Here is a 270,599-nt window from a genome sequence, read left to right on the forward strand (position 1 = left end):
TGTCCTGACCTCAGACCATCTGCCTCTTTGAGGAAGCTGCCCATGGTTCAAAGGGAGTGACTATTAGTGCCCATCAAACTGCTGGCAATGGGACTTGGGGGCTCTGCATCACAAATTGTTGGGGTGTGGGGTGTGGGACAGAGCTCTCAGGGGATCATGTTTTGTCCTGAGCCGCTTCAGAGTGAAAAGGACAAGCCATTCCTTTTTCTGCTTTAAAGATTTTTCTTTCTTTCTTTTTTTAATGGGTCCATCCTAACAATTCACGGAAGTTTTCCCCTATGCTAGGGCTTCTAATATTTTAACAAACAGATAAAAGCACAGTCCAGCTTGCTGCATCTTTGCACCAGTTGTCCAGTTCTGCTGTAATCATCTGTCAGTCTCATCAATCAGAATCTCGATACATAATGGCAGGTGAAAAGATGGTGTCATGTTGCTTGGGGAAATCTCCCCTCAGCCCCTGCCATTTTACCCAGTTACAAGTCACCTATATTCTGGGTTTTTTATATATCTATTGGGTATGTTTTAGGTCCAAGAGAGCTTGGTGAGGCACTAGAAGACTTTTTAATAATGTAAAGCTCTAAGGATTATTGTAGGCCTGGCTGCTTCCTAGCTATTTTAAATTCTAGGAATAAGGGTTATTCCTGGGTTATTCCACCCCAAGACCAGAGAGTTTCTGTAGACAAAAGAGGTGGTGCTGGCAGCATTTTGAACCTACCGATAATAGTTTTAGGAGAAGCCTAGCCAGGCAGCTTAGCAGGGATGATTCAGCATTTCTTTCCCTCATGTTAGCTTGCTCTGAGACAATCCACTTCAGGGGGATGCTGCGGTGGCTGAGGAGGGGTGTTTCCGGTGGCTCCCTCTCCCCTCGCCAGCCTCCCCCCGAGGTCACCACAGCGCTCCCTGAGGCTGCCAAAGCCCTAGGCAGTGGTAAGTCAGTCATATTTGTAAACAAATTTATTGTACCCGCCCCCCACCCTTGAGCTGGAACCAAACCAGCCCGGCCAGTTTTGCTCGAGGCTTCAAGCTGAGCCAGTTCAAGGTTGAGACAGCTCGACCTCGAACCGGCTTGTACACCCCTAATGTAGGGTACAGCTAACACAAATGGAACCTACACTTTTTCAGGTGTACATGTGTATGTTCTTGAGAAAAGGCCCTTGAACACATGGAGGTCAGAGATGAGGCCAGCAGGCACAATCTCCATCCTCTTCAATTGGTTAATCACAGGTTGATTAACTGGGCTACGCATTCCAAATTTTCATTCCCACAAGGGTTATGAGTTGCTTAGAGTTAAACTTACACAGAATGAGAAACAGATAACCAAGCTTCCCCATTTGTCCTCAGTGATGCCTTTCAATTCAAGAGATGTCTGTTTTGTTGAGTTAATGGTTCACATTGTGGCAGGCCATGGTCCCTGAGCTCTGCTGAAGCAAATTCAGGATGAAGCAACACTGTTTTTTTCAGTGTTGAACATAACTGTGGTCCATCAGCTTTCTGAGGAATGTTTTCCCTTCCCTTCATCCCTCTCTGCCAGTTCTGGAGGCAGAAGAGCACACCTCCTGCCAGTGCCAGCCTGGGCCAAACATGGAGGAAAGAAGGCCTGCAATATCTTGACAAAGACGACACAGGTGAGTTTCCAGAGAACACAGTACTCACCATGCATACAGCACAAAAGACAAAGAGAGTTGACTCAGGCTAAACTAGTACTTGTCTTACCAAATTAAGAAGCCCAAACAGGGCAAAACTAACAAAAAGCAAAATCTATGGGAAAATGCCTCTAGTGGTCATTCTACATTATGACAAGGCCTATGCATGGTTAGGCCAGACAGTGGACTTTCTAATCTTCTCCTCTGCTTTGCCCTTTGTAAAGGCGATCCGTATGCCACAAGCCAGGCTGGAGGGAAAGATTTGCTTAGGGCAACACTCTGCAGCCTACAGCAGTTGTAGCTAAGTCAGGCTGGATGAATCCATAAAGCTGCCCTCTACTGAGTCTGTCAAACCACTGGTCTGTCTATCCCAGTATTGTGTACTCCTTCCAATGACAACGCTCTGAAGTCTCATGGTGAGGCCTTTGCCATTCTTGATATTTCTTGCAACTGAAGATGCCAGAGCTTCCGATGCCCAATGATCTCATCCAGTTTCTAAAAGAAAGTGGTTTGTGCTTGCTCCCCCAAAACCCTTACGAGATATTCCTGATTGTAAAAATCCCTAACAAAAGGCAAATGAGAAGACCTGATTACTTAAATTAGTCTTAAAAGCAAACTCATTCACAAGATTCAGTTGTTTTTGTTTAAAAAATACACAGTGGAACCCAACTGAAGGATGTTTTGCATCAGAATAAAGAGAACCTAATAATCCTTGTTCTGAGGCTTTAGAAACCATCCATGTCTGAAAACTAAAAGTCAAATAAGTTGACACTGAAAAAAGCACTAGGTTGCCAAGGCTCTTCAAGGCAAGAAAATTCTGACAGGCCTGACTAGATTCATTTGGGATTAGCACTCTGTGATGTCCTCCCCTTTCATTTTGAATGTTCATCTACAGCATACCCCAGTTGTTCTGAGCAGTTCTATCTGGAATTACTTTTGACAGACCATTGGGATGTAGTAACTTATAACGTGGCGAAGTATTGTTTTCTGGCTAACAAGACTAGGATAAGAAATGTTGAGAAGCGAGACATGGGGTTGGACTAAATTAAATTTTAGATTATTATAATGCATGGAGCCCTCTGTTTTATGTAATAGATGAACTCGGGTGTTATGGTTCTGTTTTGTGTTTTAACAGTTTATTACTTTATTTGACCAAGTTCGCTTTTATATAAAGCTCGCTTTTATGTAAAGCTTTTGTACTTTGTGTGTTGCTGGTCAAATGACTGTAACAATAAAGATTTGATTTTGAATGTTCACCTAGTACTGTGAAACCTATCTAGGATACTTAATGGAAGGCCGCTCTCTTAAACTGCAAGGTTGTTGACAAGTTAACAACAAAGCAGGAATGTACCTGAAACACCTCAGAGGAATCAAAACCATTCCTTAAAACTGGAAACTAGCAGGATCAGCAGAAGGAACTCAGACTATCCTACAATTATCCCACAGTCTTTTATATTTCTAAAATAAGAGCCTATCCTTAGTAAGAGGGATATCTTTCTCCCCTAAGTAAGATGGCCACTATTAAATAATGGTTTTCTTTCTTTTTTTTTAAAGAGAGAAAATATACCCATGCTTTCTGGAACCTATACCATTTGAACAGAAGACCCTGCACCCTAAACCTAGATGTGGGTGGGCTGGCTGTGTTGGGAGAAGGGAACTCTGTACATGCTCCCAGGAATTCTCTGCAATTGCTTTGCATACCCCGGAGCTGGTGAGCAGCACACACACTTGTGTTTCAACAGATTTCAGGGAAGAGCTGTGGTGAGCCCTGGTAAAGAATAAGTAAATCCATGCTTAGTGGCATAGGATTTTGCTTACCTGGGTTAAAAAGCAGTAGTGCTAACTGAGAAGCACAAAACTTTATTGACCAGGGCACAAACAAGTCTAAGAAAATTCCTGTTCCAATGATTTCCACTTTCCAAGTCTTATTCTGTTAAAGCTCAAGCTGAGGAAAGGAGACATCAGAAAGTGTTAATCTCAACTGAGTATCGGTCATCCAATGGGGAAAACAAATCATCTAAGTACCTCAAGCATTGGCTAATTTACTCGACAGCTTGAGGTTATTTTAACCATAATGGAAGTCAGTGGGGTGTAGTGGTTTGAATGCTGGGCTTAGATCGGTGAGATGTGGGTTCAAATCCCTACACACTATATCTCAGCCTTTCAGGAGTTTTGTGTGGCTAAAAGGGTAAGGGACAAGATATGCTGCCCTGAGCTTTTAGAAGAAAGACAGAATAAAAATTGGATATATACTTGGACCGCAACTAAGGCCATGCCCTGATACGAGAAGTAATGGAGTCAAAAGTAACTGAATGGGATCCTGGAAGTTTTTCACACCCAGCTTTTAGCTTGCATCTCCTCTGGAATGGAGCACGTGCATTCACATATTGGCCAAATTTACCCCGCAGTCTCTGCAAGCTATCGGGGAGCACTTCACATACGATTCAGGGTTTTTAATTGTGCATTAGACCGTCGTCAGATTTATATCCAGGGTTTAAAACACTTTTTGCATAGGTTTTTTGAGTCAACTTCAAACTTGCAGTAAAGCCTCTCAGTAAACCTGTAGTAAAGTCTGCTGTCTGGGAAAGCGCCTGTGTGTGTGTTTCTGGGCATCTATCATGTACTCAGCTTAATGTATCATTAGTTCATTACAGAACATATGATGACTTCTAGTTGAACTTATGAAGTGCCTCCACTGAAAAGCATTGGATTGGATCCTAAGGCTTCCTTTCCCTGGAGGAAGTGACTTCTTGCTCCGAGGCAAGGAAATCTTAGAACCCAACCCATTGCATCTTACAACTCGTCAAGTGACATACAAGTTATATTATTTGGAGGGAGAAAACACAGTTGTCTTATTTTTAAAACACACCGGTATCCTACCCTTCTTCCAGGATTCTCAGTGAGATGTATGCATGTGCTTTTAACAACTATTCTATGAGAAGTTAGGCTGCAAGAGCATCCAGGTGACCCTGTGAGTTTCAGGCTATTCGTTTCATACCTTAACTCAGTGACAGAATGCATACTTTGCAAGCAAAATAAAGACTCATGACTCAGACCTTGGAGAACCACAGTGGTTCAACCACTGCCAGTTCTGGGTTAGCTGGCTCAATGGTCTGATGCTATTCAAGTCAGATTCAGATGTTCACATGACACCTGTGATGTTTCACACATGAAAATCACTGCCCAGCAAGGGATGAAAATGTGTGTGCTGCTAGCCCTTTCTCTCAGAGACAGCTGCCTTTGCTTCTCTGTCCCATCTGTATTCCAGATTAGATATATACTTTCCTATTCCATTCCTCACTTATTTAACCCATTTTCTCAAGGGGAAAAAAAAAGACATTTCCTAATCACCCTCTCAGCAATCCTGTGAGAGGGAGCACTATTATTACTCTGAGAACTGGCAGAGAGGTTGTCTTTGCCTCTTAAGCCTCTATGTACCAGTTGCAGGGGAGCAACAGCAGGAGAGAAGGCACACCTTCATCTCCTGCTTGTGGGCTCCCCAGAGGCATCTGGTGGGCCACTGAGGGAAACAGGATGCTGGACTAGGTAGGTCTTGGGCCTGATCCAGCAGGGCTGTTCTTATGTTCTTTCAAAGTGATGACTCTCTTATATTTAGCAGCGGGATTGCAATTTGTCCCTATTCAGCCCATGATAGCATCTCTACAGTGGCTGTTGCCGGTTTCTGCCTAATATTTATCAACATCATCATCATCATCATCATCATCATCATCATCATCATCGAATATTTATATTCCGCTCTTCCAAAGTTCCCAAAGCGGTTTTCATAGAAAAATAAACAAGACATAAATAAGATGGTTGCCTGTCCCCAAAGGGCTCACAATCTAAAAAGAAACATAAGGCAGATACCAGCAACAGCCATTGGAGGATGATGTGCTGGGGACATGTTTATGTTGGACTGTGAGCTCCTTTGGGACAGAGAATCATTTTTTCATTGCTTTTTCTCATTTTCTCATCCCTTTTACCATGTAAACCACTTTGTGGATTTTGTTGTTGTTGAAAGGGGCATCCATTAATAATCATCTCAGTAATTTTCCACATGGGGCTCTGATATACAAAGTTTGCATTCGCATATAATGCTGAGCCACGGGTCCAATGGACCCACGATTCCTCTCCCCCTCCCCCTGCTCTCCCATCCAATTTCGGACGTCACAGAGAGTTCCTTCTCGGCAGTCAGTGAGACTACAGAGAGGAGGGAGAACTGGCTGTCTGGGCTCCCTTCTTGATTGAAGGACAGTCCCAGCAACCAATAGCAGCTTAAGCAAAGGAGGAGCTTCCTCCCTCAACTCCGGTTGCCAGACAAGACTGCGGTGCCATATTAGGACGTAACACTGGCACTGCAGAACCGGAGGTACAGGCAGTGAAACTCACTACAAACTGAAGGTAAAAATCAGAGTCCAGGGAGGGAAACCACAGGTCCATTTCCTGGCAAAACTGCAGTTGCCTACATTTGGATATACAGGAATTGAAACCAGAGACCCCTTCACCTCCAGTTTCGTCTTACATGCAAACGTGGCCAGGATCTTGTTTGAAACTTGGCCCCAATCAGCCAAATTGGGAATACTAAGCCTGCAGTCCATTAGGGTTGCCATCAGTGTTCCCTCTAAGGTGTGAGCATGTGTGTGCGTGCCCTCACATTTTAAAAATGTCTGCTCAGTTAACTTTAGAGCCCACTCAGGTTGAATCAGGAAGGCCTACGTATCGACAACTTCTTGTTCTTGAAATCTGTGGGGAATTCGTGGCTTTCGGGCAAGGCCTTCCATTAAAGCTTCACCTGAAAGAGCAAAGCCCTTTCATGCCTATCCTGCTCCATTTTCTTCTCATTTATAGGCCACAACAAACACATTGAAAAAAGGAAATTACACCTATATGTTTTCAGAAAAACATATAGGTGCAAAAAACAAGCTTCAAATCCCCATGGTAACATGTCTACAACAATGGAGAAAAAACACAGAGCCTCTCATTGCAGTTGTCCGATTTAAAATGGGACTATTTGTCTGAACAAAGGAAAGGGAAGGGGTGTGTCATGATGGTGATCATCGGGGAGCCCGAGTTCCTTTCTCAGTAACTTCATAACAAGAACATCAGGGGCTGATGTGTCAGTGCTCTGCAACACCGTGTATTGTTAACAACTGAAGCTCTAGAAACCTTGGAGAAGACGGTGGCATGTTTCATTGGAATTCAATGCACAGCACTGCAGGCTGGGAAACCTGCCAAGAATTTCCTATGTGAAAAGCAACATGACCCATTTATGTTTTCACTGGTAGCAACTCCTTGCTTAAAAATCAGTGTAGTTTTCAGGATTTGTCCTGTTCATTGCACTATTTGTTTTGAACAAGGGGGAAAAAACTTTATTTTTGACCTTATTTTAAAAAATAAATAAACTTTAAACACACACACACACAAACACACCAGCTTTTTATTCCGAGAAATTTATAAGGGACTGGTTATCTGTCTGGGTGAGAAAGGAAAATATTCAGAACTGTGGGGAGGGTGGTGGTGTGTTTGTTGTTCCTTGGTTGCAGGGGCAGAGCCACCATTGAGCGAATGGGTTCAAAGAACCTGGGCCGCCACAAATCGGGCCGCGAGTGCAGCCCCAGACAAACACCCTGAATCTGACTTCGGATGCGGGGAGTGTTATTTCGGTCCCACATGAGTCTGCGTGGCCCTGTTTGGAATGGAAATTGACCTGCATTGCATTGGCAGTGCAGCTGGAGTGACTCTCCCTATCTTAAAGGCAGGGAGAGCCATTCCTGGTCTCACTGCCAACACAGTGGGGCCAATCAATCTCCTTCCCAAATGGGTCCATGCGGCCCTGTTTAGGAGAGAGATCAGCCTGTGCTGCATTGGCAGGGAGAGTCGCTCCGGCCTGCACTGCCCAACGCAGCGCTGGCTGATCTCCCTTCCAAACAAGGCTGCATGTTTGATGTCAGAAGAGGGGGGGCAGGGCCAGGGGCTGCGGCAGAGGCTGCACATGGGCCGTCACCAGCCTCCCTACGCTCCTGCTTGGTTGACTTGTTCTCAGGTTCCATTTCTTTTAGGGAGGAACACAGGAAGCTGCCTTATACTGAAACAGACCTTTAGTCCATCTAACACTGACTGGCAGTAGCTGTCCAAGGTTTCAGACAGGAGTCTTTCCCAGCCCTACCTGTAGATTCCAGGAATGAACCTGGGACCTTCTGCGTGCAAAGCAGATGCTTTACCATTGAGCTATGATGGGCGTGCTTGGTCCTCAGCAGGCCTGAATTAACCATCAAAACTGGCTATGGAGCAGACATTACCTGCTTGCCAAAACTGTCGTCTAATTGTCTGGAGGTCTTTCTAGATATTAAAGTTGTTTAATATCTAGTTGTTTATCTTTTGGGGGGTCTGTGCACAGATTGTTATTGTAATGTATCATCCACATGCCTGCTCTCAAGGTTTTTCTGAACTTTGCAGGATTTCACATTTGCAATATGTTGTCAGGGTCTCGACCGGACTTGGCTGCACGCTGTCGACATATAGTGACGAATGTTGTTTTTCAGCAGGGAGTAGCCGACTGACGACGTGATATATAGTGCAAGCCACGAGAGCTCCCTGCTGGCAGGGATTTAAGGCTTATCAGCCCTCTGCAATAGGCGTTTGCTTTTCCTAAGAGTCTCTGTTGGGGGGTCGGTTACATAGCTCTTCTTCCGATTGGTCTTTCGCGATTTCTGCTGCCTCAGGTTGTTGTGCCTGCTCAGAGTCATTATCCACAGCTGTTTCATGAATACTGACAGCTGGGCTCTGCCCAGACACTCCTGCATCGCCTGGAAAGTTGACAGCTTCCCCTTCCTCCTCGCTGTCAGAGATCGAGGGCGTGACATATGTAAATACTGATTAATAATGTAAAAGACATTTAATAGCAGGCCTAAATCTTAGGTTGAGACCTTTTCTTATGTTCTTATTGGCTACTAGTCTGGTGGCTATAGGCCACCTCCAGCCTCAGAGGCATGATGCCTCTCAATACCAGTTGTAGGGGAGCCCCAGCAAGAGAGAAAGCGCATGCCTTCTCCTCTTGTCTGTGGGCTTCCCAGAAGCATCTGGTGGGCCACTGTATGAAACAGGATGCTGGGCTAGATAGGCCTTGGGCCTGATCCAGCAAGGCTGTTCTTATGTTCTTTCAAAGAAATAAATTGCTATGCCATTCCTTCTTCTCTGATTGGTATTTCTGGTGTGGTGCCATCCCTTCTGTCTATTATCACCAGATCTTGAAAGCCAAGTTCCTACAGAGTTGTAGACAAACATCAACAAGGAAGGTGAAACTTGGAGGGAAGAAGCAGCAGGTCAGGGAGGGATGCTCAGCCCTTCATCTGCCTGCAATTTCTCCCTTGTATAGTACACCCTTCCTCCAGGAATTTGGGGTTCTTGGTTGAGAGGGAGCTCAATGGCCAGCCAGGCTTGCTGCTGCTGTGCAGGAAGGAGAAAGTCTTGGGCTGTGTGTTACTTCCCCACAAGGAAGCAGCCCCGGGGAATGTGACATTATGTTTGCGCAACTGGTTTCGCCACTCCCTCTCAGCCTGCTCCTACTGCCCCTTTTGCTCATGGCTTTGTGCAGTCTGTAAGCCATAGGTGCTGGCACCACTGCATGGTCTTCTCTTCATTCTGCCCGAGGGACTGTGCAAAGCAGGGATGTGCAAAACATTTGAATCTGAAATGGGCTGTTCTGAGTGTTTCGAGCTCGAAACAAACCACCCTTTAAATAAAGGGCTTGTTTCGAGTTTGGGACACAATAACCCCATTTCAAGTCAAAACATTTCAACGTTTTGAGCACCATTTTTGAGGCCTGTTTCCCCCTTGTTGATTGGTTTTCTGGCACTGCTTCTGATTGGCTTGCAATTTCCTTGGTTCTTGGTTGGCTTGTTGTCATTCAAATCAAGTGTTGTCATGGGCAACCTTTTCCACATTGACGGGGGAGGGGGGAGGGAGGAGGAGAGAGCTAAAAGGTACAGGTTTCAAAGCCAAAAGGAGGGAGTTACAGGCAGGAGTCTCACCCTCAGCGCACCACTGCATGATCTTATCCTCATTGTGCCAGAGGGACTGTGCAAAGTAGGGATGTGCAAAACATTTCAATGTGCAATGGGCCGTTCTGAGTGTTTTGAGTGCGAAACAAGTGTGCTTCACTCACTGCTCTGGTCTGCTCTGCAATCTGCATTGCAAGGTATGTTATGTCAAAATGTGGCTGAAGTTTCTCTAGTTGAGCTTATGGCTATGCTTGCTGCTAAGGGGGCTGCTGTGGAAGTTGTTGCAAAGCGAGGAAGTAAGGAGTCATAATTGTGTGTGAAAGAGCAACTTATGCCAATGAAAGAGCAACTTATGCCAATGAGTGCAGGCACAGTGGCTGGCTGTGGATTCTGGTCAGTGCTTCTTTTAATGGCCATTTCTGGACTGTGTTTGAAACTTTTGTTCCTTGTTTAGAGCAACAGAATCCTTTTTTACTATGTGATTCTGCAGTGTTTTTCAAGGCAGGGGTGAAAAATGCATTGCAAATTGCAATGCAAAACTTCTCTGTGCTCTCTGTGAGTGCAGCTTGTTCCTGCCATAGGGAACAATGGGGAAACTGGAAACACCATTGTTCCCCATGGGTAGCTCCTAGGGGTACCAAAGTGGGTTATGTGGTAGGGCATGATGGGTGCTACCTACCACCCAACCCACAAAAGAAATGGGCAAGTGGGCAATTTTAAACAAAAATTTAACCTGCTCCCATATCCTCCATAGGATCTTAGGGAAAAATTAAACATGTGTTGGAAATTGCCTGCTTGCCCATTTCTTTTGTGGGTTGGGTGGTAGGTAGTACCCATTATGCCCTATCACCCAACCCACTTTGGCATCCGTAGGTGCTTTTTATGGGTAGCAATGGGGTGTTTAGAGTATCCCCATTGTTCCCTATGGCCGAAACACTCAAAACGGTTTGAGTTTTGTTCTGCCAAAGCAACTGGTTCGACTGCTGTTTTGATGAAATGTTTTGGCTGCTTGTGTTTTGTTTCAAGCTTGAAACAAAGAGCAAAATCCATTTCACGCACATCCTTGGTGCAAAGTATTCAAATTCAGCCGAAGCTTTGCACAGGCCCAATAAACAATCAGCCAGGGAGCTGTACTTAGGGTTGATGGGGACCACCTCTGACCCCTGACCAGACCTTCTAATATTGCACACTGCAGTAATGTGTAGTTTGACCTTTATTCTTTCAGCTGTTCCAGTCCTGGTGGTGTTCAGCTGATCAATAAGTCCGCTTCACTGCAGCCCATTCCATAGTAAGAAATAAATGAAAGAGCTATTGCACCCACTGCAGTTGAGAAGCCTACTCTTGAGGAAGTTCTATTCTCAACTGCTCATTCTACTTGCTGTTGTGCACTTTGTTAAATGTTGAGAGGTGTTAATACCCACCAGCTTCCCTTGCTATCATTATTTGAAATGGTGTCCTTATCCAGTGGACATACTACAAAGAGAATCACCTTACATAATTCATTATGCATGTGGCTCTATGACGTTGGCAGCTAATCCAGTCTAATCCTGCACTTTCTTTGAAGAGCTGCATTAACAAACCTCACTTGGGCATATTTTCAGCTCGGCTTTGGGGATATTTTCAGCTCAGCCTTTAATGGACAGGACTAGTCCAGCATTGCCCCCTCACCCCCACCCCTTCTCACCATGCAAAGCATAATACCAGACAAAAACAGGAGGCGGAGGCCAAAGGTCAGAGTTGAATGGAATACTGAAAGGTGATGGCAGACAAGATGGAAGGGAGGGCTGGAACAAATGAGATACTGGGCTTCTCCCCTGAACTCTGGGACTGGGGCTAGAAATGTTATTGAAGTGCGCTTTATTTTAGTGCACCCTGTAGTGCACATTGTTTGCACCACAACAACCACAGTAAGGCTTTCTTCTCAGGAGAGTTGTTAATTAGTTTCTGAGTACAGACATTATCACCTTCTTCTGGCAGAAAATGAATGTAGCTCTAATTCTCACCACTCTAGAGGTCAACTGAGAAGTCAGCATTAGCCAATACGAGTGAGGCAGAAACAATAGAAATGAAGATTTGAGAGGAAAATCTTTAAATTCATTTATCTCTGACTGTGACAGTATATAGCCAGAGAACATGGTCTTTCCCGAAGATTCCCCCCAATTATTGTTCGGAGTGTTTTTCTTTTAATGATGATAGCACACCCAGCAGGAAGATGAGAGCAACCCATCTTTTGTGAGGAACTTCTCAGAGAAATTATTCCCATTGACTAAATATGCGGATTCACAAAGGAGGCCCTGACATCTTAGTTCAATCTCTACTTTGTAATGTGAAATTGGGGGGATTTGTTTATTCAGTTATTTATTGCTCCAGGATTGTAATTTTTGACTAATCTCAGACTTTTAGACACCATATATAAACTATAATGTAAAGATTTCTGGCTATTGCATGTTATATAAATGTGAACATTCATAAGCAAACAAACCACATGGAAATTCAGGATAGAATCTGCAAAATGGTGTAGGTGACAGAACACATCACCCAGACTCACTGAAACTCAGGCTGGAGTCACAGACAATAGGGTTTTTTTCTCCTTTTCCCCAGAGAGATAAAGATGGTGATATGTGAAAATCATCCATATTCATTGTGTTTATGCTCATCCCCCTAATACTTCCCGTAAAGACATATTTGTGATGTTTCCAAAATCTGTTGGACTGGAGATAACTGTGGGAAAACAAGATGTGTGTCTATACTGAAGGCAATGTTGCTTCTGTAATACTACTTCCAATGCCAAAAAATAATATATTTTCCAAAAAATAATATATTTCCAGTCTCAGAGGTAGGGATCCCTGTGGGCCAGAAAAAAGCCAACCTGTCCTGTTCCTATGCCTTTTAAGTGATGTTGCTATGCAAAGATCAGCAAGTGAAGCTCTTCATGGCATGCAGCTAAATACAATCACCTGCTAATTGGAGTTCTTCAAGGGACAGGTAGAAGGACTGGCTTGAAGCTAGCAACAAGATTCAGGGTGCTTGCTTCTTAGGTTACTTATTCCAGAGCTTCTCAATGGTTCATTGTGCAAGTAACGTAACGGGAAGTAAGGAGGGGTGGCTGGGGAAGGACTTGCAAAACCTGTAGATAGGGCATGTAGGAAGTCACTCATGCTTTAGTAATGGTCAGACTGGACTACTGCTATGTGCTCTATGTGGGGCTGCCCTTGAAGATGATTCAAAAGCTTCAGCTGGTCCAGAACACTGCTGCAAGAATGCTCATGGTGCAAGTTGCTTCATGATTGTCACACCTATCGTGCGGCAGCTTAATTGAGTACCAGTCTGCTTCTGGGTTAGATTGAAGGATCTGGTCTCCATGGCTTGGGGCTGGGGTACCTGTCAGACCTCATTCACCCATTTGAACCTGCCAGGGCCCTCTGCTCATCATCTCAGGCCCTGCTTATGGCCCCAGCACTAACAGAGATCTGGCTGGTGGGGACTAGAGACAGAGCCTTTTTGGTTGTGGCCCCTTGGCTTTGGAGTGCCCTCCCCGAAGAGCTTTGCCATGCTCCCTCCCTAAGTTTTTTTTTAAATTAAAAACATCTTTTAAAAGAAGTTTTTTAATGTTTTATCTACTGCTTATATCTGGTAGGGTTTTGTTCGTTCTCAGTTTTTATTATATTAATAAAACTTTCTATAAATAACTTTTAATTTAAAATTTTTAAAATTTGTAATTTTAAATGTGGTTTTAGCCTGGTCTTTTAACTTGTTTAACTTTATCAGTCTTTTACCTTACATTGTATTTGCTTTGTTGATATTTTGAGCTGCCCCCAGCAGTAGCGTACTGGAGGGGCAAGGTATAAATATTTTAAATAAACAAATAGGCAGAAGAATTTGTAAGTAGAACTTGTCAAAAGGACCTGCAAAACTTGGAGAGATGCAGTAGAGGGATGGAGGATCTTCATAGCTGTAACCAGAGGTTTCAGATTCAGACATGCTGAGATGTTTCCTATACCTCCACAGAAACAAGAGAATTTCAACCCATGCCAATCACATGTGCAATTTCAAAATTTAATAAACCGGAATTCCATCAACCAAAAGAAGGAATTGACAATTTCAGGTTGCACAGAGGTACTATCTTTTCCATATCAAAATGAAATATCCACTCACAGAAAGTATACTGAGGCTCACAAAAGACGCTGATGTAAATTAATAGAGTTAAGCATTCGGTAAGAACCTACTGGTTTTGAGGCACACTGTACCAAGCTCTATTAGTCTCTGTGAAGCACACGGCACTTCAGATACTTGATCAGGGTTTCAAAATGTGTGAAGCAATCCCTCACACTTTGGCCGCTGTCCCTGTAAACGAATACTGAATGCATGGCCACTGAGTGTTATGGCCAGTGAGCTCATAAGAATGGGGCATGGCCAAAAAAAGGGTGGCCTCATTCCTCATTTAGTGAACAGAGGGAACTAATGTCACTGTCACGGCATAAAGGACTGCAGGATATTTCATTGTGCCATGTGGTATGGAATGGCATGGAGCAGAGGGTGCTTGTCATGGTTATTTTGTCAAAATCTATATTTAAGAATTTGAAGAAATCAAATTCTATGTGATATGATGAAATTTGGACTGAGGAGAGCACTTTTAACTGGAACCATTATCACCAATTTTAAGACACACAAATTATTGGGTGACAGTTACGTGAGGCTACAAGGAGCCATTGTATACTGAGTCAAGAAACTGGTACTTTTAGTTCAGTAGCATCAACCTTGACTGGTAGAGGTTCTCCAGGGTTTCAGGAAAAGTTCCCTTCCAGCCTGACCACCTGAGATCCCTCAGTGGAAGATATCTGAATCTGGAGTATCATACATACAAAGAAGAACCTCCTACTCCCATATGAACCTACCTGGTTGTTAAGATCTTCACTGGAGGCTCTGGGTGTCCCCACCTTCTGAGGCCAGGTGGGTGGCAACCAGACACAGGGCCTTCTCTGTGCTGGCACTTCATTGATGGAACTCCCTCCCAAACCCATTTGCTTGATATGTACTTGAGTGCATTTTAGTCACCATTTGAAAAATGGGTGTACCCAGCCATTTGATGGCTTATAAAGGGACTGACTGGTTTTGCTTCTGTTTCAATCTAAATATAGTGGGGGGCTGTGCCTCTCTTTTATTTTAGTACTGATGGTTGTCATATTATATAAGTTTTAAATGTCGTGAGCCACCTCAAGAACTGTGGTCACTAGATGGGGTATAAATATTTTAAATAAATAACAGCTTCCAGAGTTTCTAGGGCTGACTATAAAGGGGGGAAATGCATTAAATAGCTTTGGTTGAAGTGAGAAATACACTACCATCTGGTCTACATTTTGAAGCCTTGTTGTGTATACCTGTTTCTATGAAAGAGCGAAATCCCAACTTAAATGGTTTTGATTTTATAGACATATCTAGGATTTGATTCTGAGGTTTAAACAGTAGTTAGGAAACAGGCATTCATCTACAGCCCATTCTGCTAAGCCAGGATACTTGGATTTAAGTTGGTTTACGTTAGGGTCAGTTAATGCATAAGAGTTGACTGCTTATTTTCTTTGCACGTGATGCTTCTGGTGTATGGGATTTCTCAGATAACCCTCAACATGAACCAAGGCATATGTGGGAGCCTAAAGAGTCCACCAGCACCCATTTCAACTGCTTCCACAGTTCTGGAAAGAGTTGATGACTGGATCCATGCATTTGCTTCCATGTTGAGTTTTTTCCACCCGGAAACAAGTGGAATTGTGTTGGAAGAAAATCAGCAGCCAGCTGCCATGCATGAATCAGCTTCAGTCTTGTAGACATTAATGAGAAAAAATAAACTTACATCCAGATTCTCCAGGTAAACTGAGCTATGCAGGGCTACGCTCATGGTTACAGCATTGGTCTCTCATAGAAATATAGGAAGCTGCCTTATGCCAAGTCAGACCACTGGTCCATCTAGCTCAGTATTGCCTACACTGACAGGAAGTGGCTCTCCAAGATTTCAGACAGAGGTCTTTCCCAGCCTAGTCTGGAGGTGCCAGGGATTGAACATTTATTATCATTTCTTTATTTATCTACATTTCTAGCCCACCCTATACCCAAAGGTCTCAGAGCGGGTTACAATAAAACCAATATAAAACATAATTGAAATTCAGCATCATAAAATCAAAAATAAAGTTAAAAAATACAGTGCCTGAGGGGGGAGGAACCACTACATCTCTAGTCAAAGGCCAGGGTAAAGAGGTGCGTCTTCACCATTCTCCTGAATGTGCACAATGTTGGAGCTTGGCGCACCTCAGAGGGGAAAGCATTCCACATCCTAGGGGCCACCACAGAGAAAGCCCTCTCACATGCCCCTACCCCTTTAACTGCAGACAATGGTGGCACTACCAAGAGGGCCTCTCCTACAGATCTTAACTGACGGGCATGTCTATATGGGAGAAGGCGTTCCTTCAGGTATTTGGGGCCCAGGTCATTCTGGGCCTTATAAATCAGTGTTAAAACCCTTCATCGGGCTTGGTGGTAAATTGGCAACCAGTGCAGTTCCTTTAAGACCGGCGTGGTATGCATCTGGCTAGAAGTGCCCATCAGAAGTCTTGCTGCTGCATTCTGCACTAGTTGCAGCCTCCGAACCATCTTCAGGGGCAGCCCCACATAAAGCGCATTACAATAGTCCAGTCTGGAGGTTACCAGAACATGGATCACTGTGGCCAGGCTATCTCTGTCCAGACAGGGCCATAGCTGGTGGACAAGCCTAAGCTGAAAATAGGCACTCCTGGCCATGGCTCCCACCTACGCCTCCAGCGACAGCGATGAATCCAGGCGTACCCTCAAGCTACGCACCTGTTCCTTCTGGGGTACATGGAACCTTCTGCATACAAACAAGTGTTATACCAATGAGCTATGTAAGTGAGCTATGAGCTATGTATATAAATGTAAGTCCTATTGCTATTGCTATTGCTATGGCTCCATCCCTCAGGCACTGTGTGGACACACACTTCTGAGTGCATCAGTACTGGGACAGGGTTTGCCAGTGTACTTTCAAGACACAAAGAGCTGTTTCTCACGAACAGTGCGAAACGAAAAGAGCTTACCTCCCCACAGATGATCTGTTTTCTTCCTTGGGAGGGCAGATCACCCACCCAGATAAGCACCAGCTGTTGCCGGTAGCTCTGAGGTCAGGGTGCCGGGGCACCCTGGCCCACCCCACCCTGCCCCCTGGAGCTCAAAAAATGTACCGTGTGAATGTGTGGTGCATTATGGGGATCCCCCTTCCCCTCCCCAAGAGCGCTGCAGTCTGTCAGCAAGCAGCTGCGGCTGACAGACAATCCAGAAAACGAGGTTAGGAGAGTGCTTGCTCTCCTAACCTCATTTTGGAGGGAGGCTCCACAAGCGGGTTCACCAATGTGGTGCCGCTGGGATTGGGCCAATCCCGGCGGTACCCACATGCATGCAAAACCGGGCTGGGCTTCCTTAGCCTGGTTTTGTATGCGTGTGTGAATAGCCTCTGTATGTGAGTACAGCATCCCCTTTTATGTAAACATCCGAGGGGGGACTATTATGTTCAACTTAATTCATTGAAACTTGGTAGGGTTGCAATGAAGGCCTTGGAAAGGATATTTAGATGCTGTGACCTGTCTATACCTAAAAAGATTTGAATAATTTGGACAGTGGTTTTTCCTGTGACACTCTATGGATGTGAAAGCTGGACTTTGAAGAAGCAAGACAGAAAAAACATTGACGCTTTTTAACTTTGGTGCTGGAGAAGACTTTTGAGGATACCATGAACAGCCAGGAAAACAAACAAATGGATCATAGAACAAATCAATCCCAGATTTTCACTTGAGGCACAAATGACTCAAACTATCTCAAACTATCATACTTCGGATACATTATGCGAAGATCAGCTCCCCCGAGAAGTCCACAATGCTGGGAAAAGTTGAAGGAAAGAGAAGAAGACAACCAGCAGCAAGGTGGATGGACCCAATTACAGCAGCAATGAATGCACCACTGAGAGACCTTAAAGGCCAAGTTAGACAGGTCATCCTGGAGAGAATCTATCTATGTGGTTGTTAAGAGTTGACACCGACTTTACAGCACTTAATCAATCATCAGTCATGTTCAACACAAATACAGCTGTATATACTTCCTATCTATACTGTGTTTGAAGGGTGCCTATACCCAGGTTCACTTTTAAAATGAACACATGTACCATCATCACACAAAACATATACATCTCTGTACAGGTATGTACAGCATAATATCTGAAGAGAGCTATAGTTGTAACCAATTTGCTTTGCTTGTCATTGCGCTCATATTCAGTGTATTATCCCTGTTTTTGCGAGTCAGTTCCCATAGATGACCAATTCTCCTCTTACTAGCATCCCCATTGGGTACCCCAACTGAAAACAGATGTGCTTCCAACTGCTCCTGATTAGTTTCACTCTTAATGGCCAGGGGTGTAGTGGACGGGGGACGCGCCAGGCTGGAGCACCGATAGTTCTCGGCTTCTCTGGCTGTCGGGCCTGGCCATGGCGGCTGTCATGGAGACTACCTGCACTTCTGAACTGGCAACTACATCACTGCTAATGGCCCTTCAGAATGCTATGCTGGTGCTGCTTAATACATGTATTTCAATGTGATGCCAGTTAACGGAGCGAACCATTTAAAAATAACATGCAAGTCTCCTCAGTTGGGAAGGTTTGCTCCTAGGCCCTGTGTTGTGTAGTTTAAAATAGATATCCGTTATCCTCTCCTAATAAATAAAAGCTAGACAAATTGTTCCAATGTCTCTTTTTGGGGGAAAAACAGAATGCCTCGGGAGGCAGCCGTCATACCACACGCCTTCATTTGCGCACTGACGAAGCTGCCTTTGCTGCACCTAATTTGCCTCATCATTCATTGGAACGTAATTTTTTCCTTCATAGCATTAGAATTAAAGTAAAATTCACCTTTCTTTTCAGGGAATGAAATAAGGAAAAATTGTTAACAAGGGAACTGCTTTGTCATTTAGCAAATTAAGTGGCTGCTGGGACAACATTCGGAGGGACAACTTCCCCCACCAGCAACAGATAGAAGGGACTTGCCGGCTTGATGCATAGCATTCTATAGAAGGGACTCTAGAACAGTGTTTCTCAACCACTGGTCCAGGCACCAGTGCCGGTCCATGAGGAGTTGAGTGCCGGTCCATGCTGGTCCATGAGGAATTAATCCCCCGCCCAAACAATTTCAAGCCGGTGGGGGCCACCGCTGCTGGGAACTCTCGGGAGCTAATTTCTAGGCAGGTTGCTGTAGAGGCTGGGATACGGTTCATTTCGAGGAAGCTAAATGAGTGTTATCCCAGCAGCGAGGGCTGATCACCTAGAAATGAGCTCTGGAGAACTCCCAGTGGCCCCACCCTCTACTCCTGACTCAAAATTGTTTTGGGGGTGCCTGGGGGTGGGAGCGAGGGGGGGGTGGCCCCTTTACTAACATAGTCTGGGAAATTGCACACAAAGAATGTGGAGTCCATGACTCCAAAAACGTTGAGAAACACTGCTCCAAAATAACTAGTCGGGGGCGCAAAGAATGTTATTAGGGGTGCGAGAACTTTGCTATACATTAATTTGCTATACAGGTGATTTGCTATGCAGGTAATTTGTTATACATTACCTCTGTACTTACAGAGGTGAGGTAATTGATGTAATTAATGAGTTTCCTACCTATCTGGCTGCACTGACTTCTGCTGCAGCTTGTTCTGGGGGTTGAGTGAGTGAGTAAATGGGGCTTCTTTAAAAAACGGAGGCCTTGGAAGTAATTAATTAATGTGAATGGCTCATAAGATATCATGATTGTAGTGCAGTGCCTGCTGTAACAGTCCTGTCTGGTAGATGCGGGAGTGAAAGGGGGAGTGGGAAATATTTTTGGGGGGGGGGAGTGCCTGCTACCCCTTGCTACGATCCCTTGGTCTTTTTCTAAGGAAAAACATAGGAAGGTATGAAGAGGTTTATACCATGGGGAGAAAACAAAAGGCAAAGTAATAAACAGAGGATCTCTTCCTAGCTATAGCAAGAAGGAAGGGGGAATAATGTACAGGGCCAACTTGCCTTTCTGGGCAAGGTAAATATTCACCCCAGGCATCTCATACACTGATGCAGGCTACAAACTGTTCAGGAAGATGTTTATAGCAATTCATTCCAGATGACACAAACAAGTGAGCCAAGCTTCATTCTCTGCGATGTGGTGCCAAAAAACAAAAGTCTGGATCAACAGCCACATATTCATATCTAGAGCTTTCCTAGTACATGCTAGGTTTGCACTGAAAACCCATAAGCATGGCAACTCCCTCCTACTTCCCAAATGCTAGGTCTCCCTTTTCTGTCATTTGGGGAGCCCCTCCACACATTTCCCCCACCCCAGTCCATGTGCTTTAAATTCACCAATCAATGTATTTTAAAGCAACAAGCATACCACACTTTCTTTGGGACGCAACCATTATTAAGAATATTTATAGTCATGTGCCATTTTTATTCCATAATATGATACCTACCTGTCATTGTATTTCAAAAGGGAAAACTCTAATAAAGTTTTAATTTTCTTTAAAAAAAGAATATTTATAGTCTGTTCACAAACCCCAGCCACCTTTTATTTCACCTAGGACTCCAAGTCTCTTGGAAGAATCCTGTGGACGATACTGTTTGGCGTGGAGTTGTTTTCTTCCAGGTGAGTGGAAAACTAGGTATGAGTGACGAGTAGCCAACACATGGATTTAAAAAGCCTTAGAAAGTCTGAGGTCTATAATTTTTAATATTTTTAAACTAGCTACAAAATGTCAATCACGTCACGAACGGACAGGAGACAGAAGGAATTCCATATTACATGCGGCAACTATATTTAATCTCACAGTTTTATCTAGATTTCATTCTTGTAGGTTATTTTTTATTTTTTATTTTGTTTTTTAATTAATAACTCAGCTACTAAACATCGCAGTGATTTTGGTGTGCATAGCTCTAGGTAAGCAACAGAGAACTGTACCAATAACAAACCACATAGGGAGAGAAAGGAGGGGGGGAGAGAGAGCAGCTAGAAAGAGAGAGAGAGAGCCTTATAAAAATTACATTTCTCTGCAACATTTCATATGGTAGCCATTCCCCCACCCCCCCTCAAAAAGACAGTCTTTGAAAGCAGCAGACAAAACGGTATATATTACACCTATTTCTTATTTGTTTTCTCCTTGACATAGTTTCAGCCAAACATTTAATTTGCTGGCAATGGTTAAATGGTGAGTGCCAAATCCATCTCTTTTGAAATTAAAATTAGAAAAAAGAAAAGAAAAGAAATGAACATGGCTCATAACTATATATATTTATATTTTTTATATATATATATATATATATATATTGACAAGAAGAAATAAAGTGGCACTACTGCAAACTTGCTGGTATAACATAGTCCTGACAGTGTTCCAATACCGAGCATGCGAATTGTTAATTTTCTTTTGTCGTCGATGTTGCTACTGCCATGGAAAGGTCTCACTTAAGTTAAGGAGTCTAAAAGTCTATTTCTCATGCAATAAATGCATAAATCACGTCACTTTTTTTTTGTTTTAGTGCAATGCTTGTTATAAGTTATATAATTCCACATTGTCTAATCATGAACTCATAACAACTGATGACAGCAATGGAGAACTGAGAGAACACCAAATTCTTAAGTGCTTAAACAACATGACACCCAAAGAAAAGACTTCTGGTAGTAGCTCTGTGGAATGTTAACAGTTTTACAAGAACAATACTGTATAGTTAAAAGTTTAACAGCACGTTGAGCATTCCTACATTTTTTTTGTCATTCAGCAAAACATAATAAAGTTTCTTAAAAAAAACCAAAAACCCATCAACCAAAACAGACAGACAGATGGAAAGAAAGAAAAAAACCCAACAAACAACCAAATGCCATCATGAGTGACAGCCATCAAATCAGTACTATATACAACCTTTGGAAAAAAAGAGATCTGGAAAATAAAAATAATTTACAAGTATCATTTTTGGAAAGCTGACAACCTACACAGGACAACATTTACAAGGGGGGCAGAAGAGGGGTTGATATGTGCATGTGTGCAAACCTAGTCGGTAAATACCATGACAAAAGCATGAAAGTGCTGCCCTCGGGGACAGTGTTAAGAAGGATCTGTACTCTGCTGCATTTAACCGCTCCCCAGCATCTTTGTTGCACGTTGATTGGCCTCATCAATCCTGGTTTTGTTGGAAACAGCCTAGATGGGAGAAAAAGGGGTGGGGGAGGAAATGAAAGGAAGACAAATTAGTGATGGAGGATATACAACAGAATCATAGTTATCCAGACCCAGAGGCGTATCTAGGGAAAATAGCGCCTAGGGCAAGGACTGAAATCGCGCCCCCTGTCCAAACATCTGACACCCATCTTTCAGATAACTTTACCATAATATCAGCTCAAAAATACAAGTCAAGCTCGTTAATCCTTTAATATTTCAAAAACTATTTAGCAGTGGACTTAGCCAGACCAAAAAAGGCTGGAAAACTAAAATTTCAGTATGCTGGGGCTCATGAAATACCCAAATACTATGTGGAGGTGTACTTGGAAAATGAAACAGAAGTGCCTGTCTAATTCTCTACTATGCACTGTAGCATCACTATTACATAATAGCAATAGCAATAGCACTTACACTTATATACCGCTCTATAGCCGGAGCTCTCTAAGCGGTTTACAATGATTTAGCATATTGCCCCCAACATTCTGGGTGCTCATTTTACCGACCTCGGAAGGATGGAAGGCTGAGTCAACCTTGAGCCCCTGGTCAGGATCGAACTTGTAACCTTCTGGTTACAGGACGGCAGTTTTACCACTGCGCCACCAGGGGCTCTCTGTTTTACCACTGCGCCACCAGGGGCTCTCTTTACCACTGTGCCACCAGGGGCTCTCTCTCATAAGTTTTAAAAATAAATGGAGAATTTGACTTTTCCCAGATACTCTGTAAATAATTAAAGGATATGCAGAGTAAACTGTGTCATTGCTTGGAATATATTCTAGTCTTTCAGAAAGACAGTTAAAATGAGAGAAAGAGAGCAAGAAACTCCCTGTGGGCCTTAATACTAAGGATTTCACACTGATTCAAAGACAAACTCACCATTAATAGCCATATCATGTTTAACTCACTTATCACAAGAAGCAAAGTAAGAGCAAATGAATACAATCCTAGCTCATAAGCTTCAGCTCAGTATTCACAAGCCCTGATTCTCTGTACATAATGCCAATCTGAATCTGTGTACAGTGTCTTATATTATATTAATTTTTTAAAAAAAGTTTACCTGTAGCCCCTTTGGGAGGCTTCCTAAAGGCTGTGGGGGGAGGGTCTGCAAAGATTCCCCCCCCCCACTGGCCTCTAGGGCCTCGCAGGGACCATTTGAGCATATGCGGTGGCCATTTTTATAAATAATCTTTTTTTAAAAAATGGCCGCTGAAAACAAAATGGCCACCGTGCATGTTCAAATGGCCTCTGCAAGGTCTGGCATGACCTAGAGCCTCACAGAGGCCATTTGAGCATGCACGGTGGCCATTTTATTTTTGGCAGCCATTTTTAAAAAAATTAATTTTACAAAATGATGCCCCCCTTCAAGTGGCACCCGGGGCACATGCCCTGCCTGCCCTACCCTAGATATGCCCCTGTCCAGACCTCACTTGGATCGCTGATCCAATCCAGCTGCACCAGCACTGGGGAAAGCAATGATTCCTGGTACAAGAAGGTGCCTACCACCACCACCCCTGCCCCCCAGTTCTGCTGGCTGACCCAGCCCTCTAATTTTGCAGTGTATTCAAGGGCTGTGGAAGAGCCTCCATTTAGATCACAAAGTTCTTCCCCTTTCAAAAACTGTAGCTGGGCACTCTCTTTCTTGGCCAGGTAAGAGAGAACAACAGAGAGAACCCTATCCCAAACTTTTTCACCCCCTGCTGATTAGGGTTGGTCCCAATGATACCAGCCCCAGCAGCCCTCAGTACATGTGAACTTTTAGACTTGGAAAAGAATATTCACCAAGAATGTTTGCCAATGCATTGATTATAACTGAAGAGAGTATTCTGGAGAATTATTCTATCCATCCTATTAAATGTACTGACAACTATTCTTTCCCAAGTCTGAATTATGTCAAGAGGGTGGAGGGTGCAACAAGAATGTACCTGCTTGGATGTAACTGAAACACATCCCACTGTGATGTCAGTTTTGGTCCGTGTGTAGGGGGCAATTCAGATGAATGCCTGCTCATGTGATGGAAGGAGAGCATGACAACATGTTGAGACATCCTTCAATTACATCAGGGCGTGCGTACTCCTGGCGCGTGTAGCCAGCGATGCTTGGCTTTAGCCAGTGTAAAGGTAAAGGTAAAGTGTGCCGTTGAGTCAGTGTCGGCTCCTGGCGAACACAGAGCCCTGTGGTTGTCTTTGGTAGAATACAGGAGGGGTTTACCATTGCCATCTCCCACGCAGTATGAAATGATGCCTTTCAGCATTTTCCTATATCACTGCTGCCCGATATAGGTGTTTCCCATAGTCTGGTAAACATACCAGCAGGGATTCGAACCGGCAACCTCTGGCTTGCTAGTCAAGTCATTTCCCTACTGCGCCTTTAGGAGGCTTTAGTGTAAAAGTAAAGTAAAGTGTGCTGTCAAATCGATTTCAACTCCTGACACCCACAGAGCCCTGTGGTTAGTGTACCTGGCTTGAAAAGGAAAAAAAAAGGGGGGGGCAGAAGGAAGGGACTGCAACCAAATAAATGTGTGAAATGCTCAAAGGGGCAGGAGTCAACTGAAAGAAGCTGGCAGTAGTTACAGGAGGAGGAGATGCTCTGAGGAGCAGGAGAGGAATAGAAGGAAAGGAAGAGGGAAAAGAAAAAAGAAAGGAAAAGAGAAGGAAAGGAAAGAGAAGTCATAAAGGGAAAGACAAGGAGAAAGTAGAAGAAATAAAGAACAGAAAGCAGTGAGTCTTTCTTCCTGTCTGTTACTGAGGGTCCAGTCACAGCAACAAATGTTAAATTGTACACCTTTAAAAGAGGTAAGAGTAATCATATCACTGTCAGTCCGTGTTTATAATACAAGTGTCTATAACCAACTATGGAATGCTTATAATTTTGATGTAAATTTCCTTATTATTCCCTGTCTATTCTGGTTACCCCTCCCCTGTTATTATTGCTTTTAATATAATAATTTGACTAGTAAATCTCTTTATTTGTTTTTGATATTGTTTGTATTCAATTTGTTTTTGAATTCTATTTTTCAAAAAGGACATTATATTAATTGTTCTTGAATTATGTAGAGATGCATGTTTATATACCGCTTCTCAACAAAAGTTCCCAAAGCGGTTTACAGAGATAAAAATAAATAAATAATGGCTCCCTGGTCGCAAAGGGCTCACAACCTAAAAAAGAAACGTAAGATAGACACCAGCAACAGCCACTGGAGGTCTGCTGTGCTGGGGATGGATAGGGCCAGTTGCTCTCCCTCTGTTAAATAATCACCACTTTAAAAAGCTGCCTTTTTGATCAGTGGGAACCATTTCATATTCCTCCAAAGAATAAATCTGGAAAAATATACCCAGTTCAAAAAATAAATATATTTTGAGAAACAGGGCCTCAGTAGATTTTGACTTTATTGGGGAAAGGTTTAAATCAAAGCTTTGCCCTCAGTGGGCATTTCTATTTCTGTCTACATGGGGAAGCTCCTGCTCAAGTTCCAAAGTCCTCTCAACTCAGGCCCTGCAAAAGAAGCAGCCAATCAAAATCTAGAACTCAAGAGTTGCCTATGTCAAACAAAATACTGGATATTGCAGCTATTTCAGATTCCTACATAAAGTAAGGATTCTCTCTCTCTCTCTCTCTCTGTGTGTGTGTGTGAATGATGTATGCTATAATAATTTTATTGCTATAATAATGCCTTAATAAACAGTTTAATTTTAAAAAAAAAAGACTCAAGGACTCTGAAGACCCAATAATGTAAAGGACATTGTAGTATGATGAAAATATTTTTGAGCCACTCAGCACTACTGGATGTGATGCAGTGTTTCTTAAAGACTTATTTTTCAGGGTGTCTGACCTTGAAGTACAACATCGTTGTGCCATAGGTTCCTGCAGTTTGTTACAAATTCAAGGTAGCAACACATTTGTCAGAATCACATGAGGGATAGAAATCCCTTTTTGCAACACCTGCATAGAGGACATCCACCTCATCTGTTCACCTCTGTCATCCTGGTTGACCTTAAGATCTAGTTCTCACTGAGGTGGTCAGTCTGTGTGTCTGGGCCATACCACTTTAGACCACAGAGAGAGGTTCTCATGACGGTTATGGGGCAAAAACCATAGGTGGGGGAGGGTTCAGCTTCCCCTTCAGCCTATCCATGTATGTTGCAATTTAAATCATACCTTGCTCTTTCCACTCCCCACTTTTAGGAAAGCAGTGGATCAGATTTTAACACATAGGCCTGCTATCGTCTAGTCTAGTTGGGACCTCAGAACCCATTTGAGCACTCTGTCCACTAACAACTTTACATTTTCTCTAGACCTGTAAATGGAACTAACTTGATGTGATATACTGAAGAGATGTTGGCAGTTGGGTGGGGGATATGAGGGAAGTATTTCCAGTAGAGTGCTGGGAAGCAAATGATGTTGACATATTTGTGGATTATAAATTACTCATGAAAAATGGCAAGTGGTGTTTTACTTTTTATGGAAATACATGTATCAAATCCATCAAATACAACAGAGGCAAGGCATGTGGGTAAGACTGCCTAAGTAAAGTTTCCTGTCTGGCAAGGGATTGCCATAAATCTCCACTCAAGCTATGATCTGAAGGCACATGATGCAACACCATCACTGAAGCTAAGCAGGTCTGGATCTGGTTGGTGCCTGGATGGGAGACTGTGGGAGCTCTGTGTGCACTGCATAGAATTCCATGAGGGATGGCAGGTGGGATTTAAATGTAGTACATAAATATCTCTAAACTAGTGAAGGCAACAGGACATCATTCCTAGTGACATCTCAGATTTATGGGGGTGGCTCATGATAAGGTAAAACTGTTGCAGCCTCTGCTATTATTTCACATTTCCCAAGGTTGAATGCCCATGCTGAATCTAAAAATATTCATTTGTTTTTACATATGCACAAAATATTTGAACGGATATAAGACTTATCTTGCCCTGTTCAGGGAACATACCATGTGAATGGCAGGTCAACCCTTACCTTCTCCATGATCCTGTCAATTTGGCGGTTCTGTGTGTCAATCTCATTGCCCATATCCAGGGCCATGTGACGGAGATTTCCAATGATGCCGCCGACCTGTTCCAGGTTTTCATCCATCTCACCTTCTCGGGCATCATTTGTTACCCTGTAGGTGAAACAAGAGTAAAGAGGGGATGAACCATAATCATAGATATACACATTTGTTCAGATGGTTGTGCTGTTTTGCCCATACAAAGGATCGCCCTTGCTCATGTCTTACTTCCCTGTCAAATCATGAAACAGTGATCATTTGACATGCTAATGCTTCTCTACTTGGATGCATCTCCCTTTGAAGTGACTGGTTTTATGTGCGATGTTAAAAGAGTTATTCTTTGTTTCTGTCTTAAATGCATTATCTCAATCTTAAAATGTAATGCTGAGACTTCACAGGGGTGCAAATTCCCCACTAAGCATTTGTGGAGTTCCTCTTCATTTTCTTCCACTCCTCTCACCAAACCCAATAACCCATACCTTCAATCCTCAACACATATTTTTCTCCACTACAAAAGGGCCTTTCCTCTCCCTTCAGTACATTTAAGTGAGGAGCTGCTCCTCAAGATTTCCCCCTGAAGCTTAGGCTTAGGCAGAAATTACAGTGAGACATCATCACTTTCATCCTACTAGTAAGCATAGGCATCATGCTAATGAGTCCGAGGGTACTTCCAGTTACCTCGAAAGAAGCTTGCAGCAAAATATAGCACCACCATTAACAAATCGCCTGCTCTTCTGCAAAATGGGAAAACAATTGGTGCATCTCCTGTCTTCTAAAAATGGACAGTACCTTCCTGCAGCCTACCAGCTTGCCCAATAATTGCAAGGGGCAACTGAAAACTCTAAAAATTGTGCAGATCTGGTGAGGGCATGGTAAGTTAGCCTTTGCCAGTCAGAGCTTAGGCAGTCCTAAGTTCCGCCCCAGGCAAATCTGATGTTAGATCTGATTCCAGTTGGCTTCTTGTTTTGTAGTGTCTGGACCTTCTACAATCCTAGGAAGTGAAAAGAAAGGGTGGCCACTGGATTCTGCAAAGTAGGCAGTTGCCCTTGCAGCTCTTATTTTAGGATTAGGATTAGTGGTGAGAAGCCTAGGCGATGGTGGGAGACCTGGTTGTCCTCCAACTCTCCTGACTCGGTAGTGGGGAGGCTAATTGAAAGCCTACCTTTTCAAAGGTCCACTGAGGTGCCTACAGTCTGATGTGCAGGCTTGTAAAACCTCTCCCAAATGAGGCATAGAGTGTCAATGGAATTTTTTGAAACTGTTAGACTAATTAACTTGGCCTGTACTCCCTTGGTAAGAAATGACAGCAACACACACATACACGCTCTCTCTTTCTAGGCCCATATGGGAACATTCTTAATATGCCAGGGACAGGAAAGGAGGCAAAAGACTGGATTAAAAAAAAAAAAGATAAAAATGAAAACCTCACCTGCGGATAAATCCACCGCTGATGGCCATCTGTTCTCGTTCATCCACAACACGTGCAGGCTGGCTGGCTACAACCCCATCTTGATTATTGCCCCAGGCTTTTTTATAAGCATCACTTGATTTAAGCCTATGCAAAAATAGAAGGTGAGTAACAAAGCCCCGGGTGGGGAGAGACAAGTGAAAAAAAAATCATTATTTCTTCAAGCTAAGAGCTGAGTCAAGCAAATGGGTGTTTGAAAAAGGGGGGCATTCTGGAATACCGATATATCATAAACCTGAACAAAACTGTTTCTTGTTGGGGTTTTTTGGTTTTTGCTGCCATAACAACTGTGATACTTTGAAATTTCATTTCTGGTGAAGTCAATTGCAATTTCCAAATTGGCATATATATATTTTTTGGCCTTTTTGGGGAGGGGGGGGTTAAAAGAAGAAAAATAAAAATAACTAGAAAACATTCAGTTTTATTTCATGACACGTGTATAGTTGGACATATAACACACAGAACATAGTGCCAGACAGACAAGAAACAAAACTGCCAAGGATAGTGTGTACATCACATCACAGCAACACACCTTCTCAGATTAAAAACAAAAACAAAAACAGATCTGGCTTCATTTTAAACACCGTACCATGCCCAAAGTTCCTTTCTTTAATATATGGCACAGTGAACTTCTAAATCCACCAACTCTTCCAGTATTAGAAACTCAGGAATGTTGGCTTGTTAGCCTTAAGAGTCACAGTTAGAGCAATTTGTTTAGATATTTTAATAATATATCGGTACTTGGAAATAGTAACCATACATCCAGAGTTGATGTACAAACCTTTGTCCACAGAGACAAAAAGTAAAATTAAGTTATAGTGGGGATGAGTGCAGGAAAAAATAAAACTAAAACTATACAAGCATGTGTAGCAGTTGAGCATCAGAAAGGGAAATTCCTCTATATTTTCTTCATGCACCAGCTACAGGCATGAATAAGAAGTGAAGCATTCTCAGTAAAGCATAGCTGCCCCAGTGGTTCAACATTCTCTTAATGCACTAGCAATAACAGCCTACACAGCGAGCAGGACTCAGGCAAAAATGGATCTTCAGCTATGTGGAGAATCTTAGCCTTAGAAAAGATCTTGGAGATAGGCTAGCTGGATTCAACAGGAGTGTTTCAAAGGAACCATCTTTGACTGAGCCACCACAGAGAAATTAAAATCCAGGCATACCAGAAGTGACAGATACTATTAGCACATGCAGCATCCTTGTGAGTTGTTTTAGAAATAAAACTCTCAGTGATTACAAATTGGCCCTGACAGAAGCTCATTAGAGTCTTAGCAATGACACCAGTTTCAGCAAGTCTCTTAGGATTCAAAACAAAATGACTACTATTATTAATTAGGTGTCTTGGTATGCATCAGTTTGTTTATAAAAATGAGCTCTCCTACCTAAGGAAATGAGAAAAATTGAAAATGCGGAGTGGTATTAGTAATAAGTGTTTGTTATTGTCACTACCCAATGGCAAAGTGTATAATCCAGCGGCTCTTAAATGTTATTCCTTTGGCCAAAGGTATCAAACAGTGCTCATCATCAGCACACTTCATAAATGTGAGTTTATAAATTGGTTTAGAAATGTTCCTTTCTGTCCTCCTGAGCTTTTGGGGACTGAGTCAGTTAATGGACTTAGGCTGCAACTCTATACGCAGTTACTATTTCGATTCAACCAAATGGATTTACCAATGACATGCTTAGGATTGCTTTGTATGGCAGCAACCTGAACAGGGGCAACTCTAGCAACTAGTTTTAGAGAGCAAAGGGATGGCAAAGAACACTATTAGGGGAGCAAGGATTTTGCTATACATTAAAGACATTAAATACATAAAGTAATGGATGCTAGTTTATTTACTTTATTAACGAAGTAAATAAATATCGAATAAACATGGTGTTGTGACAAGAAGCAAATCTGTCTACAACTCTCTTCAGATCAAGAGACTCTGACTTCTCTCCCACCCCCAAACACATGATAACCAAGTCCCTTCACTGGTCATTTATCATGCGGTTCAGAAAACGGGCTAGAGTCTTAGGAAATACTGTATTTGAGGATAAGGTCAAACTTTCCAGCCTGTTTTCCAACGTAGTTTCCTCTTCCTGTCCAATAACATGTGACAAGAAAGACTGGGGTGGAGAGAGAGGTCAGTACCAGGAAAGACTGGGGTGGAGAGAGAGGTCAGTACCAGGCTTCCTGAAATCTGTAGGGGAGATTACTCTACCCCGCTCTGCACACATGTTCTCACCAAGTCCAGCGTCTGATACTTTGCTGTAAAGTTCCAGTCTGGTAGATGGGGGAATGGGAAATATTTTTGGGGAAGAACCCACTACCCCTTGCAGTCATCCCTGAACCTGAAGCATGCTGACTTAGATGTTAGCCCTACTGAAATCCATTACTTCCAAAATAAACATGAACATAAGAACATAACATAATGTTCTTATGTTCATGTTTATTTAGAAGTAATAGGATTGTACTATGAGGCTATGCACACTTTTGTAGAAGTAAGACGTTGAATGCAGCAGGATTTACTTCCAAGTAAGCATGCATAAGATCAACCTGCATTTAGGATCCAACAGATACACAAATAACGCTATGTATCTGCATATTAGTTGGGTCAGGAAACACAAAAAGAGTGGAGTCTGGTGGCTGGTTTTTGTTTTTGTTTTAAACACTGCAACTACAATAAGATAGACAATTGTTTGAATCTTTATTTCAGCCTTGGCTCTTCTCATGAGAGACAGCAGCACACTATTCTCTTTTCCAACATGTGCACAACTCAAGATGACTCACAGAATGGCTCTCATTGTTCAACACTGCTGCTGTTATGGACAGCTAGGGTCATCAGCCTTAGGGATGGGCAAGTTGGGCAGTTGCCCAGTGCTCCTAATAGAAGGGGGCGCCAAGCTGGATTTAGTGGCTCACTGTTTGTTGAATGTACTGTTGGCATTGAACTAGGGAGAGGGGGGAAAACACTAGTGAACTAACTGTGAGGACTCCTCACCCAGGGTGTGACTTATTCCTAAGACCAGCTCTGTGGACAGCAACTGGCTGCCTGCACTAACTTGCACTTCCAGAGCTAAGCATATATAGGTCTCCATCAAGTGACTATGACGAAGGGCAGGGGATCAAAGTGATGCTTGTCTTTTTTTCTTCCGAATGAGTGTGAATATTGCTATTCACGATCCTTTCAATAAATTGCCTCTAAATTACAAGTAGCCAAGGCCCAACTGCAGTCTTTTTACTCTGAATTATGAAGAAAGTGCAGTCAGCCCAGGGCACTCTTGCTTCCACATCCAGGCTGACAGCACTAGTTCATCTTCTCTGAAGGCAACCTTGTGTAGGAAAGCTTCAGAATAGCAGAATGCTTTTTGAGTCTTTCCATATGGCAATAAAGTGCAGGACATTCAAAGTGTTCACATAAGTTTCCCGTACATATGCTGTGGCAGGTTTCTACTCTGCTTCTTAGCACAATCCTACCCTCTGCATGTGTGCAAAGGGTAAGATCATGCTACGAAGCTGCACTGAAGCCTTAAGAGAGCAAGACCCACTTGGAACTTGTGCAAAATTTTTGGATATCCTGCACTTCATTGCCACATGGAATGACCCTTCCAGAGGAGGTCTGACCAGTTTCCCCCTCTATACAGGATTGTTTCAAAAGACTGATCCAGAATTGCAGATAAGCACAAGAAATATACCAGCCCAGAAATGTTTTTTAAACCCAACACTCTTGTCTACTCACATATCCCTATATGTCACAGGGCAGCCTGAGTGATGGGTTTGGCAAGCTCACTCAGAAGAATTACTAGTCATTTCAGGTGATCAGCTGAGTGCTTATCTGTAAGGCTGGTCTCATCAATGAAATGCTAAATATATAGGCGCTCTCTCTCTCTCTCTCTCACTCTCTCTCTCTCTCTCTCTCTCAAGCGCACACACACACACACACACACACACACACACACACACCCTCTGGGGTGGTCTGCTGATAAATGCATTTTAGTGGTTCATTCATGCAATAATACAGTGCATGCTAATTCTGTTATTTGTCAGAAAGCCTATTCTTTCACATCTACATTCTCACTTCAAAGTCCACACATAATATTTTTATGCTGCATTTTCAATTTATGGCAATAGCATGCAAGCAAACACAGCACATTTCAACATTTCCACGCAGTGTACACGCTACCCAATCGGGGAATTATTTTAGCCAAGTGGGTCCAGTTTTCCTATCAGTGTTTGTATTCTCCATAGCTTGCAATCAAACAAGAAATTATGAGATCTCCCCATTGCTTATGAAGAAAGATATTCACTGAAATATGGGAGTGGCAGTGGTGGTTTCCTTTCTACTAATAATTTTTTGTTCCAGATATTTGCTGTATGTAATTTTGAGTCACAAGTCATGGTTAAGACAGCATTCACTTTAAGATTCTTCTAGCAGTGCCATATTTTTTTTACACTTGGGTTATTAATGCTATGTAGTACACACTCTGTAAAATGTTGAAATCTTCATCATTAAAAAGTGTCAACAGTGAAGATTTTACTGTGGTATGCCTGATTTTAATGCATCTACAGTAATCCCGCTGAATTGTCTACACCAGCAGTTCCCAAACAATAAACCCACAAAAGCCGCTGATTATCTCTGAGACAACAGTAAGTGGTTCACAACCGGTAAGTGGAACCTCATTACCCTGGTCTCGTCCACTCTACCACAGCAGTGCCCATCAGTAGGAAGGGAAGTGAATTGCCACTGCTACTTCCTCTTCTTTGCTGGGACTGATGTGAAGCCCTGTACCCTTGTGTCATGTATTCAAGTTTATTGTATTCAACTTGTAGTCAAGTTTCCAGGCAATACCTTGAGGTTCTCAAAGGGGAATACATTGCAAGCCATCTTATAGCCACCATGTTGTATCCCTAGCGGTTGGGAATTTGAATGTTGGCAATGGGGGTAGAGGGTGGTCTAGGATTAATTAAAAAAGCAGGACAAGAGTGGTTTCTTGGTCCAAGAAGTTTGGGAACCTCTGGTCTACACTATGAGATGAATGCATTGGAACCAGAATTGTTCTCTCTGCATGCCACATGCTCATCCTGCCCAGGTGCCTTAAGCAAGGATGAGCGTCACAAGGCTTTGCTGCTGGAGATCAGCCTTGGGTGCTCAAGAGATCAGGCAGGCAGGCAGGCAGGCAGCACCTACTTGTTACATGGACAGGCACAAAGACCACAGAATTTTCCTAGGTCCGTCAAATTCTTTTCTGCTTCTTTCATGTCCTTATTGATTTGGTCCATTCCCTCTTCGATGCGTTCCAGTTGTTCTGATTAAACACAAGTATTTTATCCCCACAGTATGAAGCAGATGGAAAGGGACAAAGAAAAAAAAAGACAAAAAATAAAAGAACTTCAGACATTCACTTGTGACAAAGAACTAGACATTACAGAGCAGAGTTGGTACCCAGTACCTACTTGTTACAAGGACATATGAAAAGGCCACAGCATTTGCCTAAATCTTTTAAATTTTTCTCGGCCTCCTTCATGTCTTGGTTGATATGGTTCATGCCTTCTTCGACACGATCGAGTTGTTCTGGTCAGGACAAAGGGATGACAGTATGGAATGAATTGTATTTTGTCGTAGCTGTTTGTCTTCAACAGAACATGAAAAAGATGATGGATGGAGAAACTGAATCAGGATGGCATTTCAATGCATTAATTGCAGCTGATGCATTGAAGCAAAGATGAGAGCAAACCTAGAGGCTGAAGAACGATGCCCTTTACTAATATGGTAAAGCATACACACATTTACGGACAAAAAAGAATGAGATGCGTTGACGTCTATGAATCTGAACAAAATGGAAACGTGGAGGAGGAGCTATCAAATACCTCAGAGTCCAGAAACATAATACAATACATCCAGTTACTAAGACATCAATGACATCCAAGAAAAAGAAAGAAATGTGGTTATTACCTTGTATTTATGTACATTAGAAAAGGATTTAAATGGTTTTCTTCCATGGAAAAGAACTACAGTACTTCCACTTACAAATGTCTTTGAGTTTGATGATGGTTGAAAATGTAATTGGTTTGATTTGAGAGTGGGTGGGAAAGTATACAGTTAATAATGGTGTTAAGAATGGAAATGAAGAGTTGAGTTAAGATCCATGTCCAGATACAAACTTTTTCAAAGACTGAGGCTCTTCAGATCTGAATTTTTGGCCGTGGTCCATCTCTAAAGAAGAGAAGACCATGGGTCTTATTCCTCTGTCAGTGACATTGTTATACGCCAGGAGTAACCCCAACGCAGCACAAGGAATTACATGTATCACAGGACCCAGTTCAATGTCCAAAGAAGCAGATGGATAGACTGTCATAGACTTTGGAAAGTTTCAGAGCCAATGGGATATATAAGAATATAACTGGCTGTTGCCTTTTCTTTTCTTGAAAAACATCATTAGCTTTGCAGCTGCTTACCTGATCTTCCCATAGCTTCCAGGATATTATCAGGTCAATGCAATTCCTTTTACTTTAATGGAGTTACACCTGATTTGCATCATAACAGGATAACATAAGTATCACACCCACCCCAGTGGGTTTATATGCAAATATTAGTGACTTTCATAAATGCTAGTGCTCTGGGACTTGCTCATACTTATGGTCCACATGTTCATCAGTGGCTGAGAATGCCTGTACATATTATTTACTGTTTTGCAGAAGCAAAGGTTTTGTCATTTAGCCCAAAGCATATGGTTGCAGTATAAATCTTAGTGAATGTTTCTCAACTGTTTTGCATGTACACTCATTTACTTCTCTGGCACATCACTAGCTGGTTTCTCTGCTAAAAATCAGATTCACAATCCACTTTTCAAATGTAGTATGGTAGCTAAGTAGGAAAGAAACGTTTTAGTCAATGAGAGAAAGGTTAATTCCAGCTACACAGGAACAGAAAAGGGGGAAAAAGGGTCTTGAAGAAGGTTGATTTTAGTCTCATTGTCTGCATTGGAAGCACAAGTAGATGCACATTTAGATATCAGAATGAGAGAAGAGTATAATTCACAAACATTTAAAGGAAAGGCCAGTCTGAAATTAAAAGGAGGGGATGATGAGAAGAGACAGATATATCTATATCTATATCTATATATACCGATATAGATATAGATATAGATACAGATAGTTTGTCTTTAGGCTTCAGAAGTTTTCTTCTTCCACAAAACCTCTGGTTGACAGGTGATGGGTAAGGAAAAGAGAAAGACTGGGGGGAAGGGGGCTATGGTTCTGTATATCATGTTTGTGAAAGGGGATGGCATGAGTGAGAAGGGGGTGTACGGAGGAAGTTTCCTTTGTGATCATGTGAATGGTCATGGCCTTATTACTACTGACAGTGGGTAGAGTATTGGTTGATTTTTCTTCGGCGCTTTCTCTGAAGTTACTTATTATAGGGATAATCTTAAGAGCTTATTTTTAAAATGTTTTAAAAACATTTCAGACATCCTCAAGGTATCTGATTTGGGTGAGCTTAGAGCTGAGTAAACAAAGACATTCAGTAACTAAGTCTCATCCTCAGGAGGCACTGATAGGCAGAGAGACTCGGCAGGCACATCAGGCCAAAGTTCTCTCGCCTGGAGGGCGGCATTACATCACCCTGCCAATGCAAATCTGACTGGAAGCTGGCTTAGTCAGCCACAGGAGGATGGCCTCAGCTTAAGGAGATGCTCAGGTGGCTTTGGAGTAGCAGCCGCAGTTTCTATTTCCATCCTGGTGCTGCCAGCTCAGGCGATGATTGCCAGCAGGCTGTGAGGGGAGACTGCCTGATGCAACCAACAGTGAATTTCTAAAGCAGAAAGGTGCTGAGCAACACGCATACCTGGAAGCTGTGCTCTCCGACGTGGCATTTCTTACTCCTAATCCCAACGATGTGGACACTTAATATCTGATTACTGAGTGGTGAGAGCAGTGCACTCTGCACATGTTCAGAGGCACACTCACCACTGCCTTTTCACATTGCAGGGCAAGTCTGGTTCTGAAAACAGGTCCAGGACTGAGCAAAGGAATGCCTAGAAACAGGTGTTGCTTTGGGATTCATTCACCATGTGGATCAAAGGCAGCAGCCCTATCCTTGCCCCACTTAACCCAAAAAGAACTTGGATTAAATCCTTAAATCTAAATATATTGACTTAAGTGCTTTGGGATATGCAACTTAAAGCTACAACAGTACACACACTTACTAAGGTGTATGGCCCATTGTACACACAGGGACTTATTTCGGAGTAAAGATCTTCAAGACTGCACTACATATTACTTTCTCACAGCTTGTCTGAGTCATCTGCCTTGCTTTCCCTAACCAGCAATTCTTGGGTGGCATTGCTCTTGCAAGGTTTTATAGCTGTTCAGTGTTTAATATCTCTTTCTAACTTATCCTTTATATTTCTTTTAAGAATAATATTTGAATTTTTGTATACTTATAGTTTATTATTTTTCTTTAGGAAGTTGTTCTTAATATAAATATATAGGGCTTACTTTTACTTTTCTTTTGTTAACTTGGCAATTTGTTTATAGAAACTGTTCTTTTTTCCCTTTATCTGTACTTATGAAATGTAATGATGCTTCTTTTTCCTGTTACCTAATTATTTGCAGGGATAGGTTGTTTCCCTCCTTTTTTCAATGCTGATAACAATTTGTAATGTTATATATTTCTCATATTTTGGAAATTCCTGATGTATTCTTCTTTTATTCATTCTATAATTTTAAAAATTAAAAAAATCTATTGGAAAAAAACAACATTTCACATCTCATGTCAAAATGCCTTATGAATATGTTGTTGGTTGGTTGGTTGTGCCGTAAAATCGATTTCCACTCCTGGCGACCACAGAACCTTGTGGTTTTCTTGGTAGAATACAGGAGGGGTTTACCATTGCCTTCTCCCATGCAGTATGAGATGATGCCTTTCAAGCACCTTCCTATATCACTGCTGACCAATATAAGAGTTTCCCATATTCTGGGAAACACACCAGTGGGTTTTTGAACCAACAGCCTCCTGCTCTTTAGGCAGGTTGCTTCCCCGCTGCACCATTAGGTGGCTCCATCTACAAAATATGTTTGGAAATAGTCCCATGGGTGGTATTGATCAAGGCACTGGGCTCTACCTCTGCAGATCGTCCCTGAATATCGGGATCGGATTTCAGCAGAGTAGGGCAATTTTGAAGGATATTTGTAGTCATCTTATTTGTAGTTGCAGTGGTATTGTAGCAGCAGCAGTTTGGGAAGGCCTGTTAGGTGCAGTTTCAAAGTCCGACCTTGGGCTTTAGTGCACATGATTCATGTTTTCTCAGGAGCTAAGGCCTTCTGGTATGCATACATGGAGTTTTTGCTCACCGGCACTGCCTCCACTCCCTACTGTGGGTGCTGAAGCTCTGTACATCCCAAAGAAGCTGTTTGCTTTATTGAAGGAAGGGTCACAGCCCTCATCATGGCTAGTGGAATGACATCCTTGCATCATTGGATCAGGCAGGCTAGTGGGAACATGACAATGTGGATACAGAGAGGGGTCAGCCTGGGAACTGTCCTCTGCCTTAGGGAATTCATTCAGCCAATTCAATCATTTATCATTGATAGCCTGTTATTCAGAACACACTGGCCTGTTATTTCCTGTAGGGTAAGCAATTTGTTCAGTAACAAAGGTAAGTATGTCATGAAGGAGAGCACAGAGTGTGAGTTATTTACAGATGGGCAGCAGGACACCGGAATCATGGCTTTGTCTAGCAGATGTGACGCATCTCTTTTCTAACAGCCATTTATAATTATGATACTAAAAATGGGGGATTTGAGAGATGGTAACTGTATTCAATGGACAGCTGTTATGGGGGGTACCTTATCCTGCTCTAGATAGGTCTGTGGCCTACCTCTCACCGAGGCAATAAGCCTATGTTTGGGCTATACCACATCAAAGGTGGAGACTCACCTGATTGAGTAAACTTCCATTCAAAAAGAAAAAAATAATCCCTGAACATAAATCTCAGGAGAAGGATTCTAACCGAGACTTCCTCCTGACAATCTACTGTTCTATGTGTAGGGATGCTTTTTCATGGGGAAGCAATCAACTGGGGACCCTCCATCTGAAGTCTGACGTTGTATAGCCTCAAAACAGATTTACCTCCTCAGTGGTGGCAGTGGATGACCTAGTGTAGCATTGGATGACCTGAATCAGAGGCTGGAGGCCGTGACAAGCTGGGTGTGGGCTAGTAAACTGATATTGAATTCAGACAAGATGGAAGTGCTGCTGGTCAGTAGGAGAGCGAGTCGGGATGAATGGATCCAACCAGTTCTGGATGGGGTTGCACTCCCCTTGAAAGAGCAAATGTGCAGCTTGGGAGTACTGCTGGTCCCAGCTCTGCTTTTGGATGCTCAGGTGGAGGTGGTAGCCAAAGGTGCTTTTGCACAGGTGTGCCCTTTCTCCACTAGCTGCATCCCTTTCTCGAGAAGGCATATCTGGCCACAGTAACCCATGCCTTAATTATGTCATGGCTGGATTACTGTAACTCGCTCTACATGGGGCTGCCCTTGAAGAATATTTGGAAACTGCAGCTAGTGCAAAATGCAGCAGCTAGGATTTTATTCAGAGCTGCCTGATGGGTTCATATTAAATCCATTCTGAAAGAGCTGCACTGGTTACCAATTTGTTTCTGGGTCCAATGCAAGGTGCTGGTTCTGACCTTTAAAGCCCTTAACGGTTTGGTCCCTGGATATCTGAAAGACAGCCTGCTCCCAAGGGTTTCTGCATGCCGACTGTGAGAGAGGCTCAGCTGTTGAGCACATGGGACAGGGCCTTCTCAGTCATTGCTCCCAGGCTTTGGAATGCTCTCCTGAGTCCTGGCTGACATCTGCTCCTCAGCCTCCACCACAATTTTTAGAAAACAAGTAAAAGCATGGCTCTTCACCCAGGCTTTTATACGAGAGTGCAGTTTTTAGTGCTGCTGCTTTGTGTTTTGTGCATTGCTGTTTTAAATAGGTTTTTAACATTTTAAATATAAATATACCGTGTTTCCCCTAAAATAAGACAGTGTCTTGTATTAATTTTAGCCCAAAAAAATGCACTAGGGCAATTAGCGGTACATCAATTACTGCTAGGTCTTACTTTTGGAGAAACAGGGTATTATTTTCATATTTCATATCTGAACTTTGTGTATTTTAATTGTGCATTGTTTTAGTTATATTGTAAACCACTTTTGGGATTATTTTAATAAAAGGTGGTAAAGAAATCAAACAAGTAATTACATAAAGTCATTCTCAGCCACAATAATCTCCAGCCATTATTGCTGGAGATGATGGGAGTTGCTGTCCAACCACATCTGGGGACCGAGGTTGGGAAGCATTGTCTTAAGCTATCTTGCATGTTTCTGTTTCAACCTGCTCAAGGCCTGGGGCAGTGCTATGGAGCAGGCCCTCTAGCAGAGTAATGGGTGTAAGTCTCACGGGTTTGATGACAAGAGGCAGAAAAAAGAGCAATTGAGAGGGACTGGAATTGCTGGAGCATTGGGCTCTGTACGTGGGGTCATGGGCGTAACTGGGAAGAGGTGCCCTAGGTGCCACTGAGGGGAGGGTGCCACGCCAGTGCCTGCCACCCCCACCCCACTGCCCACCTGCCCAGCCCCAAGGCCCCTCGGCCACCTGCCGGTTTGCCTTCTCCTCTCCTGCTTGCCTTGCCCTACAATCGGAGCAGCCTGTAAACTGTGACACAGCAGCTCCTTCTCTCCCCGCCTCTCAGCTGATCGACGGGTGGGCGGGGCTTCCAGAAAGAACTCCAGTGCCCAGGTAGGCAGCCAGCAAGGAAGGGAAAAGGAGACAGTCCGAGTGGCCATCGCTGGCTGCCTTTTACCCACCACAGTTCTCTCTGCCCAACACAGACCAGCCTTTGCCTGCTTAATGGAGGTATGATGTTAATTCTTTTTTGTGGTTACCCCCGCCCATATATAGGGATCTGCTTGCTATAGGGCTTTGATGGGGCGGGGGGGGGAGAGAGACTGAGAAATCGGAATATTTAACTTGAAACAGATTCGAAAATTTGATGCCTTGGCTTTTCATGGCAGAAAATTACAAAAACTTCTGGAACAAACAATATTATATTATATTATATTATATTTATTTATTTATTTAGTCATTCATTCATTCATTCATTCATTTATAAATGCTCTTATGTTCAAGTTGTTTTGCAACCCAGAAGGTCTGAGTGAGAACTGTGAAGGATGTGTTGTGCTTTTGTTTTATTTTATTTTTCATGTGTGTGAACTGCTCCCCAATAACTCGCAGGGACTTCAGGGTAAATTTTTTATTATTATTATTATTATTATTATTATTATTATTATTATTATTATTTCGATTTCTATACCGCCCTTCCAAAAATGGCTCAGGGAGGTTTACACAGAGAAATAATAAATAAATAAGATGGCTCCCTGTCCCCAAAGGGCTCACATTCTAAAAAAAACCCACAAGGTAGACACCAGCAACAGTCACTGGAGGTACTGTGCTGGGGGTGGATAGGGCCAGTTACTCTCCCCCTGCTAAATAAAGAGACTCACCATGGTAAAAGGTGCCTCTTTGCCCAGTTAGCAGGGGATCTGGCCAACATGTGAATACAGCACCTCCATTCCAGAGGAGATGTGTGTTAAAGGGCTTTAAAAGCCTCGTGTGAAAAACCTCCTGGAATCAAACCTTACTGAATATGTTCAGAATTCTGAGAAAACATACATAGGCTCACAATGCATGGTGGAGAGTCTCCTTTGCTAATCTGCAGCGAGGGGCCCATTTTCAGTGCTTGCCCTAGGCGCTATTTTCCCTAGATACGCCCTTGCATGGGATGGCCTGTTTGGGTGCTGCTTACATGCCCAGGACGGGGGTAAGTATCAGTGTCTCCAGCAGCAGCTGGACTGGGCTTTGGTGGCCCAGCTCTGGTATGCCTTTCTGGAGAGCAGCTGCCCACCTGGACATCTGAAGGATCTCCATTCTCTTGCCTCTGCAATCTTGCCTCAGTGGAGGCAATGGAGATCCTTCAGATGTTCATAAGACCCAACAGGAGTCTTTTGTGGCATGATATGGCTTTTGCAAGGATCTCATCTACAGAATGATGATCTCAAAGAGGGTGGCTTTTTGAGCTAGAGACAAACTTTTGGGTTGTTCCATTTACAGTGAAGATGACTCATGAGGCTTTTGTCTTGACTTCTAAATCATCTGCAAGATCAAAGTAAACAGGTCACCCAGGAAACCTAAAGTCAGAGAGGGGAGACCCCAAAGAAATGTGCTGCTCTTTGTCCTCAGCACACCCAAAAGATCTATGTCAGATTCTTTTTCTACACCTAATAATCCTAAGTAACCTCTGCTGTCAGGGTCATCTGAAAAAAGATCACATGGCAAGGTTAACAAATAGGTTCATTAATCGGATCATCTGCTGAGGCATCTATGATTTAGACACGCTGCACAAACAAGAGGGTCCCAGAAGCTAGCAGAAGTACAGCTGCACCCAAAAGGAAAATCACATTTCCCTCCAAATATTGAAATTTATCCAACCTGCACATTGCTAAAAAATAAAAGTGTACAAATGTGGTTAAAGAACATTTCAAACAGTGCAGTAATCACAGCATTTCCATGACGATCTGAATCAGTGCTAGCCTTTCACTTGAGAAAACCATGGTTTCTAATTCAGAGACTAATTAATTGTTACACCTTAAGGCATGATCAGTACCAGTTCAAGGAGTCCTGACTTTCTCTACATGCAATACTGTAGCATACTTTCATGATCCAGCTTGCTCTTTGGTTCTATTGTTCAACAGGAATTGAGGATCAAAATACCTATTTCCACAAGAGGGCTTTGTCACAAAAGTAACCACTGTGTGTGGGAGAGGCTGAGCTGCAATTAGTAAAACTGACGATGGACTGTTGGACACCGTCACCCTGATTCAGTCACTAGTTTCAGTCACTGATTCAGTCACTGATTCAGTCACTAGCCACACTAGTGAGAGCTTTGATGTGCTCAAAAAAGGTCCATAAAAGCTGGAACTGCCCCATTCTCTTCATTGTTGCAAATGTTCCAGTTGTGCAAAGGGTTGTATGCACAGAGCATTTGTTGACACTGATGAGAATAGTTCATTCACACAAAGCTCTTTGTATACACAATGGAGATCTGCAGAACTTTGAATTACTGACTATTTGCACTGGAGAGGTGACAGGGGAGACCCCAGACTGAGACAAAGGGCAGAGTCCAGACTAAATTCATTATGACAAAGTCCCATTGAAATCAGCGAGACAAGATAATCATGGCTGATCTGTCCTATTGATTTCGATGGTGCTTAGTCATGACTAACTAGTCTGGATGCTACGCAAAGGTGATAGTCTTCTTCACACCACCTACTCTTAAAATCAACAGGAATCTTTGGGTTCAGGACATCAGCTAAAGAACATGCAAGAAACAAAATCAGGGAGCCTTTAAAGGTGACAGGGTTGGGCTGTTACCCAAGCAGGGTAAACTGCCTGTTTGTCTATGATGTTGCATGCAATTTCCAACAAGAACCAGAGAAATGCAAGCTGTTCCCAGAGCTCCCTTGTATTATTCTCATAGCTGTGCCTTGTCTAATAATGTCATTAGGGCTGCTCAACATGTCACAAACACCCTACATGGAAAGCATTTGATTGCATGAAAAAGCCTACAAGCTGCTTATGGATAACCACATCAAACTGTATCTGATGCTGTTTCACTATATATACATTCACTGGAAATCTGTGATGGGCTCTGGCTTCATTGAGATGCAATGTTCAGTCCTCACCCATGATGTTCTGCATGAAGCTTTTATATTTATTGTACACAGAAGTGCTTTCCATGTACAAAATTAGTAACTTTTGAAGTGGCCCCTCCTCAAAACACTTCCTAGAATAATTCTCCTTTATTTCAATGGGCCTTCCTTGTAGGAAAGAGCTCAAAGATCACAGTCTCACTCTGCCATTTTTCTTTGTTGAAACAATTTGATTCAAAGTCCATTAAGGAATTCCTGTTGATTTCAGTGGGTACTGAAAAGGAAGTCTTTTTAAAAAAAATATCTCCATCTGTAGTAGTCAGAGTCATACTGACAGTGTCTAAAGCCACCACCAAACACCCAACCACACATATGTATGTGTTACTAAAACCTTTTGTAGATATATATTGTTAATAATGCAGTTCATTAAGACAATGCTTTTAATTTCTTATGTAAACAATCTGAACTTACCTCCTTGCTCATCCAACATAACCAAAGTTCTGATACCAGCATCTTTGCTCTACATTCCAGTAAGAGCAGCAAGATGAAGCAAAGAGACAGAGATAGAGAAAAAGAAATTAGTGCAAGAACAAGTAGTCCTTGATATGGGAAAAATTAAGATCAAAGGGCTGGTTCATACAACACATCTGAGTTGGCCTGCCAGCCACATGATTATGTCCTTGTCCTCATGATGATGGACATGAACAAACATGTCCTGCTACCTCTCTCGGCATACCTTCCCCCTTCTTCTAAGCCTCCTTCTTTGGTTAGTCCGATCTGCCCCTTTGCATGAAGTCTATTTCCACATCAATGTTGTATTTAGGTCACATGTGAGGGGTTGTTTCAGGCAAAGACCACTGCCCCCCATGCCATTCAGAAGAAGGGGAACGCGCACCAGGAGAGAGGGCGGGACATGCTTGTGCATGTCCCTAATGGTGCAGTGGTGGGGGCCATCTTGGATGTATTGCCTGAACTAGGCCAAAGATAAACAGTGAAAGGCATGGCAAGAGTCAAGGAAACAACAGGAAGTGCTCACATCAGTATATAAGAAAGCTGACCATTCCTCATTGTACCAATACCATTAAGTATTCATTGTAAAACCGGGTTGTTTCAGAAGGAGGAAAAAGTTTTCATTAGAAAAAGATTCCACTGTGGAGGAAATCCCTAGGTTCAATTTCTCATGTTATACTAGAAGTGGAAAAAAGAGAGGAAAAATATGAGTTGCATTGCTCTCTTTGTCAGGTAGGAGTGGCTTCAGAGCTTTCATAATATGGCAGGAAGCTCAAGTGAGCATTTATATCTGCCTCCATGGCAAATTAAAAACAAACCCCACCTTTGGGTCTGCCCATTGCTAGGGTGTTTTTTTTTTAATATGAACAAAGTCACGTTTCCACCATGTTCCCAGGGAATAAAAGGAATAGTACCAGTCAGGGGGTGGCCACCTGTGGCTGCCTTGCAGCCATGGTTCTTCTTCCTCCTTCTGATGTAACATGGCAAATAATACTCAGGGGTTCCCACCTGAGGAGATACAGGAGTCCCAGAAGCCAACAACTCCCATCGCCCCTAGTTTCAGTAAATTACACCTGGGGATTGTGGGTGTTTTAGTCCAGCAACCAGTGGAGAGCCTCAGGTTGGCCATCCCTGGGAGAGATAATATATCTTTGGGGACCAACTTCTGCTGGTCATATTGTGTCATATTTTTATACCAGTGAATGATGGTCCAAGAAAAGATCCTGCCACACCTATTTTGCATCTCCCATCAGGAAATCTCAGTCTGTGATATGATTTTCTTCCATTCAAAAGCCTTGGCCATCCAGTACTTTTTGTTCTTGCACTTTGTCTCACTCATGACTTTCTAAGGTGGGAGCTCTAGGGCTCAGTTCCAGATCCAGTCATACCTTCCTCTAATCGTTCTCCTCTGCATAGTGGTAGAGCACACCTTCCCTTCCTGCCCACCTTGAGCGTTTATCCCACCTTCACGGCCACTGGACAGCCATGAGTGGGTGTAAGATTTGCTTAGACGTATATGTTCTCTATCTGGCATGTTGATCAGGTAGCCACATGCTACCTGACGAAAAGAGCAATGGAACTAATACTTTCCCTTTTGTTTGCTTGTTTTTATCTTCTGGTGTAACATGAGCAATTGAACTCATGGATTTCCTGTGCAGTGGAATTGGTTAGCCCCAGGTGACTTCTGGAATTCACACATCTCCTCATGTCCTACAGATGCATATGTAGTTATTCACCAAGAATAAAATGGAAAAGAACAAAACAAACTCCCCCTGCCCCCGCAGATGCCTGCAGAAGTAAGGTGAGGGAAAGGGATAGCAGAAATATGGAAAAGACAAAGAATGTATAAGTAAGAACTGAAAGAATCAGAACATTGGTTAGTGAATGTAGTACAATTCTCCCTGTGATCTCATACACTGGGTAGCCAGGGTTTGAGATCATAGGGAGAAACTCTTGCTGGATTCAGCGCTTGCCTCTGCAGGCTGGCACTGAACCATGAGATGGGAGGAGGACATGGCTAGAGGAGCATGTTGGTGTAGGAGTGTGGCTAGCTGGTGTACCCCCATTCACACAATCAGGCTGAATAGGGCTAGACATGCATTCTAAAGGGAGGTAAAGTGGCTTCCATACACATTCACTGCATTCTGAGACATTGGTTTTCAGGGCAGTGAATGAGCTGTTCTCGGCTGTGCTTCCAGGCTGACACTGTGCCTGCAAAACTTTGTATGATCTCTTGTCCCCAGTATTAATTATCTGCTGCCTCTCCACCCATCTCAGCCCCAGGTCTGTGGGATTACTTGCTGACCCTGTCATGCTACTTTTGGGATCCTGGTCTGCTCAGACCTGCCCACTTTCCTATGTCAAGTGAAAGAGAGTATCCATTTTAAATCTTATCTTCCTCTAGTCTCTCTTCAGTTTGGAACTTGGATCTCTGGAGTTTGCCTGTGCTTTTAAGAGTTTCATCTTCACAGACATTTCTGTGAAGTTTTTGACAATCAAAGTGATCCAAGAGCTGAACACATCACATTAAGCAAAACATTATATTACACAACTCAGTTCTTTTGCAGTCATTCACTTTTTGTATTGTATTTCCCCATTTAGTTTAGCAGTTAATGACTTGAGCTCTGTTGCCAAGCACTTTCCTTTGATTCAGCAAAGTTCACTCAGTCTTGAACTTGGCCAAGATTTCAGTGATGCTGCAAATTAATAAAGACAAAACTTTGTCACATATGAGCTACTATATAGCTCAGATCTAGGGTCTTGTAAGAAGATCTTGTGGGAAATGCCTTGCTCAGCACTCAAAAAATGTGCAGATGGCTTAAATCTACTCTTCAGTTTTAATGGCTAATATTTTTGCTTTTAAGTATAGTAGTTAGAGTGTTGGACTAGGATTGGGGAGACCTGAGTTCAAATCCCCATTCAGCCATGAAACCACAGGGTTGTTGTGAGGATAAACATTACCATGTACACCGCTCTGAGTTCCTTGGAGGAAGAGCGGAATGTAAAAATAAAATTAAAATAAATAAAAAATAAAAATAATTGAGGATTATGAATCAAATGAATGCAAACATGAATACATACAGAATGGTTTTCTGAGCTTTGCTTTCATCATGGATTGAGTCAAGAGGATGTGGATGTTAGAACAGAGCCTAAGGCTGCAATCCTGTACTCCCCTATGATCAAGCGGACTTACTTCGGAATAGACATGCATAGGATCAGACTCCCCTTTTTTATAGGTAAAAAGAACCACATACACCAGGGGTTCTTAAACTTGGGTTAAGAACATCTGGTAGTCCCCAGATGTTGTTGGACTACCATCATCCCCAGCCTCAATGCCTGAAAGAGCCTAACAAGATTTGGGGACACAAGTTTGAGATCCCTGACACACACTGCCCTGGGCTCCTTAGAGGAAGAGTGGATATAAATGCAATAAAGAGCATCTGGTTAGGGCAGTTTATAAATGTAATAAATAAATAAATAATAAAAATAAAATAAGGGTAACATCTGCAAGATCAGCTCCACTTGCGAAACATACAGGAGTCTTAGGGCAGTGTTGCCAAAACCTGTTTACAGATGAATAAGGAGAATAAGGAATTATTTGGACTCTGCAGCTAGCAGGGGCTGCTTACAAAAGATAATCAAAGGAACGTCCTTGCCCAAATCTAACCAATCTAACCATGAGTCGAATAGGCTTCTTCTCCAGTCTTTTGACTTGTCTTCAGGCAGAAGTTCCCAAGTTCCCTCCTTGGTATCTCCAAGATAGGGCTGAGAGAGACTCCTGCCTGCAACCATGGAGAAGCCGCTGCCAGTCTGTGTAGACAATATTAAACAAGATGGTCCAGTGGTCTGACTCGGTATATGGCAGCTTCCTATGTTCCTACAGTATGTTCTCCTGGAGCCCCACTGGGTTTAACATCCCCCAAAACAAAACTTGACAACTTGGGGTAGACAGGGCAATAGATCTGGGGAGGGTAGGAGGAGATGAGAGTTGTATATATACATCTGGGGTGGGTGGGAAACTATAGAAATTTTAATTTAAAAAAAACCACAATCTGGGAACCAAACTATGAGGTTATTCACACAATCAAAAACTGTGTTCTACCTGGGATTGGGAGCTGTGTGTGCTCCCAATTTTTGCTTGTGCAGAAGGGGGTGGGAGGAAAAGCTACCCAGGTTTTCTTCCCACCTCGCTTCCACACAACCCAAAATTGGGAGCACACACAGCTCCCAAACCCAGGTAGAACACAGTTTCTGATTGTGTCAATGACCTCTGTGAGGCTACTCTCATGAGCGTGCAAAACTGGGCTAAGGGAGCCCAGCCTGGTTTTTCACACTCGTGAGAACCACCAGGCTCGGCAGCAAGCCTGCCTAAATAGCCACCCTCTTAAATGAGGTTAAGGGTGCGAGCGCTCCCTTACCTTTGGTTTTTTTAACGTGTGGCAGCCACGGCTGGCACACTCGGGGGGGAGGGGCTCCCAATAATGCACCATGCACTTGCATAGTGCATTATTGGGACTCCGGGCGTGGGGTGGCACGGGGCAGCGCTTCCCTGACCTGAGCCTCAGAGCGGCTGAGCAAGGTGTGGGCAGCCCGCAGGAGAGTTGCTGCTTGTCTGGGTGGGCGATCTGCCTGCCTAGGGAACCACTTCTGATTGTCTGCAGGGAAGGTATGTGAAACCCTCCTTCCCTGCAGAGAGCCCACTAGCTCGTCACACAGATCGTATGAAGAGCTTCTGTGTGTTACATTAAGGCCAGATATTGGCCCTTGCACTGCTTTGGCCTTTTTGCCAAATAGCTGCAGGAGAGCAAGCCAGATGGGTTTACAGTGGGGCGGAGGAAGTCTTTAATCTTGTGCCATGACCCTGTTCTCTGGAGGGGGCCCTGAGGTTGCTTTTTCCTCCTTGAGGGAAGCTGCCTTTTGTAACATGTCATTTAGCCTTGATTCACATAAAATATATCCACTTGCAGATTGGAATGACACCGCAAATGCTTCCTGTACAGTGTAGTGCAGGCAGCTTGTGGCCCACCAAGCCAAAAACAATGTACCAGCCAAATATGGCAGCTCATCAGGGGTGTGATAAACCTCCGGAGTGTTTTTGTTCTTTCTCCCTCTGCCTGCAAAAATAGAGTCTTGGCAGGCATGTGGCAGGCCACAGTCTACGGCTAGTGGTGGACCACGTCCAACTTGGTGGGTCGCTCGTTGTGCAGGATGGTTCTTCTTGTGTGTAGGGTGCATTTTAGGAACCTTATGCTTGGTCAGTGGGCAGCTGGAGTGCACCAAGCAAAGCATCCAGTTAAAGGAGAATGTTATTTCATGTACTCTGATGTTTTAAACAAGACGGGAGAGAGATTTATCTGCTAGGACAGTCTGACAGTGCCAACAGTTAAGAGACGCTAAAAGGAAATGTCAGTTGCCTAAAGACACAAGAATGGTCACATGTCATTTCCTAGACATGAACTATAGTTTATTTCCTCCCTCCCCGTTAGTTAACCATAATCTGTGTTAACACCATGGTGCCACCCAACGGCTCATTAAATGTGCTAATGAATTCTCTCAAACGGCGACACAGTCTCCCCGCCAACTGTCCCCCTCACAGCATTTTGGGAGCTTCCTGTATATGTTCTACATTAGTGGGATTTAAAAAGAAATAACAGTAACAGTAGCACAGGGATTGGTTGAACATTCAGTCTATGAAACGGGGCTGTCTCTCCCTGTCACGTGCCTAGAGAGAACTAAAGAAGATCCAAAGTTTGTTTTCCCGGAAGGTGTTACATAAACAGATGCCCAAGTCTCAAGAATGTTTAATTGCAATGAGTGCTTAATGTCTTTTTTTATCACCTATTTTAGTGGAAAGACTTGAATGGAAATGGAACACTTTTCCAGTTAGCAATGGTCCCTTGGATTGAGGAAGGGATCTTAGCCCTGGGCTGAAGAAGGGGCAACATATACATTATTCAGAAGCTGCATGTTATGAAACCCCAGCCATCTCTTTGTCTGTTGTCCCAAGAAACTCTGGTCCTTAAGATGCCTTTGCCTCAGCAGGGTTCCAGAGAGACCTGTTTTTGCAAAGTAAACCTGGGTCCAGACACTGACAGGGGGGGTTTTCAGGGGGAAACAGGCAGGCAGGGGACATTTAAGCATTCCCATGGCACAAATCATCCTCATCCTGTGGGTGCTTTGGGGGGGACGGGACTTCTGGGATTTTGTAGTTATTAAGTAGTGAGCAGTTTGCTTTTGAACCCATTTTCCTGTTACCAGTAACCTTTCAGGTAAAACAAAGTAACCCTTCTTCAGGAACTGTCATTTTATTACAATTACACTCAACAGCCAAGTCTTTGAATGGGAAAAAGAAAAAAGATCTATCACCTCCACCCAAAGCTGACAGTTACTTCCTATGAAAAAAGGTGACTCATCACAGAAGAACTGAAGTTGAATTCTAGTCAATACCATGGAGTTGTGCTCATGCTAAACTGAAGAAACTCTAACCCTACAAGACCTTAATTGCATCAGGGGTGTAGGCACACCTTCCAGAAGCAACTTTTTATTTTTTAGCCAGAGCCCTGGGAGCCACCAGCACAAAATGGTGGTGTGGCGATCAGCCCTCCCTTCCCCTAAAGAGTGAACCCTGTCCTGACTGACAGGCAGTGACCTCTGGGGACCAGCCATTCAGCACACTGTGACCGGGACCTAGAAGGCCTGGCGGCAGGAAGTGAACTCTCAAGGGGGCTTTTGGTATTTTGCATTTATGTTCTATGCAACTGGGTAACCATGATCTTTCAAGTCCCAATATAATCTGAGGGTGCTTTTTGTAGTATTCTTGTAGTTACTGAGTGTTCCTTTTGCCTGTAACTTAAAGCTGAGAGAGCCTCAGACTGAAGCAGTCTGTAGTATTTTGAATAAAGTTTTTCTCCTTTTGTTCTTTGGACTCTACCTGCCTCTGAGTGGATTTTTAACTCAGGAAAAAGGGGTTTTGCTCTGCTGCAAACATGCCTCAATATTAATTGTTCAGCAAGTTTTCTCACCACATGGGAGCTGCACGTGAAGGGGTTTTTGTATTTTTCCATTGGTAAATGAGGAGGAGAGTTCCCTGGACATTCACCCAAATGGGGGGGGGGCAAACTCTGTAATAATTTGGGTGTGGTGGCAGCGATATAACTACCAAGTAACGATTAAGTTTTAATGGAACAGCCTTTGTTGAGCAAACATGGAGGGAATGATTCAGGATTTTTCTTTTCTTTTCCACATGGGCTTGCTCTGAGACAAAGGCTGGGCTTAAAGCTGCTATTTGCTACAGGTGGCTTTGGGAGGAGTTTTGTTAAAAACAACAACTCTACAAGACTATTCCCATGATCACTGGGAAGCGGGCTAAGGGAGCTTAGCTCGCTTCCCAGCGATTGTGAGAACCACTGGGCTTGCATGCGAGCCCGGTGCTCCCAAGGCGGCTAGCCCACCCAATCCCCTCTCCCCTTAAATGAGGTTAACGGAGCAAGCACTCTGTTAACCTCATTTTTTTGCTCATGTGTCACTGCGGTTCATGATGACACATGAGTAGACCCCTGACTGGGAGGCTGCAGCCAGCCTCTCAGGCTTGAGGGTCTCTCCAGGATTCCCCATGCACATGCATGGGGCATTCTGGGACTTCCAGGGGCCATGTGGCCCCCAATCCCCACAGCCCCCACCGACTCCGTGATCAGGGTTGCAGTTTGATAGCCTGTGGTGAGAGCGGGCAAAGCCCACTCTCCCCACAGACCTGACAGAAGCTCTTCACATGGATCATGAGAAGAGCTTCTACATCTACAGAATAAGGGATTTCAACATTTAAAACCCCTAAAATGTATCCTTCTGGAGCATCTGAGGGTGTTGGGAGTGTCAAAACTCAGTCAAAACTCAGGAGATGATTTTGATCTGCCTGTTCTGGATGGGGTCACACTTCCCCAGAAGGAACAGGTATGCAGTCTGGGGGTGCTTCAGGATCCAAGTCTCTCCCGGGTGTCCCAGGTTGAGGCAGTGGCCAGAGGTGCCTTCTATCAGCTTCGACTGATACGCCAGCTGAGTCCATTTCTTGAGACAGATGTCCTCAAAACAGTGGTACATTTGCTGGTAACCTTCACAATGGATAACTGTAATGTGCTCTATGTGGGGCTACCCTTGTAAGTAGTCCGGAAACTACTATTTATTTTTCAGTTTTTAAGGGACACCATGTTGTGACAACATTCTTAGTCATAGCCCCATTTTAGAGACAGAGAAAACTGAGGTTCAGAGTGCCCAGTTCCTCCACTATACAGAAAAGTCCACTCCTGGTTTTCTGTACAACCTTCTCCATTTCTGCCCAGCCTTATAACTGGTGCAGAAATCAAGCAGGAGCTAGCTGATAATGTAGTATAGGGATACTTTTGAGGGGGTGGGGGAGGGAAAGAGGGGAGAGTACTGAATTCCAGGACATCCCCATAGGAATATAGGAAGCTTTCTTATCCTGAGTCAGATCATTGGTCCATCTAGCCAGCCAATCAGCTTTGCAGTATTGGTTGGGGGGAAAAGAAAAGAGAAGCTCAAATGCTTGGAAAGTTACTTCAGATAAGGCTGGGAACTACAAGTAGGAGGTTGCTCACTAACATATGATCGTTCATATTCTGGATTCTGTACAGTTTTAAAATACATTGTTACCAAGTCCTAAATATTTGTAACAGAATCAAGATTACAAATGGAAAGAAATAAGAGGGCATCTATATGTTCCTCTACCATATATGCAGCTGTCTTTGTATGTATCACATCCTCCAACATGCACACAGGCGCACATGCTAGGGGACCACTTCTGGTAAATATGTATGCTTATACTACACAACCAAAAAGGCAGCTGCAAGAACTTCTTCAAAGTGTGGCATTGGTAAGCCAGTTACAGAAGCAATCACCTTTCACGTGAGTCTATATGGATATTGGGGGCACCACACATGATGTGCTCTGACTATTATGATGGCTGAACAGGTGAATTCACCCTGAACCATGTCAGTGTTTTTGGAAAAGGAAACCACAATGTTCAGGATGGTCATAACATAAATCTAACATTCCCGATGGAGTGATGAATGAGCTTAGTTGTATTTTTCTTCATAGGCTTCAAAGAAGAACCAACACTTGCAAGCTGTTGGCTGCTCCAGGAAGTCCAGTATCTCCATGGAAATTAAGGGTGAATAATAAAATCCTTACCTCCTCAACAAGCTGCAGCATACGACGTGTGCTTTCGAGTGACTGAGAAGGGAAGAGGGAGAGAGAGAGAGAATTATAATTGGTAAAGACTTTTCAGCTACAAAACATGCAAAACTTCAGCCTATTGAATGGGTTCAGAGAAAAAGAAGATAAAGGCTGTCTTCAGATCAGTTCCCCTTCCTACCACATGAGCTAAAAGGGCCTCAGGTTGGGTCTGACTGATCAGGACAAGACCCTTTACCCATCTTTTACACATGGAAGACAGCAAGAACTCTACAGCCAAAATTCTTTCTATTTCAGGGTGATGGTGGTTGGGATTAGTAATATCAGCAGAGGTGAAAAGCAGTTTTGAGGGAGTTTGGTGTGACGTATGGCACATAAGGGGCTAAGTCCCACAGCTTTCCAATGAGAAGGGCAAGAATTCAGCCCTCCTCAATATACCCTTATCTATCTATTCACTTAGAGAATTCAGAATTCATCTTTCAACTTCAAATAGCACTCAAGGTGGATCACAAAACTTTAAAATAATCTATATATATATTTCTCCTGGGTGTGCCCAGGAGAAATGCGTCCCGGCAGCCCAGCTGATTGGCTGGGCTGTGGGGGCGCCTGATTGGTCCTGGCGGCACAACCCAGGAGAACCAGCGGGCCAGGAGTGTGGGCGGCCATGGTGGCCGCGGAGCCGAGGTGGCGGGCCCGGCCGGGCGAGGCGGCAGCGGGCCCAGGCGGAGCCGAGCTGGCGGCTTGCGGGCCCGGCCCAGCTGCGGGGAGGCCGGCGGCGGCGGCGGGCCCGGCCACGGGGAGGCCGGCGGCGGCGGCGGGCCTGGCCGCGGGGAGACCGGCGGCGGCAGGCCCGGCTGCGGGAAGGCCAGAGGCGGCGGCGGGCCGGGCGCGGGGAGGCCAGAGGCGGTGGCGGCGGTGGGCCCGGCCTGGCCTGGCCGTGGGGAGGCCAGAGGTGGCGGCGGCGGGCCCGCTTGAGGCACAGATGCTCTGTGCCCGGGCCCACTAGTATTTAAAAAAAGCACTCACACACAGACCTATGGTTAGTTGCTGTCTGTTGAGAGGGGGATATATAACTGGGATAGTAAACAGACTCATTTTGCACTCTGTCTTTGGGGAAAGTACAAGCCACACTTTTCCAATTAAGTTGTCAAGGACATGCTTGCTTCCTTAGTGAAGATTTCACAAAGATTCCTGTCAATGCAACTTGGAAAAGCATTCCCCTCGGGCAGAATATAACAACCTTTCCACACCTTCCCTTCTATGGGCAAGGCCATAACTCAGTGGAATAATACTTTTTCGGCACACAAAAGCTCCTAAGTGAAACCCAACAACACCATCTCTTATTAAAAGGATCACAAGTGTATGTAGGGGTGGCCCTTCCATGAGGTGAGGCGAGGCTGTCACCTGAGGCAGCAGATTTCTGGGGTGCCAGCAAAGCAGCAAGGTGCCCTCCAGTCCACCACTTTAATACAAAAAAAAGAAAAGAGGGGGATGAAAGTGTACACAAGGGGGAGGCATTTGGTGCCCTGCCTCATCTGCACAGAGGTCTTCAGTTACCACTGGGTGTACGACCAGGAAAGTAAGACCATATAGGTGAATCTTAATTCTATCGTTATTGGAGGGAGACTGAGGTTTCCGGTCAAAATTTCAGTCACATTTGCCTCACCTCATCAGTCATCTGGTCAGCACGCTGCTGCATTTCTTCCAGCTCATTGCGCATATCAGCATCTTCTGCCATTTTGGCTGAGAGTGTGTTGGCAGGGCCTTTGGGTCAAGAGGTTTCCTTTGCCTTGCCTGCAAGCCTGGAACACAAAAACACACACAAAGAAAGTCATTAAGTTCAGTGAAGTGAAGGTAAACTTGTTGAAGTCTCGTCATTTATGTGTTAAAGCGAATACTTTGAAAACCATGTTAGATCAGTGCTATCGCCAACACATCCGTGCTATCGCCAATATGTGCAACCTAACCCAGGCAGGGTAGCCCAGTCCGGGTTAGGCTGTGTGTGTGAAACGCTGGGATCCACGCAGATCCCGGTGTTGCCTGCCTACCTGACCCAGCTTTTTACTGAGGTAAAAGGTGTGAGCGTGCTGGCACAGTCATGTGACCATGCCAGCTGGTGTCATGTGACTGCTTAGGCTGCTTGCAGCTAGAGCGCCCATCTCATAGGAGTATCTCCCAATGCATCATGCTCGTCATGCGGTGCATTGTGGGATATGTAAAGACTGGGACACATCCCCACTTCCCACCAACATTGAAGGATCATCTGTGCGGGAAGGTAAGTTTAGCACAGCCTTCCCCCCATCCACCCACCCATCCTCTTGCCTCCCAGTTGTGTGAATACCCTTATTGTTCCTAATTATTTGTGCGTCAATGCTAGTACTTTCAAAAAGACTTAACCATCAAATCATTTGATGGTGGCAGTTCCCACAAGCTGTAGAACACATCATAGATCATCACTCATAGTGATGTTGTTCGATTTCTGGCCTATTAGTCATTTTCCTGAATATGAACACAAATGTATGCTTGGTGCTTTATTCATTTCTGTGAAAAGAAGACCATGTCAACCGTTATTGAACAACGAATCTAATGAAAAGCACAGGAGGAAAGAAACTCCACCAAATTTGGAACCATTGCAACTCAGAACTTCTTGAATGTTGATGACAGCACAGAGAGAGCAAACATAAGAAACATAATACATAACAAAGCTTTGATTATTCCAGTGCCTCCCAAATGTCAGAACTTTCATAGAGATTATTTGACTATGGGTTGGTCTGTTACAACATATTTTGCAAAACAAGTCCTTGTCCACAGAAAAGTCTTCTCCATTGAAAGAAGAATGTGAGAACTTCCCTGCTAGCCTCCAACTCACAAGGAAGTGCCAGCATGTATGTGGACAGCAATGATGCTTGCTAACATTTGCCAAGCAGAAGAAGCCACTACAATGTGCCTTTTGGTTGTGGGTGATACACAGTGCATAACCATTCCTTTCCTTCTTTGCCCTACTTCACTATGCAGCAGAGAAAAACCGGCTGGAGTGCTTTTCTTCCAGGTTTGTCACAGCAGAGGAGCTTCTAGACAGGGGCATAGGTACAATTAGACAAGGGGCATGAATCCTGGTTATCTATCCTGATTAAATGCTGGTTAACCAGAGCAGTTTGACCAGGGTAGCCCTGAAACTCTCAGTTCTTATATCAGCTCCACAGGGTTCACTAATCCTAATTAACTTTTTAACCAGGTTCCTTGCGATTGTGTGAACCCAGCCAAAAGAGGATTTCTCCATCACATCCACCTCCACAAAGTAAAAATTATTGCTATGTTCATGTATACTGCATTCCTCAGAGGAGGCCCCTCATTGGTCTTTGACAATGCAAACATTTTTTACTTCTGTCATTTTGCCTCAAACTGCCCTCCATTTTTATAAACCTGTGGTGGGAAATGCACTATTTCACCTTCATGAATAATGCATGTGTTCTTGTCCTTGTTTGTGTTTTCTGTGGGTTTCCCCCCTCATACATGGGGTCTATTAGGGGTCATTTATATAAGTGACCATAAGTAAGGGAGGAAACATGAAAAATCCATAAACGGTTTGTTCTAGAAGATGCTGCTGGCCAAAAACATGTTTAAGGAGACATGTCAGCTGTGTGTCAAATTATCACTGACCCAGAAAACCTTCCATTTAGTATAGATCATCTTGTAGCTTTCATAGGAAAGGGAAGAAGGAAGTGAGAGGGGAGGGTCAACAGCAACGGCCGTAAAGTATCATTTACTCAGTTACAGTAAAAACATGAGATTAAGTGACTGGGATGGATTAACCATCATGCTATTCATGCTGTAGCATACAACTTCAGCTAAATTTAGTCAGCCGGTTAGTTATTTGGAAATCCCGTGAAAAGAATACGGTATATCCTTCTTGTCTCCTCCTTTGTGTCCCATTGAGATCCTTGATTAAGGCAACTCTTTCTACATCCAAAAGATTTAGAATGGACTCCCATCATAATAAAGACTATTTATTCAGCTGAACGGAAGCAAGCCATTCTACTTCTCCATAGACACCTTTCCCTCATCAGGACAATGGGGACTCTTAGATAAGAGTAAATCTGAGGAATAAAATAAATGTTCTTGACTTTGCAAAACTAAAAACTTTGTTCACTAAGAGCTGGATCCAAGAGGGAGCTCTTTCTCCAGATGAAACTCCTTCCATTGGAGGAAAGGAGCCTTAGGATCCAAACCATACCTAGCACGAAGAACAGAATGTATCAATGATCAGAATGGCAGAATGGAGAATTTGCCTCTGAAGATATCTTGGTGAGTGTGTAGATGTTATTATGTAGCTTAATGGAAAGAGAATTACATGGATCTGGACAAGGACATAGCATAGCACTCAGTGTCCTTTCATCCAGGCCTGCAAAACAGGCCAAATAAAAGCAAACCAACTTCCCCCCTGCTCTCATTTTTTCACTGGACAAGTCCAGTGTTCCCGCTAACAGGGATTCCCAGGTGTTGTGGAATACAACTCCCATAATCCCCAAGCAAAAGCCATTGTAGCTGGGGATTCTGGGAGTTGTAGTCAACATCTGGGAATCCCTATGAGACGGAACACTGGACAAGTCCTGCATTTTGAAGGTGGCAGACCCAACCAGTACTTTCCCCATCAAACAAACAAACAACCACAGTCACACTCTTTGTCCATCTGTGTTGGACTGGGAGAAAGAGGGAAGGTGGGAGCAGCCAGCAGTAACCAAACAGTTGAAATCTAAATACATAAAGGAAACAGAAACATCTAGTTAAATTGATGGGATTAACTCAATAACAGATAACTCCTCCCATAAACAAACAAATTATGATCCTGAGTGTAAAATTCAGTGAGGCTAACTTCCCTCTGTACATTATTTTCTGTTTTCCCTAGCATTCACTTTCCCTTGATGGAAATCCATCTCTGGGAGAGAGCGGACTCTTTTTGTTTACATGTCCCGATTAATTAAAACTGATCTAGAGACAAGTACCTGGGTGTTGACATAATAGTTGCCTCGCAGACGTGACAAACTGGCCTTAGTTAGCAATCAAACACTATATTGCACTGGAGAGTGATTAAAAGGCCCGCTAGTTCATATCAATATTTTCTGTGTCTCCCGTCCAAATAGTTCTCTGGTAGCTGGACTTTCCCCCATGAATAAACTGATTGCAATACAGATAGAATTCATAAAAAGCCCACTGAGATTTTCTGTTAGATCCAGAACTGTTTGCTCAGATACACGCAAGCCATGAAGACCGCTTGCTTGCATTTGCTTTGCAGTTCCTTCTGACATCGGCCTTTGCCTTTTTCCAACATATGACCTTCATGGTTTTACATCTGCTACACACTTATGCTCAGAGAGGAAAGTCATCTCAGCAAGGAGTCTGAACAAGTTACCCTTAAGCAGGGGTGCAGCATCCTACTAATATCAGCGTGCTGATGAGAAGACACAAGACCTTACTAACTGGAAAAAAGCGATGAGGTGAGTCTCACGAGCGGTGAGACTCGCTGAAATGGGGTTTGCAGGGAGAGCAGGCTTAGCCTGCTCTCCCCGCAGACGAGCAAGCCCACAGCCCTAGGCGGCTGGATCAGCTGCCCACATGACTACCAGCTCCGTAATGGAGCTGGTGAGGGCTGCAGGGATTGGGGGCTGCGTGGCCCCTGGAAGGTCCAGGATGCCCCATGCGAGTGCACGGGGCATCCTGGAGAGACCCCCTGGCCGGGAGGCTTGTTTCAGCTTCCCGCCAGGGATCTCCTCATGTGTTGCTATGGCGTGGAGCCACGCCGCAGCAATACATGATCAAATAGACGGGGTTAACAGAGCGAGTGTCTAAGGGGAGGGGAACTTAGGCGGGTTTGCTGCTGGGAGCTGTGCGGCTCCCATGGCAGCAGATGATCGGGCAAAAGCGGGCTAGGCTCCCTTAGCCTGCTTTTGCCCAATCGTGAGAATCTCCTCATTATCTAACAGGTTGAGGCATCTCCTCTGCCCATCAGGATAATCAGCGTTATAATGTATTGGGAAGTTCCTGCGAATTAGAGAATAGTGGGAGGATGATAAAGCACTATGAAATACTTTCTGACAGTTGCCCAGTGCTAATGAGCGGATGTGCGAAAGTAATTTCCATTTCAGCATGGACTATTAAATTCATGGCTTTAAAAATATATTACGGGGTTTATTTTAACTTTCTTCCTAGTAAGAAACACAGAGGTCATTCACACATTCACAGAGGGTTTGAGAGCTCCCAGTTTTTGTTTGTGTGGAAGCAAGGTAGGAAGAAAACCTTGGTAGCTTCCCCCCACCCCTTGCTTCCACACAACCACTTCTACCAAGGCTTTCATCTTACCTTGCTTCCACCCAACCAAAAATTGGGCGCACACATAGCTCCCAAACCTGGGTAGAACACAGCTTTTGATTTTGTGAATGACCTCACAGTGTTTGTATAATCTATACACAAGACATTCCAAATGAAATGCAGTCAGGCAGATCTTAAAATCGAATCTGATATAAATATTTATATCTACCTATTTTCGAAAAATGTCCTAACAAATATATCTATATTGAACAGATTAAGTTAGACACAAATAAGTCCCAATAAGATAGCCATGACTAACTTGTCTCATTTATTTCAGTGGTGCTTTGTCATTACTAACTAGTCTGGATGTTGCCCACAGATAGCAAATGCTTTGAGGAAGTACAGTGAACCTTGTAAAGGGGGAAAAGTGAGCATTCAAGGGGGGAAATGGTTTGATATGGAAGGCAGACAGCACCACTGCCAGACAAGAATGCTAGAGAAGCCAAAATTCTGGGAATGGATCTACAAACAAAGGAACAAACTCTATAGAAAAACTTTCTTTCATATCAAACAGTCTTGAGGGTCAAGTATGAGATACTGGTCAACATCTAGATGAATGAAACATGTATGTACATAAGAACATAAAAACAGCCCTGTTGGATCAGGCCCAAGGCCTATCTAGTCCAGCATTTTGTTTCAAACAATGGCCCACCAGATGCCTCTGAGGGCATGCCCTCTCTCTTGCTGTTGCTCCTCTGCAACTGGTATTTAGAAGCATCTTGCCTCTGAGGCTGGAGGTGACCTATAGCCACCAGACTAGTAGCCATTTGATAGACCTGTCTAAGCCCCACTTAAAGCCATCCAAACGAGTGGCCCTCACCACATCCCATGGCAAAGAATTCCATAGATTAATTATGCGCTGTGTGGAAAACTATCTCCTCTTGTTGCTCCTAAAGTTCCCAGTCTTCAGTTTCATGGGATGACCCCTGGTTCTAGCGTTGTGAAAGAGGGAGAAAAATTTCTCTATCCATGCATAATTTTATAGACCTTTATCATGTCTCCTGGTAGTCGCCTCTTTTCAAAACTAAAAAGCCCTAGGTGTTGTAGCCTTGCCTCATGAGGAAGGTGCTCCAGGCCCCTGATCATCTTGGTTGCCCTCTTCTGCACCTTTTCCAGTTGTACAATATCCGGTGACCGAATGTGGCAGCACCATAGATTAGTATAAAGTGTCAACTCTTTGCACAGCAGCTGTGAAAAAGGCTAATTCCATACTAGGAATCATTAGGAATCACTCCCCTTCCTAATGATTCCTAGTATGGAATTAGCCTTTTTCACAGCTGCTGTGCAAAGAGTTGACACTTTCAACAAACTGTCCACCATGACCCCAAGATTTCTCTCCTGGTCAGTCACTGACAGCTCAGACCCCATCAGTGTGTACACTCTCAGAGAACTCCAAAAGTTTAGTGAGGCAAGACCTGCCCTTGCAGAAGCCATGCTGGCTCTCCTTCATTAAGGCCTGTTCTTCTATTGTTTAACAATTCTGTCGTTGAGTATGCTTTCCATCAATTTACCTGTTAAGCTAACCAGCCTGTAGTTTTCCAGATCCCCACTGGATCCCTTTTTGAAAATCAGAGTTACGTTAGCTACTTTCCAATCCTCTGGTACAGACCCTGATTGTAGGGACAAGTTACATTTTTGCTAGAAGCTCAGGAATTCCTGCAGAATTCTTGGGTGGATGCCAAGGGTGGCCCTGGCAATCTGTTAATTTTTGGTTTTTCAATACAGTTTAGAACATCCTTTTTGTCACCTCAAATTGGCCCAGTTCTTCAGCCTCCAAGCCTGAGAAGCTCAGTTCTGGAGCAGAGATATGATCAGTATCCTGAAAACTGGCCCACTATCTACCACCTGATGCAGTCTGCTTCATCCTGCTTCATGGTAGTGTTGGCCCTGTAGAAAAGGGTGCAATAATAGAAGGCTTTTTGCTATTGGTTGATGGCTTTCTGTGCTGCAAATTCTTTGAAGACGAAAATGCTTTTCATTTTTTTTGTTTGGAATTTTGAGCTACAATGTTTGTAGCTCAAAATGAAAAACATGGCTCATCTCCTCCCACAAATTCTTTCATAAATTCAGTCTGAAGTGCAAAGAGTTAACTATAAACAGTTGTAAATGTTAACTTTGATGATATTTTACAATACACTCATTTTGGGGTGTTTAATTACTTTGGCAATATATATTATAAATCTTAAACATGCAAGAACTCCTAAAGTATATAATGTGTACAGTACAAGACACAAGTTATTAAGTTTAGAAGGTATTGCCTTTTTCTTGTCACTATGAGGGAATCCACAGATAAGTTACAATGTAGTATATAACAAATGATCTAGTCACGCCTAAGATCTATGCATCGCAACCAATGCAGGAAGGAGACGGGACAGCAACAGTTTCCAATATATTACCTTTTTCCTGAAGTCCCGACTAAGAACTGCTGTCAGCCACCTTGGGGGCAGTGTATGTGTTAAAAAGAGGGATGCCAGTGCCTACAATATATATTTAAAACTACCTGTTTGTTGTGTTATTTTTACAAAAAATGTACTAATCTCTAGAACTGTATACAAAGGCCTGTTCTATGCTGATCCTCTCTTCAGAACAGACCTGTATTTCCCTTTTCCATGCATATTAAGATACAGGCCTTGCAATCTAGCATATTGTAGAAGTTACAGCAGCCCTATGAGTCAACTCTTCATTACTTCTTTAACAATTTTGTGATGCAGAACCAAAACTTTATATAGGGCTGTATTCAAAGAAAGTTAGTCATGACTAAACTTTGAAATCGATTAGACAAGTTAGTGGTGACTAAGCTCAGTCCCATTAATTTCAAATGGGAATCATGACTAAAATCATGACTGAATCATGACTAAATTTCTTTGGCTACAACGCATGGTCTTGAATCAGTGTAGACTTTTGATGATTCCTGGAGATGTCACTTCTAATGAGCTATCCATAGCGAGGAAGAATTTATCAACACATGATTCTGGCTTTTCAGCACCTTAGAGACATTAGGGGTTAGAACAAGAGTAGTATTTTGCAATACATGGTTTGTTCTGACAAGTTCATTCAGATTTGTAATGCACTGCAGACTGGCTGACAAGTGACGTGCTTGCATAATGAGCAAAGTTGCACTAGCGCAAGACGATCACCTTGTTGTGCTGAAAATGAGGAATTGTGAAATGGTGCTCTTGTGCAAAAATTCCCTTTAAAGCAAATGAGACATGCCACACAGGTCGCACACAGGTTACACAAGTAGGTTTGCATTGTGCAACACTAAACTGGAGCACAAGTTCCAGACTTAGTGCAAAAGGCTATCACAACAGTGTCTGTCTACAAGCACTTCATTAGGCAAGATGTCAGCCTGTATCTTAAAGGAAAGAGTTTCTATATAAGAATTAATTAAAGGTGCTTGGATTGGCTCATCTTTATATAAAAGCAATACAATAACGGTTACTCATTTACAGAAAGTATGGTACACAGAAGATTAATTTCTGATTTCTAGCTGCAGCCCCTGCAGAGTCTACACAGTTTGCTACTAATTAATATCTTCACAACAGATTGTCTTAACAATGAGGTCATTCACACAATCAAAAACTGTGTCCTTCCTGGGTTTGGGAGCTATGTGTGCTCCCAATTTTCAGTTGAGTGGAAGCACAGTAGGAGGAAAAGCTGGATTGTGTGGAAGCAAGGTAGGAGGAAAACCTGGGTAGCTTTTCCTCCTACCTTGCTTCCACATGATCACTTCTACCCAGGTTTTTCTCTTACCTTGCTTCCACAAAACCAAAAATTGAAAGAGCACACCACTCCCAAACCTGAGTAGAACACAACTTTTAAGTGTGCGAATGGCTTCATTGTGTTGTACAGTTACAGTTGTGCTGTGGAAGATCAAATAGGGGGGAAAGATAAGGTGTTCCTGATGTTCCTTCATTAAAGAAATGATTTCCAAAATGTAGATAGCTGTAATGGCAACAATGACTGAATACATCTGACTCGATGACGGTAAACTTAAGAACGAGACAATGAGAAGCCCGAGACCTTCATGGTCCTCATTAATTTTATTCATAAAAAATAGGGTGCATTCTGAACAATGATTTTTTAAAAAATTAAAAATCAATCAAATGATTTTCTCCATTCAATTATTAATAACAGCTATAAGTATATTTATTTATGTATTATTGCTTTTTTAATATTCCAAATCACACACACAACTATATTTATAGATCAGAAATGTGCATATTTTGTGATTTTCAAAGGGAATAATAATTTATAGGAAGGAGAGATAATATGAGTCAAGTGCACAACTTTACTTTAATGTTGTTGTTATTGTGCTATTAATGAGCCCCTGGTGGTGCAGTGGTAAAACTGCCACCCTGTAACCAGAAGGTTACAAGTTCGATCCTGACCAGGGGCTCAAGGTTGACTCAGCCTTCCATCCTTCCGAGGTCGGTAAAATGAGTACCCAGAATGTTGGGGGCAATATGCTAAATCATTGTAAACCGCTTAGAGAGCTCCGGCTATAAAGCGGTATATAAATGTAAGTGCTATTGCTATTGCTATTGTTATAGTATTATTATTACATTTCTAAACTGCCCCATCCAGAGGCTATCTCTGAACATTTATCTGAACAAATGTCTGATGTTTAAATAGCTTCTCACCATAGTAGATTGAAAAACAGTTTCTTATATTGCTGAACGGAACTGGGGCGGGAGGGAAACATTTAATGAACATTTCCGCCCCACTCCCCATGAAAAAAGCCTACCTTTTGGGCAATGTTTGGACCCTTTTGCAAAAGGGTATGAAGGTGTTTATATCCTGGTAGATGTCAGGGCAGGGGAGAAAGGGAGCATGTCTCTGTTGCCAAGACTATTGCACTGGAAGACATACTCCACTGAAAATAATGCAATGCACAGCAATGACATCCACATTCAGATCAGCAATCAAATGTACATCCAAATGCCGATGTCATTCTTTTGCGCTGCATTGCTTGTGATGGGATGTGCATTTGAATGCATTTGAATGCACACCCCAAAACACCCCACAAAAAGTGTCACTCTGATGGTTTTGCAAGGGGGAGGAATTCCCTCTCTCCTCCCTCAAGCATCATCAGCAGCAGAAATGTGTAAAATAATGGAAGGCAGAGAGTTTTGGTGAACATTTTCTTGGCTCCCAAAACAGCAATGTTTACAGAGAAAAACACACTTCACAAAAATGTGGTGCAGTGTTCCCAACCTTGGATGGGTTCTTGAACTCTTAGGGCTGTACCAGTATACCAGCCAGTGTTTCACAGTGTATTAAAGGTGAAGCAAAAGTCCATGCACAATGAGACACCAGCCCCAAAGAATGCAATATGATTCAAATTGAGTATCTAATTGTTTTAAGTTCTGTTGCTGATTAAATTTCACAGCCTCCCCCAATATCAAACTACCAGCTTCTATCATCATAATTACAGTGGGCAAAGTCTAGTCAAAGTTAAATACCTTCATACTCTATTCAGTTCAGCTGGAAAGTTAAGCACCAGCTTAGATCTTTTCCATTGAATGATAGGACTTACATGCTTAGCTCTGGCTAGATCATGCCTTTTACAAAGAGTGTGTGCATGTGTATCAAATAGTTAGACCTGTTGCACTGTTTATAAGCACATCTGAAATATACAGCTTAGTAAAGAATATGATGGGGTGTAATTGGCTTCAATATATAGTTTTGGATTTTTGAGAAATTCATTTTTAATTGATATGTTTTTGCTTGATGAGATGCTGATAAAAACCCTTATACAACCCTATTCTACATGCCCTCTAAGGAATAAATCCCAGGGAAATTAGTGAGCTTGCCTCCGTCACAATGCAAATTTGGGCTGTGTACTCATAGCCAATTGCAAAGGGAGATGCCATACCAACTGCTCATCCTTAAGAGTGACATCTGCCACCTTCCCTGGGGCAGTATAACATATTTCCAACTGAAAGTTCCCAGTGGAATGCCTAGATCGAGTAGAAGGAAGAATTCATATCCAATGTGTGACTTGCCTTGCCCTGCACCATTTCCCATAGTTAGAAAGCATTTTGAGAAGAAGATGTCAAAACACTGGACTAGTAGACAAATCAAAGACAATGTAGAACTGGAAAACTCCCTTCTTTGGGTAATTGCCAGCAGTGAAATCATACAGCCCAGAAAGATTCAGAACCAGAATAATTTTTGTGTGTGCTCACCTGCATGGTGGATCTATATTATTTCCAACAACAAGATCACAAAGCTTTTTGTTGAAAAGCGGTATATAAGTTGTTGTTGTTGTTGTGTCTGCATTCATTTATACAGAAGATAATCCAAAAACACAGAACTAAGAGGCATTTGTTCCATCACGTTTAGGAGAATGGAAGTTTATCGCATAATAGTGCTGATCAAGCTCGTAATGAATTGCCATGGGGGAAAAAATATTTTCCTTTCATTATTTACAAAGCTCAGAGGGTACGTGGTACATTCTCATCTTAAATGCTGGCATATAAAGTGCACAGAGTAACATCTTAGTATGAATCACACACCCACATGTTCAGCACCTTTTTTATTATGCAGCAAGTCATGGTATTGATTCTTTAATAAGTGCATTGAATTATTTATTGGATGTTTAAATAATGCCTCTAGTAGCAAATACATATACATGATCAAGCATCTAAAATGGCTAAAATATCAAGGTGGACAAATTCAAATGGAGATAACGCATGAATTGTTAATAGTGGAAGCAATTATCAATTGGAGTGGAGCACCATGGGAAATACACTGTTCCCTGCTCACCAATGAAAAGCAAGGTAGTTTATTCAAATAGGATGCTTCCATTAAAATGTCAAGGTATAGAAACAATGTTGAGAGAGGTTCATAGCACCCCACACATGTTTTTTTTTAAACTAGGCACTGATGTAAGGAGGAAGCAATTTGATACTGAATTTTGAAACCCAGCAAAGAAAATGAAAAATGTTTTCAACTAGAAGCCCAATTTACCCAAACAACAAGTCAGATCATTGTTTTTGCCTGTAACAGTGGTTGACAGCTCACAGTTTAAGGCTGGCTGAAGCAACAGTTCATGCTGTTAGTATGCAGGAATTTGTAACCTGTCTCCACAGCTGGTTTATCGCTGAAAGGTTGGGGATGGGAATTAGTGGCAGCCATTTTCTAGTTCTGTCATGAAAGAACTAGAATGCTTTCTTTTAACAGATTCCTTTCAATAGGAATTTCTATTTAATATGAATTTCTTATAATGGTTCCTTTTAATGATTTAATAGGAATTTCAATTTAACAGGAATTTCTTTTAATGATTCCTTTTAATAGGAATCAACTAAAACCAAACCTTTTTAGCATTTTGTTGATACCAATTATATTTCTTTCTCAAGTTCGCACTGTATCACCATAATTTAAAATATATATATAAAGTAAGACCTAGGTTCCTACTGGCTTAAAGAAAGCAGCTTTAACACTCATGGAAGGTACATTCCCCAATCTCCAAGCCACATCAGGACATGCAAGCCAGGTGTCACAGCCCTGGTTTGGTGCCTGGGAAGGTTGTCTTAAATTCTTCTCTGGTTTACATCAAGTACATTGGGATCCAAAATGCTTGCCTCATATTTGAGGCAAACATTACAAGCTGCAGGGATCCATAGTTCTGAGAAATGCAAAATCCAACAATGTCACTACTTAAGTTGTTGCTCAGTCTGACCTAGGAAAAATTTCTTATCAACCCCCAATACAGCTATTAGATTCAGATTCGATAACCCTGCTGCTACCTACTTCTGTAAGAGAAAATGTTCAGAATCTGTTTTGTACAGGATCACAAAACCAGCAGTAGGAATCTCTGGCTTACACAAAGGGAAAAGATATTTTACTTACTTATTTATGAGTAGTAAAGGTAAAGTGTGCCATCAAGTTGATTTTGACTCCTGGCGCCCATAGAGCCCTGTGGGTTTCTTTGGTAGAATACTGGAGGGGCTTACCATTGCCTCCTCCCTCACAGTATGAGATGATGCCTTTGAGCATCTTCCTATATCACTGCTGCCCAATATAGTGCCAGTGGAGATTCGAACCGGCAACCTTTTGCTTCTTCTGTCAAGCATTTCCCCACTGCACCTAGGTGGCTTATATTATGAGTAGGCTGCATTTTCTGCCAAAGTAGTGAACAACCAACAGCTAAAATACAAGCTGCAAATATCTAACACCTAACACAATCCTTAAAACTACAGAGGCAGCTACAGCCAGCAGTGGTCCCTCTAATTTTTTTCATCTCCTGAATATGGCGATGTTAATCCAGACATGGCCTTTGTGGCTGGGGATTCTGGGAGTTGTAGTCCAACAATATCTGGGGGCCCAAGGTTAAGAAATCCTGGTCTAAAACAAGAGGTTGCTAAAGCATAGATGGCTGAAGTCAAACTGGTGCAGCTGGCAATCTAAGATTATCAGGCACATTTTAACACTGTTGCTGCTTAAGAATCAAGTGACGACACACACAGCCTCCAGACTACAAACCTGCTCCTTCTGGGAGAGTGTGATCCTGTTGGCACTTTCTTTGTCCAGACTGGGCATCTGGGCAACTGCAGTTTCAGTTCTGAAGTCTACTCTGATTGGTTTAGGTCTAGGAAATCAGTATCTTCCAAGTAGGCTTGCCACCGATTCTTTCTTTCAAAGAACAGTTCTTTTTTTTAGCATTAACACGAACCTGTTCCTTATCAACTTAATAAAGATTGCAGTTTGTTCTATATTTACAGCACTCTGAGGTAGGCCAGTCACTGACTGCAGTGCACACACAAGGAAGAGGCTGGCTTCAAGTCACAGGCCTCTAGAAAGCAGTCTTCTTTGGCTCTGCAGGCTGGATAGCAGATTGCACGCTGGTACTACAACTCCCATGATGTAGCTTGTTTTTGGAGCCATACGTTCCCCTTTGCCCCTGCAGCTGATCCTGGGAGGAGGCTGAGTCTTGTGGAGCAGAGAGCAGCCAGGCCTGTGAAGATGTGGCCCCTTCTACAAAAGTCTCTCCCCAGAACTGAACAGCCTTACTGTCTATCATCTTCTTCCACCCAACCTCCAGCAAAAGAGGCAGGAGAATGCAAAACTATCATGAAGAATGGGGAAAGGAGTTCTGTTAGTTGTCTAAAGTGCCTGTTAATGATTTGAAAGCTCATTGCAATATACGCAACATAGTCTCTTTAGTTTCACATCGTGGAGTGTGTGAGGTGAAACAGCATGCAGCTGGAGGAGGTCACCTTAGCAACATTCAAATGAGGGGCCAAAATCAAACCATACCCAAGTTTTTAATTAATGAAAGTTCATCAGAAGCCAACAAGGTATCTCTTTCTATCATCTCTTATTGTTGTACCGGTTAAATGAAAGTGAAAGAAATGTGAGGGGCTCTCTCTGGTGACAAAGCTGCTCTCACTTTATATGAAAAATGTTAAGAACACTAATATTTCTTCTATGCTGCTAATATGTGTATATTCGTGAGCCTGGATGGCTGCATCAAGCTTCCTTGTTTTATTTATTCATTAAAACTTTTGTGTCCCACCTTTCTAGCAAGCTAGAACATAGGAAGCTGCTTTAAATCGAGTCAGACCCTTGGTCCATCTAGCTCTGTATTGTCTATTTAAAATATTTATACCCCGCCCCTCCAGAACACTACTGCTCGGGGCGGCTCACAACATTTATAAAATAGTTACAATGTAAAATCAGACTAATAAAATTAACAAAATTAAGCTAAACAAGTTAAAAATCCTGGCTAAAACTACAATCAGAATTACAGATTTTAAATTTTCAAATTAGAAGTATTTTTTAAAAAAACTAAAAACTAAGATTTGCTTCACAGACTGGCAGCAGCTTCTCCAAGATTGCAGGCAGGAGGCTCTCTCAGCCTTATCTTGGAGACGCCATTGAGGGAACTTGGGACCTTCTGCATGCAAGTGCTCTTCCCAGAGCGGCCCCATCCCTAAGGGGAGTATCTTATAGTGCTCACATATAGTCTCCCATTCAAATGCAAACCAGGGTAGGCCCTGCTTAGCAACAGGGACAATGCATGCTTGTTACCACAAGACCAGCTCTCCTCCCAAGCTATTCAAGGCAGCTTACAATACCAAAATTGTACAAATACGGAGTAACCAAAAATACTGCAGAGTGACAAAAAAACAAAACCAAAAAAACCTCCTCACGGAAAAGAAGAAATGCATTCTAAGGGCAAAAAGCAACTTTAATTTAATGTGTGATCTGTTTTAAATGGGTTGAGATTGTACTGTTATCAGCTAGGTTGTTTTCTTATAATGCTGCTTTTCATAATTGCTATTGCTTATTATGGGGTTGCATTCAGACAACGTTACGCATGAGAAGCATCACTGAAAATTATTTTTACTACCTTAAGGCCCATAAATTTCAATGAAACTCAGTTATGGCTAACTTAGTCTGATGCTACCCATGAATTCTTAGAAAAGCAGTATAAAATTATATTAGATAGATTTAAAACATTAATACATTACACTACTAATAAATAATTGTTCATGTTCTGATTGACACACATATCACTTTATTAAGGTCTTACATTGAGGCTATTCTCACACGCTGCCTAACCCAAGCAAGGGGATGCTCAGCCTGGGTTAGACTGCACATGAGAACCTCCACAATTGGGCCCTATCCTAGCAGGGCAGCACCATCTCGCCTGGCTGTTAGCTGAAGTTAAGGGAGCAAGCGCTCCCTTAACCTTGCTCTCCGGCTACCTGCTTGTGTGCAGGCACGGTCTGATTCCAGCCCAGCTACACACAGACGGGCACCTAGAGTGCTCATCTCTCAGGGGAATCCCCCTATGTGTTGTGTGTGTGTCGCATGGTGCATTGTGGGATTCCCAGTAACCGGTATGCGTTGTCCCAGCCTCTGGAGTTTCACGCTATACCACGCAGCACTGCTTGTCTGGGAGTGCGGTCTGTGCTCCCAGGAACATGAAATCGCTCATCTCGGGGGGAAGGTTCCTGCCCGCTGGCCGCCCCACCTCTTCTTTATTTTGGAGCTCTTCAGGTGGCAAGTCTACTTCCAAGAGTCCCTGGAGCCGGGCCACCATCTTGCTAAAAATTATTCTTATTCTTCTGCTATTAAACTGTAAATAGCCAGACAGTGCAGCTATGATCCTACAAACTGCTGTTCTGCACTGATAAATCTTTAGTAGGGCTGGCTCTAGGTTTCATGAGTCCCTCAGGAAACTACCTGGGTGGGCCCTTAGAAAATTGCTCCACCGCCATCACCACATGAAGGCTCTTGGCACAGACATGGCCTCAGGAATCAGCAGTGTGTGCCTTTCTGAGGGCCCTCAGCCCTCAGTTGCTGCCCAGCAATGCTGACCCCAGACACTAACCCTGATTTTAGTGTTGTAAATGAATTAGGTAAACTGCAGAAGGTATGGTTTTAGTGCCTGTTTGCAATTAACAGCTCCTAAAGATGATTACCACCAAGCCAGTTTCACCATGTACCAGAGAAGTGGTTATTCAGGCACAGGGTTTGTGCAAAAATCACCAGCTGGTGGCTTGACTCCAGTGACTTTTAAAATGGGCATGTGATTTACAAAGCAATACTTTGCTGCATGAGTGAATAACCAGGGGAATGTCTGAACTGTGTGTGCTACCAAACCAAACTTCAGCTTCCAGAGTGCTTTAGGAAGATGTGCAATGTTGCCAACATGCATGCACTAATATTATGAGGCAGCAGAGCTCCTGGAGAATTGATGAACTTTTTCAAAATACTCACTAAGAAAGCATGTACATAATAAATATCAAGCCGATTCTGAATAGAGGGGAGGGAATATCATCTATCACTACTTACCGCCTTAGAAAGCACCTGAGAATAACCATGGTATCAGGCATCACTTTTTTCAGATTTATGGATGTTTTCTGAAGAGCACAAGTATTCAGTTGCCTGCTGATTATTTACCTCACAAATATCATGGCTGGATAACCATTACCCTGTGATAAAGGGTATCAGCTGAACAAACTGCACATATTATGCTATAAATTCTAACCCACATTGTGATTTTAAAAAGCACATTGTGATTTTAAAAAGTTGGAGAAAGTGCAAATATGAATTCATAATCCTGACAACAAATAGTTCTGAATCCATAACTGCAAGTCTGACCTCACAGGCCTCCTGGTCAGCACCATTTCTTCCTGGTCAATCACCCAACTAAAATAACCTTCTTGATTTCTTCTTTGCCATAATTAAATTTTTTCAGCATTCTTTTTTCCACTTGCTCTTCTTTGTTCCTAAATGACTGCCGTTCATAATATACGCAGCTTGGAGTGTATACTGCATTCAAGGGGAACCTCCATCCCCATGCTCTCTACTCGGTCACATATTACTTTATATAAGGTTAGTATTGTCCTATTACAAGGCAAATTAAACTATGCAGTATACGGTAATGACTAATATGACAAGAGAGTACATGTGACAAGCCCTGAGGCAAATGTGTAAGCAGAAGAGGAGGGAGGGAAGGAAGGAGGAAGCCGTTTCCACCCCCTCATGCTGCCTGCACAGAGGTCTGTCACATGTACTCTCCATGAGTTGTGGGGAGTAAAGGGTCTGCTCTCTCCCTCCCTCTGTCGCTGAGAATCCCTCAGGGCGCATCATGTTCTAGGGAAAGCAAGGCCATGTGCCAAACCTTTCACAGAACAAATGTGTGCATCAGATCCAAAAGCAGCCTGCACAGCCTCTTTTCAAGCTTCTTTGGAATCTCTGCCATGCGGAATAGTCTCTTCCAGGCCATAGCCTGAGCAGTTTATTAACAGATGCTTGTCTAGGTTAGGGGATCTCCTCTTGAGTGTGACCCCAATATAGTATTTCTGTATTGTTATGGAACCTGTGAGAGCATCCTTTCTTAGGCAGTAGATGATGAAAATTATTATTACTATCAGGTAATAATGGTTAATAATAAAAGGCAGCATCTAGTCAGTTGTGAGCAAGCAACATGAAGTCAGTGAGACACATTAATCATGGCTAACTTAAATCCCATTAATTTAAATGGGGCTTAATCATGACTGACTTAGAGGCAATCCACACAATTGCTCTGAGCGGGCAGGGAGGTTGTGGGAGGAAGGCTGCTTTCACCTTCCCTTCCCCCTAGATAACCGGTAGCTGGGTTGATAAAGGGGGTTGGGTGGGCAGGGAGTAGAGGGATCTGTGAAGATCCCACTGCTTCTCATGAGTAGTGAGCACAGCCTCTTCGTTTGGATACGGCCTAATAAAAATGCCATGCTGATTTGAAAGGCATTTCTCTTACACTGCAGGGAATACTTCTTCTAAGTTGGTGCCTCTGTGACTCAGGCACCCATAATCTAAAACAAAAGATAGTATCCCTTGCCCCTTCAAATGTTGTGATTTATGTGCAAATTTATTCAGATTTACTCTTCATTCAATATGCCTCTAATATGATTTACCAACTAAGAGCAGTGTTGGCCCAAGGATTGGTGGTGCCCCAGGTGAAGCCTGGCTTTGGTAGCCCCCCCCCCGCTCCCTTCACTCACGTGGTTATCCCTCCCCCTTCCCCCACATGGACAGACACTTTCCACCAGGCAGGTGGTCCCTGTCACCTGCCTGGCTGCCCACTTGCTCTCCTTGCTGCCTTTGCCTGCTGCTCCTTCCACTGCCAGCTGCTTCTGGGCAGCTCGCCTGGTGCGATATATTATAATGGCATCGCCGTGTGATGTGGCAATGTGATTATAATGCACCATGGCAGGCCAGCTGCCCAGTAACAGTCGACAGAAGCAGGATCGGCAGGCAGAAGCAGTGAGAAGTGGGCAGCAGGGTGGGTGACAGGGATGGGGAACACCCGATCGGTCACCCTCTTGCTCCAATGACAGGAGGTTTGTGTGAAGACCTGTGGGGGTGGGGTCACCTGTACAGGTGGCACATGACCCTGACCATCGGCGCCCCTCTCCATTTGGCACCCCAGGTGACCGCCTGGTTTGCCTAGTGGAGAGGCCAGCCCTAAGAGTTCCCGAAACACACAACTCTGGATTTTTAGTGATATTTGAGGTCATCCAGTTAAATAAAGGGGGCATCTTCAGGGTTAGAGTTAGGATTGAACCATAAAGTATGCTGCCCTGCAGCCTCAGATGAACTTCAGATGATCCTAACATATTCACTTCCCCTTCTGCTTTGGGAATGGGGGTAACAGAATGGTTGTTTGGACCCAATGGTCCCTCAAGGGTCTGGGGACTGGCTCAGCACCCAGATCCATGATCCAAACGCAATACAAGTACTCGCTTACATCAATGGTTCCCAGCACGATAGTTAAACAGGAACTGTTGATGTTTGAAATAAAAAGCAGTGGTTTTGCAGGTGCAACTCATTAAACAAGTACAAATGATTTAATTTAGCCATGCCACTATCCCCATCGGTGGGCATATTCATACATTTACATTGCAAAATCAGATAAGCATTCACACCAAACAGTTAATTGGAGGTAAAATTGCTCCTGCAATGTTATAGGAGTGAGATTGATGTCTGTATAAAACATGTGGCTTTGCCATTCATATACACTTTCTAGCATTTGACATTTGTAGGCTGAGTAACAAATTATATTAGCCACAGGAGTGCTTTGCAGAACCCCACGGAAGTGCAATACTTATTTGCTCATTACATCGCGTACTGCTGATTCACTCCAATAAATTCTAATTCTTGGCAACAGCTCACTTTCTATTCAAGAATATTAATATGAATTCCCAAGAACTACACACTACAGGATATAGTAGAATTTGTGATTACACATTGCTAGTGCAGGTCATCAGTGTTGAATGCTAATATCAAACTTTATTTCCAGCCCTCAGACTACTCTACACACACACACCACACTACAAATACCCTTTGTGTTGCCAGCGATTAATTCACAGATTGGCAGAGGAGGATTTATCCTGTGCTAATATAGAAGCAGAACATTTTTTCCTCCTCTGCAACCAATCAGCTAAGCAAGGCTATGGACTGGGCTTCAAGGGCATGAGTTTCTATCACGTGTCCAGCAGATTAATGGAAAGATGCAGCAAAATCCTTTCCGCTCAAACTGTTTCTGTCAGAGGATCAAGACCTTTCGCTCTGTGCTGGAGGTTTTATTGATTTATTTCTTTGCTTTTATTTCACTGATGCATAGTGGTGCATGCTGGGATTAGGACTATAGAAAAAGCCACAAGATGGGGGTCATTCTCGTCTTGCATCAACATAAGCTAGAAAATAGTTTTTATTTAATCATGTTATTTATTTATGTTAATGATTTACATCCCACCTTTCTCTGTCAAAAATAGTCACAAGCTGGCTTACAACAGTTACAAACAGTAAAACACAATATAAAATGTAGATATGCAATTAAAAACAATATAAAGCAGCAGCCTAAAACACAGTACAAACAGAATAATCAAAAATATATAAATGTTTCAATAATCAAATGAAGTTACACCCTAAAAGAAAATAGCAAAAGAGTTATAATAATGCTTCTCAAGTGTGCTCCTGCAAATTGCATCAAATGTTTCCAAAGGTGTAGGACAACATGAACTTTAACATGGCACAATGCTTACTACAATTGAATTCAAAATGGCTGCTGGCTGCTGCCCTTGGTTTGAATTTCCTGCTGGTGTTCTCCAGAACAATTTGGTTCCTTCTATCCTTACACAACTTTCTCCTGAGAATTTTGTCCCTTTATTTACTGTATTTGCCTGAATCCTAGACAAGTTCTTTTTGAAGTTCTTTGATGTTAGAAATTTGGGGGGACAGTTTAAATTCAGAGTCTTCTTCCTTTTGTGCAAATATAGGTATAGCGTCTATTTATCCTCTATTTGTAAGGGGGTTGTCTTAAATTTAGGGTCATCTTCTATTCGGGTAAATACAGTACATTTGTGATTGTTGAGAAGAGCCAGAACTAATGTAAAAGAACATATTTTGCATGTGTCATGGTCTTTCAACACACTATACATGTCCCGGGTTCAATTCCTGGCATCTCTAGTTAATGAGTATCAGGGCTGGGACTGGGAAAGACCTTTGACTGAGACCATGGAGAGCTGTTGCCTGCTGGAGCAGAGTACACTAGGCTAGACAGACCAAAGGTCTAATTTAGTATTAGGTGGTTTCATTGGATCACATTTCAGGAGCTGTATTTATGTTTGCACGGATCTTATCAAGCCAGATGTTTCCGATAAGGCTTGTAATAATCACACGGGGAGCCTATTCTCATGAGCAACCTAACCTGGGCTAGGTTGCTTGTGTGGAGCTCCGGAATTTGCACAGATCCTGGCACTCCTGCCCAGCCTAACCCTGCTCCTAAACCCAACTCTTAACCCAGGTTAAGGGAGCAAGTGCTGCCTTGACTTGACTGCTGGGCTTGTTCATCTCCTCGGGCTCCACAGAGCCTTCTGAGATACAGAGACGGGTGCCTAGAGCTGTAACCCTGCCTTCCCTGCCCACCCTCCCATGGTCGTGTGAATAGCCCCAGGGTCTCTTTTTCTAGCCAAGTCTATACTCATTGAAGGTCAAGTGTACAACTATAAAACAATACATGGGAATTAGGCAGTTCTGAGAGAAAGGGATCCTACAAACAAATGGATCTAGTATGGTGTAGTGGGTACTGCAGGTTCAGGGGCAGGCCTGGCATCAGGGGTCAGCATCATTGAGCAGTTGCTGAGAGTCCAGAGCCCTCAGAAGCGTCAGCGGCTGATTTCTAAGGCCACCTCTGAATCTATGGCCTTCAGTGGTGATTGGATGACTCAGGGCCCACCTATGCAGAGTGATTTACTTCTTGTATACGCCTAATCCAGTGGGTACTCCAAATGGATCCCACTTTTTAAACAGCTTCATTATCTTCATTATCCTAATTTACCAAATCTGTTATAAGCCCCTCTATGCTTGCCTTTAAAAACAGTACTGCTATTTGTGCAGGTTATTCAAAAAATTCTGGATTAAGGATGACCACTACTATATCATGTTTGTCTAGTGCTGGCTGTGTGCTACATGTTTTGCAGAGCCCAGGAGTGATCATCTGGTCCCTTCCCAGAAAACTATAAACATAATTAGGACAAGGTTACATAGCATATCACTTTCATCTCATAGGACATAGGAAGCTGCCATATACTGGGTCAGACCATTGGTCTATCAAGCTCAGTATTGTCTTCACAGACTGGCAGCGGCTTCTCCAAGGTTGCAGGCAGGAATCTCTCTCAGCCCTATCTTGGAGAAGCCAGGGAGGGAACTTGGAACCTTCTGCTCTTCCCAGAGCAGTTCCATCCCCTAAGGAGAATATCTTACAGTGCTCACACATGTAGTCTCCCATTCAAATGCAAACCAGGGCAGACCCTGTTTAGCTAAGGGGACAAGTCATGCTTGCTGACACAAGACCAGCTCTCCTCTCTCATCCCAGATTATAAAATTTCTGCAACTGAGTTGCAATCTTTCAAATGGGGACAAAATAAAATATTGTTACAGTATCTCTGAGGTTTCTGGTTGCATTTAATTATGGTGCATGTGGAATACCTAAGATGCCTGAGACCCTCCAGACATTATGCCATCTATGAACGACAACATTTGGGGGGAAGTGGGAACATGCCAGCTAGCCATGCCCCCTGCACTTGCTGGTTGCCCACAATACTTGTCTGCAGAGGGCAGCACCCAAGTCAGTGAGAGTTGCTCCACACAATGTGGAATGTTGAATGCCTGAGTTACCACTGTGCAGGGAGCAACCCCCCTGTATTCAGCACTGCATTCCGCACTCTGCAGATCAATGCAGAATGCACAGAGGCTCAGGGAGGTGTGGCCAGGGAGCACACTGGAACAAGGCATGGCTAACCAGTGTGTTCCTGATCCCTCTCTACCCATGATGACTGACTGATTGATTAAGTGCTGTCAAGTCGTTGTCGACTCTTAGCAATGACATAGATAGATTCTCTCCAGGATGATCTGTCTTCAACTTGGCCTTTAAGGTCTCTCAGTGGTGCATTCATTGCTGCCATAATTGAGTCCATCCACCTTGCTGCTGGTCATCCTTTTCTTTTTCCTTCAACTTTTCCCAGCATTCTGGACTTCTCAAGAGAGCTGGGTCTTTGCATAATGTGTCCAAAGTATGATAGTTTGAGCCTGTTGTGCCCCGAGTGAAAATTCTGGATTGATTTGTTCTAGGATCCATTTGTTTGTTTTCCTGGCTGTCCATGGTATCCTCAAAAGTCTTCTCCAGCACCAAAGTTCAAAAGCGTCAATGTTTTTTCTATCTTGCTTCTTCAAAATCCAGCTTTCACATCCATAGAGTGTCACGGGGAAAACCATGGTCCGAACTATTCTAATCTTTGTAGGTGCAGACACATTACAGCATCTAAATCTCCTTTCCAAGGCCTTCATTGGGACCCTACCAAGTGCTAGTCTGCGGCGTATTTTGACTTCTGGATCCTTTACTGTTGATGGTCGATCCTAAAAGGCAGAAGTTATCTACCACTTCAATGTCTTCATTATCAATTCTGAGGCTGGTTGCTGTACTCGTTGTCATTAGTTTAGTCTTCTTTACATTTAGTCATAGTCCCATTTTTTCACTGTGCTTCCTGACTTTCATTACTAGAGCTTGCAGATCATCCACATTCTCAGCTATCAGAGTGGTGTCATCAGCACAGCACAGGTTATTGATGTTTCTTCCTCCATCTTTAAAGCCATGTTATCCCTGGGATAATGTCTTAAACAAGGTTTGTTTCCCACTTATTGGCTAAAATTTGGTTCCCCCCTTCAAAAGTTTATGACTGCCTCTTCCCCCTGCCCCGACACACACCACAACTGAGCTGAGACTTGAATTCAGACCTAAAATCCCTCAGTTGCCTTAAATCTGAACTGAACCTCTAAAGACAAAAAGTTGTAATCTTTTTCAAAATTACTGTTTTACTTTTAAAAATAAGTAGTTTAGCATATGAGCACTGAGCTTGCAACTGTAGGGTGCACACACACAATTTGCTGCTTTTTAAATCCTGTTGTATGCATTCTGTTTGTTTTAAAAATCCAAAATAAAGGGGGGTTTTTTTGGGGTTTTTTTTTGTTTTTTTACTGCCACTGCATCCATTTTTTAGAGTTACATCACAAGCAAAAGAGTTTGATATGATTCTGCATGAAATTGATCTAAAATGGTTCAAAGTGTCTGAACTGGTCACCAAACCACTTTTTGAAGTTAGCTTCCAAACAGGAGTTAGCATACAGCAAGGGTTGGGGAAAGGGGGTGGAAGGTGATATGTGAGGCTGTTTTGAAAACTGAATCAGATTTAAAGACAACATGTAAATGAATCTGAACTAAAAATGATCTTAATTTTTTTAAAAAGTTCAATTCCATGTTTCTAAGATAAAAGATCTGCAACCAAAATGAACAATACCTCCAAATCCTGAAGAAATGCCCTGCTTTATCTCAGGCTACATTTGTTCTCATTTACATGGATGGCCATGCAAAACAACCTTCAGAGGGCCACTTTAGACTCTTGTCATTAGGAATTAGAGGCACATTAGGTCCAAGGGCAAGAGAGGTATTAGTAGAAGTGGTTCCACAGCAACAATTTTTTTTTTTAAGCCATGACTCAGGGCAGCAGCCAAACTGAGAAGGCAGAGAAAAGGGCATTAATCACAAGGCCTTCGGAGGCAGGCTGACCACAGGGCACTGCCGAGGATGCTGAGCTATATCACAGAGCTATTCTGGTGAAGAAGCAGACTTGACAATACCACTGAGGAAACAACACAAAACACTAAAAAGCCATAATGGATACAAAGCTACGGAGAGGATTCTTTTCAAAACCAGACTGTGTTGTGGGAGAGAGATGAGAAAGAGAAAGACGCTGCATTTGACATCCACTGCGGTCAGCACAGCAGGGAAACAGACACTGCTGCTGATTATCCCTATCAGATGGCGTGAAGTGGATCTCTCTGTGTGACAAAGCACTTGGCGCTTTCTGTTGTCATCGGCAGGGCCCTGATCTGATGGCTCCCCAATGAATTCTTGTGAGTTCTCTTGTCCTGTTGCCTCAGCAGTGCTGTAATCACACTCTGTCCTTCACCTAGATGGCTCCATGCTGCAGCATGAGTAAATCCTGGACAGCTCTGCAATCTTTTCGAAGGCCTGGCTCAGTGTGACCACTTTGCTGCAATGCAGCTTCACAGGATGAATTCAGAGCAAGTGAATGCTCTCCTCGTCATGTTCATGTGCTCTCTGAGAACTGCATTACAGATGGGAAACAATGCCCTTTAGGGTGACATTTTGAAATGTAGTGCATGACATCACTTCCTTCTCTGGCTTGCAAGGTGCAGAACCGCCACACCAGTTGGGCTAATGGTTAAGCAGAGGCATCTGGTACCTCCAGAAAGACCCACCCACCCTGCAAAGCCATGCCCATCACACTTGCCCTCAGTCCCTCCTACTCACTCAAAGCTCCTCCTACCTGGTCCACACCAGCTCTTCCCAGGGGCGTAGCAAGGTTGGAGTGGGCCGTGGGACAAAAAGCGAAGATGGGATGTCCCCACACCTCTCTGCCTTTGGCTACCTACCAAATAGTGGTGGCACCAGAACACCTTTTTTTTTTTGCGGGGGGGGGGAGGCACTGAAAGGGCAAAAGTGCATTTATGGGTGTGTGAACTGCATCCCACATATTAGATTTCTGAAACAGAATTGGCAGGCAGGTAGGGGGGAACTAATTGTCGGGGGGCTTTCCCCCCCCGCCCCTCTCCGGAGCCACCTTTGCTACCAAAGGAAACAGAATTTGGACTAGCTGGAGAAGAGTGATTTGTTCAAAGAAGCAAGCTTAAGTAAAAAAGAAAAGTTGAGATCAGAGCCCAAATTCTAGTCCATTGACTCAACATTTGCTGCTGCAACATACATTCCAGTCAGGCTGAGAGACAAACAACTTGCCCAACAAGACCACAAAGGCAGAGATGGAATCTGAGTTCCAAACAGAAAAGCCTCAGAATAGCATCCCCTTCAAATAGGTTCCCCCAAAGCTTCAATTTTCCTCTCAGATCCTCCTCAAGTCATTCCCCCTTCACTTAATTTCCCTCTAAATATTTATTTTCCTGTGAGGAAAATCGCTTGGCTTCATCACTTTGTTCTTCTAGAACACAGGTGAAGGCCTTTTTTTTTCACTCAGGCCTTTTAGATTTAGATTTTTAAATTTGATTTTTAAAACTGTTTTTAAAATAAGTTTTAAATTGTTTTGTATTGTAATTTGTATCCCCCCCCCACTTTTTGGTCTTTTGTCATTTAATGTGTAATGTGTTTTTATTTGATATTTTAATGCTGTGCTGTGAGCCATCCAGAGAACAATTTGTTATAACAATTTGATGTCAGGCAGAGAACAATTTGTTATAGGGTGGCTAATAAATAAAGTTGTTTTATCTATCTATCTATCTATTTATTATTGAGTATTATTGATTTTTATTAGCATTATCTCCTCCATTCATTTTCTCCTCACCGGAATCATGCCTGCTGAGCTCCCCTTCACTGGAGTCCACCCATGCTCCTTGGTTCCCAGCTTCCAGGGGGAGGACTAAATTCTTACTGAGCTAGGGAGTTTTTCACACAGGGTTTCTTAAGCCCTTTAGCTCGCATCTCCTCCATAATGGACAGTGTGCATCACATATCAGGCAGATTTACCCTGAAGTCCCTGCAAGCTATCAGAGAGCACATCACACACAATTCAGGTTTTTCATTGCACGTTAGAGTATAGCCCGATTTGTATTTGGGGTAAAAAAACACCCACTTTTTGCATTGGCTTTTTGGGAGAACTTCAAGTTTGCAGTAAAGCCTCACAGAAAACCCGGTAAATCCTGTCGTGTGAAGAACTCCCAGTAAGCTTATCTCTGGGCTGTGCCACTTCAGATTGCAGGTGTGGGCTCACATGACTATCTGTTCCTTCCTATATACCAAAAAACCCTGAACAAAGAAAGCTAGAGCCAGCGTGGTGTAGTGGTTAGAGTGTTGGACTAGAACCAGGAAGACCTGAGTTCAAATCCCCATTCAGCCATGATACTAGCTGGGTGATTCTGGGCCAGTCACTTCTCTCTCAGCCTAACCTACCTCAAAGGATTGTTGTGAGGATAAACATAACTGCTCTGGGCTCCTTGGAGGAAGAGTGGGATAGAAATATAAAAAATAGATAGATAGATGTCAGGCAGATATCTAGCTAGATTTTCATGCGGGGTGAGAATGGAGGAGTGTTGAGTCATGTGTGTCTCCACTTGTATTTTGAAGTATTACAACCCATACATTGATTTACCATCTCAATGAGAACTAGGTCTGAGAAGGCTGACAAAGGTCCTGGATTCTCTCTCTCTCTCTCTCTCAGATCCCTGAGCGGGATCTAAAATTAACTGAGTAGACATCAAAAAATGTGTGAGCGCACATGCACACCTTAGAGGGAACATTGCTGTCCACCAGTGCCTAATAAGCCAGGGCCCAATGGGGAGGTTTTCTGGGTGGTGAATGGCAGCAGCAGCAAATGCTTTATGGATTTCAAAGGTCAGGAATCAGCCGTCAGAGCCATGTAACCAACCTATCTAACTCTTGACACTGCCCTTACATTATTGTTTATTTATTAATTTCAGGCTCAGACAAGACCTTAGGTTTTTAAAGTTGTTAAAAAAAAGGGGGGGGGGAGCTAGGTTTTATACTAGGTCTGTTGGCTTGTGTCTCTCCAGTTCTTCTAATTCCTCTAATAGACCTCTCCAGTTCACAAACTGTGTGCAGGTTGGCCCTGATAGTGGGCCATGGTATAACTTTTAATGAACCTCAAGAATGAAATTAGTTGCCTTTCTAAATAATTTATTTCATTTTTATTCAATTCTTTGACCAACAAGCTCAGAGGACATGTTTTCCTCCTTTTCGTCCCCAGAGCAACCCGCTGAGGTAGGCCAAGCTGCAAGTTTGTGACTAGTCCAAGATTGCCCAGTGGGCATCATGGCTGAGCAAGGATTTGAACCTTTGTCTGCAACTAGAAGATGTCCACAGAGGTGGCAGTCTACTTTATTGCTCTGGTATAGAAAACATGCAGGAAGCCAACTTGTAGGAAAGCAGTTTCAACAGACCAGCATTCACTACCAAAGAGGTGAAGGATAGTAGATTGCCATAAAAATCCAGCATAGATTTTGCAGCACTTTTCATGAGCATGACCTTTCACAGAGGGCAAACGCAAAAGCAGAATTGGCTCTAAGCCTGGCGGAAGAAGCACTGATCAATCTTATTCTCAAAGTTAAAAGCTTACTATTGTACTGTTAGACCAACCAATTAATGCATTGACGCAGTCATTAGAGTGCTTACATTAGAGATGTTTCATTAATGTCAATAGCTCCACTCCGAAATCATGCCAGACGATGGTTAGGAAGCTTAACTATGGTTTAGCACAGGGATACGCAACCTTGACTAGCTGTTGCTGAAGTATCCCTCCCATCCCTAGGCTTGGTGTGATGCCTGAACTGAGCCACTGAGGCGATTCTCATGATCACCAGGATGCGCAGGCAGGCAGGGGTGGGGAAGGCGGGGTAAACCTTACTTTCTCCATAGATGATCACGGTGGAAGTGGTGAGAGCACACTCCCCTCTCCCACATGGACAGCCCTGCTCCGTGAAGCAGGGAGCAGGGCAGAGGGATCTAGGGCTGGAACTGTTGTCCCAGCCTCGGGGCATCCCAGAATGCAATGTGTGGCTCACGTCGGGGGAATTCCTCCATCAGACAGATGCTCTATAATGCACCCGTCTCTTTGTCTCCTCAGGATGAAGTCAGCCTGAGGAGACACATGATACCCGGCAGCCAGGTTAAGGGTGTGAGCACACCCTTAACATTGGCTAACAGCCGGGTTGGTGTGGAGGGTTGGGCAGGGTGGGAAGCTCCTGCCGCTTCTCATGACCAGCCTAACCTAGGCTGGGCTGCCCCAGGATGGTTTAGGCTGGTTGTGGAAACAGCCTCACTATGTCAGCTCGGAAACCAACTATTTGAAAATTGCAGCCTTCGGCAGTGTTTTTATTCAGTCCTTCACATTCTAACAATAAACGTTATCCTTTCCCTCATGCCCCTCCCATGGACATAAAATCTGACTGCCAGCTGACTACTTAAAATTAGTTGTTATTAACCATTTTGCCTCTTTTTGCTGATTACCAGGCTGTAGGAGAAATATTTAAAAAGCTGATTCATACGAAGTCTTTTTTCATTCATTGTTATTCCGGTATATGAGAGGTGAGTGGGTGTTATAATTTGTGTGTGTGTGCATATAGAACCTACAGGTAGAAGCATGAGTAAAAGAGGAACTACATTTTAAATTCAGTTTTCAGTAGTCCATGCCCAGCTGTTCTATCCCCACCCCTGCCCCACTCTCCAATCCCCCATGAATGGATGTATTCTTGCAACCATGTTATTTGGATGCTGACCCAATTATCACATGATTTAACTCACTTTGAGATGGTCTTTTCATTTCCCAAGAGCTTTAAAAGACATTTTATCAGAGTAGCCTCATGAGATATTGAAAGGTCACTTGAATCTACCTCATGTGCCCACACAAGTAATGCTGGGGTAAAGGGAAATGGGAGTGGGAAATAAGCACAGTGGCTGTTCTTGTTAGAGCAGCCATCACATCACTCACTGCTGGAAATGGCAGCGGGCCGGGGAGAAGCTGTTTAGACCGGCGGCGATCGCCCAGATGATTGCTGGCCAAGGTTAAGCGAACCACAGGTTTGCTTAAGCTCGGCTAAATGCCGGGTTAAAAAGTGGGGCTTGGCAAATGGGCAGCGCCAGGTCACTCCCAGTGGTCCACACACGCAGCTTAACTCAGGCTAGGCTGCCCTAGCCTGGGTTAGGTTGCATGTGTGAATACACTTAATACATGCTTAGGTTGCTTCCTTCATAGAAGTGAATGGGGAAACCCCTGCAGTTATGGAAAATCTTTATGTATATTGGAGTTAATAGGCAAGTGGTCATTTATTTATTTTTTAGATGTTAAAAATGGATATTGACTTAATTCTTCTAAAAGTGGAAATTCTAGTAAGAACAATGTTAATCAGCAATGGATAGATATTGTGGTATATTCAATGGACAGGTATTGTGGCATACATACACTAAATGTATAAAGATAGCGGGGAAATGGGCACAATCACTAATAGTCCTGTTCATCATATTGATTTATAGCTATATGTTATGACTAAATGCACAAGATTTACTGCAAGGGCTTAAGATGGGAAATACAGATTGATGTTGTCATCTCACAAGTCTAGTCCAACACAGAATAAAGTGCACTTAAGCTCATTGGTTTTGAGGGGTCCAAGCAAACTTAATGGTCTGTTGGATTATGCTGACTCTGTTTTTCTGATTGTACTGTAGAAATATTGCCATGCTTTCAGCTGCAGGGCTGGGGGAGACTTTGCCCCACCTGCCCTCTGAAGTTGTACGACAAGGCAATATGGGAGACCAGGGCACGGAGGTGTGGCTTATTAGCATGCGCTTGGCATCCTTCCCTCCCAGGGGGCAGAATGGGCATTGCTGGTTATCCTATAATTTTTTTGCTTCCCAGCAGATTGGGATTTTTTGCTTCCTGGCAGACTGGCCCAGTTGGGAAGTCCCCCCCCCCACCCACCCACCCATTTGCTCTGTTCTGAACTCTTTAGTTAGTTTTGGTGACTATGGGCAGGTTGAGTGCAGGCAGGGGATAGCAGTAAGGATGAGTTATTGGTGGGCATCCTTGGTCATGCTGAATAATGGAGGAGTGGTTAATTGGCCCTAGTCATGGCATCGTGGTGGCTAGGATTGGGCTCCTCCCTACTTCAGTGGCACCATCCACCTCAAAGGCTGAATGGCTTGTGGGGGTTGAGGCCACTGAAATAACCCTGACCCCTTGAGAAGTTGACAAGCAAGAGCAAGGATACAATTTGCTCTGATCTGTCTGCTGTTCTAAGCCAGGGTGTGATCACCCAAGCAAGTTTGTGGGGAAGACACTAGTGTCTGACCTCCTGCCTGGAGTATAGTGCCTGCACTGCTTGGGGGAAGAAGCATAAACTCGTTACTGCGATTATACACATCTTAATCTTATTGAATAAAGCTGTGGCTCATTTAGTTGTTTGAGCTCTTATTGATTCATGACTGGTGATCAAGAACCACAGCATGAGACAATGCAGATGAAGAGGCAAGGCTTTGCAGATAATTTAAGATTAATTTGATACTCAATGGTTCAGTAAATACTGTGAATTAAAGTAACTAAGATGCAATCTGGGACACAGCTGAGGCTAAATTTTCCCCTTCACTCCAGACAGTGGGGTCACCTGAGACATGTTTAGTCCCCTTCCAGTAATGTTTTGCTTTTACTTTGATGAATGACTATCATCCACTCTTATGGGAGAAAAGTAAAGGGCTGCTGGATACAGGGCAGAACTTGCCCTCCAGCATAAAGCTTTAAGCAAATAATAACAGTAGTAGTAGTAGTAGTAGTAGTAGTAGTAGTAGTAGTAGTAATAATGAAAATGAGGTAGAGAATGGTTATTGTTTACCATTAAGAAACATTCAGCTATGTTTCACTCTGCAGCAAAAAAGCTCCACAATGTTATAGCATAAAGGAGCATCTCATTACATAAAGGACCTGAAGCTTTAATCATATCAGTAATTAAGAAAACAGTTATAATAAAAAGAATACATGCATCAGTAGTCCTAAATTCTGTGTTAAGGCTCCAAAGATTTATTTATTTATTTTGGTGATGCTTCCTTGCATTGTTTGACATAAATCGGCACTGACCATAGTAGAATATACATTCTGAAAAGCAAGAAATGAACTCATTTCATATAACACTGAAAGTATTTTGAAGCACTGTTTAATATTTAATGCCACAACCCTTTTGCTGTGTATCGATTGCGGCAGGAGCTGCTGTCTGCCAAGTGAGTCCGTTCTAGAATATTGGAGTCTTTAGACAGAAATGCTGAATCAACGTCCATTGCTGGACTGGCGAGATAGAAAAAGGGATCTGATTGGGCCTCTTTTGAGGAAAGATAGAAACCCCCTTCCTCTCATCCTTTGCTTCGGTTTCCTTTTCCAAGTTATGCAAGTGTGGCCATTTTGTTGTCAAAATGCACGGTTTGAAACTTTGGCAGACTCCTAGGGCAGCAGCCATTTTGTGAAGCAACATCTTGCAAAAGAGCAAATGCTGTGCCGTTTGAGTTTGCCCTTGCCTTTCTGTAATACCTCTAAGCAAAGACTGAGACCATAGGCTGATGTGTTGTGCTGAAAAACCTAGAAAGAACATCCTTGGTTTAATGAGTTCTGGAAAGAAGCAGATTGTTCTGCTTTGTCTGCCAGGCGGGGCTGCGGAGTTGGATTGCCATCTCTGACTGAAGTGATTCCTAGAGATCCTCTGCACCCAGCACGGCTGTATTTTTTCACACTATCAAGCCATTAACATCTCTAGGACGGCTTTTCAGTCTTTTTCTGGAGACTGAGGCCAATTCCTGGAGATTACAGGCCAGTCCTGAAGGGTTGGCAATTCTGCTGGTGAGTTCATGTGGAAAAGCTTGTTCAGGCAAGTTTTGCAATTGACAGTCAACTGACTTCATCAGAAATTTACCTGACTTTCTTCAACAAGAATGTGGCATCATTTAGGTCTAGACATATTTATCTATTTAAAATATTTATACTCCACCCCTCCAGTAAATCCCTCCAGTACTCCAGTACACTGCTCGAGGTGGCTCACAACATTAATAAAATAGATACAATGTAAAATCAAAGATTAATAAAGTTAAACAAGTTAAAAGACCAGGCTAAAACCACATGTAAAGTTACATTTTTAAAGTGTCAAATTTAAAGTTATTAATAAAAAGCTAAAAACAGAACTATACAAACTAAATATATACCAGATATATATTCCATCCCGTATCCAGGCCGGAAGCAACACTGGAAAGGTTCTAAGTAATCAGATTCATCCAGGGCTGCCTGGTCTTTCCAAGATAGTCTACCTGTGTCTGGACTATACCACTTCAGACTATAGATGGAGGGGCTCACATGACTGAATGCTCCTGCATACCAAAATAATGATAGCAATAATAATCCCTGCACTGATAAAACTAGCTTGTCAGAGAGGAGGTTAGGCTAAAATCCTTCTCCTTGATATACTAGTTTTCTGCATTCAGTACATTTTTTTTTTTTTGTACAGATTAGCCTTTGGTCATGAGAGCCCTCCCACCTGCACTCTGAAGTGGTACATCCCAGATGAAGGCTAAACAGTGAGAACTAGGCTTTAGACAATCACCCAAGAAGCAGACCATTGATCTTTGTACTTTTGATCAGTGTTGTTATATTTTTTTATACATATTGATATTGTTATTGTATTGTTAGCCACTCTGGACCTTTTATTTTATTTTATTTTAAGAAATAAGGTTGTCAATTTTTTATCATTTGAGAACATAAGAACAGCCCTGCTGGATCAGGCCCAAGGCCTGTCTAGTCCAGCATCCTGTTTCCCACAGTGGTCCGCCAGATGCCTCTGAGAAGCCCACAGGCAAGAGGTGAGGGCATGCTCTCTCCTGTTGTTGCTCCCCTGCACCTGTATTTAGAGGCATCTTGCCTCTGAGGTTGGAGGTGGCCTATAGCCCTTAGACTATTAGCCATTGATAGACCTGTCCTCCATGAATTTATCCAAACCCATCTTAAAGCCATCCAGGCTGCTGGCAGTCACCACATCCTGTGGCAGAGAATTCCATATGTTAATTATGTGTTCTGTGAAAAAGTACTTCCGTTCGTTGGTCCTAAATTTCTTGGCAGTCATTTTCATCGGATGACCCCTGGTTCTATGTAATAAGAGGGAGAGAAAACTTCTCTCTCTCCACTCTCTCCACACTGTGCATGATTTTATAGACCTCTATCATGTCTCCCCCTCAGTCATCTTTTCTTGAAATGAAAAAGCCCCAGGTGTAATAGCATTGCCTCATAAGGAAGGTGCTCTAGGCCCCTGATCATCTTGGTTGCCTTCTTCTGCACCTTTTTCAGTTCTACAATGTCCTTCTTAATATATGGTGACCAGAACTGTATGCAGTACTCCAAATGTGTCCACACCATAGTTTTGTAAAAGGCATTATAATATTAGCAGTTTTATTTTCAACCCCCTTCCTAATGAATCCAAGCATGGAATTGGCCTTATTCACAGCTGCCACACACTTAATCGACACTTTCAACGAGCTGTCCACCATGATTGCAAGATCCCTTTCCTGGTCAGTCACTGACAGCTTAGATCACATCAGTGTATATGTGATGTTGGGTGTTTTTTTTTTTACATTTGCCGTTTTGTTGCCCACTCCCCCAGTTTGGAGAGATCTTTGGAACTCCTCGCAATCTGTATTGGATTTCACTACCATAAATAGTTTGGTGTCATCTGCAAATTTGGCCACCTCGCTGCTTATCACAACTTCTAGATCTTTTATGAACAAGTTAAAGAGCTCTGGTCCCATTACAGGACCCCACTTCTTATTTCCCTCCATTGTGAAAACCGTCCATTTATACATACCTCTGTTTCCTGTCCTTCAACCAGTTACTCATCGACACATGAACCTGTTCCCTTATCCCATGACTGCTAAGTTTACTCAAGAGCCTTTGGTGGGGAACTTTGTCAAAACCTTTTGGAAGTCTAAGTATATACGATGTCAACTGGGTCACCTTTATCTACACACCTGTTGACATTCTCAGAGAACTCCAAAAGGTTAGAGAGGCAAGATTTATCTTTACAGAAGCTGATTGGAATCAGTCAGTTTGAATGCCCTGACTCCAAGCTAGTTCCAACTCCTTGCACAGAAAGGATTAGAATTGGTACTGGATTCTTGGTCCATCTACTCACCTTGATTACTGTGAAACGATGCAAACTTTTTAATCAGGCATGGCATTCACCAAATAATAATGTACTGAGTGAACAAGGAGCTGCTGGAATATATGTGTATATGATATCAAGCCAAACAACAATTCCAAGAGGACAATGGGATAAAGTACATGTGCAACACCATTAGCACTCATGTGCCAAAGCAGCAAGTTAGGAGAGAATTCTCAGGAAATGGATGAGCTTTTCCAAACACACCAAGAAAGCTCATGAATACAGAAACAATTTCAAATTGAGCTGAGAGCTCGCCCTTTGACTTTGTCCTTTGGCTTGACATAATGATGGTTTTGACTAAAAAGAAATAAAGGGATTTGATGAAATAATTTATACTACAAGATATCACAAAACAGCTGATAGGCTGGCACAATTGTATTTGGTTGGGTCTCATTATTCCACTTTTTAAATGGCTCAAAATGCACAAGGCAAAAGAACAAGAAAATATTTTAAAGAGGGGAACAGGCCAACCCCATACATCTCTCCAGAGATGTAAATATGCAATATTTAAATATCCTTCGAGATGGGTTTTTTTAACCATGGAGCACTAGCACATCCACAAAAGTATTATGTGCATATTATTTGTACTCTATGTGCAATAAAAGCAATGGAAAAGGTTAAATTCTAGATCTTGGCAATCTATGTGCATGTCTTGGGACATTGCAATAGAAAATAAATTAAAGGGGGGGGGGAATCTTTTTTTTCCTTTTCAGTTTACCCTCCTACTTCCAGAGCTGAGTCATACCTTGAGTATTTCTCTTGGTTGTATGGTTACTGCACTGCTGATGAGTTGTTTGGCTCCCCCTGACATTCTGTTTAATATTTCACTTTCCCTGCTAATTAATTAGGAATGATTCAATCATTTTAAAAAAACAACATCACTGAAGTTCACTGTTGGACATTTGGCTAAAGTGCTTCTTTCTGAGTAATATTTCTGATGAAATTTTCTGGAATGTTCTGATAGACACCAATACAGAGGCATTTTCATGAGTAAATCTCTGTATCTGTGTGAAAGCAAAAGAATTGAATTCATTTGGGTCAGTCTATGAATACGTATGTATGTCATCTGAAGGATGGAATTCTGATGGCATTTTCTGATGGATACTAATACAGAGGCATTAATCTGAGTCAGTTCTGTGTCTGTATGATAGCTAAAGGATGGTATATACTGTAAGTTCAAGGGTACCTTTTATTTTTATTTTGCCCTGGGAGTTCTCCACACAGCAGGCTTTACTGTGGGTTTTCTGTGAAACTTTACTGCAAACAAAGTTATCCCCCAAACCCGATTCAAAAAATTCATTTTTTAACCCCGGATATAAATTGGGCTGTACTCTAATGCGCAGTGAAAAACCCGAATTGTGTGTAAAGTGCTCTCTGATAGCTCGCAGGGACTTCGGGGTAAATCTGTCTGATATGTGAACACACCCCCTCCATTCTAGATGAGATGCACGCTAAAGGGCTTTAAAAGCCCTGTGGGAAAAACTTCTGGGACTACTGCTTGGCAAATCTCATCTGTTTTGGGGAGGCAACTCCAAGGTTTGGCTTATAATTTACAATAGATATAGAATATGTTGAATGTGAGGAATGGGAATAGAACAAAGCTTGTGGTTTTCATATCCAAACCTGGTGGTCTAATTGGGATATCATCCCAGACATGCATGTTTCTTTTCTGCCATTTAATAAAAATAGCTTTGGAAGTCATTTATTTGCCACAGAAGCATTTTGTCAACTGTATTATCTCAGATCTATTTCCATTCCATTTCATGAATCCTTTTTCATGTTTATTCGAATGCTCTACTCTGAGTCACTCCCAAACCTCAATGTGCTATGGTGATATTTGGATAGAGAGCTGGGTCACCAACATGCACTTCAAATGCCGCACCCGCCTAGATGGCAATTTTTACTGCTTTGTTCACAAGCCTGCCTCTTTGATAAGACACTATCTGAGCTGCCGCACAATAGCCACCCTCAGCAAACATTGCTTCCCTGCAGACATCAGGGTGCAGGCAGGCTGCCTCTAGCTGTGCCAAAAGCATACCTGCCAACATGTCCTTATTTTCCCATTCACCTGAATGAGAAAATAGGGACATGTTGGCAGGTATGCAAACACTAACAGAAGAGCTGACTGTAGAAGGGAGACAGTATTACAGTGTTTCCTGTAATACTGAGGAATACACATTCATTGTCTACACATTCTTTGTGTGAATAATCAGGAAAGGGGGAATGATAGAGTGCTCTGCATTGGATCTGGTAGATTGAGCTGGGCATGGTGACCCCAGGAGTGGCCTTTTCTCCCACACAGATTAGAATTGTACAAGTGGAAGGAATTAGAAGGTCATCCAACTGTACTCTAGTCCTGGCACTTAACAGCCAATTTTCCCAGTCGGTATTTTACAAATAAGCAGCCCTTGGCCATTTTGTGGCTGTTAATCGAGGTGCTTCTGAACAATATTTCTTGAGTTTGGACGGTGTTTTCTGGAATCCTCTGATGGACAACCATACAGAGGCAGCATTCACAAGCACATGGTGGGGGCAGGAAATCTTAGTATGAATTGGGCTGTCCAAGGATACTGCTGAAGCAATGCCTGCCATGATTGCAGAGGCGGGCAAATGTGTTTCTGTGACTGCACAAAGGGCTGCTGGTTGTGCCCTTGCTACTGCCTGGTTCACACGGCTTTTCCACTCTTTTCAGGCATGCATGTTGCCAAAAGGGGTCTGTAGCTACTTGGCTGTCGGTGAGCTAGCACTGTGCCAGGTACCTCCAAACAGAATTCTTCACACAGATTTGGCCATAAAATGAAAAAAGGTTGATCCCTGGTATCTCTGTGTAAGGTTGGGAAAGATTCCTGCCTGGAACACCGAAGAACTGCTGCCAATCAGTGTCAACAACAGAGAGCTAGCTAGGCAAATGGCCTGATGGGGTCAAGGCCTTACAAGACATGAATCAGTGTAACATGTATTCCGTTTTATACCCTAGAAACTGTTTTCAATACCAAGACCGAATCTTGGAATATATAATGAAAAGTGTCCCTGAGCATGTGGAGAATGTAGTTTCCTCACGACCGAATAACTGCTGCTTATCCACCCATCCCCTCAAACATTCAGCTCAGGATGCAGGCTTGCAGAGCATATGGCACACCTGTTGCACAGCCCTGCGCTCTGGCATCTCTCATTGTATACAGTACATTAATTAAATTAAGCACTCTCCTTGCCTCCATTTTCAGCATAATGTCCAATCAGCAAATTAGGCCTTGTTCCCAGAATCCACTTCTGGTCCCCCCTCTATCCTTTTTCTAATAGCTCCTCAGAAAAGTGCACCCCACCCCCCAACAACAAGCCCTCTCTCCATTCTATGTTCCCACCCAGGACTACATTATGCCAGCATTCAGCTCAGAAATCTGCTTTTCATACCAGGACTAGCTGAATTCAGTTGGTTCCTTCTTTCCCTCCACCCAAAAGTCCACTTTAGATTCTCCCCTTACATCCCTTTTTGCAGACATCTCTCACCCTGCAATGGTTGTGAGGAGGCTTCATCACCACAGCCACATTATAGTGTGATACCAAATTAATGCACAATGATAGAGACTGGACTGTTATTTCAGCAAATGGTTGCGGTGATAATCCTATAACAATAGCAACTAAAAACCATGCATTTGTGTGACCAGTCCTGTTCCACTGTGCTCCTGGATACTAATTGACAGGAAGTGGGTGTGTCTTCCAGCAACAGTGATAATGGTCTCACCTCATTGTATCTGGTTTGTGTTCAAGCAGTGCATCAAATCTGCCCTCCAACTGGACTGGAATACTCTGAGCTCTAATTGTATCATGCACCATAATTGCTTCAGATTTGTTTGCCACATTGTGGAAAATTTGCTCCCCGCTCCCCGCTCGCAATATCTCCTGGACTGCTTCATACATCTGACAAAGGACATTTTTGTCTATGAAAGATCATGCCACAATAGATTTCAAGATGTCACAGGACTACTTGTAGTTTTTGCTACGGTGACAAGGTATTGTCAGTTCTGCTGCTGATGTTGATGGATTGCCCAGTTCCACAGAAAAAGTAGGAAATGGATAATTATCCTCGGAGAAGAGAACATTGGCCCTAGTTTCCTCAGCCACAAAGTGGATTTGAATATCTGTATATACATCTAAAACTATCTTTGCATGAATGATACCAAGCCAATAAGGTGTAACAGCAAATGTATTGCATTTTCGCTGGGGAAGAGGGGTTGCTATCCCTGTCATCACCCCTGTTAGTCATGAAACTCACTAAGTGATTTTTCGGCCAATCACTATTTCTTTCTCTGAACCTAGTCTACCTCAGAGAGTTGTTATGAAGATACAGATTAAAAAGTGGGGGGCAGGGCGGCTGTGCAGGCTGATCTTCTTGAGAGAAGGGCAAGATACAAATGTAATAGATTTCGTTCCCATAACGTTATTTCCCCTGAAAACTACACTATCAATGAAGATGTGATTTTACTCAGAGCAGTCTGAAGTTCAGAACCTGCTCTCAAAGCAGAGGCAACCTTTTGGAAAAATTAGATATCAAAATGATGAAAATGAAGGCCTAATATTATTATCTCGTATTATTCTAGGGGAGAAAGAATATTCGATGACTTAGCAATCCCTTGGAAATGTAGGAAATATTTATGCCAACGTTAAGCTTTCCCTACAGCACAACATGAAAATCAATGTCTATGAAGCCTCCAAAAACAAAACTGAATTCTCCCTGAATTCTCAAAGCCTTAAAGGCTGTGTGCCACTCTCCCTCTCTTTCCTGAGGCATTCATTTCTAACGTGTAGAAGACTGAGGACCAGACTAGACGTTCGGCCCAATCACATGATTGCTTCATTTGTCTATAATGATGGGGTGAGGGGTTTCTATTTTTAACAACAAAAGGAGTACATGGGGAAGTGGAATGAAATCCTCCCCGCCGCTTCGCCTTACTTTGATGTTCTCCGCTGCTTTTAAGCAGTTTTCCCACAACACAGTTCCAATACTAAAAGAGAACCGGGCATGGAGAAAACTCCTTAAAAGAGTTGAACATGGTAAGATATGGTGTGGGAACGGAAAGGCAGGTTTTCATCTCCTCTCCCACATGCTATTTTTGGTGCAAAATATAGACCCCACATACCTGCTATATAGTTGAATGGGCAAAGACAACACATGGCTGCCCCTAAAATCGAGTCTGGCTATGTCAGGCCTTCACAACACTAATTAGTGCATCAGTCTCTCTCTCAACAATTCACTTGTTTATAAAAAGATATACATTGTAATGGTCTGACATCATTACTCTGTAATACCTATCATAATTATATTGTCCTCATTATGTTAAGATCAGCAATGCTTCGCAGCTGGTGCCTGTGTGTCTGATGCTTGTTTGTTTAAAAACCCAGTGATGGACATGATCCACTAGGCATTTCTCATGATTATCCAATCATCATTTATTCCAAAAGCTTGCCAGGGACAGCTGTGCAGACCAAATAATGTATTGGGCAAGGAGCAGCTTTGGCATCCCCTCTATTTGTTCAATTTTTGAATACCTTAATATTATTATTATTTTTTAAAAATTGCATTTGCCAGCCCTTTTACAACTTGATTCATCATCTGCATGCATGATTTATACCCATCTATTCAGACATTCTGTTGTACGCATGTAGCAGCATTTGCACACATGTACTTGGTTTTGTGTGAATGTAATTTTGTGTGAATATAATTTTGTATGAATATAAAATATGTCCATTTTATAAGTAAACCTTGGTACAGGCCCCATCAAATGCAGGGGACAGATAGAAAGTGTACATCTGTAGGGTGCATTGAATATATTATTTAAAGAATAAATTCATGGGGTCATTGGCAGCATACATCAACATCAAATTCTTGCTGCATCCCAAGTGTGCCTGAGGAACCATCCAGGCTATGAGCTTGCCAGGGCCAGCCCTTAATATAACAATTACAATTGCTTTAAAAAAAATACTTTCAAGGATGTTGGATTGTGTTAATTACATTATTAGTCATACCAACTGCCAAGCTTTACATCAAGAAAGAATAAATACAGGGTTGGCCAACCTAAGGCCATCTAGCTATAACTGAACTACAACGCTACAACTCTTTGGAGGTCCTTCTCCGGGTGCCCCTGCCAAACGAGGTGAGGCAGGTGACTACTAGGGAGAGGGCTTTTTCGGTGGTTGTACTCCGTTTATGGAATAGCCTCCCCAGTGAGATTCTCCTGGCTTCATCGCTTTGTGATTTTAGACGCCTGGTAAAGGCCTTTTTTGTTCACTCAGGCCTTTTACATTTTAAATTTAAATTTTTTAAAATTGTGATCTGATTGTAACTGATCTTTAAAAAAATGTTTTTAAAATTGTTTTTGTATTGTGTTTCGTATTTTCTCCACATACTCCCCTTTTTGGTCTGTTATGATTTAATGAGTGTTTTTATCTTATGTTTTGGTGTTGTGTTGTAAGCAGCCCAGAGAACAGTTTGTTATGGAGAGGCTAACAAATAAAGTTTATTATTATTATCATTACTCCCATAATCATAGGATATTGTAGTCCAACAGCTATAGCACCTCAGATTGGCCATCCCTGGAATAATATAATGTACACCATATAAAACAAAAACCAAAACCAGCACCCTTCTTAAGAGATTACATTAATCTAGAGGCATTCAATGGTATATTCAATGGTACAGTATATTCCATTCTCTGCAGATAACAGATGAATTGAGAAAGTATCAGTCCTTTGAACTTTTCTTTATTGAACCATTGAATTCTTTAGAGCTGTTTGGTTACACTATAAAGTGATCAGTACCCTATAGAGCACTTTGTGTATGATGTTAACTCTTCCAATGAGTTTTCAACATTAGCGTTAACAGTTAATTCATCAGACTACTTTTAATGAGCAAGACTTATAGCAGGTGCAATTTGACTCTAAACACATGCAAAAGAATCAAATTGCCATCTTGTGTTTTAAATTCATTTGGTGATTTTTATTTTTAAAACAAAAATATTTTATTTATACTGGGTTTTTGTGGCTTTGGCTTTTTCTGCATTTAGACCTACCTAATTGATCCTCAACTCAATACAGGTTTATAAGGGATTCCTGCTTTGCTTTGGCCTGATTTGAAGCTATTGCTTTGATATGGGGCTCAAGCTTTCCAATCCCCTGCCACTCCCCTGACCCCTGAAGGTTCTTACCAGACTTGTCAGGGGGCAGGAGACAGACTTAAGACAACTCAACTTTCTTCCAGAGGTGAGGGAGCAGTAACAGTGGCTTGTGATTTAAAATGACTGCTGGAAATGTTCCCCTGCAGTCCTAGGAATGGTGTGGGTGCTCCTGGGAATGGTCTTTTCTGGAGCTGTGGCCATGGCTGCAGACCCAGAAAAGGCTACAATTCCCAGGTACACTCATGCTATTCCTAGGACCGCAGGGAAAATCTTGTTGGAAGTTGCCTTAAATCACATGCTGCAACCCCTCCTCCCTTGCCACTGGAAGAAAGATGAACTAACTTTAGCCTGTCTCCTGCCCTTTGCCTGATCCAGTAAATGAGCCTTTTGGAAGGGCGGTATAAATTTTTCAATAATTAATTAATTAATTAATTAATTAATACTTTCAAGAGTCAGGGGAATGGCAGTGGGAGGGCCAAAGCAAATCTTTGGCGGTCTAACTGAATTGGACCTATTCAGTTCAATTCGGGACTAATTTGGCCCGAACCAGATGGTGGTTCCGTTCAGATTCAACTGAGCAATACCAGACTGAATTGACCCAAATTTGAATAATCTATCAAAGCTGCACAGAGTTCTAGTTTTTATGCATTGAACTTAGGCATTTTTATCCCCTACCCCAGTGATTATTTGTTGTATTTATATCCCGCTCTTTCCGATAGGCTCAGAGCAGCTTACTGAATTTTTAAAATTAACAATCCTGCCCTGAAGGAGCTCACAATCTTAAAAAAACAACAATTAAGAAATAAAATTAAAAAGAAAAGCGTGGTTGTTGTGGGGTGGTGGTGGAGTTGTTTACATTTAATTCTTAAGAAGGGGTCTCCCCCCTTTCCATAACGTTCAACTTAAGAAAACCATTATTAAAGAACAAAAAGGCCCACAGAATGTATCTAAATGAATGGGATACTAAATGGGAAACAGGGATGCAAAGCAGTGATTCCATCTTTTGGTCACAGAGAACAGCTCAACAATGCTAGCTGTTGGTGTGGGAAGGTCAGATGCTTCGGACGTTGTTTGTCCCTCCATCAAAAACTTCTCTAGTTTCTCCATGTCTTGTTCTATAAGACAGCAGTTAATAAATGAGGACCATGATTCCCTGATTCCAAGGGACCTTCAATGCTTTCAACCATTGGGATGGTTGTTGAGACAGTTGTAGGGCTCCTTCACCATCATGATAAACCCCAACAGTAAGCCTCATCAGTGGAAGGCAGGGGACCTCTAAAGCCTATAATCGGGCATCCTGGTACAGTGCACATTCTAATAGCTAAACATGCTAAAGTGAGGGTACTCAAACTCTAGAGGCTCTAAAGCAGGCCTTTTCAACTTTGGCCTTCCTGTAGATGTTGGCCTACAACTCCCATAATCCCTGGCTATTGGCCACTGTGGATTGGGATTATGGGAAATGTAGTCCAAAAACAGCTGGGGGAGGCAAACTTGAGCAGCCCTGCTCTAGAGCAATAGTTCCCAACCTGGGTTCCTCCAGATGTTTCTGAACTACAACTTCCAGCATCCCCAGCTATAATGGCTGGAGATACTGGGAGCTGCAGTTCAGCAACATCTGGAGGAACTCAGGTTGGGAACCACTGCTCTAGAGAGCTGCTGCTAGTCAATGGAGAAAATACTGGGCTGAGTGGACCAATGACCCAGGTCATATGTTCAAACTCCCAGTCCACTCATGGATATGGACCCTCAGAAAAAGCCAGGAAAACTAGCGGATTGTTTCCCAATTGGTTGAATATGATTTTCCACAAGCCAGAGGCATGCAGAGGCTTCAAAAAGCATTATAAAGGCACAATCTCATGTCAAATTCCTCATGAGAAATCCAACCAGCCTTCATAAGATCATTTTGTATATAACTGTATTCTGTATATGACTACTTTCACTTGTTTTAGATGTCTCTTCACATGCCTGTTAAGCTCCGGAGTCAAGTTGAACGTTATTTTATAAAGTCTCAGTACCCATCTCTATGGTAGTTCATAAGAACAGAATAGCTGGATCAGGCCCAAGGCCCATCTAGTCCAGCATCCTGTTTTGCACAGTGGCCCACCAGATGCTGCTGGAAGCCACAGGCAGGAGTTGAGGGCATGCCCTCTCTCCTGCTGTTACTCCTCTGCAACTGGTACTCAGAGACATCCTGAGTTCCGGTTAAAACAATCTCAGGAACCAGGGCTGGGAAAGAACTTTGCCTGCAAGCCAGACCAGATGTGTTGTTAATCAAGTATGTTATTTTTGTTTTCATTGGACCTGGGTATGTTATTTTTGTTTTCATTGTGGCTGGCAGCTGCAGAGACTGCTTCTGGGGTGGGGGCTAACTCTTTACGCAGTGAAAATACCCCCCCGTGACTGCTCCTTGCCTTGGTAGGGAGCTTCCTTTCCAAGGTAAACAGCAGTGGGGGTGGGGTGGGGTGTGTGCGTGCATGCACACATACACACACATTTTGATCAGGACTGCAGTGCGAGAGGCACAGGCTAGATGCCCCCTTGCTGCACATTGTGTGGTCCCAATTCTGATCTGTTATTTACAGTTAAGTAATGGGCACATAAGAACCATTGGCATGATTAATGTCATGTTTAGTTTGGTCTTGTGTCCCTGGAAAAACACTGCCAGTCAGAGGAGACCATTGTGGACTGTATGGACCTATGGTCTGATTCAGTAGAATGCAGCTTCATGCATTCTGTCCCATAGACTGCACTTCAAGCTTTGCACCCAGCTTCAGACAGATCTTGAGATGACTGGGAAACTTTGTATTAGATAAGAATGCATCAGCCTGCTCCCAGTCCCTAATGATACGTAGAGAACGCACTAAAAAATAATAATCATGTGGCACTTTTCTGTTGCTTGCAGCTCTAATAGGCTACTTCTATCTAATTAGTAGGTTTCAAAGCAGAAACTGAATACCAGGCATTAATGTCAGGAATCTCATGTGAAGAAGCATCTTTTAGTCGACATGATTTAAGCAAATACATTACAGTTATTATTAACAATTATGCTCAGCCATGATCATTTTGTAGAGTTGCCCAGATTCTCTATAAACAAGTACTGGACAAAATAATTTTGTAAATTTAATATGAAATGGAAAACTATAATTATTTAAGTATATATCACCCACTTACTTGCTAGAAGTATTTTCTTAATGGTAATATCCTTTTGTGTTACTGCTCTTATTGCTGAGTCATACTGCTGATAGGGTGGGGAAATGATAGGATGTGTGTGGATAGATAGATAGATAGATAGATAGATAAATAGATTAATATTCCAATTGGCACTGGATTTATATTAACAATCGGGGTGGGTGGGTGCTTTTTTATTTAAAAAATCTTCTTTATTAAGAAAAGGGTTATATCTGAAGACTAGGAATATATCCTGACATGGTGATACAATAATGAAATACAACGGCCATCATCCAAACTAAGAGTCACATGCAGGAAATGCTTCTGCATATGCATGAGGGTGGGTGGGTAATTTTCAGTAATGCCCTCTGAAGTTATATTTTATGAATAAATACAAGTCATTAGCCTACACAAAAGCTAAGAGCTGGGTACAGGACACACTTCCACATGTGCATGGAGGGGAGGGGTAATTTTCTGCAATCCCCTCTTTCTCTGCAGATGCTTGTGCCTCCTGAAGATATGGCTCTGAGAGCTGGGGGACATTCAAGAATATTTTCAGGTGGGAAAGGGAGGGTTGTTAAAAATGGCCCCTCCTGCACTCAGTACAGTTGTATCCTATGCATAACTCTTCATTTGTACATAGGCCAATGACTTGTATTTATTTTTACATTCATTCAAAAAATATAACTCGGTGGTAGAGCACATGGTTTGCATGTAAAGTAAAGTAAAGTTGTCCCGTTGAGTCGGTGTCAACTCTTGGCAACCACAGAGTCCTGTGGTTGTCTTTGGTAAAATACAGGATGGGTTTACCATTGTCTTCTCTCGCACAGTATGAGATGATGCCTTTCAGCATCTTATATCGCTGCTGCCCGATATATGTTTCCCATAGTCTGGGAAACATACCAGTGGGGATTCGAACCAGCAACCTCTTGCTCCCTAGGCAAGTTATTTTCAGTCTTTGGTACTGCCACGGAAGGGGTCTTCAGACAGTTGTGGTGGGCAAGACCCCTGCTTGAGTGCTTAGTAGGGTTTCCAATTGTCTCTCATTATGCAGGATGTCCCTCATTTAAGGGATGAAATGTTGGTCCCTATAGGGACAGCATTTGTCCCTCATTTATTCAATAGCATATAATTCAATGACATATATGTCAATGATACTCAGGAGCTTGATTACCACTGCATACACCTCCCAGCCCCCCCAGCCAGCCCCCCCACTAGCTAGCCCCCACAAACTTGTGTCCCTCTTTCTGAAACTTGTGTCTCTCATTCTGGCAATGAAATGTTGGCATCCCTAGTGCTTAGACTGCCAGTGCCAGATAGTTTTCCTGGGCTAGATGGACCAAGAGAGTAACTCAGTATAAAACAGCTTCATCAAAACATAGAATGCTGCCTTATACCAAGTCAGACCATTGGTCCATCTAGCTCAGTATCCAAGGATGCCAGGAATTGAACCTGGGATCTTCTGCCTGCAAAGCAGATGCTCTGCCACTAAGCTAGGCCCCAGCCCTTCCTATGTTCAGATAGACAAGATTAGGGCTAGATTCTTATCTGCAAACACCTCCGTTAGAAATCTGTTAAATTTACATCAAACCCAAGAAAGAGCAGATTCTGAACTAGAATTATGTACTAAAACAGTGCAGTGAACCCACATATTGAAACAGATTTCTCTTTAGCGTAGCTATGTTTTCTTTTTAACAGCAGCAACATCATCATTTTCATCATTACAATAATTTGAAAGAAATCAGTTTTTGAAAAGTCATACATCTATAGAAATATTTCAACTCTTGAACTTCACAGGGTTGTTGTGAAAGAGAAACTCAAGTATGTAGTACAGCGCTCTGGGCTCCTTGGAGTAAGAGCGGGATATAAATGTAATAATAATAATAAATAATGAAAACAAAAAAGAGTAGCATTTACAACTCTTGTTATTACATTATTAGTTTGTGTGAATGCAACTTTGAACATATACTGAAACAAAACAGAGACTTGATGGGTGTAAGTCACCATTTCCTCATGGAATGTCATTAATGTTAGAGATCTGCACGAAGCGTTTTGTGCACATCGCAGGGGTGGGGCGGTGGCAGAAAGCAAGCACTTTAAAAGGAGGAAGGCAGGTCTTACCTGCTCCTCCGCCGCTGCCCCTGAGTGGCACTGTTTGTATTTAGCGGCCAGGCTCTCTGTTTGCCCAGATGCATCTTGCTGGGAACAGGAAGTTCCCTGTTCCCAGCAGCCTTTGGGCAGTGTCAGGAAGGAAATGGCATCTGAGCAACACTGTGGCAGCACTGTAGCAACCCTGAACACTCAAGATGGCATCTGCACATGCTCAGACACCATTTCCTTCCTGATGCTGCCCAAAGGCTGCTGGGAACAGGAAACTTCCTGTTCCAGCAAGATGCAGCCAGGCAAACTGAGGGCCTGGCTGCTAAATACAAAAAGCACTACTCAGGGGCAGGGGGAGGAACAAGGGAGGGGCAGGTAAGACCTGTCTGTCTTCCTCCTTTTAAAGTGCCCCCCCCCCACGATTCGGCTGGGACAGCTCGAAGCATCTCAGCACCTTGAAGTAGTTAATTTAATGTGGCTGTAGTGAACTGATGTTGAGATCTGGGAGTTCCATGGTTTTTAATGTGGGCTCTTTAAAACACAAAACACACATGGCTTGGCATATTTCTAGCCGAAAATCTGAATGCATTCAGTGGCTGCAGCCAGCATAAATTCTGTTTGGTCAATGCCAGATGACCATTCATTATCCAAGGGAACCGTGAAACATTCATGACAAGTTGCTTCTGGTCTTTCTTTCCCCTTGGATTAGAATTCAGCTTTTGCTACTGGATAAGATGAGATACCATATCTATCATTACCAAAAAAGGAACACTATGAAGCAATGATAAATACTAACCTTTTAGGGGATACAGCAAAACAATATATTGGACTGATGCACACACACAGTATTTGGGCAATCTTAATGTTTAAATTTCACAGTGTTTCCTGCATTTGCAACAAAGGTATATTATAGAGATAATAATGCTATGCGCCATTCCTAGCTGGATGAGATAAATTAATTAAACATATTTGAATGGCACATTCTGAACTTTGTATCACATGCTCCATTTTGTACATGTTGTGTTGCAGTCAGTTATTTTTATGGGAGAAGCAAAACGGTGTACACTCATCCTTAAAGTGAGAAATGATATTAACATTATAGCCAAAAATATGGAGGATATTGATAATATCTTCTGCATGGCAGCTCCACATGGGCTATATTACATTTTAAACCTGCTTGCCACGTGGACCTGCTCAGCTAAAGAGAAGAGCAACAGATCCACAGATATTACCAGATATTGTAATAGAGATTAACTTCTCACTCACAGCCCATACCAGGAAATTAGAATGCAAATAGCTTGTTCCTACAAGAAAGACTTTCATTAACAGAAGGCAAATTCAGTTGGGGAAGGAAGATTGCTCAAATGAACAGGATCAAGGGCAGAGCAAATTAACTACAGCAGAATAAATTTACTTCAACCAAAACAATTCATATCCATAATGATATTTCTAAGATCTGCACTCGGCAGTCAGTTGACCCCTAAGGCCCAAATTTGACAATGCAGTTGGTCTGGTGGCCAAGCTGCACAATCGACAGCAACCTTATGTGATATATTGGTGGCTGTTGTGATATTTGATGTGGGCTAATACATATCAGATAAGGAAGAGAGACTGAATGTTTTAGGCTTAGCCCCCTAAAAAAATCCCTGCATATAACTAGCAATTGTTGGCCAGAAAGCAGGATATACATGCAAATGATAAGTCAATAATACAATACAATCAACAGTTTATTCTTGGAGAGAAGGTTCTAGTCTAGACTGATGCTACTTTTGACAGTCCAAAGAGAAGGAGTTTTGTCTCAGGTGGGGGTAGCATTCAAACATTAAATGCACTGTAAGTGGTACAATTCAGCAACCAATTCATTACACCAGAGCTGCTGATTGTGTGTTTTGAGTCCAACTCTAAGCTTTTGCCTCCATCCTGTAAGACTTAAAATGTAATTGTAAAATGCAGCACATACTCAGATTCTTTATTAGGTACATAACTAAAGTCACCATTGCATTCAGTATAACTATCCCAGCTTTTGCTCATTAATGGCCTGATCCAGTGACACCGATGAGACCGCTTTGTAATCAATCCACATGTTTGAGACTGGGTTATATTTATTTATTTAAAATTAGTTATATCCCACTTTTCTGTTAATATGACCAAGGCACCAAACTGTAGTAGTAAAGATCACAACAATAAAATGGTTGCTAAGATAAAACTGAGGGGACATTTTAACATGAGGGTTAAATTATTGCATTCTGACTTTTGTCACATGGAAGATGCCACACATAGCCTCAGGTGTAAAGCATCCTAAGTTACTTTATTTTGGAGTGGGGTATGTTACATTAAAGGAACTGAAAATACCAGCAGGCAGGAATCCATTCCATTTGGAACATAACTTAAACTGTAAAAAAGCAGCTAGGAATATTACAGATGTGGCACAGAAGGTGGATGGGCATATGGGAACAGGGCATCGATATGACATCAGATCAGAGGCCATATACGAACTGGTTCCACATATTGTACGTTGTATAACATGACAAGAAAGCAGGAAAAGTAAGAGTTAATTCCCCGCTTATCGGCTATTTGTCGGTGGGGGTGGAGAACCACCTTAATTTTGAGGTGGTTTCTAGGAAGGGAGGGATCATAGCTCAGTGATGGGTGCTTGCTTTGTCTGCAAAAGGGCCCAGAATGAATCCCTAGCATTTCCAGTAAAAAAGGATCCAAATAACATGGCTAGGAAAGGGTGACCCTGGGGAACTGCTATCAGGAGCAGCGGACTGAGAGACAGATTAATATTCTGACTCAACAAAAGGCAGCTTTCTATGTGGCACTGACTGGAATAATTAAAAAACAGGGACTCTGAAATGACGGTCCCCAGATGTTGTTGGACTACAACTCCCAAAGGCCACTGGGGCTGAGAATAAAAGGAGTTGTAGTCCGACAACATCAAGGGGCCCACGTTTGAGAGCCCCTACTTTCGGATACTGAACTGTGCTGCTGCTGATGCTTGGTTTCCTTTTAAAAATACCCTTGCTCTTTATGGGTGAAGTTCTACTTGCATATAGATGCCCTGAGTCCCATGATGTCCATGAAATAGGCATGCAGATGAAACATATTGGGACCTTGCCAATTCAGTGCTTCACTGAAGTTCTTAAGACATTTAGCTGTTAGTATTACTGAGTCTCTGGAGGAAGCTCTTTAGGATTTAAATTTGCAATTACATTCTAAAAGTCACTGTTCCTCATAACCTTTTTTAGACCAAGCCATGGCTTATTACTAGATATAAATGAGAGAGGGAGAGGTGAGATAGCTTGATCCCCACTCCTGTGGTCTGGCAAGGGCCATCGGGATACTGTAACTAAGCCAGGGGCGTAGCAAGGTTGGAGTGGGCCCAGAGACCAGATTTTAAAATGGGTCCCCCCTTACTGAAGCTCAGCTCATGAAGTAAAGAAATCTTAAATGAGGCTGAATAGTGGTAACAAAAAGCATAGTAAAACATTGATCTATCTATCTATCCATCCTATGTGCCACAATAGAACATCATCCTAAATTATTTTTTTAAAGGTTTTGTAAATTGTGGATGATGCAAGTCATTTAATGGGACTAGAGAAAGACATGCTGTTCTGGTAGCTCCAGGTCTTAACACTCACATCAATTTTGGAGGATGAATAGGACTGAAGGACGCCCGGGTGGGTGCGTGGCTGGGGGAATCTGTCATGTGATGCCTCTGGGGCCCCCCCAAGGCAGTGGGCCCCCAGACAACTGTCTCCCCTTGCCCTGTTATAGTTATACCCCTAAACTAAGCCTGCATATCTGTACCTCAAATATTAACCATATATTCTTTCCCCTGCCTGCACTTCCCTCCTCCTCCTCTGCTGTCTCCTTGTGCCTCTCTTTAGATTATGAAACAAAGAACCATCTTCTTATCCTGTGTAAGGTGCCATACACACAGATGGCACTACATACATACATACATACATATGTTTATTGATGATCATCATCTTAACAACAATAACAAAAGAGAAACCAAGCTAAATTAAGGATTAGGCTGTTCAGTTGTGGCTGTATGCTGTCCCCACTCAGTAGGATAGTCAGTTGAATGAGGAGACTAAGCAATATTGCTCTGGTTACTTTAAGCTCCAGAGACCCTTGAGTTTCCATTACATATGAAAGGAAGCTTCCAGGAGCTAAGAATCTCTGGACACCAGGACATGCATTCCCATTCCCTTTGAATCTCTCTTGAGTGTCATCCCTTTGGAATAGAGATCTCTGAGTCACATCTCAGCCACTGCACTCTTGGAATAGCCTCCTGGCTAGCCAACGTGATCGGCAAAAGCAGGAGGCAGCCACTCCATCCCATTTCACTTGCCTGTAGCTTTTGGCAAGCAGATGAGTCATTGTGGAATTCTGTCTTGGCTGGCCTCAGTGGAAAGCTCTCTTCAGGCATTCCCACAGAGAGCTGTGCCCGCTTCTCCAGTTGCGTTTTTCAGCGCTGCATTGCTGTAAACAGCTAGGGGTTCTCAACTTTGGGTCCTCAGATGCTCTTGAACTACAGTTCCCCAGCCACCATGGCCATTAGGCTTTAGTCATGATGACTGTGGAATTGTGATGAATTGTAGTCCAGCAACATCTGGGGTCCCAAGGATGGGAATTCCTAGCTGTGAACATTTGTCTTGCTGGCACACCCTCCTCCTCCCCTCTCTTCATCAGGCCACTGTAAAGTGTAAAGGGACCTTGGCAGTTTGCCAGAGTTCATTTTCCGAAGCGCTAAGAGGCTGGACCCAACCCTGACTGGAAGAAGTCACCTTTGGAAGCCCTCTTCCATAATTCCCAAAGTGTACGTGATGGTTGTGATGGTTTGGTATTGAAGAGAAAAGACATTCTTCACATGCTCAGAGAGGTACTGTTTTCACCCGTAACAAGGCTGTTCTTTGGCACTGAAGCCAGGTTCTGGGGCTAGATCATGTCCCAGATCAAGCCCCATCCGTTCTTCTCTGTGCTTCCAGCTTCATTCGCCACCCCGCCAGCCCTTTGGTTTCCCTGTTGCGAGGCACGATTCCTTGTTCACGGCTGTTCAGGACTATTCTGGGTTCCACGCTCCGCGTCACGAGACGCACGAAGGACAGTGCTGCTGATTCAGTGCTGAGGCTAAAGCCACCCTTTCCTCGCCGTGTCTTCTGCGATTCATCACGGAAAGGAACGGCTGTTCCGGCAGCTTTCAGTCCGCCCCCTTCCCCTGTCCTTTCCCTTCTCCCCCTTGCGTTGCCACGCCAAGCCCACACCTGCGTGATCACACTTGTTCCATGAAAGAAGAAAAGACGCCTCGGGCGCCCGTGTGGTGTGTTTCGAGCGTCACGTGACGTGGGGCAATCCATCTCACCCGTAGCTGTTTTGCTGCGCGTACATATACACTGCGAAGCTGGGTTGGGCAGCCGTCGCAAACCTGAACAACAACTTCAGCGGATTATCAACAAGATCAGGAAGACGCAGAACAGAAGCAAGTCAGGCAGCCCTGGTCAATTTCAGAGCAGACTCCGAGATTTGGATGAAGGCGTTACAAGAGCCGGATATAGAGAGTGAGTGTGTGTGTCCACCCACATCTAAGCAGCCTCTAATCGATCCTGCTCTCTTCCAAATAGCTTGCCTTCTCCACACCAGTTCTGGACCAGCAGATGGAAATCGTGAGAATGAAAAAGCAAAAAGTCGGTCGGGCGAAGGTATCTGGTGCTTTTTGCCTGCTCTCCCGGGTTTTCTCAATCAGCCCTACTCTAATCCGTCAGCTGAGCTGACGCGTCTCTCCAGCCCGTAGCCATGAATGGGCACCACCTGGGATCTCGTCCCCCATTATAGAGCCGCTCGATGGAAACAACGCCTCATTTCCCCCTAGTTCCCCCCCTATCAGTCCCAGAGCTGCCTTTATGAAACCATGGAAAGTGTTTCCTTTCCTCTCCGCTCCCACAACCCCCACCCCCAACACTGCAGGCTTCCTCTCTTTACCCTTTCGTCAGGCGATGAGGGAAAACAGCAGGAATAATTATCGATGCCCTAGCACGTAGAGCTTTCCTTTGACGCAAGTAGCAAAGAGCCGTTTGGCCTGGATAGGAGCTCGGAGAGGAACTTTAAACCTCCATATACTGATAGCCTCCTGTCTCCTTCTAGAAACGCCTCCGCGCTCGCTTCCCTTTCGAAACCAGCATATCGCAATAATTTCCATCCAGAGGTCAGATCACCCCACGACTCTAGAGGACCAAGAATGCTGCCCAGACATTCCTGCAAATCGGTTACATAAAATGGCACGCACACAGTTAGGGGAGCGCTGCGGTACACAGGCACCCCAGTGCTCCTCGCTTGCTTCCCCTCCCCTCCCGACGAGGTGTTGGGGTGGGTGTGCTGCTGAGAAGCACGCAGCAAGCACCGATCTGCTGCGTCCGAGAGACTCTCTTGCCCTATTGCTTCGCATTCATCCTGTTGCAGAATGGCCTCCTGACATCTCGTAGTAAACGACGCAGTAGCGGGAAGATGAATGAAACGGCCCCAACACCTCTATGGGGAATTCACATGTCTCCAGCTCAGGATCACACACACACACACACACACACACACACACACACACACACACACACAAATTCACCAGAGAGGTTTCCAAACCCTACGAAAATGTCAGAATTTGGGCATTCGTAAGTCCTCCTTAACAAGCAGTAAGTAAAATAAAGATGGAAAGATAAAAGAACAGGAAGTCTTATCCGTTCCTCTAACTGATATAAAATAGAGCAAAACGTCGCAAGCAAAACCTAACTTTAAGAAATATTTTAAGTTAACTGCGTGAATAGTACCTTATTAGGGTCTCCCGCCCCCTCCCTTTGCCTCCTATAATAATAAAAATAATTAATAATCTGCTTAAAAGCCGTCTCTCCTGAGAGGAAAAAGGGAGAGATGGGGTGGGGAGAGATCAAATACACGCCGAGACTTCGCAGGACTCTGCAATACGGAGGTCAGGAAAAGCTTCGCCTTTCCTAAATGCGGCTGAACGAGGATATTTTGAGATTCGGAAACAGCACACGACTTTGTTATGGCGTGTACACACAGCAGACTCCGGGGGAAAATCAGGATTGACGAAGAGGAGTTGGAAACTACGTACGAAATCATATTCACATGAGACTTTAATGTGAATTAAATGCCTTTGGTTTTCCTCCTCCTCTCTCACCCTCCCCGCATACGCATTTTGCAGTATTTGGGTTGTCACTGGGGTTTGCGCTCTCTGCATCAGGCAGGCACTGTCCAGAATGCTGACCCGGACCGCCCCCCGGCCCCCCGCCCAATGCAGGATGATACCTTGCTAAAGGCGTCCTGCTGTCCCAGGTGCTGAATCAAAGCCTACCGCTGCAGTAAATCTTTTAGCTGTGGCGGCCGCTGCGACAGTGACCACAGCCGTAGCAGCCGCTGTCCAGCGTGCTGAACTGGCATCTGCAGCGGAAGACTATCAGGCAACGTGCAAACCTCAACACCTTCGCTCGCCACCGCACCCCCTTTCATTGCTAAATACGCAGAGCAGAGCCATGCACCACAACGCGGGCGAAAGAGTGGGTGATTCAAACCAGCAGAACAACAACCTCTTCGTTCATCCTCCGAGGGGGAAAAACAACAACACTCTCCGTATACACACACACGCAAAACACACAAAGACACATACGCAGCATTAGGAATGCAAGGAAATTCGAAGGGTGAGAATGTACCACCACATGTTAAAAGCCAGACGGATAAAAGCGGGTTTCTTTTCCTCTCCTTCCTCTCGCTTGCTTTGCTCAGTCAACAACCCGGATTGGAAATTACAGCCCTTCTCTCAGACTGCCATCTCTCTACCTTTCCCTCTAGCCCTCGGCAGCAGAGAGAGGGCTTCCGAAGAACGGCAAAAGGCTTTTGTCCAGGGGCGGGGGGCGGCTTTTCCTTACCTCGGTGCCTCAAGAGTTCTGTTCGGTTGCCTCTGCGGAGGGTTCTGAGACTGAGGTTTGCTGCTGCAGCTGGGAGGTAAGAACAGCCGTTCCTGACCTCCTCGAGTCCTCTTCTTCAATGGAATGGGAGCTGTGCCCTCATCAAAGATGGCCGTCGTTTCCAACGTCAGCAGCTTTTAATAGACATCTATTGCGGGGCGGATGGGGGAGGAGAGGGAAAGAAGGGTGGGGGAAGAGGCTGGCTGGCTGTGGGAGCTTGACTCATCAGAAGCTGCTGTTGCTGCACTGTACCGCAATCCTTTGCATTTTGCTCCCTCAGTTATTAAAAGAGAGGAACCTGTTACACATTGTTTAAAGAACATAAGATGAGATGTGATCTTCAGTACACACTGTAGCCTATGTAGCTTTTGATTTTTTAATTCTTATTTTTTTGAAGTGTGCGTAGAGCCTTTATTTTGTGAAGCTTTGGTTTGGGGGGTTGGTGGTGGCGGGGATGGCAATAATGCGGTAGTGATTTGTTTTCGCCAAAGGGGTGGTCCAAAAGGGGTATCCCTGTGAAGCCTCCAGTACTCCATATATGGCCTGTCGACGTGGGCTGCTATTTTTAATGTATGATTTCTTGTGTTTAGATTGCCATCCAAACTACTTTTTCAGGGGGCTTTTAATATGCTAATCTGATCAGTTGGGACCCCCCCTACACACACACACTGCAAAACTAATGTAGTCAAAACACTCAATTATTTTTCCAACTCTATCTGCACCTCTCAAAATATAACCGCCATGCATAATTGATTAACTCCCCAAAAGTTTATATTTTTCATGATGCATATTAGAGTCATAGTACACAACAGCTCTCTCTAACCTCATTTATTTTATTTTGCTCATTTTAAGAGCTCTCACCAAACTGTGTGTGATGGGGAGAAGCCTCTCATTTTCTTAAAGAAAACACCAACCAACAAATCATAGAACCTTTTCTTTCTGTCAACAGCCACAATGCCAGATGTCCTTAATATATATGTAATGATAGACTCTCCTAGAATAAGATTTACAACAATGAGGCTTCAGTCACCCCCATGCTTGTTTTAGTATAAAGGAATATAATGAAATTAAGATCTGCTTTCCTGCAGCAAAATAGGAGAGAAAATAAAATTTGCCTTTTGCCACTCAGGAATAATACCCTCCCAATCCTTGAGGCCAACCATAACAGTTTTTAATATGCAACATTAAAAAATGGGTTCATAAAGCATAATGCTTGTGTGGGAGATAGAAGTAGAAATACAGATGATTCTACCCCCCTCTAGATCTGCAGCCACCCCCCAAAGTGGGATACTTGATCATGCAAAATGCTAGGAAGCCCACAGCTCTTGCACAACAATCTCATTTAAATTTAGATCTTCTGAATCTGGGAGAAAAGGAAGGATCTGTGACCCCTACTAACTTGGCAAAGAGACACCTTTTTAACGTGGTGATTCTCTTTATTTAGCAGGGGGAGAGTAACTGGCCCTATCCACCCCCAGGACAGTACCTCCAGTGACTGTTGCTGGTGTCTATCTTATGTTTCTTTTTAGATTGTGAGCCCTTTGGGGACAGGGAGCCATCTTATTTATGTATTATTTCTCTGTGTAAACCACCCTGAGCCATATTTGGAAGGGCAGTATAAAAATTGAATAAATAGTAAATAATAATAATGGAAACAAATAAGAACTAAGAAAGGGGTTCAGCTGTACTCCAGTATATGTGATTGGTGCATGTGACAGCCCCTGGAAAATCAACCTTCTCTTGAGTTCTTAAAAGGTTAAGGGGTGCAATGATCATGCTCCTAGAGAAACCACAGCAAAACTCCCATTCATTTAAATGGAACAGGACTGCTTACTTGAAGAACAAAGAGACCAGTCCTTAGCCCAGTCAACTGTACCTGAAAAAAGTTTCAAGGACAGCTCATGATAATATAATCTTTACTCAAGATTCTATCAAGCAGCCTAGTCCTTGCACAGGATTGGACTGATTTCTTCTAGGTGCCAGCAGATTCCCATTGTACCTCTTTGTGTGCTTTTCATTGACTAGGGGGAGGGCTTTGGGGCGGGCCAGCTGGCCCACTAGTGTTTGTCTGTCTCTGCTCCTCCTCTTCCTCACTTACCCATTAGCCCATGTTAATGCTGTGCTCTCAATACCCCACCTTGTGACTTCACTGGTTGCACTCCCCCTTGGCTTGTGGGGCTCCACACGTGTGCCTCTCCCTCCATGCACAAGGGCAGGATTGTATCCATTATGTTTGGGCTAGGCAAGCATTCCAGCTTCCTTGAGACCCCTTAGGAAGTGGTTGTTTGCATCATCATGTCCACAATCTGCAAGTTTGTATATTGCAGAGAAGGAATGTGTTATTAAATGTATCATCCCATCTGGCTTCCTATTAGTTTGGTGCTTCAGAAATGGCTTAGGATGCCTAGCAGATGTGCGGGGGCGGCCCTGGAGCTGAGAATGGGAGGGGAATAATGGCCCTGTTGCCAGGCGACCGAGATATGTTCCTTAATCTGGTAGGAAACTGCAGTCATAAGGGAGCAGAGGAGGAAACAGGAAGTGGGCGTTGGCTGAAAAGGAAGTAGGAAGTGGGTGTTTGCTAGGAGGCAGCATTTAAGGACTAAAGACAGCCAGGTCAAAGAAGCTGCCATCAGAGCAGATCTGTAACAAATAGAGGAAACAAGAATTATGAGAGGCTTCTAGGTATATTTTGGTATGTGTGATCTGTGCGTGTTATAGTTGTCCAAAAGCATGGTTTCTGCCAGCTTCTGGGTTTGTGGAAGTTCAACCAGGGAGAAGGCGAAAGCAAGATGTGTGCTTGCTCTTTAATCCTCTTCCTTCTGTCTGAGGTTCAAGTAGGCGCCTTGGGCCAAGAATCCTATGCTCCCTGCTGAGTCTTGCTGCTGCCTCCTACATGGCAGAACAATACAGATGATAAGTAATTCAGATTAACAATATGTAACTGAAACATTTCCAAATGGAACACTCTGATGGCATTCCTGCCAATAGTAAGACTTGTTGGATGAGTGCGCTCCAAAAAGGGGCACTGGGATTCAGCCTACTGACATTTATTTATTTATCTATTTATTTTCTTATATACCGCCTCCTCCAAAGACTCTAGGCGGTAAACAAAAACAATAACAATAACAATTATTGTTGTTGTTGTTTACATAGTCAGACGGGTGTTATTGACTGGTTTGTTTTATACAGACACTGAGTCCTTCCCAAGGACCTGGGATGGCTGAAGTTTATCATCAATACTGTTGGTTATTATAGATATCGTCGCAAAATATAGGCTGTTCCCAGTAAAGCTGCTTTTTGTAATTGGCTGATGGTGATTTCTGTGGCCCCTATGGTGTTGAGGTGCTCTTCAAGGTCTTTTGGAACTGCACCCAGGGCACCAATTACCACTGGGATTATTTTGGTCTTCTTCTGCCACAGCCTTTCAATTTCAATTTGTAGATCTTTGTCTTTGGTGATTTTTTCTATTTCTTTTTCTTCTATTCTGCTATCCCCTGGTATTGCTATGTCGATTATTTTAACTGGTTTTTCTTTCTTATCGACTACAGTTATATCTGGTGTATTGTGTGGCAGATGTTTGTAGTCAGAAATCCCATAATATTTTTGCATCTTCATTTTCTTCAACTTTTTCAATTTTATGGTCCCACCAATTTTTGGCTACAGATAGCTTGTATTTTTTGCAGATGTTCCAGTGTATCATCCCTGCTACCTTGTCATGCCTTTGTTTGTAGTCAGTCTGTGCGATCCTTTTACAACAGCTGATTAGGTGGTCCACTGTTTCATCTGCTTCTTTACAAAGTTGGCACTTGCTGTTTGTTGTTGATTTTTCGACTTTGGCTCTTATTGCATTTGTTCTTAGTGCCTGTTCTTGTGCAGCCAGTATTAAGCCCTCTGTTACTTTCTTCAAGTTGCCATTCTTAAGCCATTGCCAGGCGGCTGCTTCTTCTTCTTCTTCTTCTTCTGCTTCTTCTTCTTCTGCTTCTTCTTCTTCTTCTTCTTCTTCTTCTTCTTCTTCTTATTATTATTATTATTACAGGGCAAACGCCTGGTGAAACAGGTGGGTCTTAATAAGAACCTTAGAAGCAGCCAGGGCTGAATGATTTGTGTGTGGGGGGGAGTGTTCCAAAGAAGAGGAGCACCCACAGAGAAGGCCCTCCTATGGGCCCAGGAACCACACACTATACCAGGGCCTGGGATACTAAGGAGGGCAAGCTGAGAAGATCTCACAGGCCGGGATACAACTGGCTGAGAGAGGCGATCCTGGAGATATACAGGTGCTAAGTTCATAAGGGTTTTGTAGGTGAGATCCAGCACTTTGAATTGGACCCAGAAGTGAACAGGCAACCAATGCAGTGAGTGTAACAGAGGTGTGACACTATCAAATCTACAGCCACCCAAAAGGAGGTGGGCTGCTGAATTCTGGACTAGTTGAAGCTTCCGAATCATTTTCAAAGGCAACCCTTGGAAGAGCGCATTACAGTAATCCAAATGAGAGGTAACAAAGGCATGAGTTACTGTTGCCAGGGCCTGCTGGTTGAGAAAAGGCTGTAACTGACAAACCAGCTGAAGCTGGGCAAAGGCACCCCTAGCCATGGCTTCCACCTGCTGCTCAAGCAGGATCCGCGAGTCCAGGAGGACCCCAAGATCACGAACCGTCTCTCTCAAGGGAAGTGCAACTCTGTCAAGGGATAAACTCACACAAGGCAATAGGCCAGATCGCAAACTGAACAGGAGCAACTCGGTCTTGCTAGGATTGAGCCTGAGTTTGTTTTGGCCCATCCAGTTCCTGACAGCCTCTAGGCACTGAGCCAGCACATGGATGACACCACCTGTTTGGCCAGGGTTAGAGATATAAAGCTGAGTATCATCAGCATATTGATGAAAACTTACCCCAAACTGACAGATGACCAGGACCATGTAGATGTTAAAGAGAATGGGAGCAAGGACCAAGACCTGTGGAACCCCACAAGAAAGCGGCCAGGGTGCAGAACACTCACCCCCAATTGACAATGACTGGAATCGCCCAGTGAGATAGGATCAGAACTTAGCCAGTTTAATATGGCCCATAATATTAAACTTAGATTTAGAAATATTTAGAGATAGCAAGAAGATAAGCAGTATGACATGTCTTAGGATATCTTTATAACAATTGTGGGGAAGAGAATGCAGCAATCAGCAATGAAGATATTACAAGCACCGTTGTGAGAAAGCCAGTCTCTACCTTTTTAATAGGTAGATGTTGGACTTTAACCAACATTTCGGTGCAAACCCAAAGCCAATCTGTTACTCACCCATTTCGGGCCTCTGAGCATGCATGTGCACATTCAGAGGGCCCCAAAATGGTCTGAAAGTGGCGCAACCTGTCATTTGGGAGGCAGGCGGGTTCAGGGAAGGAGGCCTTGCCACCTCCTCTGCCTCCCCCACCTCGGTCTCCCCTCACCTCAGAGTGCTCGCCCCTCACCCGCTGCTCCCTGTTTGTGCTACCATCCCCGCCTTGCAGCGACGGTTGAAAAAAGTGTAAAAATAGATTTCACTTGTCCAGCCCCCACCCCACCCCCGAATTTGCTGCCATAGGCAAGTGACTATCTTGCCTATGTGTTAATCTGCTCCAGATTAACCTCATTTTCAGATCCAAACTAGGTAAGTTGCACTGCCTTCAAAGCTACCCGCCATTAGTTTAATAAACTAGCGTATTAAAGATCATTATTCCAAAGATCTCGGATATAATCAATATCAATCTTATCAATGTCTTTAAGCGTCTGATAGAGCAAGGTTACAGGTTTAGGTGCATTCAATAGATCCAGGTCTAATAATAGAGATGGAGTTTCAAAAACTGAGCTTGCATTTCGGGGTGTCTATGGAACTGCTCTCAGTGGTTTGGATCAAATTCAAACTGAATTTAAACTGAACTGCTGGTCTGCAAACTGGTTCATTAGAACCAGCCAGTGGTTCGGCTCATATGGTCGAATCAGTTTGGCCCAGTTTGAGTAGCTATGCTTGTAAAGGAGAATCCGGTGAGGATTCCTCTCTACAAGCAAAAGCAATTCCTAACTCTAAAAGGGCTCAAAGGGTGGGTGGGGGTAGCAGGCGAGAGGGCAGCTTACCGGCAGCAGCATGGTGGTGGCTTTTTGGTGGCCCCTTACATTTGGCGGCGGTGGGTGGGGGGGAGGCCTAGAGGAGCCACTGCTGCTGCCGGACCATCAGCAGTTAGCTTCCCTCTCGCTTGCCCCCCCATCCACCCTTTGAACCCTCTTAGAGTTAGGAATCCCCTTTGCTTGCAAGGGGAAATTCTCACCGGATTCCCCTTTACAAGCATAGCCATTCAAACTTGTGCATTCTGAACCAGGCCTGGTTTGGTTTGAACTTGGAGCAGCAGCCTTTTGAGGGGGTTGGTCTGGTTCAACCTCACACTGGCCAAACTGGTAAGGTTCAATTCAGGCTGGTTCTGCACATCCCTAAACACGCCAGGACCAAAAAGTCATGATAATAGGTATTTCAGCTGAAACCAAAAACTGGGTACAGTTTAAATAAACTAATTAATTTTAAAAGTGGTGTATAAATTAAAAATCAAACAAACAAATCAATCATACAGGCCATAACTCAAAGGTCTCTGTGACGAGCTTCACGTGACCAGCCAATCTTTTGGTGTCTTTTGAAAAAGCGCTTTCTCCATGCCACCTGGTGAGTTACTTCTGAAATTGAAAGTTTCAAAAGCAGGGTGAGAAGGGGATGAGCAGATGGGAAGGAAGGAAGGAAGGAAGGAAGGAAGGAAGGAAGGAAGGAAGGAAGGAAGGAAGGAAGGAATCCAGAGTGTTCTCTTAGGTGTTTGTGCATGCCCAGTCTCCTCAGGCATAATCTAGGAACTCTCTGGATTATAGCCATAAAGACGATAAAGCACTTTGCAAGATTTCTGTTAAAGAAAGAAAATTAAGTTGGCCTGAATTGGTGTGTGTGTGTGTGTGTGTGTGTGTGTGTGTGTGTGTACTGTAGCACATTAGACATGGTAGCACCACCAAAGAACAGGGTCTGTCAGGATCTCTGCCCTGCTAACTGAGCAAAGAGGTGCCTTTTAAAGTGGTGATTCTCTTTCTCTAGCAGGGGGAGAGCAACTGGCCCTATCCATCCCCAGCACAGCAGCCCTCCAGTGGCTGTTGTTGGTCTCTCTCTTAAGTTTCTCTTTTAGATTGTGAACCCTTTGAGGACAGGGAGCCATATAGATATAGATATAGATATAGATATAGATATAGATATAGATATAGATATAGATATGTAAACTGCTTTAGGAACTTTTGTTGAAAAGTGATATATAAATATTCATCATATTCATATTCTGTCATGAAAGATGGCCACTAGACCCCATGGGAATTACTCTGCATCCTTCTTGTGTTCATATTAAGGACTGTCAAAGCTAAGAGACATTTTTGATGTTTTTCACAAAGTTTATAGTTCACCATAATGGCACAAAATCTTATTACCATATAGCTCACAAACTCATTCCAAAGAAAGGCAGCAAAACACATTTAGCAGTACTACTGCTGCTGCTGCTGCTGCTGCTGCTACTACTACTACTACAATAAATAAATAAATAAATAAATAAAATAAAATAAAATAAAATAAAATAGTGGTGCCAATAGTTGTTGGTGCCCATGGTGCAGTACCAAAAGAATTTGGACACCATCTCGACACCTTGGGCATCAATAAAATTGCAATACATCAACTACAGAAGGCCACTCTACTTGGGACAGCACTAATACTATCTTTAATATCTTTAATTTTCTTTAGTTATCCTAGACCCTTGGAAAGGGCCCAATAATTAAAGTACGAAATCCAGTCAATAACATCTGGTAGACTGTGTGTAAATAGCATAATAATAAAAATAAATAATTAATAATTAATAAATAAAATATGGCAAATATCAGTTTGCAGCTGCTCCACATATAATCTGCTGTGCTCCTTATAAGTGTTGTTTGCTTTTAATTTTCTAAGCATATATTCTACAAACGGAACAACAAGCATATGTAGGCCCAGTTAGTAATTAAAAAATTAATATGCTTCACTGGATGCAACATATGTTGCATTGGAAGAATGTTTACTTCACTATCGGAGACCAGAGAATATTGTCATTGAGAGCAGCAGCTTGATCTTGTCCGTGTTTACTCAAACAAGTTTCTGAGTTCAATGGAACTTACTCCCAAGTAAGGGTTCATAGGCTCTTAGCCTCAAAGTACACTTTCTTGGGTCATGAAAAACCAAGCAGAGATTTGGGCTATCATCTAGAAAAGTGTGCACCTCATGGGAAAGAGCTTTTCTTCCCTTTTTCTTCACTTTTGAACTGCAGTCCTCTATACTGCATGGCAAACTACTTTGAAAGTTTCTTGCATTTCTGATGCAGCTTGCTGTGGGGCAGGAGCTGCTCTTTGAGAAAAAAGGCTCAATGGACGCATGATGATGCTACAATTGCAACTTCTGTTACAGCTGCAGTGTGTGGGAAAGCATTTATTTATTTATTTATTTATTTATTTATTTATTTAGCAAATTTATTGACCACCTGACTTTCTTAGACTCGAGGCGGCTTAGATAAATTAAAACAGCAACAACGAAGACAATGGGGTGGGGAGGGGGAAAAAGAAAAGGAAAAAAGGAAAAGAACCCCCCCCACACACATGTTAAAAACTAAAAGCCAGGCAAAATAGATAGGTTTTCAGGAGATCCTTAAAGGACAGAAGGGAAGGGGCATTATAAATCTCAGGAGGCAGAGTGTTCCATAAGGAGGGGGCTGCAACAGAGAAGCCTGGGCCCCACGTTCCTCCCCTGGGCCAGGAACTCTGAGAAGGCCCACCTGAAATGACCTCCCAGGGTGATTCAAAGTTGGATGGGAGAGGTGGTCCTGAAGGTACACAGGCACCTAACCCTGGAGAATTTTATAGGTGATAACCAGCACCTTGAATTGGACCCGGAAGTGAACTGGCAGCCAATGCAGCAACCTCAGCAAAGGTGAAACATGTTCATATTTTCTGCTGCCCATAAGCAGCCGGGCCGCGGCATTTTGGGCCAGCTGAAGCTTCCGAATCACCTTCAAAGGCAGCCCCAGGTAGAACACATTGCAGTAGTCCAACTGAGAGGTGATGAGGGCATGAGTTATGGTTGCCAGGGCCTGCCAATCAAGGTAAGGCCACAGTTGGAGCACCAGACTAAGTTAGGCAAAGGCTCCCCTTGCCATGGCTTCCACCTGCTGTTCCAGCAAGAGCCATGAGTCCAGGATGACCCCCAAGTCACGAGCCTGCTCTTTCAAGGGGAGCGCGACCCCATCAAGGGAAACCCTCGAAACTGGAGCATGGCCAGATCAAGAACTGAACAAGAAAAATTCTGTCTTGGAGGGATTAAGCCTGAGCTTGTTTTGGCCCATCCAAACCCTTACAGCCTCCAGACGCTGAGTCAACACATTAATGGCATCCCCAGATCAGCCCGGGATGGTGATGTACAATGTACAACCCCAAACTGACAGATGACCTCAGCCAGCGGCTTAATATAGATGTTAAAAAGCATGGGAGCGAGGACTGAGCCCTGCGGCACTCCACAAGAGAGAGGCCATGGACTAGAGCACTCACCTCTAATGCAAGCTGTCAGAAACCATCCACTAAGGTAGGAATGGAACCAGCACAATACTGTGCCCCCGATTCCCAACCCCACAGACAATCCAGAAGGATACCATGGTCCATGGTATCAAAAGCCGCTGAGAGATCTAATAGAAGCAAGAGAGGCATGCTCCCCTCATCGAAGCTCCGATAGAGGTCATCTACCAGAGCGACCAATGCAGTTTCCATGCTGTGTTGTGGCCTAAACCCTGACTGAAAAGGGTGGAGGAAATCCACTTCATCTAGGATTCTCTGTAGTTTAGCAGCAACAACTTTCTCCAAAACCTTCCCCCAAAAGGAAAGGTTGGAGGTAGGTCTAAAATTATCGAATATCTCTGGGTCCAGGAAAGACTTCAGGAGAGGGCAGACCACTGCTTCTTTCAAAGCTAGAGGAACCTCTCCCTCCCTGAGTGATGAATTCACTAGCTCCTAGATCCATGACCTTACCCCCGCCACCCACTCCCGGCCGAACAAATCAACCAGGAACAGCAAGGATCAAGTGAACAAGAAGCCGTACTCATACCACAGAGAACCCTGTCCATATCATCAGCCTCCACAAGCTCAAACATATCCCAAATGACATCACAAGACATTACCTACCTCAATGGACATAGCACAATCAGAGTCCAACTCAGAGTGGAGACAAGTGACCTTATTGGCAAAGAATTTGGCAAAAACATCACAGAGGCCCTTTGGAAGGTCTTCCTTCTCCCATTTCACCAAAAGGGTAAGGGTGATCCGAAATAATGTTGCTGGACGGGATTCCGCTGATGCAATGAGAGCGGAGAAATAATTGTGTGATAAAGACCTTGCAGCTCATTCATTCCAGTCTGATATATCTCAAGAATCAAAAAGGGCTTTAGATGAGTGACCCATTTTTCACCTTCTTCTATAATTTAGTAGGAAATGTTGGCTTTTACCAGGCTGCCATCTCTTCAGGTTTGGGAAGAAATACACTATTTTGCAGGTATTTTCTTGCATGTATGCTGGGGTCATGATCAACTGAAGCCCTGCTTTGGGTTTGATGGCCTAGTGAGGCTAGAGATGTGTGAATAGAGGCAGTTTGGCTGCACCCTTCATTGCAAAATACCCCACCTAAATCAAGCAGCCTCTTGTGTGTAAAGATTCTGGTTAAAATATTTGGAAGGCATTTGAAGGTCTTAGTTAAATGTTGTTTTAAGACAGGCCTCCTCAATTTAGGTCCCTCCCAGCTATTTTTGGACTACCAACTCCCATAATCCCCAGGCACAGTGGCCAATAGTCAGGGATTATGGGAGTTGTAGGCCAACATCTGCAGGAGGGCCAAAGTTGAGCAGCTCTGTTTTAAGCTAAGAGATGCTATGCCTCTTGGTCTAGTTTCATCTGTCTATTGATATGGTCTTATGCTGATTTTTTTGTTTGTTCTTTATATAATTTAGAGTTTTAAAAACTTATATTTATGTAATTTGTAAGATAGCTTGAGAGTAGCTACAAAGCCAAAAGGTGTGGTTAAAGCCAGTTAACCCCTGCTAACTGAGCAAAGACGCATCTTTTAAAAGTGGTGATTCTCTTTATTTAGCAGGGGGAGAGCAACTGGCCCTATCTAGCACCAGCACAGAATCTCTCCAGTGGCTGTTGAGGGTGTCAACGGTATGTTTCTTTTTAGATTGTGAGCCCTTTGGGGACAGGAGACCATCTTATTTATGTATTATTTATTTTTCTATGTAAAACGCTTTGAGAACTTTGGTTGAAGGGCAGTATATAAATATCAGTAGTAGTAGTAGTAGTAGTAGTAGTAGTAGTAGTAGTAAACCGCCTTGGGGTTATCTTTTTAACGAAAGGCGGTATATAAATGCAAAAATAAATAAATAAATAAATAAAATAAACCCAGTTAGTCAATAAATCAAACCAAGACTCCTCTCAGTTTATTAAAGATGGACTAATGAATTAAGACACCATCAACTCTATAGCAGCAAAAATGTGCAAAGAACAATAAATGATTAACAAAAGGACAAGGAGCACTGGAAAGAATAACTGGAGGGCTTGGGGCACTTACTCATGAGTAAATTTACTCCTGAGTTGGCACATCAGTTTATAACTTGGATTGCCAGGTTAGGTGTTTAATCAAAAGCAGGTTTGTTCATGGGTAAGTATGCTGGCGTGCTGATTTAAATGCCCAACTAGCCAAGCTGGTTCCAAATTTGAAAGGGTCCTTTGCAAAATGTCCTCCATGCCCTCCTACCTGGATGGGCCCCGAGATAGTCACCACCATCACAAAGACTATGGGCACAGAGGTGGTCTTAGGGATCAGCAGAGGACCCTTCTGAGGGCCCTGGACAGCAGTGTAGCCAGGTAGGAGTGGGCCTCGGGACAGAAAGGGGAAATGGGCCTCAGCCCTCCCACCTCCTTCATACCCAGCACAGCATCTCTCCAGTGATTGCTGCTGGTGTCTATTTTACATTTCTTTTTTAGATTGTGAGCCCTTTGAGGACAGGGAGCCTTTTAAATATATTTATTTACATCTATGTAAGCCGCTTTGGGAACTTTGGTTGAAAAGCGGTTTATTAGAAATATTTGTCATATCCGTATCCGTGTTGTATTCTTCGGAGCGTGGGAAGGGAGAGCAAAGAGCAAACTGTCACTCAACTGGTGGGCCCCTTTTCTCTCAGGTGCCCATGGATGTTCTCCTCATCTTGTACAATTACAGAGGCACCCCTGGCCCTGGGCTAGCTGCCCGGCTGACCTCCGCTGCTGGCCCTGCATACTAGGGTCCTTACTTGTGAGGGATGGACTCATGGGTAGGTATGCCAACCTGAAAGTTAATAAATCTACCAGTCCTTGCAGAGAGCAAGGGAGCTTGGTCAGCATTAATTGATAGGGCAATCTGCTCTGCCAGATGTCTGGCTATTTGGCTTCCCATTTCAACAATAAAAAGCATTGCCAATCCATTTTGCACTGTGATCAGTTTCCTCGCTGTACAGTAATCGAGGATCAGTAGGCCATTTATTCAGTGTCACTGTTAAGTCAGTCTGAATCAGGAACAAGCAAAAAGGCCTGCAAAATCTCATGGAGTCAAGCAGAGGAGAGCAGTGGACCAGCAGGTATGCCCTGAAAATGCCCAGGAGTCATTTCTCTGGCCCCAGAACAATGGACCCCACCCCATGGTCCCTTGTCTGTTTTAAAAAATGGCATGTTTTTAAACACTGGAGGAGCTCCCTTTGCTTAAGCTCTTGATTTCCTTGCTGCCAACTTATTTATAACCAGACATGGCAGGATGGCATGTAGGTCTGAACAACAAATGCCCTTTAGATACTGATCCCTGTCCCTTGGATCCAGTGTCAGTTCCTCTACACACTCTGGAGACCAGAGGCCTAACTCATTTACTCACATGGGTTCTGGGACCTACAAATCCCATCAGGCCCCCTGCAATCTCAATGCCTCTGTCTCCTGCTATTGCACCCTGTTGGGTTCTCTGACCAATGTGCATAGGAAACACCAGCAGGAACTAAGAAACACTGGGATTTGTACTTCTTGAAAGAACATGTCACATGGGGAGCCACACAAATATTTCTGTCTACAAGCCTTAGAGTTTACAATCCATTTTTGGTGCACTCTCTCACTTTGTTCTAGAGGAGGGCCTGTGCCAGCATCTCTTTGTTCAGAATGCTTCTGATTGGCTCCAGCAAATCTCACAAAATCTTACAAGATCTGGATAGCTCTTATTGATGCAGGCAAACTTGCATAAGCATCTCCAAGGATGATCTACAATTTAGCCTTATTTTTGACTCCTTGTGGTAATAGGTATGTAGCCCAAGCCAGACCCTCAGATACTTTCTAAAGTGCCTTCTTCCACCACACCATGCTTGGTTCCTGTGTTTGTGTGGTTGTACACACACACACACACACACACACACACACACACTTGGATTACTTGTGTATAAAGTTTGAGAAATACACGAGAACAGTTGAATTTGTAGGCAGTTACCTATTGACTCAGATTAGTAAAGAGGTTTGTATTGTATCCGTGATTTATTGTTTGTTTGTTTGTTGGGGTACAAATATAACACTGGGTGGCTTCCTGAAGAAACTACGTGATCAAAAATCAGGAGCATGGAAAGCTTCTGAAGCTAGGTAGTTGATGGGAAAACAAGCCTATTATCTCCTAGTCCCAATCTAGAGAGAAAGCCTAGAAGGATACCAAGGCTGATTGTATCAAAAGCTGAGATATCCAGGAGAATTCATCAGGCTGTACTTCTCCCACCTATCTCACAAGGCTTGTTCTCATGACCATAAACTGGGTAGGACGTGTGTCCTATCCAGGTTCAGGAGATTTTTGATCATGTGTGAGTAAAACCCTAGGTAGGAGGAGGGGAAGGTGATCATGTGGGAGCCTTGCACTGGCCCTGCCCAGCCCAGCACCAGTACTCTTTAATGAAGGAGGAGGAAAAGCCATCTTACCCAGCATGAGGCTCCAACACAATCACTTCCCCCTCTTCCTACCTAAATTTTTACTTACAATCAAAACCTGGAGTGCACACAGTTCCTGAAGCTGGGGAGGGTGCTTGTCCTACCCAATTAACGTGTATGGTGTAGGCAATCCATGAGGATGACTAAGACCATTTTTGTCTTAAACCCAGGCCTGAAACAGGATTGGAAGGGATCCAAAGAAGCAGATTCACCTGGAAACTGGGTCACCTGGAGCTGAATCACCACTACATGCTCAAACAGCACTATGCACCTCCTTGCTCAAAAATGGGAGGTTTGTCTCTCGCTGATGGGTTCTCACCTGTGTGTTTTAGGGTGGCTGAGTCCAAGATCATCGTCTTTTTTTTTTTTTAAGAAGGGGTCTAATTGCTGCTTTCTTCAGTGAGGGGACATATCACCTACTTTAGGGAAGAGTTCACGTCTCCACAAAACCCAGGCACCCAGTCCAGCCCTGTTCAGTTTCAGCAGCCATGAAGGGCAAAGGTCGAGTGCCCATGTGGTTGGCTTCAGATCTCCTAGCAGGCTGTCCACGTCCTGCCAACTCAGAGTAACACTTCATGCATCTGCCAGAGTGAGCCCATGAAAGCTTGTGCAACAATACATCTGTTAGTCTCTAAGGTGCCACAAACTGGCTGTTGTTGAAATTAAAAAGCGTCTATCAGATTACAGGACACACATTTGTCTGTATTTCCTTATACATGATACATATAAATATAGGTTTAAGAATCATATGCACATTGTTACCTTCTTATATGACAGGGATAAATCGTGCATGTGGGTTGTGCATCAGAATTATCGAAGAGGATAGAAACGCAATAATAAACAACATATTGATAAGCTGAACAAATGGTAGGGCCCCCAGAAGACACTCCTTGCCCGGGGTGCCATTTGGACTAGGAGCAGCCTAGGGGGGCAAGCCCCCTTGCAGTGCAAAAGTCTATGGGGTGAATCCAAATGCACATATGAATACAGATGCTGCCTATCTATCCAACTGCATTGCTTTCAGTGGACTGAATGGGTCCAATGCATATCCAAGTATGTATTCTGTTGAAAGCAATACAGTGCAAACACCATCCACAATTGTGTGTGTATCCAAGTGGATATTCCCTTGAAAGTAGTGCTGCACATTTGGATGCACATCCAATTTCCTCTGGGTGAGAGTCAAGTCACTCCCAGAGGAAATCGGATGTGGATACAGCATCCTTTTAATAGAATGTGCACTTGGATACATATCTAAGACTGTGAACTGGATTTCCTATGTCTGCACTTGTAAAAATATAGCAACAGCAATAATAACCATTCAGGCATAAAATTATGTTAAGGAAAATAACATAAAAGGATATACGTTCTCTTTACATTTTCATTCAAAATACAGAATGAATAAAGAGCAACTATCAACATATTTACCTTTCGGTCTGCTCTATATCGTACATAGTTTGGAGAAATACGCAGCACCAATCTAATCTGCTCTGGAAATAACCTGGTATAATGCGATTCAGACATCGGAATAACTGGAAAATTAATCCACTCCCCAGACTAGTACCTGGCCACTGCTATGCATGTGCTCTATATCTAGGAGAAATGGGTGCAATCGAGAAGTAATATCCCATAATTCCCAGCTTGCCTGGACAAATACAGCAGACCTGGTTGGGGGTCCTGTCCACCACTTCTATTAAGGAACGTGAAGTTGGGTGGGGGATGAGGGAGCCGGAAGTAGCCCATTTGCCATCTTAACACTGTTGTGGAGTCTCCTCATCTAGGCCCCCTGTGCATGTGGTAATGATGTCATTACTGTGTGCCAGGGCCTGGAGCCCAGAGGAGCACAATTCAGCTCTATCTTGGACTGGACATTCCTAGATGGTGAAGGGTCTGATTCAAAATGGACCGTGAAGGTAGATATTCACAAACCCAGTGTCAGGAATCCTCTACCCATTCAGAGGCTGCCATTACATCTACTAGCTTGTCATTTTTAATCATTAAAAGTATATCCCATATTGTCCTAAAAAAATCTCACATAATCTGTCCATTTTGTGCTATATAAATGTTATTCAATGTTTTGAAATCATGTGTACACATGCACACACATATGTGAAGATAGCTTAAATTTATGCAGTTGTTGTTGTTGTTGTTGTTATGCTATTTACACACAGTCTACCAGATGTTATTAACTAGATTTGGTACTTAAATTATCGGAGCCTTACCAAGGGGCTAGGATAACTAAAGAAGCATTAAAGATGTCATTGTAGTATTTGTGCTGTCCCAGGTAGTGTGGCCTTCTCTACTTGATGTGTTCTAATTTTATTGATGCCCAAGGTGTTGAGATGGGGTTCAAGTTCTTTTGGTACTGCACCAAGGGCACCAACAACTATTGGCACCACTATTGGTTTCTTTTTCCAGAGCTCTTCAATATTATTATTATTTCTTGTTTACACAGTCAGACAGGTATTGTTGACTGGTTTGTTTTATCCAGACATCGAGTCCTTCCCAAGGACCTGGGATGGCTGAATTTTATTATCAATATCATTGTTGTTGTTATTTTTATAGATATCGTCGCAGAATATAGGCTGTTCCCAGTAAAGTTGTTTTTTGTAATTGGCTGATGGTGATTTCTGTGGCCCCTATGGTGTTGAGGTGTGCTTCAGGTTGTTCTGGAATTGCACATAGAGCACCAATTACTAATGGGATTATTTTGGGCTGCTTCTGCCATAGCCTTTCAATTTCAATTTGTAGATCTTTGTATTTTGCTATTTTTTCTATTTCTTTTTCTTCTATTCTGCTATCCCCTGGTATTGCTATGTTGATTATTTTGACTTGTTTTTTTCTTCTCTACTACAGTTATATCTGGTGTATTGTGTGGCAGATGTTTGTCTGTTTGTAGTCAAAAGTCCCATAATATTTTTGCATCTTCATTTTCTACCACTTTTTCAATCTTATGGTCCCACCAATTTTGGCTACAGGTAGCTTGTATTTTTTGCAAATGTTCCAGTGTATCATCCCTGCTACCTTGTCATGCCTTTGTTTGTAGTCTGTCTGTGTGATCTTTTTACAGCAGCTGATTAGGTGGTCCACTGTTTCATCTGCTTCTTTACAAAGTTGGCACTTGCTGTTTGTTGTTTATTTTTTTTTCTTTTGCTCTTATTGCATTTGTTCTTAGTGCCTGTTCTTATGCAGCCAATATTAAACCCTCTGTTTCTTTCTTCAAGTTGCCATTCTTAAGCCATTGCCAGGTCTTGGTGATGTTTTATTTTTCAGCTTTATTGTGCAAATATTGACCATGCAGTGGCTTATTTTTCCATTTTTCTGCTCAGTTCTTGACTTGTTCTTTCTAGTAGGCCTGCTTTGTTTCATTGGTGTTTAATAATTTCACATTATTGACCATTTGAAGTGCATCTTCTTCACTGTCCTTGATATATTCTTCAAGGCCCCTTTTCTCCTTTTCGAGTGTTTGATGGACTTGCAGCATTCCTCTTCCACCTGAGCTGCGAGGGAGGTATAGCCTATCTACATCACTGTGGGGATACAGAGCATGATTGATGGTCATTATTTTCCTGGTCTTACGATCTAGTGTTTCTAGCTCTGTCTGGGTGCAGTCTATTATTCCTGCACTGTATCTGATAATAGGTATAGCCCATGTGTTTATGGCTTGTATGGTGTTCTTGCCTTTGACTTTGGACTTTAGGATTTTCCTAACTTTCCTTATGTATTCACTTCCAATTTTTCTTGTAACTTCAGTGTGTGCGATGTTATCAGCCTGGAGAATGCCCAAGTATTTGTAATGTTCTTTCTCTTCCAGGTTCTTGATGTTCCTTCCATTGGGCAGTTCTATTCCTTCTGTTTTTGTTATTTTCCCTCTGTTCATTATTAATGCAGCACACTTGTCTAGTCCAAACACCATTGCTATTTCGCTACTGAATATACAGACACTGTTCAGCAGTGATTCGATTTCTGATTGGGACTTTCCATACAACTTCAAATCGTCTATGTACAGCAGATGGTTGATTTGACTTGATGTTTTAGATGTTTGGTATCCGAGGCCTGTTTTGTTGAGTATTTGTGAAAGTGGGGTCATGGCGATTACAAACAACAGAGGGGATAGTGAGTCCCCTTGGAAAATACCTCTTCTAATGCTAACCTGTCCAAGTGTCTCGCCATTGATTGTTAGCTGTGTACTCCACATGCTCTTTGTTTTTAAATAAATATCTGAATGTTTTTGCTGACACCAGTTGTTCCTAAACATTTTAATATCCATATGTGAGGCTAATAATAATAATAATAATAATAATAATAATAATAATAATAAGAAGAAGAAGAAGAAGAAGAAGAAGAAGAAGAACAGACCTGCTGGGTGAGGCCCAAGGCCTATCTAGTTCAGCATCCTGTTTCAGGAATTTTTTGTTTCTGGAATTGTGTTTCAGGAATTTTGTGTTTCAGGGCTACTGTTTCACACAGTGGCCCACCAGATGCCTCTGAGAAGCCCACAGGCAAAAGATGAGGGCATACCCTCTCTCTTGCCATTGCTCCCCTGCAACTGGTATTTAGAGGCATCTTGCCTCTGAGGCTGGAGGTGGCCTATAGCCATCAGACCAGTAGCCATTGATCGACCTGTCCATCATGAATTTGTCTAATTTCCTTTTAAAGCCATCCAAGCTAGTGGCCACCACCCCATCCCATGGTAGAGCATTCCATAGTTTAATTATGTGCTGTGTGAAAAAGTACTTCCCTTTGTCAGTCCTAAATTTCCCAGCCTTCAGTTTCATGGGATGACCCTTGGTTCTAGTGTTGTAAGAGAGGGAGAAAAATTCTTTCTGTCCACTCTACTCCATGCATACTTTTATACAGCTCTATCATGCCCCTACATAGTCACCTTTTTTCCAAACTAAAAAGCCCCAGATGCTGTAGCTTTGCCTCATAAGAAAGGTGCTCCAAGCCCCTGATCATCTTGGCTGCCCTTTCCCAGTTCTACAATGTCCTTAAGATATGGTGACGTACCTGCATGCAGTACTACAAATGTGGCCGCAGCTTAGATTTGTATAAGGGCATTATAATATTAGCATTTTTATTTTCAATCCCCTTCCTAATGATCCCTAGCACGGAATTTGCCTTTTTCATTGCTGCTGCGCCCTGAATCAACACTTTCAACTAGCTGTCCACCACGATCCCAAGATCTCTCTCGTCAGTCACTGACAGCTCAGACCCCATCAGTGTATATGTGAAGTAGGGGTTGTTTTTTGCCCCAATATGCATCACTTTACACTTGCTTACACTGAACTCCATTTGTCATCTTATCGCCCACTCTCCCAGTTTTGAGAGATCCTTTTGGAGCTCCTCATAATCTGTTTTGGATTTCACTATCCTAAATAGTTTTGTGTCTTCTGCAAATTTGGCTACTTCACTGGCCAAATTGTATTAGTGGCCTGTTGTATCACTTCCCATCATGGAGTGCTAAAAAGCTCATCCTGACCAGCAGTTCTTGACACACAAAATGGCCTTCTCTCTAAGGAGACCTGAACAGTTGCTAAAGGAGCCGAAGGTGCTCCTTGACACTCCTCCATGCGTGTGACTTGATTTGGCCAGAAAGGAACCAGCACAAGCAAACCCATCTGTGTGACAAAACAGGCTGTCTCCGACTTTCACCTCTTCCTCTGAGTTGACTGTCAGTGCTATGGATCAATGGCTCAACCACTCGTTTTTCTGAAGTCTGGAAAATGGGCCAGAGGCTGCCATCTGGCTGTACTATACTTGCCAATAAAGCTATCTTAGCCTGTTCTCTTGCTCTGCATTACTGTCTCCCCTGTTACTGAGTGAGAGCTTTGTGCAAGTCTCTGCAGCTTCAGTGGCCAAAAAGGCCACATGAGAATCTCTCACCTGGGGTGCCAGTGAGGATTGAGCCTCACTACTGTCAGTCCAATGAAATGCTGGGGGTGAAGAGAAAACATTGCAGTGCATTAGAAGACAGCTCTAGCAATAGCAGAATGGAATGAATTACCCTCCATCTCCTTGTGCTGATGCTGGGTACATACACTTGGTCCTATGAAATGCAGTCCCACTGCAACAGCTCATAGTATCAGATCATTAAATAATGTGAACAGGGCCAGCCTGACAGAGAACTCTTATGCAGGCAGTGAAGGACATTGTATTTTGCAGCCAAAAAGTTACAGAGCCATAAAAACAAAAACAAATTAACTGCAGTTTGAGAAATGATCCTTTCTCATAACATCTTTAGTTCATTTCTGTAAGCAACAATGCATTCTATTTACTGCCACATTCCCATTCTGTTCCTCTTAAAAAGCACTGCATTGCAGCATTTAAATCTTCACAGAAACTTGACAAACTATGGTACTTTCTCAGTTCTCTAGGAAACTGAACATTAACATTAGGGACCTCTCTTTCCAATCTTTCATACCTTGACTGCTGAGGCACTTCAAATGGCATAAAGCCCTTGAACAGTACCAAACAGTAATATGTCTTTACAATAGGATTCAAGCAGTTACATTCAAGCAGATTCCAGCAGTTACAATGGTACTGAGTCAGACTATTGGTCCATCTAACTCAGTATTGTCTGCACTGACCAGCAGAGGCTCTGCAGGGTTTCAGACAAGAATTTTTTTCAGCCCTAACTGAATATGCCAGGAATTGAACCTGAGACCTTCTGCATGCAAAGTGGATGCTCTTCCACTGAGCTATGGCTGTTTCCCAAAGGATGGTTTCAAGTGTCAGCTCTGGACCTCCCTATGATGAGCAGAGTAACATAAGTTTGTGCAAAGTCATACTGTCCAGTTCAGGAATACTTGCACATCAAGTCATTCTTGTGAGCCCCAAGGCCAGACCTAACAGGGAGTTATTTATTTATTTAAATTTTGCATTGTTCAGCATTTAAAAAATAAGAAATGGTCCTCAAAACAGCAGTAATAAAATCAACAGCATAGCAGGAAGAAACCAATGGCTTTCAGCAGTGGCTAAAAATAAACCTATACATGGACAACACAACCTAAGCAGTATTCCCCCCAATTCCCCAAAAGCCTGAGTAAAGAGAAGGGTCTTCAGATGTCCTCAAAAAGCTAGGTGTAAGGGAAAGCTACAAACCTCTCCAGAGAGAGTGTTCTGGAATTCAGGGGCAATGAGCAAGAAGGCCCTGTCTTGTGTATATTTGACAACCCAGTCTCATCTAGTACTAACACATGAAGCACTTCACCCTTCAAGAAGTTGTGCAGGTGGGTTTAGCTGGGAGCAAGCAGTGACAATGAGAGGCTATGAACATCTAAAGCTGACTCAAACTGAGTCAGACCATTGGTCCATCTCACTCTATGGTGTTCACACAGACTGGCAGTGACTCTCTGGGGTTTCAAAGTCTTTCCCAGCCATATCAGGAGATGCCAGAGACTGAGACTGGGACCTTTGCATGCCAAGCATGTACGACATTGGTGAGTGGCAGCCACTCCCCATTTGTTGGCTGGTTGCCTATATATAAAAGTGCCTATTGTAGAAGAGCTTTTATTAGAATAATTGCTCCTTTAAAATATCAGTACTATGATCCTTTAAGTAACGTGGTAGTACCTGTGTGTATGTTCCTCTCAAAACCAGAATATGGAAGCATGCATCTCTGAGCACTTTTTTGAAGCAGATGAAGGTAAAGCTTGTTTTGCCTGTGAAAGTCCCTGGCCGTCATGATCACCCCAATAACACGATTACATTCTGTTCCAATATAGCTGCTTCAGATGCTGAAAAAATTCTTCCCATTCAAACTTTTCCCCAGATTGTTGGGAATCTGAATTACCAAAACAGTTTATATCAGAAATGGCACCGATGATGTTAGTACCTGCAGTTCTTCCCCTAAAGTGCCTCCTCTAGAACCCATCACCATATTATTTCTAGGGTTAAAAAGAGAGAGAATTTGTTAATAAAAAGGGGAAATTTGAAAAACCAAAAAGATCGAGCTCTATATGAGGTGACTTTAGAAGTCCCTGTTTAGTCCTGCTTCTCGTGTTTGCATTACTAAGTCCCTCTTCTTTCAAAACCTCCCAGATATAAGAAAAGTAGTTAGAATTCTTGGTAACACTCTGTGACTCAGCACACCGAAAATAATTCTTTTTATTAAATGAAACAGCAGAGCACATCACAATTCTTCTTGCTATGGGAAGCATCCTACCCAGATTCAGGAAAAGGAGGTGAGGAGATGTGGCAATACAGACATGATTTCTGTAATATCTCTGCCCCCACGAAAGAGATTCTTTGCATCTTCATATGGACATATGTTTGGATTTTATTTGGGATGATATAGCAGAGCTTTGGATTAAAACTGCAACCAATATTTGGTGCAAACCTGGATTTTGTTTGATTTGCCAAGATGAGACAATGCTTCATATTCCTGTACTATGGCATCAGATTGTAAGACCACAGCCGAGAGAGTTACCGTCTTCTCACTCTACCATTGCCAAGCCAGACCCTTCCCTGAGCTTTATTGCATTGATTACTTGAGGTTCCTGCTGTCCCCTTTCTCCAGTATGCCTTGACTCCCCTTTGTCTTAATAGCACTCTGATTTGGCCCAGCTTTTGGTGACAGATTTGAGTGTCTGCCTTGGCAAGATCCCAGAAAGAAAAATGAGGAGGACACATGGATGATGAAGAAGGAAAGAAACCATATTCATAGGGACATGTATATAAACGGTGTATATAATCTATAGAAAAGTTACACACCATAGATTATTATCATATTGCCAAAAAAACCATAATATCAAAAAAAAAGCCATACAAACACATTTCTTACACATCTGTGATAATTTTCACAATGGACAATTGTATGGACATATTGACAATGAAAAAGCACACAATGGCAAAAAGAGTCCCAAGAGTGTAGCTGAAGAGTCAGAAGGTGATGACAGATTTGGTGACAGATTTGAGTGTCTGCCTTGGCAAGATCCCAAGCAAAATGGAAGAAAGACATCCTAGAATCTGATCTTGGGCCATGGAATCCTTCAGTGTGTCAGTTTGAATGATTGTCAGTCGAGTCTAGAACTGAGTTGAATGTCCTTGAGTAGATATTTTCAGCACAAAAAAAGAGGCTTTGGGGAGCAAAATACTTTGTGAAAGACCTCCCAAAACATACCTTTATTGCACTGGTTCACGGCTGTTGCTCATCAGCAGTAGCAGAGATATCATTTTTAGTTTGAAAAATAGCTCCGCCCCCCCCCCGAAACTATGACAATATTGTGGAGCCAATCAGATTTGGCTATGTAGCAATGTCACTGAAGGGAATCGAAGCTAATTCAGAATGAGGGCAGTACTTTCAGAATGGGCATTGTCCTCACCATGAACTATGTTTGCTAGCTCTCAGTGGCACAATCACATAGCCAAATCTGATTGGCTACACGATGGCATCACTCATACTAAGAAGAAGGGCTATCTTAAAATGAAAAATTGTGTTGAAGCTCCACCATTATTCCCAGATAATACACCTTGTCAGGAAACATTATGTATGGACATTTTATTGAAGACATCAGCAATCTTAGAGATCCACACAAGATCTCTATCCATGTTCATCTCTCCTAATAAACCAGTTCTTGACTCCCCCCCCCCCGTCACCTGCTGGAGAGAAGGAGGCTGAAAACCAGAATCTGATCATCCACTTACCAAAGGGTGTCCCTTTCCCTCCCCTCTGTTGATTTCAGCACTATGTGGTAGAAGCTGAAAACTTCACCAAGTTTAAAATTCAGCAAGATTTTGAAATCCATATTTGAGATTTTAAGAATGTCTAATTTTACTTTAAGAATACCCCTGTCATAGCAGTCCAATTGTCCATCAAATCTAGCATCCAGATTTCAATATGAGCCAACCACATGCTTCTGGGAAGCACACAACATTTGAAAATCAATGTTGAAGGCTACCTGAAAAATTAAATCCATATAGAATTGTCAATAGATCTATTAATCTTTCTGTTAACATGCACTGAAGATATCCTTGCTAATGATTGTAAGCTGATAGATGGTATGATTAAAGCCATTAGAATTGATTATGCAAAGTGTTGTGAAGTGTGACTGCGTCCTTCATTTCAGGATAGGAAAATAAAGTATATAAGTATGCCATTTGTGTATATTGACAAAATATATAAGGATAAAAAAGGAAGATAATTTGTTCCAAACAGACTTTATTATATATTGGCAAATATAATATAAGCACATACATCATCTACAAAGGTTGCTCATATACTTAATTTGATTCAGAAAAATATAACTATGATAATTTGTTGCAACATGTGATTAATATTCATTTTTATTTATGTTTTCTTTGAAATGTTTTAGAAAATCTAAGCAACAACACACACTTATATCTACAATCTTGCTTTTAAAAACAATACTGGTTATCCTATTTCTTCTAAAACCTTCAACATCAGGAGCATCCTTAACCAAGAAGACTGAACAAAATCCAAATTAAGAAAACATAAATTCAATTCTATAGGCAAATTTGGAATTAGGGACATTGCTTTGAGAATTTTATCCAACTGCAGGCAGGATCCAAATCAAAGCATGACTAAGCACATTGAAATCAATGAGACAAGTTAGTCATGACCCATTTAAAATCCCTTTAATTTCAATGGGACTTGGTCATGACTAATTTACCCTGGATTCTGCCCACTGATTTCAGATTTGTACTTTGTACCCAATCTCTTCCAAAATAAGAAGAGCTGTGCTGGTTCCGACTGAGCTGGGGCCATCTAGTCCAGCATAATGTTTCAAAAAATGACCAGTCAGATGTTTCCACCAGGAAGTCCACCATTTTTTAATCAGCATAGGATGGTCTAAATCAGAATGGGAGGTGGGGCTGGCAGTGCTATAACTGTTTACACTGAACATGGTCAGGGCTAAACAAGGACAGGGATACAGAGTTGTATGTTGTTGGCATACTGATCACAGAAATTCAAAACTCTGGATGATCTTTCTCAGAGGTTTAATGTTGATGTCAAATACATTACAATGTGGAACAGAATAGAATCCTGTGAGACACCACAAGTCAGAAGTCACAGTGTTGAGCAGGTGACCCTGAGCACCACCTACTGGAACATATTCTCCAAGAAGAACTGGAGTCATTGTAAGATGGTGTCCTCAAGACTCATCCCAGCAAAGTGGCCCAATAGGAAACCATGATCAATGGTATCAAAAGCCACTGAGAGGTACAGCAAAACCAACAAAGATGCATACTCCCTGCCTAGTTCCCAGTGTAGATCATCCACCAGGGTAACCAAGGCTGTTTCAAGCCCCAAGCGAGGATGGAACCCAAATTGAGACAGGATTAGATAATAAGTTTCATCCAGGAAAATGTGGAGCTGAGTCACCACCAGCACCACTGTTTGAGCACCTTGCCCTGGAATGGAATCTTGGAGACTGACAGGGTAGGAGGAAGGCAGTGGTCCGCTCCCTCATTGTTTGCTTCCTCCCCGGCAAGTTTTATTCAGAGCTACACTGCCCTTGAACATGAGCATCATGGCTGATAGCCGCTGATAAGTGTGTCCTCTATGAATTTGTTTCATCCCCTTTTAAATCCACCTAAGCCAGTAGCCTCATCACAACTTGTAGCAGAAAATGCCATGTTTGCAGTGTAAAAAGATGGTCTCTTTTGTGGGGTGTGTGTGTGTGTGTGTGTGTGTGTGTATATGAGAGAGAGATATTTCTCTTTTCACTTTCTCCTCACTGGGCACCAACTATTTTATAAGCTTACTGACAGTTCTCTTAACCCAATCCCCCCCGCCCCTCCTTGCAAAAAGACAGTAACCTCTCCTTGTAGGGAATAGGCACTAACACCTTGATAGTTTGGCCTGCCGTTTCCTGCACAAAATACATTCCTCCTCGTTTCTCCCAAGCAAAGAGCTGTTCTGTACACAGCAGTACACTGAAGCCTTTCTAGCTCTGAATGCTGCTCAGCCAATTAGGCTGCTTGAAAGGGTTCCCTCCCTCCGTTGCCTTCTTCAGAAATAACTTAGCACTTATATAACAACTGTAGGCCCAAATCATGTAATTTCTCATGCATTCCTTATGAGCAATCTATTCATATGTCACATTTTATTTTGCCGTCACCTTACAACATCATTAAGTATGGATTTATTATTGTTATATAATGATGAAATATCTATAATAAACACTGCAGGGCTTTGCCCTCCCCTCCTCCAGCATTGCTTAATGTGGGTAGCCTGGGGTGCACGTTAAAATATCAGAGCTTTCCTCTAGAAGTCAAGGATATGAGTCCACCCCTCCATCCCCTTTTACTCCCTATAACATTTTGACTCATTTGAATTCACTGAATGCCACACCAACAGTTTAGTGAGGATTGTAAACCAGTCTTTTAAATGCCACATTTCAGGTTCTATTAATAAGATCAGTAATGGCAAACAAGCTTCCCTTCCACTATTGACCTTCCCTGCCATCCTCAGTGGATGTCTTCTACAGAGTTACATAGGAAGCTGCCTTATCTACACTAACTTGCAGCAGTTCTCTAGGGTTTCAAACAAGGTTCATTCCCAGACATAGGAAGTTGCCTTATCCTGAGTCACACCATTGGTCCATCTAGCTCAGTATTCTCTACACAGACTGGCAGCGGCTTCTCCCAGACTCTCTCAGCACTATCTTGGAGATGCCAGGGAGGGAACTTGGAGCCTTCTACATGCAAGCATGCAAGTGCTCTTCCCAGAGCAGCCCCATAAGGAGGATATATTACAGTGCTCACACATGTAGTCTCCCATTCAAATGCAAAGCAGGGCAGACCCTGTTCAGCAAAGGAGACAATTAATGCTTGCTACCACAAGACTAGCTCTCCTTCTCAGACCTGGGGATGCCAGAGACTGAACCTTGTACCTTCTGCATCCAAAGCTCATGCACTAGTACTGAGCTACATCCACTCAAGGTAAACACTCAGTTGGTGAGGGGAGATCATGAGGCTGAGCATGAATTGAGCATATGACTTACAGGCGCCTTCCTATATACTCTTGTCATTTGTGAGTGATGTATGGGAGCCATTTGGATAATTAAACATTTTCATGTTCTTTATCCAGTGCTCTCTCCTAGGTCCTGATTCTGAAGCCATTAATTACCAATGCATCCACCAGTATCAGGTAGGATGGATGACTGGGGCATTAAATAATTGAACCAGGTTAAGTGTGTGCATGTGTGTGCGTGTGTGAACATATTGTGGAACAGGAAGCAATTTGTTTTGCCATATAAACTGGTTTGAGAACATTTTGGCTGAAACGTGATATATGGATTATTGTCATCTTGTCGCCACACAATCAAAAGGATGCCTGCAGTAGACTGCAGTTATGACACTGGAGGAGAGGAGAGGAGAGGATATAAGAATGTCCTGAAATGTTCACGGAAAAGTCTGACAGGGAACCCCCTCATCTCTCTTCTGCTCTGAATCCAGAGCCAAATGTTGAAATATTTGAGAAAGATTTACAGGTTTGCATTAAAGAGCTGACTGTACATAAATAAGAGCCTGGCAGCTTTAATAAGATCTAACTCCAACACAAGAGAATCCATGGTAGTCTGCAGAATAAGATTCCATAACAACATCCACATGCATTAATCTATGCCATGTCAGCAGAGAAGTCATTCACATTTCAGCCACATTTTGGACACTAGATTCCTGGACATCCTAAATTTGAATTTATATATATATGTGATATCAGTAGGGTAGTTCTCAGACCAAATTCAAGATAAAAGCTGGTTAAATGAAATATTCTTTCTGAATTTAATATGGCTGTAATTGTGTGGCGGATGTACCACTTGCGGGGGGTGGGGAGGACACAAGCATTTAGAAGTATTGAAAAGTATATGAGACGAATGAATGGGTCTTAAAATTGTGGTGAGCAGACTGGTGGGATTGGGACCACCACCAAAAGAGCACCACCACCACTACCACGACCACCACACATGACATCCAAAAACCCATGGTTAATGAGTAGCCCCTTAGGACTCAGAACAAGTTGACTTTCTCCCTAGAATCACTGCTAGTACAAGAAAGAAAATGTATTGGGAGGTGGCAGCAGAAGGGGCAAAATACATTCAGCAGGGGAGAATTTCTGCCACATGTTAGATTTCTGAAATAAAAATATACTTCCTGAACGGAAGCGGAAGTGAGCTCATGATGAAGATCCTTCCCTCCCTCCCACTCACTAGATTGGTGATCATAAAGAACAGCATTCTTGGTATGTGAAATGTGCCTTTCCTTCAAGTTAACACAGGGGTCCAGCAATGGAGGAGAGTAGCAGGGAGGCAGGTATTTATCCGGGAAGTGCTTGCCTTGCCTCCCTCTGGTGCCACATGTGCCCAAAATGAAAGCTAGATCAGCAATCAGAACTTGGAAGAGTTCTTATCTCTTTGCCAAGCTATGGGAGTTATGAGATCAAGGGAAACAAGGAAGGATGAAAGGACCAGCAGTGACTCAAGGTAGCTATACTTAGTTATACTTATATGTATAGGTATACGTAGTTATATGTACATCTCTCATTACCGTCTTGAGGCCTGTAGGGCAAAGGCAAAGTGGCCACAATCCAAAAGAGCTGCACATGCTACTCCAATTCAGAGTTACACATGCTTAAGCCATGGGTTGAAACGTGCCCAGTTCAGTGTTGGCTATTTTAGAACACAGAGTAGATCCACTCAACTATTTTCTTATTGGTCATCTCTCAAAACCTATGTCAATATCCTGTTCCAGGCTGGGGGCTTATAGGGTTACTGGTTCCAAAGTCTGGTGAAGATATCAGCAGGGAAACCAGCAGGGAACTATGTGGAGAAACAGGACCAGAGGCCACTGCACCAGAATAGGGCTATGGATAGATCTCCAAGCATCAAGTTAGGAAGTTGTTCGTGATCTGGCACATACCGTGGACTTAAATAATCCCACCTTCAGGATCATACCTCTGACTTAACCCTTTGCAGGAACTCTTGGTGTTTAAAGAGGCCTTGCCCTGTTTTTCAAATGATGGCCCCAGAGGTGCTAGGGAACTTTCTGTGTTTCTGGGAATTCCTTGGAAGATTCTTTGGAGTCCTCGGAGGCTTCATCTAAGGAGGGCAAGGCCACCTCCTCAGGCAGTGGTAGCGGAGGCTCCTGGAACTCCCTCCTCAGGTGGTAGCTTCTGATGCTTCTTCTGAAGCTGGTTTCTCCTGTGCCCAGTTTTTCCCATCTACTGTGTCTTCAAACCGCTCTTCTGATCATAGTGGGTCTGACTCGTGGACCTTGGCAGTCAGAACCTTTGCAGTTATGTGGTTCAGCAGGACTGGGCATACACTCTACCAGCCACACAAGTATTTCAGCATATGAAGGGGGGCAGGGGAGACAAACATGTCTCACCACCCCAAAATGGTCATCTGACACATAGCCTACACAAAAAGCAGATAAGGTGATAAAATGGTTCCTGGACCGTCTGTTCAAACTGCAGATAGATGGATGCATGAATGTATGCATCCCCCAAATGTTTTTCTTAAATGCCTGGCATATAGAAAAATTGATATCAGGGAGAAGAGTTCTTTCTAACAAGACTTTCTCCCTGACATGTTAGTGTTATGTTTCTGTGAGAAGGCATTCAAACATGTGTTCTCCTCTCCCTCCATCCCTTCATCATCAGTCCGAGGCAGTACAAATCTAAGAGCAATTTTATCATGTGATCTCTTGCTTGTATAGCCAGGCTTGCCACACCCAGTGCTCTAGCATAATTTATGGACAGCTCCCATCTGAAATCTCTTAAAGCTGCCTTCTGTTGAATCAGACCATTTATCTCAGTATTGTCTACACTGACTGGCACAAAAACTCAGGATTTCGGCTTCAGAGGTCTTTCCTAGCCCTATCTGGAGATTTTCTGTATGAAAAGCAGGTGCTCTTCCATTGAGCTACAGCCTTATCCCCATCTTCAAGTGAAGAATTATTTGTGATTCTTTTTGTGATCCATTTCTATTCTGTTAGATTAATCAACTTTAATGACCCTTTATGCAGTCCAACATCCTATAGTTGGGGCCCAAAATGTTGCAAAAAAATAAATGCCCAAGGAGCATTCTGCATCTACACATATCTTTTACTGCTGAGACATGACAGCAGGACAGAGAGAGAACGAGAAGTTGCATAATCAACCGCAAAGCTTAAGTTATTCCATGACATGTACCTCCAATGACTGCTGCTAGTGTCTATCTTGTGTTTCTTTTTAAATTGTGAGCCCTTTGGGGACAGGGATCCATCTTATTTATTTATTATTTCTCTGTATAAACTGCCCAGAGCCATTTTTGGAAGGGCGGTATAGAAATCAAAATCATCATCAATCATCATCATCATCATCAGAAAACTAATAAAAATAAAGTGGAATAATAATAATAATAATAATAAATAAATAAATAAATAAATAAAAGAAACAGAGGCTGCATTCACATGTAAGGCAGAACTGCGGGTCCAATGGACCTGCGGTTCCACTCCTCCCTTCCCCTGCTCTCCTTTCCGAATTCAGACATAATGGAGAGTAATGCAGTCAGCGAAATGCATTCAGCGAGACTGCAGAGAGGAGGGGGATCTGGCTGCATGGGTTTCCTTCTTTCATGAAGGACAGCCCGCACAGCCAAAGACAGCCAGAGAGAGGGAGGAGCTTCCTCCCTCAACTCTGGTTAGATTTAACACAGCCTGTGTTTCCGCATGCAGATGTAACTCAGGCTGTGTTAAACGCTGGGTTGGAGTGGCAAAACTCACTACAACCCAAGAGTACAAATTGCAGTTTGGAGAGCAGAACCTCGGGTCGCTCTCTGAGCAGAACCAGATTTCCAAGGGGCTGGCCTGCATTCGGACATAATGGTCCGGTAACCACTGCCCCTTTCAAGTCTGGTTCTGCTTTACATGTGAATGCAGCCAGAAACTCTAGTAGATGTGCTGTTGGACAGATGCCACTGAGGTGCCATTGACACACAATCTGTTTCATTTCCCAGTAGACACAAAAGAGCTCTGCAGCATTCTGCCACCACTTCCAATCCAAAGGACATTATTTGATTGATTGATGGATGGATTGATTATTTTTATATACCACCCAAAACATATGTTTCTGGGTGAAGGTCTTACGAAGGTCTACAGTGCTCCACATTGGCTTTTTCTGTCACAGAATGGTATGTTCTGAACTTCTGTGGGTTCAGGATGTAGTAATTCAAACAGGCTTGTGAAGGTAATGCCATTTGGCAGGCAAACAACAAATTCTGCTTGCAAGTGAAATGTCTCCAAATGGAAGCTGTCAGTGGGTTTTCCAGTTTCTCACTTGGGGCCAGTTCCCCGTGCTCTTTGCTTAGGTCCTATCTTACTCCTCAAGGGATTTCTCACTAGAACCAAAAGGTTGCAAGACCAGCTTAGCCTGACATTTTGATTCTTCCTTTTTGTGCTCAATTAGTATGCAGAAAAGCTGAGACTGTGTAGGCAGCAGACACAGAAAGCAAATGTATTCTGTGTGTATTAATATACGACAGTCCATTTCCCCTTTGAATGGCAGATCTGTCTTGCTGACCTGCTTGACAAATTGTTTGTCTTTGTCCCTCTAGCTATGCCCTCTGTTTCTGCATAGGCATTGTGGGATCCCTGCCATGCTATGCACCAGTTCTACTGCTTATTTGGTAATTAAAGCGTCTTCATTTTGTGTGTGTGCTTGCATGGCACAGGATATGAATCTACAATAGAAAGGAATTCTCCCACACACTGGCAAAAGAACAGATATGCTGCCAAATAACCCATCCAAAGTGCTAAATGAATCAGGATTTGTTTTCAGTGTTGCATATTTAACTCTTTTTTCAAGTTAACTGAGAATGCATCTAAGATAGATGCCTATATACAGCGATGGAACTTATCGATGAGAATCTGATGCTTAGGTTTCCAATGTCTCCAGTTTTGTGTCCAAAAATATGCTTTCCTTTGTATTCTTTCTGATCTGCCACATACAAGCAAGCATATGATCACTGAGTCACTTACACTGCCAGCAGCCCAATCACACATCAGTTTTAACCAGAGTATTTGGATGTAAGAAAATTCACCAATTTCAAGGGAGTTAATTTTAATTCAGGTTTTCTGACCCCAGACAGTAGATTCACACGGATAAACCATGAGCAGATTGTAATTTTAAATAGTTCTGGTAGCATCCCATTCTTTCAATATTGTATCCATTATTGTATCTTGAAACTTTCATTTCAAGACTCCTGAAGTATTCACACATGTGCATTCACTCACAGGCCATATGCATCATAGGCTTCAGTCTTCAAGCTGCATAAACATATCGACATTTTCACTCACTGTTACATTGGGGCATGGGTTTTGTAGTTGTAGGTTTGTGGTTTACATACTCCATGTGCTTTGCACAAACATAATTCATTTCATTTTCCCCTGAATCCCATATCCAGGTTAAGCTTTAGGATTCTAGGAACTTATTTTTAAAAGACTAAAACCTTGGCATTATTTAATAGGCACCTGTGAACCACAAGTGGCAGGGCACAAAATTTACTTGAAACAGAAGTACAAATATGCTAAGTAAACATATTCAAAGCATAATAATGATTAAACTCAGGGGTGGACAGAATTTTTGCACCTGTCTATTTAAGGTAAGGTAAAGTGTGCCGTCAAGTCGATTTTGACTCCTGGCGCCCCCAGAACCCTGTGGTTTTCTTTGGTAGAATACAGGAGAGCTTTGCTATTGTCTCGTCCTGCGCAGTATGAGATGATGCCTTTCAGCATCTCCCTATATTGCTGCTGCCCAATATAGTACCAGCGGGGATTTGAACCGGCAACCTTCTGCTTGTTAGTCAAGCATTTCCTTGCTGCACCACTTACCTTGCCCCTAAAATGGAGACAGACACACAATTCATACACAACTCCACCATCCAAATTCAGTGACAAAACTGCCCACTCTTTATGATTTCTCCCTTCCCACTGATTCTGCTCCTTCCTCTCTAACACCCTAAGATGCTGAGATCTGCCTTGCTGCCTGTACTATTTTAACAGTTTGTCCTTCCTGCTTGCCTGCCTGCCTGCCTCCCCCGCTCCTTCCTTCCCAGTTCAAGCCTGCAGGGATTTGACCTGTTATATCACAAATCTCATGCTCAGAGAGTATGCAGAGAATGGGTCAACTGACTGGCTCCTGGGGAGGGAGACCGGCAGAGAGAATGAGTGGCTGTGCCGAAGAGTGGGGACACAGCACTTAAAGGCACAGAACCCAGAGTGGAGCTGTGACAAGTCCAGTGTTTGCTGCCAGAGGGACAAAAGAAAGGCATTCAGGATCTGCTACTCATGTTGGAACAACTTCTACTTGCCTTGGGAGACCATGCAAATGGCCAGCCATGTGTCTGAGCAGCTGCAAAGATTTGAGGAGGTTTCTGAATAGATGGGATCACAATATTCTACTTGAGAGTCACACCCTCCACACATAGGCTGTGGGCACAGAGGAGGTCTTAGGAATTAGCACTGGGCCCTTTGAAGGCTCTCGGCCAGGCCTGTTCAGCTTTGGCCCTCCTGCAGATGTTGGCCTACAACTCCCATAATCCCTGGCTATTGGCCCCTGTAGCTGGGGATTGTGGGAGCTGTAGTCCAAAAACAGCTGGGGGGGCCCTAAGTTGAGCAGGCCTGCTCTGGACCCTTGGTAACAGTGCAGCTATGCTGATCCCTAATGCTGACCCTGTCCTCTTTAATCTCATACATGTGCTCACGCAGGCAGAATGGGAAAGAGGGTTTGGGAGAGGACCTTCCACCTCCCCAGGTGCAGATGACTCCTCCCTGCAGACATCCTTCTCATCTTTGCACTCCCTATTGAAATAAGAGCCTCCTCCCCATCTCTGGCAACCTTTAAGAAGGCACTGAAGACACATTTATTCACCCAGGCTTTTAATTAGATTTATGGTTTTAATATTTTTAATATTGGGTTTTAAATGTTTTTAATGTTTTAAATGGTTTTAATTGTTAATTGATATGATGTTTTAAATGATTTTAATTGTAAACTGCCCAGAGATGCAAGTTTGGGGCAGTATAGAAATATTGATAAATGAATGAATGAATGAATGAATGAATGAATCTTCCTCTAGACAAGGCCAGGTATCCACAAAGTAAGATGCTGGTGACTCACATGGACAGTACCAAGGCGCAGTCCACATCCCTCTGGTTCTTTGTAGCCCAGTTTGTGTGTTGCCCAGGGACAGGAGGTTTATCAGCCATTGCTTTTGGAATTTATTTATTTATTTATTCATTCATTCATTCATTCATTCAGTTTATATACCGCCCTTCCAAAATGGCTCAGGGTGGCTGACAACAGAATAAAAACAATTAAAACCAGTTAACAATTAAAATCAAAACTATAAAAACAGAATAAAACCAATTAAACATTCAAACAGCTAAAAACCCTGGAAAACCAGGGCCAACGTTTCAAACAATTTTAAGAAGTTCACAGCAGTTTAAAAACCCTGGAAGGCCAGCCAGGCCAAACAGATGGGAATCACTGTCTTGAAGGCATTCTATATTCTCGTCATTTTAATGTTGTTTCTCTTGCCCCTACTTGGCCAAAGCCACTCATTCTCTCTGCCGTCTCCCGCACCCCCATTTACTGGTTTGTTTTCCAGAAATACTTCCCATGAGAATCTGGAAGCCTTCTGTAACCGGCACTTCCCCACTTCTTTCTCTTTACCTACTTTCGTCTTCCCTGACCTGGATTGAGTGAGCTTGGGTGCAGTCAGCTGAGCCATGATTAGCAGGCTGTGCTCACATCCATTTCTTTGTGCTGAAGTCAGCGCATCAGATATTCCCCATGGCACTTGCCAGCTCCAGCCTCCTGTGCTGAATTCTCTCAACTAGAGAATGAGTGACATGCTTGATGCTGGTTCCCTTTGAAACTGAGATCATTTCAAGCAATTTTAATATTGCATCCCGGCAATGAAGAACATCCGTGCACCATTCCCAATGGTGTCTTAAGGCCTCTTACAAAGGGGATCTTTCAAGATGCTTTTGTGTCCATCCCCCTTTATTTTGTCACATAAAATATACAATACCATAAAACATTCCCTGAAAAGCCACCTAACCCCACATGTGACTACCCAGTGGTGTAGGAAGGGCATAGGCGGCCTGTGTTTGGCGGCCTGCCCCCCTTAACTGTGGCAGCCCCGCCATGGTGCCCTTCTCTCTCCACAGTGTGTGCACAGGGTGGCAGCGATCCTGATGGAGCAGCCTGGGGTCGTCTGCATGCGTGGCGGCCAGCTGAGTGGTGGGAGCAGGGCAGCTTAGTAGGCCACTCTGTCAGGGCTGCTGCCATACCCGCGGTGGGAGAAAAGGGGCACCCTGCGTGCGCAGCTGGGAGAGAAGCAGTTCAGGGTGGGAGGCTGCCGCTGGGTGCCCATTGCGGCAAGCATGGTGGCCCCAGCGGAAGCTGCGCAAGGTTTTTCAGAACCCCTGCACACATCTATTCATTCATTCATTCAATTTCTATACCGCCCTTCCAAAAATGGCTCAGGGCAGTTTACACAGAGAAATAACAAACAAATAAGATGGTTCCCTGTCCCCAAAGGGTTCACAATCTAAAATAAACATAAGACAGACAGCAGCAACAGTCACTGGAGGTCCTGTGCTGGGGGTGGATAGGGCCAGTTACTCTCCCCCTGCTAAATAAAGAGAAGCACCACATTAAAACGTGCCTCTTTGCCCAGTTAGCAGAGGCATGCAGCTCCACTCCTGTGACTATCTATATACTGAGGTCAACAGCTGAGTATAGAAGACCCCCACATACTATAAGAACACAAGGACAGCCCTGCTGGATCAGGCCCAAGGCCCATCTAGTCCAGCATCCTGTTTCGCACAGTGGCCCACCAGATGCTGCTGGAAGCCACAGGCAGGAGGTGAGGGCATGCCCTAAAAGGTAAAACAGATGGGCAAGAGAGACAGGGCTTTTTCAGCTTTAGTGCCACAACTTTAGAAGGCCCTTCCGAGGAAGTCCACTTAGCATGTTTTCTGCTAGCCTTTCGACAGGTGGTGAAGACCTGGTGCTTCCAGTGAATCTCTAGACTAGGGTGATGTTAGCTGCTGCTAGATATGGCTAGGGATTGCTTTGTTGGTGTCTTTATTATGTTAAGTAGTCTGTAACCTTGTAAACGATTCTGAGGTCTTTGTGGACCAAAAGAATGGGATAAAAGCACTAAAGATAAATTATTCAATCAGTCGATAATATATGACACTGATTTTACACCTTCCCAAGTACTGCAGCACTTCACAAGAGAGCCTTAATTAACAAGGACCTGAATTATTCAGGTGTGGGGTTCTGTTTTGGTTTGCTTTGCTACAGGCTCATCATTCTCTTTCACCTTATCACTTTGGTTCCAGTTCAGACTAACTTTGGTTCTGTAAGCAGATCAGACATTCTGAACCAGTTTTGAATCTGTGCAAACCCAAAGATATTTCATATAGATCCTTAGAGGAAATCTATGCAGAACTTGTGACATCAAGCTGAAGTACTGTGTCCTCCTGCCAGATGCTTGAAATATTCCCTGCAATTGCAGTCCCAGGCAGGTAGCAAAAACAGGGAGTTTACTGAAATGCGACTGGGCCATGTTTGGTTTGCTGGGCCATGTTTAGCTATTCAGACTGCTGCTGCTGCTACTCCTACTACTCCTACTCATATATACTGCTTTTCAACAAAAGTTTCCAAAGCAGTTTTTACAGAGAAATAATAAATAAATAAATAAATAAATAAATAAATAAATAAATAAATAAATAAATAAGCAAGCAAGCAAGCAAGCAAGCAAGCAAGCAAGCAAGTAAGTAAGTAAGTAAGTAAGATGGCGGGATCACAGTCTAACAGAAAAACATGAGGTAGACACCAACAACAGGCACTTGATGGATGCTGTTGTTGTGGTCCAGGCCTGATTTGTATACTAAATATGCTCATGAGCTAGCATACAAAATTAGGCCTGTCTCATCAGTGTCACCAAGTGACCAAGTTCTTTTATATAGTGACCATGTAGGATCTGGGCACAAGGAAGAAAGGAGATCAAACCAGTCCTCAAAGATTCAATGGGCTTTATTGAGTATAAAAGAATAACAACATCAATCTAACTGAGCAGAAAGCAGAACACTCTATCAATATTACTAAGAGTATTTCAACCCTAGCCAGCATCAATATTCACCCAGTGTTCCTAACTAACATATGTGTGTGTGTTAAATCTTCCTAGAGCCTAATACAATTCAGATATAGATGGAAAAAAGTGGGGGGGGGGAGGTAAGGAAGGTTGAGGACTGACATGGGTTGGGGATATCAGAAATTAGTGGGGGGGGGGGAAGGAGAAGGAAGGGAAAGGATGGAGAGATCCAAGGCTTGTGGAGGCAGCATATTACCAGGATCAGAGGCTTGAGAGCGGTGGGGGCTTTCAGCTGAAGGAGAGAGGCTGTAGCTGGGAACGGCAACTTGGGAGCGGTGGTCTGGCTTCTGGTGATCAAGCAGACAGTTTGCTTAGAGAGAGGCAGAGAGTGAAGGTGCCATGGCTGTGGAAATCTTGACTTCTCACTGCGCAGTGGAAGTCACAGACAGCTCCTGTCCATGGACAGAGTTCCTGCTTGTTGCCCCGCGCCTTAGCAGCAAACTCTGGGATTGCTCATGAGCAGATCTTGCTTGTAGGCACAAGATTGCGTGTAGGCACCAGACTGCTAGTTCTCTGTCCAGTAAGCCTCATTCTTTATAGTTGTAATTTCCTTTGATCTCTCATAGAGTCTATTCCAAATATCCTCATCTTTCCTGGGTCCCCAAAAGGGTGACAGACAGTGCTGTTATCTTCTGGATAATGTCTTTTAATTATTCAGGATATTGGCCAGTCCAGAGAGATCTTAATCTCATCTTCTGTTAGCTGCTATCTTGAGGAGGGGACATTGCCCAAGGCAAATCTGCATCTCTGAGCTGCAAATGGGCATCTTCTCTTGTCCCAGATTTGCTAGCCTCATCCCATGAGGTGTTACAAAGGGTGTTAGTACAAGGATTTAATCTACAGGTGTTTTCTTTGTGTGCATTTACCTATGTTGAATTTCTATAGAGAGCAATTGAGTATAGCAGAGCAATCACTGACAAGGATTAACATAGACTTCTTGCAACAGGAAAGGGGAGATCAGCCTCTGGCCTCTTCCACAGACATTATCTGATAGTGAGTCACATTTTAGCATTTGGATTGTTCTGGCCTGGCTTTTGTGCTTCCTTGAGTACCCATTTCACAATACAATGCTGGATCGCCTCTTCCCTCACAGACCAGTTGAGATCTGGGGTGTCAATTCACCCTGAGCTCAGGCATTAATTCCTGTCTTAATAAAATTGGAACCAGACACAGGCCTGAATTCCACATACTTCTGGGTTGGTACCTCTGGGTTGAATGTTGGGGTCAGGGGGGTGTCCCCAACACTGTGCTGGGGATGGATAGGGCCAGTTGCTCTCCCCCACTAAATAAAGAGAATCACCATTTTTGAAAGCCTCTTGTATAATAGGTGAGGGAAGCCTGTATAACAGGCTTCGGTTAAGAAGATCAGCTCTTAGAACTGCAATGCCACTCTTACGAAATAAACACAATGATGATAAAGTTTGTAGCTTTCCAATATACCTTTTACTTGCACTATTACCACATTTATATTTTGCATTTCTTCCATGATGGAACTTGTAGTGACATACATGGGGTTTCCTGCTGGCCTTCTATCCAGGCACTGACCAGAACTAGACCTCCTTATCTTCAGCAAGGTGCCTGGATCACATGCCCTCTCCGACGATGCCTGGGGATCGTAGCTTTCAGAACTGTGTCAATCATATTTGCCCACAGAAAGGACCTAATAAATTCTCTTCTATACTGACGTGCATAGTAGAACCAAACAAAATCATTTAAGCTGGTTTCAGGATGTCTATTTACCTTCAGTACTGCCACTGTGTATTATGTGGCATGGTGAAATACAGAATACTGTATACTGGCGTTCTTTATTGCAAGGCCTGAGAGCCAGTGGCAGCTCCCATCAACCCTAAGTGTGGACCCCTGACTCAGCCAAATATGCTACATAGCACTCCAGCACTGCATGGAGGCGGCAGTTCTCACTGTGCAGCACTACACTTTCTCCAGTGTTGATGGGGCTTCTTTAAGGGAAACAGAACTTTCTTGTGCCCCAGCGCCATCTTGGGAGTCATGCACAGAGTGCTGGGAAGTGTAGAGCTCTATGGGAAGGGCACTGGGAAGAACTATACTTCCCAGCACTTCGTGCATACCTTGCAAAATGGTGCTGAGGCTCAAGAGGGCTCCATTTCCCTTAAAGAGCCCCCAGTTATGCATTAATTTAGTGGTCCATATAGATTTTGCAAAGTACCCTTCACTTTAAAAAAAAAAAAAAAAGGTGACGATCACTACTGTATACAGTTCTGGTCACCCCATATAAGGAAATATGGAAAGCTGTGAAAAACAGTTACAGTAGCCCCTCGTCAATTGCGAGGGTTCCGTTCCTAGGAACCCTCATGGTTGGTGAATTCACGGTAGGTGAGTCATAGACTTTAATGGGATATAGGGGGTTAGGGGAATCTCGAGAGGGAAAGTGCCCACAATAAAATTAAAAAGTGAACAAACCCCCCTTGACCCCTGGAAAAGATCCCCTGGCCCCTAGAAATGACCCCAACCCCCCAAAATCACCCCAACCCCCAAATCACCCCTGAACCCCCCAAAACACCCCCTGACCCCCAGAAATGACCCCATGACCCTTGGAATGGCCCCATGACCACAGAAATTGGCCCTCAAAACTGCCCAAAATAAAAGATGGTGCCAAACTGTGAATACTCGGGTCACAGTTGGCGAGGGTAGTGACAATTTTCCAATCGCAAATACTCAAATCTGCAATTGACAAACCTGTGATAGGTAAGGGATGACTGTATAATGATCAGGGGCACAACTGCACAACTTTGGCCCTCCGGCTGTTTTTGGACTACATCTCCAATCCTCCCCAGCCACTTTGTTGAGGATTATGGGAGTTGTAGTCAACATCTCCTAACCGAGCAAAGAGACACCTGTTAAAGCGGTGATTCGCTTATATTTAGCAGGGGGAGAGCAACTGGCCCAGTCCAACCCCAGCACAGCATCCCTCCAGTGGCTGTTGCTGGCGTTTGCCTTATGTGTCTTTGTTGATCTTGAGCCCTTTGAGGACAGGAGGACATCTTATTTACGTATTATTTATTTTTCTATATAAACCTCTGAGAATTTTGGTTGAAGAGTGGAAAATAAATATTCTTCATAGAAGCAGAAAGATTGACATCATGAAGCCTTGATAAAAGGTTTTGTGCACCTTACTATGGAGAAAGGCTAAAGAGTTGGTGGTGGTGGGGGAATGCATACAAACAAAAATCAGCACCCATCAATGGCAAAGGATCCTTTTAAAATCCGAGGCCATGTTAACAGTAATGGAATAAACACAGCTCATCAGCCAATCATGCTTCAATAAAATATTTATTTACCAAAAATAGGCTAGCAGGAAGAGCATGTTGTTAGAAGCAGCTTGTCTGAAAGATACTGTAAAAGGATACCTTTCAGGAGGGTGATAAACATCAGGATTTTTTTGTTAAGTTGCCAAGACTGAATGAATAGCAATCTCTAGGATGACATTTGCATCTAGGAATACTCAAAATATCACAGTGGGAATTTTCCTACAGGATAAGAGCTGGCATTGGCAAGGATAGCCAAGAAGAGCCAGAATGCAGAGCAATGCAGTATGGAAAGAAAAACAGTGAAAGAGGAGAGCTAAAAATAAAGTAAAGATGCTATTGCCATGGAAGCTTCTCTCACATTTTTGAATGTGTGCGTGGGGGATGAAAGACACAGAATTGCTACTCTGTGCATACGAAATATGGGCAGTATGTAGAACATCTACACAAATCTAAAAGCAAAAGAAATGCTTATTTAATTTCAGGAACAAGGGTCGGGTTAGCCAAAGGGGAAAAAACTAAAACTGATCTCTAGTTGGAAAACTTATCAGGGCAAGGAGGGATAAAGCAAAATACTTCATCTGGGTCAAAGGAAAACTTATTTTCTTCCATTTTTATTTTAATAAGTCTCCACTTAGTGTGGCTTCCTCTTCCTCTCTCTCTTCTTATTTTTTTTAAAAAAATCATGGCAGTGGCATTCTACAACTCCCAGACCCAAGAAGAAGAAGCTGGCAATTTTAGTGATTTTGATTTTGATTTAATGGGGCAGGGACTGTTCCTCAGGCTCTTTCCCACCCTAGATGTTTGGCCCTTCCCACATTTAATTCAGGCAAAGCAAATATAGCCTATCTGGCAACGCTCAGCCCATCCTGGACCTAGAAAAAGGCAACACAGGAAAAGGGAGGGAAAACAGTTAAGCAGTCCCATTGGATAAAGCACAACCTAGGTGACAGCAGAGGAAATATGAAAGATTCTTGTGGCCCACATTTCCAGGGCCCCAGCTACATCCACAACCAAGTCTTCCAAAGCAAGTCCTAGAAAGAGGGCAGAGTAGCTAGAGGTTAGGGATGGAACCCAGGACATGGCTTATATCTCTTTAAGAGCATTTGTGTTCCATCGCAATAGTCTGGTGATTAGTTGTCTTCCTTGGAGAGCTTAAAGAAACAGATGCAACATCCCAGATGGCTACCATTAAAAGGTAACTAGAATACTCAGGACTGTTTTGCTGAATTTGGACAAGCTAAGGAACTAGAGGTCCCTTCAGTTTCCCAAGCCACATGCCCAAATTGACAAAAACGGAGTTAAGAGTTAGAAGGGACCAGTGGGTTCCCTTCCCAAACTCCACTCTGAACCTTCAGTCAGAGTGGAGTTTCACCATCCTTACCTCCAGTTCTGCAGTGCCAGTGTTACATCTGAACACTGGCGCTGCAGTTTCGGCTCTACAGAACCAGAGTTGAGGGAGGAAGCTCCTCGCTTACTCCGGCCTGATTGGCTGTCCTTTTGTCAAGAAGGAAGCCCACATAACCAGTTCCCCTGCCTCTCTTCAGTCTCACTGACTACAGAGAGGCAGCTCTTCCGAACATCCAAAAGCCAATGGGAGAGCCAGGGTGGGTGGGTAGGTGGGTTGCACATTATGTCCGAAGGCGGCTTTTGTTTCAAATAGGCGCAGACCTCCCCTTCCCCTCATAAACATCATTCAGAGGTAATTAGTGATGGGCACACAGATGATCCTTGGTGGTGGCTCTCAAAGAACTAGGCATGATGTCTGAGTCAGAAGTGGCAACTATCCTGTGCCATTCAACTCTATTATCTACAGCACTTAACAGATTTCCAGCAGTTAGGCACACACACATATATATACATACATACTTCTGTAGTATATAACCCTCCGGGGTTATTTTAAAAATATAGCATATTCCCCTTAATCAGCACTAGGTATCTGGGTCAGGTTTCATACTTGCTGCTTCCTTGATATGGATTCTGTGTGCTGCAGAACCTTTCAGGCACAGTTAGCATATGGACTACACACTGTCCACTTATACCTGTCAGTCTCTTATCAAACAATCACTTTGGTTGAACAGAACTCAAAGACATTTTCTTCTGTTTATTTTTGGGTAAATTCTCTAGGTACAGGGTTTAGGCCACAATCCGAAGAACTATTTAGTGCCCAAGTGGGTTTTGCATTTTTGGTTGTCCGTCTGACTATGAAAGGCAGAACCTGACAAAATTTGCAAAGGCAAGAAGTAGATAGGTCCCAGTCTCCAAAAGGCTTACAATCTGAAACAGACAATACAAAGAGGGGAGGCAATAATAGAAAGGGATGGATGCGGGGAAATAATACTGGGTAATAGTTGGCAATTAGAATTTAGGCGCTCAGAAAAAGCAATTAGAAAAAAATGGATTTGGGATTTGAAGAAAGATTGAGATGGGAGAAGGTCTGTGTTCAAAGAAATCTCAAATTCCACTGGACATGTGCAAGCTCTTTGGATCTCAGCCTTGATATTTAGCAAAACCCTTCATACATACTTAAAAGGTAGCTAGGGATGAAGAGTTTGGCCACAAGCTACTTCCCATTAGCTCCAGAACGTCTCTGTTCTCCAGAACAGAACAGAACAGAATTTAACAGTTCCAAAATATGTGGGTTGTGAGATCTTAGCTGAACCCCAGAGAGCCAGTGTGTGTAGGCCATAGCTTGATGAAAGAGCACATGCTTGCATGCATAAGAGTTGAAGTTCAGTCTCTGGAATTTGAAAGGTAATCTGGAGTTAAAGAATATTGTTAAAGAATATCTCCAGTTAAGAAGATTGGACAGCAGGACTGGGAAAGCCCTGTTGCTGCCAGTCACTGCAGGCTATCCTGGGCTACACAAGCTAGTGGGCCTGACAGTATAAGGCAGCTTCATATGTTCATGAGCTACTCCGGGGCTGCTCAGCTTTGGCCCTCCTGCAGATCTTTGCCTACAACTCCCATAATCCCGGACTATTGGCCACTGTGGTCGGGGATTATGGGAGCTGTAGTCCAAAAGCTGCCAGAGGGCCAAAGTTGAGCAGCTCTGAGCAAGTGTAATGGGACTGTCAAGGAACACATAAATGGGATCATAGATTGGCCTTTCAATGCACTGAGGCTCCAAAGATTCCAACTCCCAGAGTCATTGGCAGCCAGCATAAATGATACAGTATAGCTGCAAGGGTGGCTTAGGTTGCTGTGATGCCTGAGATGGGCCACAAAATGCTACCTGGCGCCATGCCTCTGGTGGAGGCCAACCCCCTTTCAGAATCAACCTTTGCATGCTTTGAGGAGGAGGGAGGGTTGCATGCTTTGAGGTACATGGAGGAGGGAGGGTTGCCAGCGGCCTCCTCTTCTCTCCTGGTGCTTCTTGTAAGTCTTGCAAAGAGAGCGAAGAGAGATGTTCCTTGCAAAGCTTGCAGAGACTGGACTGGTCCTGAAGGACTGTTCCAATGGAGACAACTGGGGCGGGGAGAGGATCTTGCCGCCTGCTGGCACCATAGTAATCTGTCACCTGAGGTGAACATTTCACCATGCCTCAAGAAAGGGCCACCCCTTGGTAGCAGCCTTGTGTGGAGGGCAAGGAAGAGGAGCATCATGGGATGGAGAGTGAAGTAGGAACTCTGAGCAAATAAAGCAGAGCCGGTGTGATCACTGCTGATATTTTTGTTTACAACAAACAATAACAACAAACAACTTTATTTGTTAGCCACCCCATAACAAATTGTTCTCTGGGAGGCTGTTTTAATGTTTATATAATGTTTATATAATATTTATGTTTATATAATGTTTATATAATATTGAATGCTTAATGTTTATAATGTTTAATGTTTACAACATTAAAACATCTAATAAAAACACAGAAAACATACCAAACCACACACACACACACACACACACACACATCCCAAAATACAATACAAAACAATGTAAACATTTGTTGTTTTTTAAAATCAAATTTGAAAACCAAAATTTAAAAGCCTGAGTTAACAAAAAGATCTTCACCTGGCATCTAAAATGACAAAGTGATGGTGCCAGGTGAACCTCACTGGAGAGGCTGTTCCATAAACATGGTGCAACCACCAAAAAGGCCCTCTCCCTTGTAGCCACCCACCTCACCTAGTTTGGCAGGGGCACCTATAGAAGGGCCTCCGAAGAAGATTTTAAGGACTGGGTTGGGACATATGGGGCAAGGCGCTCCCACATGTAACCTGCTCCCAAACCATTTAGGGCTTTAAAGGTTTAAACCAGCATCTTGAATTAGGCCCAGAAATGGACTGGGAGCCAGTGCAGCTAACGAAGCATTGGCATAATATGATCAAAACGTCCAGTCCCTGTTGATAAACTCGCAGCCCTATTTTGTTCCAACTGCAGTTTCCGGACCATTTTCAAGGGCAGCCCCACATCCAATTGCATTGCAGTAATCGCTGTGAGAGATTGAGTAACTGTGGCCAAGCTATCTCTATCCAAGTACGGTCACAGTTGGCGTATCAAAGTTGATCAAAGGAGCTCTGAGCAAACTAGGCCACTTGAGCTCTAGCGAGCGACAGTGCTGGGTCGATGAGCATCCCCAGATTGTGAACCTGGTCATTCAGGGGAATGCAGCCCCATCTAGAAATACAAGACTGTATTACTCTTAAAAGGCTCAGTCCTTGACAATCCAATTGATGGGTGGCATCCAGAGTAAGTTAGTCATGAGTAAGGCCCATTGAAATTAATGGAACTTGTTATGACTAACTTGTCTTGTTGATTTCAATGGTGCTTGACTAACTTTAATCATTTAATCATGCCTCAGCTAGCGAGGAGGCCATCAGTGGACTCTTGGGTGCTTTGGGGCATATGATGTTCCCGTCTGCAGTTTGCTCAGCCTCATGGAGATTTCATCAGTGATGTGTCAGTTATACCCGTTGCAAGTCTTCTGAAGAAATGGACTGGTTCTTACAATTTGATGTAAGTTGGAAGAGTGCCCACCCAAGATTTGGGAGCCATGTATGCTCCTGAAAATGACTCATGTGGGTGGCGGAACAGCCAGGTGGAGGGCTAGGAAGTGATCCTGATCATGTAACAGAAGCAATCCCGGTCAGTCAGCACCAGCAACTGACTTTGATAATCTGGCATTTGATGTAGGATGGAGGAGGCCATCTCATGACCATGTGACAGAAGCGATAAACTGGGATTGCTTCTGGCACACAATCACTTCCCAGTCCTCTGCCCAGCACTTTTCCTGCCCACCCAGCCCCCACTGGCGGGGGGTGGGGGTGGGGGCATGCACATCCCAAATCTCAGTTGGACATTCCTCCAATTTACATTGGATTGTAAGAACCATCCTAATCTTGACTAAGCCTTATGGCTTGCTCTTGCTTTGCATTGTTTCTTTTTTAAGTGACATATTTTACCAACAATACAGAGGGTGCTCATTTCAGCTTGGCTAACAATGAATCATTTAAATTTGGTGAAGCAAAGATGTGCTAGGGCAGTATAATTTTTGTTGTCAGTAGTGCTGAGCTGCTGATAGACCACCTTTTGTTATACAGATTGCTGGTGACTCCAGGTTGGTCAGCTGATGCTTCAATTTATTTATTTGATTATTTATTTATTCGATTTCTATACCGCCCTTCCAAAAATGGCTCAGGGCGGCTTACACAGAGAAATAATAAATAAATAAGATGGATCCCTGTCCCCAAAGGGCTCGCATTCTAAAAAGAAACATAAGACAGACACCAGCAACAGTCACTGGAAGTACTGTGCTGGGGGTGGAGAGGGCCAGTTACTCTCCCCCTGCTAAATAAAGAGAATCACCACGGTAAAAGGTGCCTCTTTGCCCAGTTAGCAATTGGAGACAATGACAGGAAATAGTCCCCTGATAGTTGAGGATCTCTCTTGGGTTTTTGGCATGGGATACTCTTCAGAGCTTGGAGAAGGTGATACTCTCCAGCTGAGGGGATGGGGTGGAGAGACAGCAAAAAGGAGTTTGCAGTTTTGAATGGCAAAGGGCAGAGGAAAGTTCAAGGACTTCATTATCTGGACACTATGGGGTGTGAGCAGCCTTGGTAGGACTACACAAGTTGCTCCCTGGGAATCTGATTTAGGCTGTGCTCTCTCCTGCTTCTAGGAGTGCATTTGCCTTCATTATGCTTTGGTGGCATATTTGCAAATAAAGAACATTCTACAAAAATGTCAGCAGTCTCCAGTGCCCTTATCCAGACGCAACAAAATCCTTTAGAATCGCTCTTGCAATTTCTGACCCTTAGGGGAAGTGTGTAACAATATGGTTTCCTGACGGTGGTAAATTGTCTGTCTGAAAGCTGCTGTTCTTCTTTATATGCAAATCAGGGAGAGCTCTTTTGAAGGGAGAATGAAATATCAGACTGGCTATGGGCTGATGTCCTTTCCCCCTCCCAGGAATAATAATGGAATTGGCAGAATATTCTCCCTCCCCCTCCCCGCAAGTCACAAAAGCAAAACCATGCCCCTGACCTTCAGCTGTTTAGCCAAGGGATCACTACATCGTGCTGCTGCAGCGGCCTGGAGAGATGGACTCATTTTCTCTGACTAATGGTTCTTTTCTCACAGGCACCTGCAGAGAGATTTCGTGGGATTCTCTTTGCCTTCTGCACCTAGGATGCCACAGAATGAAATGCAGTGGAAAGGAAAGATGCGGCCCAGCATACTAATGAAGCCAGCATTCCTCTCCATTGATAGATTTGACCGGTGGTGTTGGGGTGGGGGGAGAGGAGGAGGAGGAGGAGGAGGAGATGCAGCCATTTCATGTTGATCCCCAATGAGGAAACAACAATGTGGCAGGCTGCAATGGCTCGAGTCACATGGTGGGGAGACAAACAAACAGCAGCTGAGCTCCTGCAGCAAGGAAACGAAGCCATGCATAGGCAGAGGGTTGAACGAATCACTGCTGAGTGTGGCAGAATCGATTCATTGCAGCACTGGCTTGGCACAGGCAGGAGGCTTCTCTCTCTCTCGCTCTTCTTTGCTGTAGCGCAGTCCTCAGCACGGGGGACTTTTGACTCATTCACCCAGCGCTGAGGGGGTGGGACGGAGGAGGGGAGAGGGCAGCTTGCTCGAAGAAAGAGCTCTGGAGCCAACAGATCGTGCAGGATGTTGCTCAAAACACAGACACTTGCCTGAGTTCAAAATTCCCCAAATAAGGAGGAATTGCTTCAGGTAAAGAATAAGAATGATAACAAAATGCATTAGTTAGCCATCCCATAACAAATTGTTCCCTGGGCGGCTCACAACACAGCATTCAAACATTGAGTTAAAAACACATAAAACACATGGCATCACAACACACCAAAAACAAAACAAAACAAATACAAAACAATTTAAAAACTGTTTTAAAAATCAGTATTAAAAATCAAATTTAAAAGGCCTGAGTTAACAGAAAGGTCTTTACCCGGCATCTAAAAGAACAAAGTGATGGCGCCAGGCGAACCTCACTGGAGAGGCTATTCCATAAACAGGGTGCAACCAACGAAAAGGCCCTCTCCCTACTAGCCACCCACCTAACCTCGTTTGGCAGGGGCACTCGGAGCAGGGCCTCCAAAGAAGATCTTAAGGTCTGAGGTGGGACATATGGGGCAAGGCGCTCTCTCAGGTAACCTGGTCCGAAGCCATTTAGGGCTTTAAAGGTTAAAAACAGCACTTTGAATTGGGTCCAGAAACAGACTGGGAGCCAGTGCAGCTGACAAAGTACTGGTGTGATATGATCAAAGCACCCAGTCTCAGTTAATAAACTTGTGACCCTATTTTGTACCAATGGTAAGAGACACACATGCCAGAATTCTATAGGGCAACACCATAGAACTAGATTTTAGAGGCACCTTTTAACATGGTGATTCTCTTTATTTAGCAGGGGGAAAGTAACTGGCCCTATCCACCTGCAGCACAGTACCTCCAGTGACTGTTGCTGGTGTCTGTCTTATGTTTCTATTTATATTGTGAGCCCTTTGGGGACAGGGATCCATTTTATTTATTTGTTATTTCTCTGTGTGAACTGCCCTGAGCCAATTTTGGAAAGGCAGTATAGAAATCTAATTAATAATAATAAAATAATAAAAAGATTGTGGTAGTCCAAATGCCTGAACCCATGGTTTCATCACCGAACCATGGGTTGGTTTTCAACCCCCAATCTGAATCTGAACCTTTGGTTTGCATTGAGTTTTGCTACCAAAACCTCAGGTTTGAAGGTGGCATAGCATTGTCTGGATTCTGCTGCCATGTCCTCTGGTTTGTGCAAGCTGGACAAATCGGAGCTAAGGGTAGGAAGCTCCTCCCTCTCTCCTACTCTATTGGCTTCTGTGGCTTTCCTTCATGTGAGGGAGGAAGACTGCGTAGCCAGTTCCTCCCCCTTTGCAGTCTCTCAGACCGCAGATCACAATTGTTTGGGAAAGTGCCAGGGGAATGGAGGCAAACTATTGGCCTGTTGGACCTGCGGTTTGCCGTTATGTCCAAAGGTAGCCTAAGCCTGTGAACATTTAACTGAAATACTTGCATCTTCTTCGCCTGCCTCCATTTCCCTTCCCTTCCTCTATTGTCTCTCTTGTGTCAATTTCTAGCCTGTAAGCTCCTTGAGGCAGGGATCGGTACTCTCATTCTTTGTAAAGTGCCATTTTATTTTATTTTATTTTATTTTATTTTTACATTTATATCCCACTTCCTCCAAGGAGTCCAAAGTGGTATACATGGTTATGTTGTTTATCCTCACAACAACCCTGTTGTAGATTAGGCTGAGAGAGATAAGTGACTGGCCGAGAATCACCCTGTGAGTTTCATGGCTGGACAGAGATTTGAGCTCAGGTCTCCCCAGTCAGGTCTCCTCTCTAACCACTACACCACACTTGCTATATAAAACAACCACAACCACCACAACAATAATCTTTAGTCCTCAAATTACAGGGAGACCAAAAGGGGTTGTATTCCCTGCAGGACCTATCTTCTTCTCCTTATAGCTCTATACATTCTTCAACTCTTCTTTGCCTATGGAACCTCCATGTTCTGAGATCAGTTAAAACTCTGCAAAGGGCAGTTTGACCCCAAAGGGATCTGTAGACAAAAATATGTTATTTGTTCTAGTTGAACAAACAAGTAGGCTATAAAAGAGTTATGTACTCTCCGTTTGAGTTTGCAGCTACAGTACCATCATCTGATTACTCTGAGTATAAAATCTTTTTCATTTCCAAAGTGGGAGTCATAGCCATTTTATGAGAACACCCACTATTACATATGATTGGCGATAGTAATATATAGTTACCCTTAAAATCTGATTGGATATGAAGATCACGATGATGATTTAGAAAATTTATATATGACTTTTCAAGAAAAATAGTTCTCAGTGAAGTTTACATAGCAAAAATAAAGAGAAAATGATTCCCTGTCTCAAAAAGCTCAGAATCTAAAAAGAAAAACAAGAGAAACACCAGCAACTGCCCCTAAAGGGGATACTGTACCAGAATGAACAGGAACAATTATGCAAACTTACTGCCTCTGTTTTCTGTTTTCTGACTGGGTAGTATAAAATTAGTGTAAATTAATAATTATGGAATTATACAAGTGCTATGCCTGATATAAGGATTACATCATCCATATTCACACATTATGTACAACACTCATATCACTGTACAAAGTACACAGGTACAGATCTGTACATAGTTAAAATTATTCACGTGTGATGTTGAACAGACATACAGCAATAGACTTCCTATCTGGACAATACAGTTGAAGAGCCTGTACACAGGTGCATTTTAAAAATGAATGCAGGTACAGGAGAACCTTGATATCCATGTGGGTTCCATTCCGGGCTTCAGCCACGGATATGGAAAGCGCGAATATGGAGTCATTGGGCCTATGGGATCTAGGAGGTTAGGTTCTAGGTTGGCTAAAAATGGGCTGAAAATGGGCTGAATTTTGCAGGGTGAGGAGCTTTTTACCATGCTCTGCTGCTCCCCCTGAATCATGCTGTGCCCCAAATCGGCTGAAAATTGGCATTTTGGGGGACCCCTCACACTTTTTTTTTTTTTTTACAAAGATGGAAGCAATTTTGTGGCTCCGTTGAAGAAAATGGCAGCTGGAACGGACCTCTGTGGTCATTTCTGGCCACCTCCGACCCGCAGATACGTGAGGCTGGCATGTCCCCCCCCTTTTTTTCCACATATGCCGAGGTTGGGTGTCTTTTTCCTACTTTGGATATGTGAATCTGCAGATACGCAATCCACGGATAACGAGGTCCACTTGTACAGTCATTCACACAAAAACATGTATCTCTGTGCTGACATATGTACACTTATTCAACATAGTGGGTGGCTTCACACAACCCTGTACATACTTACCAGATCAGAAAGGGAGAAATTGGAAGGCGTGGGGATGTGCACTGCTATCTCAGGCATGCCATGTGATGTCACCAACTCACCTGGATACCTTAGTTTTCACCTTAGTTTTTACTGAATTTCTCATGCTGACTTCAAATCCTGGTTAAAGACATTGGCTTGAAGTTGGTACAAACAAAGGTGAAAGTGGGTAACCACTGGACTTGGGTGGCTTAACATGACACACCCGATGGGAGCAAATGCTCCCCATGGCCTACAGTTCCTCCTGGTCTACTTGATAAGTACTTACAGGTGATTGTGTGAAGCTGCCCATTGTTTGAATAAGACTAATATTTGAATTGGGCTTCAGATGACAGGCATTTGCACCATGTTTCAACCATATCATGAATAGTCCTTGAATACCCAGTCTCACAATCGATATTAAATATGGAATAAAAACTTCCTCATTAAATTAGCTTCATTTATCTAGCAATACTTACTGTATTTGTATGAGTTAATTATTACTCCCCCTCAGCACTAACATCCTCTCACCCGGGAACATACAGCATATTTTTAAAACATATACTGTACAAGTAGTAAATTTACTTATGTAATTTATTACCATTCCAGACTGTCAAATGGGAGCAAGCAACTGACATCACGTTTTAATATATTGGTTGTTAAGATCCATGGTTAATGGATTTTGCAGTAATACACAGTGTCTTTAAAAATGGCTTGGCTTAAAATAAACCTGTATATGATGAGAGTCACAATCCGCAAGGGAGCATTTGGCCAATATAAATGGCCTGCCCTATCAAAGCAAAGAATTTTTCTCCCTCATTCTGAAAACATTTCAAAACAAAGCATGAAGGGGAAATGAGCGATGGCCATGAACATTCGAAGGTAGATCTTTTTAAAACGTTTGTGTAATTCCAAAAGGTTACTGCGTGGCAACCAAAGCTGTTATATCTGCACCAAGGACACAGAATCAGAAGAAAATAAATACATGAACTGTTGAGTGATATGGTAGAAAAAGGAATTTGTATCCATTCTAATAGGGCATGATCCTACATTGAGGGGGCCAGTTTATTCTAGAAGTTGATCCATAGTCGGTGGTTATCAGAGGCCGTTTGACTTCTTTGCTGCCCATAGGCAAGGAGGATTTTTGCTGCTGTGGGGAGGGGGGGGCATGAGGGGAAATCCCCCCTTTTATCTATTAAAAAATGCTGCGGCAGCGGCGGGATAGAGCACAGTGTTGGTGGCTAAGTGCCTGCAGGGAGGGTGGAGGAAGGTGAGGAGGGAAGTGTACCCCCCACTTTATTTACCTCTTATAAATGCCTCTTATGGACATGACGCCCATGAGCCATGATTTCTTGTGGCATGGCACGGCATGGCATGAGTCATGGGTGGCACTTTAAGAGGTAAATAAAAGGGGGGTACTCTTCCCTCCACACCCCACTCCAACCTCCCTGCCGACAGTTTGCCACCGACACTGTGCTCCATCCCACCTCAGAAGTGGCAATTTTTATAGACAAAAGGGGGAATTTCCCCTCATGCCCCCCCTCCCCACAGCTACTGCAGCCCCTGCAGAGGCACAGCAAAATTTGAGGAGTGGCTTGCCAATCAGGGCCAATCCCAGCGCTGCCCTGCCAGGTAGCCCAAGGTTTCCCCACAGGCTATTATCTAGGTAGAAGGGCATGAACACACCTTCCCACACTGGTCCTCGGTTATCCCCCTTCCACTCCTGGTCCCCGGCAGCCCTGGCAGACACAGAGCTGGGTGGCTAGAGTGCCTGGCTGTGGGGAAATTCCCCAGTGCACCACACTCCTGGCACGATGCATTGTGGGTTGCTGGATTACCTCCTCCAGCTCCCTGCTCTGCCACTCACTGTAGCACAACTCATGTGCCACGCGAGCAGCACAGCCTTCTCACAAACTTTGACCATGTGCAGGGAGGCAGGGAGGAGCCTGCCTGCCTCCCTCCCTGCCAGTTCTCCTGCACACCATATTTTTCGGTCGTGAGAACAACCTTATTATATTTTTTGCTTATATTAACTAGACCTCTACATAAAAGCTTTATGCATCATGCATGTACTATGTACATAATACTATGTATATATGTACTAGAGATGTTTATATCAGGTGGTATAAAAATGTTAGTAAATAAATGAATGAAGAAGGCATAAGTGTTTATTTTGCTGCCAGGGCCCATTGTGGGACATGAAGCCATCCAAGCCAGGGATTCTCAAATCTGGGTCTTCAGATATTGCTGGACTACAATTCCCATCATCCATGATGCAATAGGTTATGTTAGTATGCACTTCTCGCTCTCGTTCCTGGCATGGCTTTCCACTTCTCTTAATCATTTGGGAAATAAATTAGTATTTTAAATTAATGTGCAAGGGAAAGGTTCAGGCAACCTACTGCCCGATGATGAGAAGAAATTGAGTGGTACGTTGGAAGAGAGAGCAGGATAAGCATGCTCACATCCCTTATTGAGAGGAGGAGCAGTTGGACATGTTGTCCAAACCGGCTGTACTTCTACCCCAGATTCTTGGTATAAAAGCAACTAACTTTGTCTCACCTGTTGCTAACAGAGAACAAGAAGCTCTATAAATGAGATTAATAATCTCATAATCTGGATTTATAGTAATAATTTATAATTTGGATTTATAGTAATAATCTGGATTTATAGTAATAATCTGGATTTACAGATGAGATTAATAATCAAATATTCAAAGGGACCTTATTCTGTTATTATACCCTTGGACTTCTGTTATCTCAACGAACCCAGGGATTGTGTGTGTCAGGGGCAGCCCTTTGATGCAAGGTGAGGCAGAAGATTATTGGGTTGCCAGCAGGACAGTGAGAATCAGCAGGACCAATCGGACCCTGACAAGTTTTGCATGGAGTGCCTCCCCTCCATTCCTCACAAAGCTTGCAAGGAACATATGGAAAGAAGAGGAGTGTTGTATTCTATGCAGTATCTATCATGATTTGTTGTTTAGAAGTTTGTCCCAGTGGGGATTCTGTAGAGAGTGTGGCGGGTGGAGTCAAAAATGCAGAAGGAGAGTATGGAGTTGTTTCTGAACAAAGTTAAATCTATGTAAGATTACTTTGTGTTTGTGAGGGAAGCAGCTATAAAACAAGGAGGCTGCGGGCAACTTTCCCTCTTTCACACCACTTTCAAAGCTTGCAAAAGTCGGCAAATGTCCCACCAGGGACATGTGGGGAGGCAGCACATGCTAGCATGAGTTATGCCTCTTTTCTGACATACATCTGTATGCTTGTTTTCCTTGACAATCATTTCCTTGATTAAGATACAGAATTGAGGGGTTGTGGGTTCTTGCATCTGCACCTGAAATGAGACTGGATGCAATCCTATGCTCACTTAATTGGAAATAAGGCCTTGTGAACTTGGGCATAGGATGAACGTCTCACATGGGCCCATTTCAGATGATCCAACACACCACAGAATTGAAGACTCTGATTTCTTAACCTAGAAGTTCTCAAACCTTTTGATACTGTGACCCCCTAAAACTGTATATAAAGCTTCGTGTCCCACTGCTGCCACCCCACCCCACCTGATTAAAGCTACTGGTTGACATCTTGACTAATGAAGTGTAGACTAGAAACATGTCACTGAAAGTTATCTCAGTAGTATTATAAGCATACCTGGGTGGAGCCCCCTTACATCACTGCGGACCAATCAGAAGCTTGGCTCTGCCTAGGTATACCTATAATACTACAAATTGTGTTTCCAGTCTAGCAGAGTGCTTCTGGAGTGTGGGCAAGCTCTGAGAAATATTTGACTTTTGCACAAGAATGAAAGAGTGCCTACGCTTTGGAAGCATGGCCGACTGGCATGGGGGCTACGCTTCACTGATGTGAGAAACACCCACTCTTTGTTAAACAGGATATCAGCCATTTATTTGATTTGGTTGAGATACACATTTATCTTGTCAGTGAGAACGATGAGCTTGCTTGCTTCTACTTAATTTTTCAAACCTGGTTTTGATGTTTGAGACTGCCAATCTATTTTTAGGCTCCACGTTATTTTCAATAGGTATTTGCTCTATATAGATAGAAGCAATTGCTGAAAATTTTGATTCACACAAGTATAAATCAAACAAAGGGAGTCAGTATTTTCCTAGTTTGCCTGCTTAGTTCTTTATACTCAGCTTGCACACAAATCCAAGATTCAGGAAGAGACGTTGTTGAGAACTTAAAGCAAAAAGCTGCTCCGGCTTCTCCAAGACGTGGAGTGGCAGACAGAGAGATAGGAGCTGAAAACCATCTGGCTCTCTGCTGCTCACAAAGCCAAGGGCAGGCATAGCAATGGCACGTCTTTGATCTCTCACTAGATGAGCTCTAGCGAGTATCTCCTAAGAGGGAATTCTTTCCTCATCCTGTCAGCCAAAGAAGTTCAACTGCTGGGCCTTCCCTTGGCTTTGTTGTGAGCACTGAAGGAACCAGGTAGTGGTTGGCTTCTGTCTCCATCTACTTCCCATCATGCCTGACTGTCTTCATACCTTGGAGATGTTGGGTAAGCTCCCTGCCCTCCTGACAGCTCCCTCCAGATTCCTGATCCCCTTTTAAGTTGTTTGGGACCCCCTGGGGGTTCGAACCCCCAGTTTGAGAAACTCTGTCTTAACCAATTTCCCATGATGTCCAAACTGGGGGTCTGATCCCAACAAACCAGGATCCAACTTGGTTTGATATCTTGATTTGTTGGGATTGCTTAAAACACAGGTTCCCGGTTGAGTCATCACAGGAAACTGTGGCTTCAGAAACCAGAAAGTATTTGATTTAGCTAGGCATGTGAGGGGAGCAGTAAAGGGGATGGGGAGAAGAGTGCATGTAAACTCATGAGCTTGGTCACAATCTGAACAAATTATGGTTTGTTGCATCATTTGAATTGGGACATGATCTACCATGTAAAGAAGAGAGAACAAGCTGTTGGCTAATAAAAAGCTGGCCAACTGCTATGTGTGCCCAGGTTTTTAGGAAGTGTAGTCCCCTGCTAACTTGGCAAAGAGGCACCTTTTAATGTGATTCTCTTTATTTAGCAGGGGGAGAGTAACTGACCCTATCCACCTCTAGCACAGTACCTCCAGTGACTGTTGCTGGTGTCTATCTTGTGTTTCTTTTTAGATTGTGAGCCTGTTGGGGACAGGGATCCATCTTATTTATTTATTATTTCTTTGTGTAAACTGCCCTGAGCCATTTTTTGGAAGGGCGGTATAGAAATCGAATGAATGAATGAATGAATGAATGAATGAATGAATAAATAAATAAATAGGTAAATAAATAGCAATATTTTTGATGGCAGTGGTTTGTCTCCCAGGTGGCAATATTATCCTAACCAGCCCCCCGCCCCCCATCCTTTATATGTATTGGCTTCAGCAGGCACAAGGAAAAGAGTTCCTATTAATAAATTGTGTGTACACTATAGAATTCATTATTTTTTCCATGTATACTAAGCTTGCATCTCTTTCATACCATCTAAATATCTCTACTGGATTTCTAAACCCAGGCTATATTTGCCTGGATTTTCAAGCATTTTCAAACTTAGTTAGCTGTTAAAAAAATTATCAAGGTTAGTCAGGTATTTTTAAAAAAAAAATAATTCTGTGAGGCTGTTCTCATACTCAGCCTAACCTGGGCTAGAAACACCCAGCCCAGTTAGGGTGCGTGTGAGAACCACTGGGATTGGGCCTGATCCCAGTGGGCCAGCACCACCTATCCTGGCTTTTAAGTGCAGCTGTTAGCTGAGGTTAAGGGAGCAAGTACTCCCTTACCCCGGCTACCTCCTTGTGTGCAAGTACGGGCTACTTCCAACCTGGCCGCACACAGAGATGGGCATCTAGAGCAGGGATTCTCAACGTTGGGTCCCCAGATGTTATTGGACTTCAACTCCCATAATCCCCAACCAAAGGCCACTGCAACTGGGGATTATGGGAGTTGAAGTCCAATAACATCTGGGGACTCAACATTGACAGTCCCTGATCTAGAGCACCCTTCTCTTTGGGGAATCCCCCAATGCAGCACATATGTCACTTGCTGGATTGTGACTTCATGGAGGCTGGGAAAACAAGTCCCAGCCTAAGAACAACCTACCCTGCTTCACGCTGCACGGAACAGGGCTGATTGTGTGGGAGTGTGCAGCACACTCCCACCAAGCAACAACAACAACAAATATTTATGTACTGCTTTTCAGCAAAAGTTTCCAAAGTGGTTTACACAGAGAAATAGCAAATGAATGAATGAATGAATGAATGAATGAATGAATGAATGAATGAATGGGTTCCCTGTCCCCCAAAGGGCTCACAATCTAAAAAGAAACATAAGATAGACACCAGCAATAGCCACTTGGAAGAACAAAGGATCATCTGGGGAAAACACTCGGTTTGGGAAGCCTGCCCACCCTTTTAGGTCATGTGAATGGCCCCAGTAAATCGGAGGTATCTTGGTTAGCTGCCCTTTGGATCATCCACATACATAGGAGAAAAATGACCCACATACCTAGTGGTCATACAAAGGATTCCACATACATAGGATCTCCTACATACATAGGTGAATTTTCAGTTACTATATCTTGTGTTTCATGATCAGCATCATCGACTGGAGCAGCACCACAATCATAAGGGAAGCTGAATAATGTCATTTTCGACACTTCCAATTCAGTATTTCACTGCTCCTTTTTCTTGTTACCTAATGAATAATGAATAATTCTTTTGCCTTTTCTATTTCCCCTTTTAACAGGCATTTAAATTTAAATCTCCACTGCCTGGAGATTTCTATATCAGGCGGTATAGAAATATAATCAATCAATCAATCAATCATGATTTTATTAAAATAATGGGTCATGTCCCTTCTCCCTCCCCAGTGAAGGTTATATAATTTAGTTCTATGATTGTCACACCTTTCTTGATACGAACCTTCAGAACCCATAACTTGTCATTAAAATTCTCTTTATGTCCTTGGTCTAAGGTCAAGAACAATTTAAAAAAAGTGTAAAAACTACTTTTGGATCTTTAACTTGATACCCATGTGGGAATAAAGTAACTTTTGCTGTAGCTGTCTAAAGGCTTCTCTGGTTCACTGCAAATAAGGGAAATATAATTCTTTGGTCTGATATCCCTTTCTTTGAACATTCACTTTAATCTATTCACATTATTTATAGATACCAACATTTTCAAAAGGATTGAATATTCTTAAATGGAATTCATATACATATGTAAAGTGGACAGAAACATCCCACCTCTGGAATTCTCAACTGTGAATATGCATACTCCTCAATTATCCCATGCCAAGGTTCTACATTGCTGTATTGTGCAGATGGTTCAGAAATGTTATCTGCTTTCTGAAAATACTCTGAAGGACAAATGTGTAGGATCTAAATTACCATACTGTGATTAAAACAAAGGCATTGTGTAAAAGGAACGTCACAACACAATGGGGCTTATGGTATACTGCCTTAGTATTATTAAATTTTTATTATTTAATTGGACCCAGTAGGTGGGTTTGCAGTTTTTAAGATGATCTAAACAAAAATCCCAGTAAAACCTAGCAGTATTAACCACATTAAAACAATGAACACTGTCCAAAACTGATAAGAATCAGCAATGAAAGCAACAATGATATTACATCACATGACATTCAGGACAATGGAAAAGTTCAAGTTTGCCTTTCCCCCCTAACAATATGTAGGAGGGACCAACTTTCCCCCAATATATAGATAATATGGAATTTTAAAAATAGTATTATGCTTCTCTGGTATGTCTTGTCTTGTTTTTCTGATGCTTTATGTATATTTGACATGTACTTGATTGGCAGGTACCAGATGTAAAGTCTTCTTAGTTGTCACTCACCTCATTTGTGGAATCCCCTCTCCAGAGAAATTCTCTTGATCCCCTCCATTAATGCTCTTTAGATGTAAAGATAAGATATTTTTATTCCAGGAAGTATTTGACCACCTATTTGATCAGTTGGTCAACCCTTGAACAGTTGAAGACTCTGGAAAAATGAAATAAGGGGGTGGGGGATGGAGGCAGAAAGGGCTGGTTCAAATTCCCATTATTCCCTATGGCAGAACCACTTCACAAACTGGACCAACAGCTGGTTCAATAGAACCAATACTCGAGCCTGGGGCCCCTGGTTCAAGTCTAGTTTGGACGCAAACTGGTTTTGTACACACCCTTAGAAAGTTTGGAGGGGAGATGTATTTATCTACCCCTGCTTCAGTGGAAGTGCACAAGTAAGAAGAGCACTGCTAATTAATATTGCCTGGAGGCATGGAGTTAAAGTTCTAAGCAAAGTAGTTCATTTAGGAAATACATCAGAAATAGACAATCCTACATGCCTATCTGCTTGCTACATACAGGAAGTGGGTAGGGAGAAGATGGAAGTCTCCCTCTCAGGTAAGAGAATGAAACCTGAGACTCTCAGTCTAACAAAGGAGGAATCAGAGTAGAGAAAGCATGGGGAGAGCAGGAATGCCCTTACTGGATGTCTCTACCCCTAATGCCCCTAGTGGCCAATAGAGTTGCTGATGCTAAGAGTCAATGCCATCAGGAGCTGCATCTCCAACAAAGTCTTAGTGACATGGTAGCGTGATCTAATAACACTAATAACAAGAGACTGAGAAGGCTCTGTGAATAGGTTTTGCTCACATTTGGAGCTTACTGGTCGCAGTATTTGACAGTAGACCACTGACCTGGGATGGAGGCAGGGATTTTCTTCTCTTGCAGCACATACCATGGTTCATATGGATTATTTAGGCTGCAATCCTCTCTTCTCTTCAGAGTAAACCCAACTAAATTCAGTGAATTTTACTTCAGAGTAAACATGGATAGAGTTAGACTATGGAGATAGCCAAAATCATAATCTATACATGCCATTTATCTCAGTATGTTAAACGGGTTAGGAGCTCCATAGTATTCAGTTCCTCTTTTCCTTGCTTTAAATTTCACCTGTGATTCTCTTAAAGGTGTAAACAAAGAAGTGATTAGAATTGCGTAAGGGATTGTTGTCTTTTTCTGGAGAGCTGGGTCCTCTGGCTCATTCATCTTTGTAGGCTTGCCGGAGATACATCAGTAGCTTCCCACCAGTTTTTTTCAGGAAGCACTAGTATGGGTTTTCGAATTGCAAGAAAACCCCACCACCACCCCACCTTAGCTAAACAAGCCACCATTCACCATGATAAGCTAGCTATATCTCCTCAAGCACAGTAGAATTTAGCAAGGGGCAATGAACATTTTTTTAGCAGGGACTAGTAAGAATGCAGAACTCATCTTAAAATGCTGACACTGCTGTCTATGATGAGAAAAGCTAGGCAGATTTTTTTTTCCTCCTAACCAAAAAAGCATCTTTGAAGCCCAACATGCTAAGTGACAGGAGATGGAAAAAACAGTATGTGTTTGTCGAGGGAAAGATATTTCTATTCCACTGTGCTGGGAATAGAAAATGCTGTGTCTGCCTGCTCATTATGCAAATCAAGCAAGATAGTTTATATCCTCACAACAATATATGGGCATAGACAGGCCAACAAAACAGCCTAATGTTGTGACAGGGAGAACAAGGTGGCTGCTGTGCTGAGACCCACAACATGGAGGGTCAAAACTCAGGCACCCTATTCCAGCAAGGGAGATCTGGATGTGAAAGCAAATGTTCTTCCTGATCTCTATACATTTTTATTCCGCTCTTCTTCCCAGGAGCCCATTGGTGTACATGGTTCTGTTTATCCTCACAACAACTTGTGAGGGTGGGTTAGGCTGAGAGATAAGTGACTGGCTCAGAGAGTCGCCCAGTGAATTTCATGGCTGAATGGGGATTTGAACATGGGGCTCCCCAATCCTAGTCCAACACACTAACCACTACACCAGGCTGGTTCTCTGAATCAGTTGGGTGTGCCTTCCATGTGGGTGGGCATACATGTTCCCATCCAGTACCACTGGCTGTCACAAATACATGCAACAAGTTGAGCACAACTAGAGCTAGATTGGTGCCAGAGCTTTAAGACTGAAAGGACCTGGACTGGATGCTGCACTTGTGTCCCTAGAGTGGTTGTCTTTGTAGATAATACTAGAGCATGCAGTATGTTATGTATGTGTGTAGGTATGCATGTATGTACATACTACATATATATATTGCCAATTATTGAATCTCAAGGCAGCTTACAAGCAGAAATGGCTGAAGCATGACATACTTAAACTGTTCTGCAACTGCTGTCTCATTAGGTGAGAGCTGTAGCAGATCCTCATTCGTGATTGCACTTATTTATCTATTCCATTTCTATACTGCCCAATCTAAATAAATGGCCCTTATGACTCAGACACTGAACTGGAACAGAAATATGAGGCTTGTTCACCTGACCACCAGCAGGATAGGAGAGGCAGGTGTGCTCCTGACTGGTGGTCATGTGAGTGCCAAAGATCAAGATAGGAGGCGGGGAGCATGATCGCGTGTGAAGTAGCAATGGGAGAGGATGGCCTTTCTGCCTTCCTTGGTATAATGCTGGGGATGGGATCTGGGTAAGGGGTGCTGATTCTGCCCAGCCGTTGCCTTGCACACGATCCCACTCCCTGCATCCTACCTTGATCTTTGGAGTTCACATGACCGCCACTTGGGGCCACGCCTAGCTCTCCTACCCAGGCTGGCTGCTTCTCCTATCCTGCTGGAGGTCATGTGATTGTCTAATAATTATTAGATTATTATTAATTATTATAATATAATAATTATATAATAGATTTGATCCTAATCAGCAGGTGCCACTGCTGATCACATGACATACTGAAGAACCAGAATTGCCTGGTGCCCTATTGGGCCAGGCCAAAGGTTATTGTAGTCCCATACTCTGTATCCAACCGTGGACAGCCAGAAGCTTCCAGGAAGCCGACAAGCAGGGCATGAAGGCCACCATGCCTTACTGCAGGAAAAACAGTTACATAACAGGAGTGGATGGTGGAAGTGCATAAGAAGGCAAGCAAAAGGATTGGACAGACTTCCAAGATATACTTCCTATGGGCTAGAATGTGAATCTTCTTCATTTCCTTTTGGTAGTTTCCTGAGGACTGATATTATTGTGTAAAGCAGACGCATACCAATCAACCTTCACGTCTAAGGACCAGAATGTTCCCTGCCAGTGACTTACCATGCTCGATCTTCCCAGTAATAATGAGAAATCCACTAAGGATTTCCCTTCCTCTGCATCAGTGTCTGGCATTATTAAAGAGTCTTGAATTTCTGCAGAAGAAATAGCTTCGGTCTTTAACTAAAGACGGTAGAGGCATTTTTACCGTGTGACCATGGTAAATGCAGATGCATTTTTGAGTCACCCACAATCATTCACCATATAATGGGCCTGAAGTGGAGCACAAATGTTAAGGTTAAATTATGTAGGGTCAAAATCTCGCCTGTTTAAAATTGGCATTTAACCCTATTGGTGCTATAGTCCAAAGAGGAAAGAGTTCAAACTTATTATTTAAAGCTTAGACTTCCAATACATTCTCAAGAGGTTATTACAGTTCAGCACAAGTTGCACATTCTACACTGTTGATTGTTTTATGCCAACTTCCACGTTGATCAGAATCAAGGAAAAACCAACTTTAGAGTAGCAGCTAAAGGCCTGATAGAACATCATAGTAAACACGCACAGAGCCAAGTTCTATAGTTGGGGAGTCTCCCAACTATAATTGAGAGACAATTCTCTTTTCCTTTACTTCAGGCCCACATGGGCCAATGAAATATAAATGTGGTCCAGTCCTTCCATGGTCGCCTGGTCCTCTCTATCATCCCACTAACTCATGAGGTGGATATTGCCCCCCCCTTCAGATTTGTAGTAAAATGTGGTTGTGATGGGATGTACGTATATAGGAGCTGGTGAGTGAATGTGTGAATGTGTGTGGGTTACCCTAGTAACCAGGCACTGAAGGTTGGGGGGGGTTAAAATAAAGGTGGAGAGAAAGGAGAGTCTTGGGGTTAGTTGCGTGGGAGGAGGTGGAGTTTTGGGCTGAGGGATTGGTTGGGGTGTTCTGAACAAGAAGGATTATTTGTGGGGGAGGGTTGTGTGGAACTTAAAAAGTGAATGTGTGGAGGCTGGAGAACCAGCAGTGTACTGGACAGCTCCTAGTAACAGACAAGAAGGTCTGGAAGAATTCACTAAGTTTACAAACCCAGTTTTAATTATCTCTGTCCCAGTTATCTCTCCCCCCCCAACCCAGCACCCAATATGTTATATTTTATCCAGATGAAAAGAAACACTCAGAAAATTGAACAGCGGATGTAACTAGTCACTTGGTAGAGAAGCTTGTGTGCCCTGCTTTGCAGAGATCTTTATTCTAATCTGTAAATAATAAATTTATTCTTGTTTTTCATTTTATAGCTCTAGTTTTGTTTCATTTTATATCCTGAACATATACGCCTATCCTGTGCTTGTGGGGCTATGCAGCCAAAGGTGTTGAGTACCGAGAGCAGGGTAACAAGAATGTATAATGATGGCAGCGAGGGAAATAAAACAAAACCCTGAATAAATTAACAAAAGACTAAATTATCATAGAACCAAAAAATAAATAAAACAAAAATAAATCACCTCCCTGGAATTGAGAGGGGTGTCAGGGAGAGACCCTGATAGTGGTCATTGCTAACCACAAAATGAAATGGGATAGAGGCTGCAACTCAGTGGTAGAACATCTGCTTTGCATGCAGAAGGTCATTAATTCAGTCCCCAGTATCTCTATGCAGGATGGGGAGAAAACCCGGTCTGAAAACCTGGAGAGTTGCTGCCAGTCAGTGTAGACTAGGCCTGCATAACTTCAGCCCTTCCGCTGTCAGACTACATTTCCCAAAATCTCTATTGGCTACTGTGGCTGGGAGTTGTAGTTGGAACAACGGCTGGAAGGCCGAAGTTGTGCAGTCCTGATGTAGACAATCGTGAACTAGCTGAAGCAATGGCATGACTCACGACAAGGCAGCTTCCTATGTATGTTATGATTTGATAAGTGTTGGCTGACATGATGTGCACCTCCGTAATGGCCCTCCCCATTGGCTGACATGATTACCACCTCCCAACTGGCCCTCCTTGGGGCTGCTGTGGACTTCAAAGGCAGTCCTGACTGCCTTTTTTGAAGCAGCAGTTGTGGAAGCTTCATTTCCAGAAGTTTCCCCATTTGCTACAATAGGGAAACCTGCAGAAACCACAGCCTCAACAACTGCTGCTTCCAAATAGCCTCAGGGTGGCCTTCGACATCTGCAGAAGCCCCAGGGTGGACCATTATGGAGGTGGTAGACTGTACATGATATTGGACATTATTTTCTATTGCGGTTTTAAAAGCTGGTAGCTGCTTTGTGAAGCTGATAGATTTTGAACATCACAACACATAATCATAATTTGCAGGGCAGAATGGGGTGTTGATGAATGGAAGTGCTTCTCCTCCCCATGGCTGTTTCCCCCTAACTAACTCAGGGACCAGAAATATGCTCAACTGCAGGAGGGAAAGTCATGGGGGAGGGATTGCATGGGAGAATCAGCAGGCAGGGTTAAGCACTGCCTCCCGTCTTGTAAATACCCCCATCCAGTGCCATGCAGTACTGTGAACTGGCAGCTATGCATTTGCAGGCATAACATGTCCTTCCAGCCTAAGCTACTGACTGAACAAGGAACCTTTAATCAGCTCAGTGACCAGCTTCTGCAGCTGGTTGAGCTAGACGGCTAGGCTCTGTAGTCAAACCCTAACTCAAAGGGATGCCTAATCCTCCCTGTATAAATTGCACAAAAGTAACACTCAAAGGGACTACGGAGACTTTGGGTTTAGCATTAAGATTGGCAGTTGCCATGCACATACACTTATGGTGCTGTCTTCCTTCACTTTCATGTTCATCAGCTCTCGAAAGCAGCACAGCACCCAAGTCCTTGCCCTCAATTAGCTTTGCCTGCTACAAAGGAATATATGGAGGCAGACTGAATACAAAGAGAGTGAGCACCCCACCCCACCCCCGCCGCCGCCGCTGCCTCTGTGTGCTAACATTTTCAGGATCATTTATGCTCTGCAGCTTATCAGGAACAGACTACTTTTTCTTATCTCTCCATCCCTCTCCAGCATCTGGTGACTCCTCTTGTCTTGACCTTCAGCAGACGCTCTTCTTCCTCACTCAATTATTGCCTGCTTTTCTGGTATACAATGAACTGAATGACACATTAAATCCAAGCAGCTAACCAGAAGACAACATTTCTCCAGTATTATAGGGCAACCAGATTTCTACCTTGGGCAAATGGGATCAGTCTTTGTGGGGAGAGCAAGAGAGGCAGTTACAAAGCAAACTAAGGGCTGTTTTTCATGACTGATCTCATGTCAGTTTCCTGGGGATCTAGAGATTCCCACAGCTCGTGCATGCTCTCATTATGCAATCAAGTGAATCAGAAAATTGTGGCGATCTCAAGTTGGCAATGCGCCAACCTGACATGAAGCCGAGATGATCAAATCAACTTCAAATATTAGATTTCTGGTCTTGGCTTCTTGTTGGGTTGGCATGTTGGCAACTGGAGATTGCCAAGATTTTCCTGGTCCACACTATTGTGAAACCAGAGCTGTGGGAATCCCTAGATTTCTGGGAACCAGCCCTAAGATTTTGGGCTAGTTCTCTCAGCTGGGCTGATTCTCACAGATTTGACTGTGAGAACCAGCCCTAAGATTTTATCATTCATCCACTATGCATAAATCTGATTTTTCATTTCCAAAAATGTGCTTCATTCTACTGATACCACATCACTGAAAACAACCAGTTGGGAAGTACTGCAGTTCAGTGGTAGAACACATGCTCTGTATGCAAAAGGTTCCCAGTTTCAATCCCTGGCAGCTTCAAGGAGGGCTGGGAAAGACCTCTGCCTGAAGACACTCAGTTCTGACAATAGTCACAATAGTCTGGCTTGGTTGAAGACAGCTTCACGTATAAACTACATTGCTATGTAAACCACTTGGAGAACCTTTTTTGTTGTGAAGTGCCATGTAAATAAAATAATGATGATGACAAATAAAAATAATTATTGGTGCTTGTATGCATGTTAGTTGGAATCACACATTTAGAAAACCAAAGACCTCTTCATGGTGGATGAAAAAAATACTCCTTACGTCTTTATCCTTGCAGCTATTTCACTTCACCCATTCGTCCCATCCTTCGTGATCAATAGAAGTATCTGGGAACAACCAGGGTTGGGATAACTGTGTTTGAAGAAAGTGCCTTGTTAATAAAAGTGCCCTGGTTGCATTCTGAGAAGTGGAGCAGTCAGACTGGACTGCTTGAAGGAAGACGTTAGCACTGCCGGGTGGGAAGAGCGGGTGGGAAGAGTTCATATGCACAGGGAAAGCAAGTAAATAAAAAGGGTGCAGAAACACATTACCTTTTTGTCAACAAAAAATGGTAAAGAGGTTTTCTTCTCCAGGGAAGAAGATTAGTATTTTTAGTATGTCTGGGGAAAAGGGATAAAATATCATATTAGACTTGATTCGCCATTTTGCAGATAAAATAAACAACATCGAAACATCCAGTAGTCAACACTTGCCAAATGCCATCAAATGCCCTAGAAAACGCCCTAGAAAACGTTGATATGATTTTCAGTGCCTCATGCTCACTGTTCATGCTTGTGGCACTATTCAAGTCCCAGGATACATCCAGAAGCAAACACAAACAAGCAAATAAACCTATGGAGGTAGTGGCAGAAACTACCTAGAAACAAGTCGAGTTTTTATTGTCTATGGCAATGTTCTTCATTGTAAGGCTTGAGAGCCAGTAGAGGCTCCTGTTGACCCTAAGAGGGGCTCCCTGACTAAATTACTAAGTAGAATGTTCTACTGCAGATTGGAATATTCCATTCCAACATGTGGAACTATGTGGAGGTGACCATTCTCACTGCACAGTGCTGTTCTGTGCCCAGCGTTGATGGGCTTCTTTCCAATCAATCTTTATTACAGTCGAAGACCAGCATAAAGTATAAGGGGCTTCTTTAAGGGAAACAGAGACCTCCTGAGCTCCGGCGCCAACTTGGCAGATATGCTTGGAACATTGGGAAGTGTAGTCTTTCCCAGCACTTTTCCCCATAATGCTCTATAGGGAAAGTGCTGGGAAGGACTACACTTCCCAGCACTCCGTGTGTCCCCTCCCAGAGGGCGCCGGGGCTCAAGAGGGCTCTGTTTCCCTCTTGTCCACCAGCAATGCTGAGGAAAGCACTATATGGAAGTCAGCACAGTGGGAAATTGCCTAAGTGGCCCCCACTTGCAAAATAGTGACGCTCACTTATATATGTTATAAATAGGTGGTTTTTCTGCAGTGCAGTGTGTGAAGCTGTGATGGAATCTTGCCAAGCATCCCCACCACCACACAAAAGAGGCTTTAAATAAGAGCCACAGAATATTGCAAGAGGTCACCACCTAGTTCTCAGTGTGATGGTCACAGTGTCTAGGCACAGAAAATGAGATGTCAGGGAGAAGACCAGGCTAGAACCTTCCTCTCTGGATGCTAGATTTCTGTATAGAATTTTCTCTTTTTTCGGTATGGAAGAGTATTTGGTTGTGTAAGCTCCCTGTTTGCTGTCTGAAGTGATACATACCACTTCAGTCAGCAGGCTAGCACTTCAGTAAGAACTTGGTCTAGCTGAGGTGTTAGGCCCACGTCCCATTGGTCTGCTCTGAAGGCAAGGCAGCTAAGGAAGGTGCAGACAGAAAAGGCAGCAAGAGAACACAACCAGGCAAGATTTTAAGCTTGGGAGAAGTTTTATGTATGCCTGTGTTCACACATGTGTGCATACAGAGAGAGAGAGAGAGACCACATCACCTAAGCAGGTCTTACAACTTCAGCTACAGGGTGCTTTCCAGATTACCCACTGAAGAGTGCTAAAATGCTTTGGCGTTGGGCAAGGCACATTGAAACCATAAATAAAGGCTGTTGCGCAAAGCCACCAGCAGGGGGAGCAGACTAGCAAAAATTCCACAAATGGGAAATACGGCTATTTATTTGCACCGCACATACAATATTATAAGACTAACGTGGCAATAAAATCTGAAGTAAGGCATCAGAAATGTGAATGGCACCTTGCTGTCAGTGCAGGGACTGTGGTGTCAAAACACAGGAAGTACGGAAGCGCACTTCGCAGATCCGTAGTGACACTGTGGTAAGGGTTAATCTGGAAAGTGCCCAGGTGGGGCTGCCAATTCTGACTGAAGCTACTCCTGGAGGTTTTTCTCCTCAGTACTTTCTCCCATAATATGTCAGGCCATGACAATCTGCAGGACTTCCTTTTGCCTTTCCTGGAGAATAATGATTCCTGGAAACTTCAGACCAATCTCGGTGCATTGGCAACTGGAGCTATAGGGGTTAACTTCACTGAGCTGGTGAGGAATTGCAGCTGAGAGCCTTTGAGAAGTGCAGGTGACAACATGGAGATCGCTACCTTACATGGCAATATTAGCCAGCAGTTTAGAGACACCTCAACTTCCAAGGTTTCTGATGAACTCAGGAAAATGGCATTCGACAACATCCCAGGTCCACACAGCCAGGATCTTTTTACATTTCTGCTTGCCACTCTGATGTGTACTCAGCCAGGCCTCACTGCTGCCATGGGTTAGTCAGGCAGACACAATACCGCCCTCCTCACCTTTGTACATTCCTTACCACCCCCACCCCTGCAAGAAAGCCCAGCATAGGCAGCTCATGCCTGTTCCTCCACCATCCCTTTAGCAGGGCATCATTTCCCCTGTGTCTGCTTCCATTCCACCTTCTTGCATAACAATCCCTCCTTTGTTTATCAATCCAAGCTGTGCACATTCAATGAATGCTGGCCTCACAAATCTATCCATGGCACATGCTGTAGAAGCAGCAGGAGCTTCAGGTTTTATTATCCCCCCAAAACCATTTGTGTGTGTGCCTGCTGATACTTACCTGAATTGAAAAGGGTTAGAGTACTTAAGCCTGCTGAATAAAATACCAGGCATAGTGCTTGAGATTTCAAAACACGCACGATGTGATGGCAGTTGTTAAAAAGGTGTCCTTTCTGCAGCCGCTGCCTTCAGCATAACATGTTAAGATGATGCATATTTGGAAGCAGAGCCTAATAGCAAAACTGGGGCGGGGTGAGGGGGAGACAAGAAATATAGAAAGAAAGTGTCTATAAGTCAGTGACATGCAAATTATCAGGTGGACAAGCCTTCCCTCTCACTGGGGATTTCCAGGTCTCTTGGTATGACTTCAGGGTTTCAGCTTCCTTTTTAGGTTCTCCAAGGAAAGGAGTAAGATTTCAGGGAGGCAAGAATTAAGAGGAGAGCCACTTCTGATGTCCTTCGCTATGGGCATCTGCAGGAATTACTCTGGATGGGCAAAAGCATATAATACAAATATCTACAACATATAATGCAAATATATACATAAAATATGGAAGCAGAAATCTAATCTGTCCATGAATCCCCTCCATGGATGCCCACCAGAGAGGTTTTGTCATTCACTTCACACTCACACACACACACACACACACACACAGACACACAGACACACAGACACACACATCCATTAAGACCTCAGGCGTCAGGTACGGGCTAGCCATCCAGACACCATCTTAATAGGCTTCATCCTGTAATTTGTCAGGCACCACCCATCCCCTACCCAAGCCCCACCCCCTGCATATCAAGGTCTGAGAATTGGGAATCTTGGGAACTGTATTCTGATCTACGGCTTCAGGGTTGTCACCTGATCTAAATATCCACTGTTGGTGGTATCCCTGTTCCAGATAACCACATTTCCTGATCGTTCTGTGTATGTGTAGTAATATAAGGATAAGCTGGAGACAACACTAGACTCCTAACAGCCACCATGGTCAGCAATTATGTCCAGGCAATTAGAATGGGAGGGGGAGGAGATGAGGTAGAGGCTGAGATTTCAGCCCACAGGCATCCTGTGCATGAAGAACACCTGAGGTTAGCAAGGCCTTCATTTGAGACAGGCTCATTTGTCCCAAGGGATGAACTGGGAAACTATAGATTAATCAGTCTGACTTAAATGCCAGAGAAGATATTAAGGCTGTTCATGAGGAACGGTCCCACCCCCCCCAAACCCCACCCCACTCCTTAGCCTGGCTCTTAGCCAAGGTTAAAGGTGCCAGCATGCCCTTCATATGGCTGCTAGGAATGTGTGTTGGGAATGTGTGTTGGCAGCGGCTTCTCCAAGGTTGCAGGCAGGAATCTCTCTCAACCGTATCTTGGGGATGCCAGGGAGGAAACTTGGAACCTAGATGCTCTTCCAGAGCGGCTCCATCCCCTAAGGGGACTATCTTGCAGTGCTCACACTTCTAGTCTCCCATTCAAATGTAACCAGGGTGAACCCTGCTTAGCTAAGGGGACAAGTCATGCTTGCTACCACAAGACCAGCTCTCCTCTCCTTAGACCAGCTCTCCTCTCCTTAAGATCTGGAGAGGGATGAATTCTCACTTCTGTATACAGTACCTCTAATGAATCTCATACTATTGTTTGTTTATTAAGAAAATCTTACGTGTGCCTTTCACCAAAACAGGGGTTCCCAACCTGTGGTGGGGATGAATTGTAATTCAGCAATATCTGGAGGACTAAAATATCCCCAAGGCAGGGGGTGGGGGGAACCCCACTGCCCTTATTCACAAGAGCAGCAAAAAATAGGATATAATTATCTATAGGCTCTTTTTTTGCATATGTTTAATTTCCTGATTCACAGGATATTCAACTACCTGTGAATAATATATTTCTCTCTCTCTCTCTCTCTCTCCCTCCCTCCTCTCTCTAATATGTATGTGTGTGTTTGATATTAAGCAATTTTTAAGATAGCCAGATTGTGCCTGACCGGGAGAGATAAGATTACCAGACTCTGGCCAGTAGAACAGGAAATCAGCCAATGAAAAGCAGGTCAAAAGCCATCTGCATGTACTTACCACTTGTATCCACAGTACAGCTGAGAAGAGTATTCAGATGGAGTATTCTTATTTGTTTACAGTTTACCTTTCCCTTCTTTCAATGGCCTCATTCATTCAACACAATTTAAAATTATTTCTTTTTTGCATGATCCTATTTATTTACCTATTTATTTATTTATTTATTTGATTTATATACCAAATAAATAGCTCTCAGGAAGTAAACAACAGTTAGGAAAGACATCCCCAGACACTTTTACATTAACGGATATGAATCCCCCTAAACCCTTTTAAAGTCACCTAATGGCGCAGCAGAGAAATGACTAGCAAGCCAAAGGTTGCCGGTTCGAATCCCCACTGGTGTGTTTCCCAGAATATGGAAAGCTCCTATATCAGGCAGCAGCAATATAGGAAGGTGCTGAAAGGCATCGTCTCATACTGAATAGGAGAAAACAATGGTAAACCACTCCTGTATGCTACCACAAAAACCACGTGGCTCTGTGGTTGCCAGGAGTCAACACTGACTCGATGGCACAATCTTTCCTTTCTTTCCTTCAAACCCTTTTAAAAGTTTGACCTCATAGGATCAAAAGCTGATTTCACTAAAGACAGGTGTGCCACTTTGCTTGCAGGTATGTTGAGAATGAGGAATTCTACTTTAAAGCAACTAGGAGAAAGAACCCTAAGCCAACAGTATTCTGTGTGTAGAAATGACCTATATTGCCTACCTACTGGAATCACATCATCTCCCTTCCACCAATCTGCAATGAGGATGGTTGAGGATCTAGCATGGGATCCAAAGAGTCTGTTCCATGAGCAAAAGGAACGTGCAACAATGCCCAGCACCTGCTGAAAACTGACTCTCAAGAGTCAAGGTGTAGTTTTCCAGCAGGTGCAACCCTCTTCTCAACATGAGCAGAAGTGCCTCCCACCAGACAAGAGGGGGAGGGGAAGCTGGTAAAAATTACCAGGGCCTGGCAGTCCGGAAGGGAGCCCAGGGCCCAATTAGGTTGCATATGTCTTTGTCTTGCCTCCTGCTTCCACCCTGCGCCTGCCCAGCCAAACCGCCGATCTTTAAAATAATTCTAGCCACCATGTATGCGGCCAGGGGGTATGGGGTGAGCCGAGCACACCACACACACACACACACACACTGTGGTGGTGGCGGGTGGAGCGGGAGCAGCCGCTGAGCCTGACCATCTGGCCCAGTGGCCCTTGAGAACTGTGAGGCGTTCTAGCATGCCTGAGCAGTTTGCATAGAGCTGGAGCGCCTCGCCGTCCTCAAGGGCCACTGGCCGCTCCCACTCCACCCACTGCCACTGCTGCCACAGGGGGATGCTCGGCTCACTCCCACCTGCCCTTGGCCGCGCACATGGAAGCTAGAATTATTTTAAAGATCGATGGTTCGATCTTGTTGTGGCGGTGGCAGCAGCAGAGGTCGTCACGGCGGCAGTGGTGACCTCCTGGTGGCAGCAGAAGTGGCAGCAGCGGGGGGGGGTGCCTCAAGGCAGGGGCCCAAAATCTTTTTGCCACCAGGCCCCAAACCCATTCTCAGCGCCCCTGCCTCCCACTCACAAAGCAGAATCTTTGGATCCAAAACCATTATCAGGCTTACACTGTGGTGGTCTCGTCACCTCTCCCATAGGAAAGCACTGACCATTGCCATTGCACACATGCCTCTACTAATCATTTAAAGGTAAAGTTGTGCCATCGAGTTGGTGTCGACTCCTGGCACCCACAGAGCCCTGTGGTTTTCTTTGGTAGCATACAGGAGGGGTTTACCATTGCCATCTCCCACATAGTATGAGATGATGCCTTTCAGCATCTTCCTATATTGCTGCTGCCCAATATAGGTGTTTCCATACCATACCATATGGAAACATACCAGTGGGGATTCAAACCAGCAACCTCTTGCTCGCTAGGCAAGTTACTTCCCCACTATGCATATTGAACATTCTGGTTGCCTCAACCTGAGACACAGCTATAAAAAAAGAAAAATGACCACTGAAATCCTGTCACGTGAACAAAAGATGCAGCAAGATTAAATCAATAACAAGAGAATTTATACTATTTATGTTTTATTTTAAAAGGCTAAAATCCTTCTTTTCTTGCATGTGCAACCCAAAGCAGCTTACAAGTTAATGCAGATGCTTTTAAATAGATATAGGGGTTTAATTACTTCAGGATAAATATAGCCACTATTCTCTTTTTCAGCAGAAGGCAAGGAGCACTGTGATAAATCCCGCTTCACTTTCATTTTTTGCTCAAACCGCATGTCAAGTGAAATGTGAGTCAGGAGGATATTTCACCAGAGTCAGATAGACAATGTGAGAACAGCCTTCTCTTCTTCCCCAACATTTCTGAGTGCCAGAGCTGTGAGATAGCAGGAGGTTCAAATTAGACATGTTGGGAGCAGCAGCCAGCTTTGTTGTTCATGGGTCTGCCCCCTTCACTTGCTCACATAAAAGGTAAAGTGTGCCATCAAGTCGATTTTGACTGCTGGCGCCCACAGAGCCCTGTGGTTGTCTTTGGTAGAATCCAGGAGGGGTTGACCACTGCCATCTCCCACGCAGTATGAGATGATGCCTTTCAGCATCTTCCTATATCGCTGCTGCCCAATATAGTACATACTCACAGGGAATGGATGGGGAGAAATCTATTTCCCCCCAAAAAAACTAAAGGTACATGTGGATGAGGGTAGCCAAATCCTCCCCCCACCCGCCCCACTTCCTGTGTTTCATTGCTTCAGGAACTCTCCTCTCAACCAGGCTCTGAATCCAGAAGTGAGACAGGCTGGGGAGAAAAGTGACTGAACCAACAGAAAATGGTGAAGTGGAGGAAAATTTGGAGGAAAAAATAATCTAGGAATTTGGCAGCCCTACCCTATGCATATTTGAAGTATACACACTGATATGAATGGGGCAGACAGCCATGCTTCCCCTGCTATATCTAGTTTGACACTAAGTAAGTTGGGAACTTTGAGCTGAGGTATAAGACACAGATACCTGACATGAAGAGGTTGTGCCAGCCGGATATCTACAATGATAACTATAAAGCTCCTCAGATTGTGAGGAGCTCCAAAAAGATCTCTCCAAACTGGGGGAAGTGGGTGACAAAATGGCAAATGCGATCCAGTGTAAGCAAGTGTAAAGTAATGCATATTGAGGCAAAAAAACTTGGAACTTTATATATACGCTGTCAGTGACTGTCCAGGAGAGAGATCTTGGGGTCGTGGTGGACAGCTCATTGAAAGTGTCGACACAAAGTGTGGCAACTGTGAAAAGGGCAAATTCCATGCTAGGGATGATAAGGGATTGAAAATAAAAATGCTAATATTATAATGCCTTTTACAAATCTATGGTGTGGCCACATTTGGAGTACTGCATACAGTTTTGGTCACTGTATTTTAAGAAGGATATTGTAGAACAGGAAAAGGTGCAGAAGAAGGCAACCAAGATGATCAGGGCCTGGAGCACCTTCCTTATCTGGGGCTCTTTACTTTGAAAAAGAGGCAATTAAAGGGAGACATGATTGAGGGGTATAAAATTACTCATGGAATGGAGAGAGTGGACAGGGGGAAATTTTTCTCCCTCTCTGACAACACTAGAACCAGGGGTTATCTCATGAAACTGAAGGTTGGAAAATTTAGGACTGTCAAAAGGAAGTTCTTTTTAACACAGCACATAACTTTGCTATGGAATTCTTTGCCATGGGATGTGGTGATTATAGGGGAAGAATGGCAGTTCAGTCCCCAAACAGCAAAGCAAAAGTAGTTTGGTGAGAAAGCAGCAAAGCAAGAGGTCTTGAGACAGTTCTTTAGTATTGAAGAACTACAAGGATTTATTTAAAGAAAAGGTTACAAACAAATGTGAAAAAGCCTGCAACTTAATTTCAGCTGTAGCTCATGGCTGAAGAGAGAGACCAAAACAAAGTGCCATCTCTGAGAGACAAAATGGAGACTAACACTGGTAGAACAAAGAGGGGAGGAGTCCAGCACTTTTATCCATGACCCTACCACCCCCACCCCCACGAGTGGTCACTATGAGACATTGCAGCTGAGAGCTGATGCTGCCAGGGTCCTAGCTCCAACAGTAATTGCCACTAGCTTGGATGGCTTTAAAAGGGACTTAGACAAATTCATGGAGGCCTATCAAAGGCTAATAGTCTGGCGGCTATGGGCTACCTCCAGCCTCAGAGGCAAGATGCCGCTAAATACCAGTTGCAGAGGAGCAACAGCAAGAGAGAGGCATGAATTCCTCATGCCTGTGGAATTCTCAGAGGCATCTGGTGGGTCACTGTGTGAAACAGGATGCTGGACTAGATAGGCCTTGGGCCTGACCCAGCAGGGCTTTTCTTATCTTCTCATGTTCTAAAGCCCTAAACAGCTTAGGCCCAGGGTATTTAAGAGATCGTCTTCTTCACTATGAGCCCCATTGCCCATTGAGATCATCCAGAGAGGTTCGTCTGCAGGTGAGATCATCCAAAGAGGTTCACCAGGTGAGAGTAGGCCCCTCTCACCATTACTCACCATGACCAGCAGCAGCATCCCTGCCACTCTGCCCTGGCTCTACATCGCACCCTCTCAGACATCTAGGGTTTTAAAAAACAGTTAAGCCCTGATAGTGGGGGGTGGGAGAGCACCCTTAAGGGCGTGTGGGCCTGGGGGTGGTGAATTTATGCTCTGTGAACCACACACAGTGCTTTCTATTGCACTGCAGTGCACACACAGAAGTTAGAAAAATCACCCCCCCACCCCCACCCCCGAAATAAAGAAGCAGGCATTATTGGGGGTGGGTGGGGATTATTATTTTTTTTTAGGGGACCAAGCAACAGTGGAACAAGCCTGATGGAAGGGAAGGCAAAGGGCATGGGATTATGGTGGCCTCTGTAACCCAAGATCACTTCTCCTGTCTTACAGTTCTACTAGTGCTTAATCCCTCCCTTCCCCAAACTAGCCCCTATTTTAAGAACTCGTAGTTCTATAATCTGACCAAGGTGGTGGTGGTATTGTTTTACCTTCTGGCATCTTCTGCTGGGGGCTTCCTGCATCCTCAGCTGGAATCTGCCAGGTGTGCTCTCAGAGACACTCTTGGCTGAGCAAACACTGGGACTCAACAGCTGGGGGGAGAGCAAATGAACACCAGTCAGGAACCTCCCAACCCAAACAATTTAACTCCCCCACAAAAGGGAAACAGAGAAATCCTGGCAGGCTGGACACCAGGCAGAACACACCAGACTACAAAAACCAAAATGAATCCACCAGGCACACAGCCAGCAGCAGCAAAGGTTCAGTTTGGGGCTGCAGAAGAAAAAAATAAAAAATAAACACAGCACCCCAGTTATTAAAGACACTGGAGGCTACAAGCAAGAAGAAGAAAAATACACAGATGGGAGAGAGAAATTCAAAGCAGCACCCAGTTAAAGCCACGGGGTCTGCTGGTTGGTACCTTTAAAAAAATAATGGGGGAAAATCAGCATGGCACCCCAGTTACTAAAACCACTGGGGGCTGGATACAAGGAAAAATAAGAAATCCAAATTAAAGAAAATTCCAATCAACCCCCAGTTAAAGCCACTGGTGGCTGCTGTTACAATTTTTTAAAAAAATAGAGAAAGAAAAGTTGTTAACACTGCAAATTAAAATAATAATAAAAATAGACAGACAGATAAGCCAGCAGGCTCTCTCTCTCGCTCTCGCTCTCTCTCTCTCCACTCACTGGGCCAGGTAGGCAGGCAGGCAAGCAGGCCCAGACCACCTCCACCAGTCTCTGCTCTCAATGGCTGCAGTCTCTCTCTCTCTCTGGTCCTTCTCTCCTGGGGTATAAAACGGCTCTCTGCCCAGTAGCTTTGCCTCCAAGCAGCCCCTTAAATACATTTGGAAAATCCCTCATTTGGCCTTCCCCGTCTCTGCTTCTTCCCTTCCAGCCAATGGGGGCACAGTTGCCCATGAGGACACTTGATTGAATGATAAGCCAACCAAGAAGCAAGGAGATCACAATCCAATCAGAAGCCGGTGGCAGTAAACTAATTAGCAAGGGAAAAACAGCCCTCCAAAATGGCACTCACCTCCACTCAAATCACTCAAATCTGTTTGAGCTCTAATCAGGGCTGATTCAATTTGAATGCATATCAGGCCCTTTATTTTAGGGGTGATTTCAGTTTGAATCACTCGAATCACCCGGATTCGAGTTCGAATTCGTCAGACTTGAATGATTTGAACATCTCTATCAGCTACTTCTAAGTCTATAATGATGGGGAAAGTTGAAGGAAATTGAAGAAGAGGACGACCAGCAGCAAAGTGGATGGACTCGATTATGACAGCAATGAATGCACCACTGAGAATCCTTATAAGCCAAGTTGAAGACAGATCATCCTGGAGAGAATCTATCTATGTGGTCACTAAGAGTTGACGGTGTTTAATCAATTTTTTAAAAAATCAGCTACTTCTAAAAGACATGATCTGTGAAACTAGCATACTACAATTGAGGGATGAGCAGTAAAACACTGGAAGAATTGTCCAGGTTTAGAACTTCCTTACTTTTCACAATACAGTGGTCCCTCGACTTACAAACTACTCGACATAAGTATTTTTCGAGTTACAAACGGCAGTTTTAGATCCGGTTTTAGATGGGGTTTTTTCGACTTACAAATTTTTAGATGGGGTTTCCTCGACTTGCAAATTTTTAGATGGGGTTTCCTCGACTTACAAATTTTACATGCGGTTTCCTTGACTTGCCTGCCTGTTTACTGCCTGTTTATTCTCGAAAAGAAATGTTCCTGTGCAGTTTGCAAGCCTTACTGGGGGTCTGGGTCTTTTTTCTAGGCTCCGGAACACATTAATCCGTTCCCAATGCATTCCTATGGAAAACCGCTTTTCGACTTACGAATTTTTCAACTTACAAATGTGCATTCGGAACGGATTAATTTCGTAAGTAGAGGGACCACTGTAGTTATAAAACAGAAGTGTTCTGTATGTAACTGTAGAATGATATGAACAGCATCTAATACTCTTGAGCACATTTCCCATGTTTCCCTTAAACATGGTGACCTCTTTCTCCCCTATTGTGTAACCAGATTAGCAGCGCAGTTGATGACAGACAGTTTGCAATTTATCATGTAACTCTCAGTGCACTTTAGGATTACTGTCTGGCTTCTTAGCATAAGAGAGACCAAAGAGAGGACACATACAACACTCACACCTACACACCCTTAAAATACTAATGCTACAACACAAACAATATGAAAATGTGAACAGGAGGAGACAGGAACACTGCATAAACAAATATGTATTGTTTCACTCTCCCTACTTCCTTCCCCTGTAGGATTTAGTTTCCTTTGAGGAAGAGGAAGCACTGGAAACTTACAATATCTTTATAATACTTCCTTTATGTAAAAATATACAAAGGCCTGGTTCACACAGTCATTTGAATCTAGGTTTAATATGGGTTAAATGCATATGAACATGATGTTAACTGAATGGAATTAATTTTCACGTTTGGAACAGAGATCATGAGGGAATTTTGGGCATACAAAGCTCTGATATCCAGCAGTGGCAAGAATATGATGGTAGAGTAGCAAAAAAAAAAAAAAAGGAAAAGTGGAAAAGTGGAAAAATATAATCAAGGAAGAACATTAGGTCAACTGCTGGACTATGCTATGGAAAGACAATGGAATGAGTAGATCTCTTTTGAGACAGAAGCAAGTATTTAGTGCTTTAAGATGAACAATGAAGAGTGTACAATTGGCCACAATATCTTTAACATTCTAAAAAGATTGTGTCAGGGGAATAGGGATGAGAGGTGAAGAACTGAGATGATGGGTGGAGAAAGGCTGCCCATAGAAGTCTTCAGAAAGAGATGGTCATAAATTATTTCCCTTTTTGCTCCAAACTGAGCATCAGTGCAGTTGTGGCAATTATACTGCCTAACATAATTGGCACAACTCTCTAGGGTTTGTGGAGAAGACAGAATTCACGTGACCCTGAAAAGTGAAATAGCATAACTGCAACATATCTCTGATCTTTGAGTAGATACTAATTGAATATGTGTATTAATGGTTACAAGGCACTTCTTTCATAATGTGTAAATCACATTTTATGGCATGAATTCACAGCAATGGTGATGTGTCATAAATAAAAATTTACAACAGTAGCTTGATTGGCATCTAGCCCACAGGAAGAAAAATACTCAATAGTTCAGTTATCTGACAGCATTTAATTTTTATAAACTGTCTTTTGATCCTTAACTTAACAATTTCTGTTAAATATTCCATTCCTGGACAAGGGGCTTTCGTAGCATCCCAGCTTTAGGCTTTTCTGGATAATACTGATTATCTGAACCCATTTCAGTTTGCTTTCAGACAAGTTTGGGGACTGAAAATGCCTTAGTCACCCTGGTGGACAACTTGTGCCAGTAGATGAGTGTGGCCGTTTTGGTTTTCCTGGACCCTCTCGGTGGCTTTTGATCATCAACTATGGTATCTTTCTGGGCTGACTGATGGGAATAGGTTTGGGTGGCACAATAAAAAGGTGGTTCCACTAATTTCTGAAAGGTAAGGCCCAGAAGGTGGTGATGGGGATTACTCTTGTGCTCCCTGATGTTTGGCTTCAGGGGTTCCACAGAACTCTATTCAGTTCCTAATATTTGTTTTTTATTGTTTTTATAAGAACCCACTGAGTGAAGTTCTCCAGAGGCTTGGGCTGAGGACTTATCAGTATGCTGATGACACCCAGCTCTCCTCTTGGTTTCATCACATCCCAGTGGGAATTCTAGATCGGTGCTTGTTAGCTGTACAATGGGTTGCAAGAGGAAGAACAAGATGAAACTTAATCCAGACACGCTGAAACTTAACATCAGATGGAGGTGCTGGCTGAGTTGTCAACTGATCTAGATGAAGGTGTGTAGGCTGTTCTGAATGGGGCCACATTACCTTCAGGATAAGTGTCACAGTTTGGGGGTGCTGTGTGATCCAGGGCTCCTGGAAGTCCAGCTGGCCTTGGTGACTAGGAACACTTTTCACCAACTTTTGCTAGTTCATCAACTGTGCCATTTCCTGGACATCCATGCATGGTTTATCTTGAGACTGGAGTACTGCAATGTGCTCTACACAGGACTACCCTTGAAGAGTATTTGGAAACCTCATTTGGTACAGAATCCTGCAGCCAGTTGCTAGGTAGTATTGCTCACTGGAATAATATTATCTCAACATTGGCCCTATTCACATGATCAGCACACATACTGTACATTCTATACACAGGATATATTTATTTATTATTATTTTATTTATTACTTTTATATACTGCCCCATCCAAACGGCTCTGGGTGGTGCACAACAACAAAAATAAAACCCTCAAATCAGTCCTTTAAAAACAATTCTTACAGAACAATTTAAGAACAGCATAAAACCATTAACAATTAAAATATTTAAAACAGTTTAAAACTCTGGAAGACCAGGCCAAACAGATAGGTTTTAAGGGCTCTCCTGAAGGCTAACAATGAACTCAAACTATGGATTTCTGCCAGGAGTGCATTCCATAGCTCAGGAGCAGCTACAGAAAAGGCCCGCCTTTGAGTCGCCACCAGACATACCGGTGGTAACTGGAGATGGACCTCTTCAGATGACCTTAATGTGCTGTGGGGATCATGCAGAATAAGACACTCTCTAAAGTAACCCAGACCTAAGCCGTTCAGGGCTTTGAAGGTAATAACCAGCACTTTGTATTTTGCCTGGAAACATATTGGCATTGCAACTGTTCTAAAACAGGCATAATATGGTCTTTCCAGAGACCAGTCTGGCTGCCGCATTTTGACTAACTGAAGTTTCTGAACTACATACGAAGGCAGCCCCACGTAGAGTGCATTGCAGTAGTCAAGCCTGGAGGTTACCAGCTGATGCACCACCGTTTTGAGTCCGCCCTCTTCAAGTTCAGAGATCTTTTGAAAAACTTTCCTTGTTTTTCCATGTCTATTTCCATCCTCATGGTCTTTACAGATGTCATTGTGGTACTGCTCCTTGTCTCTTCTAACAGCTTTCTGAAATTCCTTATTAAGTTCCTTCCTGAGGTCTTTATCTTTCTTGACTTTGGCTTCTCTCCTCTTCTTGGCAATTTCCACTGTCTGTTCTGACATCCATTTTGCTTTCTTCTGTTTCTTGGTCTTTGGCAGACTCTTTTCACATTCGTCCTTAACAACTTCTTTGATTTCATTCCACAATAAGAACATAAGAACAGCCCTGCTGGATCAGGCCCAAGGCCCATCTAGTCCAGCATCCTGTTTCACACAGTGGCCCACCAGATGCTGCCAGAAGCCACAGGCAGGAGTTGAGGGCATGCCCTCTCTCCTGCTGTTACTCCTCTACAACTGGTACTCAGAGGCATCCTGCCTTTGAAGCTGGAGGTGGCCCACAGCCCTCTGACTAGTAGCTGTTGATAGACCTCTCCTCCATGAAGTTATCCAAACCCTTCTTAAAGCCATCCAAGTTGTTGGCCGTCACCACATCTTGTGGCAGAGAATTCCACAAGTGGATTATGCATTGTGTGAAAAAGTACTTCTGTTTGTTGGTCTTAGATTTACTGGCAATCAATTTCATGGGATGACCCCTGGCTCTAGTGTTATGGGAGAAGGAGAAGAATTTCTCTCTATCCACTTTCTCCACACCTTGCATGCATGACCCCAAGATCCCTCTCCTGGTCAGTCACCGACAGGTCAGATCCCATCAGCGTATACTTGAAGTTGGGGTTTTTCATCCCAATGTGCATAACTTTACACTTGCGAACACTGAAGCGCATTTGCCACTTTGTTGCCCACTCTCCCAGTTTGGAGAGATCCTTTTGGAGCTCCTCACAATCCATTTTGGATTTCACTACCCGAAAGAGTTTGGTATCATCTACAAATCTGGCCACCTCGCTGCTTACTCCTGCTTCTAGTTCATTTATGAATAAATTAAAAAGCACCGGTCCCAGTACAGATCCCTGGGGGACCCCACTTCTTACTTCCCTCCATTGTGAAAACTCTTCATTTATACCTACGCTCTGTTTCCTGTCTTTCAACCAGTTAGCAATCCACACATGTACTTGTCCCCTTATCCCATGACCGCTAAGTTTCCTCAGGAGTCTTTGATGAGGAACTTTGTCAAAAGCTTTTTGGAAGTCCAGGTATACTATGTCAACTGGATCACCTTGATCCACACACTTGTTGACACTCTCAAAGAACTCCAAAAGGTTGGTGAGGCAATATTTACCTTTGCGGAAGCCATGCTGGTTCACTCCCAGCAGGGCCTGTTCTTCTATGTGCTTTACAGTTTTATCCTTGAGGATACTTTCCATCAATTTGCCTGGAACGGATGTTAGGCTAACCGGCCTGTAATTTCCCAGATCACCCCTGGATCCCTTTTTGAAAACTGGTGTTACATTTGCTACTCTCCAGTCCTCTGGTACAGAGCCCAATTTCAGGGATAAGTTATATATTTTAGCTAGGAGGTCGGCAATTTGACATTTGAGTTCTTTGAGTACTCTTGGATGGATGCCATCTGCCCCTGGTGATTTGTTGGTTTTCAGTTTTTCCAGACAGTTTAGAACATCATCTCTTGTCACTTTCTATCTGACTCAGTTCTTTAGCCTCCATCCCTAAAAAGCCTGGTTCAGGAACAGGTATATGCTCAGTATCCTCTGCCATGAAGACAGATGTAAAAAAAACTCATTTAGCTTCTCTGCAACCTCCATATTCTCCTTAATAATCCCTTTCACTCCCTCATTGTCTAATGGTCCAACGGTCTCCCTGGCAATGGTTCCCTATCAATGAGATTCAGAACTTCAAAACGGTTCCTGATGTTCTCCTTGAAAATAGTGGGTTCGTTCTCAAGATCATATGCTAGAAACTGGATAGCTTTGTTTTTCCACTTTAGCTTGACTTGGAACTTGCACATGAGCAGTTATAACTTAGCTCTTCCACCTCCTTGCACCAATAATGTAATGTAATGTAATTTCTGTGTACGCCATCTGGTGATCTCCATGTGTATAGGTGCTGCTTTGGTTGTGTTAGCAGTGAAGAGATCACCGGTTTGGCAAAAACTAATAAGTCATTCTGCTTCATTTCTGTTTCCTAGACATACATTCCGACCGTGTTTTCCTCCTTACCATTTCCAACTTTGGCATTCCAATCCCCATCCACCAGCATCACATCTTGCTTGCATGTTCTGTCAATTTCAGACTGGACTTGAACATAAAACTCATCAACTTCCTCTTCTTCTGCATCAGTCATTGGGGCATAGACTTGAAAAACTATCATGTTAAAGGGTTGTCCATGAAATCTAATTGATATTAGTCGGTCACTGACCACATTGTACCCAAGTACTGTCATTGCTATATCCTTCCTATGAAAGCAACACCGTTCCTTCTTTGTTTTTATGTCCTGAGTAGTAAATGGTATGATTTTCTGACTGCAAGTGCCCAATTCCAGTCCATTTTAATTCACTGATGCCCAAGATGCCAATCTGTAGTCAATTCATTTCATCTTTCAGTGTTTCGAGCTTTCCCATATTCATGCTTCTTATGTTCCATGTTCCCATTGCAATTCTGTTTTTGCCGCTTCAGATTTTCTTTTCCCACATGGCAACATCAGCTGCTAGATGTCCAAAAGGCTTTAACCTAACCGCTTCATAAACACCATCAGTACTCTGAGAGATCCTCAGCTCTTCCTCAGTAGCATGTTCAGTACCATCCAGCCTGAGGGGCCCATCATCTGGAACTACATCATATATATATTTACTGCCCCATATAGAATATCTGGGCAGTTTACAATTATAACCCATCAACAAGAAAAAAATAAAATAATATAAAGCAAATTAAAATCATCATCAATAAACCTTAAAACATTATAAACTAAAATATTTAGTTTTATGTCCCTGCTTGCTAACAGAGCACAGAGGCACCTCTTTAACATGGCGATTCTCTTTATTTAGCAGAGGGAGAGCAACTGGCCCTATCCGCCCCCGGCATAGCATCCCTCCAGTGGCTTTTGCTGGTGTCTCTCTTATGTTTCTTTTTTTGATTGTGAGCGCTTTGGGGACAAGGAGTCATTTTATTTATTTATTTATATCTATGTAAACCACTTGGGGAGAAGCGGTATATAAATATTCGTTGTATTCGTATTAATAAAAGCCTGATAAAATAGATGTGTTATATAAATGAATGAATGAATGAATGAATGAATGAATATATAAATAGAAGTTGCTTAAAACAGCCAAAAATGGGGAAGTTCTGATTTCTTTTGGTAGTATGTTCTGGAGCCTTGGGTCAGCCCTAGAGAAGGCCCAGTTTTGGGTCACCACCAAACAAGCCGGTAGTAACTACAGCCAATTATTCAATGACCTTAATAGGAGACAGGGTACAAGAAGAAGAAGAAGAAGAAGAAGAAGAAGAAGAAGAAGAAGAAGAAGAAGAAGAAGAAGAAGAAGAAGAAGAAGAAGCTCTCTTAAATACGCTGGGCCCAGTCCTTTCAGGGCTTTTATGCTTATATGAATGACTGTACATGCATTAAGTCTGGAAGTGAACTTCAGACTGAAAGTGAACTTCCCTGAAAGTCAAGGTACAGACAGAAAGTGTATGTATGCATGCAGTGTCTGAATAACTGTACATGCATACAGATCTGAATGTCCATACACTGTACACAGATTGTACATGCATTGAACATAAGATGTGAATAGGCCTTTATTCTGTTTCATATTCCCAGAGAGTAATTGATAAAATCTAGTTTACATTTTCAGTTAATTCCAGCTAAAAACTCTACTATTATTATTACTGATAAATTGCTTTTCAACAAAAGTATTCTCAAAGAAGTTTACACAGAGAGAAAAGATTAAAGGAGAAGAGAAGATGGTTCCCTGTCCCCAAAGGGCTCACAGTCTCAAAAGAAACACAACGTAGACACCAGCAACAGCCACTGGAGGGATGCTGTGCTGGGAATAGATAGGGCCAGTTACCCTCTCCCCTGCTTAATACAAAGAAAATCACCTTTGAAAGCTGCTTCTTTGCTCAGTTAGCAGGACAATCTCTCTTCATATTGTAAAAACTGCTTGTTCCCCCGTTCCCCACACAATCCATAGAGCATGGTCCCAGACTCCACCTCTTCAGGTGACCCATTCAAGAAACACATCAGGAGTCATTAAGAATTCTTTTGTCAAGTTTCTGATTATATATCATGTGAGACAGGGTTTCTTAACCTTAGACCCCAGATGTTGTTGGACTACAACTCCCATCATCCCCAGACATGGTCTTTGTGGCTGAGGATGATGGGAGTTGTAGTCCAACAACATCTGGGGGCCTAAGGTTAAGAAACCCTGATATGAGACAAAGGAATAGACTCATTCACAGAAATTAAGATGGCCCAGCTTGCAACAATCTACAAGAAACAGAACAGGAGGTATAGTGTGGAAGATCAAGGAGGTACTGATCTGTGGGAGAGATGCAGAATAAAGAAATTGAACAAGTCATACAGCAATGTCAAGGCAAACAAACAAGGCAAATAAAGCAAGATCCTGATGATTGTGGAGGAAAGGTAGCAGCCTCTAGCTAAAAACTAAGGCTCAAGAGAAGGACATGTTTATCTTCCTTAAAATACATTTCAGGGAGGGTTCTGGATTTGGAGGCACTGAGGCTTTGGCTTGTAGGTATCTCTCATTTTTGCCATTTATCTGTTCAGCCGTCTGAAATGATTGTTCTTTGGAGCATGCTATTTTTGAATTCCTGCTGCCTCCTTGACTCGGGTCCCTCGCTGCTCTGCTGAAGGGTTGAAGAAGTCGCCTTGGCTATTCTCTTACTCTTGTGCCATTTTAACATTCTTGACATTAGAAGTAGCACAAATTCGCTGTAGACGTTGTGGCTTCCATCTTGAAGACATGGAAGCTGCTGCTGCACATTGCCCAAGGCTGTGGCAGAGAGAGCGCATTTGCAAAGCAGGAAGCAATCTTGCTGCAGTAGGGGCAGATGATTTAAACCAAGATGACATTTCTTAAAGATCAGCAGCAAGCAAGCTGTGCCACTCACCTTCTCTCTCTCTCTCTCTCATGCACAAAGACTAAAACATCAATTGATCACTCCAGCGTCCTCTGACAGATTCATTATGTTGGCGTGAAAGCAGCAAATACATAGAGAAGCAATTTCGGGGTGGTGCAAAAGGGATAGAATTGCCATCTCCTGGTGCAAACAAAGGGGGCTCAAATGCCTATAGTGTTGGGGAGAAATTCAGCAGCTACTCTTGTTGAACAGCGGTATATAAACGGAAGGAGAAAGAGAAGAAGAAGAAGGGGGAGAGGAGGAAGGGGAAGAAGAGGAAGGAGGAGGAGGAGGAGGAGGAGGAGAAGAAGAGGAGGAGGAGGAGGAAGAGGAAGAAGAGGGAGGAGGAGGTAGATATAAGGGGCTTACTGGTCCAGCAGCGGCCATGGTAGTGGTACCACCCCTTCGCAAAGGCCCCCCTGGCCTGGCCCATACCCAGGGTGCATGCAACACTCCCCCTAGCAGCCCACCTGCATAGTGGCAGCACAGGTCCAGAATTGACCTGGCTTCCACGCATGTTGAGGAGAAACCTCTATACCAGGGATTCTCAACGTTGGGTCACCAGATGTTATTGGACTACAACTCCCATAATCCCCAGCCCCAGTAGCCTTTGGTTGGGGATTATGGGAGCTGAAGTCCAATAACATCTGAGGACCCAACGCTGAGAATCCCCGCTCTACACCACACTGCATCAGTTCTCATGAGGCACCATTTCTTTTTGCACCTGCTAAGCCAACGAACCACTTCCCCCACACTCCAGCTTCTCGGGTACTGTGGGGCATTCCTCCCCAAGACCCATAAGTACTCCAAAGTTCCCCTTTGCCACCCTGAAGTTGTCCACTATGGTGCTTCTGCATGACCAGGTAGTTTGATCATTCTCGCAAGGGAAGTGCTGAAAGTGATGTGAGGAAACGGTTAAAATGTCTTTGACCTGCTAAAGGTGGGGGAACTATGACGAAAAGGCAAGATCATGCTAGGCACACCCCCTCACCCTGGCTGCAGCATGGTGATTCAAATGGACAGGTCTTGCTGGGATACAGCCTCGGGGGGCTAGCGGGAGGAATCCATCTGCCCAGAAGTCCCCAGGGATGTGTGAGCTGGCTCACTTCAAGCTAGACCCGACACGGAGCCAGCCCAGTTCAGGCAATCCAAGTTCAAACCAGACCTGCCCCCCAAAGTGGGGGGTGCTGGTCTGAGTTCGAACCGGAACAACCCCCCAATTCAAAGAACCCGTTTGGGCTGGCTCGGGAGGGGGGGTATATATATGTATATTTGTAACTTGGGGTGGCGGAGGTGGCAGCGGAAACATTGGAGGTGGTGACGGGGGCTTCTCCACTCCCCTAGCCTCCCAAATGACAGTCTAGGCCATGCACAGAAGCCATTAGAGTGACCTTCTCGTGTGTGTGTGTGTGTGTGTGTGTGTGGTGATGCAAATGGCCTTTGTGCACACATGGAGGTCACTCTTATGGCCTCTGCGTGTGCGCAGAGCCCGCCCCAGACCATAGCCAGCCAGGACTGTCATTTGGGAGGCCCGGGGGGGGAGGGGCGTTGGAGGAGTCCCCACCACCACCTCCAATGTCTTCCCTACCGCCTCTGCCATCTCCACTGTCCCCTCCCATTTACTGTAGGAAATGCCCTTTATTTTTAAAGGGGAATCCTCGCTCGATTCCCCTTTACAAGTATATCCCCTGAGCCAGCCCACAACAGATCTGTACCTGTGTGCATTGCACACTCGTATGAGTGTTGAACATAACATGTGAATCGGCCTCATGTTACATAGAGATCTGTGATTCGGCCCCCACTCAGCTGATTTAAAAACAAGCAAACAACCCAAGGAACCCTTGGTAGGTTACATATAAGAGGATGAATGATAGGTGGGGGGAAACTGCTTAACTCTTTCCCTCCAGGCTTTTTAACAATCACTTGCCCCAAACTGGTTTTTCAGACTTTGGAAAGGGAGAAGGGAAGATATGGGAAGATACTGGGGCCCTGTATCTTTCCCCTTGAATTGGTGATTTTTGAGCTAAAAAATGACAGGGGAGAAAGAAGCCTTTCTCTTTCTGCCCTGCCTTTACTTCAATTTCCAGCCTACATAGGCTCATTTTGCTTTTGTAGCGGCGTGTGTGTGTGTGTGTGGCGGGGGGGGGAGCCCTTGGAGAAAACAAATACCGGCATATCACGCTGCTTGAGCCTAAAACTAGGCCGGTGTGAATCATGCATATAAGAGGCAGTCATCTCTGGTATAGTATTAATACAGGCCTCAGTGCCTCGGAGCACGTTCATCTACCATCAAAGCTCAGAAGAATTTACCAAGGCTGTGTTTTTGTACGGAGCTTGAATCAGGCCACAGTGCGAGAGATGTACCGTATTTTACGGACTATAAGACGCTACGGACTATAAGACGCACCTTAATTTTAATCCGGTTTTTCAGAGTTTTAACATATTAAACTGTTAAAACATATAAGACGCACCTGAATTTTGGCGGATATTTTTTGAGAAAAAAAGTGAGTCTTATAGTCCATAAAATACGGTAAGTCTGAAACAATAATATCAAAGCAAATTGGAGACCCCATGGTCTGGGTCAAGCAACACAAAGAAGTAACTGAAAGCCAAGAGGAAAAGGAGCTGGCACAAAATTTGTTTTTATTTCTTGTTAAATTAGTATACTGTCTTTCATTAAAACAATCTCAAGGCAGTTCACACAGAAAAATTAAAACAAGACTATAAAAATTACACAATTAAAATACTAAGCTGGAATATAAAAACAGAGATCTGACTAAAAAGATTTAAAATACAAGCACAAGATAACCATACAAAATACAAAGCAGCAAAAAACAAAATATGCCACTCTGCCATAACAAAAGTTTGGATACAAATCTCTTCCAACAATATGCCAAATGAAAATGAACGTAGGAAAGAGAGAAGGCTGATTTGTTAGCTCTTGGCTTCAGTTTCATCTGCAATGAATCAAGGTCTGTGTTCTTCATATAGGATTGTTCAGCCACTAACAGGATTGGAGCAGCAGCTGAGCCAAAATCTATCTGCACCCACTCCAGGAAGTACAGTAAGCAATAAAATCAATTAGGTATATTACAACCAATAACACCTTGCCACCTCTTCATTCGGGATTTTTCAGAATGAAGAGTTTCTAAGGAGTTTGGGAACCCAGTATCTTCCAGGCCCTGATTTCCAAACCACCAACAATATTGACAAATGGATTAGTTTCAGCAGAATTTTTTTCAGATGTGTTGATCAAATTGCTATTTAATCCTCAGCAGCCACCTAATGGCACAGCGGAGAAATGACATGACTAGCAAGCCAGAGTTTGCCGGTTCGAATTCTCGCAGCGAGATAGGAAGATGCTGTGAAAGGCATAATCTCATATTGTGTGGGAGATGGCAATGGCAAACCCCTCCTGTATTCTGCCAAAGAAAACCAGAGGGCTCTGTGGTTGCCAGGAGTCGACACCGGTTCGACAGCACACTTTATTTTTAGCCAAATGTGAAAAGGAGTGATGTTCATAGCTCCTACTACTGTTCTATGCCATTTTTAACATTAAATTGAAAGAGAAACATGGGTAACACGTCATCATCATCAAACTTTAGGATCCTCCTTTATAGATCTAGGTCTTCTCACTGAGGTAATAGGCCTCCCTCTGGGCTATATACCATGCAGATGGGTGCTCATGATTTAACACGCGTCCATACAAAAAGTTTTCTTCACATAGAAAAGTAGGCAAGGAGACAGATAGGCTAGGACCCTTCCCCCTTCCCTGTGCTTGCGTTTTGTATGGGACTGCACTCAGTTATGTGATTCCCCCCTGCTGAAGGCCAGACACTGTTTTTTAGGCCTGCACATCAGAAGAACCAGAATTCCAATGTCGGAATTCCCTACCCCATCACCAGGAGGCATTAGACCAAGGGGGGGGGGGGAGTGCCCTGAGTAGTGTTCTGTTTTTTTAAAAAAATATTGTTTTATTGTTTTAAAAAGATAAAGAGAAATAAGAAACAGAACAGAAAAAAGAAACAAGAAACAGAATAATCAAACCCAGCAATTACAAAGATTCTCGATGTAGTCTATATACGCCGACCTTAATTCCTGCAGCCAAACCGGGTAGTGTTCTTGTGGTGGCAGCCCTTTAAATCACCACCCAGCACCGGCGCGGGGGCAAATGGGTGATGCCAAGATAATTGAGAGTTCAGTTCAGGGGCGGGCAAGGAACGCAGAACTGCTCCCTGGGAAGCCTGTGCACTGCTTGGAAAACATGCTGACGTTCGGAGATTGTAGTCCCACGCAGGACCCCTACCTTTGAGGAGAGCAGAATTCATCAGGAAATGTTTGCTAATTGTAATACATGCCAGTAGCAAAGAACTAACACTCTCTCTCTCTCTCTCTCTCTCTCTCTCTCTCCCAATGCAGGAAAAGAATTTGCAGGAAATAATTTCCATATACACTGTGCCCCAAGGATTCTCCCCTCCCCTCAGCACAAAGTACACACTGGGTGAATTACTTTCTGAACTACTCACCAGAGGGCAGCAGTGATCCGAGGATTTGCAGCAGTTTTGTATGGAGTGGGGTGGAGAACCCTCTATTTCCTTCTTCTTCCTTTTCTTGTACGTGAGAAATGTTGAAAACTGTTATTCAGATTGGTTCTAAATCACCCAGTGATTAGGTTTTAGAGCTGTTGGTTACGCTTGGTTAAAGAGCTGTTAAAAATAGGAAGGAGAATATGACATCATATTTATTGCCATGATCTCTCTTATCAATTGATAAAATCTCTCATCTCTCTTATCGGCTATGGGTAAAGGAGTAGATATGAGCTACTGTTTTCCTCCAAAACATTCCTCAGGCATAATTTTTATTCACAGCATGTATTTGAAGTGGCTTTTTATTTGTGTTCCACTTGAAGGAGAAGCAGCAGCAGCAGCTTGCTGACATACCCTCTAGCTCTGATCCAGAATAGCAGGGAGCAAGGGGAGTGAAGCCTCCATTCTCTCTGGCTAAACTGGCTCCTGCTGTGTGATCTCAGAAGGCACCTAACCCAGCCATGGCCAAATGGAACATTAAACTGTATCAGGGCAAGCAATCAAGCCTGCGAATGATCACGTTTCTGCCAGACCCCATCTCTTGGTTTGATTATGTGAGAGAGGATGATGTTAAACAGAAAATGATTTCTTAAGGGGGATCCATGTGGTTTGAAGTCTTCCTCAGCCGAAAATGCCACCCTTGGGAGGTGAAACATGAAGACGATGTGCTCAGCAGAAGTACAGCTTTCTTAGAACTCACACCATTTTCGGCTGTGTGTACATAATCCGGGCACTGATGAAAGGCTGGAATGTTGTGATGTACTTTTAGGGATGTTGTTCACCTGTTTCTCAGAAAACCCATCAGCCAGAAATGATTGAAACTGAACTGTGTTTGTTTGTTTCCCTGTACCCAGAGAATTCTAACTACTCCTATGCAGACAGCCATTTTTAGAATAGCACCGGCAGATTCTACGCACCTTCCAGACATCGCTTAAGAAGGCAGCTATTCCACATTAGTAACCATTACATAGCCAGACAGTTTTGCACACACTTCATCAGGGCTTTTAAAAATGTGTAACCAGACACAAAACATGCAGTTATTTTAAAAGGTGTGCACTTCTAAAAGAGCATCTGTGCAGTTATAAAACTTAAGTTATACAAATATTATGTTAGAAGATGTAAAAAGTGAATGAAAACAAGAGACGAACGTTTGGGGCAGTGTACAAATTTGATGAATAAATAAATAAAAATAAAAAGAATGAGTCGTTCAGGCTCCTCTAGAACCCAGACCCTAGTGGCCAAGAGTACCAATTTCTGCTCCACCGGCAAATATACTTCCTGCAGACTCCAGTGATACTCACCACAGAGTCTTCACCAATGGATGTAACACTCATCATCAAAAGTGCTGTCAAATTCTCGGTTGTGAGGGTTTTCTCCCACTCTGTCGGTTCCTAAATGTCATGGAATATAACTTTAGGCAACTAAGTATGTGTGCACAGATGAGGAAAATGCACAGAAAATGTTGCTGAATTTTAATCACATACCATTGTGCAGTTCTAAAATCTCCTGTGCTTCACTACAATGAAGTGTGGGGAGGAAGCATTTCTGGCTAAATAAGAAATCTGATTCCCTGGTGAGGAATCAAGGGGTTAACCCTGCTTACCATAAACAAATCCTAATGGAGTGGGCAAGAGGGCACTCTGAAATCTGAGGGTGCAGCAGCAGCATGGCTCCTCCTTGGACCAGGCCTGGTGCTCCAGTGCAGCCTGGTTCCGGCCTCTGCGCATGTGTGGAGGCCAGAACCAGGCTGAGCTGGCGCACTGGGCCCAGATCTAGGAGGAGCCACGCCACCACTGCTGCTGCTGTCGCACCCTCAAATTACAGGTGCCCTTTCGCCCGCCCCATTAAGATTTATTTGTAGGTAGGTTCCCCCCTTGATTGCAATCCTCACTGGATTCCCCTTTACCGGCATGCCTGCTCGAACCGCCGAATGGATTCCGAACCAGTTCGACACTCAGGCCAAACTGGGATCCGGTTCAGCTTGTACTGACTCACGACCCAGCAGCCTGGTTTGAGTTCAGGTCGAACTCAAACCGAACTGCTGGAATTGGTTCGTGCACACCCCTACCCTCTTCCTTCTTTCCTCCTTCTCCTTCTTTCGATTTAAATCACGTGTAGCTCCATTTTCTTCCTTCTTTCAAATCTCTCCCCTTTCCTTCGTCTTTTATTATATCTCTCCCCCCCCCATGTTTTATATCTGCTTAGGGGAGCAAATGTGAAATGAAGAATGTCCACTTGGCCCTCAAGTAAGGAGTTGAAGCAAATCCACCTAGCAGTCTGCTATGGCAAGGCTGGCCCTGTGCCAGACTTTGAAGTAAGCAGATCAGTGAACAGCCAGGGAGTGCTGCTGCAGGTATACCCCACCATGTATGTTAAGGAATCCAAGGGTAGTCTAGAGAAATCCAGAGCTAGGCTGTGATTCAAATCAATTGTTTAATGTTGTGGGCATGTGGGCTATAAAAATGAACTAGAGTTGAGCTGAAAAGGGAGACTTGTTACACGAACATTTTGGTAAAATAGGCTCACTTTCATGGATTCTTCAGTGAGTGTTGTGAAAAAGCTGCAAAATTGTTTTGTGATCCTTGCTCATTTGTGTTCCCTGATTGGTTTGGATTGCCAGGGTAACCTGTATTGAAAGATTTCCCCTCAAATGAGTTTCCTATTGGCTACAAAGCATAGTGACATCCTTACATCCCCTGGATGATCTGTGATTGGCTGAGGTCACTTAAGAAGGAATGGAAGGAAAAAATGGTCACCACAGCAGCAATAAAGAAGGAAAACATGGCAGGCAGCCCAGAGGCGCGTATCTAGGGAAAATAGCACCTAGGGCAAGCACTGAAATTGCGCCCCCTGTCCAAACATCTGACACCCATCTTTCAGATAACTTTACCATAACATCAGCTCAAAAATACAAGTCAAGCTCGTTAATCTTTTAATATTTCAAAAACTATTTAGCAGGGGATGTAACCAGACCAAAAAATGCTCGAAAACTACAAATTTCAGCATGCTGGGGCTCATGAAATACCCAAATACTATGTGGAGGTGTACTTGGAAAACTAAACAGAAGTGCCTGTCTAATTCTCTACTATGCATTGTAGCATCACTATTACATAAGTTTTAAAAATAAATGGAGAATTTGACTTTTCCAGGTTACTAGGGCCTTGCAGAGGCCATTTGAGCATGTGTGGTGGCCATTTTGTTTTCAGTGGCCATTAAAAAAAATTTTCATTTTAAAAAATGGCACGTCCCCTTCAAGTGGTGCCCAGGGCACGTGCCCTGCCTGCCCTACCCTAGATACGCCCCTGAGGCAGCCACAGAAAGGGTAGGATGAAGGGGTTTTCTGGGGCTGACTCCCACATCACTTCTTTCACACTGAAAAGCAAAACTGGGAGAAAATTTGGCTCATCCCAAAAACCAAAAAAGAAAAAGGGTAAACAAGGAAATAATGCAAACACAAGCCCAGACCAACTCAGGAATGCTGTGACTATGCCAAGTGTGCCTTGCCCTCCTCCTCTTCCCCCGGGGAATATCTTGGCTGCACAAATGCGGTGTCATTTCTCTCTTCTAGAAAATGCATTTCAGCACTAAGCACCTTTCCCTTCTTCTGCCAGTGCTTGTGCTGCAGAAGATGGAAATGACCCAGCATATATTTGAAGGATCAGTGTAAACAATGTAAAATATCTGCCGGGCTGCTGCTGACTCTTTTGTCATTGTGACTCACAGTCTGGTTTTGGACATCTGACTTTCAGTTGTGCTTTCATCCTTCTCTCTCTTTCTTCACAGTTCCTTGGTTCTGGGCTCTTTATTTAAGGCCTGACAGTTACAAGCCCTGCTCTTACTTCTGACCATCCCAATTGGTAAAGCTGAACTGCATCTTTATGAGTTTTGATCGGACATTTGCACATTGGAGGTTTTGTCGAAATAACACGCCCTGTGGAAGTGCATCTCTGATTTTTGCCAAAGTCCTGGGCACTGAAAAGCGCTACAAAAGGCTTGAAAGCTCTTGAGAACTATGCAGAACCCGAATTATCTCTCAGGGCAAATCCCCAGACCTGGGAGCAGCGCAATCCACTGAGCGTAGCTGACCAGACTCAAGGAAGCCCCTTCCCTGGGTGGAAACAAAGCTTAAGCAAAATCCCTTTATATTCTGTCAGTCAATGTCTCCGCCTAGGCAGGGCCTAGGCAGAGCTGTTACATAGAGGTGGCCCCTATGTGGGAGCAGGCTGAGTGTAGCCCCCTTAACCCCACCATTTTATATTCCCGTTCACCATTCTGGCTGCATTCCTCATCTGTTACTCTCTTCTGCGCTTTTGCTGCGTTTACATTTCTGCTGTTTCCCCTGTGTAACAGTAAGTTGTATTAGAAGCCGCAGTACTACGGAGGCGGAGTTTAGTGGAGGAGCAGGAAGTGAAAGGGTGGAGTGAATAGCTCAGAAGACAGAGGGAAGAAGCATGCAGTATCTGTATTAGCTGCAGAAGCATTATGTTTATTTATTCATTAAAATGTTTGTACTCCACTTTTCTAGCAAGCTATTCAAGGCAGCTTACAAAACCAAAATTGTACAAATATGGAATAACCAAAAATACTGCAGGGAATAACCAAAAACACTAATGGAAAGGAAGAGATGCACTTTAAGGGCAAAAAACAACTTGAATTTAATCTGCTATCTGTTTTAAATGGGCTAAGATTGTATTGTTATCAACTATGTTGTTTTCTTATAATGCTGCTTTTCAAAATTGCTATTGCTTATTGTGGGGTAGCATTCAGGCAAAGTTACTCATGAGAAGCACCACTGAAATCATTGAGGGCCCATAGATTTCAATGGAACTTAGTTCTGGCTAACTTAATCTGAATGCTACCCATGAATTCTGGTAGAGATGTGCACAATTTTTTTTGGATTTAATTTGTGCCCAAACCAAATCACGCCTGATTTGTTTTGTATCCAAATCTACCCCTTCCAAATCACCCCAGTTTTGATTTGTATTTGCTTTGATTCGATTCAGATTTGGACTGATTGGGACACTTAACAAGGTCCTGCGGGGGGCACCAAATTTGGGGGGAGGGTAGGTCCCCATGGGTGCCACCTACCACCCAAACTTCAGGCAGTGAGGCACTTGGTTGATTTTTAATGAATTTTTTTAGTTTTTACTGATTTTGAACATTTCCTTCATAGGGAACAATGGGGATTCAAAGTTGCCATATCCTAACCCTAAAACGAATCTCCAGCTTTCATGGGCGGGGGGAGCTAAGCTCTAGCCCTTGTAGAGGCGGAATTATGGAGCAAAATGTGCAGTCATTATTTTTCAAGTGTTTGGATTCTTTGGTGTATAATAACTTTTCTTCAAAATGAATCCCTATGAGGATTCATTGCACAGCTTCATTTTTTATTTTCATTTTGACTTCCACTGGACAGTGCCAACTGTCAACTGCCATGTGCCCCCCCCCCACACACACACACACTTGCAAGGCAGTGGGGTACTCATTTTAATTTTTAGGAATATTGAAATGTTTAGATTCTTTGGTGTCTAATAACTTTTCCTCATAATGCATCCCTATGAGGAACTGTAAAATGGCATGTTTCTATCTTTTGTGGTTTGGTCTGGGACTGGGAGTTTCGAGTGAGTGAGTGAGTGAGTGAGTGAGTGAGTGATATTTCCCAAAATTTCAAGATCTGATTTAGTCTTGTGAAATGTTTAAGAGAATATAGTGAACATGGTTTTTTTAAAAAAACTAAAATATTCAGATGAACAAAATTTGTTAATTTTGTTCACTGAAAAGCATGCCAAAATGAGAAGTTTTAAGTACCAATACAGGACGATCTCAATATTCGCAGGAGTTCCATTTCACGGTACAACTGCAGATACGGAAATCACGAATATTGAGGCATTGTGGCAATGGGGAATTGTGGGTTAGGTTCCTTGGGGGGGAAACATAGCCAAATCATCGATTTTCATGGGGGAAAACACATGGGGAAGCTGCCTACCGTACTTAGCTGCTCCCCCTGAGTCATGCTGTCCCCCGGAATGTCCTGGAATTGGCTGAAAATTGGCTGAAAATCGCTGTTTTTTCCTTTCTTTTTTAAAAATGGAGGCATTTTGAGACTCTGAAACACAAAATGGTGGCTGAAAATGACCTCCACAGTCATTTCCGGCCATCCCCAGCCCACAGATATATGAGGTTGATGTGTTTTTCCCCTTCCCCCAACATGTGCCAAGGTCAGGGGTCTGTTACCCAGTCGCAGATATGTGAATCCGTTGATATCAAGGTCCTCCTGTACTGAATTCACAACTTGCAATACATGATTTTTTAAAACTTTGAAATGCATATATGAAAATCCAGCATTCATATGTAATATTGGTATGATCTATTGTCATGATTTAATTATGTATTTATATCTAGGTAAACTGCTTTGGGAACTTTTGTTGAAAAGTGGTATATAAACATTTGTTGTATTCATATTCTTTAAGTTAGTTTCCACCATTTCCCCCCTGTCAAATAGAACCAATTTCTTTCTTTCAGGCCTGTGATATTTCCAGTTATCCATTAACCCTGTTATGCTTAATATTTCACTCAGCATCTGTTCTGACCTTTGATCTGCACCAGGAACTCCCCTGTCATCTCCGATAATTATGCCTGGTTGATTCATGTTCCTGCAGGTACACATCTTGAACAGAAGCACCCCCTATGATGTGATAATGAGGAATTTACCTTTGCATATTGCATAGGTAAACAAATTCTCATTTGCAGTGGAATGTGTTGATTTCATGCTGAACTCAGGAAAAGAGAAGTCATAAGAAAGCTGGGTGTGGTCACATTTGTCAATGGAATACTCAGTGGCAAGAAAGGCATCCCACAATAGTGTTAATTGGCTGACATCCAGAGCAGCAATCTGGGGAGCCAATGGAACTGCATCCTAGCACAGAGCAGCAGAGTGCATGTGTGAAAGGGAACATTTTTGTTTTTGCTGCTATCTGTCTCTGTAAGTGGTCTTTGTCTTCCAAAAATATGTCCCTGTGTGACCTTCAAGGACCTATTTCTGGAAGGCAAAGAACATTTACAGAGGTAGGGGAGAATAGTAAACATTGCTCTCCCTCCGGCTATTGCTTTCCTCAGATTGCTGCTCTGGATCAGCCAATGTCTCCACCAAAATCAGCCAAAGAAAAAGAATGATTTAACCCATACAGAGAGAGCCAGGATGTCTAAATTAAGCAATAGCTTTTAAGCTACTTCATGGGTTTTTGTAAACCACCGAGAGACTGTATGGGAAGAATGGCAGTTCAGTCCCCAAATAGCAAAGCAAAACCAGTTTGGTGAGAAAGCAGCAAAGCAAGAGGTCTTGAGACAAGGATTTATTTAAAGAAAAGGTTACAAACAAATGTGAAAAAAGCCTGCAGCTTAATTTCAGCTGTAGCTCATGGCTGAAGAGAGAGACCAAAACAAACAGCCATCTCTGGAGGGACAAAAAGGAGACTAACACTGGAAGAACAAAGAGGGGAGGAGTCCAGCACTTTTATCCATGTCCCTAAACCACCACCCCCAGTGGTCACTATGAGATATTGCAGCTGAGAGCTGATGCTGCCAGTGTCTTAGCTCCAACAGAGACATCGTTGAAAGGAAGTTTAAACATCTATTAAATCTATCTGTCTATTCAATCTAAACATCCACTAATGAACGAATAAATAAATAGATCTTAGGAAATGTACATAAAACGTCTTATGTTATATCTGTATTGAGAAAGCCTCTCCCACACTGTTAAACGCTGCAGCAAGTAGTACAGTCACCCCTCGCCAACTGTGGTCGTCCAATCATGGTTTTGAATATCCACGACTGGGAAATTGTGATCGGTCTTGCCAACTGCGACCCGAGTATCTGCGATTTGGTGAGATTTCTTTTTTTGCAATTTTGGCGGACCAGGGGTGGTTTTGGGGGGGTCAGGGGTGATTTTCAAGGGCTCCCCTTCACTCCTCTTACTGACTGGGGGGGATTTGGAGGGATTTTTTCTATTTTTTATTATTTTTACTGTGTTTTGTGGTCCTTTTGTGACCACGATCCCCCTAACCCCCTGTTTACCATTGTTTTCAATGGCTCACCAATCGCAAATTTGCCAACCACAAGGTTTTCCCGGAACGGAACCCTCGTGGTTGGCAAGGGATGGCTGTATTTAAATTGTGTGAGGGATCAGCATAGACCCAACCCCCTACATTATGAAAATTGGAATAGTGTGTTGGGACAGGGACATGCACACTCACAAGGGGTAAGAGCCAGTCTTCTAGCAGTGAGCATGAATTGTCCCCTTTGCTAAGCAGGGTTCTTCTTGGTTTGCATTTGGATGAGTGACTACATGTGAGCACTATCTGCTGTAAGATATTTTCATTAGAGTATGGAGGCCCATTGAGCATGTGCGACGGCCTCCAAATTTGCCACCACAATGGAGGGCAGGCCTGAAATGGACCAAAGACCACCTGAGCCACATAATATGGACATAAATGGAAGCCGGCAGGGAGGAGGCAGAACTTCTGGAGATACCCCACACACACACACACACACAGCCGAATCTAAGCCCCCGGACCGGGTGGCAATAAATAAAAATTAATTTTTAAAAGTTAAAATAAAGTTTTTAAAAATTGCAACACACGCTCCACCCGTGAACAGAATGGGGGCGGGAGGTGTTCATGAGGGTGGTGATGCCAGAACTGGGCAACCTGGTTTTGTGCACACGCCTAGTGGGTTAGTGACCTCACCATCCAGCCAACCAGTTCTGTACACAACCAACCTTTGCTGCAAACATACAGAACTAGTTTCCCTGAGCTCAATCCAGGAAAGAGGACTGTATGTTAAACAGTTAGTGCACTTGCACAGCAAGTTCTCCACTCCAATTATCTACGTCTGTACGTACCCTAGATGTTTGCTATAACAACAAAGGGAGTAGCTGGACAATTCATTACTCTGTACAAGTCTGCTGATTAAATGAAGCTGAAACTTTGAAAGCAGATAAGAGAGCACTTAATTTGCTGCTCCTTTTGACAAACAATCTGCAAGCCATATAGCAAGTTAATGTGGGTGTATCACCACATTTCAAACAGATGTCATTATGAGAATCCTTGTTCACTTCTCTGTACCAGAATAAATAAAATGCCTGCCTTCAGCTCTTGATTATATTGTCCAACATAGCCATGGAACAAGGAACAGGGGAGGGCGGGGGTGGGGTTGGAGCAACAATACCCCTTCAAGTGCTAGAGCAGTGATTCTCAAACTTGGGTCCTCAGGTGTTATTGGACTTCAACTCCCATAATCCCCAACCAAAGGCCACTGAGGCTAGGGATTATGGGAGCTGAAGTCCAATAACAGCTGAGGACCCAAGTTTGAGAATCCCTGTGCTAGAGCAAAATGTGAATGATTGATATGTTACTTTATAAGTGACCATATTTAGAATAATAAATAAAGGCTGCAACAACTATATTGAGAGAGCCATGGTAAACTGTTAATAGACTGTTCCTATACTACCAGCAAAATAACTTTATTACAGCCTAATGGCCTTTTCTTGCAACACATATACAGTTGCCCTCTCAAAAATCAAGATAGTGGCTGACATTCTCCGCAGGTCTACTAGAACTGAAGTAGCCCTCCATAGGTGCAAACAGAATGGAGTTTAGCAGATTCCTGGAAGTAAAAACTCCACCTGGAGGGAGTAGCTGTTGGACAGCAACTCCCATAATCCCCAGTCACATGGGAGAATGGGAGTTGTACTCCAACCACATCCGGGGACCCAAAGTTGCAGCAGTGTAGCACCATTGAGGGTGGCCCTGGGGTAAGATTTGGGGTGGCACCACTACCCTGCCACTCACGTACCTCTCGGCCACCCATCCTGTCCCCCTTTGCTTGTCTCAGCGTGGTGTAATGGCATCACCACACTGGCTTGTGCTGACATTGTGGTGTCATTAGATGGTATTGCAGCTAGCAAAGGGAAGAAGGATAGCAGCAGTGGAGAGGGTGGGCGACCAGATGGCTGGTGGGGGCCGCAAAGGCAGGCAAGCCAGCTCCATGCCTGGTGGCGGGTGGCAGTAAGCAGCAGTAGGCAAGCATGGTTAGTTGGGAATGGCAGGCAACCCCTAGTGGTGGCCAAGGGCCACCCCTCAGCTCCATTATTCCTACACTCCTGCAAGGTTGGGAACTTCTTTTTTAAAGTATGATAGAAACAGATTCAGCAGACATTCATTGTGTTCCAAGGTGTGATGAAACACAGATCTCCATTTTAGCTCCATAATCTAATCTAATCTAATCTATTTTGTACACCATCCCAAACTTTCATCTTTGGGCAGTTTACAGCAACACAGAACAGGTTAAAACACAGAAAATAAAAACCTTAAAACAATATAAAAACTGGAGTCAGATTAAAAAGCTTGGGTGAAGAGGTAAGTCTTCAAGTGCTTTTTGAAAGTTCTTAGAGATGGGGAGGCTCGTATTTCAGTAGGGAGCACATTCCACAGTCTTGCAGCAACAACAGAGAAGGCCCGTCCCCATGTGGCTACCAGACAAGCCAGTGGCAACTGGACGAACCTCTCCGGATGATCTCAATGGGTGATGGGGCTCATAGTGAAGAAGATGCTCTCTTAAATACCCAGGGCCTAAGCCATTTAGGGCTTTATAGGTTATAACCAGTAATTTGTATTTTGCCCGGAAACTTATTGGCAACCCGTGTAGCTCTTTCAATATAGGAGTAATGTGGTCTCTCCGAGATGACCCAGAGACCAACCTGGCTGTTGCATTCTGGACCAACTGCAGTTTCCAGACTACGTACAAAGGCAGTCCCACATTGAGCACATGGCAGAAGTCAGGTCTGGAGGTTACCAGCAGATGTACCACCATTCTGAGATCGTTCATCTCAAGAAATGGACACAGCTGGCGTATCAGTCAAACCTGATAGAAAGCATCTCTGGCCACTACCTCAACCTGAGATACCAGGGAGACATGTGGATCATTTGAAGCACTCTCAAACTACATACCTGTTCCTTTTGGGGAAGTGTGACCCCATCTAGAACAGGCAGATCAAAATCATCTATGGAGTTCTGATCCCGCACAATAAGTACCTCTGTCTTATCTGGATTCCGTCTCAGTTTATTATCCCTTATCCAGCCCATTACCATCTCCAGGCAGGCATTTAGGGAGGTTATGCCTTCTCCTGATGATGTTGACATGGATAAATAGATCTGGGTGCCATCAGCATACTGATAACACCCTGCACCAAATCTCCTGATGATTTTTCCCAGCGGTTTAATGTAGATCTTAAAAAGCATTGGAGACAGTATGGAGCCCTGAGGGATGCCACACATGAGCTCAGATTTTGAAGCGCAACAGTCTCCAACTGACACCATCTGGAATCTGTCCAAGAGGCAGGAGCAGAACCACTGTAAAACAATGCCTCCCACCCCCAACGCTTTCAGACAGGAAGGATACTATGGATACCAGAAGGATACTATGGTCGATAGTATTGAAAACCACTGAGAGACCCCAAAGGACCAATAGAGTCACATTTGTCAATTCCCAATTGGAGATAATCCATCAGGCCAACCAAGTCAGTCTTCACCCCACAGCCTGCCCAAAAACCAGTTTGTAATGGGACTAGATAATCAGTTTCCTCCAAGACTGTCTGGAGCTGGGAGGTCACCACCCTCTCAATTATTTTGCCCAGCTATGAGAGGTTGCAGACAGGCCTATAATTGCTTAACTTTGAGGGATCTAATGCAGGCTTCTTCAGAAGAGGTCTAATGATTGCCTTCTTAAGACAAGGAGGCATCCTGCCCTCCCTAAGAGAAGCATTTATTATTTCTACCAGGCCTCCTACAACAACCTCTCTGCCAGATAAAATAAGCCATGTTGGACAAGGGTCAAGAGAACAGGTGGTAGGTCTCACCACTCCAAGCAGCTTGTCCACATCCTCAGGGGTCACACACTGGAACTGATCTAGTTGAACCACATAAGAGGAGTTGCTGGACACCTCTGATTCAGATACCACAATAACTGTGGAATCTCCATCTAAATTGGCCCAAATACGAGAGATTTTGTTTGCAAAGAACTCATTAAAAACATCACAGCAGGTAATTAATGGTTCCAAATTCTGATTCAAGGAAGGAGGGGCATGAACTATCCCCCTCACAACCCTGAACAACTCCTCTGGATGTGAGCTCATGGACACAATATGGGCAGAAAATAATCACTTCTTTGCTGCACATATTGCCTGAGCATAGATTTTTAAATGCGCTCCATACTGCAATCTGTCAGATTCAAGTCAAATCTTTCTCCACTTGCACTCCAGTCATCTACCTTGCCGCTTCAGTCCCCATAGATCTTCAATATACCAAGGGGCCAGTTTAGAAGCTGGTTGGAGAGGATGCTTAGGAGCTATCATGTTGACTGCCCTGGTGAATTGGCTATTTTAGCTCTCCACCAGGGCATCAACAGGATCACCGGTAGAGCCAACCCTAAATCCTTCCAAGGCTTCTTGGAAACCTATTGGATCTAGTAACCTTCTCGGGTGGACCATCCTAATGGGCCCCTAGCCCCTGCAAAGGTGGGGTGTGACTGTGAGTCCAACCTTAACCAGATGGTGGTCCGTCCATGACAATGGGGAAATCACAGGGGTCCCCACGCATGGAACATCACCTTGATCAGAGTAAAAGACCAGATCAAGTGTGTGACCTGCAACGTTTGTCAGTCCAGAAAGTACTTGGGATAGTCCCATGGTTGTCATGGCTGCTATGAACTCCTGAGCCTCCCCGGACAAATGTCTTACACATGCACTCGACTCTGAGTGCTCTGAATGTGGGGCGGGGGGCAGCATTCCTTCATTTTGTTACTAAATGGGGACAGCTCCTCACTTTTGTTATTGAGGAGACAGGGCCTTCCAGCTACAGGCCTAAGCCCTTTTTCACAATAGGTAACCAGTTCAAACTGGACTCACTTTTAGACATGTTAAGTTCAGACCCATTAAGGAGGAGGCAACTCCAGTTTGGAGGGGAAACCTCTATCCTGGATTGGCCTAAGACCAGCATTACATCAGAGATGTATTGACTGTTTCCATTGGATCCCAGAACTGTCTATCTCTGGAAGAGTGGGAAAGTCTCCCCCCTCTTCATTCACTATAAAATAGGGGACAAGAACCCCACTATTTTGTCACCAGTACAGTCATGAGTTGCCAGCAACCAGGCACCATGTCACTGGCTGCTACGAGTATCCAGAAATGAAGAAACTGCTCTCTCAGCCAAGGACCTGCCTACTGCAGGACTAAGGTAAAACTCAGGGCTAATTAGTTAATGTTTTTGTATTTTCTTTTGAATTCCTGTGTGCCTCTCTTTACTTCCAGGTTCCCCTATCCCCCCTCCCCAATTCCTTATTCTGTGTGCAACCTTTTTTTCTTAATACATTTCATATACTTAGAAGTGGCTTCAGTTGGATTTAATAGGTTCTGGAGGGTTACTTGCAAAACTCTTCCCGATGTGCCTCCTAAGGTCATTCGCTACAGTTGAGTTGTTTTCAGAATACTATCTCATTGTCTAGAGCTGGGTTGTGTGGACTCTGGCTGTACAGTGCCTGTAAGGCCCAAGCCAGGCAGTTTCTAGGTTGTTGAAGCTGTGCCCAAGCCTGGTCAGTGACTTTAGATCAGTCTTCAACTAGTGTCAGCCTACCTCAAAGAAATGGCATTGCTCCCAGGCTGGAATCAAATAGGGTTGTGCGTTTTGTGTTTTTTTCTGTTTTGTTTTTTGGCCCGAATCTGAAACACCCCCATTTTGTTCTTTGTTCGAAATGAGCCAATCCGAAACACCCCAATTTTGTTCTTTGTTCGAAATTGCAAAATCCGAATCCAAAACGTTTTGGATTTTTAAAAATGGCCCCAGGGAAAAACTAGTGGGTGGGGGTGGTAGTGCCCAATGGGTGGAAACTACCACCCAAATTTCAGAGGAATTGGGCAATGGGATGATTTTTGGTGAATTTTTGAAATATAGGATTTTTCCCATAGGGAAGAATGGAGGTTTCAGCAAAAGTATAGCCTCATGTTGGGGAGAAAGGGGTGGCCCAGAGCAGAGTAGGGTGGGTGGTAGTGCCCAGTGGGGGCAAGGAAGCTGCCAGAATTCTTTCAAAATAATAATCTTTATTACGGTCGTTAACCAGCACAAGTTGTAAAACAGTAATACTATACAGTAAATGCAATATAAAGAAAGTGTTGCAGTATTACGGAGATTAAAATTGATGTAGCATTAAGACTGAGGGGGAGGGAATCTAAAAATACAAAATTTTAAAACATGATATAAAACACAAACAGAATAGATAAAATGCATGTAAGCTAAAAAGGACTCAGCCAAACACTTTGTTTCAGTCAAAAAGCAGTATAAAATCAGAACAAATTTAAAAGAGGGGATAATCAGCATTCTATGGGGTCCTGCTCAGCACAGAGTCACTGAAAATGCTAGTAAAATACTAGTGAAATAGATTAAAATAAAAGGGCAGCTTATTCCTGCTTATTGAACAATTACAACTCCAAACACAGCTCGGCTCCCAATCTGGGAGGAGATATACAATTCAGGGGCTCTATAAAGTGTTAGCATTGAATTAGCTACTTTTAAGCTGGCAATACCTATCCCCACATGCCCAGCTACAACTAGCCGAGATATGAGTACAAATTGCTCTGGCATTGTGTCGTTTATTTGTCCATTTTTAGGCTCTTCCGAAAGCGAAGGGCTGCACTGCAAAATTTGGCTACCTGTCTAGTGGAAGAGGAATTACTTCCTTCCAGGAGCCTGGCAGTCATCTGAGGTAGATCGAGACCTGGGAATTTGACTGTCAGAGGGTGAATGAAATCCCGGCACAGGTCTCTGTAGAGCAGGCATTCCAATAGTACATGGGTAACTGTTTCAACTTGACCCTCGCCGCATGGGCAAAGCCTCTCCCCATAGGGGATCCCTCTATATCGTCCCTCTAAAAGGGCTGAAGGTAAGGCATTACATCTTGCCAAGGTGAAAGCTTTTCTAAGAGGGGGCACCTCCAGGGCAGTAAGATAGGGTGCTGGGGCCAAGCAATACCTAACTGATTCCTGGCACTGAAAATCAGGTACCCTTGCCATGTCTGTCTGTCTCTCAATATCCTCAGTTCTCTGTCTGATGGACTTCCTAGCTGTCTCCAAACTTTGCGTGAGCAGGGCGGACTGATCGAGGCCCAAAGAAGTCATCTTTTGGTTCAGTGAACGCTTCCAAGTCGACTGGTATGAGTCCGCTAAGACTAGGCGGCTCAGCCCTATCTCTGAGGAATGGACTCTCAGCCAATAAAACAGCGCCATTTGCCAACATCTGGCCTCAACTCTAACGAGGCCCGCCTCCAGTCTGAGCCTCACATTGGAGGTGCATTTAGGGGGAATTCTTTCAAAAGAATTGGGCAGAAGGCTGATTTTTAAAGATGTAATGGAGTTTGCTCATCCTTAAAGTTCTTCCCCATAGGGAATGATGGACCTCCATTATTCCTGCCCCATAACTGCACTTGGGGGGCACCAGGGTGGCCCAGAGCAAGTGGTGGTGTAGAGCACATAAGGTGCCAACCACCCCCATGGGTTGCTAACCCATGGGGTAATGGGTTCTGTTGTTTCTGAGATGTTTTGAGTGTAGATTCAGATTCTCTGGTAGCATATGAGAGTGGATTCATGGTTTGTCATTGAAAATCTCATATGCTACCAGAGAATCTACAACAACAATGAAATGCACACTGCCCCACTGGCCAATGAGGGTAAATGCACACTGCCCCACTAGCCAATGAGGGTAAAATTCACACTTAAATTTGCTTAAAAGGAATAAGGAGGCAATTGCCAGGAGATCAGCCCATGCTTTCGCTGGCCAATCTGAAGGCTGGAAGGGCTGGAAATTCAAACAGATGTCAAAACTCAAAATGGAGACTGAAGGAGAAAGACTTTTTGCTATTTCAAAATGGAGTTCCAAAACAGCTGAAACAACAAAATGTTTTGTATCCGAAACAGGGATGTTTTGTTTTGCCAACAAAATTTTCTGTTTTGAGCACTGGGTGTTTTGTTTTGGCTACAAAACAGTCGAAATGGCCTGTTTTGTGCACAAAATGTTTTGTAACCGAAACGAAATGCACATCCCTAGAATCAAAGCAAGGGTAGATCTCCGGAAAGCATAGAATAACCCCCGTTTCATCACACAAGATAGTGGTTTTCAAGGCAGAGAATGTTGGTTGAAACCCCTTCCATCACACCTAGAAGGTCTGCCTGTCTTCCCCATAGGCCTGAGACAGACTTGAGAGATAAGCCTGCTGTGGATCTGCAGTCACCTCTTTTTGGATGAATTTGTGAATTTCAAATCTCACACCTACAACAAACTCGCTAGGGGGACCTATGCAAGCTACTCTCTCGGCTTGCACAATATGGTGCAAGTCTCAGTCTCAGTCTCTCCTGCACAATATGGGGGACAGCCATACTGGCCTACTTTATAGGGATCTGACTATGTGAAACACCTATATCGGGCAGCAGCAATATAGGAAGATGCTGAAAGGCATCATTTCATACTGTGCGGGAGATGGCAATGGTAAACCCCGCCTGTATTCTACCAAAGACAACCACAGGGCTCTGTGGTCACCAAGAGTCGACATCGACTCAATGGCACACTTTACCTTTATTACAAGATAATATATATGGAGGGCATAGAACATTATTTAGCATTTATATAGCACTTTAGTGTTATTAAGAAAATAAAATCAGAGGTAGATGCTGATATTCTGGGCTTACATTCTACCTGTCAGCTCTGTTTCAAGGGAACCAGCACAAGCTTAAAACAGGAAGAGAAGACCCCCTGCCTTCTGATCTCTTAGGAATTTTAGGGAAACATTCCTTTGCAGTCAAGATATATATGGGTTTGGTTTAAATTCTCAGTCTGAAATACCTTTTAAGGGGGCTATAGACCAATATTTCATATATCCATTGCACTGTTGAAAGTAACCAAAATAATTTACCATAATTTTGGGTAGAAATGCGGCATCGGCATGAACGCCACAGTAAGGAAATAAGGCTGAAAAATAGCAGAAAGCCAGCAGAAATGCTGCATTGGTGTATATGTCTCAGTTAGAGGGGGACATGATGCATTATGTTTCCGGTTATGTTAAAACGCTTAAAATTTTACTACAGCTAAGCATTGCAGTGTAAATCACTGGTAACCCATATCCATATCAGTCGTAACGCAATGAAAGGAAATGAATACATGAGGAGAAATAAAGGCATAAATGCTCTGTGTGTGTGTGTGTGTGTGTGTGTGTGTATTATATACAAATTTAATTTTAACACATATTGCAGAAGTAATTTCCCATTAAACTTCATAGGAAACCTTCTTTTATTTATTTTTAAGCACATCGCATTATAAACTTCAAATTGCACTTCAAAGGAAACATTGGTTGCTTTTTTGCACTCACATTCCAAAAAAATATACACTTTAAATTGCACTTCAAAGGAAACCTTCAAAGTCCGAATTATTGCAATCCAAAATAAAAAGGTTTAACAAGGTCTTATCTAATTTTTCAGGATTGTCTGCATCCTTGTCTTTTTCACCCTCCTGTGAAATGTTAATTGCATTGCTTTCAGCATTTTCAGATTGTATAATTCCAACTTCTGTGAAACCAGAAATCACTGAAGAAGTTTTAAGAGCTGTCCCATGCTTCTTTGTGACCTCGCTGTAGGTTGCTTTGTGCATTTTCCCTCCCTTTGTGAATGTATGCAAGCCTTTCTTCATCCAGTTTTCCCAGTGCTTTCATGGATAAGTCTAAGGGCTGCAAGATTGTGATCAAACCACTTGGAATCACAGCTACCATAGCTGATACCTCTTTGCATTCATTTTTAACTGAATCCATGCATGCATCAAGGCCATTATTAAAATGCCATGTGGTTGGAAAAAAGCTCCTTTTCTTTTCCAACAAATTTCATTAAGGCATTCAAACATTATGTCTTTGCACAACCACCATTTCTCATTAGCACAAATAATAGCATCCGAAGGAAAATCGCCTTTTGGGATAGATTTCCATGTAAAAATTAGTATTGGTTTTAGTTTGTTGCCATTTGTGTCACAGGCTAATATGCATGGTTGTCACTATGGAAACTGTTTTTTCTCCTATTTCACTCACAGTCCTATTCGGGGGACAGTCAAATGTCAGTGGAACTCCATCCATATTTATTATTTGTGATTACACAAATTTTCCTCACTCAATAGTGTTTGCAATGAACTTTAAAAACGCGGATCCCCGCCCCCAGTAGAGACTGGCACTCCCTTTTCTCTCTGCTCTTTAATCCACTCCTCAAGGTTATTCTTCAAATCAGGCCAGGCTGCAACACCATTTCTCCTTGCACTTTTTGATTTCCGCATTCTTGCCAGCTCACCTTTTCCCAGTTTCCACCTACGAATGCAGCATTCATCCACTTCAAATTCACGGGCTGCAGCTCTACTTCCAATCTGTTCTGCTCTTAGTGCAACTCTCAACTTGAAACTAGCAGTGTTGCTCTTATGCCATTTGGGTGCCATCCCCCTTCCGCAAAATTGATGCCAGAAATCCCGCCTGGAAATCTCACATAGACGCCGCATTGGTAGAAGCACTTTTTCAGTTCGAACCTGAATTCTAGCATAAACGCATCGGCGTAATCGCTGCAGGTGGCGATGATAAACAACTTTTTAAAAAGTACCCACCGTGGCGTTTCTCTCCCAAATTATGGTATAACTGCTTGAGTCTCACCGGCTGACCCATCCCACAGCCCAGGAATAGTCTCATTAGCCTTTAGTACTGTGTTGTTCTCAGTACTATTTACCAACAGCCTAAAAAACCTACCCACAAGACTCCCCTTACCTTTCAGACCAGACCTTACCTATCAGGCCAGCATTCAGAGCAAGGATTCATTAGTGCAGTAAGAGGGAACTTCCCAATTAACAGAACTTCCCAACCAACTGCACCAATGCAGCAGGGAAGTGGCAATTTTTGACACCCTCCCCTTCTCCAGGAAGTCCTCTCTGCCATCCAAAAATATGTCCCTGAGGGTTGTGCTTGGGGACATCTTTTTGGATGGCAGAGAGGACTTCCCAGGAAAGGGGCAGGGTGTCAAAAATGGTCACTTCCCTGCTGCCTTGGTGCAGTTAGTTGGGAAGTTCTGTTAGGCTGCTCTCTTGCTGCAGTGACACACCCTTTCTCTCAATGCCAGCCACTGATTCTAGGAGAGAGCCTCCTTTCTCTCTCATCCTATCCCTCTAAATAAAAGTGTCTCCTAAATATGATTTTCAATTGCAAAATTTAAAAGTTATCAAGATCAAGATTTGAACTCAGAAATTCTGTTAGGTCTTTAGTGCAACTATCTCAATAAGCATAAGAGACACACATTGGGACATTTGTAGATAGTTGTAGGGATGGGGTCCCACTTTAGCTAGAGATCTGTTATGGAACATGTTTGTTTCAGTTCTGTTCACAATGGCAGGTCTGATTTATTATTCTTATTATTTCCTCTTTTTTTACTCTCAAATTAATAAAGAAATCATCTTGATTAATTTATTTATACTTTCAGAGCAGATGAGATAGAATGGAGTATTAGGATATTCATATGTGAAAAAGAATTAATGTCTGACTTCATGAGTCATCTCAGCTGACTTATATGTCCAGTGTCATGTTTGTACTGGGATTAATAGAGAATGAAAAAGGCTAATTTTAGTCAATGCGGGCTCACTTTTCTGCACTGTGGATCAGCTCTCCAGCTAAAAAAGGCAGAGTACTGCCCTTTTTCTCAGGTACATTGGTGGTGTCTACTGAGGCTTGAAAACAACAGTTAAGTAACTGATAACAGAAAAGGGACTGTAAGTTAGAGAAAGATAAATCACAGGGGAGGAAACAATGCAATCAGTGGTAACATAATGGGTTTGAGTAACTTGAACAGCATCAGTGAATGGCAAAAGCAGATAATTAAGGCCACTGGAGAGGCTGGAAGGACCCCTGGAAAAACCGTTTGCATTTTACAGAAACACACTTTCAATCTTGGATGATTACATAAAATATGACATTCTTTAAAAAGTACAGTGGAAAATGAAATGAGATTCTGTTGTGATTCTGTTGTGATTTCTTCTTACAGAAGAAATCCTAGTCAAAAGAGTAAGGCAAGGCTGTATTTTAGCCCTAGCTCTTTTTAATTTGTATATTAATTCCCCTTTTACTCATGTTAACAATTCTAATCATCATCCACCTCAGTTAGCTGACAGACACATGTCAGTATTACTATATGCAAACGATGTCGCTCTTCTTTTTCAAACACCAGTTGGACTCAGACATGCTTTAAATGCCCTTTCTTCTTATTGTAAGGATCATGATTTAGGCTTTTTGGCCTTTTAGCTAAGATCAAGTGTAGTATAAATAAATTATGACAAGACTAAGGTACTGGTGTTCTCCTAAAGGAACAAAGTAAGAAATTGGAAGGTTAATAATTATAAAATTGAAAAAGTTGCTTGCTTTAAATATCTAGGCATAGTTTTTGAAGCATCAGGCAGCAGAAATGCTCATTTAAATTATGCGCTGCTAAATGCTCAGAGATCTACAAGGGCTATTTTCTCTTTATTTCGTGCCAGAGGTGCTCAATTTATAACTGCTGCAGTTAAGCTATTTTTAGCTAAATCTTCCATGTTTAGCTAAATCTTCCATAAATCTTCTTATTTGGAGCTCAGTTCAGACTGCCTCCCAAATCATTAAATTAGAAGCCTTTCAATCCAAATTTCTAAGGAGTATCTTTCAGGCATCATGGTGTGGTGCCCATTGCGGCATTTTGTCTGGAGGCAGGGATTTCCAAAATCTAGACACTGCAATGGCTAAATATCTTTGATCTATGGATAACATTGAATTCCCATCCTTCTGGTTTGGTAGCACTGGTACTCACATATGGTTTATTGGAAACAATCTATAGAGAAAAAAGTTGTTGTACCATGGGCTGTCTCCAGGTTATTTAAAATCTATAGATTTCTAAAAAGCCAAAAGTTGGTAGTTAAGCAACGTGTATTAGATATGGCGAAGCAGATAGAGCTTAGTCATATACCTAGACACGTTATCTTGGGAAACCAAGGTGTCATTAATAAATCAGCTAGATATCTTGGTATAATAACTATTCCCAAGTATCACAAAGATCTAACACTAGCTCATCTCAACACACTTCAAACGGCAGTCCTAGAAGGGAGGTATATTAAAAGACCTCATGCTGAGAGAACTTGCCCCTGTAACAGTGGGAATATAGACACATGTACTGCTATATTGTAATATTTTTTAGGGATATTCGTGATTACTATTTGTTACCCTTCATAAATGTATTTCTGGGACATTCAGATAATTTTTATCAAAATTTGTTTTTAGCTGATACATCATCAGAAGCTGGTAGCTTCATCAGTTTACATTTTTAGTTTGAGTGGTGCTGTTATTATTAGTTAAACCTCTAACTCTAACTGTATTATGGATTTAAAATTATTTTCCCCCTTTTGTTTCTGTTATTGGGATTTTGTATAATTTTGTTTTATGTTTGATTTTTTGCTTTCTGATCAATTATCAAAACCAATCCTTCCTTCCTTCCTTCCTTCCTTCCTTCCTTCCAGTAATATTTTGTGTTTTGATGATTAGGGGTTTGTCCCAAATGGGGATCCTGTAGAGAGCATGGGGGATGGAGTCAGAAAGAAAAGGGAGGGAAAGGAGAAAGAGAAAATGAAATTGTTTCTGAGTAAACTCCTAGTTAAATCTATATAAGATTACTTTGAGAGGGAAGCAGCTATAAAACATTTGGCAATGGGATTTTGAATCAGCTAAGTGTGTGAGCCTGGAAAGCTTGTGAAAGTTCCTGCATCTTCTTTCATTGCATTGCTGGGCCTACATTCCTGAACTGCTTTCGACTATTACTACTGCTGATTGTTTATCCAGCCTCCTGACCTGCACAACCACTGAAGCTACTTTTTCCTTATGAATCCTGGACTCTGTATGCCCACTGCAGCATGGCTCAGATCCCACTATCACCTTTTTTCTTGTTCACCCCAGGAGAACCTGCTCTTCCCTGGAAACAATGGAGGTCCTATTTCTGCAATTACCTCCTCACCATACAAACCCCTTATTTTTCTCAAGCAAAGCAGAAGGCTATATTGCTTCACTGCCTGGGCCCTGGAGGCCTGAGACTATATCATCATTTGCCCTTTCCTGCCAACTTGGAAGGGGATGCCAACCCTTATGAAGCTGCTCTTCAAGCCTTCGATGATCATTTCAACCCTACTTTGAATATGATTGCTGAATGTTAAGAGTTCTATTCTAGATCACAACTGCCTGTTCAGTCCATCAGTCATTATGTCACAGCATTATGTGCCTTAAATGTAAGCTGTCAGTTTGCCAGCTTCACTGATGAAATGATCAGGGATCAGGTTGTTATGAAAACAAACTGCTCCAAACTGCATGAAAAACTGTTATTGGAGCAGACATTTACCTTGGATAAAGTTACAGAGATGGTCCCCAGGAGTGATCAGAACTCAAAAAACAATACAAGACGCTTATTAAGGAGGAAAAGTGGGAGTATCTTTAAAAAAATAAAATCCTGGCAGTTGCTGTTCCAATCAGTCAAGGAGAGAGACTCCTCTCTCTTTCGGCAGATCATGGCCAGAGGCCTTGGTAAAATCTTGAGAAGCCTGATAAACCAAGTTCCAGTACACGCCTAGGAAAGGCATTTTAGAACTTTATTTAATGATTCTGAGCTAGAGTGGAAGCAGGTCGATCTTGAAAGAGACCCACTACCGCTCTGGCCTGTGGTAACTTTAAAGGAGGTGCTGAGGTGGGTAGTTTGATCAATACCCTGAAGGTGGGGAAGGCCCCAGGTAGTGACCTTGTCATCCCAGAGGCTAATCAAAGCGAACCCCAATTGGTGGGCCCGGCTACTAGCATCCTTATCTACACGCACATTGACTGGACAGCACATATCCCCAAGGACTGGGGAGTAGCAATTATTGTTCCAGTTTATAAAAAGGATAAGTGTGATCCAGCCAACTAGGACCATCCTATTAACTTACTAAGTAGAGTAAGCAAACTCTACACAAGGCATTTAATTCAGAAGCTACAGGACTGGCTTGAGCTTGACGGTATACTTTGTGATGAGCAAGTTGGTTTTTGATCTGGTTGCTCATCCATGGACCATATTTTAATCTTAAATTGCTTTATATGTGGTGTTTCTGGATTTCAAATTTGCCTTTGACTCAATTTCGAGAGCAATCCTTTGGGGAAAGTTTAAGAAGTCATCTATTGATAAACATCTGTTTCTTCTCATCTAGAAGCTATATACAAATACGGCTTTGAGTGTGAGATGCAACCCACAGGGGCTTCTCTTGAAAACGATTCCCACCTACAAAGGGGTTAAACAGGGATGTATTCTAGCACCCACTCTATTTAATTTTAATTTTTATATAAATTTGATGGCCACTTGTTTGGATAACTCCGATTTCCATCCTCCTAAAATTGTGGGTACTGACATTCCCATACCTTTATATGCAGATGATGCAGTAATCATCTCACACATGCCAATCGGGCTTAAAAGAGCGGTGAGAGGCATAATCCAGTACTGCAAAAAGAATAGGCTGGTTAATTTCCACAAATCAAAAATTATGAGGTTTGCAAAAAGTGGGAGATTGCAAAAATGGATTGTCAATGGAAACAGAATTGAGCAGGTGTCTACTTTTAAATATCTTGGAGTAGTTTTCTGCCCCATGGGGATTTAGAAGTCCCACACTGAGTATATTATGCAAATAGCATTGAGGTAGACAGTGGCCATCAAGAGATGTTTCTATACCAAAGGAGGAGAAATAATTCCAGCAGCCTTGGAGCTTTTTGAGGCCAAAACTCTGGCCCAACTCTTATACAGGCCACAAGTGGATAATTACCTCAACTGAGTTTCCATAGAGCAAGTTCAAACAAAATTTTTAGTTTATTCTTGCTGCCCCTAGATGTGTGCCTAATGCAATGCTCAGATTGGAGACTGGGGTGCCCAGAACTGAGGTGAGGGCTTGGAAGTGTATGATTAACTTTTAGCTTAAAGTGCAGTTCTTTCCAATTGGATTAACTCCTTTAGTCTTCTTAGATGACTGTCTGTCCAATTCAGTGATTCTCAAACTTGGGTCCTCAGGTGTTATTGGACTTCAACTCCCATAATCCCCAACCAAAGGCCACTGAGGCTGGGGATTATGGGAGTTGAAGTCCAATAACACCTGAGGACCCAAGTTTGAGAATCCCTGGTCCAATTGGAAATAGGCAATTACAAAGAAGTTACTGTCATTGTGTCTTTCAGTCAAACAGCTTTGGGTTATGAACAAGCCAAACAGATATCTAGACAATATAGAATATCAAAATGATGTTAATAGAATGCCTCAGTACATGAGGGATTGGGTAGTAAATTTTGTATGGAAACCTGTGAACTACTTAACGCGCCAGGCTGCAAAAGGAATTCTTCAGGGCAAGACATAATGTTCTTCCCTCTGCTCTCCTACAGTGTAGATGCTCTGAAGTACCATTGGCTGAGAGAACTGGGAGGGGGAGAGAGAGAGAGAGAGAGAGAGAGAGAGAGAGAGAGAGAGAGAGAGAGAGAGAGAGAGAGAGATGCTCTTCACTGTGCCAAATCACTCTCTTTGGTACCCCAAACCCAACCACCTGAAATTCAGGCTGTTCAGTCTAAATCCTTCCAAACCCAATCTCCACATATGGCACTGCCCCAGAAAGTGGCAGCTAGTGGTGTGCCCGGACCAGTCCAGAGCCATGCAAAAGGCCTCTGGACTGGTCCGGAATTTGGCCGGTCCGGCGGGGGGGAGTATCGCTTTAAAGGCGGGGGATAGTACTTACCCCTCCCTCCGCTCTTCCCCCTCCGGCGCTTGACTTTAAGGTAACTTTTTAGGGCGGCAGGGTTCCTCCCTGCTGCCCCTGCCCCCATTGTTGGCTGCAAAGCTCCAGAGCAAGTAGAAGCTGGCGCCATGCATGTGCTTGTCGTGGCGCACACGCGCCTGTTGCCGCCTCTTGTGCCGCATGCGTGTGACGTATGCGGCGCATGCACACCAGCGGCGGCGATGGGCATGCGTGCCACGAAGGGCGCATGCGTGGCGCTAGCTTCTACTTGCTCTGGAGCTTTGCAGCCAACGATTGGGGCAGGGGCAGCAGGGAAGAACCCTGCCGCCTCAAAAATGTTACCTTAAAGTCGAGCGCCAAAGGGGGAAGAGCAGCAGGAGGGGTAAGTACTACCCCCCCACCCTTAAAGCGACACACACACCCCAGTGACAGACCACGCCTCCATGTTTTCGTGCACATCCCTAGTGGCAGCACAGGAAAGGAAAATCTACCAATGCTGCTGATGTGGAGACCCTGCCCACATAGCCAATTTTGCTCACTGTCCTGCATGGAAGCTCACTTGCAACAGATGCAAGAAAAGGGGACACTTTGCTAAGGTTTGTAAGACTGCTAACTACTCCATTACTGGTTCACTAAATAATAAGCATGAAGCAGATGAACCACTTCCTGGCAGCATTTTAAGTATGACAGAATCAGAGCCTGCTTCTCCACATTGTCAAGTAAAACCTAATGGCCATGAAGTGCAGATACTGACTGATTCTGGTTCTCTTTACGCTATCATTTCCCATCTCCTTTACAAGAAACTCCTTACTACATCAGATCTGCCCTTTCAGCCTTCAGACATCCACTCATGGGGATATGGAAGTTCCCCTATTTCCATGAATGGATAATTAGCTGCTGTCCTGGAATACAAAGGACGTACTGTAGAAGGGAAAGTGTACGTGTCACAAAAAAGGAATATTGGGCTGGAAAAAAACCAATGTACAGAGAACATTAGACCCAAATAGCACGGAATCCGTATTACAGATAATGCAGCATCCATATGTTGATTTGATTGCTAATTTCTCAGATGTTTTTGCTGATACTTCCGATACTGCCATACATTTCAAACATAAAATTAAGATGAAGGCAAATGCAATACCTGTAAAACACAAAGTGAGGAACGTACCCATAGTATTGCACCAACCACTTAGAAAGGACCTCTTTAGATTACAGCGTTCTGACATCATAAAGCCTGTTGATTCATCAGAATAGGTCTCTTCCATTGTTCTTGTGAGGAAATCAAATGGTACACCTCAAATTTGCATAGATTTAAGATATATGAACTTCAACATGGTAGTGGATTCTCATCCATTACCCAATATCAATGAAATTGCACTAACTCTGGAAGAGGCCTCAGTGTTCACAACTTTGGACTTGTCTCTGGCCTATCAGCAAATTCTTCTGCTCAAAAGTTCTCACAAATACACAGCCCATTACCACAGAGGGTCTTATTCAGTTCAAAAAACTGCCCTTTGGATTAACCTCTGCAGCTTCAGTAAATAAATTCCAAGTAATTATGCATGTAATGTTTGGGACTACGGATGGCATCACTTACTTTCAGGATTACTTTTTAGTGTGTGGCCAAACCATTGAGGAGCATGATGCTAAACTGACAGAAATCAGAAGTCTTAAGAAAACTCTGACAACACAGACTTACTATCTCTGCAGATAAATGTCAGTTTTGTGCACATTTGGTGACATGGGACACACAGAGGCTATTCTCATGTGCAGGCAAAACCAGGCTAGGGAAGCCCAGCCCAGTTTTGCCTGTGCATGAGAACCGCTTGGAGTGGTGTGGCTCCCAGCAGCGGCATGGCAGCAAACCTGCAAGAGAGCCCTAGCAATTAGAGTATTACTATGAAGAACTTCTGTTGCAACCAAGAATCCACACTGTGTTTGGGACTTCCGGTTGGACTGCTAACGCAGCGGCTGCCTCCCTGTTAAGGGGGGACTCAGCAGGAGGGGAAAAAGAGAATTTTGAGGCTTCAAAATCCTCCCTACGTCGTCCTAGATTAAAGGATTCGACTCAAGATAACCCACGTCTTCTCATATGCTGGTCATTTGATACAGGGACTGGGCTGAAGAGCTCGGTTTGCTGTCTCAAGTTGATCAGCAGGGAAAGGGGCTCCATCTTTGCTGAACTCCTGCTCAGGAATCTTAAAGCTGCCGAGCAGACAATCTCTTTGGCTTGGATATAATTAATGTGTAAAGTTTAAAGAAGCTCACCTCTTCAGTGAATGATGAATGATGATGACAAACAGTTGAAAATCCTCCTGCGTTTCTGGGAAAGTTGCCACAGATAAGCCTGTAAGTTCTTTCTTGGATTACAATTAAAGAAAGGATCTTTTCTTTTCCTGCTTCTTCTGTTTAAGAGTTTAACCGATGCTTAAAAACTTTTAGTATTTGGAAAAAGATCTTATTAGTGGAAATTATTTTTCTTTTTATTTTATTTTATTGTTGTTTGAAGAGTTTATGGAAGAGGAGATTTGCTGTTTGCCACTGAAGCTGTCTATCATTAATCCAGCCAATAACAGCTAATTACGGCAAAAAGGTGTTTCACACTACCGTGAGAAAATTGAACTGCCAGTGATAAGATACGTGAGTTGTGGTGTAGAACTGTTTATATTTGGAAAATAACTACAGGCTTCTAATTTCTCTTTGGAGATCAAGGACAGTAAACCCTGCTGTGAAAGTGCTCTACTCCTTTCTCTCTCCTCTAAGAAAGGGGAGCGGAAAAATAAAAAAAAAGAACAAGAAAGAAAGGAACATAATGGGAAAAAAACCAACACTAAAGCTAGATATACTTATAGTCCAGGAAATCTTCCCTTCCAAGTCTAGGTGTGGGGGAAGCCATAATGTCTGCAAATTTGAATCAAATACTGACGGAGATGAAACAAATACTTCAGTCAAATGCTAATGCTCTCCAACAAGTTACTTCTGATATGCTTCAAGTGAAACAAAATTTGCAAAAAATTAAACAAGACACACAGACATTAAATGATAAAACATTAAGTATTGAAAAAACAGTCAAGAAATCAACACAAGATAATAAAGAATTTAAAACAAGGGAGGACACCCTGGAGAATGAAGTGGGGTCACTGAAGGATGATAAGGAAAACTTATTGGATCAAATGGCATTGTTGGAATTTAGACAAAAAGAGAGATCTTCAAGGTTCAGAGGTATTTCAGAAAGAGTTGGCCAAAACATCAAAAAATTGCTGGTGGAGGAGCTTGTATTACTTTTGGGAATCTCAGCTGAAGAGGTGAAGTCACAGATTGAGGCAGTTCTTTGCTTAATGAAAGAAACACCAGCCAGAATTCCAAGAAAAACTAAGGATTACAAATTTTTGACAGATGTTTTGAATTTCAATGGAATATACTTCAGGGGGGAATTATTGCAGGGAGTTTCTTTTTTTTTTTTTTAAGGGTAAGAAGAACAGATTTACTGAGCTCCTTAAAGTGCAAGAATTCTGGTGGAAATATGTTTTTAAAAAAAACTTATCTTTTGAGCATCCAGCTCCTTCAACACATAATTCAAATTAGACCAAACGGCTAATAGAGAATAGGGGACTCTCTCTTGGAACATTAATGGGTTAAATACAAAAAACAAAACAAAACAGACTCTTTCATTCTTTTAAGAAACAAAATTTGGACATTGTGTGTTTGTAGAAGACATATATTAGAAAGCAAGAGAAAAATATTTTAGTTAATAAGGCTTTTGGACAAGGATTTGTTTACCTAGACAAGAAAAAAAAGGGGGGGTAGTATTTTATGTCAAATAATAATTTGAATCTAAATTGATTTTTAAAGATGAGGAAGATAGGTTATTAGTACTGGAAATTCAAATATTTGGAATTAAAATGGTGATAATTGGAACTTATGCCCCTAATGAAAAGAAAGCTGAATTTTATAACTATTTAGATTTTTGAGTTGGATTTGATGATTAGATTTTAAGCTCTGACAATTAGTTTCTAAATGTATAAAGTGTTACTTTTGGAGGAGACAAGAGAGGAAGTGGTTAAAACGTTTATGAAAAAGTGGGCTCAAGATGTGGGGTGCAATATAGAAACGGCAGTCTGGGAAAGATTATGGAAAATTGATTTAAAATTCACTGTATCTTATGCTCTAAAAGGAAATTATTATAAAATAATGTATAGATGATATGTGATAACAAAAAAAATGGCATTGATGTATATATGTATAGAAATGGGAAAGTAGTGAACTGCCTTTAAAAGAAGATTGGTTGATAAAAACTTTGGAATATGTGGAGATGGCAAAAATGTATAACACGGATAAGAGACTAAAACTTAGAATGTTTTAAAGAAGATTGGAAATTATTTTTGTTGTACTTAAAGAATTCCTACTATGGATTTTACAGCTGGATTTGAAATCTGAAATGCAGGTTGGGTAGATTAATGGTGGTGGAAGGTTTAAATTTGTGTTTTTTATTAATATTATAATAAGGGTAAAATTTATAGTTGTTATCACGAAAAGAGGTACGCGGGAAGTCAATTTGTAATTGTGTTTATTATGAATGTTATTGTTAAAAGTTAATAAAAATTTGAAATTAAAAAAAAAAAAAGAATCCACACTGTGTTTGGATTCTTTGATGCTACATAGCTTCCTCATAGGAATTCATTAGAAAAAGCTAAAGAAACAAAACAAAAAAACCAACCCACCCCAAAGAATCTTAAATACAACCCCCCCCCAAAAAAATCAGGAGAGTGCTCCACTGATTCGTGGGCTGGGTGGCGGTTTGTGCACCATGGAGCCCCACCACCCACCCCACTTGTAGCACCTAGCACCATCCATAGCACCTGCTTGAAATCCCCATTATTTCCAATGGCAGGGAGGGGGGAAATCAAACTTTAAAACAAAATCAAAAATTTGTTAAAAATCAACCAAGCACCCACCGGATTTGGGGATTGGGTGGTGGTTGGTATTCATGGGCACCTACCACCCAACCTGTTTTTGTGCCCACAGGTTCTCGCCATAGAGATTAATGGGCCGGTTCTATTCCCCATTATTCCCTATGGCGAACATTTCAGAACCTTTTTGAGTGTGGTTCAAATTCAAACTGAACCACAAGTCAGTTCAAATGAACTGGAACTCAAGCTATGGCACCTGGTTCAAACTGGGTTCAAATCTGAACCAAACCATTCAAAACTGGTTTTGCACACATGCCTAAAACCTGCTCTCCCTTTCATGTTAAAAAGAAAGGATGGGGATGGATACACATTTCAACAGCCTGTGAGAGAGGGAGTAAACATTTTTCCAAGAAAGGAAGGTTGTATAAATAGTAGAGCATTGCAGTAGGCCCGGGAGTAGGCGTCTATTGGTAGAGAATTGAAGCAAAATAAGTCTCTGATATAAGACTGAAACCAATGGCTGACATCCACAGCAAGGAAGCGCCAGTGCAGCGAGGGTAGACTAACAGCACTTCGAGACTAACCTTTACCCATGCACAAGGAAAGGGGAATTTTTTGGCCACCTCCCCTTCCCCAGGAAGCTCTCTGTGCCACCCAAAAATATATCCCTAAGTCTGCACAGCAGCCCTGTGTGTTCTGAAAGCAAGCATCTGGTCTTAATTCTGCCACTGGCCCTCTCTATGAACACTATTGTGAACTATTTATTAATTAAAACACATAACAAAATTACACACAGAACCTTCCCTTCCTGTTCCTAAGTAATTAGACCAATACAGGACTGGCTGTAGCCTCTGTCATAAACCCTGTGCCAATTATGTTGTCTAAACGATAACCTGCATTGCAAAATTCAGTACCAACAGCATCTCTGGTATCCTTAAGCCCCATATTGCTAGGTCCTTCCCTTTCATCTTCACAGTGCTGCTCTTCTCTCTTTCCTCCTCCTCTGCTTGTTGTATGGAAATGAAGTCCCAACTCTGCACAGAGAGAGAAGGAAAAGTGAGTGGGCTATAGCATCAGTGTGGTGTTATATACTCTTAGCCATCAGACCTCCGCATTTAGCTAGAGAGAAGAACTGAACCCTTCCTTTGGCATCCCAACAATTGGAAGCTTTCTGCGACCAAGTGCCATGCCCAACAGGGAGTGGCTGGAAGTATGGGAGCAAACTCTTTACCTGATTGGCTGTAATAGGGCCTGGCTGAAGCTCTGGAAGCAAACTCTTAATCCTGATTGGGTGGGACATGGGCTAGACTAAAGCACAGAAGCAGAAACAAGGCCAGGAACCTATCAGGTTGTAGCATTGGCTGCCTTTCTCACCAAGAACCAGCCTTCCAGTAGTCTAAATGCGGATGCCTCTCCTCCCTGTAGCTTACTGCCCCCTGCTATCCATGGTGTTTGTCCTCCAGTGCTAGATGCTTCAGCACCATTGAACTGCCTGCCTGTACCCAACCAAGCCAGATCCATCAGCCTCGTGACCACCATTCTTTGAACCCGGAGTGGCCAACTATCCTGACCCAAGGACAGAATAGCCAGGGGAGGAACTTCTGCAAGGACTTCCAATAGGAAAAAATTCTCCTCCCTACAAATTAAAGGACCATAAAACATTTGCCTGCTGGTTATCTTTGGCTCACTGTACTTCGTTTGAGGACCATGGTGGCTACCAAAAGCCATGGATCCTAATGAGCTCTGTGCTCATGGTGCATGCACATACTGTACCTATCATTTGGGTAATCTGTTCCTCCCAGTTTTGCAGCAAGCAGTGGGGTACCAAATCCTTATTCACAGAGGGATGCAGCACTTTTACCATCAGTTCAGCAGAGCTCTCCCTGCTTTGATTGGAAGCCCAACTTTCAATTCTGAATACTCATCAGTTTAAAGCCAGCCAGCCAATACACATTAATGTGTGTCCATATCAACTGTACAAAACTGCCTCTAAGTGATACAAACATTCTCAATAAAAAAGCACTGCCAGTATCATTTAAAGTAATATGCACATTTAAAAAACCAAACAAATAAAATCCAACAGGATTATAAGCATGTTTATTTAACATACCTTCAAAGAACCCTATAAGAGCAGCTTTGGAAGCTACCCAGAAGTTGTGCCGGAGAAGGCAGAAATGTCTTTTGCTTCCTTTTGTCATGCTTCCTGTGTAATGTGGGAAGGTTCTGGATCTTCATCTCCCACGGCAAGAGGTGTGCACTCGGTGGGCATCTGGAATTCATCTCAGATGGGTAATGTGCGCAAGATTCCACTTTGCCTGTCACACAGGAAGTGCAAATGACTCCCACTGCCTTCTGCTGCTTCTGTGGAATGTCTGGTGCTGTCTTTGCACACAGATTCTGGCTGTAGTCTTATTGAGGCAAAAATATCCTTCATTAACTAAACGCAAGAAGTGATAAGAAAGTTGCGTGTCTGTGAGCCATAGCTTAACATAAGAACATCCCTGCTGGATCAGGCCCAGGGCCTTTTTGTCCAGCATCCTGCTTCACACAGTGGCCCACCAGATGCCTCTGGGAGGCCCACAAGAAAGAGCTGAGGGCATGTCCTCTCTCCTACTGCTACTCCCCTGCAACTGGTATTTAGAGGCATCTTGGGAGGGCTTCTGGAGTCACGCCTCTCCCTGGTTTCTCAGGTTGAGGCAGTGGCCAGAAGTGCTTTTATCAGCTTCGGCTGATACGCCAGCTGCGTCCGTTTCTTGATTCATGACCTCAGAACAGTAGTACATTTGCTGGTAACCTGCAGACTTAATTACTGCAATGCGCTCTATGTGGGGCTGCCTTTGTACATAGTCCGGAAACTACTATTAGTACAGAATGCGGCAGCCAGGTTGGTCTCTGGGTCATCTCGAAGAAACCATATTACTCCTATATTACAGGAGTTACACTGGCTGCCAGTAGGTTTCCGGGCAAAATACAAAGTGCTGGTTATAAAGTATAAAGCCCTAAACAGCTTAGGCCCATGGTATTTAAGAGAGCGACTTCTGCACAATCCCCATTGTCCACTATGTTTGTCAGGGGAGGCCCGTCTGTGGCTACCTTCAAGTTGTTTGGTGGCCACCCATGGACAGGCCTTCTTAGTTGTCGCTCTGAGACTTTGGAACGCTTCCCACTGACATAAGACTCTCCCCATCTCTAGCGGTTTTTAAAAGATCTTTGAAGACTCATCTTTGTAACCAGGCTTTTGTAATTTTAAAAGTTGTAAACTATTTTCGTTTTAAGCAGCTTTTTGGGTTTTTACTTGATTTTAAAGTTTTATTTATTTGTATTGTTGTTTTATAATTGTGAACCGCCCCGAGACTTTGGTTTGGGGTGGTATATAAATGTATTAAATACATAATAAATAAATAAATCTTGCTCCGAGACTTTGGTTTGGGGTGGTATATAAATGTATTAAATACATAATTAATAAATAAATCTTGCCTCTGAGACGGGAGGTTGCCCATAGCCCTCAGTTACTAGTAGCATTCTCTCTAGTTACATTCTCAGATAGCTGCAAACTGCTAGCTACAGGAGACTCGAGGTTTTTGTCCTCACACAACTTTAGCAGCTGTGTATGTTTTTTTGTACATACTTGTATGCATGCAAACATGTATAATGGTGCGCCTTGCCTCCAACTGGAAGCATCTCCATTTTGCATCCTTTCCCATCTCATATGGGTAATGTGCACACGCCAACCACACAGGTGGGCATCCCCCGGTGGGACCACAGCACATGGGAAGGGGGAAGTTCAGTCTCCTGAAGTGGTGACTTGCTCCCAAAGTGGCAGTTTGAGGAATCTGAGACAAAGAGCACCTTCTCCACCACAATCTCCACCTCTTCTTAAGGCCACCAGGACCTTAATGTCTCCAGCTGCGGCCAGTTCATCTAGTGATGTCTTTGGGATCAAGCTTTTTCCATAGCCACTTCTGAAAAGTAGAATGCGTTCCCTGTAAAAATTCAAGGCCTCACTTCTTTAATGGCCTCCAAAAGAGCCTAAAATACACTTTTTTTTAGTATGGCCTTTGGAAGTTTTTCAATGGGCTTTTGTTTCAACTTGTTACTGTTTTAATTGGTTAATTGCTTTTCTGTTTGTTTTATATTAGAGCCACTTGGTTTGGGCTCTGAATTATAATAAATGAATAAAAATTTGTGTGCATTTGGTTTGAACTGCTACTACTTTTCTTAATGTTTTAATTGCTGCTGTTTTTTTTAAAATTGTGGTTTTCTGGTTTCTTTGATTGTACTTGTATCTCAATATTTTATTTTGTGTACTGCTGTTTTGGATTAAGGGTGGTGTGTTTTAGTATTGTTGTATTGGATGTGTTTGTTGTTTCTATTTCTGCTGACCAATGGCTGTAATAAAAATGATGATGAAGAAGAAGGGTGGTACAAACATTTGTCAAGTAAATGATAAATCATAAATCAGAAACCATCCCTTGCACATATACTTGTGTGAATGGTGAGGGCGCCAAGCTTGGGTTTATTGTAACCTCCAGTGACTGTTGCTGGTGTCTATCTTATGTTTCTTTTTAGATTGTGAGCCATTTGGGGACAGGGATCCATCTTTATTATTTTTCTCTGTGTAAACTGCCCTGAGCCATTTTTGGAAGGGCGGTATAGAAATTGAATAAATAAATATAATAATGCAGGTTATGAATGAACAGGAATCCCCCTTAAAATACACGGACATATAAACTACCACTATAGACTGTGTTTTGTAGACCTGAGATGCATACAGAGAGTTTGTCCTAGTCAGAGAAAGAGGTAGTTTCTCCCAATTCATATGTGAGATCAGAGGTTTGGCATGAATTGAGGAATTAGGCACTGAGTGCCAGGAATAACTAGCTGTATATTTTAAAAATAAATGAGACACAAAATCCCACACTTTATGGCGCTGTCTAATGTGTGTGAGAAGTTGGAATCTAAACTTTGTATGGTAGTACATATAAGCTCCAGGCTCAGGCCATGCAGGGGAGCGATCCACTTGTGACTATTCATTTTTTTTCCTACTTTGTCAGTTGCATCAGAGACTGACAGTTTCACAAAAAGGTACACTGTTTGCAGCTACTGCTACAGGTGATTTGATATACAGCCCCATGTAGTAACCCATCTGAAGTCTGCTTCTCTCAGACCCAGCAATCTTTAGTCATTATAAGGACAGTGGCATCAAACTGAAGACGGATAATCCATGTGTGTGTGTTCGTTCCCTTGCAATACCCTTGTTCTGCCAGAGTGCTATCCAAAAACGGAAGGAAGAAAAATAAAACCAAAAACCACCACCTGAAACAGATGGTGATAGATGTGTGCACAGTGTTTTCAAAGAAGAACTACCAGTCCACTTTATGAACCATAGCAAAATTATTATTTTTAATGGACTCAAGTTTAGAATACAGTATTTGCATCTCAGTTCAGGTTTAGCATGTCCCAAGGGAAACACAAATAGAAACGCTTAAAGATAATAATTGCCAGCACCATTATTTTTTACCAACATGGTTTTGCTTTGGAGTATAAAGCAAAGATCATTGGAAATGTATGCTGCCACACATTTTTAATTCACCAGTACTGCCGTATTCCACACTGCATTCTTTGTATTCACACCTCAGATGCTTCCCTGCTCAAAATGGGAAAGGACTTTAAATATCATCAGATTTCTCTCAGCTTCTAGCAACATCAGAAATCTCAGGATTTAATCAATGCCTGACAGAAGGAATGTACATGGTGAAGGAGATGTTATGTTTTCCCGAATAAGCAGTTCCTTCACATTTTTCTTCCAGGTAGATTTTTTTGATAATAATCCAACCAAAATGAGATATTGCCTCTTACTCATTGCTTCTGTCATTATATCTAACATTTTCTTAAAATTATCTCCAACATTTATGAAGCTGCATAGCATACCTCATATTGGCACCAGTTGCCTTTTGTTTCTTTATTCCTCCCTTTTTGTTTAGCCTTTCCAGATGAACAATGTATTTTAATAATGTTATATAACAGTATGCTTTAACATAACAACAACAACAACCGTTCCAAAATCTACTTGTTCCCCAGCACAAAGGAACAGAAATCTTCAGACCTCCTACCCTGGAATAATCCCACAGAAGTCAAGAATAGTGTTTCAGTCCAGATCAGTATCTGGAGACAAGAGACAAGTAGAGAGATCAGATGGAGAGCAAACAATATACTCTGAACAAGAATGACGATTCCCACAACCTGTGCAAAGAGCACAATGCTACCCGAAGGGCAATGGATACTAAAAGAGATTAGTAAACTGAAAACAATCCTCGCTGATATATTTAGCATGTGATGAACAACAGAGAAGACACACAGTAATTTGGCTTTGAAAAGCATAAAACCCTATTCCTGACTTCTCAAAAGGGAGCACATGATACCCCTTGACAGCAAACCTCTATAGGCAAGAATGGTCATTAATCCATGTGTGAGGCTCATCTCCTTTTGAGCCCACAGTAAAACAACTCATCTTAAATCTTTCTCCCTCAAGCAGTGTTTTGACGAAGGAAACCTAGGCCTCCTTCTTGGTGCCCGACCGGCTTCTAACAAAACCTCCAAAGGCATCACAATTTTTAGTATTTATATTGCAGATGTTCTTGTGGGAGCAAGGACAAGAAAAGGTGGGGAAAGGGTTCTGTATAGGAGACATAATCCTTCCTTCAAACAGCTTAATGAAATGTTTAACTAATACTTAGGTGTGTATTACTATTTACTCCCATGATTCTCCCTAACATGGATTTTGCTGTATTGGTTGCTATGTGCCCCTGCCATATGTACCTGCACACACCTCCACAGCGGAGTTTCTGCTGCGTATCCTGCCTCCTTTACAGGCTTGGTTGGAGGTGACATGGGACAAGGCCTTTGTAACACCGAGATTCTGCGAAACCCTGCCTCCCAAGGTTTGCATGCATGCCCCACTCTCTGCCTGTCTTATGCCATGCAATTGAAAGGTTCCCATTTCAACACGCATTTTCTTCTATGAGCTAATCAAAAGACCCATGATTTCCTATAGTATCTGTTTAGTTATTGTAATGCCTATTAATGTTGTTTTTACTCTTTTACAGTGTTCCGGTTTTTACTGCATGCTGTATGGAGTGTCGTTTGCTATGGGAAAGTGAGTTGTAAATTAAATTAAATTATTAAATTAAATCAACCAGGACATAATAAAGCTTCACACCAGGACTCTGCTACCAGCGAGTGTTTGTGTTTCTAGTATTAGTGGGGGATTTGAAGCTGGATGACTGTGAGCATAACAGGCCCTGTTGATTTAATAGGCCTGAATGGAATGCAGACCACTGAGGCTAGAAACACTACCAGGCCTGCTGAAATTGTTATGCGGTTGAGACTAGAGATACACAGAGGAATCCAGGATGGGAAACCACCATGACTGCTGCGCTGCATTTCTGCAGCCCAGCACTCATGGCAGCACACCTTTTCACCATTGCAACTAAAATCTGGACGGCAAAGAGGGATTTGGGGATGGTCTGAAATATCTCCTGTCTATGTGCTCTCTGGCAAGAGAAAGCACACAGATTGACATGGAGCTGTCATGTCATGCTGCTGCATTTCTCATTGGGAAAGAGCATCACAGTGATGCTGCTTCCGATCATGCTCTCTCTCTCCTTCCCTCCCTCCTTCCTAGGAGAGGGAGATCCAGCACAGATGCAGCTTGCACTGACTGGGGAAACAGCGGAGTGCAGTGGCTGCTGTGCTCACGTTCTCCAATGTGGAGACACATGGAGACAACCTGATTAAGATGTTCAGCAGGCCACAACTCTAGGGTGCATTTCCATGAGCCTTTTCAGGATTTGGCTTGGTTAAGGTCATCTTCTATCCCTGCCAAATAGGAATTTCCCCCATATGTTATTTGAGAGATGTGGATGCAGAGTCACAGTCCAAGTCTCACCTGAGAACCTGAGATCACTCTGTTGCATCATGTCCGTGCTACCATTCAGCAAAGTTCCCTTCCACCCCAAACACAGACAGACAGAAATAAGAAAACCGACATCATCGTTAGCACCAGGACATTGTTCCCAAGGGAAATTCTGCGAACTTGCCTTGCACACATACTGGCGCTGCCCTAGATTTAAGGGATCAGCCACACTGCTCAGTACAATGGATATTTATAGCACCAGGAAATAATTGGCTTCAAGTTTCTATAGCAGGCTACAGCCTACTTTCCAAGCAATGAGGTGGATTAAGATCGGATTGACCAGGAGAGAGTAATTAAAAAAAAACCCCAAGTGCAATGCAGTGGGGTAACTGCACCAACAAACGTCATGCAAAGTCATTAACTTTCCAACTTGTTGCTAAAAGTTCGATCTGTTTCCAAATGGGAGGCGATACAGATCCTCTCAGGCCAAAGACTTCAACCATGTACTGAAACGATGCAACTAAAGAACAAAGTAAACCTTTTATCACAATTAGGGGCAACATGATTATGCTTTTCAAAGATTTCTCTTCTTCTTTTTAAACTCATGCTCTTCTCTTCCTGAATTTCCATGCAGAAATTGCCCAGTGATTAATGTAAGGCAGCAGCCTGTCCTAATGTACGGGCTTTCTCCATAAAATTTCTCTTAAATGGCATCATGAAGTCTTCAAAGTCCACCTCGTAAGTAAAACGTTGCCGACGTAACTCCCTCTTTCTTAGGAGATCTGTTGTTGTTGCTTCTGGACTCCAAGTCTTCAGAGAAGAAAAGAAAAGAAAAGAAACCCACAGGTAAGAGTCAATAAGATCCCTCTTGTAGACTATCCTTATATACATTGCTTAGAGAAGGGGAAAAAACCAAGTCTGAGCATAATTAATCACAATTCATGTAGAATTCATAAGGAATGAGTGAGCTTCATTTCAATAAGGAGTGGGCACCCTCAAGTGTAATCTTGTGAAAACCTCTATGAAAATATGAAGTCCGGCTGCAATCCTAAACTCACAAATCAGGGAATTAAGCCCACTGAACTTAATGGGACTTAATTCTGAGTAGACAAATTTGGATTGTGCTGTAAATCACACCTTGCAGTACTACTTACCCTCTGTGGCGTGAAAGTTATATTAACTTTCTTTGTCGCTCCCCTGGTTATCAGTGAATTCAAATGGACAACATTATCCCGGACGGTTTCTTTTTTCTCTTCAAAGACAGATTTTTCAATGACCGGTTCAGCTTGCAGTGGAACCTGAAATACAGAACACCGTCAGCTGCACAAACCCGCTTGCATATGGAGCCTCGTGCAACAATCTTAAATAGGTCCTTTTGTAATTATGAGGTGTCTTGTGGTCTCAGTCCAAAGGCCAAGTGCAGAGTGCAGGCACAAAGCTGTTTTAACTCCACATAATCTCTTAGTTGTAAAAAAAAATAATAATAAAGATCCCTGAGTGCCAGAGCTTTTATTTGTAAGAAAGATTCTAGCCCTCAATGAGGGCTATTTCTCCAAAGTGTAAGCAGTGGCTGCAAAAGATTCCATTGCACAAGGGATGGACCTTCTGTGCCGTGCATGGCTACCTGCCATCCACTTCACGGCTTCCAATCATTCCCTTCCTAATATTCCCCTAAGCTCTTTCTCCACTGACACAGCCTCCTTCTGTCATGGTTTTCTTTTGCCATTTTTGCAACCATCCACAGCATGCAAATGAATGAAATCTGCCTAGACTGATGTACATGCCATGCTGCCTCCTGCTTTGCGGGAGGACTTTGGTCTCCTTGCATGGATTATAGAGAGCGGCCTTCTGCTGAGCCCTGTTCCCTCCGATCTTTGATCAGATGGAGACGCAAGAACGGGCCCTTGCGCATGCAAAGCGTGTGCTCTACCACTGAGTGACAGTCCCTCCCCAGAAGGCTTAGGCCAAGCTAATTCTCAGCATGGGGAGAGGAAGCAAGGCATTTGAACCCATGACCCATTGGGTATCCTCCCAGTGACAGTGACAAAACAGAACCTGTGCTTCCCTGCACAGGGTGCACGGCGGTCCTTTTTTGGCACAGGCTTTTTTCGAGCCTTGATTCCCTGCAAAGATGTTCAAGGGTGAGGTTGGTGCATTTGGCAAGTGGGCTGCTCATGGTAAGGCGGTTTGGCAGCATCAGGATCTCCTCCTACCTCCTCTTTGACAGGCTCCTTTGCATCAGCCTCTGAAGTCTTTGGCTTGGGAGGTGCAGGGGCCGGTGCCGGGGCTTTAGGCTTGCCACCTTTTTTCCCTTTCTGCTTATCCCCTTTGCCTTCTGGGGGTTTGGGCAAATGGTCCAGCGTGTCTTGGATGAAGTGAACTAACCGGGTGTCAGCATATGCTTTTGCAATCTCCAGAGAATTTTGCCCTGTGTAAAAAGAGAGCATGGTTAAGGCCTGGAAAGTCATTGCTTCTCCTTGAGCAATGTGGCAAAAATACAGCCCCCTCGGCACAAACATGGGCCCACACTTCAGTCACTTCCTGCCTTGCCTGCTGCAACTTTTCCCTCCTCCGTCTTTCCACCTCTGCCTAGAACTCAGCCATGGAAATCATCCACTCTTGTGTCACTCACATCATGCAACGCCCTACTTTGGCTTCCTCCTGGATCCGGCACAAGCTCCAAATCCTTCAGTTTGCCCCATGGCCTTGTCCCCCCTTTTCTCTCCAACCTCATATTCTATGACTGTGGCTTCTTCAGGTCCACCACCCGTAGCCATCTGAAGTCCTCCTCTTCCCTTAAATGATGTTGCCGTTTCCCCCTTGCTGCCTCTGACGCCAAGAACTCCTTCTCAGAAGGCCTACTTGACACCAACTCTCTCTTCAGATCCCTCCAGAGGGAAGGAGAGCTGGTCTTGTGGTAGCAAGCATGACTTGTCCCCATAGCTAAGCAGGATCTACTCTGGTTGCATCTGAATGGGAGACTAGAAGTGTGAGCACTGTAAGATATTCCCCTCAGGGGATGGAGCTGCTCTGGGAAGGAAGAGCATCTAGCTTCCAAGTTCCCTCTCTGGCATTTCCAAGATAGGGCTGAGAGAGATTCCTGCCTGCAGCCTTGGAGAAGCCGCTGCCTGTCTGTGTAGACAATACTGAGCTAGATGGACCAATGGTCTGACTCGGTCAAAGGCAGCTTCCCATGTCCCTTCCTCAATACCTAGATTTCCCATGAAACCTTGGCCACAGTCCCTTAGCCCTCTCCCCCTTCTGAAACGAAGCCTAACTACATGCAACTGAATGCATATTCTTCTCCTGTTTACCCTCACTTCCACCTACTTCTCCTGCATCAAACTTTAGATTCCATGTTCTTCAGGGCAGAGATCCATCTTTTTGTTCTGATTCCATAAAGCACCATACACATCATACAAATAACAAACTTGTTTGAACAAATCCACTAAATTATATATTTTTTTCTAAATTAGGGGGGGGGGAATCCACTAAAAACCTGTAAGGCTGACTCATTATTCCAGTGATGCATTGAGCTTAAGGAAACTGTCCTGTGTACTTGCACAGATCTGTAGACCACAGGCTGGATGTGCAAGAAGGGTGCTTTAACATTCGGAAGGATGCTGTGGTAATGTGCCAGGTTTGGTTTCTGATGTGGGTCTTACTGACTCAGGCAATGATTGTGCAAACGTTTCCTTATGGCTGATTCGATCTGCTTTTCTTTCCATCGAGAAAAAATAATCAGAAGCCGAATGTGCAAAATCTCATGCAGGCTAGGCAGGGGACAGAGCCTGAATATCTATTGGCATTACTCTCTGCACGTAGAAAACTAGCTTGTCAGGGAGAAAGCTTTTACTGACGTGCTATTTTTCTGTGGAAAGGAGCATTCAGTTCTGGAAGTCCCCATCTGCACTACTACAGCCCAGACAGATGTATCACTTCAATGAGAGCCACACTGCCGTTAGTGAATGCTCATGCATTAAATCAGCCATATGACAGTTGCCAACACATGTCAGAAGTTACCTAGGTAGGATTCCTTTCCATTATTTTGCCTATTCCTCAACAAGAATTATTCTCAGAGATGGGGTAGGGGATAGAGAGGTTTTTTAAAAAAGATCTCTAAACAACAAACAGAAATTAAATGCCTATGCACTGGAAAAAATTAACTGTAACCAGAAAGCAAAATTATAGCTTTAAAAAACCAACCAACCAGAATGTATGGAGGAATAAATCTCTACTCCAGATGAGCTTTCTGAAAACCAGAGAAATCCAAAGTGATCTTAATTCTGTTGAATAAGGCCCACTAAGGATGTTTTGCTAAGAAAACCCTTTTCCTTTATAACCAATGAATGCGGGTTGCATTGACAAAGAATGAGTGACAGCATTCACAGTTACCTCTTCGGTTTGTCAATTGAGGTTTAGCACCGCTGTTGATTAAGTACTGCACAGTGTCCAGCCTGCAGCTCTCAATCCCTCTCATCAATGGGGTTCCATCGTTGATTGAAATGGCATCTATGGTTGCTCCGGATTTCATTAGCAGCTCTGCAATATCCTGCTGCCCTGCATGGCAGGCATGGTGGAGAGGAGTCCACATGAAATTGTCTTTTGCATTCACACTAGCCCTGCAGGCAAAAAAATGACTCTGGGTGTGAAGAATGTACTGCCACACCACTTCCTTTAGATTTTTAGTAGGCCCTGATATAGACACAGACTGATGTGTTAGGAGAAATAAGCAAACAGTCATTTTGAATGGCTTTGCTTCATGGACTGAAATACTTTGACAGCCAGAAGCCTCATATCAACTCAACTCAATGAACTGAAAAATGGACAAAGAGAACACCCTCTCTCTGGAAACTGGAGGTCACTTAGGGAAACCAATGGGCAGAAAATTTGGGACAGATAAAAGAAAGTATTTCTCCATACGACATTTAATTAAGTGCATGGAATTCAGTGAGTGGGTTCAGATGCTGCACAGAACCTCTGTTAAAGCCGAGCTCCACATGATGTCCCTCAGCCTCAGGAGTGGGTGCCCTCCTCCCACCCCTATGTGAATGCCTACTTCCGTTCTAGGTTAGGGGAATCTAATTGGCTGTGATGACTGAAAATTGGCGGAGACATCTGAACCCATTAATCTCAGCTTATTCTAACCTACTGGCTTCAGAAAAGCTGAGATCCAAAACTCACCAACCCTCAACTTTCAGGGTCTCGGGTTCTCTCATGCTCTTGTCTCAGGTTCTCTGATGCAAGTAGGTTAGATGGGGAAAGAGATTGATTGGTTTGGATATCACAACCAATCTTGGCTTTTCCTAACCTAAAAAGGAAGTGGATGCTTGCATGAGGATGGGATGGGGGCATTTCCAAGGCTGAGGGACATCACACAGATCTCAGTGTTAACAGAGGTTCTGTGAGACAGCTGAATCCACCCACTGTCATAAGATGTCCTAGTGGCCACCAGCTGAGTTGACAAATCCATGGAAGAGGAGAGAACTGTCAATGGCTAGTAGCCATGATGGCCATCTGGAACCTCAAGATTCAGAGGCAGTGTGCCACAGAATACTGATTGGTGAGGAGTAAACAGCAGTGGGAGGGGTGCCCTGCTTGTGGGCTTCCCAGAGGTATCTGGTTGGTCACTGTGGGAAACAGGATGCTGGACTACATGGACCCTTGGTCTGATCTAGCAGGGCTCTTTTCCTGTCCTTAGAGAAGATCTGGTGTGGCTGATGATTGTCTCGGTTTTTGAACATGGTTTGGGTATTTCCTGAACTGCCCCTAGGAAGTTCAAGGGAAGAAAGTTATGCCACTCATACCATGCCCTACACAAACAAGCAGTTATAGGTTGCAAACAAGGAGAAAGGACTAGCATAACTTTGAGCATGTTTCATCCCTAGAAGAAAATGAATGGTATAAGGCAAGTGGGCATTCGTTCTTGGGAGGATTGGATCCCGATATGAATGGGCCCCATTAGTATTGAGTTCCATTTGTTGCAGACCAAATGGGCCATGGAACAAATGTGATCAATTTTATTTATTTAACATATTTTATACCACCCAAAGCTTATGTCTCTGGGTGGTTTACAACAAAGCAAAAACAACAACAAAAAGTTAAAACATTAGTTTTGTACCATGACAAAGAATAGAGGGTACGTTTTTAGAACCCTCATACACTGCTCTTGAGAAGACAAGGCTCAGACCCGGGGAGTTTGCTAACAGGTATCAAAGGTGTTTTGTGTGCAGTTTAGCAGGGAAGTGTGCTGGGAGGTGCACAAACGGCCCCCCTTTATCAGAAAGAAGACACCCAGCATGAGAAGAAGGTGAGTACTACCCCACTTTTGTAATTTTCTTGGAGGACAGAGCTTAAAACCTTTAATTAGCCAACAACTGCAGCTAAGACCTAGCTTTCAAGTAAACAAGCTCTCTATATTCTAAATAGCCAATAAAACCAGTTATGAAGGTAGAAGGCCAGCAAGTTAGAGGGTGCTTCACAGTGTATTGCATGCAGTGTTGCATGCATGATTATCTGCCTGAAGGGCAGAAGTCGTGGGTGTGTGCTCGGAACTCCTGACTCTCAGGGAACAAGTTTGTTCCCTCAAAGAGAGAGGCAGAGAGGTATGCTCAGAAAGGCAGAGAAGTATGTGGATGAGCACCGCAGGGATGTGACAGAGGCATCCCACTCCCACGCTGACAGCTCCTCTGCTGTCATGGAGAATGAAAGTCTCAGGGAAGGAGGACATCAGTCTGAGCAAGAGGGTAGTGCTCCCATAGAAAGCCCCGCTGCCTTGGGTGATTCACCCATACCCTCTTGCACAGAGGATACAGTTGGAGGCCTCCTAAAAGTGGGTGATTCGATTGTTAGGGTCATGGAGAGATGGGTCTGTGATCCATGTGTAGATTGCATGGCGACTTGCCTGCCTGGTGCAAAGGTTTCAAATGTCACGCTGCATCTAGATAGGCTGTTAGACAGCACTGGGGAGGAGTCAGCTGCCATGGTGCACATCAGCACCAACAATGTTGGGATATGTAGTTGGGAGGTCCTGGAAGCCAAATTTAGGCTGCTAGATAGCATACTGAAGTCCAGGACCCTAGAGTAGTGTTCCCTTTATTGCCAACTGTTCCATGTGCAGGGACAGCGAGACAGGTGGAGCTGAGGGGTCTCAATGCGTGGATGAGATGGCGGTGCTGGGAGGAGGGGTTTAGATAAGCACTGGGATACATTTTGGGGCAAACAAAGCCTGTCCAAAAGGGATGGGATCATCCTGAACCAAGATGGAACCAGACAGCTGGGGCTTAAAATAGAAAAGGTCACAGAGCAGCTTTTAAAATGACGCCTGAGGGATTGCTGACAGGAACTGGGTGGTAACTGGTTCGGCAAGCAAAACCCTCTAAGGTGTGAGGATGCAAACATTTCAGATAAATCAGAAGGGGACAGAATAGAACCAGGAGTAGAGCAGAAGGACAGCTGGTCAAAAAGGACAAATGACACTAAGGGAGATAACACATGCCAACACCAGGTAAGAGACTCAGTGTATAGGTGATTATGTACCAATGCCAGAAGCCTCTGAGCTGGAGTGCTTGGTTGCTAATGAAAACATAGATATGGGGGCATAACAGAAACCTGGTGGAATGATGAGAACCAGTGGGACACTGGATACAAACTCTACTGAAAGGAACGGAGGGTGGGGGGAGGCGGATTAAGGGTGGAGTAGCACTGTATATTAAAGAAGAGATAGAATGCAACAAGACAGGAAACCCAGGAGGACTGGAGTCCTCCACAGAATCATTATAGGTGACAATACCAGGACTGAAAGGAAATGTGTTACTAGGGAAGTAGCCTAGTTTTGCCCTCCAGATCAAAACGCTGAGAGTGACCTGGAGCTGGAGACACAAATCAGAGAGGAGTCAAATAGAGACAGAGCTGTAATAATGGGTGACTTCATAGACACATCGACTGGGCAAATTCATGTATCAGTATTGAAAGAGAGGCAAAATTTCTATAAATGCTAAATAACTGTGGTTGGTCACGGAACCAACCAGAGAGAAGGCGACCTTGGACTTAATCCTGAATGGTGCCCAGAACCTGGTGCGAGATGTAAAAGCTGTAGAACCATTGGGTGGCAGTGACCATAGTGTGATCCAGTTCAGTTTATATGCGAGTGGAGTATTGCCAAGGAAGTCCAACACAGATGTGTTGGATTTCAGAAGAGGAAACTTCCCAAAAATGAGGGGACTGGTGAAAAGGAAGTTGAAAGGGAAAGTCAGGAGGGTCAAATCACTCCAGAAAGCATGGAATGTATTTAAAACCACAATAATAGAAGCTTGGTTTGAATGTATACCAAAAAGTAAGAAAGGTACCAGCACGTTCAGGAGGACGCCAGCGTGGTTAACAAGTAGAGTCAGGGAAGCTATAAAAAGGGAAGACGACTTCCTTCCAAAAATGCAAGTCCTGCCCAAATGAAGAGAACAGAAAGGAACATAAACACAAAAGAAATGCAAGGACACATTAAGGGATGCAAAAAGAGAGCTCAAGGAGCATATAGCTAGAGGTGTCAAGGGGAATAACAAAAATTTATTTAAATATATCAGAAGCAGAAAACCTGCCAGGGAAAGGGTTGGACTCTTAGATGATGAGGGTGTGAAAGGATAAGGAGATTGCAGAGAAGGTGAATGAGTTCTTTCCGTCTTTATGGTGGAGGATACTAACCATATACCCTCTCCAGAATTGATCTTTTCAGGCTTGGAGGCTGAAGAACTGAGGTGAAAAGAGAGGATGTTCTAAACGGTCATGAAAAACTAAAAATTAACATATTGCCAGGGCCAAGATGACATATATAGAAGAACAGGCCTTGCAGAAGGAGAATTAGCATGGCTTCTGCAAGGGCTAGTCTTGCTTCACTAACCTTTTGGAGTTCTTTGGGAGTGTCAACAGGCATGTGGATAAAGGTGATCCAGTTGTCATAGTATACTTGGACTTCCAAAAAGCTTTTGACAAAGTTCCGCACAAAAGGCTTTTCCAAATTACTTTTCCAAATTTTTAATTTGGAAAAGTAAACTTAGCAGTCATGGGATAAGGGGACAGCTTCATGTGTGGATTGGTAACTGGTTGAAGGATAGGAAACAGATGGCAGGAATAAATGGACTGTTTTCACAATGGAAGGAACAGGAGGGTAAGAGGTGGGGTCCCCTAGGGGTCTATACTGGGACCAGTGCTCTTTAACTTGTTCATAAATGATCTAGAAATTGGGGTAAGCAGCAAAGTGGCCAGATTTGCAGATGACACCAAACTACTTAGGGTAGTGAAATCCAAGACAGATTGTGAGGAGCTCCAAAAGGATCTCTCCAAAGTGGGTGAGTGGATGACAAAATGGCAAATGTGGTTCAATGTAAGCAAGTGTAAAGTGATGCATATTGGGGCAAAAAACCCCAACTTCACATATACACTGAGGGGGGTGATGGCCACTAGTTTGGATGGCTTTAAAAGGGACTTAGACAAATTCATGGAGGACAGGTCTATCAATGGCTACTAGTCTGGAAGCTATAGGCCACCTCCAGCCTCAGAGGCAAGATGCCTCTGAATACCAGTTGCAGGGGAGCAACAGCAAGAGAGAAGGTGTGCCCTCACCTCGTGCCTGTGGGCTTCTCAGAGGCATCTGGTGGGCCACTGTGGGAAACAGGATGCTGGACTAGATAGGCCTTGGGCCTGATCCAGTAGGGCTGTTATTATGTTCACTGATATTCATTTTTGTAACTGCTATTTTTATAGCATTCTTTTAACCTACAACATTGCCCCCAGTGCATATGGATTAAAAAATGGCTATAGTAAAATGACTACATGAGGACTTTACCATGTTTAAAACAAAAGATGATTTGGCCCTTTGTCTGTTTGGTAGCATATGTTTAGTAAAGCAGGAGATGCCTAAATCCAAAATTCCAAGTGTGGTAAAATAAGATTTCAGTCTCCTCTTCAGTCTGAAGGCTTAGGGACATGAAACATCTCCAGTGGTCTTGCTCTTACTGCACATTTAGGAATCTGCCCTAAACTCTTACACCAGCTTTCTTGCCTTGATTTCCACTATAAGTGCAGTAGTTGACTACAATCTCCCTCTTTGGGGTGTTTATGAGCATACCAGTTCAGTGGTATGAAGCACTGAACTGAGGTGGGCTCCCTCTCATCACTCCCTTACACATTTTGTCTTCTATGCCTATATCCCCTGCTAGCTGAGATGAATCTCCCCTAAGATCTGATAGGCTCAGGAGAGTGAACACACCCTTCATAAACACAAGACAGAAGTGCAACCTGACCACAAGGCCACATTTCCTCCAGAGGAAAGTCAACCTACCCCTGTTCCAGAAGGAACTGCACAGCTTCGATGTTGCCACTTGCACAGGCCGCCATCAAGGGGGTCTTGTAGAAATGGTCTCTGATGTCCACTGACAACCCCGATTCAAAGGCCTTTTTCAGGGACGAAAGGTCCCCTGCTTTCGTGAGGTAGTTGATGTTGGAGAAGTTTTTCTGTGGGTCATCAATGTACCACCAGGAATCATCCTGTATGGGATGCTCGGGTGGGTGGTCACGATTGAATCGGTTGCAGTCCGTTATGTTCTGATAGGTCTCAATCATGTACTCCGGTGGCCCGCCATCTGGGCGACGGGGGCGCGAGCTCTCAGGAATGACACAGATAGGAATGGGGACAGCAAATTTGGCCTTCTTGCCCTTTGCTTTCTTGCCTTTCTTCTTCTTGGGACCATATGACGAAAGGAGGAAGGCTTTCTGCAAGTACCGGTTGCCCTTAAGAAACTCCTCAGTGTTGATCCCCCCTGCACGAGTTTTCTCATGAGCCTGGGCAATTGTTAATATTTGATCGGGTTCCACATATGGACATTTTTCCTCAATGATGGCTATAAAATCATCTTTGGCGATTGTCCCATCGCCTCTGTCCACTGCCTCGAACACGTCGCGGAGGCTTGCCTGATGTTCCACAGACCAGTCATGTAGCCTGACAGCCCAGGGCGGGTTGGGGTTCTTCACCCCAAGTTTGGGCTTGGAGAATTTGGCAAAGCGCCGCTCAATTCTACGAATCTCCTTGACTGCCGCTTTAAAGCCACCATCTTTAGCAACCATCCTTGGGGTCTTTTTCTCTAAGTTCCTCCACGTCGGATCACAGCCTAAAAGGCAAAAAAAGGATATGTTAATGTAATGTAATGGGCCTTTGTTCAGCCCAAAAACTCATTCATGTTTCATATCAGAACTTCCCTCTACTCTAAAAGTCATTTTTGGCCGGGCTTTGCTGTTTCTTTGTGGATTTACTCTCTCACTAGCCTGTTGGGAATCAGATGATCTCCGTGTCTCTCCTTAGGCCAGAACAACCTAAAAGTACTCTTCAGAGCACCAGAACATAATGCAAATGATTGCTTCTATTGTTTGAAAACCTGCTACTGTCAGAGTGAAATGTTTAGCTTTTGAAATAAGTGTCTGAGCCATCGGATCCTAGGATGTTTTGCCCATCCACAAGAAGAAGAATTTAATTAGCAGCTGGCTTTACCTCTTTTCTGCACTAGATGCTAGATTTGCAAACTTTCCCCTGTAAAGGAAACAGCCAGCTTTAGTGTGAAGGGGATGGGGCTTGTCATCAGAGGGACTCTTGAGGTTGCTGCTTCCCTAATGTTACTTTTGTGTTAGTTTAGCTTTGTTAGCTGAGACCAGACTGCATGGCTGCTAGGAGTGTGCAGGCTTTTGTTTTGTGAACTGCGGCTTAAGGCCTAAGATCTACTGAGCCTCCTGCCTAACACAACAGGAAGAAAGGGGCCTCGCTTGTGCATTTTGGCCATTTTGCCTTGTTGGCCAATAAACTGTCCTGCTGTTTACTTGGATAAATTAGATTTTTAAATTATTTTAAACTTGATCTGGGCCTCCCTACATGCCTGCTCTGGCCACACACTCTTTCAAAGGGCTTTAAGGCATTTTTTGCTGCGAATAGGGAAGATTTTTTAAAGTTAGTTTTGTCTCATAGGAGACTAGTGGCAGTTCTACCAGAGGATTTTTAAATGAACCTGGGTGAGGTCCAGGGCAAGGAACCCTCTCCTGGTTCGCCACAGTTTACTGAAGACAAGAGACAGCTTCCAAAAACCACAAAAAGGTCTCTTTGCAGAGGAGCTGCTATACAGTGGATAAAATATCGATTTTAGGAGGATTCCTGTAGAAACATACAGAACTTTAATGCTGAGTGAGTGAGCAAATCACTCAAAGCAGCAGCACTTCCAATAATGGTTCCAGAAGCAAACTGGTGCCAGCCACCAGTGCAAATACACCCCTTAACGCAGGGCTGCTCAACTTCGGCCCTCCAGATGTCTTTGGATTACAGCTCCCATAATCCCCAACCACAGCGGCCAATAGTCACGGATTATGGGAGTTGTAGGCGAACATCTGCAGGAGGGCCAAAGTTGAGCAGCCCAGCCCTCAAGCCAACTTTGAGTGCAACAGCATGCTGGAAAGACATTATCTCCATTTGAGTTTCCCTCTGAATGTCATCACAGCATCTCAGAGGCCTCTCAGCAACCGTAAGGACTGCCAGAGTCCCTGAAGCAGCCAGGCCTCACGATCCCCTTTGAGGTCTCTTCTTGGACCATGGGGAACACTGCTGCTTAGGGCTGCCAACTGTCCTGCACTGTGCGGGAACTGCACTGCACTTCCTGCAGGGAAATGTTCGTCCCATTCGGGATGCAATTCCTCCCGCTTTTTTACCTTATATTTTTAAAAAACGTTTAAAGCTGCCGCTATTATTATTATTATTATTATTAATTCGATTCCTATACCGCCCTTCCAAAAATGGCTCAGGGCGGTTTACACAGAGAAATAACAAATAAATAAGATAAATAAAATGGCTTCCTGTCCCCAAAGGGCTCACAATCTAAAAAGAAACATAAGACAGACACCAGCAACAGTCACTGGAGGTACTGTGCTAAGGGTGGATAGGGCCAGTTACTCTCCCCCTGCTCAATAAAGAGAATCGCCATGGTAAAAAGGTGCCTCTTTGCCCAGTTAGCAGAGCTCTCCCGCCTCCCAAACTGGGAATGGGCCATGGCTGCTCTGGGGCAGAGGCTCACTGGGGTGGGTGCGCTGGCAAGAGGCGTGCTGCAGCTGAACTCAAAGCACTCACTGCCACTGACTCACTGCAGGAGCGGGGGACGGAGTGGGAGAAAGGGCAGCAAAAGAATCCCTTCCTTGGCCCCGGCTTCCTCCCAAATGAGGCAGATGGGCCGTCCGTCTTTTAAACCTTTAAACCATCTTTAAAGCGGTGGATTTAAAAGTTTGGTGGGTTTTTTTTTACAAAGACAAGCACTGCCCCTAGGTGGCTATGCCCCCGGTCCCCCTCAGAGTCCCTGTCCCGATTTCAGCCAATGCACTGTTGGCAACCCTACTGCTGCGGCCGTTCACTCACCCTCAGGGCAGCACAGGAACATGGGAAGCCGCCATAAACAGAGTCAGACAATTGGCCTGTCTAGCTCAGGATTATGGGCACTGACTGGCAGCAATCCTCCAAGGTTTCAGGTAGGAGTATCTCCCAGCATTACCTAGCGATACCAGGGTTTGAACCTGGGGTGTTCTTGAGCGGCCCCATCCCAACCTACGGCCCCATCTCAAAGCATGCAAAAGCACAGTCCTTTTTTTGGTTTCCCCCCAAAAAGAAATAGAGCCAGGACAGGGACTTCCATGTTAGAGAGAGAGAAAGAAAGAGAGAGAGAGAGAGAGAGAGAGAGCGCGTACACAAAAAGCACCACTACTCAACATATACGGGGGTGAGTGATCAGCAGTCATCTCTTGCTTAAAATGCAGAGCAAGAAGAGTGCTGGAAATGGGAATTCCAAGTGAGAATGCCTATAGTTGTTTGGGGGACAAATGGCTGTTACCGCCCATGGCTGCTTCCTTCTCTGTGGCCGCTCATTCCCAAGCAAGCATATGAACGTTGGCATAGTGAGAGAGAATGCAGGGAAATGGCTAGAATGTATGCATGTAAATGCCAGCATCTTACACCACAGCTTGTCTGGTGGTAGCAAACATTAATTGTCCTCTTTGCTAAGCAGGGCCCATCCTAGCTTGTATTTGAATGGGAGACTACATGTGTGAGTACTGTAAGATATTCCCCTTGGGGGATGGGGCCGCTCTGGAAAGAGCACCTGCCTGCTTGCATGCTGAAGGTTCCACGTTCCCTCCCTGGCATTACAAAGATAGGACTGAGAGAGAGAGTCCTGCCTGCAACCTTGGAGAAGCCGCTGCCTGTCTGTGTAGACCAGGGATTCTCAACGTTGGGTCCCCAGATGTTACTGGACTTCAACTCCCATAATCCCCATCCAAAGGCTACTGTAGCTAGGAATTATGGAAGTTGAAGTCCAATAACATCTGGAGACCCAACGTTGAGAATCCCTGGTGTAGACGATATTGAGCTCGATGGACCAATGGTCTGATTTGGTAGGGGGCAGATTCCTATGTTCTTATGTATGGCAATGAATGCATTTTTTTTTTAAAAAAAAAATCTTTAAATCAGGCAACTGAAACCCTAAAAATTTTTTCAGAGCACTGCATTTTCAAACATCCTCACTTTACCTCTTTGGCCTATAAACCTGCAACATTCAGTATAACCTCCGGAAGCAGCATAATGAAGCGGTGTATTTCCATTCATGGCTATCAAGCCGACATCTCCATTATAGGCAGAAATAAGCTTCAAGATCTAGGGAGACAAAGTCAGCACCATTAACCTTTAAAAACAGACTGAGGCTGCTTCATCCAAATATATTCTCATTGTTTGCAGCTGTATCAGAGCCCATGGGTGTCTTTTAGACAGTCTGAAAATGACCACTGTAAGTCAGGAGTGGCTTCTCCTAAGAAGCTGGGGGGGGCACCAAAGCAGGCACAGTTGCCTCTCCTTCCCAGCAGCTCCATTTGCGCCTTTCTCCCCCATCCAGACCCACCCCAGTGTTAACGAGAGCTGTGCTGCCTGCAGGCTGGCCATTCATCAGGTAGAGCTGTGCAGGCTGGTCAATGAGTTATTAGCCTGCACAGCTAGACCTGACAGATGGCCAGCCTGCAGGCAGCGTGGCTCTCATTAATGCTGGATGAGACAGGAGCAAACAGAGCTGCTGCTGCAAAGGAGAGGTAGCGGTGCCTCCTTTCGCCCCCGCCCCCCGCTGGTTAGGAGAAGCCACTCCTGCTATAATTCTAAGTCAAATACATGGGACACCAGACAAGACAGAGAGCACCAGACTGATATCTGTAAGAGAGCAAAATCTCTGCCCTGAAATGCCTTCCCTTAAGAGAACGTTCTCTCCAGAGAGCATTATTCTGACTCCTCCCACCTCTATCTGCCACTATCAAAATCATTTCCAGTGCCTGCTCGTTACTCTTCAAACACCCAGAACTTCCCTGTTTTCCTTCACTCTTCAGAAATAAGTCAATTGCAGGAAGGGAAGGAGAGTTGCTGGACCATTCAGTTGCATTCTAAAGTGCCATCAAGACATCTTTTTCATTTTCCAGGTATTCTTTGCCCATTGGATTGCTTTCAGCCCCGCCTGTGCATTTCTCTTTGATCTGGTTTTGTTTTATGGCCCTGGAATCTTTTTCTGGTTTTGCCTCAGCCACTCCCTTCTCCAAAACAGCAGCTCAGTTAAAGTTTTCTAGAAAGCATCCCTCCAGCCCCACACACTACTTCAGGCATGATGAATCCACGTAACATGGCTACATGACAGTGACAGTCAATCAGAACTGCTGCCTTAGCATATTTTAATGGGTTAAACCACAGAATAACTTTATCTGCCAGCCATCAGGTCTTGCAATACGTTGCTATGTAGATACAGAGAATTATCGTGCTCACTACTTCCCTCACCTTCCTACCAGTGTTCTCTCTAATTTTTTCCATCTGTGTGCAGAATTAGTTTTGTTCTGGGTGGCAGTATCAAGGCAGTGTATGGACATGTGCATTCAGAATGGAGCTTTCCTGGTTCAACCTGAGTGGGATCTAAAATTAACTGAGCGGACATCAAAACGTGTGAGCACGAGCACATGCGCATGCCTTAGAGGGAACACAGCTTCCTACTCCAGAACAGGCCTTGGCATCTGCAGAGATTGGCAGCCCTTGTACCCCACATCAAAATTCTGTACCAATCCTAGTGCCTGAGCCTAAGAAAGCAAAGAGGGGGAGGGCTTTGCTCAGCACTGGATCAGCCATCAGAACAATGACCCGAAGGCTGGGCAAGTGAGGAGAGAAAGATTGATGTTGCACAAAGCTATGGGAACTTCACGCTTCCCTTAACTCCCCTTTACCAAAGAAGCCATCTGGAGCAATGCTCTGGCCCAGCTCCTCCATCTCATGAACTGTGGGTATCAGGGAAGAGAGATTAAGCCGAAGGGCTACCCAATTTAACAGGCACATCATGGGATGCAGGCCATTCAAACCACCTATTCAAAATGATGAGCTTCTCTGCCAGCATTGTAGGTGACAATGAGACAAAGACAGGTACAAACCCACCTCTAATCGCTTTCTATTTCCCATAAAGTATGCTATGGACATGTGTGATATAGTGTGGCATCAACACATCTTGTATTCTGCCTCCTGAAACTCCCATCCACCTCCGGAAGCAGCCAATGATATGAAGTGGTAAAACACAAGTTGCAATGATGCTTTACATTTCTATAATTCCATGTTATGGGGAAGAGAGGGGAAACTCAACACAGGGTTGCCATTTTCTGCAGAAGCCGTACCATGTTCTCCCCTCATTCAGCTTGCTCCAGCTCCATGTCTTTAATCAATTTTGTGAATGATGCAAATATTTATTTCCCCTCCTCAACACACCACCAGGACCCACTTTGCTTTGTGGCACATCCTCCTTTCTTCTTGGAGTGTGGAAACAGAAATTCTATACAGATGGTTTTTTGGTTTTTTTAAAAGCTGTATGGAAGTACAGGTGCCGAAAGAGGGTGTGGAAGTCCGGCTTCCAGTGTGTGAATCTTTCCCCCTCACTCCCCCTCCTGCACTAATTATGGTAATCATCCAAAGAGATGACTGCCGTAAGCATGATGGTGGGCGCTTCCGTGATCACAATTATGGCGGTCGCCACTTCAGGCATTTGTGTATGGGAAGATTCTTCCTCAAAACATGAGGCACAACAAGGGGAACAGAGTTTTCTGGAATCCCCTTCACATTCTATCAGCAATTATGAGGGAAGGCTGATTATTGCTAATTAACCAACAGAGTTCCTTGGCTGGGTACCTTTGCGTCTGACACCACCAACAAAGAATACCTCAAAAAAACCTCCTTTGGCAGCAAAATGTGCAGCGTGGTGTCTCTCATCATCAAAAATATTAACTTCTCCACCTCTTTCAAGGATACCGCGGACAATTTCCAAAACGCCTTCTCTCGCTGCCTCCATCAGGGCAGTGCGGCCAGTTGCCTGCCAATGAGATACAAATAAATAAATAAATAAATAAATAAATACAGAATATATGCTTCTATCAGTCTTGCCGATTCATCTGCACTGATTACTAGTCCAGCTGCCCTTGTGTACCAGTATAAAACATTCGTGGCTTAGTAGCACATCTACATCCTGGGAAAGGGCAGAGAAGAAGCTGCTCTCATACAATTTATGAACACTTCCCAGAAATCCTGGAGGCAACAGGTTACTCACCATAGGCGAGGAGGTGAGTGTCTGTTTACAACTTGAAATATGTCAAAAAGATAGAAAAGGAGAAAATCGCAACAGAAGCAGGGTGGGAATCCTCAATTTTCCCTCTCTTTTAAATAAATAATTATTTAAATACTTTTTAATAAATAAGGCCAGAATTTGTTCGGAGAGGCTATCGTTGTTAAGGGAAAAAATATATGATCTTTATGTGACGCTTGCTCCATCTCAGTTTTACTTGTGGGTACCAGGGCATGGTCTAAATAAAGGCACTTGATCCAGCCACTTTGCTGTAGTTAAGCCTGGTCAGTTTCTGGATGGGTGACCACCTGGGAATCCCATGGACACAACCTTGATGGAAGAAAGGTGGGATATACATAAAAATCAAATCAATTGATGTCTCTGTGTGTCTTGCTAAGACCAGGAGGCAAAGTGCCAACTCACACTCCCTGTTTCCCTTTCCAAATCAGAATAACATCTGTGGTTTTATCATAGCCTTCTTCCTAAAATGCTAGTTGACTATATGCAGGGATTCTTTTTAAGTGCGGCAACATTCATAAATACACCATTACTACTTATATACCGCGTTTCAACAAAAGTTCTCCAAGTGTTTTACATAGAAAAATAAATAATAAATCATCCCTCCCTTGATTGCCACCTGTAGTATGAAATGGTACAGTCCAGGAAAAGCAGGTATGTGAGTAAACAAAATGCAATTTTTTGCAAAAATGTTTTCTGGCTGAGCCCAAAGTGTTTCAGCAAAATTGCCTTCATCAGGGGCACCAACAGAGATGTTGGTGCTGCTAAAACATACCACTTACAGTGATAGTACTAGTAGATTCTACACCTTCACCAACATCTCTTTTTGTGCCGATGAAAGCAACTTTGCTGAAACATGTTGGACTCAGGCATAAAACATTTTTGCAATAAATTGTACATTATTTGCACTCCTTGGGAGTTCTGGCTCCCCTTTTATTCCTTGTACAGCATAGGACTCAACCATCTTCATCCAGCACTTCACTTTATGTGTCTTGGATTATATATTGTTTTCAGGGCTGTCATGTTAATGGATTACATTTTCACAAATGCACTAGCTTTGAAGGGGAAAAACATTATTCATCATCATCACCATTATTAATAGAGCCAGAATGGTGTAGTGATTAGAGTGTTGGACTAGGACTGGGAAGACCCGAGTTCAAATCCCCCTTCAACCATGGAACTCACTAGGTGACTCTGGGCTGGTCATGTACTATATTTACCTGAACAGAAGACGAATCTGAATTTAAGTTAACCCCCTTTAAAAATACAGGTTATACCTGTATTTATGCAAAAGGAAGAGGGCTCTGAATTTTAGCTCTCCCATCCCCAAATTTTAATATCAAAGAACTTGGGGGGGGGGGACTGGTGTTGGATTCAGGTAAATACAGTATCTCTCAGCCTAACCTACCTCACAAGGTTGTTGGGAGAAGAAAAATAACTCAGCTCTAGGCTTCTTGGAGGAAGAGCGGGGTATAATATTTTAAAAAACAGTTTTTAGATGGGGAGTGGATGTGTCACACTGGAAGAAAGATTCCCTTTCCAGTATGAGAGAGAAAGGGCAATGTCTCTTAAGACAATACTTGCCTTCTGAAGTTTTTATAAGTGTATGTGTTTGCATAAATATATATAAGGGTGTGTGTGTAAAAATCTGAGGCTCAATTAATTGGGGCACCATTTTAGTTCATCAAAAATTAAATCTGATTGATTAATCTGAACAATTAAGCACTGCAGGCCTAATTGCCAAGGATACTGCTGAAGTGCCCCACTCTCCCACTTAAAATGGTCAGAAGGTTCTTACTGGGTTCCTTGCATTTGGGTCTGCTCCTCTTTCCAAAAAGCTCATGCACATCTCTTTGATCTCATGTGCTTGCTCACAGGCTTGTACGAAAACCGGCTTCCCATCAAACGTACAGTTGTTAACATCTGCCCCATACTCTAGGACCATCTGAACACAGCGGTAGTGCCGTTTGGTAGGCAAGATGCAATAAAACAGAACACCTACAAAGATAAGTAGAATTTCAAATTTTGATGTTTAAATTTGATTTTTAAAACTGACTTTTGAAGTGTTTAAATTGTTTTGTATTGTATTTTGTGTATGTGTGTTGTGATTTCATGCGTTATGCGTTTTCACTTGATGTTTTAATGCTGTGTTGTGAGCCGCCCAGAGAACAATTTTTTAATGGGGTAGCTAACAAATAAAGTGTAATATTAATTATCATCATCATCATCATTTAGTAAGCAAACACCCATGGGCGTAACAAGGCTGGAGTGGGCCCAGAGACAAAATTTTAAAATGGGCCTCTCACTGATACACACACACACTTCACAATATACAGACATGTGACTTGCCTCTGGGGGGCCCCTTGAAGCATGGGGGCCCTCAGGCAGCCACCTCCCCTTGCCTAATAGTAGTTACGCCCCTGCAAACACCCACAACCCTGGACAAAACAACCAACCATTAGGGGTCACACCCTAACATCAGACCTCCCAAGGCTAGAACAGAACACACACGTTCCACAACCACCTTGTCTGCCAGTCAGGACATAGGATTCTTCTTACCTTTCCCTTCCTGATCAACGATGGTCATGTCCGCCTCAGCCTGGACTAATACATCCAAGGCTAAGTCATGGCCAAGCTCAGCAGCTTTCATCACAGGTGTGCGCCCCATTCGATCCTGGACATCTGGATGAGCCCCAAGCTCCAAGAGAAAATTAACCATGTCAATGTCGTTAGCAACACAGGCCAAGTGAAGGGCACTGTCTCCATCGACCGGCTCAGTGAAATTAATGAGTTCAGGGTATCCAAGTTTGGTGAGCTTTTCAATCTGCTTCTTGTCCTTCTGACGCACACACTGGAGAACTTTATAGATCTGTAGGTTTTCAAGTCTCTTGTCAGCCAAAGACATCCTCAATCAACTGAACAAAGGCCCTTTCTGGGCAAAAGGTGAACACAGAAAAGAGTCAGTTACCCTCCTACACAATGGAACCAGTCTAAATTGTCTCTGGATATACTGTTGAGCTCACTTTTATAACTGCTTCCCCTCAGCCTTTTGGTTTGTACCCATGTGTGTTTAATAACATTGGCAAAACCAGTTAGCAACACCACTTTCTGTGCACCAAGTTTTACCAATGGTGAACACATCGAGAAAAGGATAAGGACCTGGCCCCACATCGGTATTCTTGTGAGCTGCTCACAGATAGTTAGATTAGATTAGATTAGATTAGATTAGATTAGATTAGATTAGATTAGATTAGATTAGATTAGATAGTTTTGAACAAGCATCTCCCTCTCTCATGTGATATGTCAGCACACACAAACATCACACACAAACATTCAGAATGCAACACTGGCAACAAAGCCAGGCTTCATTAATCACTTTTACAGTGAAGGAGTGGCTGGAAAACCATGTCCCACAATCCCTGGCATCAGCAAGGATTTATGGGCAGTGCAGGAACAGCATGGTGATGCCAGCACCTAATTGTTCCCAGAAGGTTCTGAATGAATGAATGAATGAATGACAGAGGAACACACACTTCATTCACTGCTGTAACTGGAATGCAACCATTCAGCCTCAGATGCAGAGCGGAGGGTTGGGGAGGAGCCACTGCCACTTGATACACTGGGGTATTGGTAGGCCCAACATGTTGGTGGCAGGGGGCCCAGTGCAACCCCTGCCCCGATGTAACTTAACACTGACACTTTTCAAGGGAAACTATGATACTGGCTGCTCAAGCCTGAAACCCAGAAAGCACGACCAAGAGAGCTCTCAATGCTGATCACAAAAGTCATATTGGGATGACAGTTCTATATGCAAACATTGTGAAAGAGATCCTACTGTAGTGGACAGAGAGAAATTTCTCCCTTCTCTCACGGCACTGGAATCAGGGGCCATCCCATGAAACTGAAGGCCAGGAAATTCAGGACCGACAAAAGGAAGTACCTTTTCAGTGCGTAATTAATCAATGGAATTCTCTGACACGGGATGTGGTGATGGCCACTAGCTTGGATGGCTTTAAAAGGGGCTTGGACAAATTCATGGAGGACAGGTCTATCAATGGCTATAGTCTATCAATATATAGTTATCAATAGTCTGGTGGCAATAGGCCACCTCCAGCCTCAGAGGCACAATGCCTCTCAATGCCAGTTGCAGGGGAGCAACAGCAAGAGAGAGGAGGCATGTCCTCACCTCTTGCCTGTGGGCTTCTCAGAGGCATCTGGTGGGCCACTGTTTGAAACAAAATGCTAAGCCTTAGGGCTGTTCCAGCAGGGCTCTTCTTATTATGTTCTTATGAACCCATGGGCAGCCCTTCCATGAGGCGAGTTGAGGCACTTGCCACAGGCAGCTGATTACTGGAGCACCAATCAGATGGTAAGATGCCTTCCTGCTTTTTTAAAAAAAAGGAAACAAGGGAAGTAAGTATGTGCACAATAGAGGTGGCATTTGGCACCCTACGTCAGGCGCACAGAGTTCTTAAGTCACCACTGAATGAGCTGCAGCACTTCTTTGAAATAATTTGTTCTTTGCTACTGCAGTTAACAACTCATAAGTGTGACTGACTGATAGTAGAACAGAGCATCACAACAGAAGCTGGCATAAGGCAGAGGGGTTGGCTCATGTATTTGAAGATTCTTTTCAGCTTCTCAGCTACATCTCAGAGAGGAACCCCACAACCTCTTGGCAAATGTGAGCCTTTGCTTTCCACGAAGCTGTGAAGTTTACACATGTTATAATCAGAAACCTATATATTTGGAATATACTGACTTGTGCCAAGCTGAAATCCTGCAAATCCCCAGAGTCAACTTAACTTCAGAAAGAAAAAGCCACTGTTATTTAGTGGATGCATATTTACTTCAGGGATCTGGCTAGAATGGCAACATTTCTGGGGTTTTAAAAAAAAATTTCCCCTGTAACCTGAAAAACTTTGCGCCTTTAAGAAATAAACACTTTAAACACACACATGATTCAAATATGAGGAGGGCCAATTTATAGAGAAAGTAGGAGGAAGGAGAGCATATTGTTCCAGTGATGAGAAGTGATAATGGAACATCAAATGAATTGACAGAGAACTTGACTATAATTGCTGAACTGTATGTTTGCATTAAAAAGCATACAAACATTCTGGCCCCCTCTCCCACTGCAATACCAAAAGCTGAATAAACTCTTATCCCTGGTAAAATGCAACGTGGAATGCAGAAACAATCATCCATCATCATCATGAGGAAGCTCCACTGAACATAGTAGGATTTACTTGAGTAAACATGCTTAGGCTTGCACTGTGAATCTTAGTGCTTCGACATAATTTATGTTGAAGTCAGCCTGGTACAGAATGCAATGGAGAGATTGTGAAGCCCTGAAAGTCCAGTGTTTGGAATGCAGGTCCACAAAGCAAAGTTTGCACATGCTAAAATTCCATTATTGGATGACTGCAACAGGAAGCATTATTAGAGTTTGTGTGCCAGAAACAGCCATCAAAGGTCAAACACCACAAGCTTCCGGGACACCCAGCACATTTCCTCAAACCTTCTTATGTTCAGGCTTGGGAGTTCCCATGCTCATCTCCACATTGCCATCATAATGAGATGTGCAGCAATGAATGCGTATGAATATGTGACCACCTTCATTCTGAGCTGATACCCTGGGAGCTCCTGTCTTCTTGAAAGACCATTCCAAAAACGACCATGGCACCTTCAAAGCTAACAGCTTTAATTGTGGCATAAACGTTTGTGGATTAGAACCCATTTCATCAGAAGCACAAAGGTTTCTTCTTCGTGCTTGTGTGGCGTTATGGGATCTAGCCCACAAAACGTATGCCGCAATAGATCCATGAGCCTTTAAGGCGCCGTAAAACATTTGGCAGTTTTTGCTCCCACAGACTAACAGCATGTTGGCTCAGTCTCACTTATTGAAATCAGAAGTACTCCCATGTTAAGTGTGCACAGAGTTGCAGCAGCGGTGATCTCATGGCATTCTGCAAACATATTACGAATCTCCATAAATCCTCAGAGAGTGGGACTGCATGCACAGGATAGCTAGCAGTGTTACCTCTAGGATCTTTCATGACAGGCGCCGCCCGCCCACTTACATCACCCGCCCAAGGAATGGACGCTGCTAGCAGAAGCCCGAATAAATTCGTGCGGATGCTCTCGCGCATGCCTCAATGCACCTAACCCGGCACGCCCTGAGCAGGAAGAGCGGCCCCGATCTGCCGGCAAAAGGCTTCCCTCCTGCAGTCCCGCTTACCTCCGAACTTTGCTGGCGCTCCAAGCAAGCGGCAGGAAACGAGACGAGCGCCTCTGGCAGAGGGGCATGACTCTCCCCGTGGCGCGGCTTGGAAGCACGAGCCGCTGCCGCGGCTCCTCCGGGACGGCAGCAACCAGAGCCACACAGCCCGGAGGACTCAGGGGAGGGGTATTGTTAGCTCGGAGCTCCTATAGCAACGGAACCCGCGAGAGCAGCCGCGGCGGCACATGCGTAACAATGAAGATGTGCCCAGTTTAGCTGTCAATCAATAGAGCGCATCGCTGGGGAGATCCCGCTCCCTGAAATCAGGCGGAGAGGCCAGCGTTCATACGAAAGGCTACGCTGCAGCTGCGACCGAAGAGCCTAGCGAATAATTCCACCCGGTTGTGGCAGGCCTTCGTAAGGACAGAGCTCAAAAAGGACTAGACTGGCAGATCTTTTGTCTGCAGATCAGATTGGCTGCTCTTGCTTGAAGGCATGGCTATTTCCGGCTCGTCCTGACTGACAAAAGCTGCTGACAGTGACAGGAAACATCTAAAGCCCCGTTCACACGTTACGCTTAGCACATGTGCAATTATCTGCACGCACTGTGTGCATGTACAGATCTGCATTGTATTTAACGGACATATAGTGGTGCTACAGCTCCTGTCGTCATCCAGCATTTGAAAGGGGCCTGTTGTACATGCGTTCACTTTTAAAGTGAACACCCGTACAGCCATACACAACCTGTACATGTGTATAGAAACCTGTGAGCATGGCCAATGTCTGAATAGGGCTTAAGACTTTATCAGTGCAGTAACAAGAACATAAGAACAGCCCTGCTGGAGCAGGCCCAAGGACCATCAAGTCCAGCATCCTGTATCCTACAGTGGCCCACCAGATGCCTCTGAGAATCTCAAAGGCAAGAGGTGAGGGCATGCCCTCCTGCTGTTGTTCCTCTGCAACTGGTATTGAGAGACATCTTGCCTCTGAGGCTGGAAGTGGCCTAAAGCCACCAGACTAGTAGCTATTGATAGACCTGTCCACCATGAATCTGTCTGAGCCCCTTTTAAAGCCTTCCAAGCCAGTGGCCATCACCACATCCCATGGCAGAGAATTCCATAGATTAATTATGGGCTGCGTGAAAAAGCACTTCTGCTCTGAAAATTCCCCGCCTTCAATTTCATGGAGTTACCCCTGGTTCTAATATTGCAGCATGGTGTTTCCTCCCACTCCCCCATAAAAGTGGAAGCAAAGATAGACATTTGTGCTCTTTGTCTGCTTATGCTTGCAGAGCAAAAATGTGATGTGCTTTTTACTTGCATAAGATATTTATTGGGGGCTAATGTTGATTGAGACTGCAGTGGGAGGAAGGTTTAAACCCGCCCGACACACACACTATGGCCCAGTAGTCCATGTTCCCAATGGTGTGACTGCTAAAGGCCTCAGCAGCACCTCTCTCAATATAGAAATTGAACCCTGATGTTAGGAACATTGACAAGCAGTTACAATATTGGGTAAGCTGTTTTCTGACCAAATCAATAGCTCCAATCCTCACTCCCTTCACCATTTCTGTTCTGAAGGAGCCATTTGCAAATTTTGATATCTAGGAATGACCATCCTTCCAGCTACTAGCAGATTTAACACCAATTCATGCAAATCTTTTGGGTATAGCATATTGTACAAAATTAAGCAGACATATCAATGGATCTCAACATAATAGTATGCTTAACATGGCTGATAAAACTTCAGTTATATTCATTTTCCAGAAATTACTCGCTTTTATACAAAGCCTGAGTATGTGTGTCTTGAGTAATTAAGAACAAATGATTTTCACCAGAGAACATCCTCAAGGTATTTGGAAATTAACTGCAGGGGTTCTAAAAGTTGATGTCACATTGTTAAAAACATGAGCCATGAGGTAGAAATGCCCATTTCCAAATGCAGGGTAACCTACCCACAAGTCCCTTTGGTGGCATTAGGCAAGGCAGTTTCAGTCTCATAATAATACTGACTTGCCTTACAAGGCTGTTGTAAGGGTTACCGAGATAACTGAGCACTTATGAAAAGGTGCTGTATAAATATGAACTTTTGAACTTTGGTGCTGGAGAAGACTTTTGAGGATACCATGGACAGTCAGGAAAACAAACAAATAGATCATAGAACAAATCAATCCAGAATTTTCACTCAAGGCACAAATGACCAGGCTCAAACTATCATACTTCGGACACATGATGCGAAAACTCAGCTCCCTTGAGAAGTCCACAATGCTATGAAAAGTTGAAGGAAAGAGAAGAGGATGACCAGCAGCAAGGTGGATGGACTCGATTACGACAGCAATGAATGCACCACTGAGAGACCTAAAAGGCCAAGTTGAAGACAGATCATCCTGGAGAGAATCTATCTATGTGGTCGCTAAGAGTCGACATCGACTTGACGGCACTCAATCGATCGATCAATCAATCAATCAATCATTTCTATATTGTTTATAGATACCAGCCTGAGGCCTGGTTCTCAGAAACAGTAGATGAGGGGGGTGTCTGGACTGTTCGCCTGGAGATTTCAGATGGGGGCTCACATGATTAAATGCTCCTACTTTTTTCTCTTTGCTATTGGTTCTGAGATTCACCATTTGGAAACAACAGAGCAGGAAATATTTGTGAGAGAACAAGATTACTGTGTACGGTCAGCTGGCTGCCGACACTAGCTGACTGGTAATCAGTAGTGTGCCTTCTCCCTCAGCCCCTCCCAAGACATGTAGGTGGTGAAAAGTCAAAGTTCAATATTCTAAAATTGAAGACAAAAAGCTATTAGCAAGCCTGGGCAGCTGCGGTTTCCAATATTGGCAGGCACATTCAGCAGGGCTGGGGCTGTATCAGGCTTCACCTCTTCCTGTCTACCTCCCTGTTCAGTACACTTCATTCCTCTGCTGAGACACATGATCATCCTCATGTGCTAATATGCATTGCAAGCCTTTACTTAAGCCTCTAAGACAGATGAGAAACGATAGCCTCAAAAGCAAGTAGTCCATCTCATCTTTCTGATGTACAAGACTAGTGAATTATTTATCCGGACACCCTCACAAATAAGCAGCAAACAAAAACCAGTAATTTTCGGCTAAAAGATCATGGGAGCCAAAGAGGGAGAAGACTGGGGGAGCAGCTCAAGTCATGCGGGCTGTCTTCCGGCTGGCGCCACCACTGGCCAGCCAGATGCCTCTGAGAAGCCCACAACAAGCCCTCCCCTGCTACTGGTCCTCCTGGCAACTGACGTCAGTGGCATCTTGTATCTGAACCTGGAAGTTCCATTTAACTAGTATGACAAATAGCTGTTGATAGGGAGCCCCTCCCCCTACTTCAATTTGTCCAATCCCATTTTAAAGCCATGCCCAGCTGTGGCCATCAACATGTCACATGGCAGGACAATTCTACAAGGTAATTATGCTCAGGGTGAGGAAGTACTTTCTTTTGTTTGTCCTGGGTCTTATTTTCTCTCCTGAATATGCCTCTGCAGGGGTGTAGCTTAGGGTTGCCAACTCAGGGGCATAACTATCATAGGGCAAGGGGAGGCAGTTGTCTGGGGGCTCACTGCCTTGGGGGGGCCCAGAGGCAAGTCACATGACTGACTGACTCCCCCAGCCGCACACCTGCCCGGGCTTCCTTCAGTTGTATTCATCCTCCGAAATTGATGTGAGTGTTAAGACCCGGAGCTACCAGAACAACATGTCTTTCTCTAGTACCATTACATGAATTGCATCGTCCACAATTTACAAAACCTTTAAAAAAATAATTTAGGATGATGTTCTATTGTGGCACATCGTTTGTATATATATAAATTTTAATATGCTTTCTTTCTATTACCACTATTCAGCCTCATTTAAGATTTCTTTACTTCATGAGCTGAGCTTCAGTGGGGCAGGGGGCATTTTAAAATCTTGTCTCTGGGCCCACTCCAACCTTGCTACGCCCCTGTGCCAACTGTCCCTCATTGCACGGGACGTCCCTCATTTCAGAGGTGAAATGTTGGTCTCTATAGGGACAGCATTTAATCCTCCTTTTGGTGGCAGGGCAAGCAGCTTCTTATTTTGAGATATTTTTGGTTGAAAAGTGGTATCACTTGAATATGTTCTAAATAATAACAATGCTGGCATTATTCAATAGCATATAATTCAGTTACATATACGTTAATGATACTCAGGCTCTTAATTACCACTGCATACACCTCCCGCCCATTCTCCCCAGCCAGCCCCCCCCCCAAACCTTGTGTCCCTCATTCGGGCACTGAAATGTTGGCAACCCTAGCGTAGCTACAATCGAACAAGGTTAGTGCGGGTGGGGACACACATGTTCCTCCCTGGGTTCCTGAGGGAGGGGTGCCTGCTGATTGGGTGACAGGTGGCAGCTTGCTCTTTGCTCTCCCATTATAATTATAATTATTATTATTACCTTTATATCCCGCTCTTCCTCCAAGTAGCCCAGAGTGATGTGCTACATACTTGAATTTCTCTTTCACAACAACCCTGTGAAGTAGGTTAGGCTGAGAGAGAGAAGTGACTGGCCCAGAGTCACCCAGCTAGTTTCATGGCTGAATGGGGATTTGAACTCGGGTCTCCCCGGTCCTAGTCCACTCTAACCACGACACCTTTGCGCTTCTCTGAATGTAGAGGGGGTCAGGATCTTCACTTTTTCATAACTTTTTGCTCCGGGGCCCACTCCATCCTGGCTATGCCCCCATGCCTCTGAACACATGATCAGCAGGGATTTCTTTTCAGTACCCAGAACTGGGCTCACACAAACACCCGCTTCATCCCTAGTTTCTTCTCTAGCTTTCTTGAGTTCAGCAGCCAGACTGAGGGGATACACCCTCCGCCCCACACACAGACACCCTTTTGTTGTTATTGTTAAGCAATTGGAAGTTCCAAACACTGGTCTGCAAAATTACCCAGAGTTCTCCCAGCAGATCTCAGTCTGTTTTCAGCCTGCACGTCTGCTAAAGTGTGAGGGAATGTTGAGAACTAGTTTATTAGTCTAGTCTAGACTAACGTGACAGGAATAGATTTATATTTTGCCAGTTCATACTGGCATGCTGCAGTACTAGAGGGACAAAAGAGACTGCAGCAATGCAGTGCTTCAAGCTTTTGGACACAGTTATAGTAAATGCAGAAACAATAGCTGATACCAGAAGATTGGTACAAGGCAGAATATCATAGCATCCATAGCAAAAACTCATTACTAGCATGTTGCAAGAACTGGTAAAGAATCACAGGCAGTTTGCCAATAAGTTTATTTCTTTTTTTATTTAATTTTTTTTTGACATTTTGTATTTTTACAACACCTTTCCCTAATAAATTTCTTTCTTTCTGCTACCCTTGAATTTTGAAACATTGTACCCTTGTTAATTACAGGCTACTGAAGGCAAAACTACTACTACTAGTGCTATTATTATTTATATAACGCTTTCCCACAGAAGTCAGTTCAAAGCATGGCCTTTCTTACTAGGGAAGAAAACTGGGAATATAGAATTAAAGAGTTGGGAGGCTTCTTGAGGCTCCTTTCACCCAACCACCTTCCCAGGGCAGGAATCAGCTACAGCATTCCTATAGAATTGTAGAAATACAAGTCATTTTCACTCAATTAAAGCTTTTTATTATGTCTGCAAAACAGCAATATACACAAAAGATGCCAATTTCTATGCAAACACTTTTGTCTGAAATGTTGATTTGTTTTGAAAAGCTCATTTGGTGTTTGTTGACCTAATAAAAGCTCAGACAAAATTGTTCCTATAAGAATTGATCAGTCTGAAAAGATTTGATTCTCAAGTTGAATATTACGGATATGATTCTCCAACAAACTAGCCAAAGGCCTTCACTAATAGCTAGACTTACACAGGCTCAGCTCAGAAGGAGCATAGACACACTCTCCCCGGGGAAGTTCTACCATGACATTGGGGCAACCATAGAGAAGGCCCTGCTCCTTCCGGTGGATGTCCTAAGATCCCAAACGGAGAACTTCATGCGGAGCACTTGAAGATGGCCTTAGCAAGTGGATGGGCTACTATACACTCTCTGAAGTTTGTGGTCCATAGGTTGTGAAAGGCTCTTACTGTCAAAACCAGGTTCTTGAATTGTGCCAGGAAACATATATTCACATTAGAGCATGCAAAATAATACTAAACAGAGATGGAACACAGGCAGACCACAACCAGAAGCCATGTCACACCTGTTCTGTGACATTATACTGAATTTGTTTATGTTAAATGTGAAAAACTTTAGATCATCAGTGTAAAAATGAAATCGGAAGAGTAATGAAATTGCCGGGCCTTTCTGGTTGCACAAACAAAATACCTTGGGATGGGAAGTTGCGTTTTGCCTGCAGAATGCATTTTATCTGGCCTTGATCTGACTTGCCCCATGAACTCTTCCCCCCATTGTTTTGGACGGTGGTTTATTAGCAATGAATATCATTTACTCTCCCCAGACTTCTCAGGATATTTCCCAAATACCGTATTTAGAACAGTTCGAAATTCTAGAATTCCTTAAACATAGATCACAGGTGGTCATGTAGAAAAACACCAAGAAAGGATATGTAAGCTCTCAAGCCTTTGTGTTTACAAATCCCCCTCCCTTTAAATGAGATTAATGGAGCAATCTCTCCATTAACCTTTCCCCCCCTTTTTGCTCATGTGTCACCACGGCATGTGGCGACACATGAGTAGACCCCCAGCTGGGAGGCTGCAAGCAGCCGCCCGGGCTCGGGGGTCTCTCCAGGATGCCCTGAGCGCCTGCACGGGGCATCCTGGAACTTCCGGGGGCCGCGTGGCCCCCGATTCTTGCAGCCCTTGCCGGCTCCGTGATGGGGCCGGCAGCCGTGTGGGTGGCCGATTCGGCCGCCCAGCTACGAGTGGCTGCTCGTCTGCAGGGAGAGCAGGCTAAGCCCAATCTCCCGGCAGAACCCCATCAGGCGCTTCACACATGTCGTGTGAAAAAGATTACTAAAAGCCAGGCTTTAAAAAAAGTTTCTTGTGTATTGTATTGTAGCTGCTACTTTAATGCTTACTACTCAGGTAACAACTCTAAAAATCTTAATATTAAACTAGTAACGAAAAGAGTCAGAAAAAAAGAGAAAGCTAAAATATCCCCATAACTGTTCCTAGCTTTGCTTAAATAAAGCCCCTTAGCAAATCATTCACCTTATTGCTTCCTTAAATCATTCATGAATAATGCGATCAGATGCAGAGGGTGAAGCCTAGCTGCCAATTCTGAGTGCTCCTCCTGCTATGCACCCGCAAGCCATTTAATTAACTTTTCATTAACAAAACAAAGCATTAAAATCTATTCCTTAATGCTTACCTGCTGCAAGTTATTTCCAGGAAGGCCATTCGGTAACTGGCCAGTAATTAAAAATCATGGAAGTGCTTTTTAATGGCTGATTCTATATACTTGTTCAGGGATTGGTTGTGGAGCTTCATATTTAACTTTGCTTTTGTCTCTTTGGAATTTTACCTTACCTATTAAGAACAGCACAGCGATATAAGGGGAATAATAAAACAGAACTTCAGAGAGGAAGGTTCTGAGAATACGCTTCATCAGAGACGTACTCGTTTATTGCACACTAAGGAGTAATTCACACATTGCATACGTCACTTAAAACCTCATTGATGACTCAGGACCAAACTAGCCAAGATACCTGGAAACCCATGATCAGTCTCCCTGCAGCTTCTCCTTTTTTTCAATGGAATGCAGCTGCAGGGAGACTTCAGATCTTATAAAATCAGAGGCGGGGTGCTCACCCACACACCCCGCCAATGCAAAGTCTCACCAGTCTGGCCAAGGAGCTGACTAGCAGCATCAGGAGTCATAGGGGGGTTTGGGCCAGACTGTTTGGTTCAGAGGGCTTGGGTCAGACAGACTCAGAGGTACACAGTATGTATTTTTGGAGCCTGTGCCAAAAGGCCTTTGGAGCCCTCCCCCTACAAATTAAGCATCATCATGCTCGGCTGGGCAAGCATACCACCCCAGACTGACTAAAGAGGATTTGGGGCTCCCAGGGGCTGTGGAGGCCCTGGACTTCAGCCCGGAAGTCCAGGGGTAAGAGCGCCTCTGGTCAGATTGCTGAACCTGCAAGGGAGCTGTCCAGCCACCACAGGCGGCCCAAGGAATTGCAGCACTGGAAGTGAAGTGTCGAATGCTGCCTTGCCACATGCCCCGCGTGGGGGTCCGCCCCCTTTCAAAATTGACCCTTGCAAGCTTGACCCTTGCAATTATCTGCTACGGGATGTGGTAATGGCCACTAGTTTGGGTGGCTTTAAAGGGGGATTAGACAAATTCATGGAGGACAGATCTATCCGGGGTTACTAGTCTGAGGGCTATAGGTCACCTCCAGCCTCAGAGGCAGGATTCCTCTGGATACCAGTTGCAGGGGAGCAACAGCAGGAGAGAGGGCATGCACATTCTTCTTGCCTGTAGGCTTCTTAGAGGCATCTGGTGGACCACTGTGTGAAGCAAGGAGCTGATCCAGAAGGGCAGTCCTTAGGTTGTTATTTCTAAGCTCTGAAAGTGGTGCAAGGGGCAAGGAGGACGAGGGAAGTTGCCAGCAGCCTCCTCATCTGTCCTGAACCTTCCTGCTAGCTTTGCAAGATGCTCCTTATAAAGCCTGCAAAGGTCAGCTTGGTCCCCCAAAGTGACTCTGATGGTGATGGCAGGGGGCTCTTGTCACCGCTGGCACTCCAATGATTTGCCACCCGAGGTGACCTCCTCACCCTGGCTCATGTAAGGTCCGTCCCAGCAAGCCACAGGCAGCAAGAACATATTCAAAGATTGAGGCAAGCAATATGTTCATAGCAGTGCCCTAGATATGCCTGGGCCTCTGCAGTCTAACGCTGACTGTAGCCTTAGCTGGGCAGGGGCCTGCCAGCACTAACTGGTAAGGTTCTTTACAAGGGAGCAGGCCTAGGATGAGGACAATCCTGATCTGCAAGGCAAGTGCTTTGCCTTCTGGAGGCAGCTTCCAGCTGGACCCATTGATCCCTCCAGTCTTGGGGTGCTGAGGATGGCTCTGGCAG

At 43.5% G+C, this 270,599-nt stretch overlaps 2 protein-coding genes and 2 long non-coding RNA genes across 8 annotated transcripts; 2 read left to right on the forward strand and 2 right to left on the reverse strand.

The window, feature by feature from the left end:
- The first annotated feature begins 808 nt into the window (after window positions 1-808).
- Window positions 809-28,387, forward strand: LOC128340046 (uncharacterized). Its single transcript, XR_008313424.1, has 4 exons — window positions 809-927; window positions 1,532-1,625; window positions 20,286-20,350; window positions 28,252-28,387. It is a non-coding gene; the product is annotated as an uncharacterized LOC128340046 (long non-coding RNA).
- Window positions 20,417-109,593, reverse strand: SNAP25 (synaptosome associated protein 25). 3 transcript variants are annotated; one of them, XM_053284692.1, is made up of 8 exons: window positions 109,437-109,593; window positions 54,513-54,648; window positions 52,844-52,885; window positions 43,604-43,652; window positions 33,562-33,679; window positions 28,343-28,468; window positions 26,883-27,027; window positions 20,417-21,896 (listed from the first exon to the last, which is right to left on the reverse strand). In XM_053284692.1, exons 2-8 carry the CDS (start codon window positions 54,582-54,584, stop codon window positions 21,828-21,830), a joined length of 621 nt encoding a protein of 206 aa, XP_053140667.1. In that variant the 5' UTR covers window positions 54,585-54,648; window positions 109,437-109,593; the 3' UTR covers window positions 20,417-21,827. The 3 variants fall into 3 exon arrangements, with proteins under 3 accessions (XP_053140667.1, XP_053140669.1, XP_053140668.1); XM_053284694.1 differs by lacking the exon at window positions 33,562-33,679 and adding an exon at window positions 33,828-33,945; XM_053284693.1 differs by lacking the exon at window positions 109,437-109,593 and adding an exon at window positions 108,820-108,838.
- Window positions 109,594-112,035: 2,442 nt separating this feature from the next.
- On the forward strand, window positions 112,036-124,245 carry LOC128340962 (uncharacterized). Its single transcript, XR_008314112.1, has 2 exons — window positions 112,036-112,167; window positions 123,727-124,245. It is a non-coding gene; the product is annotated as an uncharacterized LOC128340962 (long non-coding RNA).
- Window positions 124,246-238,138: 113,893 nt separating this feature from the next.
- On the reverse strand, window positions 238,139-261,771 carry ANKEF1 (ankyrin repeat and EF-hand domain containing 1). Of its 3 annotated transcripts, none has more exons than XM_053287491.1 (10): window positions 261,561-261,771; window positions 257,879-258,251; window positions 257,118-257,317; window positions 254,903-255,052; window positions 252,213-252,336; window positions 247,951-248,776; window positions 242,013-242,239; window positions 239,831-240,045; window positions 238,772-238,915; window positions 238,139-238,427 (listed from the first exon to the last, which is right to left on the reverse strand). In XM_053287491.1, the coding sequence occupies exons 2-10, from the start codon at window positions 258,222-258,224 to the stop codon at window positions 238,266-238,268; spliced, it is 2,394 nt and encodes a 797-aa protein (XP_053143466.1). In that variant the 5' UTR covers window positions 258,225-258,251; window positions 261,561-261,771; the 3' UTR covers window positions 238,139-238,265. The 3 variants fall into 3 exon arrangements, with proteins under 3 accessions (XP_053143466.1, XP_053143467.1, XP_053143468.1); XM_053287492.1 differs by lacking the exon at window positions 261,561-261,771 and adding an exon at window positions 261,363-261,414; XM_053287493.1 differs by lacking the exon at window positions 261,561-261,771 and adding an exon at window positions 259,506-259,596.
- Between the last annotated feature and the right edge of the window lie 8,828 nt (window positions 261,772-270,599).

Source organism: Hemicordylus capensis, chromosome 1 (assembly GCF_027244095.1).
Source record: "Hemicordylus capensis ecotype Gifberg chromosome 1, rHemCap1.1.pri, whole genome shotgun sequence".
Taxonomy (NCBI): Eukaryota; Metazoa; Chordata; class Lepidosauria; order Squamata; family Cordylidae; genus Hemicordylus; species Hemicordylus capensis.

Coding starts and splice junctions, on each gene's coding strand:
- SNAP25 (XM_053284692.1), bottom strand. CDS start 54,584: ATGGCAGAAGATGCTGATATGCGCAATGAGCTGGAAGAAATGCAGCAG. Junction 52,886..54,512: donor CTGACCAGATGACTGATGAG/GTGAGGCAAATG, acceptor TTCCCTTCTCAG/TCACTCGAAAGCACACGTCG. Junction 33,680..43,603: donor TATGTTGGATGAGCAAGGAG/GTAAGTTCAGAT, acceptor GTGTTTAATCAG/AACAACTGGAACGCATCGAA.
- ANKEF1 (XM_053287491.1), bottom strand. CDS start 258,224: ATGTCTTTGGCTGACAAGAGACTTGAAAACCTACAGATCTATAAAGTT. Junction 257,318..257,878: donor CGTTGATCAGGAAGGGAAAG/GTAAGAAGAATC, acceptor TTATCTTTGTAG/GTGTTCTGTTTTATTGCATC. Junction 252,337..254,902: donor CCAAAGGAGGTTTTTTTGAG/GTATTCTTTGTT, acceptor TTGTCTCCCTAG/ATCTTGAAGCTTATTTCTGC.